This window comes from Lampetra fluviatilis, chromosome 76 (genome assembly GCF_964198595.1).
Source record: "Lampetra fluviatilis chromosome 76, kcLamFluv1.1, whole genome shotgun sequence".
NCBI lineage: Eukaryota > Metazoa > Chordata > Hyperoartia > Petromyzontiformes > Petromyzontidae > Lampetra > Lampetra fluviatilis.
In genome coordinates this window covers 512,945-801,302 of record NC_136350.1, presented here as the reverse complement: position 1 = coordinate 801,302, position 288,358 = coordinate 512,945, and positions in this window count along the sequence as shown.

The window sequence follows — 288,358 nt, the reverse complement described above, 5'->3', positions numbered from 1 at the left end:
GCGACCACGACGAGACGGGCAACCTCCAAATATACAACAGGCGTCAGAGTCGGGATCGAACCCATAACCCCCTGTAAACCGGTAAGGGAGATAACATCTCGCCTCCACCTGCAACCTCATGAGAACGAGTCTTGAGACTCAGCGAGGCTCTGCTGGGGTCGACGAGCGAGATGATGAATACTTAAATACAGCTCCTCCACGGAAAGGGAGTGTGGAACAGATGGAATGTTCAGTCGACAGGCGGTTGGCTGTCCGCCTCATGATGTTGGTTGTAATTACTGACGAAACGTCAAAGTACTCAAATTGAAAATGTTGTTGTGGGTTTACTCTCCAACACACCGGTGTACTGATCTCGTAACGAATTACCATTATTTGTTTACGTGACAAACCTTAATAATTGGCTGTGACGGGTGGTGGCAGGTTTAACGACACATTTATATTTACACGCTCTAACCCAAAAAACTCTATTTGACAACATTGTTAATAAAAAAGTATTCAACAAATTAATTAAATAAAAATCAATTGCAGTCTACCAATGGACCAAGCCCGATTAAGACGTCGAGCTATCATATCTATAGAGCAACATAATATAGCATGATGCAAATTCTAGACCGATGTGGGCAGCATGATAGCGGGATGCACGATAACCTAATTGTGAGTAATTGTAACATTTAAATATTTATATAAATATTGACACTGTCACCATGAAACTGTATTCCTCTGCACCCAATACACGGCGCAACTAAAATTATTATATATTATGTAATTATAGCTTAACATATTGTTTACAGGGTTAAAAACCATCCATTGTAGCTATTTTAGTAAAAATGAGTCGGGAGAAAGGAGGGGGGCCCAGACTCGCATCTTGCATCAACCACCCTCCTCTCCCACGTTGAAATAGGGAGCTGAGCCCCTGTCCGGCATGGCACATAAGGGAGCAGGTGGCCAACACCACGCATACGGCCGCATGTATCAGGGCAGAGAACGCCAAAAGGCGAACAGTACAAAGGCAATGTAATCATCTGAGCATTTCCAGCTCGGGTTGAGCAGTTTAATCCTCGTGACATTTTTTACAGTGTCAAAATGGTGAAGCATGTAAAAATAGGCTTTACCCCGTCTGGCAATGATACTCATACTAACACATGGGCTTTCGCGACCATAATACACGTTTTTTGGGTTAGATCGCGTAAAAACGACGCATTTATATTTACGCGATCTAACCCAAAAAACCTCGTATTATGGAAAACTCGTACTGATGCCGGCAAAAAAGGTTCCGTGGATACCAAGGTGACGTGATCGCCAGGGGGCGCTCAGATCACTCAGAGTCTACCGGGGTGCTGTGGGGAGGGGAGGAGTGGGGGCTGGGGTATTGGGGGGGGGGGGGGTGTGGCTGGTGGGGGTTGGGGTATGGGGGGGGTCTGGGGGTGGCTAGGATATGGGGGGGGTTAGTGGGGGGTGGGGTATGAGGGGGTCTGGTGGGGGCTGTGGTGGGGTATTAGGAGGGGGGCTGGGAGAGCTGGTATATGGGGGGGGGGGGGGGTGCTGGTGGGGGCTTGGATGAAGTATGGCGGGGGCTAGGATATGAGGGGAGGGGTTGGTGGGGGTTGGGTGGGGTTTGGGGGGTTGCTAGTGGGGGTTGTGGTGGGGTAGGGGGGGCTAGAAGTACTGGGATATTGGGGGGGACCTGGTAGGGGCTTGGGTGAAATATGGGAGGAGAGCGCTGGTGGGGGCTGGGGTGGCGTATCGGGGGGGGGGGGGGGGGGCTTGTGCGGCTGGGGTGGGGTATCGGGGAGTTGGTGGGTGCTAGGGTGGGGTATGAGGGGGGGGGGGGCTGGTGGATGCTGGGGTGGAGTATGGGGGGGTGGGTCACAGGTGGTGCATCTACCAGTCAACTGCCAGTCATCTCAGTCATCTGTCTGGGACGCTCTTCCTCTGGAGTTTTGCACTTTTAAATCTAAATTGAAAACTAATTTCTTTCCAGCCGCTTTTTGTGTTGTTTTCTTCCTTACCCCGCTGTCTCATATTACCATAGTCGGCTGTGTACGGTGCCAAAGAAGTTCAACATGCATACATACACCGGGATCTGTCCCGTGACCTCCTCCTGCACATAGCCTGGTACAGCAATCAACCCATAGCCCCAGGGCCTGTCCCGTGACCTCCTCCTCCACCTAGCCTGGCACAGCAGTCAACATAACACCTGGTTCTGTCTCATGCCCTCTTTCTGCACCTAGCCTGGCACAGCAGTCAACCAATATCACCCAGGCCTGTCCCGTGACCTCCTGCACCTAGCCTGGTACAGCAGTTAACCCATGGCACCTGGGTCTGTCTCGTGACCGCCTGCCAGCTGAGAGCCTTCGACACTTCACGTGACTGCCTCAAAGTGCACCTAGCCTGGCACAAGCGCCGTGGTGACGTCACCGCCACTGAGTGGTGAACGGCGGTTGTTGTTGTTCTTTGGTATCGGGTGCAGTTGGCACGGGTGGAGTTGGCACGGCTCTTATCGCGCCTGGAGGCTCTGCGGTGGCGAGGGAGATGGCATCGCCCTGGCCTGCCACGCGGGAGGAAGTCGCGGGTTCCATCCCGGACCGTGACCGATGGTTGTATTCCCGTGAATTGTGTGGAGTCCATGGGGAGCGGTGGCACAGTAGTTAGTGCACTGCGCTACGAATCCGTCGACCCGAGTTCGATTCTATGGTGCAATGTTGAGTCTATAGTGCAATGTTGAGTATGTGGACAGTGTTGAATCTATGGGCAGCGTTTAATCTATGGACAGGGCTGAGTCGATGGGCAGTGTTGAGTCTATGGGCAGTGTTGAGTCTATGCGCAGCAATGAGTCTACCGGCATTGTTGAGCCTATGGGCAATGTTGAGTCTATGGTCCTTACCTATAAACGTCTGGAAACCGATCAGTTTAACACGTAGTAGGCTTTCGCAACCAATATTATCCATGATAAAGCGTTTTTTTTCGGGTTAGATCGCGTAAATGTGTTCTTAATCCACTACCACGGTGAGATTAAACGGTTACAATTCATGCTGCCCTCATCGGTCTCGAATTTGCTCAAAGGGGTTGGTGGATCACGCTATGTTTTCTGTTCTATAGATACAGTAGGTATATGTCTTAATCGGGCTTGGTCCCATTGGTAGACTGCAGAAGATTTTTTATTAATTTGTTGAATATTTTATTATTCATATTGTTGTCCATAATATAAGCTTTTGCGTGAGAGCATGTAAATATTTATGTGTCGTTAAACTCGCCACCACCCGACACAGCCAATTAGTAATGTTTGTCACGTAAACCAAACGTGCCGATTAGTAACTACTCCAGCGTAACGGCAGTGTGTTGGAGAGTAAACCCACTACACCATTTACACTTCTAATACCGTGACGTTTCGCCGGTAATTAACACAATCAGTTTCTACCGCTGCCTGTTCAAATTCCTCACACAGGTCTACACATCCCTTCGTGGTCTTGCCCCACCGTATCTTGCCACTCTTGTATCTGTCTATGTGTCGTCTTCTTGTCCTTCACGTTCTCAATATTTGCTGTCTCTTTCTCTCTTACTCCTCTTCATTGTGCTCAATCCATGCTGTCGCTCTTTCTCTCGTCTCGCCCACCCCCTTCACTGGAACAAACTTTATCTTTGCTCACTAGTTTAAACTCTTTACTCAAAACTCACTTATTCTTCCCTAGCTTACCCCACGACCCCCCCCCCCCCCTCAATCTCTCCCTCATAACCACCACGACCGTTACTGTTCCCTCTTCATATTCCCATTACACGGCTATTACTTATTAACATAATTCAGTCAATGCATTCATCATCATCATCTTCTGTCATCAATTTCGCGTTCACCGAATCCACGCATCATCACAGATTAGCCCCCATTGCTTCCTCTCATTTATTTAATTCGCCTCATCTCCACCATGACATTCACAAACACGTTGTTGTACCGTTGTTAATTCTTTGTAAAGCACCTTGGATACGGCGCTATACAAAATCCGTTAAGATAAGATAACATCAAGCTATTTGCCATATCGTGCCAACCGTGCAAATCAGGGGAGAGAGTGGGAGGGGCTAGAGGGGGGTGGGGACAGCGCTCAGGAGGGTGGAGGGCGCGGCAGGAGGAGGGGCCCGTGGGGTTACACGCGGCGGTCATGTGCTCGCGCCGACTGTGAGGCGCACGACTTGGAGGCGGAGGCAGCGAGACTCTGCAAGGCGTGTAAGTGCGCGTGCGTGTCTCTCTCTCTCTGTGTAGGTCGACTCAGCCTACTCAAATGAGTGTCTGGTACGGTAAAACATCACCACTGGAGAGACAAAGGCGGCCGGGCGTGGTTCTGGCCACCCACAACCGTCGTGTGCCGGCCACCCACAACCCTCGTGTGCCGTGCCGGCATTCATATGTGGTGCTTGCTAACAGCACTTGCCCAAACAATCTGTTCAGGCTATATGGGGAACTTTGTCTGTATATGTATATACGTCTGGGCATCTCTTAGGTAGATTCGACTTCAAATTAGTACCTGGTGGATTTGTAAAACATCGCCAATAGGGAGTCAAAGGGAATCTTTGTCTTGGTGCTTGCTAACAGCACTTGCCCCAACAATATTTTAAGGCCATAATAGCGGGTTTTGGGATATATCACGTAAATATAAATGTGTTGTTAAACCCGCCACCACTTGACACAGCCAATTAGTAAGGTTTGCCACGAAAAAAAATCTTATCTATGGGTCTTTATGAGTCTATGGGTCTATGCGCCTGGGTTTACATGAGTCTCTGCGTCTGAGTTTCCACGAAACTTTGTGATTCTCTGTGCCTACGAGTCTCTGTGAGTCTCTATGGGTCTCCGAGTCTCTGTGCGTCTATGTGAGTCTCTGTGCGTCTCTATGGGTCTGTATCTCTACGGCACTCTATGAGTCTCTTCTTCCCTACGGCTGCTGATGTAGATGCAGAGCAAAAACGACAATTTCATATTTAGGTGGCCAAGTGAGACAGCCGCATCTGGAGCAGTAGCAGAGGAGTGTATCATCATTATTGCTGTGATGTCTCCTTAGTATTTGTGTATCGGGAGATTGCGTCGCCTTCTAAATTGTTACGGTCTGTTCTGGATAACCATGGTCGCACACTACTAGAGAGTTTTAAATTTTCCATTTTTTGCATCATCAGGTATCCGCATCTGCTGTCATGGTTTGTGCAGTGGATGATGCGGTTTAGGGTGGACCATGAGCAGCTTCGTGGAAGATCAAACCCAGGGATCTTCCGCGTTTGGTCTTTCACAACGTGGCGGTGTTTATCTGTGAGTCCTTGTGAACGCCATTCGGCTCTCCAAGCTTCATGGGGGGTTGAATTTGCATTGTTGAAGGTTCAGCGCATGGGTCCAACAGGGCTTGCGGCGTGACTTCAAGCGATGACGAGGGACGTTACTTGGGTCCTGGTGAATGGGAAGGCGACTCTTTCCCCCGATTCGCAGGACTTCACAGGCATTAAAAATGTTAATTGTTTATTATTTATATATATTTTTACTTAATATTTCATCTATTATTAATATCGGTTTCTCATTTCTTCTCAAATTACATTATAAACAATATACAGAAATATATTCTTAGGTTTTTTCGGTAAAGTCACGTAGGTAAAACATTAAAATTAATGAAAGTAAGATAAAATAAAAATCACGACGTTTCGGAGGCAACACAAGTCTCCGTCATCAGGTGGGACGGAGACTTGTGTTGCCTCTGAAACGTCGTGATTTTTATTTTATTTTACTTTCATTAATGTTAATGTTTTACCTACGTGACTTTACCGCAAAAACCTAAGAATATGAATCCTTGCAGTCACGAAAGCTTCAAATCTAGAATATACAGAAATTTGACTTATTTGAGACAAAGCAGTTAACTGATACTCATGGTTCTTTCGGTAATGTCACGTAGGTGGAAAAAATAATAGATCACGACGTTTCGATCCAAAGAGTATGGATTCCTGCAGTCACGAAAGCTTAAAATCAAGACAGTGAACATATGTTCAAAGATTATAGCTGTCATCTTAAAATTGTCCTCAATTAAAGTCAAAATGTTAATTAACGTATGCATTCATGTTAATGAGGATCAGTTTGAGCGTTCGTTAAAATTAAAATGGTATCCTGACTTTTGGGTCCAAAAGGGCTTGGCGTGAGTTCAAGCGATGACGAGGGACGTTGCTGAGGTCGTGGTGAATTGGAAGGCGACTTGTAATTGAAAATAGCCCTGTAGTGAAAATGTCTTCTCATGTCCAAAGGCGTTTGCCCAGCGATGTCAGAGTGGAGGTCACAGTGATGCGTCCACTGAGATTGGTAATGCAGCGCAGTAAACCGAGTTAAGTTTAAATTTTGATTTAAAGCTTTCGTGACTGCAGGGATTCATATTCTTGGTTCTTTCGGTAAAGTCACGTCGAAGGGAAATAATAAAATAATATAAATATAAAACAATACAAATTCTCACGACGTTTCGACTGTGACACAATCAATCATCATCAGTTGTGAAATCCACAGCAATAATTTTTATTGTTTTATATTTATATTATTTTATTATTTCCCTTCTACGTGACTTCACCGAAAGAACCAAGAATACGAGTTAATTTTGTTTAAGTGTACACAATATTCCCTCGTTATTCGCAAGGGATATGTTGGCGAGATGTTAACTACCTCGGCGGGTGTACAGGAGGCCGTGGGTTCGACCCGGACTCTGATACCTGCTTATTATTTGAAGTTTTCATGTTTATCTCCATGTGGTTGCGTGGATTTTTCTCCGGGTCCTCCGGTTTCCCCTATAAATGTACACATGCTGCTATAAATGTCCACATCATAAGCCACTTCGTTGAGCTATCATTTGTGGTCAGGTAGATTCCGAAAAAGAGTTATATATCTGTGCGAGCCTTACCTGGTAAAATGAAAAAAGATTTGTTACTTTAGTTGTAGAGTCTCGTCAATAGCTAATTTCGGAGAAAATGATATTGGCCTAGGAAAACCTATTTTTAAATTAAAACGTGTAAATAAGCTGTTAAATATGAAGTATTGGAAAATGACGGCAGGAAACTCCTTGACGGGAACACACTTCTTTTATTAAATCTTGACTTGTAACAATACAACGCGTGGCCTCTCTTCTTCACAATGCGCTTCTCTTGACTCTGGATTCTGTGCTGCCGGCTCTCTGTGCCTCGTGTAGACTCCGCGCCTCGGCTACACTCCTCTCTCGCCTCGTGTAGACTCTGCGCCTCTGCTACACTCTCCACTCGCCTCGTGTAGACTTTGCATCTCTCTCTCTGGCTACACCGTATGCATACTCGGCTCGTGTAGACCTTCCTCTCTCGCTGGCTACACCGTATGCATACTCAGCTCGTGTAGACCGTTCTCTCTCGCTGGCTACACACTATACATTACTCAGCTCGTGTAGACCGTTCTCTCTCGCTGGCTACACACTATACATTACTCAGCTCGTGTAGGCCGTTCTCTCTCGCTGGCTACACACTATACATTACTCAGCTCGTGTAGACCGTTCTCTCTCGCTGGCTACACATTTATACCTTACTCCCCTCTACTCTCCATTACTCTCCTCTACTCTCCATTACTCTCCTCTACTGGCTCTATCTCTGCACCTTCGTCTTCATTCTTAGATGGTTCCACTTCTGCCCCCTGCTCCTCTGTGCATCACCTTATATACCCCTTCTTCCCGGGAGACGGAGCGGATGCGGACCTCAACGTCGGCACCGCTCCTCAGTTACCCAATCCCCACGCGCTATCCCTACGATCCGGTTCCGCTCAGCGCGTGTTTCCACTCCCCGACCAATCACACCGCGCTGCTACCCGATCACTCCCTCTGGGCGCGTCACCGGCACACAGCCAATCAGCAGCACTACCCCCACCCGCGCACTGACGCCTGCTCCTCCCCGTCAGCGCGCGTCACCACACACACACCCGTACATACGCGCTGGCACACGACATATACACCCAGCGCGTATCACCACTACATCACCCCCTCCCACATAGCTCGCAGCCGGCCCGGCTGCTAACAACAACCAACCGCGATGATAAAACGACAACCAACAAAAAAAAAACCCCGTAACCCCCCGAGTGTGCCCCGTAACATAACACAACAACAACAACAACAAGAATAACTATGTACAGATTGACAATGAACACGAAAAGTCAACAATAACACGATACGAGCAAATTCGAAACGAACGCGCCCCACGTCCCTGCGACTACACGCAGTGACGAGGCGCTCCAACTGCCCCGACTCCTCACGAGGCAGGTCATGCAAAGTAGCACGACCTGGCGCGAGTCCGTCTGGCTGGTCCATCATATGGGGCGGGACACTGACGACCGTCCGGCGGTTCCGGTTGCTCCAGACGGCGCGGAACGGGCCTGAAGGGGCCGGCCCCGCCGCGGAGATCTGGCCGCCGGTGATCGGCAGCTGTCAGTTCCGAGACACCTGGGAGCAGATCAGGCGAAAATACGTGTGGATCAGGCAGAGACATTTCCCCCTCTGGGTCGCCGGTCACGTCACACGCCCGGCCATCACGACACACGGGGAGGCCATATGGAGGCGAGAACGGTTTCAGTCGGGAGGGGTGAACGTACCAACGGCGCTTTCCCCACTTTATCTGAACGCACTGGGGCCGTGCAACGCGCACGACCTCCACGGGTCCCCTCCACGGTCTCAACAATTTAGGCGACGTAGCCAAGGGTGCCTGAGGGCAATGCAGCCAGGCCCTGTCACCTGGTTTCCATTCGTGCATGGACACCTTCCGTGCCCGCAACCGTTCATTAGCAATTTGGCGAGCCCGCGAATTAAGCCGTGCGGCCTCCCTCGCCTCTGTCAGCTTATGAATATTAAACTTAATATGTTCTGCCAAATTAGAATTAGTTCGTGGAGCGGACAGGCCAAGTTGCGTTTCTATTGGCGGGTCAGCTTCCCGACCGTACATCAAATAGAATGGGGAAAACCCCGTAGCTGCATGGGGGGCCATTCTATACGCGGCAAGGACTCCCGGGACCTGCAGGTCCCAATCTACATGTGCCTCGCACACCTGCTGGCACAGCATGGAAGTCAAGGTTTTGTGGAGTCTCTCCACCATCCCGTCAGTCTGCGGGTGGTACGGGGAGGTACGCACCTTCTTGGTACCCAACAGATCGCACACCTCTTGCAACAATTTACTCGAAAAATTTTTACCTTGGTCGGTCAGCAGGCGTTCGGGAGCCCCCTTGTCCAGGACATAGCCCTGGACGAAGGCATCCGTCACAGCCGCTGCCGACTGGTTAGCGAGAGGCCACGCCATAGGCCATCGGGTAAAGTATTCGACCCCCACTAACAAATATTTATTCCCTCTCGGCGTGACTGGGAAGGGCCCCAAAATATCGAGTGCAACGAGCTCGTTGGTACGCGAGACCTGAATAGATTGCAGCGGTGGATTAGCTGCCACGGCCGGTGGTTTACGCCTGGCGCACTCAACGCACCCCTTCAGAATATGCACCACATCACTTCCCATTCCCGGCCAGTAATAGTCACGCTGAAGCAGGGCAAGCGTCTTGTTAACTCCCAAGTGCAAGAGGCGTTCGTGTGCCGCCAAGACAACCCTCCCCCTCACAGCGGAAGGCACCACGAGTGCGTTCCGCCGGGACAAACTGTCCCATTTCAATAACACTCCCTGCTCAAGTACATAGGAGCCGGTACGCTCCTGGTCCCCCTCGGGACCCCCAACCTTGCGGCGCAATGCTAGCAGCGAGCTGTCCGCCATCTGGAGGCGGCCCCATTCGCTGAGCGACAGCGAGAGCAGCGAGTCCCGACCCCGAGAGGCAGTGGAATCATCCCTGATCGGTGCGCCCGCTGTCGCAGCCAGTGCCCCCATCTCCCCCGCAAGCGTCGGTTTACAGCGCGCCGATCCCGACAAACACGCGCATTCATCACAAGGCAACAACCGCGACAAGCAATCGGCATTCGTGTGTCGCAACCCCTTACGGTACGTAGTCGTAAACTGACAGTCCTGGAGGACTTCCAACCAACGCGACAACTGGCCCGAGGGCTGGGCGACCCTCAATGAATACTGTAGCGCCGCGTGGTCCGTTCGGACTGTAAAGTGACGACCATAAAGATATGGCCTAAACTGCTGCACAAAAAAAACAATGGCAAGCAGCTCGCGACGGGTGACACAGTAGCGCTGCTCCGCCGGAGACAACACCCTACTACCGTAGGCGACAACTCTTTCGACACCCCCAACGACTTGGGATAGCACCCCCCCAATGCCCGTGTTGCTAGCATCCGTGTCCAGCAAAAAGGGACTGGCAAAATCGGGATAACACAAGGGTGGGGCACCCACCAAGGCGTCCCGGAGGGAGCGAAACGCGGCCTCCTCCTCCGGTCCCCATTTGAACTTCACTCCCTTCGCCGTTAGAGCGTGCAAGGGTTTTGCAATAGTGGCGAAGTGCTCAACGAACCGCCGATAATAAGAAGCAAACCCGATGAAACTACGCACGTCGGAAACGGACGTAGGTGTCGGCCACGAACCGACACAATCCGTCTTCGCGGGATCGGTGGAGATCCCCGAAGAATCGACAATGTGACCCAAGTATCTAACCGACTTCCGAAGGAGGTGACATTTGGCCGGTTTAAATTTCAGCTTAGCCGATCGCATTCGCAAGAACACCCCTCTCAATCGCTGGAGGTGTTCTTCAAACGTTTTACTGAAAACAATGACATCGTCCATATAAATCAAGCATGTATCCCACTGCAAGCCCGACAAAACCAACTCCATAAGTCGCTGAAACGTCGCTGGAGAGGAGTGAAGTCCCCTGGGTAACCGGTTAAACTGGAACAGCCCCCCTGGAGTCCGAAATGCTGTCTTAGGTTTCGACTCTTCGTCGAGCGGCAACTGCCAAAACCCCGATAACAAATCAAGAGTCGAAAAATATCGCGCACCAGACAATGCATCGAGGGACTCATCCATCCTGGGGAGCGGATACGCGTCAGCCACAGAGATCTTATTCAGGCGACGGAAATCAACGCAGAATCGCAGGGACCCGTCCTGCTTCTTAACCAGCACAATAGGCGCTCCCCACGGGCTAGAGGAGGGCGAAATAATATCGGCTTCTAGCATTTCGTTAACAGCCGACTGAACATGTTCCTTCTCCATGGGACTCAGTCGGAAGGGATTTAGCTTGACCGGCGCCGCATCGCCCGTTTCAATGTGGTGGTGCAACAAATCTGTGCACCCAATGTCATACTCATGTTTACTGAACACATCAGAGAATTCTATGAGCAACTCGCGCAGCGCACCCAACTGCGCCGCCGACAAATCGTCCGAGGCGGCGCATAGCGAATGGACCCACTCAAGGTCTTCCCTTGGCTCAACGTTCCGCGCGGGGCTCGAGCCCACCTGCGCAACCAACCCATCATCCACAGGGACCCGCGCCGCGTGAGCCAGCACGGTGCCCTGTGGAATGACAGCTGGCCGCGACCCCGCGTTCAAAACCATCACAAACGGATCCCTGTCAGCCCGCACCAAAGTGTGAGCCACCGATAAATCAAGACCCCCGACAGCCTTGTTAGAAGGACCCAAAAGCATACTTTGTTCCGAAGCCTCCCTCACCCATGGTTTCCGCAACCGGAGGGGAATCAACATCTGTGAACCCGGGGGCACATGCACGGTCTGTGTCGCCACCGCTTGTATCGTAGCGCACGCCGTCCGAATGTCAGTAGGGCTCGTCAAAAATGCAATCCGGCGACCCGATGGCAGTTCAATGCATCGTTGATCGATAAGAATTTTAATGGGCATTTTAGCCAAAAAATCAGTGCCCAAAAGACACGGAACCGCCAAAGAAGACGAAACGAAAACGGGTCCCGACAATTTGATATTTCCAATGCAAATGGACGCCCTAATCTGACCGATAATGCCCAACGATCCCCCATTAGCGGCGTAAAATGGCACATCCACTGGAAGCAGCGGACGACATTGGACTGGGAGAATATCATAAATGAGGTCCGATATAATAGTTGCCGATGCCCCCGTGTCCACTAACACCCTAATCTCGACCCCATCAATAGATCCCGTAACAACGGACGAACCCGCCGAAGCAGCCACAATTCTATGCCCCAATTCCGCCCATTCGATGTCTCCCTGGTCCCGGCCGAACCCCCCTCGCCGAACCGAATCCCCGAACCTTAACCGGCCCTCCTCCGCCGCAACGCGGCGTCCCATGTGTGCCGAATAAACAGGCCGAGCGTGTGAGGTGCCGCGACTTGCCGGGGATTGTAGAGATGACTTGGGATCTCGGTCGTCGTCCAGCCGAGCACCCATGGCGCGCTGACGCGGAGCGCGGCACCCGGACGCCATGTGGCCCCGGAGGCCGCAGTTATAGCACGTGACGAGGGTCGGAGTAGATCTTGGATGCTCCGACTTTCGGCCCGATCGCAGAGGCGACCGAGCCCCCGGCCTCCAGTCCCCTGGTCGTCCCGTGGCGAACGCCTCCTCTCGTGGGCTGACGACTTGGGGTTCGGTGACCACCGAACCCGGAGCTGCGACGACAGCAGCGTTGCAACCAACTCCTTGTTTCCGTTGTAGGGCCTCGTGCGCTTGAATACTCGTGGCGACTCTCAAAGAAGAAATATCAATCTCGTCAGCTGTGTTGATAGGGACCCCCAGGTCCTGCGCCAACTTAAGCAGCTGCTCCAAAACCATCGCGTCTTGGCCCTCCTCGTCCATCCGAGGGAACGCAGCATCAGCAAGAGCCAGCAACGCCGTGCGATAGGCCAGCGCGGTCTCCGTGGCCGCTTTCCGTCTTGCGTAGAAATGATGGCGGCACGCCGAGGGAGGTCCGTAGACCCTGGCCAACAAACCCAGCGCATCCTTCAGCGTGGAGCGGTCCGACTTCCGTGCAGACCTGAAGGCCGCGAGCGCGTCGTCGTCCAGCAGGGCAGGCAACGCCCGCAGCGCCGTAGCATCGGACCACGCTGACATCTCTTGATGCGCCAAAAACCTTCGCTGAAATTTGCCCCAGTCTCCGCCTTCCGCCTTGAAGGCTGACAACGTGGGCAGACGCTGCTGAAAAATGAAGTCATCCGCCTCGTGGTTCCTCTCCGCCTCTCCGTCGGTGTGTAAGATGGCGGCTCCAGCGGCAGACGTAAAATGGCGGACCCCCTCGCGCGCTGATGACGTCGATGCGCGCGCTTGGGAACCCACCACCACGTGGCGCTCGCCGTTCCCGCCAAAAGTAGGCCCAGGCGCAATGGCGGGAATCCCCCATTCGTTTTGGCGGGAATCTGCGGGGCGACCTTGTAAAATGTCCCCCACCGTCCCCGCTCCTCCCGACGAGCTGATCTCCGCCAAGATGGACGCGGCGGCGAGCAGCAGCTCCGCCAGTCGGGAGTGCGCCTCACGAAGCACGGCTTCGGTCCCCGGTCGCTCGGCCGGCGCCGTCGACGGATCCTGTAGCGTGGGCAAGTCTTCCTCCTCGCCCCCCGCCACCAGCGGCCCCGAGTCGTCCAGGTTTTCCTCGCGGTCAATCCCGTGGGTCCTACGGGTCTTCCTTGTCTCCATGCTTGGAAGCCCGTTTCACTTCTGACGCCAGATGAAGTATTGGAAAATGACGGCAGGAAACTCCTTGACGGGAACACACTTCTTTTATTAAATCTTGACTTGTAACAATACAACGCGTGGCCTCTCTTCTTCACAATGCGCTTCTCTTGACTCTGGATTCTGTGCTGCCGGCTCTCTGTGCCTCGTGTAGACTCCGCGCCTCGGCTACACTCCTCTCTCGCCTCGTGTAGACTCTGCGCCTCTGCTACACTCTCCACTCGCCTCGTGTAGACTTTGCATCTCTCTCTCTGGCTACACCGTATGCATACTCGGCTCGTGTAGACCTTCCTCTCTCGCTGGCTACACCGTATGCATACTCAGCTCGTGTAGACCGTTCTCTCTCGCTGGCTACACACTATACATTACTCAGCTCGTGTAGACCGTTCTCTCTCGCTGGCTACACACTATACATTACTCAGCTCGTGTAGGCCGTTCTCTCTCGCTGGCTACACACTATACATTACTCAGCTCGTGTAGACCGTTCTCTCTCGCTGGCTACACATTTATACCTTACTCCCCTCTACTCTCCATTACTCTCCTCTACTCTCCATTACTCTCCTCTACTGGCTCTATCTCTGCACCTTCGTCTTCATTCTTAGATGGTTCCACTTCTGCCCCCTGCTCCTCTGTGCATCACCTTATATACCCCTTCTTCCCGGGAGACGGAGCGGATGCGGACCTCAACGTCGGCACCGCTCCTCAGTTACCCAATCCCCACGCGCTATCCCTACGATCCGGTTCCGCTCAGCGCGTGTTTCCACTCCCCGACCAATCACACCGCGCTGCTACCCGATCACTCCCTCTGGGCGCGTCACCGGCACACAGCCAATCAGCAGCACTACCCCCACCCGCGCACTGACGCCTGCTCCTCCCCGTCAGCGCGCGTCACCACACACACACCCGTACATACGCGCTGGCACACGACATATACACCCAGCGCGTATCACCACTACAAATACATGAAGATCATAACTCAAAAAAACGAATTTGTAATAAACATCTAAACGTAAATTATTTGTAAATGTACTCTTTGGTACTTTCGGTAAAGTCACGTAGGTAAAACATTAAAATTAATGAAAGTAAGATAAAATAAAAATCACGACGTTTCGGAGGCAACACAAGTCTCCGTCATCAGGTGGGACGGAGACTTGTGTTGCCTCCGAAACGTTGTGATTTTTATTTTATTTTACTTTCATTAATGTTAATGTTTTACCTACGTGACTTTACCGCAAAAACCTAAGAATATGAATCCTTGCAGTCACGAAAGCTTCAAATCTAGAATATACAGAAAATTGACTTATTTGAGACAAAGCAGTTAACTGATACTCATGGTTCTTTCGGTAATGTCACGTAGGTGGAAAAAATAATAGATCACGACGTTTCGATCCAAAGAGTATGGATTCCTGCAGTCACGAAAGCTTAAAATCAAGACAGTGAACAGATGTTCAAAGATTATAGCTGTCATCTTAAAATTGTCCTCAATTAAAGTCAAAATGTTAATTAACGTATGCATTCATGTTAATGAGGATCAGTTTGAGCGTTCGTTAAAATTAGAATGGTATCCTGACTTTTGGGTCCAAAAGGGCTTGGCGTGAGTTCAAGCGATGACGAGGGACGTTGCTGAGGTCGTGGTGAATTGGAAGGCGACTTGTAATTGAAAATAGCCCTGTAGTGAAAATGTCTTCTCATGTCCAAAGGCGTTTGCCCAGCGATGTCAGAGTGGAGGTCACAGTGATGCGTCCACTGAGATTGGTAATGCAGCGCAGTAAACCGAGTTAAGTTTAAATTTTGATTTAAAGCTTTCGTGACAGCAGGGATTCATATTCTTGGTTCTTTCGGTAAAGTCACGTCAAAGGGAAATAATAAAATAATATAAATATAAAACAATACAAATTCTCACGACGTTTCGACTGTGACACAATCAATCATCATCAGTTGTGAAATCCACAGCAATAATTTTTATTGTTTTATATTTATATTATTTTATTATTTCCCTTCTACGTGACTTCACCGAAAGAACCAAGAATACGAGTTAATTTTGTTTAAGTGTACACAATATTCCCTCGTTATTCGCAAGGGATATGTTGGCGAGATGTTAACTACCTCGGCGGGTGTACAGGAGGCCGTGGGTTCGACCCGGACTCTGATACCTGCTTATTATTTGAAGTTTTCATGTTTATCTCCATGTGGTTGCGTGGATTTTTCTCCGGGTCCTCCGGTTTCCCCTATAAATGTACACATGCTGCTATAAATGTCCACATCATAAGCCACTTCGTTGAGCGAGTTATATATCTGTGCGAGCCTTACCTGGTAAAATGAAAAAAAGATTTGTTACTTTAGTTGTAGAGTCTCGTCAATAGCTTATTTCGGAGAAAATGATATTGGCCTAGGAAAACCTATTTTTAAATTAAAACGTGTAAATAAGCTGTTAAATACATGAAGATCATAACTCAAAAAAACGAATTTGTAATAAACAACTAAACGTAAATTATTTGTAAATGTACTCTTTGGTACTTTCGGTAAAGTCACGTAGGCATATAATAATACTATTATAAAATAATAATATTGTATACCTACGTGACTTTACCGAAAGTACCAAAGAGTATGGATTCCTGAAGTCACGAAAGCTTCAAATCTAGATTAGTAAATGTATTAAGAAATAGTTTATAAATTAACTTACCTTAAATTATCTCTCATCACATTCTCTTTTATACATTTATATCTGATCACTTCATCTCATCTCTATTCTTTCTTATTTTCTCTCGATGCGAGTCGTGTAGAGTTCCAGATGTACATCGCGAATAGCCAAAATCGCAGATAGCGAGTTCGTGAATAACGAGGTGAATACCGCATACCACAGAAGCCACCCGATGTGCTTCTATATCACAGTAGTCAATAATCTGTCTATGAAATGGAATTGGAAGACAATGCTTGTTACTGTACAAGTAGTCAAACTTGCATTTCACCGTTTAGATTACTCGATTATCTATGCATATTGAAAGGGTAAGGCAGATCAGCTGAGCGCGACATCAAAAGGAATAACAAATACAGTGCCAGACAGTCATTGACTTACGAACACCCGAATTATGAACACCAGACTTACGAACACCCGCTCTTACGAACAAACTTCCATGAGATAGTTTTTGTTTGTTAATATCGACTGAAAACGCGAACTCGCACTTGTAAATTGAGCCGCGGAACTATTTTGTTCAACGGAGCGATCTCCCACGAGATGTAATGGGTCAGTGTTGTGTCAAAGTGAGTGTGTGCGTGTGTGGGGCGCGTTAATTGCAATGTTTAGCACGCTGCGCTACCAACCCGGCAACCTAAATTTAATTCCCGCTCACAACCAAAACCAGTGACGGTTATCTGAACCGGTCCTGGGCCTCCCCTAGGTTGACTCAGCGTCAAATGAGTACCTGGTGTGGTGTGTAAACATCGCCACTGGGGAGACAAAGGTAGCTTGGCGTTTTGCTGGCCACCCACCCCCTCGTGTGCCGTGCCGGCCTTTATGGGTTCTCGCTAACAACAATTTCCACAACAGTCTGTGAAGGTTATACGGGGGAGCTTTGTCGTTGATGCGTGTGTCTGTACGTGTGGGAGCTGTGTTGTAGTGGTTAGCGCACTGCGCTACAAATCTGGCGACCTGAGTTCGATTCTCGCTCATGTCCAACACCAGTGACGAATATCTGAACAGGTCCTAGGTCTCCCCTATGTTGACTCAGCCTCAAATGAGTACCTGATGTGATGTGTAAAACATCGTCACTAGGGAAACAAGGTGCTGGCCACCCACCCCTCGTGTGCCGTGCCGGCCTTTATAGGTGCTCGCTAACAGCACTTGCCTCAACAGTCTATTCAGGCTTTAGGGGGGATCTTTGTCTTTGTGCGTGTGTGCCTGTGTGTATTTGCAATTGTGGTGACTAATTGCACCCCTTTTGACAAGCAAGCCAGGATCAGGACTCAAAGTAAGTGAAAATATAAATACTTTTCTATTTATGTTGCTTCATTTTATGTTTTATTTACTATACAGAATTTTTTTGCAGTTTTGCATGCAAATGTACAACATCTCTTCTTATTGATGAGTTTAACACTGCTTCCCTTTTTGTTGAACTGTAACACATTTCATTACAATGACTGTATGGATATTTAAATTCAGTACATTGTTGTGTTCCTACTTACGAACCATTCAACTTACGAATGGGTCCCAGGAAAGAATATAGGTTCGTAAGTCGATATCTGTAATATTTTAATTAATATACGATATTCCCTCGTTATTTACGAATTGCAATCCACGATTTTGGCTATCCGTGAATTACATGTGGAACTCTACACAACTACTGCATCGAGAGAGAGAGAGAGAAAAGGAAAGGCATATATGAGATAAAGTGATGAGAGATTAATTAATAAAATAATTAAAGGTAAGTTCTACATATTATTATTTAATACTTTTTTTATTTTGTATTGTTATGTTTATTACAACCAATAATTATTATGTTTGGTATTATGAAACATTTCACGTATTTTATAGCTTATATATATATATTTATTTCCAGTATCATTGTTCGAGAAATGAGCTGTTCACGACCATATCCAGAGCGTATCGATCGCGAATAACAAGGGAATGCTGTACGACAGTCACGATAATCGTAATCCAAAGAGGTGCTGGTTGTATTAGATATTGTGGAACCCCGGACTCCATCTACTCATACTACACAAGCTATTCCTACTACCATTTACTATCTTTATTTATGTTTTACCAGTTAAGACCCTACTGAGCTATATAGCTCTTTTTCAGAATTGACCTGGCCGTAAATGGATCGCTTAACGAAGTGGCTTATCACATGGACATTTATAGCAGCCAAATCATCTAAATGCGCGTTGATTCTAAATGTCGAGGGAAAAATCGGAGGAACCGCAGAAAAAAACACGCGACCACAGGGGGAGAGAGACGCAAACTCCACGTAAACAGCAGGCGCCAGGGTCGGGATCGAACCCAGGTCCTCCTGTATACCAGGCGAGGGAGATAACGTCTTGCCACCATGGTGGAACTACACACTGCACCACGTAAACTCAAGCAGCAACAACTGACATGCGTGTTAGTGAGCACGCGTCGCATTTAGACGTTGCGTTTTATTCATGGTATAAGCACTCCGAGGACCACGGAGCTTGGAAAATCGTTGGGTAGCACCGGCCACTCCGCCTGGCTGTTGCTGCTGCGTTCCCGCTCGTCTGTGGTTCCTACTACTGGCGCCTCTGAGTCGTCCTCTCTCTCTCTCTATCTGAGTCGTCCTCTCTCTGAATCGTTCTCTCTCTCTGAGTCCTCCCCTCTCTTTCTGAGTCGTCTTCTCTCTCTGAGTCCTCTCTCTGTAAGTCGTCCACTCTCTCTTTGAGTCGTCCTCTCTCTAAGTCATCATCTTTCTAAGTCATCATCTTTCTCTCTATCTGAGTCGTCCTTTCTCTCTCCGAGTCGTCCTCTCTCTCTTAGTTGTCCTCTCTAAATCGTCCCTTTTCTCTCTCTGAGTCGTTCTCTCTCTATGACAGCGATCGGATACTGTGTGGCTGTGGCGCACTTTGACGTTATTATCAATTCATATTCCAACGCTCAAAGAGCCCAGTACTGCGGATCACCTGCAACTCTTGCTCGCAACAAAGTGGAAACTCATTCTACAGCAATCGTATCCAGCAATGTATAACATGATGATATTGAACCACTGACTTAAAACCCACTACACGCTTATTCTTAAAACAAAATATTCCACCGAAGACTCGTGACCCGCTCTTGACTGGCAGACATCCGATCGTTAGGTGTCGATAGCAAAACAGAGTTGCGGGCCGATACCCAACGACATTTGGCGAGCTGCCTGTGCCGTTGGCGAATAATCAATGAGCCGTGATGGACTACGACCCCAGGGCTTTCGGTCGATCGCTCCCAGCAGTGCCGACAGGGCCTGGCTCAGTCACGCTTGGGGACACCCACGCCATTGACGTACACACGCTTCTGGAATGCTCTTCCTTGCTACAGTGAGGGAAAAAAGTATTTGATCCCCTGCTGATTTGTACGTTTGCCCACTGACAAAGAAATGATCAGCCTATAATTTTAATGGTAGGTTTATTTGAACAGTGAGAGACAGAATAACAACAACAAAAATCCAGAAAAACGCATGTCAAAAATGTTCTAAATTGATTTGCATTTTAATGAGGGAAATACGTATTTGACCCCTCTGCAAAACATGACTTAGTACTTGGTGGCAAAACCCTTGTTGGCAATCACAGAGGTCAGACGTTTCTTGTAGTTGGCCACCAGGTTTGCACACATCTCAGGAGGGATTTTGTCCCACTCCTCTTTGCAGATCTTCTCCAAGTCATTAATGTTTCGAGGCTGACTTTTGGCAACTCGAACCTTCAGCACCCTCCACAGATTTTCTATGGGATTAAGGTCTGGAGACTGGCTAGGACACTTCAGGACCTTAATGTGCTTCTTCTTGAGCCACTCCTTTGTTGCCTTGGCCGTGTGTTTTGGGTCATTGTCATGCTGGAATACCCATCCACGACCCATTTTCAATGCCCTGGCTGAGGGAAGGAGGTTCTCACCCAAGATTTGACGGTACATGGCCCCGTCCATCTCCCTTTGATGCAGTGAAGCTGTCCTGTCCCCTTATCAGAAAAACACCCCCAAAGCATAATGTTTCCACCTCCATGTTTGACGGTGGGGATGGTGTTCTTGGGGTCATAGGCAGCATTCCTCCTCCAAACACGGCGAGTTGAGTTGATGCCAAAGAGCTTCATTTTGGTCTCATCTGACCACAACACTTTCACCCAGTTGTCCTCTGAATCATTCAGATGTTCATTGGCAAACTTCATACGGGCATGTATATGTGCTTTCTTGAGCAGGGGGGCCTTGCAGGCACTGCAGGATTTCAGTCCTTCACGGCGTAGTGTGTTATCAACTGTTTTCTTGGTGACTATGGTCCCAGCTGCCTTGAGATCATTGACAAGATCCTCCCGTGTAGTTTTGGGTTGATTCCTCACCGTTCTCATGGTCATTGCAACTCCACGAGGTGAGATCTTGCATGGAGCCTCAGGCCAAGGGAGATTAACAGTTCTTTTGTGCTTCTTCCATTTGCGAATAATCGCACTAACTGTTGTCACCTCACTCACCAAGCTGCTTGGCGATGGTCTTGTAGCCCATTCCAGCCTTGTGGAGGTCTACACTCTTGTCCCTGACATCCTTGGAGAGCTCTTTGGTCTTGGCCATGGTGGAGAGTTTGGAATCTGATTGATTGATTGCTTCTGTGAACAGGTGTCTTTTATACAGGTAACAAGCTGAGATTAGGAGCACTCCCTTTAAGAGTGTGCTCCTAATCTCAGCTCGTTACCTGTATAAAAGACACCTGGGAGCCAGAAATCTTTCTGATTGAGAGGGGGTCAAATACTTATTTCCCTCATTAAAATGCAAATCAATTTATAACGTTTTTGACATGCGTTTAACTGGATTTTTTTGTTGTTATTCTGTCTCTCACTGTTCAAATAAACCTACCATTAAAATTATAGACTGCTCATTTCTTTGTCAGTGGGCAAAAGTACAAAATCAGCAGGGGATCAAATACTTTTTTCCCTCACTGTATATTACGAAGCCACTGAGAGCTATGCACTTTAAAATCTTCATAATCTAGATTGACAAACTCATTTCTTTTTAAAGTGTGTTTGTGTTTAGTTTGTTGTCCTTCCCCCGCACTTCCGATTAGCGCCATTTGCTATGTAGGGTGCAAAGGAATTTCACCATTCATACATACAAACATAATGGTTTCTAATATGCCTTCCCCTTCAACAAAGTGACAGAAATATTAACGACTGAACCTTTAAATACCAAAATACCTTCCTGAACCACAATACCTTGCTAAACCACAATACCTTGCTGATCTCGTCAAGAAGCATGAACCATCATTCTCACAGCAGCGGCTTTTGGCTGGCCATTGGATAGTATTACTAATGAACGTTTTGACCTGCCCCGATGGGACTGATGAAAAAAAAGCCTTATATCTCATCGCATTCCTCCAGTATAAATAAACATTCTAATTCTGAGAAGCCACTGGAGCTCTGCACCTTTACATCATCTAGATTGACAAACACATTCATTTACAACTGCTTTTTGTGTTTAATTTGCTGTCCTTTCCCCGCACCTCCGATTAGCATGGTTGGCTACAGTGTGAAAGAAGTTCAACATACATACACACATAGATATAAATATACAGACAGCCAGACCCATATAGACACTCACAGAGACATAGATTAACACTGTTGTCTACGTACGGTGCGAAATAAGTTAAAACATACCTTCATACAGACACCCAGACCCATAGAGGCGTACATACATGTGTACAAACACAGTGACACACGGACACTATAGGCTCGGTACTCAGTCAAGGACTGGGCAGTAGTTGTGTAGATTTCGCATAACTACGCTCCAGCAGAATTTCTCTAATCCACACCAACGTTGGGTTATGGGGTGGTGGAGACGTTCGTGGAACCTATCTATAATCTACGAAGCAATCTATAATCTACAATGTAAAGTAATATTTAATCAACGAAGTAATATATAATCTGCAAAGTAAGGCAATCTATCACCTATGAAGTCATCTAAAATTTACGAAGTAATCTATAATCTATTAAGTAACCTATACACTACGAAGTAATCAATAATTATCTACGAGGTATTATATAATCTACGAAGTAATATTTAATCGACGAAGTTATCTATAATCTACGAAGTAATCTATAATCGATTAAGTGATATATTATCTGTGAAGTAACCTATGCTCGATGAAGTAAACTATGATCTACGAGGAAATATATAAGCTACAAAGTATTCTATAATTGACGAAGTTAAATGTAATATGCAAAGTAATCTTTAATCTACGAAGTAACAGAACATTTACGACGTCATTTATAATCAACGAAGTAACCTATAATCTATGAAATAATCTATAATCTACTGAGAAACTCCCCACCAACATACAAAGTGTGGCTGCCCCATCTTCGACTCTAATCGGTCAACAGCCACGCATTCATTCAGTCACTCACGCATTCATTCATTCACTCTTGCATTGATTCATTCACTCATGCATTAATTTATTTATTCACTCGCGCATTCGTTAATGAATTCGCAGGGGCGACGATGACGAGCAGCACAGTGGCGATGGCGCGGATCTTCTGGGCTCTGATTCTCTCCGCGGCCGTGTGGGTTGGAGCCCAGGCCGGGAGCCCCGCGTGTGGAGACGGAGGCGTCTGTGGCTGTCAGGGTGGTGGCGCGGACCTCAGCCTGTGGATGCGATCCACAGACTCTACGCTATGAAAACTGTGCCGAGGAGAACCCTCCGCAAGACTGACTGACGGACGCTCCGTAGCAACGGGACGTGGAACCGCCACATGGTCCAAGATTCGTGCGGTCGTCGGTGCAATGATCACAATCGCAAAAGACACATGGTAGGGAAGGGACGATTGTGAGCGCGTCTTTGTGGACGCAGAGAGAGGTAAGCGTCCTTTACTAGTGGTGCGGGCGGTAGAGCGCCACGCTGTTCTACAATCCCTGGAATTGCGAGTCGTGTGAGATTTTGTACCTGAGCAACTGGATCAGGAATAATGATGGTAAAGTATACGAAAACGATGTCACTAAATGCCATGGATCCGACCAGAACGTTAAATACATCACAGCATCCTACGCCAAGCTCGACGAATCCTGTCGACGGTCGCCAGTACCGAAAACGACGACGACTGGAACCACCATCACGTCGACCCAAACAGCGTCCACGACTTCCCTCGTCACCAACGCCACATCCCGTCCCGCTGACTCCACCGACCCCACTGCTCGCCACCGTGCACCCACTCTGTCCCAGTGCACGAGCCGCGGCGGTGTGGATCACCACGACCACGAGCACCACCAGCAGTCAGAGCGGCGCTCTCCGTGCTTCCTCGTGCTCGGGGCTGGCGCTGGCCTCGTGGCCTGCCACGTGGGGTCTGCGCTGGCACTCGCCTACGTAGTCCACGTGCTGAGGCGCACCGGCACCACCATCGCCGCCACGAGGGGGGGTCACTGGGGAGCGGGGTGGTGGCCAGAGCTGGATCTATGGTAGCAGCAGCGGCAGCTGGTGGTGGTGAAGGAGCCAGTGGCCATCGTGGTGGCGATGATGGCACCTCCGATTAGCGTGATTGGCTACATAGAGTTCCAAATAAGTTCAACGTGCGTGCGTACACAGAACACTCTGCTCCCTGGGGTCTCCCATAGACTCAGCACTGGACAGAAACTTAACATTGCCCATCGACTCAACACTGTCCATAGACTCAACACTGTCCATAGACTCAACACTGCCCATAGACTCAACACTGCCCATATACTCAACACTGCCCATATACTCATCACTGCTCGTAGACCCAACACTGCCCGTAGACTCAACACTGGACATAAACTCAACACTGCCCAGAGACACAACACTGCTCATCAACTCAACCCTGCCCATAGAGACTTGAAATTGAAAACTAAATTCTTTAGAACTGCTTTTTGTACTTAGTTTGTTGTCCTTCTCCGGCACCTCCGATTAAAACGGTTGTCTACGTATGGTGCGAAATAATTTCAACAAACATTCGTACACACATTCATCATGCACTGGGAGTAGGTGGACGTGGGTGGGGTTGTGCATCGGGCCAATTGTGTTGGAGTTCGCGTCTCTATCGTTCTCCACCAGGAAACCGCGGTGGCGAGATGTTAACTACCTCACCAGGTCTCTTTCTCTCCCTGTGGCCATGTAGATGTTTCTCCGCTTTCTCTGGATTTCACCTCCATATAAAGAATCGCCATCACGTGTTTAGAATATTTCTCCACTTGATAAGCCACTTCAGTGGGCTATTATTTACGGCCAGGTCGCTTCTGAAACGAGCTGCATAGCTCAGTCGCGTCTTACCTGGGATTATTAACTTAGATATTCTAATTGTAGCTTAAACACGGTATCCTCAGAGCCTTTGCACTTCCCCTCTGCCTACTACCAAATTTACTATTTCTGTACAGCGTCTTTAGATGCCCATTTAGACACTGTGAATGCGCAACGTATGTATGTTGAACTTATTTCGCTCCATACGCAGCCAACCGTGCGAATAGGAGGTGTGGGATATGTACTGTATAGGCGTCTATATAATCAATGATTACAGTTTTCATTTAAACAATATATATTCTTTTTGTTTGCCCATTATTCGTATATGCTTTTAGATTTTAAAAAAATACAGTATTTAGCTGGTGTGGAATAGTTGAATAAACAAATAAATACGTAATAAATTTTTTGCTGGATTTTTTTGTATCGATATACCATTAATGTTTGCATAACTGTGGTGCCACGACCGCGGAGCAACTCCGTAAGCGCCGTGATTGTCCACTACCCCCCACCCTCAGCGTGTGCTGAGGGTGGGGGGTGCCACAACCTCTGGGCCGTCAACACCCACTCCCTGCCGCCCTGCCTCCTCGAGCCGTTCGCAGCATCCCTGTGATGCCAGCGAGTGCTACTACAAGGCAGTGATAGGTACAGTTTTCTCTTGTCCTCCCTCCGACTCTCACAGTGTCCATGCGATGCCGTGAGTACAGCTTCGAGGTATTTGCGCCGCTAATAAACTTTAGTACAGAGTATCGGTGCAGTGTGACTTCTGTGTGTGTGGGTGGAACCTCGGCGTGGTGTTGGTAATTTGAGTGTGTGTGAGGCGCGCGTGTATTAAAACATTAACGGCCGCCGAAGCTAGCGTGTCCGTGGGGCCGTGCCGCGCGAGTATTAGGGCGGGGACGGGGTGAGTTAAAACCACTCGCGGACGTGTTAAATCAATCGCCTGTAGGTGCGCGTACGTTCGCGCTGCCGCTTTAGACCGTGTCTTAACGCGAGTGCGGGGTAGCGGATAAACATCCGCCGGCGCGCATATTCGTACAGTCGCTTGAACACGAGTCTTTGTGCGTAAACGGATTAGGAAAGAACCGGCCACAGGTGCGCGCACGTATTCACGCCGCCGCTGTAGTGGGGCGTGCGCACAGTAGAGGATAGCCACCAGCGGGAACGCGCGCGTGCTCACTGCCGCGTGAGCATTAGGGATGGTGTACGCGGGCGTGTGTGGAGTAACCCCGTTGCGGCGGTGAGCCAGCCATTCAGCTATGTCTCTCAGAGGGGGCGCTAACACGGGGGGGGGGGGGGCGATCACCCGGTCGGCGGGGGCCCTGCGGGGGCCAAACGGCGCGGTGGAATAAGGAGTGGAGGGGGCAAACGTTGCGCCCCACCTGCCCGGCTAGGGCGGTGGGGCGAACGTTGGCCTCCACATAACCATCATCATTTTGCAACTTGCATAACGATCGGTAGGAGTTGTATTCTTAGGTTTTTTCGGTAAAGTCTCGTAGGTAAAAAATTAAAATTAAAAAAAAAAAAAAAATCACGACGTTTCGGAGGCAACACAAGCTTCCGTCTTCAGGTGGAACCGTCACAGCACGACTGCTGCATCAAGTAAGAGAAATTCCAAGAAAACAGTCCTTGTATATGTAGTGGTGATACGCGCTGGTGGTGTGTGTTGGTGACGCGCGCTGACAGTGAGGGATCATAGGTCAGCGCGGGGTCATGGGTTATGAGGTGGTGATTGGCTGTGTGTTGGTGACGCGCGCTGACAGCGAAGGGATCGTGTGGCAGCGCGTGGTGATTGGTCAACTAAGGTGGGTGCTCACATCGCGGTCCGCATAGGCTCCGTCTCCTGGGAGCAGAGGGCTATATAAGAACGGTGCGCGCGGGCGCGCGGAGAGTTGGTGACCAGTGAAGACAGAAGACGGAGGAGGAAGAGAGAGCTGTCCTTGTAGGGACCGGGGCCCTGTGTGGCTCGGAGGTGGGACCTTGGGACCCGGGGCCGGACGTCCATGTGAGGGCCGGGCCGCGGGACCCAGAGGTCGTGACCCACGCCCAAGCTGGGATGGGTCTGTAGGTTCCCTGGATGCTACGGGGCTGGAATGCCCGTGTGTGTGTAGCCGGGTGGAACGTGTAGCGTGAGCTGTAGTGACCACACGTGTCGGGTGGAACGTGTAGCGTGAGCTGTAGTGACCACACGTGTCGGGTGGAACGTGTAGCGTGAGCTGTAGTGACCACACGTGTCGGGTGGAACTTGTAGCGTGAGCTGTAGTGACCACACGTGTCGGGTGGAACGTGTAGCGTGAGCTGTAGTGACCACACGTGTCGGGTGGAACGTGTAGCGTGAGAAATAGTGACCACACGTGTTATTGTGGCAAGACAAGTGTCAATAAAGTGTGCTACCCGTCAAGTGGTTTCCCGCCGTCCTTCAGAATACTACATATATATACTGGTTGAGGGTGGGAGGAGCCATTGTGAGGTTCGGTGCGGCTGAAGCACGCTGCAAGAAATGAGCCTTTGTTGTGTAGACTGGTTGAAATGGGAGGTTCCAAGAGTTGTTAAGGTGCGGCTGATGTAAAGGTGTGGCTGCTGTGAATGGGACTGAGCCTTTGTTATGTAGATGAAACAGTACTTTTGCTACGTTGCTGGGATTAATTCTAGATTTGCCAAATATGTATGGTTAAACTTAAAGCAGGAAAACCAGTGTGTGAAAAAAAGAAGAAGAAACTATACGGTAACTGAAGAATAGTGTCTGTCAAATAAGATGGTCCAAATATGTGTAGTTAAATCTTTTTTGCATGGTTAATAACATCTTTCCAATGATTACTAAGTTTGCACCCATCATCACGGTTGAAATTATGTCTGTGTTTGTATATTTGGATGGCTTCGTGTACAAACCTATAATGGTAGCCAGGAGGTTTGAAAAGCAACTTGGTGTCGGAAAAGACAATTTCATGAGAGCCCACAGCGTTGTAGCAATGATCGGCAACAGCGGAAGAATCAGTTTTGCCGTGTTTCAGATCTGGCTTGTGCTCGCGGACACGATCAGAGATATGACGTTTCGTTTCTCCAATGTAGCAATCACCACAGCTGCAACTCAGTTTGTAGACTCCAGGGTATTGTAAGTCAGGAATGACATATTTCACAGATGGAATTAGATCACGGATTTTATGTACTGTACTAAAATCGGACGGTAGGAGTTGGCCAAACCTTGCATGCGAGCTCATTTCATTTCTCTCTCGCTCCTTTGGCTGCCCCTCTGTCGTTGGTCTAGACCGCTGGTCATCATCTCTACCGGCTATGACCAGGGGCTCGAAATAGGAAGGAATTACTGGGGTGACTCATGCATGATTCGCCTCCAGCCCCCACCCCCCACTAGATCTGAGGAGGAGGGGGGAGAAGCTGCACTCCATGTGTGGTTCTTTGTGCGTGTCTGTGTCTCTGTGCGTGTCTGCAGACCTCTGTGCGCGTCTGGCGGTCTCTGCGCATCTGAGTCTCTGCGCGTGGCTGTGGGTCTCTGTGTGTCTGTGGGTCTCTGTGTGTGTCGGTATGGAAGAGCGGTAGTGTAGCGGTTAGTGCGCTGGGCTACGAACCCTGCGATCCGAGTTCGATTCCCGCTCATGGCCAACACCAGTGACGATTATCTGTACCGGTCCTGGGCCTTCCCTAGATCGACTCAGCCTCAAACCAGTACCTTGTGCGGTGTGTAAACATCGCCACTGGAGAGACGACAGCGGGCGTGGTTCTGGCCACCCACCCCCTCGTGTGCCGTTCCAGCCTTCATAGGTGCTCGCTAGCAGCACTTGCTCCAACAGTCTGTAAAGCTATACAGGGAATCTTTGTCTCTGAGCGTGTCCGTGGGTCTCTGAGCGTTTATGTGGGTCTCTAAGCGTGTCTGTGGATCTCTCTGTTAGCCGAGGGGCCTATTCGTGAGTCGTAAAAAAAAAATCCTTGATTCTTTCCGGAACGCGGAATGCTGGTGCTCTGGGGCCTTCTGGCCTATTTCCACCGCTGACGTGTCCTACTGAATCCTACTTTTCTTGACAGGGAACACGATATCTCTCTGTTGCATGTCTTCTCTGCTGCGCGTGTTCCTATTTCTGTTTCTCAATTTCTAAGCACTAGAAGATTTCGGGCACTGTGGGTCCTCATCTTATAGGGCCTTCAGGCTTCAATTGTAATCTATGAAGGCTAATCTCAAGTACTTGTATGCAATAGTAAAACGTAAATTACTTAAAGTAAGAAATTAACAATAACATTCATGATGGCTTTGGTATTTCAAAAGCAACGTTATCATTTCACACAATCTCATCATATCCCACATTGTCCGTGCATTTTCCATATTTGTCTTGATACGAAGCCTTCTGGGCCAGAATCTGGATGGCTTTGCTGGATCCAACGCTCGAGTTTGCCATATAATATTGGGCGTGACTAAACATGCCAAAACGGAGGAAGATTTCAATGTTTTGCAGCGTTTGTCCTTAGCTCTTGTCGGCGGTGACTCCAACAGAGGGAGGAATTCGAATTTTTTTTGTGTCATCGAGAGTGTAAATATGTATTCGGCTGGAGCCAGAGGAATCCGAGGGATAAGGAAGCTTCTTCTTGTCGTTTAGTCCACTTGCAACCATGGCTTCGATTATGTGATTGCTCCTTGTCCAGATGACATGCCATGTTCAATTGCAGTGTCCATTACTTGAATATAAATTTCGAAAGAGCATAATGCAGGACGGCAACCTTCAGTTTGAGCAAGTGAGTGGGAAATCCAGGAGGGTTGAGTCGGTTTATGAATTATCCACTGTATTTGAGCTTTCGTAGACCAGGAAAATGGTTCATCATTATCTAAATGATGAAATCAACAGCACTGTTTGTAGGAGCAACGAATAAATTATTTGAAAAGCATGTAACCTCGTTGAAGTTATACTTCGAGCCATAAAATACGAAATCACAGAGATTGCTGATGCCATGGTGGTGAGATGTTACCTTGCCTGATATACATGAGGTCGTGGGCTCAATCACCACTCTAATGCCTGCTGTCTATTTGGAGTTTGCATGTTCTCCCCGTGGGTCGCATGGATTTTTCTCCTGGTCCTTCGGGTTTCCCCTGTATAATTAGGATCAACATCACACATTTAGAGTAATTGGCCGCTATACATTTCCACATGATGATAAGCCACTTCGTTGAGCTATCATTTGTGGGCAGGTCGCTTCTGAATACAGATTTAAATAGCTCAGTCGGCCTTATCTGGTCACCTAAAAATAGTTTAAAAGTTTAATAGTTTAAGAAGTAGGCAAATGCCACTGATTTTGAAGTGTAGAAGCTGCTGGTTTTTATTTTCTGAGCACGTTCAGTCTTAAAAGTTGGGTAATTATATATTCGGAGAGTGCCCGAAAAATTCCAGATTTCCATTAATGTCAAATTTTCGCTAATTCTGCGTTCATCAAACTGAGAGTTCAACAGGCAGTCCCAGCGTACACGACACAATGAGTCCCTGGAAACCCAATCGTAAATGAGATCGTAATTTTTCGGACACGATATTGCCAGAGATGCAATGTTATAAATGGGGGTTACGTTCCTGAGTACGGGCTAGAAACCCAATTCTGCACAAAAAAGCCTAGAAATATAGGATTTTGCAAAAAATATATTGAGGAGTTCCCAGGACGCACTCGGATACGAAGGTAAGTTGAGAGGCTTCTGCCAAAGGTTTATTAAGGCTATAACAATAACACAAGGGTATACAACTTCCCAGGGGTTAGGGGTCCTACACTGAGTCCTGCCACACGATCCTCCTCTGTCTGGTCCCAGCCCGGCTAGCTCCGGTCTCTCTCTCGTGTCGGATCGGGGACTCTGCCAACTCCACCGACCGGAGAGAGAAGCACCTCTATGGCTACCACCGGCTTCTCTTCACTCACCTCTCGATCCCTCTAGCCCTGGTTCCCTCTTTACCCTTCTACCATTACCCGTTCCCACAGTGACCCCGCTTTCGTCACGGGGTCTCCCTTAAATACTCTACGATGACGTCATCGAGCCGCCCAGCGCGCATGACATCACGTTCCGTGACGTCATCGCACTGGACGGCACACACAACGTCATGTCCCCATTTTACTCCTCTACAAATACATAAAGTATGAACCATTGCTCATGCTGTAACATGTGGTAAAGCAGTTTCCTCGTGATATACATTGATAGGCCAAGTGTGCTTAGTTTACAGTGCAGTACTCACTGTGGATGATATAATCGCCCAGGTTGACGTAGCCCTCAAAGGCTTGAGACACATCCCGGCAAACGTTGCTACATCTGAAATCGCTGCTATCCTCAAAAACTTTAAGAAACCCATTAGCAACATCAGCAAGGACCAGCGTTTTGAACTCTCTAAATTAAAAAAACAGAGATGACATTGTCATCCTCTCAGCCGACAAGGGCAATGCCACTGTCATCATGGATATAACCACTTACAACAGCAAAATTCAGGACCTTCTTAATGATGGCAGCTATACCAAAATCAACGGAGTTCCCACCAACTGCCTAGCTAATAAAACCAACAATATTATCACTAATTCGACATCTCTAATCGATCAGACCAAGCAGAGCTCCCTAAAACCTTCGGCTTCTAGACCACCCAGATTTTATGGCCTTCCAAAATCCACAAAGTAGGTGTAGCACCATGGATGGGCTGCACTTGCAGGCAACGACAGACAGCCCAGAAGGGGTTGTGGTTTGTGAGGGGTTCTAGGATCCCACGCAGCCCCTCCTAACAGTTGGGGGCTGTGGGGTGTTTTACGATCCCTCGCAAACACTCCCAACGGCTGGGGGGGCTGCGGCTGCACTGGCCTGCAATGGCAGACATGCGGACCTCTGTGGGGGCTTCTGGGATCCCCCCGCATCCCTCACAGAGGTCCGCACCTCGGCTAAGAAACGTATATAAGGCAGACCTCTGGAAAGGTTCGTGGCAGTTGAAGAAGACCAGTTGAAGCAAGAAGACCTGCTAGTGTAGGACCTTGGACCCCTAGCTTCGCCATCCTTTTAAGGGCCGGAGTTCTGTGAGGCCAGTGGTGGACCCTGGATCTCCCTTACCTGCCATTCTTATAAGGGCCAGGTCTGAGGAACCAGTGGTTGGATCTGTACCTTGGCTGGGTCAGGTCAGGCAGCCTCCCATAGGATATTATAGCCGGAGGACCTGGAGCGTAGCCGGGGTAGGCACGCTACGTAGGTGGCGTATAATATACTGAGTGGAAGAAGTACACGATATAAATTGTACGAGGAGTTGATGTATAGTAGTTAGGGCGCGTGTGTATAATAAAAACGTGCCCTCTGCAAAGTGTCTCCGGAGCAACACTACATAGGTACAGTACCTCGCTCCGTCCTATCGTCTCCACGATTAACTCACCCACCTATAAACTGGCCAAATTTCTGTCTGAGACTCTGCTTCTTTTCACTGGCAAGTCCACCTCAGCTGTACTTACCTCAGCTCACTTGGTTTCTCAGTATCAAGGACATATTACTGTCTCTGGATGATTTGCTTGTCAGTTTTGATGTAGTATCTCTGTTCACCAACGTACCTGTACTTGATACCATTGCAATCATTGAAGACTTAGCCCAACAAGGACTGAATCCAGATGTACCAACTTTGGTAAGGCATTGTCTTACCAACACATACTTCACCTGGAATGGTATATTCTACAGACAAAATGAGGATACCCCAATGCGTTCTCCCTTATAGCCAATGGAAAAAATTGAGACAGATGCCATCTAAGCATCCACCCTACGTCATTCCTTGTGGAAGAGATACGTAGATGACACGTTTGTCATCTGGCCACATGGCCTGCCAGCACAGAACCAATTTCTCAACCACATCAATTCCATACACCCGTCTATCAAATTCACCATGGAAGTGGAAAATAATGGCAAGCTACCATTCCTGGGTGTTTTGATCGAGAAGAGATCTGATGGCTCGTTGGGAAATTCGGTCGACAGGAAAACACGAATGCCTATCTAAAGCCTGACTCCCAACACCATCCAGCCCAGAAGAATTCCCTCATCAAAACACTACACCATAGGGCCCGTTGCATCTCCGACCTTTACCACCTAGCCAGTGAGTTGTAGCACGTACACCAAGCCCTCATGATGAACGGATACTCGGATTGTACAATCCGCAAAGCTGTCTCCCCAGCCATGCGGAGACAACCTTCTGAGGATCCAACCAAAACCATCACTTTACCGTACATAGCATGGGTTACCAAAAATATTTCCAAAATCTTAAATAAACACAAGATCCAGGTTCGTTTCAATACAGTACACAAAATCCGTGATTTAATCCCATCTGTAAAATATGTGATTCCTGACATGCAATACCCTGGTGTCTACAAACTGAGCTGTGGTTGCGGCAGCAGTTACATTGGGGAAACGAAACGACATGTGTCGGACCGCATCCGTGAACACAAGGCAGATCTGAAACACGGTAGGACCAATACCTTTGCCGTTGCTGGTCATTGTTTTAACGCTGTGGGCTCACACGAAATTGATTTTTCCAAGACGGAGGTACTTTGCAAACCTACCGGCTACCTTCAGAGATTTGTTCATGAAGCCATCCTGGTTTATAAACACAGACAGCTTCAACCGAGAGGATGGATACAAACTAAGCAGTCATTGGAAGGACGTTATTAACCAGGTAGAGTCTTAACTGACTGTGATGTTTCCATCCAACCAGCATATGTCAGCTGTTATTTCGACTCTTTGTATCTCTCTATGCCTCTCTCTTAGATCTCGCATGCTAACATGTCCGTTGCATTGCACTCTCATGCCTTCGGATTGCACTCTCATGCTCACATGTCTATTGGATTGCACTCTCATACTCACAGGCCCTTTGGATTACACCCGTTGGGTTGCACTCCCTCGTCGAGGAGGCCGCTCTTCTTCTCCTTATTTTCTACAGTTATATGCTAATTTCTCACATTAACATCACGCTAATCTCTCACATTAACATAGCCACTTCCGTGCCCTCGTGGAGGAGGCCGCTCTCCTATCTTACAGTTGCATGCTAATTTCTCACATTAGCACCACGAGCCCCTGCCACTTCTTTATAACTCTTGAGCTACACCCATTTCAAACCTTTGAAAACAGTCTGCCTCAGTAGCAGACCATGCTTTCCCACCTGATGATGGACGCTTGTGTTGCGCCCGAAACGTAGTAATTTATTTTATTTTATACCTACGTGACTTTACCGAAAAACCCATAGAGTATGGATTCCTGCAGTCACGAAAGCTTCAAATCAAGATCATTTCTACTGAAATTTAAACAAATCAATGTTTTTTTAAATTTAAATTTCGATTTAAAACTTTAGTGTTTTATTGATGTATGAAAATTAATTCTTACCGTGTCTTCTTCTTTGCTGTGATGAAGTGCCTTGGCCTTATGAACGAAAAAAATCTCGCTGACTTTCTACGACGTTTAACAATCGAAGCATCACTGTTAAAATGTGTTCTGCTATGTTGGAAGATGCGTCGTGCATCGATAAGTGATAAAAATGGTATTTAAACATTTAAAATCTGGTTCAACAGAGGAACACATTAACACTTGCTCCATTATAATAAGACGTGCAATTACCATATGCTTATTTGCATACCTTTCAGCATTTTTAAATCCTTAATATTAAGTTCGCTTGCTTGCTTGCGTGCTTGCGTGCTTGCTTGCTTGCTTGCGTGCTTGCTTGCTTGCTTACGACCGTGCAAATTGTTTAATCCTTTATATTAAGTTCGCTTGCTTGCTTGCGTGCTTGCGTGCTTGCTTGCTTACTTGCGTGCTTGCTTGCTTACTACCGTGCAAATTTTTCGGTCGTTTTTTAACCCACTTCCCGTGATCCAATCGAGCTGACATTTTCCACACAGACTCGTTGTGCGAGACAATTAATGTTCGTGAAAAAAAATCCCAAAATTTTACACTTTTTAGGCAAAAAAATAATATTTCACATATATTCAAATAGAACTCATTCATTGCTTTGGCTGAACGTCACAGTATAAGAGCCCAGAGCGTAACCCCTCCACAGGCCGTGGCGGAGTAGCGCAGTTGGTAGTGCCCTTGCTTCCCATGCCAAAGGTCGCGGTATCGATCTCCGCGTCCTCCACAGGCGAATATATTTTTAAATCCTTTATATTAAGTTCGCTGCCACGCATATAAAGGATTTATAGTGAAAAAACTTTGTTTTTACGGGTTATACTTATTTAAATTGTATTTATCAATGTCCACTTCTCTGATCTGTATTACAAAGCAGATAATATATACAGATGATTTTTCTTTTTAAATCCTTTATATTAAGTTCGCTTGCTTGCTTGCTTGCGTGCTTGCTTGCTTGCGTGCTTGCTTGCTTGCTTACGACCGTGCAAATCTTTCGGTCGTTTTTTAACCCACTTCCTGTGATCCAATCGAGCTAACATTTTCCACACAGACTCGTTGTGCGAGACAATTAATGTTCGTGAAAAAAAATTCAAAAAATTTTACACTGTTTATGGAAAACAAATTAAATATTTAATTACCAATTGCTTAATACTGGCAGACAATCATCTGACCCATAGGTGGCAGCCATCTCAAGCCAGAGGAAGAGAAGACTCTATCCGCCACGCATATAAAGGATTTATAGTGAAAAACTTTGTTTTTACGGGTTTACTTGTTTAAATCATTTATATTAAGTTTGCTTGCTTGCTTGCGTGCTTGTGTACTTGCTTGCTTGCTTACGACCGTGCAAATCTTTCGGTCGTTTTTTAACCCACTTCCCGTGATCCAGTCGAGCTGACATTTTCCACACAGACTCGTTTTGCGTGACAATTAATTTTCGTGAAAGAAAATTTCCAAAATTGTACACTGTTTAGGGAAAATGTTTTAAATATTTAATTACCAATTGCTTAATGCTGGCAGACAATCATCTGACCCATAGGTGGCAGCCATCTCAAGCCAGAGGACGAGAGGACTCTAGCCGCCACGCATATGAAGGATTTATAGTGAAAAACTTAGTTTTTACGGGTTAATTTTTTACATGCTTTTATTTAACTCGCTTCGTCTGTTGTATCCTCAAAAAGAAATCTTGTAACTCAATTTTTACACACTTCCCAATGTGCTATCGCCTGCAAACTTCGTATAGGTATGTCATACTGATGACAACACGAAATTATATCATGAAACATCAAAACATATATTTTAAAACTTTTTACACGCTTTTATTTAACTTACTGTATGTGTTGTCATATCCAAAATCTTGTAACTCAATTTCAACCGTATTCCCAATGTCGTATCGACTGCAAACTTGGTATAGGTGTGTCATACTGATGACAACACGATATTCTATCATAAAAAATCCAAAACATATATATATTTTTTACTTTTTACACGCTTTTATTTAACTTACTGTATGTGTTGTATCCAAAAATATTGTAACTCAATTTCAACCGTATTCCCAATGTCGTATCGACTGCAAACTTGGTATAGGTATGTCATACTGATAACAATACTATATTCTATCATTGAAAATTAAAAGCAAATATTTTTAAACAATCTTTTTTACGGCTCTAATTGTCCACGCTCAAGTTACGTTGGCTGTAAATCACCACGGTCCCTTACGTCACTGCAAGCCTCGGGGAGCCACGCCCAGGGGCGGGGGATGTGGAAGGAGGGGAGGGGCGATGGGGGAAGGGGGCAGGGGGAGGGGCAGCTCGGACAGTACATTTCATTAAAGCGTGTTTAAAAAAAAAAGTATTTTTAAATATTTTATTTTATCTTCTTTAGGAACAATTGTGATAAGTTGTTAAATTAACATGAAGACCAATGTTGCACAGTTCAGGTCTCAAGACTGGACTATCGGACCTTAGCATCACAATCTTGAGATGGGGTTTAATTCATTTGTCTCTTGAGACTTGGTGATAGAAGACCAGGCACTGTGATACTTGCCTCAAATCGGTTACGAATGAAAATAGGTGTGTACGTTAAACTTATTTATGACCGTGCGTAGCCATCTGTACAAATCGAAGGTGTGGTGGAAGGACAACAAACTAAACACAAAAAGTAGTTCTTAAGAAATCCATAAAACCAGTAGCTTCCCGGTATTGGAATGAAGAGCATTCCAGATGGCCGCAGAAGCGCATCTGAAAATGCACGATGCAGTGACTACCGTCTTTGTTCAATGGCCAGCCAGAAGCCGCTGCTGCCAGGATGACCGAAGTTTGCGTGATTGTGGCTTATGCTCTTGGACGAGATCTTCAGCAAGGTAATCGTGGTTCAGGGTCTACGTGTGTAGTGACATACAATGGGTCACTATGGCGTGTAGTGCTGGTTACTGGTAGAGAGCGGGATCATGGGGGTAATAGCCCGGTCTACCAGCAGGGCAGGTGAAGTGTGCCTTGGAGCGCATAGCGCTGGTTGCTGGCAGTGGAGGGACATTTGAGGATACAGCAGCCGGTCTACCAGTAGGGCACGTGATAGGCATGGATGTAGGGTAAATGTGACAGAGGAGACACGTGGGGCAGAGCCCAGAACCTTCTAGTACGTTCCAGACAGGGGCGTGGCCGAGGGCGGAGCCAGGCCACGCTGGGGAGGATAAAAGGGAGGCCCCAATGCTGGGTTAGGGCTGCTGCGGTTTGGGAATGGAACCCATCGTCTTCACAAGTCTTCATCCCCGTCTTCACCTCCTCGTCGGTGTTGGGTCAGGCAGTGTTCCGGCTCTCCTGACCCGAATATAGTTATCCCCTCTACTGTGGAAAGTGTAGAATAAACGTGTATGCCTCCTACTGTGTGTCTCTGAAGTGGCTTACTACACATACACAGCCATTGTATCAATACACTGCTGGATCAAGGCTCACTCATCCCTAGACCGCGCTGTTTGTGGGGGTTATTTGACAGTGCTTAGTTGTGATTCTTAAATATGGTATTGTTAGTTTTATTGTTAGTCAGTGATGCTCTCCAGTTGTCTGGGTGAAAAGTAGTGAACTAAGTTTTGCCCAATCCTGGCCAGCTGGCTCTTTAACTGAAAAAGCTAAGTAATATAAGTCTTGTAGAGATGAATAGAGACTCATAGAGATACACATATGTAGTGGTGGTGTTGACGCGCGCCGACAGTGATAGATCACGGGGCGGCGCGGGGTGCGTGGTTGTGCGCGCTGACACAAGGTGGGAAATAGGATCGTGGGCAGCGCGCAGTGATTGGTCAACTGGGGTGGGTGTTCTCAGCGACGTCCGCATGAAGGACTATAAAGGGGGACGCGCGGGAGCACTCGGGGAGTTGATAACCAGTTGAAGATCGAAGACGGAGTTGAAGAGGTAGGGCCCTGAGGCCCCTAGTCCCGCTGTCCTTGTAAGGGCCGGGACCCTGTGTGGCTCGGAGGCGAGACTGTGGGACCTGTGGTCTGACGTCCATGTGGGACGAGGCTGTGGGACCCAGAGTCGAGACGGACACCCCAGCCGGGTGGGTTCCGAGAAGCTACGGGGCGTAAGAGCCCGTGTGGGTGTAGCCAGGGGAACCCCGTGGGTTAGGCTGCAGTTAGCCACCCGTGTAATATAAGTTGGTGTTAATAAAGAGTGTGCTACCCGTAAGGTCGTCTCCCGACAAGTTACTATATTACACATAGACTAATATAAATAATAGAGATACATAGAGACTCGTAGAAATACATAGAGACTGGGTGAAAAGTGGACTAGGTTTTGCACAATCCTAGCCAGCTTGTTCAAACTTAATAAATTAACTACGCTGGTCGAGGTGGGTCGATTATGGCAGGGAGCATAGAAGTACAGGACAACATTTGTAGTCTACCGTACACCACGTGGTTCCTGAAAGCGCATGAAACAACCTGTGTTGTGCATTTCATTCATCTAAGCACTTTGAGTGAATTTTACTTCTTGTTAATTTGTTGTCCTTCCTTTGTACGATGCGAAAGAAGCCTAACATGCACACACACTATCCAGACTCGATCCTTCTTGGCTTCCGAGATCCAATAAGACCGGGCACATTTTGGATGGTTTAAAGAACTCCAGACTCATTCGCCCCTTATCACATGCGTGCGCACATTCATGCATTGTTCACGAAAGCCTTTCGGAACAGAATGATGTAAGATTAGGACCAAAAAATGTATTACAATCGAATCTCACCTATACGCATAGAGAGCACATTTAATCAAGGCACTTGACATAGCTCAATAAACCATTGTCTAGGTGACAGTGGTGTCCACGAATTATAATAAAATATTAATCAAAACGATGAAATAGTTTACTTTGCCAGATAAGGTCCACTGAGTAACTTAGCATTTTTGATAGCTCAACGAAACAGCGTATCATCAAATGGAAATGTATAGCATCTAAATTCTCTAAACGCGTAATGTTGATTCTAATTGTACAGGGAACACCCAGAGGACCCGGAGACAAATCCATGCGACCACAGGGAGAACATACCAACTCCAAATATACAGTAGGCGTTAGTGTGGTGATCGAAGCCACAGTCTCCTGTATACTAGGCGAGGTAATTAACATCTCACCCCAAAATTATTATCATATGTGTGTGTCTCACTGGCGCGACCACCGTTGCGGTACTCTTGTGCGGCGACGGAAGCTCATTGACTTTGACATGCTAATCTCTCTCCCTAATCTCTCTCCCTAATCTCCCCCATTAACACAACTGATGTGCTTGCGTGCGGGGATGGGACTCCTTTCCAGCTCAGACCCCGCCTGCTTGCCCTTGGCCAACATATACAACATCTTGTTGTAGCAGCTCTCTCGCTGTGTTTTTCCTGGTTCAGAAGTTCTACTGCTGGATTATTTTTTCCGCCTGATGACGATCGCCTGTGTTGCGATCGAAACGTCGTGATATTTTTTTTATACCTACGTGACTTTACCGAAAGAACCAAAGAGTATTATCATGTAGTAGTGCCATTTTTTAACAACGTCATTCATGCTTATTGCATCTCACACAACGCTGTATGATCATTCTATACATAATCAGATTAAGAGCTTAATCCTCCTCGTAGCAATCATTCTTAAGTGAATGAAACTCTCAGCAAAATATAAATGAATAAACTAATCAATTAAATTGTATACAAACCAGAGGTGTATACCGCCAAATATGTAGTCACAATGGAGCGGTGTTTCTCAATCTTGTTTGTGCCACGGACCTCTCAGCTGATACAAACATTTCCACGGACCACCCAGACCTCCCCCGCCGGTGACAGAACAGATTGGGTATGTATATGTGCGTGTGTACGTGAAAACTCCGGTCATCCTCACAGCAGCAGTGGCTTTTGGCAAGCCATCGAACAAAGGTGGTCATCCCATCGCGCGCTTTCAGATGCGCTTCTGTGGCCGTCTGGAACGCTCTTCCTTCCGATATTAGGAAGCCACTGGGAGCTATGCACTTTTACATCATCTAGATTGACAAACGAATTTCTTTAGAACTGCTTTTTATGTTTCGTTTGTTGTCCTTCCCCCGCACCTCCGATTAGCACGGTTGACCTATGTGCAGTGCAAAATAAGTTAAACGTACATAGATACTACGCTATACACTCCACTACATACTGTGAACTACACTACTATACACTACACTATACACTAATATACACTACACTATACGCTACAATACACTACACACACTACGCTATACACTACACAACTATAGAATACACCACTATACAAAATTGATAACTAATTTCGTTAGAACTGATTGTTGTATTTAGTTTGTTGTCCTTCTCCGGCACCTCCGATTAGCGTGATTGCCAACGTACGCGCACGACCCAGCCGGACCCCACCCCTGGTGACAAAACGCGTTCACTTCTCTCTATAAATACCGATCTTACTACAACACGATCCATATTACCGCAACATAAAAAACTTTGTAACGCAGCTGTAAGATAGTTTTTTAGGGTGAGCATTTAGATGTTAGGGTTATGTAGTTCAACCATGTTAGATTACCGAACTGAAATTTTGTTTAATTCAATATCACGAGTAAAATATCAAAGAATGTACATGACAAAAGGTATAATAAACGTTGGCATTATTGTCCGGATCAAACTGCGTTTGCATCACAGTCCCGTGGAGCACCTGGAGGAACGTCTCGGACCGCCGTGGGTCCGGGAAGCACCACTCTGAGAAGCACTACCCAGGGTAGCAGCAGCAGCAGCAGCAAGAGAGCACGATCCCAACTTCTCATGCAAGCCAGCATTATGACAGTGTGTTTATTTTGTAAATCTATATGCAGGATAAATATAGTTAGTGTGTTTAGTGTGTTAATCTACGTGCAGGAGACATGTAGTTTGTGTTCATTTTGTTAATCTACATTGATGAGATATATAGGCTGTGTGTTTAGTGTGTTAATCTATATGCAGAATATATTTACTGTAGGCTGTATATTTAGCGTGTTAACCTATATGCAGGATATATAGGCTGTTTATTTCATTTGTTAATCTATATGCAGGATATATATAGTCTGTGTGTTTAGTGCGTTAATCTATATACAGGAGATGTATAGTCTGTGCGTTTATTTGGTTCAATTGTATAAGGAGATATATAGTATTTGTATTTAGTGTGCTAATCTCTCTGCAGGAGATACATAATCAGTGTGTTTTATATTAAGGAGATACATAATCAGTGTGTTTATTTTGTTAATATATATGCAGGAGACATATAGTTTGTGTTTATTTTGTGAATCTACATTGATGAGATATATAGGCTGTGTTTAGTGTGTTAACCGATATGCAGGATATATGTAGGCTGTCTTTGTAATGTGTTAATCTATATACAGGAGATATATAGTCTGTGCGTTTATTTTGTTTATCTGTATTAGGAGAAAAATTTCGGTGCATTTAGTGTGTTAATCTATATGTAGAATATATTTAGTTTGTGTTTAGTGTGTTAATCTATATGCAGGATATATATAGTTTGTGTTTAGTGTGTTAATCTATATGCAGAATATCTATGTAGTTTGTGTTTAGTGTGTTAATCTATATGCAGGATATATATGCTGTGTGTTTATTTTGCTGTTCTCTTTGCAGGAGATATATAGGCTGTGTGTTTATTCTGTTACTCTATATTCATGAGATATACAGTGAGGGAAAAAATTATTTGATCCCCTGCTGATTTTGTACGTTTGCCCACTGACAAAAAAATTATCAGTCTATAATTTTAATGGTAGGTTTATTTGAACAGTGAGAGACAGAATAACAACAACAAAATCCAGAAAAACGCATGTCAAAAATTTTATAAATTGATTTGCATTTTAATGAGGGAAATAAGTATTTGACCCCTCTGCAAAACATGACTTAGTACCAATTCCTTACTAGTCGAGCACACCTGTGTGTTGGAGAGCAAAGCCACAACATTTACAATCTGAGTACGACGTTTCGCCAGTAATTACAACTAGCTTCATCAGGCGACAGACAGATTTGTAGAGAAATCTTCCTGTTTCGTTCCTTGCATAGAGGGGTAGATGTGAGCAACTTGTCTTCACGTCTACCCCTCGCCTGATGAAGCTAGTTGTAATTACTGGCGAAACGTTGTACTCAGACTGTAAATGTTGTGGCTTTGCTCTCCAACACACCGGTGTGCTGTACTCGTACCGAATCGGCATATTCTGTTTTAGTGACAAAAATTACTAATTGCTCAGACTGTAAATATTGGGGCTTTGCTCTCCTACACACCGGTGTACTGTACTAGTAACGAATTGGCATGTTCTGTTTACGTGACAAACCTTACTAATTGGCAGTGTCGGCTGGTGTCGGGTTTAACGACACATTTACGAGATCTAACCCAAAAAAAACCGTATTATGGATATAGCCTGTGTGTTTACTTTATATATATAAAGGGTGATCTATAGCCTTATATTCTCCATAGCAGCAACAGTGGCTACGTAAAATTTTGATTTGTTTTACATTTATATTATTTTATTATTTCCCTTCTACATGACTTTACCGAAAGAACCAAGAATATAGTGGCTACGTTGTTTCATGTGTGAGCAGCAGGCCTCCACAATTGAACCGATGTAGCTGTCGCCCTTGACAGGAATCGCACCTATTTGTATTTACTCCTTTTTTTTACCAGGTAAGGCTCACTGAGCGATATACTGTAGCTAATTTTCAGAAGCGACATGGCCACAAATGATAGTTTAACGAAATGGCTTATCATAACCACGTGGGAATGTCTATCTGCAGCTGAATATTCTAAACGCCGTGATGTTGATTCTACATGAGGAGGAAAAAACCGGAGGACCCGGAAAAAAATCCATGCGACCATGGCGAGAAAGAGAGACACAACATCTCCGAATATACAACAGACATTGCCAGGGTCGGGATCGAACCCATACCACGCGACGGGATTAATATCTCCTCACCACCGTGACGCCCAACGCGAGGCGCCTGCCTAGTTTGCGGACAGCGGAGAGAGGCAACGTGGCGATTTTTTTCATTTTGGCTCAAGAAGCAACCACGATTGACGTCAGCCCCCCAGGTGGAGGTGAGATTAGGGCTCCTTCGACCGAGCCCTAATCTCCCCACCGCAACACGCACCCCCACCACACGCATGGCAGATTATGGGGGGAAGAGGGGGAGGGTGGTATAGTGGTTACAGCCCCGCACTCCGAACGTCAACAACCTGAGTTCTATTCCAAGCCATGGCTTGACTGCCCGAGTGATATCTGATCTTGTGCCTCCACCCACACCCCCTCCCTCTACCTTTAGCAAGCCACACTGCTGACCAGTGTGGTGAAGTATGGTCAAACAACAAGAATAATCACCAACACGACCTGTTTTTGTGTGTAAACAATGACTGTTGGTCGGAGCTGATTGGTGTTTTGCCGGCCTGTGTCGGTGGTGGGAACTCTGTACGGTGACCGCCGTTAAACTTCTACCACTGTCGAGTTGAGGGGATTTTACTTTGCACTTTATACTGTATCGACCCCCATGAAGATAATGGTCTTGAGTTGACCCCAGAGCAAATAGCGGTCGGAAACTTGAGAGGGACGCTGTGAGAGGACCGACAGTCACAGTTTTCCCACGGAATGGCCGGGACCCGTCCAGGGTAATGTGGAATTTCCACCACTGGTTAAGGCCCACCATCTGTGCAAGCAACACCGCTGTTATTTTTTTTGTGAATAAGAATGTCTACACGTGCGACACCCCAACCCGAAACCCAAACCCATGAATCCAAACATAAACCCGAACCCGAAACTGGCGTGGGTTTCAGGTTAGGGTTTGAGACAGTATTTTATATGGTCGCACTCGTTACACACAAAGTGCGTGCCACAAATGAACCACAATACCTTGCCAATCTCGTCAATGAGCATAAACCATCACACGAGCTCCGATCATCCTCGCAGCAGCTTTTGGCTCGCCATCGAACAAAGATCGTCACTGCATTGTGCACTTTCAGATGCCCTTCTGCGGCCATCTGGAATGCTCTTACTTTCGATATTAAGATGTCACTGGAGCTGTGCACTTTTAAATCATATAGATTGAGAAACTCATTTCTTTAGAACCGTTTTTTGTGTTTTGTTTGTTGTCCTTCCCCCGCATCTCCGATTAGCACGGTTGGATATGTATGGTGCGAAAAGTTAAACATACATACATAGATCCATAACATTAACCTTAATCCATAAGAATTAACCTACAATCTAAACCCTAACCCATGTACATTAACCATAGACCTTAGCCGTAAAATCTAGCTGTAAAATGTACCTCCAACACCCAATGCTCAACGCCACAACCCTAACCATATATCTGAACCTTAAACCCTAAGCAATAATTTTAAACCCTTGTGCCTCAGGTGGGTCAGGAGAACAAGGAAAAATCTCCGGAAAAATAATCGAAAACGCAATGTTATTACCGAAATGTTTATTTGTACCTCACAAACATTCTAAACCAAAAGCACGAATCTGTCCACGATCTCTTTAAAACAAAGCAATTGAAACGTGCAGTAGGGAAAAGTTTACAAAAATAAAGGCAAAATTCATTAGCAAATTGTTTTAACGGGCTCAGTAAAGATCTCTTAGAGTCACAGCTTAAATTACACAAACACACTAAAATATTGAATTATAATGCATGAGCAATCCAATGAGCTATAAAGCTCTTTAATAATGATAAATGTCCAGTAGGGGTGGATCAGAACGTTACAACAACAAACACAATACACAAACACGATAGGGGTGCAAAGTATATGAAAGGTAAACAAATCACAAAACATATACTAATACAACTAAACTATGTATTTTTTATTTTATCAGGTAAAGTCCAAACCTATTAGCCTCAAACGATAGCTCAACAAAGTGGCATATCATGTGGACATTTATACCAGCCAAATAATCTAAATAATCTAAGTAATCTAAATAATGTAAACGCGTGATGTTGATTCGAAATGTGGAGGAGAAAACCGGAGGGCCCGGAGAAAAAACCCATGCGACCATGAAGAGTTACAGTGAGGGAAAAAAGTATTTGATCCCCTGCTGATTTTGTACGTTTGCCCACTGACAAAGAAATGATCAGTCTATAATTTTAATGGTAGGTTTATTTGAACAGTGAGAGGCAAATCCAGAAAAACGCATGTCAAAAATGCTATAAATTGATTTGTATTTTAATGAGGGAAATAAGTATTTGACCCCTCTGCAAAACATGACTTAGTACTTGGTGGCAAAACCCTTGTTGGCAATCACAGAGGTCAGACGTTTCTTGTAGTTGGCCACCAGGTTTGCACACATCTCAGGAGGGATTTTGTCCCACTCCTCTTTTCAGATCTTCTCCAAGTCATTAAAGTTTCGAGGCTGACGTTTGGCAACTCGAACCTTTAGCTCCCTCCACAGATTTTCTATGGGATTAAGGTCTGGAGACTGGCTAGGCCACTCCAGGACCTTAATGTGCTTCTTCTTGAGCCACTCCTTTGTTGCCTTGGCCGTGTGTTTTGGGTCATTGTCATGCTGGAATACCCATCCACAACCCATTTTCAATGCCCTGGCTGAGGGAAGGAGGTTCTCACCCAAGATTTGACGGTACATGGCCCCGTCCATCGTCCCTTTGATGCGGTGAAGTTGTCCTGTCCCTTTAGCAGAAAAACACCCCCAAAGCATTATGTTTCCACCTCCATGTTTGACGGTGGGGATGGTGTTCTTGGGGTCATAGGAAGCATTTCTCCTCCTCCAAACATGGCGAGTTGAGTTGATGCCAAATAGCTCCATTTTGGTTTCATCTGACCACAACACTTTCACTCAGTTGTCCTCTGAATCATTCAGATGTTCATTGGCAAACTTCAGACGTGCTTTCTTGAGCAGGGGGATCTTGCGGGCGCTGCAGGATTTCAGTCCTTCACGGCGTAGTGTGTTAACAACTGTTTTCTTGGTGACTATGGTCCCAGCTGCCTTGAGATCATTGACAAAATCCTCTTGTGTAGTTCTGGGCTGATTCCTCACCGTTCTCATGATAATTGCAACTCCACGAGGTGAGATCTTGCATGGAGCCCCAGGACGAGGGAGATTGACAGTTCTTTTGTGTTTCTTCCATTTGCGAATAATCGCACCAACTGTTGTCACCTTCTCACCAAGCTGCTTGGCGATGGTCTTGTAGCCCATTCCAGGCTTGTGTAGGTCTACAATCTTGTACCTGACATTTTTGGAGAGCTCTTTGGTCTTGGCCATGGTGGAGAGTTTGGAATCTGATTGATGTCTTCTGTGAACAGGTGTCTTTTATACAGGTAACAAGCTGAGATTAGGAGCACTCCCTTTAAGAGTGTGCTCCTAATCTCAGCTCGTTACCTGTATAAAAGACACCTGGGAGCCAGAAATCTTTCTGATTGAGAGGGGGTCAAATACGTATTTCCCTCATTAAAATGCAAATCAATTTATAGCATTTTTGACATGCGTTTCTCTGCATTTTTGTTGTTGTTATTCTGTCTCTCACTGTTCAAATAAACCTCACATTAAAATTATAGACTGGTCATTTCTTTGTCAGTGGACAAACGTACAAAATCAGCAGGGGATCAAATACTTTTTTCCTCACTGTAGAGAGACACCGCAAACTCCAAACATACAGCAGGTCGGGATCGAATCCCCAAATTCCTGCATATCAGGCGTAGAAAATAACATTACAGCAACGTGAAGCTATGGAATCGGTTGTACGAGGATGTCAGTAGTAAGTTCACAAACGTCACATCAATGTGAAGCTATGGAATCGGTTGTACAAGGATGTCAGCTGTGAGATCACAAACGTCACAGCAACGTGAAGCTATGGCATCGGTTGTACGAGGATGTCAGTTGTAAGATCACAAACGTCACAGCAACGTTAAGTTATGGAATCGGTTGTACAATTATGTCAGTTGTGAGATCACAAACATCACAGCAATGTGAAGCTATGGAATCGGTTGTACAAGGATGTCACTTGTGAGCTGAGGCGAGTCAAGCACCGTTTCCTCTTTAATATCGCCACGGGGAGTTGCGTGTAACGACGAGTAAGAACAATTTACACCTAGCTCGGCTTGAACTCTCCCTGCTTGTGATTTCCCAAAGAAGTTGGACGGGTATTTGACCAGCTAAATCCCACTGAGCTATTCGTTCTTCTTGGGGCGTCGCGGTGGCTAAATGTTATCTCCTTCATTTGGTATGGTGGAGGGCGTGGGTTCGATACCGATCCTGACGCCATGTTATGTATATTTGGAGTTTGCGGTGTCTCTCTCCCCGTGGTGGTAACGTGGGGTTTTTTCCCTCCGGGTCCTCCGGATTTTCCCTCTACATTGAGAATCAACGTGCGTATTTTGATTATGATGAGCTCCAAGTTTAGGTGTATGCAGTTTATTACACCACTGATAGCGATCCCGTTCCGCCGCTTCGCCAACTGTTTGACGCGGGAGATCCTTTGTGCGGTGAACACAGCAAACAGGAACAACAAAGCAGAGGCAGAGACATCGACATTGCAGAGGACGAGTGCAGCCAGGGTCCTTATGGGATATTGTACAACACACGAGATGTGTGATGCTCGTAAAAGTAACACGCGCCAATTATATTTTATATAAACAAACAACAGTCTAAATGTAATCTGAGAGCAAGAGGTGACACAATAAATATAGGTAGAGGTAAGCTGTTTATTTTAGTGTGACGAAATCAGAGGCGAAGACCCCCGTATAGACTGTTGGGGCACGTGATATTAGCGAGCGCCTATGAAGGCCGGCACGGCACACGAGGGAGTGGGTGGCCAGCACCTCGCCCGGTCGCCTTTGTCTCCCTAGTTGCGATGTTTACACATCGCACCAGGTACTCATTTGAAGCTTAGTCGACTTGGAAGGAGGCCCAGGACCGGTTCCGATAATCGTCACTGGTGTTGTTGACTTGTATGTATGTGCTGAACTTCTTACGCACCGTACGTATCCAACCGTTTTGATCAGAGGTGCGCTGGAAGGACAACAAATTAGCACACAAAAATCATTCATAAATAAAATAGTTCTCAAGACAGATGATGATATAAAACTGCATAGCTGAGGTGGTTTCCTAATATCGGAAGGAAGAGCGTTCTAAACGTCCGAAGAAGCGCATCTGAAAGCTCATTGACGAGATCAGAAGCAAGGTATTGTGGTTCAGGGTCTACGTGTACAGCCCTTGTATCAAACGAATGCTGGATCAAGGCTCACCCTTCCGCCACGCCATTCGTGTGGGTTATTTGACTGTACTTATGATCACTAACTGTTAATGTATTGCTCCAGTGGCTTCCTGATATCGAATTCGATGCGGTAAACCCATGGCATGCTCGTGAGAAACTGGGAGAATCTTGTTGTGCGGACACGAGGTTGATTATGTCTTGTTTGCTTTGGACGGAGGAAGTATGAAGTCTCGAGTGACAGCGTTCGCTGGGTGAGGTGAGAAAAAGCCCTCTCTGACGAGGCTCCAGTGACGTCTCGAGTGACAGCGTTCGCTGGGTGAGGTGAGTAAAAGCCCTCTCTGGCGAGGCTCCAGTGACGTCTCGAGTGACAGTGTTCGTTGGGTGAGGTGAGTAAAAGCCCTCTCTGACGAGGTTCCAGTGACGTCTCGAGTGACAGCGTTCGCTGGGTGAGGTGAGTAAAAGCCCTCTCTGGCGAGGCTCCAGTGACGTCTCGAGTGACAGTGTTCATTGGGTGAGGTGAGTAAAAGCCCCCTCTGACGAGGCTCCAGTGACGTCTCGAGTGACAGCGTTCGCTGGGTGAGGTGAGTAAAAGCCCTCTCTGGCGAGGCTCCAGTGACGTCTCGAGTGACAGTGTTCGTTGGGTGAGGTGAGTAAAAGCCCTCTCTGGCGAGGCTCCAGTGACGTCTCGAGTGACAGTGTTCGTTGGGTGAGGTGAGTAAAAGCCCTCTCTGACGAGGTTCCAGTGACGTCTCGAGTGACAGCGTTCGCTGAGTGAGGTCAGTAAAAGCCCTCTCTGGCGAGGCTCCAGTGACGTCTCGAGTGACAGCGTTCGCTGGGTGAGGTGAGTAAAAGCCCTCTCTGACGAGGCTCCAGTGACGTCTCGAGTGACAGTGTTCATTGGGTGAGGTGAGTAAAAGCCCTCTCTGATGAGGCTCCAGTGACGTCTCGAGTGCTGCGGAGGCAGTGTCCTCAGTCCTCTGCTGTTCCTTACCGGCACAACAAAGACAAAGATACCCCGTGTAGCCTTCACAGACTGTTGGGGCAAATGTTGTTAGCGAGCAGCTATCAAGGCCGGAATGTGACATGAGGGGGTGGGTGGCCATCACCACGCCCGGCCGCCTTTGTCTTTCCAGTGGCGATGCTTACTACACATCGCACCAGGTACTCATTTGAGGCCGAGTCAACCTGGCACAACAACCCGAGCACACACACACACACGTGTCAAGCATGTGTACACGCACACGCACACCCGTGTCACGCATGTGTACACGCACACACGCGGAACACGTACGCAGTGCTACGTACTGTGGTACATAAGTACGCTTGGATGCATGTAAAACAGTACGAACTGTTGTACTTACGTATTTACGTACAATAATAGTACATACAAGGGAGCAGACATCGCGCTGCTCGCAGCTGTCGCGATTTTCAGCTGAAGACGGGCGCTTGTGTTTCGTTAGAAACGTCGTGATTTTTTTTTTCACTCATTCATTCACGTATTCAACCATTCACTCATTCAACCAATCATTTATTTATTCAACCACTCACTGATTCACTCACCCGTCCATTCACTCATTCAACCAATCAATTATTTGTTCAACCACTCACTCATTAACTCACTTACCCACTCACTCATTTATTCAACCACTCGCTCACTCATTCAACCTCTCACTCATTCACTCACTCACTCGCCCTCTCAATGATGCATTGTTCACGTGGCTCTCACGGCTGGTTGGAGCACACAGGCGGCAGGATTCTCAGTGCAGCAGCGCTCCGGTTGGTGGATGATCCGGAACTCAGTGGCGCCCTCCGAAAGTCGCCTCCTCATCACCACCGGCACGGTTCGGTTGTTCCCCTGAACGTCGCTCGTTGATTCACGCCACCCGTGATGGGGAGTCCGTCTGTCAGCCACTCACTGTCATCTCGTCATCCACACTGCGTCCAACAACCTCCACCACCACCTCCACCACCACCACACTGCAGGTCGTAACAAAAGACAAAGATCCCCCCGTTATAGCCTTAACAGACTGTTGGGGCAAGTGCTGTTAGCGACCATCTATGAAAGCTGGCACGGTACACGAGGGGTGTGTGGCCAGAACGACGCCCTTTGTCCACCAAGTGGCGATGTTGACTACACTCCACACCATCTACTCATTTGAGGCTGAGTCGACCTAGGGTAGGCGCAAAACCGGTTCAGGTAATCGCCACTGGTGTTAGCCGTGAGCGGGAATCAAACGCGGGTCGCCGGGTTCGTAGCGTAGCGTGCTAACAGCTATGCGACCGTTCCCCACCACACTGCAGGTCACAACAAAGTACTCACCCACTCACATTTACCCACTCACTCACCCACTCACTCACCCACTCACATTTACCCACCCACTCACTCACCCACTCACATTGACTCACTCACGCACTCGCCAACTCACTCACCCACTCACCCATGCAATCGTTTATTCAACCACTCACTTACTCACCTAATTCACCCATTCGCCTACTAACTCACCACGATACGATATAGTCACTCAGTCACCTCTTCACTCACCGTCTGACGCTCTCACTCACCCTCTCATTCACCACAATGCAGATCACCATAACACAGCCAATCCCTCAGAGGGTGGCTATGGACAGCCCGGTGGCTATGGGACCATCATAAACGGTGGCTATGGGCGGCCCGGTGGCTATGGGACTCGGGGTCAATGATGAAGAGTCGGGTGAGGGTTGGAGAGTCGGGGTTGGGGTGAGTGTGAGGGTTGGGGAGTCGGGGGAGGGTTGGGGAGTCGGGGTCAGGGTTGGGGAGTCGGGGTAGGGGTGAGGGAGTCGGGGCGAGGGTGAGGGTTGGGGAGTCGGGGTGAGGGTTGGGGAGTCGGGGTGAGGGTTGGGGAGTCGGGGTGGGGGTAAGGGAGTCGGAGTGAGGAGTCGGGGTGAGGGTTGGGGAGTCGGGGTGAGGAGTCGGGGTGAGGGTTGGAAAGTCGGGGTTGGGGTGAGTGTGAGGGTTGGGGAGTCGGGGAGAGGATTGGGGAGTCGGGGTGAGGGTTAATGAGTCGGGGCGAGGGTTGGGTAGTCGGGGTGAGGGTTGGAGAGTCGGGGTGAGGGTTGGGGAGTCGGGGTGAGGGTTGGGGAGTCGGGGTGAGGGTTGGAGAGTCGGGGTGAGGGTTGGAGAGTCGGGGTGAGGGTTGGGTAGTCGGGGTGAGGGTTGGGTAGTCGGGGCGAGGGTGAGGGTTGGTAAGTCGGGGTGAGGGTTGGGGAGTCGGGGTGAGGGTTGGGGAGTGGGGGTGGGGGTGCGGTTGAGGGAGTCGTGGTGAGGGTGAGGGTCGGGTAGTCGGTGCGAGGGTTTCGTTGGTGAGTCGGGGTGAGGGTTGGGGAGTCGGGGTGGGGGTGAGGGAGTCGGGGTGAGGAGTCGGGGTGAGGGTTGGGGAGTCGGGGTGAGGGTTGGGGAGTCAGGGTGAGGGTTGGGTAGTCGGGGCGAGGGTGAGGGTTGGGGAGTCGGGGTGAGGGTTGGAGAGTCGGGGTGGGGGTGAGGGAGTCAGGGTGAGGAGTCGGGGTGAGGGTTGGGGAGTCGGGGTGAGGGTTGGGGAGTCGGGGTGAGGGTTGGGGAGTCGGGGTGAGGGTTGGAAAGTCGGGGTGAGGGTTGGGGAGTTCGGGTGGGGGTGAGGGAGTCAGGGTGAGGAGTCGGGGTGAGGGTTGGGGAGTCGGGGTGAGTGGTGGGGAGTCAGGGTGAGGGTTGGGTAGTCGGGGCGAGGGTGAGGATTGGGGAGTCAGGGTGAGGGTTGGAGAGTCGGGGTGAGGGTTGGGGAGTCGGGGTGAGGGTTGGGTCGTCGGGGTGGGGGTGAGGGAGTCGGAGTGAGGAGTCGGGGTGAGGGTTGGGGAGTCGGGGTGAGGGTTGGGGAGTCGGGGTGGGGGTGAGGGAGTCGGGGTGAGGGTTGGGGAGTCGGGGTGAGGGTTGGAGTGTCGTGGTGATGGTTGGAGAGTCGGGGTGATGGTGAGGGTTGGGGAGTCGGGGTGAGGGTGAGGGTTGGAGAGTCAGCGTGAGGGTTGGAGAGTCGGGGTACGGGTGGGGGAGCAGGAGGTGGAGTCTGGCACAACAAATGCGCAGCAGAACGCAGGGGGGGAGAGTCGCCGCCCGGAGCCTCGTGTTCCACACTCAGGTACGGTGGCTAGGAGACGTTAAATCTTTTCTTACCGTAATTTATATTGCATCTTAACTCAGGCGCTTTACAGAGAATTAAGAACGGTGCATGTGAATGTAATGGTGGAGATGAGGCCAAATGAAATGGATGAGAGGAAGCAATGGGGGCGAATCTGTGATGCTGTGTGGAGGAACAGAGGGAGAGACAGCAAAGATTGAGAACGTGAAGGGCAAGAAGGCGACACATAGACAGATACAAGAGTGACAAGACAGGGTGGGGCAAGACCATGAAGGGATTTGTAGATGCAGGGTGAGGAATTTTAACAGGCAGCGGTAGTAGACAGAGAGCCCCAATGCAGTTTCGCGAGGATGGTCGAGGTATGGGAATTGTAGGGAAGGTTGAATATGAGCCGAGCAGAGTTGTTTTTTATTTGTCGAAGGGGGTCAAAAGGAGTAAATGGGCAGACCGGGCATAAGAGAGTTGTAGTAGGCCAGACGAGTATGGATAAGGGAATGATGAGGACTTTTGCAGCAGAGGTAGAAATAAGCGGTCGGATTTTGCAAATGTTGAACAAATGAAACTGTCACGGACGGGTAATGGCAAACATGTAATCGCCTGTTATGCAGGGAGTCTTGGGTTAGATCCCTACCCTGACGATGCCTGCTGCAATATATTTGGAGTCTGCGTGTTCTCTGTCTCTTCCCGTAGTCGAAGAGATTTTTCTCCAGGTCCTCCGGTTCTTCACTCTACATTTGGAATCAACATCACGCGTTTCGAGTAGCGACCAGGGGTACGCGGACCTCTGGGGGTAAGTGGTAATGTCCCAGGAGTTACGTGAGGTGATTTATAAATGTGTGAAATTATATCATTCGTTCGAGTCATTGGTGAATACTCACGTATGAATCTGTCAATATAAAATAACAAAGATACATGTTAAATCTATATGGTCAGCTAGGACGATATAAAATACCTTTCTAAACTCATTGATAGTAAGCAATGTGGTTTACAAGAGTAACAAGCCAGCACGACCACATTACGTTATACATGCAGAGCGTCCGTTGATTTGTTTTGTATTCGCTTGCAGTTACTAGCAGCTAGTTAGGATACCTCATTAAATGGACAAATGGTAAACATTTTGATGTTCATTATCCGAACATTTATTTCTCAGAACCATGTTTGGTCAGCCACGGGGGTTACTCGGTTGAAACTACATTCAACAAGGAGGAATACAGGAGTAGACAAACAAGGACAAGAATAGCTACTGCTCTTATGCAGGATGGTCCAAAAGTCGGATACATACTGCTATATAAGGAAGCCACTTTTAAATATAGATTTCAAATTCATTTGTTTAGAACAGTTTTTTGTGTTTAGTTTGTTGTCCTTCCACCCGCACATCCGATTAGCACGGTTTGTTACATACGGTACCAAGGAGGTTTAACATTAATACATACGTAATGCTATTTAGATGTCGATTAATTGACTGCTTTCAATTTCCATACTCTAAGCCACTTCATTGACCTATCATTTGCTTCTAAAAATAACTAATATCTCAGTGGGCTTTATCTGCTAAAATATAAACAAGAGTTTAGTTTTAGTATATTTGTCTATTGATTGGCTTACCTATCCTATACTTTGCACTGCTATTGTGTTTTATGTATTGTTTGTTGTTGTAAAGTTTTGATCTGCAACCACTGAAGATCTGTGAAAAACGACCTTCATTGCTCATCGGATTTCTCCAGGATCAATAACAATTTTGATTCTGATAATTGGTTTTTACCCTTCTATCTGGCAACAAAACTGACACCTTTTTACAAGGAGTCATGTTTGCATAGACCACAATACCTGCAGTCATAATGCAAACAAAAAACACAACTCTGATAATGTGCACTGTCCTTGAAGTTGATTGGTCCACACCCGAGACAGCTTTCCTTAGAGCCTAGTCTCACATGGGTTGGACCAGATGACGCCAAAAGGCGCACAACTGAAAGACAATGCACCATCAGAGTATGAGAGCTCGGGGCAAGCATCTACACTATGGGAACCTCATTTGCCAGTAAAAATATGATAATTGGTTTTTTACCCTTCTATCTGGCAACAAAACTGACACCTTTTTACAAGGAGTCATGTTTGCATAGACCACAATAATTGCAGTCATAATGCAAACAAAAAACACAACTCTGATAATGTGCACTGTCCTTGAAGTTGATTGGTCCACACCCGAGACAGCTTTCCTTAGAGCCTAGTCTCACATGGGTTGGACCAGATGACGCCAAAAGGCGCACAACTCAAAGACAATGCACCATCAGAGTATGAGAGCTCGGGGCAAGCATCTACACTATGGGAACCTCATTTGCCAGTAAAAATATGATAATTGTTTTTTTACCCTTCTATCTGGCAACAAAACTGACACCTTTTTACAAGGAGTCATGTTTGCATAGACCACAATACCTGCAGTCATAATGCAAACAAAAAACACAACTCTGATAATGTGCACTGTCCTTGAAGTTGATTGGTCCACACCCGAGACAGCTTTCCTTAGAGCCTAGTCTCACATGGGTTGGACCAGATGACGCCAAAAGGCGCACAACTCAAAGACAATGCACCATCAGAGTATGAGAGCTCGGGGCAAGCATCTACACTATGCGAACCTCATTTGCCAGTAAAAATATGATAATTGGTTTTTTACCCTTCTATCTGGCAACAAAACTGACACCTTTTTACAAGGAGTCATGTTTGCATAGACCACAATACCTGCAGTCATAATGCAAACAAAAAACACAACTCTGATAATGTGCACTGTTCTTGAAGTTGATTGGTCCACACCCGAGACAGCTTTCCTTAGAGCCTAGTCTCACATGGGTTGGACCAGATGACGCCAAAAGGCGCACAACTCAAAGACAATGCACATGACTCCTTGTAAAAAGGTGTCAGTTTTGTTGCCAGATAGAAGGGTAAAAAACCAATTATCATATTTTTACTGGCAAATGAGGTTCCCATAGTGTAAATTTCGATTCAATTTCGCGTATTTTTTTTAAACACTAGCATTACAGCTTTTAAATTATACTCTTTAGTTTTTTCGGTAAAGTCAAGGAGGTAAAAAATAAAATAAATGAAAAAACAACTAAATTAAATCACGACGTTTCGGGCGCAACACAAGCGTCCTTCTTCAGGTGGGGACAACAATATAATTTATTGTTTATCCGTCAAGTTAATATTGTGTATATTGTAATAGCGGTAAGTACCCGGCGTTGCCCGGGTGAAAAAGGCAGACACACACATGGACTTACACACAGATATCGACACACACACATAGAAACACATCGACTTAGACGCACACACACACACATGGTTAAACCCAGGATGGATCGTTAGCACGCTACCCTTAATGTCTCTAACCGGCGAAGACGTTCCATTAGGAGGGTGCACTCTTCGCAAGCGTAGAAAAGGGAGGGAATTACCGTAGCCGAGAAGAGCTGGAGTTTCATGCGGAGCGAGAGACCAGGTAGCTTCCACACAGTGTAACGCAGCCGATGAAAAGATAATGGTGCTGGACTGATTTGGAGTGAGACCTCTGCTGTTAAACCGGAGCCGGTCATGAGCACACTTGCCAGGTATGGGAATCTCTCCAATCTCTCCACAACTGCCACATCACCAATTGTGAGTTGTGGGGGTGGATTGTCCGATGGTATAAAATACCCAGGCAGGTGCTTAATTTTGGTGGGGCTGATGGTAAGGCCCACCTCTTAGTGGCAAGCTCCAGGTTCAACAGCAGTGCCTCCAACTCCTCCTCTGAGTGAGCAACAATCACCAGAGCATCGGCATACATAACATGGTTGAGCAATAGGGAGCCATCCCTTGACGGCACCCGGGCATCGATCAGCCTCCCATTGTAGCTGTACCATATGGTAATTCCTCTGGTACAGCCATTGAAGGATTCACGATCTACGTAGTCAAAATATATGTTAAATAATGTGGGAGCCAGATGACATCCTTGTCACACCCCAAGGTGTAGAGGGAATGGCTCTGACTGGCGGCCACGTAGTTTGACGCGAGGCCGCTCACCATCATGAAGGTCCTTAAGGATCGTGAGAAAAGGGTGAGGGATTCCGAAAGCATGAATAACAACCCAGAGGGCAGGCGTACTGATGGTATCATAGGCCTCGACCAGGTCAATAAAGCACATACATTCACTCACACGCATACATGGACCTACAGACACGCAAAGAAATGGACTTACACTGACGCACATGGAGCCACGCACACAAAACGACTAACACACGCCCATGGACTGACACAAACACATGGACGTACACACACATGGACTCACATGCATAGACATCCACTTTAGATACACACACATGGAGTTACACACACATATATCGACGTACACACATACAGTGACTCACACACACACATCGACTCACACACAGACATACGTGGACTCACACACACATTGACGTAAACACGCATATGTACTTCAGGTTAATGTGTGTGAGAACTTACACACATATCGACTAAGACACACACATGGACTTACACACACACACATAGACTGACACACACATACATATATGGACTGTGACACAAATACATCTACTTTAGATACACACACATGGATTAACACACATATCGATTGACACACACGCATTGACTTACACACACACATCGAGTGACACACACACATGTATGGACTTACACACACATGTGGACTAACACACACATATAGACTGACAGACACATACACATCGACGTACACACACACATCGACTGACCCACATAGACACACTCAGATGGAGCCATGCACACACATGGACTAACACACATACATGGACTTACACACACAGAGCGACTGATATGCACACAAATGAACTGACACGCACACTTGGACTGACACACACACACAAACATTTCGACGTATACACACACACATCGGGCGTTGTCCATTCGAAAAAGACAGACACACACATGGACCTACAACGCACACACATATGGACTCAAACACACACACATGGACTCACACACACACATCGACGTGCACAGCAATCCCCGATGATGGCACAGATATCAGTATCACAGTACTACGTATGAGTAAATAGTGTGACGTGATCAATCGAAACAATATAAATGCATATAAGAGTGTAAATTAAAGAGCAGCAGTACGCACAGGTAAGTTGAGAAGCAGGCTACAGTCTAGATGACTGCCAGTATGCCGACTCAACGACATAAGCATTGCTACAGTCGACATTAAAAGCTGCAATACGGGCAGCAGCTGAAAAAGCAGAATACAGTCGAAATGAAAGGCTGGCAGTCCACTGAGTGAGGTAAAGAAGAAGGCAACATATTATAGACTGGCATACACTCATAATGGTGAAAAGGAAAATTAGCAGTGTAGATTATAGAGTGCCAATGCACTGACGTGAATTATTCAGCAGGCAGCAGGCCACATCACAGACTGGCAGTAGACCATCACAGCGTCATGAAAACGCACCCAAAAAGGGAATACTTAGCAACCTAACAATGAAAATAAGTTTTTTGCACACAAACACTATTATTGTAATATCTGCCAACGTATTTGTTTAACAATAGTAAACAATAAAAATACAATAATGCTAAATTTCGATTTAAAGCTTTCGTGATTTCAGGGATTCATCTTCTTGGTTCTTTGGGTAAAGTCACGTAGAAGGCAAATAATAAAAGAATAAAAATAAAACATAATAAAATACAATTCTCACGACGTTTCGGCCACAACGCAAGCAGCCGTCCTCAGGTGAAGAACAGGTCTGTCGGAAAGACAGCGTCTGAATGAACACCACCAAGCTTGGCAGCGTACATTTAAGCTGGGTTAGGGGAGGAAGGGCGCCTTGACAAAGGAAGTTGCATATCAACAGAGGAATTTTGCATATGTATGGCAAATGCAGATATGGGATTAGTCACTACTTGTGGAATGCGTAGGAGGTGGGGGGGGCTTAAAGTCATATTATGCCCGTGCATTATGTAGGATTAGCAGCAACAAAGGGAGGAGGTAGGGTTAGCAGTAATAAAGGGAAGGGATTTTAATAGTAAGGAGCTGCAGCAGCCAAACCACCACGTAAAAAAACTAAAATATAAACTACATCAATAACATCAATATATCTTCTTGATTCTTCCGGTAAAGTCACGTAGAAGGGAAGTAATAAAATAATAAAAATAAAACATAACAAAATAATTCTCACGACGTCTCCCCGACAGACCTGGTCTTCACCTGAGGACGGCTGCTTGCGTTGTGGCCGAAACGTCGTGAGAATTATTTTATTATCTTCTTGGTTTTTTCGGTAAAGTCACGTAGAAGGGAAGTAATAAAATAATAAAAATTAAACATAATAAAACTATTCTCACGACGTTTCGGTCACAACGCAAGCAGCTGTCCTCAGGTGAAGACCAGGTCTGTCGGGGAGACGTCGTGAGAATTATTTTGTTATGTTTTATTTTTATTATTTTATTACTTCCCTTCTACGTGACTTTACCGGAAGAATCAAGAAGATATATTGATGTTATTGATGTAGTTTATATTTTAGTTTTTTGAATGAAACAGCACACGTGCTTGGAGCATATATATAAGCTGGGTTGGAAGGGGGGAAAAGGGCGCCTTGACAAAATAATATGCATATCAAGAGGAATTTAGCATATTTATGGGAAATGCAGGTATGTGATTAGTACTACTTATGCCCGTGCATTATGCAGGATTAGCAGCATCAAAGGGAAGGGATATGGGAAATGCAGGTACGTGATTAGTACTACTTATGCCCGTGCATTATGCAGGATTAGCAGCATCAAAGGGAGGGGATATGGGAAATGCATAATGCACGGGCATAAGTAGTACTAATCACATACCTTCCAACCCAGCTTATATATATGCTCCAAGCACGTGTGTTTCATTCAGACGCTGTCGCCTCGACAGACCTGGTTTTCACCTGAGGACGGCTGCTTGCGTTGTGGCCGAAACGTCGTGAGAATTGTTTTATTAAGTTTTATTTTTATTATTTTATTACTTCCCTTCTACGTGACTTTACCGAAAGAACCAAGAAGATGAATCCCTGCAGTCACGAAAGCTTTAAATCGAAATTATTTTATTATGTTTTATTTTTACTATTGTATTACTTCCCTTCTACGTGACTTTACCGAAAGAACCAAGAAGATAAATCCCTGCAGTCACGAAAGCTTTAAATCGAAACATCAATATACTAAATATACTCTCCAATAAGCTGAGCTACTAACAGTAAGTCATACATTACAATTCTATGTCGCACAAAATATAATATTCCTCCAGCTAAACTTTTTCCTTACATCACACAGATCTACCCCGTACTATATACTGCCATAGACAAACCCAAAATTAAATTATATACTGCATTACTATATACCGTCGCGTGAAAGGTACTAAGAGGAAGCAACGAAATATGTCAATGGGAGAGTGGTGAAAGGGGACTTGCAGCGGAGCAAAGACTCCATTCCCTGCGGAGAATACAAAAGATATATAGTCAATGCCAGTGAGTGGACTGCGTGAGTGGACTGCGACTTGTCAATGTGACGGTCAATGGTATAGTGTTTAGCAGATTGTATAATAATAAATAGTATAAAAGTGTAATGTTTAATATAATGTATAAGGTAATATATAGTATCGTAATTGTATAGTGAATATACAGCAGTGTGGTATACAGTAGGGTGGGTAGAATAATACAGTACATAGTGTAATATTACAATGTATAGTCTATATAGTAATGCAGTTTATAATTTAATTTTGGGTTTGTCTATGGCAGTATATAGTACGTGTTGGGGGAGGGGGGGGCGAGGAGGACATGACACTGTGAAGAAATAGCCGCAGCATTATGCATATATTTATTGCATGTTAAACGCGTAAAAGAAAATGTCCCCTGTGAGCTCGACACTTGGCAGGGTCCGCCCTCCCAAACCCAATTGGCGTGAGTTGGTACGGCCGATGTCGTGCAATAAATAAATATAGCAAAATCATACTAAATAGCTAATTGAACTAATGTAAAGGTGACGGACGTGAAAAAGGAATAGCATATTCCCACCGTGGGGCTTAGGGCGTGCCGGCCGGTAAAAATATTCTACGTCAACCCCACCGTCAGATAGCCAAATCCCTCGCAAGTGCGCGTGCGGAGACTTTTATATATAAGAAAGATTATTATTATTTGATGATCTTCTGTTCTTCTATCACCTTTGGGGGTTCACCTCACATCCGTCATTCACAAACCCTCGACCCAAGCATCCCCGAATAAATGTAGACAACAAAACAGAATTGACGATCAACCTTCAAAGATTACAACATGCAATTTGCATAAAATAACATAAAACGTCCTGAATATATTCCCAAAGAGAATTCGTGCAGAATACATTAATGTTAATGGCACATCAACGAAATAAACCCGTTGTGATCTGCTAAAATACATGTAAAAACCCTGTGTGTACCCTGTGTGTACCCTGTGTGTACACTGTGTGTGCCCTGTGTGTACACTATGTGTACCCGTGTGTACCCCGTTTGTACACTGTGTGTACCCCATGTGTGTACCGTGTGTGTACCCTGTGTGTACACTGTGCCATGTATGTACCCTGTGTGTAGACTGTGTGTACCCAATGTGTGCCCTGTGTGTACAATGTGTGTACCCTGCGTGTGTACACTGTGTGTACACGGTGTGTACCGTGTGTGCCATGTGTGTACCGTGTGTGTGCCCTGTGTGTACCCTGTGTGTACCCAATGTGTGTCCTGTGTGTACCCTGACGGTTATCCCGTGTCTACCCTGTGTGTACACTGTATGTACACTGTGTGTGCCCTGTGTGTAAACTGTGTACACTGTGTGTATTCTTTCTAGATTTGAAGCTTTCGTGACTGCAAGAGTATGTGTGTATTCACTTTTGGCCCGCCCTTTTGGGCCACGACTGGACATGTGAAAAAGAGCTTCATAGCTCATTGAATTTCTCCAGCAGTCTAAATTAAGATTCTGATGATCCAAATATTATATCAGTGAGTGATCGGGTGTAGAAAATAACTATATATCCAGAAGCACCAATTCCACTGAGAGTTGTAGAAAAGCAATTAGGTTTAGGAAGATCATCCATTGTCATCACCATCAGCAATGATTTTATCCATTCCTGCCCACAACGTTGTGGTATATATGTATGCATGGTGAATTTCTTTGGCATCGTACGTAACCAACCATGCTAATCGGAAGTGCAGGGGAAGGACAACTAAACACAACACGCAGTTCAGAAAAAAACTTTTTTTAATCTCGCGCATTTTAAAGTGCATAGCTCCAGTGGCGTCCTAATATCGGAAGGGAAGAGTGTTCCAGACGACCGCAGAAGCGCATCTGAAAGTGTGAGATGCATTGACCTTCTTTGGTCGATGGTTAGCTAGGTAAGAGTCACTGAACTCTATATTTTTTTTCAGAAGCGACCTGGCCACAAATGAAATAGCCCAATAAAGAGCCTCAGCATCATACTTGACCAGAATATGTCGTTTGATTACCAGGTGCAAAATGTAGACAGGTCCAACAATTTTCATATCAGGGCTCTCCGACATATTGACCACTATTGAGTTAGTAATAGGTTTTTACCCTTTTACCTGGCAACAAAACTGACACCTTTATACAAGGGATCATGTTTGCATTAACCACAACACTTGCAGTCAAAAGGCAAACAAAAAAGACAACTGATAATGTATGCACTGTCCTTGAAATTGATTGGTCCACACCCGAGACAGCTTTTCTTAGAGCCTCGTCTCATATGGTGTTGGACCAGATGACGCCAAAAGGCCAGATGATGACCATGTGAGACGAGGCTCTAAGAAAAGCTGTCTCGGGTGTAGACCAATTAATTTCAAGGACAGGGCATATATTATCAGAGTTGTCTCTTTTGTTTGCATTTTGACCGCAAGTGTTGTGGTTAATGCAAACATGATTCCTTGTATAAAGGTGTCAGTTTTGTTGCCAGGTAAAAGGGTAAAAACCTATTACTATATTTTGCTACTGGAAAAGGTCTCATAATGTCACTATTGAGTTGTGACATAGCCAACAGGATGGCGTGTAGTGTGGTATCGACAAGGCTCGTTTAATACACTACTCTACGGGACGTCTGGCAAAAACATTGCCATGCTGCAGCTTGAACAAAATGATCTGGAACGTGTCGTGACGGGTAATGCATTATCCGACCATGTCCATCCAGTGCTCAACTGAGCTGCATTGGCTGCTGGTTGCCAAACAAGTCCATTATGAGGTCGCACTAGTTATACACAAGTACTTGATACAAATTAACCAACATACCATGCTGATCTCATAAAGTAGGACAAACAATCACACAAGCACCGGTCATCCTCATTGGACAAAGATGGTCACCGCATCGTGTGCTTTCAGATGCGCTTTTGCGGCCATATGAAAAGCTCTTACGAAATTCGGAAGCCAATGGAGCTATGCACTTTTCAATAATCTAATTGAAAACTAATTTATTTATAACTGCTTTTTGTGTTAAGTTTGTTTTCCTTCCCCCATACCTCAAATTAGCGCGGTTTTTCTAAGTGCGGTGCTAAAGACGTTCAACATACATACATAAACGTGGAATATTACGGCAGCCAACTGGTCTTGATGCAAGTTCATTTATAGTACATTAATAACTTCATTAATTTAAATAGAGAAGATGAATGAATATTGAGTATATTACAGCACAGATAGATTAATTTGTAAACTGCAATTTTGGTAAAGTTAGTGTTAGTCGTCGAGCGATGTTAGTCTAGGTGCAATGTTAGTCAATGGGCAATGTTCGTGTATGTGCCGTGTTAGTCTCTGGGCAACGTTAGTCTATAGCAATGTTAGCATATTTGCAATGTTAGTGCATGCACCATATTATTGTATAGGCAATGTTAGTCTATGTGCCATGTTAGTCTATGGGCAATGTTAGTCTATTGCCGTGTTTGTCTATGGGCAATGTTAGCGTACGTGCCATGTTAATGTAGAGGCATGTTAGTCTATGTGCCGTGTTAGACTATGGGAAATGTTTAATCTATGTGCCATGTTAGTCTATGGGCAGTGTTAGTCTATGTGCCATGTGAGTCTATGGGCAATGTTAGTCTATGTGCCGTGTTAGTCTATGGGCAATGTTAGTCTATGTGCCATGTTAGTCTATGGGCAGTGTTAGTCTATGTGAAGAGGACTCAGATAATGGTTTAAGCACTTCTACTGGTAGGAACGAAGTGAACCAGCCTACAATAGATTATATCGTCTGTCCGTCCGATGTCCGATTAGGTGTAGCAACATCGCCCCCTACTGCAAACACTTGCCAGGACCCTACAAAAACCTTTAGACTCAGTGACGCTTTCCTGGCTAAACATGTGTAACATTCCCTTATAATTCCCTGAGATAGCTTTTAATTAAAACATTTTTCCTGGCTAAAACAAGTGTAACATTCCCTTATAATTCCCTGAGATAGCTTTTAATTAAAACATTTAAATTAAAAATTAACTCACAGCGGCCTAAAGCATACAGCTAGGCTTAAAGCCTAGAACTAGGCCTCAAACTCTCCCTTCGTATCGTCCGATTACGTGTAGCAACATCGCCCCCTACTGCAAACACTTGTCAGGACCCTACAAAAACCTTTAGACTCAGTGAGGCTTTCCTGGCTAAACAAGTCTAATAATACATTATGTTTATATTCTTTGGTTATTCGTTTCTACCAGCCCACCTCGCAGGGTCCTGTTTTAATTCCCCAACGCACATAAACACTCGTTCCAAACCAACCCCGAACATACATCCCACAACCCTTTTGTCTACATGGTGCGTGTGCGCAAGGGTGGCTCGCAGATCCCTTACATCACCCCCCCCTCTTCCTTGAGATCAAGCCGTCCTCGGCTCAACAAATATATGCCTCGGCCGTTCAAAGCCAACTGCGGCCAGGCGCATGCAATCCAACGACAACCCAAATATAGTGCAATAAAGCAAAAGTAACACAACACAAAAACAATTGTGCAATAAGCAAAAGTAACACAACAGAATTTCCCCTCCGTTTCCTTGTTAACAAGAGTGCCACCTCTGTCGCCGACTTCCCCCCCGATCCGATCCCTCGACCAAACACAACGGGGTTGCAGGGATGTCCGTGTCCACAGCTGCGACGAGGCAGCATGAGCGTGAGCGGGTCAAGGGTCCCCATCCTGTGGCCAAGTCCTCTGCTACGGCTGCGTCTTCGGACCACGGACGGCGACAGTTCCGGTGCTGGTGTTCCGGTCACCTGTAGTCCTGCAGGATGTACAGTGTCTGCATCGTCAGTCGGTCGCATAGTAGGCCGTGAGTGTGGCAACCTCTTCCCACCCGGCCAAACTGACGATGAAGGTGGTGAAAGTGACGATGCTGGTAGGGGCGGCTCGGCCGCGACATAACGTTTTAGCCTCGAAGGGTGAACGTACCACCTACTCTTTCCCATCTAAATGCGAACACACTGAGGTCTCAATACCTGCAGCACTGTGACCGGGCCCTGCCAGGGCCGGTGAAGCTTCGCTGACATCCGCAATGGTACTTGCAGGCAGCGCAGCCAAGCCAGGTCACCCACTGCAAAGGGATCCGCGACCGGCGGCCTAGCTCGCAAGTGCTCATTCGCAGCTTGCGCAGACGCGGATGTTGCCGAGGCCACCTCACGAGCCTCGTGCAAATACTTGAGCGAGTGGCGGAACGCGGCTGGCCAATCTCCCACATGCGACGGAACAGGGCGCAACTGTGCCTCAATTGTAGGGCTTGGCTCGCGTCAATACATAAAAAAAAATGGCGAATATCCCGTTGATGCATGTGGAGCCGAGCGATACGCCGTCAAAACCCCAGGCATGTGCAAATCCCAGTTTGTCTGCTGGTCATTGTCCAAGTGACACAGCATCCCCGAGATGGTGTGGTTAAAGCGTTCCACCATCCCGTTCGTTTGTGGGTGGTAAGGGGACGTCTGCACCTTTTTGACACCCAGCATGCCATACACTTCCTGCAACAGTTGGTACGACTGGCGGGGGCTTCCTGCGCACACAGTCTACACACGCCGCTACCCAACAGTGGATATCAGCGGACATGCCCAGCCAAAAATAGTGAAGGCGTAGCACAGCCTCGGTCTTACAGCTACCTAGATGGATCAACTGTCGGACGTGAACATCAGAGCATAGCTGACCCCACAGGGAAGAGGGCACCACCAGAACTTTACGGTTCTCCATCGCGTCCCAGCGCATCAACAACCCCTTCCACATGAGGAAAAACTTCCCTGACGTGGGGAGATCGTCAGAACGTGCCGTCTCTGCCAGCTGGCGAAACGGTGCCAAAGATGCGTCTGCCTGCTGCCGTTCCCTCCATTCCTGCAGGGTGAGCACCAAGTCGCTATCCAGCAAAACTGTCGGCCCCGGCCGGTCCGTGTCCCTGGCAGAAACCGGCGCCACGATCTCGGGTTGCGCCGCGGCCGGCGGTCTACAGCACGCGGATCCATTGCCACAAGCGCACTTATCGGGGGCTGCCAATGTGGACAAAACATCGGCGTTCGTATGCCTGACTCCTTTCCGGTGAACCACTCGATATGTGTACTCTTGCAGCTGCTCCAACCATCGGGCCATCTGACCGGTTGCTTGGTCAATGCGGAGCGAGTACTGCAATGTCGCATGATCCGTCTGAACCGTGAATTCGCGGCCGTACAGGTAAATCCGAAACTGCTGCACAAAGTGGACGACGGCAAGCAGCTCGCAATGCGCGTGAGGCAATACTGCTGCTCGGCCTGTGACAAGACGCGACTTCCGTAGGCAATGACAACCTCTCTCCCCTCCTGAATCTGGGAGAGAACGGCCCCGATACCCACGTTGCTCACATCCGTGTCCAGCAAGAAGGGAATCGAAAAATCGGGGTATGCCAGGGGTGGCGCATCTGTCAACTGCTGGCGCAGTGTCAAGAACGCGTCGGTCTCTGGCTGGCCCCAATTAAATGACTGTCCCTTCGCCATGAGGGCATGCAAGGGCTTAGCGATGATTGCAAAAGTCTCGACGAAACGGCGGTAATAGGAAACAAACCCCATGAATCTGCGGACTTCAGGCACGGACGTTGGTGTTGGCCAATGATGGACGCACGCTATTTATTCGGGATCTGTCGCAACCCCCAATTAATTTACATGCCCAAGTATTTAACGGAGGAGCGAACCAAATAGCACTTAGAGCATTTTAATTTGAGCTTGGCGTCCCGGATTTTCGAAAACACCTGTCGCACCCAGGTTAAGTGCTCCTCGAATGTTCGAGTGAACATGATCACATCATCGAATTAGATGAGGCACGACTCCCACTGCAATCCAGCGAGCACCAGCTCCATCAATCGCTGGAAAGTGGCGAGAACCGGCAAACAGTTGAAATGAAAGAAACCTTCAGGCGTTTTGAAAGCCGTTTTCGGTCTTGATTCGGCATCTAGTGGTAGCTGCCAGAATCCTGCCAAAAGGTCTAATGTGGAGAAATGTTTTTCTCCTGTGAGGGCATCCAATGAGTCGCCTAGGCGCGGGAGCGGGTAGGCGTCCGCCAAGGTAACTTTGTTCAGCCGCTTGAAGTCTACGTAAAACTGCAAATACCCATCTGATTTCTAAACCAATACAACTGGCACCCCTTATGGACTCGTCAATGGCGATATGATGTCTGACTCCATCATCTCCTGCACCGCCTGCCACACATGCTCTTTCTCCCTAGGCCCACATCTATAGGAGTTCTGCCAAATGTGTGGCGCATCGCCCGTTTTGATGTGGTGCTCCATGAGCATCGTGCGACCAACATCGTAGGGACCCTGACTGAATACGTCTGCAAAGTCACTCAACAAAGTCCTGAAGCACCCCCGATTCCTTTTCCGACAGATCGGTGTTCTGTGCCAAGAGCGTGTTTATCCATGCCGTGTCCTCTGCGCCGACCGACGGACCGTCCAATTGCACTTTGTTGATGGTGTGCGCCTCAGGGTTCGAATGCATGGGACTGACATTTGCGAACAAGGTCCCTTGCTGAATTGTTACGGGGGTGTCGGCCGCGTTGAGGACCTGCATGAAAAGAGGCTGATTCCTGCGCACGAGCGTGTCAGCTGCTGCTAAGAAATGGCGACCCACCACCACCGATGATAATGCGGAGACAATGAGTGGTGCATCCGACCAGGAAGTGACGAGAGGGGTAAGATATCGGTGCGGCACCAAGAATTGCGCACCAGGCGGGATCGAGACCATAGTCCTGACCAGCGCCTGAACTCGCGGAAGCTGCTTCGGATCCCTGTCTGGGTGCAAGAAATACAAGCAACCCCCCGACAGGGTCTCAACACAGCCTTCGTCTGTCAGTATGCAAAGAAGCATGAGCCCCAACAGATCCGTGCCCAGCAAGCAGGGAACCGTGAGCACACTAGAGACCAATACCGGAGCACGTACCTCCAGCTGCCTGATGCGGACCGGCACTATCACTTGGCCCACTATCCCCATACTTCCCCCATTTGCAGCTATGTACCTGGCCTGCACCGGCGCAAGATGATGCTGTTCCTCCGGTAACAAGTCAAAGATACGGAGAGATATGATGCTGGCCGACGCACCCGTGTTGACCAACACACGGACGCTAACCCCTTCCACCGAGCCTACCAAGATGGACGTCTCCCCCGTGGCCGCCACCACCCTTCTGTCCAACCGACGCCACTTTTTAACCATGTCCGGCCATGGGCCCGGACCGTCAGCGGTAATCCTAGCCTGTGCCCCCGAGTGATGAGATGCATGATGGGGTGAAAATGGCATGTATGGTTCTGGCTGGGTGTCCGAGGTGTCAGCTCTCGCCTGAGTCGGAACGGCCGCGGACCAAGGCTGACGATCCCGGAGGGTCGTCCCCGGTGCACTCGTCCTGCTGCGGCATCCACGGGCGATGTGTCCCTTACACTCACAGCAGTGGCAGATGACGTCGTCGGTGACCCGAGGATGATCTCCTGCCTCGTGAGGTGCCCATCGCCAGGGTCGGCGCTCCGCTTCCCATGGGATCCTCGGGTACTGCCACAGGGCCAGCACCGTCTCTCCCTCGTCCTCCTCCGCTGGCGGCACGTGTCTGGTTGGAGGCCGTGGCCGCTCCTCGACGTCACTGATCAGACGCGATGTGTGCCACAGCTCGCGCGGGTCCCGCCATCTCATCGTAAGCGCAGAGATGGCGTGCGACCGATAGCGAGGTGCGGACTTCCTCTTTCACCCCTGGCAGCATCACTCCCACCTTCCATGCCATGGCAAGGAGCCGCTCCACCACCAGCGAGTCCAGGGCAGGCTCGTTGAGCCGGGGGCTTCTGCCATCACCAACAGTTCCATCTTGAAGACCAGGAGCGATTCGGATGCTTCATGCTGGCGGTCTTGAAACCTCTGGCGCACCCCAGACGGAGGGTCGAACACGTCTGCCATCTCCTTGTAGACACCCTGCAGGGTTCCTCTTTTTCCAGCCGGAATCCGGTCGAACACCACCAGCGCGGGATCGTCCAACACAGTGGGCAGCATCTTTCAGTGCTTGCTCCTCCATTCACCTCATTGCCCGTGCGGCCGTCTCGAACCGGCATATGAAAGTGAACCATTCTCCCGATCTGGACGCGAACTTCTGTATCAATCCTGGTCCTTCCTCCGCGGGCTGCCTCGGCTGAGGTTCCGGCTGACTCTCGCCCCCAGTTGCCGCTGCTGTCGGAGGTTCTTGGGAGGACAGACTCGAGTGTTCCGGCTGAATCTCGCCCCCGGTTGCCGCTGCCGTCAGAGGATCTCTGGAGGACAGACTCGAGTGTTCTCCCAGGTCCCACGCGGGACGCATGGTCGGTGGCGTCGCTGATGCTGCTCCATCCCCGGAGAGATGCTGCGGAGTGCCTGGTCGGGAAGGCTGACCGTGGCCCCATTTCCTCGCTGGAGAGGTGTTGCGGCTGAGGTTCTCCCCGCTCGTTCGAGCTCAGGACCCAGCCGGCTAAGCAGCGCGGTGACTGCCTCCAGCAGCAGATCCATCCTCCGATCCCTCGAGAATGATCTGTGGCGGCGGCAGCGCTGTGTCTGCACCACCGGGTTGGTGGAGGAAGGTGGCCACACGGGATGAGCAGCTGCGATGGATATTGTTGATGAGCTGGGAGACGAATCCCGACTCGTCCAGGGCACCTAGAATATCTTCTTGCTGTGTCTCCCCCCTTGGGTTCTTGTGTCGGTTGAGGCGAGACATCTCACCGCTGCCACCAGATGAAGAGGAATCGGGGAATGGCTTAAGCACTTATTCTATTCCCCAACGCACAGCAACACTCGTTCCAAACCAACCCCGACCACAAGTCCCACAGCCCCTTTTAACCTTTCCATCTCCGCCCTCACTCCCTATACTCATTCACGTCTGGCACGCTTCCGGACCGGGTGACGTCACTGCCCTTTAACCCCTGACCCCCGTCCAGCGTATTCCCACGCGTGATTGGTGCGTGTTATCGTGAGAGTGGAGATGTTGTGTCTGCGTGGTGCGTGTGCGCAAGGGTGGCTCACAGATCCATTACATATTTACCAAGTTAGTTTATGTGCCACGTTAGTTTGTAGGAAATGTTTGTCTATGTGCCATGTTAGTCTATGGACAATGTTAGTCTATGTACCTTGTTGGTCTATGTGCCACGTGAGTCTATGGGCAATGTTAGTCTATGTACCGTGTTTGTCTATGGGAAACGTTAGTTCATGCGCAATGCAAGTCTATGTGCATTGTTAGCATACGTGCCATATTAGTCTCTGGGCAATGTTACTCTATGTGCCGTGTTAGTCTATGAGCAATGTTAGTATACGTGCCGTGTTAGTCTGGGCAATGTTAGTGTATGTGCCATGTTAGTCTATGTGCCATGTTAGTCTATGGGCAGTGTTAGTCTATGTGTAGTGAGTTCACAAGCGACAGAGACGGTGTAGTTGAGGCACACTATTTATTATAACTTTACAGGGTAACAATGGAAGGGGTAACGGCCCCTTCACCCGTACTGGACTGGGATACACCCCTAGGCTATCTGCCTAACTGTTATGCTCCCAGGTCCTCCGCTAAGGGTGCTAGAGGAGGCTATCTGACCTGGCCCTGGTCAAGGCACAGGTCACGACACCCAGCCAGACAGACCCGGCTCTTAGAAGAACTTCGGCTCTGAGGCTCTGGGGCCCCACCACTGGCTTGCTCTGCCCGGTCCTGAGAAGGACAGCGGGTCAGAGGAGTTCTAGGGCCTATCTGCCCGGTCTTCGGTCTTCACTGGCTCTTCGCTCCTTAGCTCCCCAACACTACTCCCTGAGCTCTCTCGCTTCCCGCCTTTAATACCAACTTGCTACCGAGGGGTGGGGCTGTGTGGGATCACAATATCCCCCCACAGCCCCCAAGGGTGGTAACCGTTTGCGGACGTGGATGTGGACACCCCTGTGTACCCGTCCGTGTCCCCCCCGTAACACCCCTACATCAACCCCCCCCACCCTGTACAGCCCGTAGCCGTCCCGGCTGCAACAATGTTTAAGAATAAAGATGTAACAAAACCCAGAACCGTGTTTGCCTCATAACAATAACAACATCAACCGATTTCCCCAATAAATAACCTAACCTCCGTATACAAATATACACTATGTACACAATATACACTTCCCCCCCACCATTTCAACCGGATTTAACCGTCAGTACAGCAATGCCCACCAGCCGCAGCAAGAAAGCACACAACAGGTAAGTGGATACAGCGGCAACGGACCAAGTGCAAATTGAGCAACATTACAAGAATCGGCGCGTTTTGGCGCATGTCCGTGTGGCGGGTCCATCATAGGGGGTAAAACCGGTCGGGCCGGTGGTGGGTGCAGTCAGTTCAGGCGCACAACCGTCCGGCTTCCTGGAAGAGCAACCGCTGTCCTCTCCGGGTGGAGTGGGCGACTGAGAGGGCGTCATTCTCGAGATACCTGAAGATGGAACAGTTAGTGGCAGATCAGGGGCAGGTGGCGAAGTCGCCATCCGGGAGTCAGCGGACACATCACATGCTCGGCCATTGTTATGTGGAGAAGGAACACGTGGTGCAACGAACGGCTTCAGACGCGAGGGGTGCACGTACCAACGATGTTTCCCCCACTTAATACGGACACATTGTGGCTGCATGACTTGCACAATTTCCACGGGGCCCCTCCATGGCCGCAGTAATTTGGACGAGGTCGCCAACGACACCTGGGGGCAGTGTAACCAGGCTCTGTCGCCCGGGTTCCATGCATGCGTATGCGACTGGCGCAATTGCAACCTTTCGTTCGCTTTTTGGCGGAAATTTGAGTTTTGTACAGCTGCCTCCCGTGCCTCAGTCAATTTTAAGATATTAAATTTGACGTGGTCGGCCATTTTAGATTTAGCGTGTGACGTGGAGACCCGCAGCTTGGTCGCAACAGGTGGATTAACCTCGCGGCCATACATAAAAAAGAAGGGCGAGAATCCGGTTGCCGCATGAGGAGCCATCCTGTAGGCCGCCAAAAACCCCGGAATCTGAAGGTCCCAATCGGTCTGGAACTCAGACACTTGGTGACACAATATGGACGTGATAGTCCTATGAAGACGTTCCACCATCCCATCAGTTTATGGGTGATATGGGGAGGTACAAATTTTTTTTGTACCAAGGAGCTCACACACCTCGAGTAGAAGGGAACTAGAGAACTTCTTCCCCTGATCAGTCAGCAGCCGTTCAGGAGCACCCTTGTCGAGAACATAGCCCTGGACAAAGGCCTCGGTGACGGCTGCTGCCGACTGGTTGGTGAGGGGCCAAGCCATAGGCCATCGCGTAAAATATTCGACACCAACCAGTAGGTACTTGTTATCCCTAGGTATAGCAGGGAATGGGCCCAAAATATCGAGCGCAACGAGCTCATTAACCAGGGTAACCGAAATAGACTGTAGCACCAGGCAGGCCCCCCTCGCTGGCGGCTTCCGTTGAGCACACTGGGTACATGCCCTCAGGAGATCATCCACATCCCTTGTCATGCTCGGCCAGAAGAAATCGAGCTGGAGCATGGCAAGGGTTTTGTGGGTTCGCTGTGCAGGAGCCGCTCATGAGCAACCCACACAGCCTTACCCCGCAGCGTAGAAGGCACCACCAGCCTGTGGCGGTGGGTCTTCCCAACCCAATGCATGAGGAGACCCTGGTGTAACCCCCACGAGTCAATTTTGCCGCCCCCTGAACGGATCCCCTTGCGCGATGCCGCAACGTGAGTAGGGAAGCGTCCTCCATCTGGAGGTGCCCCCATTCAGCAACGGACAACCCCAGCAAGGAGTCCTTCCCCTCTTGCTCAATAGGGTCCCCAACTGAAGGGCCTTCAGCGGCAGCAGCAAGGATTAAAGCAGGGCTGTCACTCAGAGATTTACAATGCCCTGAACCCAGGAGACAAGCGCATTCTGAAGTGGGTGGCAGGCGTGACAGAGCATCTGCATTTGTGTGGCGAACACCCTTATGGTATGTGATTGTGAAATCGAAATTTTGAAGGACCTCAAGCCATCGAGACAATTGTCCCGATGGTTGTTCAACACACAAGACATACTATAATGCCGCGTGGTCCGTACGGACGGTGAAGTGCCGGCCATACAGATATGGCCGATATTGTTGTATAAAAAAGACAATTGCCAACAGCTCACGACGGGTGACACAGTATCTTTGCTCCGCCGAAGACAAGACACTACTGCCGTAGGCCACAATGTGCTCCACGCCCCCAACAACCTGGGAGAGCACGCCACCAATGCCCATATTGCTGGCGTCCGTATCGAGCAAGAAGGGTTCGGAAAAATCGGGTTAGCTCAATGGTGGGGCCCCCACCAGGGCGTCGCGAATGGAGTGAAAAGTGGTTCCTGCTTCTTCGCCACAATGAACCTTCACTCCCTTTGCTGTCAGGGCATCTAAGGGCTTGGCGATCGTAGCGAAGTCCGCAACGAACCACCGGTAATATGACGCGAATCCAATAAAGCTTCTAACCTCACCCACAGAGGTGGGAGTCGGCCAGGAGCTGATGCATTGCGTTTTGGCGGGATCGGTGGAGATACCTGATCGACTGACAATGTGTCACAAATACCGCACAGATTCACGGAGCAAGTGGCACTTTTATGGTTTGAACTTTAAATTTGCGTCGCGCATTTTAAGGAAAACGGCCCGCAACCTTACAATGTGTTCCTCGAATGTTTTACTAAAGACGATTACATCGTCCAGGTAGATCAAACAAACATCCCATTGTAAGCCAGCAAGAACCAATTCCATTAGGTGCTGGAATGTTGCTGGAGCTGAGTGGAGCCCTATAGACAACTGGTTAAATTGAAATAGGCTGTGCGGTGTACGAAAAGCCGTCTTTGGCCTGGATTCATCATCCAGAGGGAGTTGCCAGAAACCTGACAGCAAATCCAATGTGGAGAAGAATCGTGCCCCTGCTAGAGCGTCCAGAAATTCGTCCATCCGAGGAAGCGGGTATGCATCAGCCACCGAGATTTTATTTAGGCGACGAAAATCGACACGGAATCTTAAGGACCTATCGTGCTTTTTTACTAACACTATGGGCGTACCCCACGGACTGGTAGAAGGGGATATAATTTCTGCAGCTAGCATGTCATCTACAGCCGACTTGACATGATCCTTTTCGGCGGGACTCAGCCGAAAAGGATTTTGACGGATAGGGGCATTGTCACCAGTGTCAATGTGGTGGCGCAGTAATTTGGTGCATCTAATATCATATTTATGCTTACTAAAGACATCGGCAAATTTGAGCAAAAGGTTCCGTAACCTGGCACGTTGTGAGTCGGACAGGTCATTCGTCTCCGAACAAAGGGCATCCAGCCAGCTTTCATCATGGTCTGAACGCGGCTGCATCTGAGGAGTGGCACCCACCTACCCTATGACCGTTTTCTCCAATGGTACCGGCGTCGCATGTGCAAGCACGGTCCCTTGGGGAACCACAGCCATCCGCCATCTGACATTAAGGACCATGATGAACGGGTCATCGTTCCTTTTTACTATCGTCTGGGCAGCTACCAAATCCAGCCCATTTTCCCCGGCCTTTGACGGTCTCAACAAAACACCATGGTCCGAAACCCCCATGACAAAAGGTCGACGTAATCAAAGGGGCACGAGCATTTGTGCGCCCGGTGGCACACGCACAGTTCGAGTAACGAGCACCTGTATCGTCGTACAGGCCATACACAAGGTAGTAGGGGAAGGCAAGAATGCCATACGTCTGCCCGAAGGGAGTTCAATGCATCCCTGGTCGATCAATATTTTAATTGGCATTTTGGCCAAAAAGTTTGTCCCCAACAAGCACGGAACCGCCAGAGAGGATGAGACTAATATCGGCCCAGATAATTTGAGATCTCCAATACAAATTTGTGCTCGAATCTGCCCAATTATACCCAGCGAGCCGCCGTTGGCAGCATAACATGAAATGTCGACCGGTAGCAAAGGGCGACTCTGAACGGGGAGGATATTGTATATAAGATCGGATAGAATGTATATAAGATCGGATAGAATCATTGTATATAAGATCGGATAGAATCATGCCCCCGTATCGATGACCAGTGATGACCGACGAACCTGCCGACGCAGCAACAATGCGGTGAGCCAACTCGGACTACTGGCCCGGTTGGAGCGCCCTCTCGATCGCGCCGCGACTCGACAAACCGACGCCCAAACCTCAAGAACCATTCGTTGTAGTGTGTGGGATTGTAACAGGTGTATGTGCAGGCCGAGCATGTGTGGTGCCGCGACTTTTCAGAGTTTGCTGCGGAGACTTGTGAGATGGAGCGTCATCCGCCCGGGGTCCTGACGTGCGTTGTCGGGGAGCCCGGCACCCCGAAGTTACATGGCCCCGGAAGCCACAGTTGTAGCATGTGATGAGTACACCTGCCGACTTGGGCTGCTCTCGGTGGCTCGGCATGGTCCGAGCCGGTCGTCCCACGGACCTCCATTCTGCAGAGCGACCCGCATCAAAAATCTCCTCCAATGAGGGGGTGGTTGCCGTCCCGGTGTGCACCGCAGCTGCCGCGCTGGTGACAGGAGGCGCCCGTTGTTGGGACAGCAGGTTCGCGCGAATGTACCTTGCAGCCCGCAAGGAACACATGTCCACGTCGTCTGCTGCAAGGATGACAATGTTAAATTCTTGGGCCAGCACAAAAAGTTTCTCCGTCACCATGGCGTCCATCCCTTCGCAATCCGTGCACGGGAATGCTGCCTTCGCAAGGGCCAGGAGAGCCGTGCGTAAGGTATGCAAGGGGCGACTCCTTCGCACCCCTGTGTCACTCATAGAAAAGTTGTCGATAGTCTGATGGTGGCCCGTAGACTGTAGCCAGGAGTCGGAGCACCGATTTCAGCATAGCGCACGCCGATTTTGGGATCGTGATGAGGGTGGCGAGAGTGTCGTTTTCCAGCATCGCCGGGAGCGCACGCAGCACCTCGTCGTCTGTCCAACAGGACATCTCTTGATGGGCAAAGACGCGGCACTCGAATGCTCCCCAGTTGCCGCCGTCTGACACAAACTCCTTTAAGACAGGCAAGCACTGTTGGAACGATGGCTCCATCTCCGACAGCCGCTGCCCGCCGTTTTCACCAGTATTGGAGGGAATGGCGGTCTCTATCAGCGGTCACACCGCCGTTGACACGATGTTTCCTAATTGGCTCCTGCAGCACCCGTCCACCATTGATGACGTCGTGACGCATGACGCCGCTGATTGGTTCTGGTAGTGCCCGCCCACGGAAGATGACGTGGTGGCCGTTGGTTGGCCCCCGTCGTCCACGTGGTGTGCCGGAGCCCCGCTCTTAGCACCAGCTCCACCCATGGTGACAATTTCAAATCTTGGCGCCGCCGTGATAGCGGGAACCGCCGTTGATCGCCGCTCATTGTCCCGCCGTGCTGCCACCTCCAACCCCCTCGCGATTTATCTCTTCCAGCATGGTGGCTGCGGCATAAAGTAGCTCCGCAAGGCGGGAGTAAGCTGCCCACAGGCCATCGCCTGACGGCCCCCACTCGTCTGGCTGCTGCGGTGGCTGTTGGATCGTTTGCGGCACCTCGGGGTCATCCACTAAGCTTGCCGGCTCCGTCCCAGCAGAGTCGTCTTACTCTCCGGGTTCCCGCATACGATTTGTCCCTCTCGTGTCCATTTTCTCTAAGATCACTTCTGACGCCAGTTGGAGAGGGTTCACAAGTGACAGAGACGGTGTAGTCGAGGCACACTATTTATTATAAATTTACAAGGTAACAATGGAAGGGGTAACGGCCCCTTCACCCGTACTGGACTACGATACACCCCGAGGCTATCTGCCTAACTTTTGAGCTCCCAGGTCCTCCGCTAAGGGTGCTAGGAGAGGCTATCTGACCTGGCCCTGGTCAAGGCACAGGTCACGACACCCAGCCAGACAAACCTGGCTCTTAGAAGAACATCGGCTCTGAGGCTCTGGGGCTGCGCCACTGGCTTGCTCTGCCTGGTGCTGAGAAGGACAGCGGGTCAAAGGAGTTCCAGGGCCTATCTGCCAGGTCTTCAGTCTTCACTGGCTATTCGCTCCTTAGCTCCCCAACACTACTCCCCGAGCTCTCTCGCTCCCCGCCTTTTATACCAACTTGCCACCGAGGGGTGGGGCTGTGTGGGATCACAGCATCCCCCCACAGCCCCCCAGGGTGGTAATCGTTTGCGGACATGGATGTGGACACCCCTGTGTACCCGTCCGTTTCCCTCCCATAACACCCCTACATATGTAGCATGTTAGTCTATGTGCTGTGTTAGTCTTTAGGCAATGTTAGTCTTTGGGCAACGTTAGTCTATTTAAATGTTAGTATATGTGCAATATTAGTGTAAGTGCTGTGTTAGTCTCTGGGCAATGTTAGCCTATGTGCCGTGTTAGTCTATGGGCAATATTAGTCTATGTGCCGTGTTAGTCTATGAGCAATGTTAGTATATGCGCCGTGTTAGTATATGAGCAATGTTAGTCTATGTGCCATATTAGTCTGTGAGCAATGTTAGTCTCTTTGACGTGTTAGTCTATAGGCAATGTTAGTGGACGTGGCATGTAAGTGTATAGTCAATGTTAGTCTATGTGCCATGTTAGTCTATGGGCAATGTCAGTCTATGTGCCGTGTTAGTCGAGCGGGCAACGTTAGTCTATGTGCAATGTTATTGTACGTGCCGTATTAATCTATGCGCAATGATAGTCTATGTGCAACATTAGTCTATGTGCATTGTGACTATGTGCCCTGTCTTTTCTCAAACACGTGGGCGATCATAGCCATTCCATCCATTCTGTCCATGATATTCCTTCAATAATCTGCATTAGACGATTCTCCCAGTTGCATGCAGCCATTCAAACTGCTTCTGTAACTTTAATTTGCTGTCTTCCATGTGTAGAGAAGTTCCGACGGACGTACTCGTAGACGGAGGTAAGTTAAGGGCTTCCGCCAGGGTTTATTGAAGCTTATCAATATTACACAGGGTACACAACTCCCAGGGGCTAGGGGTCCTACTCTTAGTCCGGGTCCCTGCCGGCTAGCTCCGGTCTCTCTCTCTCGTGTCAGATCGTGGACTCTGCCGACTCCACCGACCGGAGAGAGAGCACCTCTACGGATACCACCGGCTTCTCCCCAGACTCACCACGCGATCCCTCTCTCTACCCCTGGTTCCCTCTTCACCCTGTTTACTTTACCCGTTCCCACAATGACCCCGCTTACGTCACGGGGTATCCCTTAAGTACCCTAGGACACGTGACGTCATCGCACTGAACGGCACACCTGACGTCACGTCCCTATTTTACTCCTCTACATTACCCCCCCCTGTGAAAAAAATTCAGCCGACTCGGCTGTAAACAATATAAAAGTAGAGGAGTCCCAGAACCACAAACCGACATATTCACAATCAACCGACAACACCCAGGCAGCATGACAACAATCAATCAAATTTCAAAACCTTGAAACTCTCATCACGCGCTGCGATCAATACAAAGGCGGAAATCCCGATGGCCCAGACAACACACACCAACAAACAACAATTGAGCAGCCCAGACAAACCACACCAAAACCGACAATTGGGCAGTCTAGACAAAACACGCCAACATAACACAATTTGGCGATGAGGGCTGGAGGCTGAAGGCAGCGTTCCCACAGGCCATCAACAGAGCGCACGCCTCCCCATGTGGCACGAATCGCCAGGGCAGGCACCGCGCCAGCTGGTGACAGGCCCGGGAGAGCTGCAGCAGCCCAGCAACCCAACGTAGCTCCTGCCAGGCGCGCGTCGGCCCGAGCGGCGGCTCCTGCTGCCCATCCCACGGCAAGATGCAGAGCCGCGGCATCGGCATGGCAACGCCCAGGCACCGCGAGGTGCGGGGCCGCGGCGTCGCCGGCGGCCCCCACCGCGATCGCGGCAAAATAGCAGCCTGGTGCGGCGTCGCCGGTGGCAAAACCCGCATGCACAGCGAGGTGCGGTGCCCCGGCGTGACCCTCGGCCCACCACGCGGCCGCGGCGACTTGTGGAGGCGCGGTGGCGGGCGCGCCAAACCCCGCAAGGCATGGCGACGCGCAGAACCGCGGCAACTTCTGTGGCGTGGGGTCGTGCGGAGCCACGGCAGCGGTTCACGGTGCCACGGCGACACCCGCAGCGCACCCCGCCAGCGCGGCGATGCCCGGGACCACGGCGGCACCCTCGGCAACTCCCGTGGAGCAGCGAGGTGAGGAGCCCCAGACGTACCTGGGGCTCCCCCGGCGGGTGCAGCATGGTGCGGAGCTGTGGCGTCGCCGACGGCAGACCCCGCACGCGCGGCGTGCCGCGAAGTCGCGGCGGCACCCACGGTGGACAACGGCGTCGCGGTCGCCATGGCAGCCATAGCGCCGACGTGCGGCGTCGCATGAACAATGGCCGCCGCCTGTCGCGTCGCAGCCAAAATGGCAGCCGCCTGAGGCGCCCCAACCAACATGGCCGCCGCTGGCGACATCGCAGGCAAAATGGCGGCCAGCTGGGGCGTCGCGGCCAAGATGGTGGCCGCCTCTCGCGGCGTCCCGGCAGTTGACAGTTGCTCCCATCCCGAGTGCGGGCCGGGTGCACCCAACTTCGCCTCCGCGATGTCGAGACCGGCGCAGAGCTGCATCATCGCCTGCAGGAACTGCTTAAGCAGGTCTGCAGGGGCGCTCCCCATCTCCGGCGGCGGTGGCGGCGAGCTGGCACCCCCGCCCGTCGTCTTCCCGGGGCCTGTCACCGGAGCCCCGGACTCCGGGGTCACTGCCGAAGCCTCCTCCCCACCGTCTTCATCCTCCGATCGTCCCGTCGCTGGGTTCTTGCGCTCCGCTCCCGATGTAAACATGGTAGCGGCAGTGCAGACACTCTGACACCAGTTGTAGAGAAGTTCCGACGGACGTACTCGTAGACGGAGGTAAGTTAAGGGCTTCCGCCAGGGTTTATTAAAGCTTATCAATATTACACAGGGTACACAACTCCCAGGGGCTAGGGGTCCTACTCTGAGTCCGGGTCCCTGCCGGCTAGCTCCGGTCTCTCTCTCTCGTGTCAGATCGTGGACTCTGCCGACTCCACCGACCGGAGAGAGAGCACCTCTACGGCTACCACCGGCTTCTCCCCAGACTCACCACTCGATCCCTCTCTCTACCCCTGGTTCCCTCTTCACCCTGTTTACTTTACCCATTCGCACAGTGACCCCGCTTACGTCACAGGGTATCCCTTAAGTACCCTAGGAGACGTGACGTCATCGCACTGAACGGCACACCTGACGTCACGTCCCCATTTTACTCTGGTGATACCCATAGTTGGCACCGTGGTAGCGAGATGTTAACTCCCTTGCCTAGTATGCAGGAGGTCGTGGGTTCGATCCCGACGCTGACGCCTGCATATTTGGAGTTTGCTTGTCTCTCTCTCTCCCCATGATTGTGTAGATTTTTCTCCGGGTCCTCCGGTTTTTCCTTCCATATTTAGAAACATGCGTTTAAGAGTATTTGGCTGCTATTTATTTCCAAGTAATGAGCTACTTCGTTAAGCTATCATCTGTGGCCAGGTTGCTTTAGAAAAATATATTTACATCTCAGTGGGCCTTACCTGGTAAAATACTAAATAAAAGGTTTAGTTTAAACAGTTTATCTGTTTCACACTCCCCGATGGTATGCAAACGCATGATTCGCATAACGACCCGCGCTCCACTTTATTTTGTTAGTGGATAAGGGGAATCGCGCCGTTAATTGACCCCAATAGCGAGATTAACCTTACCAATACTAGTAAAAATCGCAGATAGCTTCTGCTGATTATAGGATCCTTCATATTGGTCCCCATATAACTGCAGATAAAAGGAGTTATCCTGTAAATGACGCCGATTAAAAATAGATGGTGAATCGCAATGGGGGCTTTCACCTAAGTTAAATAAAGGATGGCATTCACATAACACAATGAATCTCAACGGGGGACCTCACGTGATTAATGAAGGACGTCAGTCACTAGAGACAGTGAATTTTAATGGGGCTCTCACCTGGGTTAAATAAATGACGTAATTCACTAAAGACAGTGAATCTCAACGGGGAATCACACCTGGGTTAAATAAAGGACGTCAGTCACTATAGGCAGTGAATCACAATGTTGGATCTCACCTGACTTAAATAAAGAACGTCACTCACAAGAGACAGTGTATCTTAATGGGGAATCGCACATGGTTAAATAAAGGTCGTCTGTAACAGGAGACTGATAATCTCAATAGGGGCTCTCATCTGGTTAAATAAAGGACGTAACTAACTCTAGACAGTGAATCTGCATGGGGGATCTCAGATGATTAAATAAAGCACGTCACTGTCTAGGAACGAAGATGTAAATGTTATTTTCAACTCAGTCTAGCATTGGTTGCTTTTGTACTAAATTTCACGTAACATGAAAGGAATATGTAAACATCTTAATTGAAGTACTTTAACAATGCTTTTCTACAGTAAACTTCTCACTAATGTTCGTAAATTCGCTTAAACTGATGACAAGTATAACTCTATATGGGAAGCATTCGCTTTCTTGCTCACAAGTCTGAGTTTACAAATAATGGAAGCATCTTTCCACAAAGATACACATTTATATATTTTTTAAATTAATGTTTTTTGGAACCCAACCTTTGCCATTTTTTTTATTCTGCCCCCCACCTTAACTGTAGCATTGCACAAAGCAGCAAATTCTGTGCACAAACATTTGTCTAAAGCAGTGTTTCTCAAGCTTGCTCGGCCCACAGACTACCTGACCGATCACAAACATTTCCGTGATCCACCCACCACTGGTGACAGAATGCATTCACTTCTCTCAAAATACCACTCGTAACATAATTCATATTACCACAACATAAAACATTTACTTAACCCACTTTTTTTACTGGGGGCTCATTTATAACTTGGGGTTAGGGTAGTTAAACAAGGGTAGTTTGTCTAACTTAATTTATTGTATTGAATATGTGTAAAATATTAATTAATGTCCGTAACAAAAGGTATACTTATTTCCGGATCAACCTGCATTCGCATCACAGCCATCATGGAACACCGGTAGGACCACTGATCTAACACAATTATGAGCATACACTCAAGTGGCATCTAAATTATGTTTTACCATGAACTATTGCTTTAATTTCTAACTGAAATAGCCAAATGTTCACTCAAGCCCTTGGGTGTCTCACGCCATGATTCTGCCTGCCCACTTCCTGCTTCCTGGCTTGTGATTCTGGAGAGGCAATGGGCCCCATGGGGTGCTAGGCCCCGGCTAAGCAACAGGCGATAATGATGGGAGCTTTTGTCAGATTGGACCCCCATAACTCGCCAGCTGCAAGCAATATAGCTGCATTTATTAATAATTCCCAGATTTCGCACACAATTTGGGATTAAAATACTTGAATGTAGCTGCCTGACAGTTTTTGAGCCACCTAGTTTCGTCTCTTGGCATCTCCATGCTGCCATCTCTGTTCTCTAATTAAAAGCACTAAAGTTAAGTGTGAATGTAATTTTACAACATAATTGCTATTTTTATCATTAAGTTTGTTTTTTAGATTCTGTAATTGCGGAATGTTATATGGCGGGCGAGTCGCCCTTGAATAATAACTTCTTAGCCCAGTGGGCTTTACTTGGGAAATAAACTTCTTAACTTCTAAAGCACATTTCAAGCCACCATCAGACTGGATTTCAGGATCGGTGTTTTGAGACTGGGTTTATTGATATCTTTCTACAGCTCACCTCGAACGTAAATAGCAATATTATTGCAAAAAGTGCATTAATTTAATAAATAAAAAGTAAATTGTAAATTGTGAGCATAAAATGTCTCTGAAATTGCAGACAATATATCTCTGCACCTCCGATTAGCATGGCAGGTTACGTACGGTGCGAAATAAGTTCAACATAAATACATACACCCAGAGCTATAGATCGTGGGAATCTTCTCATAGCTCATCGGATTCTTCCAGGATAAACCATTTTGATAATGAATAAAGAGTCTGCTGTCTATTATTTGTCAATATCGCGAACCCGCACTCACACATGGGGGGGGGGTATCTTTGGTTCCTTCGCAGGGAGCTGAGCACCGAGCTGACCACGATGATGCGATCAATGGCGATGGCTCGGATCTTTTGGGCTCTGATTCTCTCCGCATCTGCGTGGGTTGGAGCCCAGGCCAGGAGCCCCGCGTGTGGAGACGGTGGCATCTGTGGCTGAGAATTGGGCAACGTGCATTGCAAGGATCGAAGGCGAACATCTGTCCCCGACGCTATCCCTATGGACATGGTGTGGCTGTACCCCTTACGTTTTTGAATGTCACTTTGATTAAAATATCAGCTTTGATTGGAATGCTTTTGGGAATCTCATACGAGTCTGCAATACAATTGACGTAGTAAAAAAGAAAACACAAGTTTTGTAGAACCTGATTCGTGGATTGTCACTGAGGAGAAACGGGAGTTAGTGCATGGAGGTGGATTCCTTTCGAGCGACATTGGTAAAACTCGCACGGCATCACAATCCCTGGAATTGCGAGTCATGTGATATTCTCTACTTAAGTTCCTGGCTTAGAAGCAATGCACACAAATCTTACAAGGGCAACTACAACCTTCGGAATCTAGAGTGTCCAGGGTCAAATAAAAAAATCAATGACATCAACCTTGACAACCTGTGCCGTGATGCAGAAATAAAAAAAATCACGACTCTGAAACCCACATCTAGACCAACCACAATCTCCATCGCAACCATATCCACCCTCATCGCCAACGCCACATCCCGTACCGCTGACCCTAATCCTGACCCCTCCCACCCCACTGCTCACCACCGAGTGCCCACTCTGTCCCAGTGCACGAGCCGTGGCAGTGTGGGTCACCACAACCACCATGACCACGAGTACCACCACCCAGCACAGCGGCGGTCTCCGTGCGTCCTTGCGCTCGGGGCTGGCGCCGGCCTCGCGGCCTGCCACATGGGGTCTGCGCTGGCGCTCGCCTACGTGGTCCACGCGCTGAGGCGCACCAGTACTACCGTCGCCGCCACGAGGGGGGGGCACTGGGGGGCGTGCCTGTGGCCAGAACTGGATCGGTGGTAGTAGTGGCAGCAGCAGCAGCTGGTGGTGGTGAAGGAGCCAGAGATTGCGCACGGGGTGGGAGTAGTGCATCAGGGCAATCAATGCCAGCAGTTGATAGTTGCCGAGCCATTTTCTATACTTTAAGCAGTTGCACTCATTAGCCTCACCACCTCTTCTCCATTGCCCACTCTCTTCCTTTTCCCTCCCCTGGCTCCTCCACTCCTTTCAGTCCCTCCCCTTTTGCCCTCTCGTGATCCCTCAGCACTCCTCTCGCGATCGCTCATTCTTCAATCCTCACAGCACGCCCCCTGTCAACTACATCCTTCCATTCTGTCACCGTGTTGTAAGCTGTTGAGAACCTTGAGTGAAAGGCACTCTCAAAATATGAATTAGTTTATATATAAATTATCCCAATGTCCAGCTGTATGTTTCTATTTAGCACAGAGGATCTCCTGAAGACATATATGTCCGTGCGGCACGAGGTGACACAGCCCTGGTCTGCAAGTGGACCTTCATCTCTCCGTAGGGGGCAATATCGATATTTGGATACTAATTTAATCATTGTTAACAATTTAGTTACTCAAAACTGGACAAGTCATTTCTGCTCTTCTGATTAGGCAACTGAACCCACCTAAGGTTGTGCTCCCTAGACCAGTGCTTCTCAACGAGCTTACTCGATATTCATGGCACATTTAACCAAACACTTACTGTGGGCCCGATTGAGTTGTGGGAATACATTATAGCTGAAAGAAAATTGGTGCTCTCAACTTCTGTGATGAGAATTTGCCCAAATGTTTAAATGTATTTGTGTCTCTGTGTCCCTGTACTCCGAGTTTGTTTCCGTATATCTGTGTGTCTCTCTATGTGCGTGTCGCCGTATCTTCATAGACCTTAATAGCTCACTAACAGCACTTGCCCTAAAAAGTCTGCTAGGGCTATACGGGGGATATTTGTTTGTCTTTGTCTCTGTGTCTGGCACAGTAGGAGGCACAGCTGGTGTGCATCTGCGAGTCATCTCAGTCAGTCAACCCATGGCACCTGGGTCTGTCCCGTGACCTCCTGCCAGCGGGCGTTTGACATTTCACCGTAAAAATGGCACATAACGTGGCACAAGCACCTTGGTGATGTCACCGCCACTAAATGGAACATCTAGGTTGGTGTTGTCTGTGCTTCTGTGTCAGAGTGTATTAATGTCTCCTCGTCTTTGTGCGAGTCAATTCCTGTCTCTGTGTATGTATCTGTTTTTGTGTATCTCCATGTATGTGCATTTCCGTGTTTCTGTGTGTGTGCGGGTGTAGTCGCTCTGTGTTGGTCTCAGTGTCTCTGTGCACGTTTCCATGCTTCCGTGTGTGCATGTCTCCGTGAATGTTTTCCCAACTGCGCATGCAGTTGGGAAGTTGAGAGGGCTGGGGGTGGTGGCTGACGGATGTCTGCTGCCGTGCTGCAGCGCGACCAATGGAGGGGGAGGGTGGGAGTTGGGGGTTCTTTCCTTCTCTACGCGCACATTGTATCAGCACGATTGTGGCTACACTGCTTGATGTTCAATATAAGCACATTCTTCTCTTGTTGATGTACAGTGTGTATTCTGAATAGTATTTGTATGGTATATGTTAATATCGCTTAACCATAAAAAGTTTCCACCAAACTCTGCAGTCAACCAATAACCTGCTTATTTGTGCTGTTTTATTGTATTTTAACTTGTAGATTTACAAATGTATGCCTTTGCAAGTCAGTAATATAATACGTTTTTAATAGGCTAGGTTTTAGGTTTGTTTAGCTGATAGTCCACTTAACTCAACTATCTGCTTCTCATATGAAATATCTGCTGCTTTCTTCAACAATAAATACATAAAAATTTCCAATCTTCACGCGTGATTTATTTCTGTGATGTCCATTAACGTTCGAATGTAATGTTTATTTCATTCCAAAATACGCAATGAGGACTTGGCTAAACAATTCCAATTCAGAACCCTCCAAAAAATTATTAGGATTTGTAAGAAGAGCATTGCTATTAAAATCAGAATCTCCAAATAATCATGATTAGGCTTGAAGTAATGACGATAAATAATGCTTTCGAATTACGTTATTGGTCAATTAGTCATGCTATTCAATTTGTGGAGTTTAAGTCCCCACAATTGGCACCAGGAAACCAAAGTGGCGAGATGTTAACTACCTCACCAGGTATACAGGAGATTATGGGTACGATCGCGACCCTGCTGCCTGTACAGCAATCCTTCGCCAACCGCGGGGGTTAGGTTTCTGGAAAATGCCGCGGTTGGCAAATCCACGGTTGGTAAAGTACAGGGGCCTGTGGGAAAAAGAGGGTCAGGGAAACCACGCCTGTGGTAAGACTCGTCATTGCTTAACTAAGTTGTCTGTTTATTAACTAATCACCGAATAAAATACAGTACATTGCACTATAACTTGATAAAACATAAACATTACATTAACTTTACATACCTTGAATATTAACGATAATAACGATAAAATGTGATGATGGGGTACGTTAGGAGGAGGGGCTCAGCCCACTCTCCCCCTCTTCCTCCAGGCCGCAGACGCGACACTTTCACCTTTACTACATTCTGCACACTGCGGGTCCATGAATAAGAGCAAAATTAAACAATGGCTCGAAAATTAAGAAAAAAATCTAATAACTTAATTGGTACTGTACGTCTTTAGGTCGGAATTCGTTTGGAGGATCCCACTCGGGAGGGCGTGTGGCACAGTTTGGTACCAGCTATCTATCACACGGTGCGGTCGTTTCACTATAGTAATCTGCGGTGACCACAGTGCAAAGTCTATAAAATGGCGCTATGCCTCTAAAAATAAAATGAATGCTAACAATTGCGCGTTCGAGATTCAGCGGTGAACAGGACCCACCCTGCAACTTGGAGACATCTCAGAACGGGAAAGAGTTCATGTGAATGTGGTTGTGATGCGACATGGTCTACATGCTGCGAGATTTAGAGTACAATAAAACAGCCGATCAGCTATGCAGCACCGCGGGTTGCGCTGTAGCGTGGAGAACCACGGTCCCGTGAAATTTGGTGGGTAAAAATAAAATAATAAGCCATCTATAAAATAAACCGTGGCTGACAAATATACAGTTGGTGAGGGATTCCTGTATATTTGGAGTTTCGTCTCATGGTGGTCACAATGATTTTTCTCCTGGTCCTCCGATTTTTCCCTCTACAATTACAATCACCATTACGTGTTTTAAAGTATGAGAATTTCGGCAGGCTATGGCCGCCTTATGCCTGTCGCCCGCACTTATATCCCCTCCCCCCCCCATGTGTGCTGATACTACTGACTTTATTGTGTGTAGGGTGTGTAGGCATATATGCCGACACATATTGTTTTATTGGAGAGGGGGGTCGACAATTTTTGGAAACCTGTTGGATCAACTTTTGGCCCCCACATCTTAGGGGGGGGGGGTGGGGGGTGTCCACTTTCTGTAACTTTTTGATTCAGGTCCTCAGAAAGGCAGTTATGAATTAGTTGACAGAAAAACAGACAAATGGACATTTGGACAGATGGACATACAGAACGCCGGGCTTTTATCAAGGATTTGGTCGTGTGACCCTTGCCCACTGTGCCTCGATCTTTCCTGGCTTTGACCGTTATCAAGGACACAGGGGTTCATCAATAAATTATTAAATACAAGTTTTGGTAGCACTCCTGCGTTGGTTTCCTTGGATCCACTGCGTGATCCTCTTTTTCGTCAATTGCAACAGGAATTGATCTTGCTCCCAACACCGGCCACATGCACACACACAATAACTTTCTAAGGGGGTGACAAGGTTCCAAAATGGCATGTTTATATTTGTACGGCTCCCAGCCAACAGGAATGCCAACAGACCCAGTAATATGAACGTGTTAGCGTCACTATTGGCCCTCAATATGGTCCCCCTCTCAAGAGCCCTTATCCAGTGGTCACGTGACTCTCTAATTACGTATATATATTTTAACAATAATCAAAATTCCCTATATTTATCTAAACGATCCTTTATGTCAAACTAAGCATAACTATCCTTTATAATACTATGCTATTCATAAACTGACTGAATAATACACCTTACCACCTTAATTGGCACAATAACAACAGTATGGCGCCCCGCTCCCTGTGTCCCCGTTTGCCCTCACTGTCCCCCACGTGTCCATATCACAACCCAACGCGTGACGCGTGTTTTCTCAAGTCCTACATATATAAAATGGAAATTTGTGAAATTTTGTCTGTTCAAAATGTTTAGCATACTTCCCGACATGCAACAAACTTGAAATTTGCCATGTGGGTATTTTCCAGACAGTACACCATGCAAAAGTTATAAAAATTGACTTAGGTATTTTTTGGGGGGGGACTTAATAATGCATTTATTTTGGACGGCAAGTGAGCTATGATGCGACATCTGTCATGTCACCCGCGCATGCATAGTGCTTAGCGCGCTGTGCTACGAACCCGGCGACCCGAGTTAGATTTCTGCTCACGGTCACCACCGGTGACGATTATTTTAACTGTTCCTGGGCCTCCCCTAGCCTCAAACGAGTAACTTGTGTGGTGTGTGAACATCGCCACTGGGGGGACAAAGGCCGCCTGGGCGTGGTGAATTCAAGTCCCGGGCGAAGCCGGGTAGTAAAGCTAGTGAGATATATATCAAACTGGAATATCAACGTGCTGACCGTCACGATTTGTCCTCAACACGGGCCTCCCTCTCAAGATCCCTCGAGAATATCTCACACTCTGAATTGCACATATTCAAATTTAAGTTAAAATATTGATTAAATATAACCGTTTCAAGTTCACTAGTGTCTATATATCATGAAACATAAATATGTGTTGATGGTTATTTTATTACTAATGATGGCAACGGATTAATTTTGAATAGTTAAGTTAAATGTTTATCTTCTTGGTTCTTTCGGTAAAGTCACGTAGAAGGGAAGTAATAAAATAATAAAAATAAAACATAATAAAATAATTCTCACGACGTTTCGTGAGAATTATTTTATTGTTTTTTTTATTACTTCCCTTCTACGTGACTTTACCGAAAGAACCAAGAAGATGAATCCCTGCAGTCACGAAAGCTTTAAATCGAAATGTAAATGTTTATGCTTACGAACCTTATCTAGTGGTCACGTGACTCTGGCAATTGAGTCACGTGCCTGCCTAATGTGCGTGGCTTAAAGTACCGCCCAGCTATCATTAGCCAATCGTGACACAGCAACATTCACAAGGTTTAACACAGACTATTTACACCCTCTCTAATACCATAGTGCGAATATATACACCATTTATTCGTAATATAACCACACTGGTTACAGTTGCGATACATTTCCACTTGATACGCCTCTTCATTGAGCTATCATTTGTGGCCAAGCTGCTTTTGAAAAACAGCTATATAACTAAATCAAAGAGGTCTGAAATGCATAGAAATACCGAAATATTATACTTTTGACACAACTACTGAAAAATGGAAAACACTTTGATAGGAGGTAACACGTGTCATTGGAAGGATGCCGATCATATGCATTTAAGATCGTGAACGTTATTATTTGTGCAAGCTACTGAAACGTGTTCTTGGAGCTAAACGTTTTTTAGAACTTAACACTGTAAATGGAATAGAATGCGACACATTTCAACAAGCCTGTCAACAATTAGGCCTTCGAAAGAACGATAAGATGTAGCACGACACTCTTACTGAAGCAAGTGAAATAAGAATGTCAATCAATTTGAGATAGTTGTTTGCAATGATGTGTGGCTTTCGAGAACCGGACAACGTAACGGAACTTTCGAAAAAGCATACAAATTTAAGACTTGATCAGAAAGTACTCAGAAGAAACTGTGCCCCTGTTTGCTCCTGCAGAAATCAATTAACTATTGCAAGCGTATGGTCTCAATTTGAAAAAGATTAAGCTGCCCTCAGTTGATATGCTGCCAGTATTTCTGAATTCAGAATCCTTCTATGTTTGAGCAGAACGGGGCAAAGCGATTCTAAACACAGAACAACGAGCAGCGCCATGTTGTTGATATATTATTAAACGCAGTCTACGATGATTCAAATGATACCAATAAGTATATTTTCTTGGATGGTCCTCCTCCAACATGAAAAACTGTCGTATACTCAACACTACTTATTACTATTAAAAGGTATAGAAGACATAGCAACACTAGTTGCGTCAACAGTAATAGCAGCAACACTATAAGCTGGAGGCCAAACTGTTAATTCAGTCTTCAAAATGCCTTCAAAAACAACCGCAACATCGACTTACAATATAAAGCCAAACACAAGAGGGAAGCCAGAAATATAATCCAATTGAAACTAATAATCTGAAATGAAGGATCAATGACGCATGCACACGCATTTCAGGCTATTGATAGATTATTGCATGCTCCGACAGGAATATGTAAACCATTTGGAGGCAAAGCAATACTTTTGGGTGGAGATTTCAGACAAGTCCTACCAGTTACTTTACGTGATTCACTGTCTCTTACTGTTGCAACGTGTATAAAGAAGCATCGGCTCTGGGGATAATTACAGGTGCAAAAGCTTAAACAAAATATATGATCTCTGGAAAGTGAAAAGGAATTCGTGGAATGGCTCATTAACATTACCCTCACACTGCTATCCAGAAAATAAATATACAGTTGCGCAACTATAGTGTGACATTTACTTTTCTACGGTTAATTTTGAACAACTTAAAGGAAGAGCAATACTGAGTCTTACAAACGAAGCCCATTTTAATCTTAACAATCAAATACACAGCCATATTAATGGAGCTGAAGTGTTTTTAATAAGCGTGGATACTATTGTTAGTGAGGATACTCTTGATCAACTTGCATTCCCGGAAGAGTTCTTACAGTCTTATCTGAACTGGAATGCTTCCTCATGAAGTGAAACTTAAAGTAGGAGCCGTTATCATGCTCCTTAGAAACCTCATGCCATTGAGAGGACGATGTGATGGCACAAGATGCATCGTTACTCAAATACAACCACACAATCGGAGCAAAAATGATCGGTGTAGCACACTCAGATACGGTACTTATTCCAAGAATCCCACTCATTCCATTAGACACAAATTTACCATTTAGTTTCAAAGGAAAAAAAAATCCCATACGATTGGCGTTTTAAATGATAATCAATAAGTTACAAGGTCAAACATTTGATAAAATATGCCTTTACCTACCTAAGCCTGTTTTAAGTCATGAGCAATTATATGGTGCTCGATCAAGAGTCAGATCGTAAAAGTCACTTAGTGTAATATCGGAAAAGCTCAGAAATTGACAATTGTTATTTATATAAATCTTTGATTAAAACATATAATTTACAAAAACAAATAAATGCGTGAATATATATTTGAAGATATGCTAGATTAGCGTAATTTACACCGGATACAGCCAATGTTAGTTTTTAAACAAATAATCTGGCGATTATGCTTACTGCTGCTGTGATGGCAGCGGTGACGGTTTCTCGGGTACCTGTGTAGCCCAGCCCTGGCTCCCCACGTGTGGACAAGCAGGCGCCTGTAGTTGCTACCATGGCAAGTACCAGGGCTACGGTCCTGCGCACGTGGTGGACTGTCAAAGTCGCCATCTGAGTTCAGTCCCTGCTGAGATCCCAGCCAACACTGAATTCCTATTTCTGTACAACAACCAGCTGAAGGAAGCTCTGTTTGGAAACTATGCTGACATCAATAGTTGCCTGATAGCTATATACAGGGACAGATACGCCCATAGGTTAATAAGGCAATCATATTTTGTTGGTCCTCCTTGAGGCCCTCCATACTACGTTGAATGAACAGTTGAGCCACGGTAGCACAGTCATCAGACCATTTTGCCACAGATAAATCTAGGAATTTTTTTAAAATAAATTAGTGTGGTGAGTAATTTATCTTTGATGATTTCACCTTGAGTCGAATACATTTAATTTTACATAGATACATTAATATGCTCAATGACTTTGTTGTTTAAAAATGCAATATGTAATAGAGTACATACTTTGGCCAGTCCATGCAGTTAGCCTTAAGACCCTCGCAACCTTAATCCAGCCCTAGCAATGAGCTCCGTTTCTTAGGTCCGTTCAGAAGTCGAACGGTTTTTAAGTCGGAAAAAAACAACGTACTGTATTTAAATGGACATACGGTGAGTGTTATAAAATGTGTTGCGGTTTAACAAAAATCGGAAGCATTGTTGAAATAAAAAATGATAGTAAATATTGTACATTCGCATGTAATACTGTCATAAATACTGTGCCGTATCTTACCTATAAAAGTAACTGTCTGTCTCTCTGTCTGCGTACACCTATCCTTGTAACGCTTTTACAAACTGTTGGGTTTACGTTTCAACAAAGTACACAAATAAAAAAACTAGGCCCCCAGACAAAATATCGGTATTTGTTTTGCCCTTGGTCCAATGTAAACTAAGAAAATCACACTTTGCAACAATGTACGCTGATGGTCATGATAAAAAAAAATCCACAGACTACCTGCTGGATCTCGTCACTGGTTCGAAGAACAAATGTGACCTAAGGTCTTCGCTCATTTACCAGCTTCACATTCCTTATTGCCGTATAAATACTGGAGGAAGGGCCTTTCCTATTTGTAATGTGAGGATATATCCGGCTCACTGACGTATCACAACTCGTCATGATGATTGGCTCTGCCGGACCTGGTCTATAGCCAATGGGGGGAAGCCTAGGGGCGTGGCCCTGACGTAATGGAAAGGTGACAGCTGTAAGTGGAGGATTGGTTCTGCTGGCTTTGGCCACAGCCAATGGGGAGATGAGTCAGGGGCGTGGTCCCAGGAGCTTACGAGGGAGCCTAGAATATTTCATGGAGGCTAACCAGGATTGGTGGAAACATACCATGTGACCCGGGTATTAAATAGGGGTGGAGACGAACGACACGTGGTCAGAACGGGTAACATCCCAATGTCTGACACTCTAAAAACGGTACTGGCCAAAGGACTAAATTTCGCCGTCACCCCTAAATATATACCAGTAGAGGATATGATTTCCCAGATTGATGTAGCCCTCAGAGGCATAGGACACATCCATGCGGATGTAGCAAGAGCTGAAATAGCTACTATTCTTAAGAATGCTAAGAAACCCACTAGTAACATCAGCAAAAACGAACGCTCTGAACTCGCGGACCTAAAAAAGAGAGATGATATAGTCATCCTCTCGGCAGACAAGGGCAATGCCACGGTCATCATGGATAAAGATTCATACAACAACAAAATCCTGGACCTTCTTAATGATGGGAGTTACTATAAAATTAAAAACGATCCCACTAAAAGCCTAACGAGGAAAACCAACAGTATCATCACGAGTTCGACTTCCCTAATCGAACCAAGCAAACGTCCCTCTTTAAAACCATCGGCGGCAAGACCTCCCAGACTCTATGGTCTTCCCAAAATCCATAAGGAAGGCACCCCGCTACGACCCATTGTGTCGACGATAAACTCTCCTACGTACAAACTAGCCCATTTTCTATCAGATACTCTGCTCCCTTTCACAGGCAAGACCTCTTCAGCAGTACTCAACTCAACCCAATTAGTCTCTATGGTTAAGGACATGGTACTATCTCCTGATGACATCCTCGTCAGCTTTGATGTAGTATCTTTGTTTACCAAATTCCCAGTACCGGACACCCTAACAATAATTGAGGACTTAGTCCAACATGGATTGAATTCTGATGCACCTGCGCTGGTTAGGCATTGCCTCACCAACACCTATTTTACCTGGAATGGCACCTTCTACAAACAGAATGAGGGTACCCCTATGGGCTCCCCTTTGTCACCAGTTATAGCCAACATATTCATGGAAAAGTTTGAATCAGACGCCATCCAGACATCCACCCTGCGTCCTTCCCTGTGGAAGAGATATGTGGATGACACTTTCGTCATTTGGCCACATGGCCTCCCAGCATTGAACCACTTCTTGGACCACATCAATTCTAGACACCCATCCATCAGATTCACCATGGAAGTGGAGAAAGACGGTAAACTACCATTCTTGGATATTCTGTTTGAGAGGAGTCCTGACGGTTCCTTGGGACATTCTGTCTACAGAAAAGCCACCCACACAGACTCCTACTTGAAACCGGATTCCCACCACCACCCATCTCAAAAGAACTCTCTCATCAAAACGCTATACCACAGAGCACATGGCATTTCTGACAAACACCACCTGACCGGTGAATTAAGACATGTACATCGGGCCCTCAGGATGAACGGATACTCTGACCGTACTGTCCGCCAAGCTGTCTCTCCCACCACACAGAAACAGCCACATGAAACTCCGACCAAAACCATCACGTTACCATACATAGCTGGCGTGACCAAAAAGATCTCCAAAATTCTAAACAAACATAAGATCCAAGTCCGATTCAGTACAGTGCATAAAATCCGTGATCTGATTCCATCTGTGAAAGATGTCGTTCCTGACTTACAGTATCCTGGAGTCTACAAATTGAGTTGCATTTGTGGTGATTGCTACATTGGAGAAACGAAACGTCATGTTTCTGATCGTGTCCGCGAGCACAAGTCAGATCTGAAACACGGCAGAACTGATTCTTCTGCCGTGGCCGATCATTGCTACAACTCGGTGGGCTCTCATGAAATTGTCTTTTCCGAGACCAAGGTTCTCTGCAAACCTCCCGGCTACCATCAAAGGTTTGTACACGAAGCCATACAAATATACAAACACAGACATAATTTCAACCGTGATGATGGGTACAAACTTAGTAATCATTGGAAAGATGTTATCAACCACGCAAAAAAGACTTAATCACAAATTTTTTGGACCATCTTATCTGACAGGCACTATTTTACTGTACTTTACCGAGTGTTAACATCCTCAGTTATTTTAACAGTACTCTCTTCATTGTTCAGCCAGCATTGGTATAAACATGGGCATTTTCGTTCTTTTGTCTATCATGTGTATCAGACCCCCCCTCCCCCTCTCTCTCCATTTTGTTGGCGTGTGCAGTAATTGGCCTCTTGCGCACAAGCGCTTCCACGTCCGTCGCCCACCCTTTTGGCCTCGCCCCCCCCCCGCCCCCCCCTCCCTCCCGATACGTTCCATTCATTGGCTACCATAGTCTGATGAGCTCCCCCTAAGTTTGTACCCATCATCATTTTCGTTCTTTTGTCTATCATGTGTATTAGACCTCCCCTCCTCCTCTCTGCCCATTGTGTTGGCGGGTGCAGTGGCTGGCCGCTTGCGCACAATCGCTCCATTGTGTTGGCGTGTGCAGTAATTGGCCGCTTGCGCACAAGCGCTTCCACGTCCATCGCCCACCCTTTTGGCCTCGCCCCCCCCTCCCTCCCGATACGTTCCTTTCATTGGCTACCATAGTCTGATGAGCTCCCCCCCTCCCTCTCCCTCCCCCCTCAACTCGCTTTTAAGGGATTACATCTTGAATCATTGCCTCACTTGATACAGCTAATCTGGCTGTGACGGTCCCACCTGATGACGGAGACTTGTGTTGCCTCCGAAACGTCGTGATTTTTGTTTTTATTTTATTTTACTTTCTACGTGACTTTACCGAAAGAACCTAAGAAGAGGAAGGGGGCCACGCAGGAGCGGGGCTCCGGGTTGCCACGTGGCGATGCGTCTCTCTCTATGTATCCCTCTCACACTGCCTGTCAGCAGCGTGAAGGAAAGCTGTAATACAAGTTGAATAAAAGACGGATTCCAGAAGTCGCCTCAACGACCTTTATTACCTATTGATGCCCCCAGGGTCTGGAATGCTATCGCCAATAAACTGCAACTGGGATCACTACCAGTGAGATCTTCACTCAAAACTGTTTTAGAGAAGTTGTACACCCCTAGCTGTCACTGCTATTCAGTGGCCTGAAATCAAATGTTTCGCTCAGGATGACCGCTGCAAAGTATGATCTTGTTTTTTGATTACAGTGCGCTGATCTTTAAAAGTGCATTGTAACTTTTTGATACTCCTACTGATACTCCTGCTGTTATGGAGTGACTCATGCAGCCAGGTATTGCTGCAAAGTTTGGTAGTACATGTTATGTATATCGTTCATTGTACAATTTCAATCACAGTTCCTATGATCACTGTTACATTGCTTTTAAAGCTTTATTTTGGTGATTTCGAAAACTTTTGGTTTAGCCATGTTTAGTTTGTTGTAGTACAGAGTTAGACCGATAACTTTAATCTAAATTGTCTTATGGTTGTTATTGTTTGACTTGCATCCCACTGGGATTTTTGCACACAGCATTGATATACAGTGGAACCTTGGTATACGACCGCTTTGGAATACGTCTAATTTGGTATACGTCGTGTTTTTTCGAGAAAAAAATGTCTTGGGATACGACATCTTGCTTGGGATACGATGCGTTTGCTAGAACTTGTATGGGTCGGGATGAGTCACCGTGTAAAGTACCCGCGTATGTCCCGTTCACGACTGAAACAAAGCGAGAGGGGCGGGGTGGCGTGGGGGAGAGGGGCGGGGTGGCGTGGGGGAGAGGGCCAGGGTGGCGTGGGGGAGAGGGGCAAGGGGCGTGGGGGAGAGGGGCAGGGGGCGTGGGGGGCTGCCCCCATGGAGGGTGGAGCCCTGGGTCGAGGCGCGCGACGTGCTGGGTTGAGGCACGCCACGTGACCAGCGCAGCTGGTAGCAGCGCGGTCACGTGCCTTCTGTATGCAGTTTAGTAATTAGTGTCTAAATTATTTTATACAACCCCATTAATTTTCGATTTAAAGCTTTCGTGAGAATTATTTTATTATGTTTTATTTTTATTATTTTATTACTTCCCTTCTACGTGACTTTACCGAAAGAACCAAGAAGATGAACCCCATTAATGTATAATACGCCAAAATAGAATTTATTTTCCTCTGGAACGGATTATTTCCTTTCCCTTTTTTTCTTATGGGAAAAATTCTTTGGTATACGTCATTTTAGGTATAAGTCCTACCTTCTGGAACGAATTAACGACATATACCGAGGTTCCACTGTACGGTGCTTTTTTTGGAAGTTTTGCTGTTTTTTCCTGGATTTTTCTGTTTGTGCGTAGTCACTATAAGATATTTCTTGTTCATGTGTTTTTTTGTTGAGGTTGCACCCGAGTCAAGAGCCGCATGTCTCACAGGGCTATACCTAATAAATGAAACTGAAAACTGAAACCTTGAGTGCGCTAATGCATGCATCTGCGCGTGCGCGGAAACGCTGACTCACGGTTGCCCCTAGCAACGCAAACGAGCTGGCTGAGCGACTACGACCGGGAAGGGTTCTACGTTCTCTGTTCAAAACACATTCTTGCGAAGGGAGCTGGTATGAATGTTGGGTTGCTCGGTCAATGGCCCAGGGTCAACGGCGGCGTGGTGTATTCCGCAAATATGCCCGACTGTGAGGGCGGGCACAAGCCGGCGTGAGTAGGTTAAACGTTGAGTTTTATAAGGTCACCACGGGGTGACCAGCCCCTCCCCACCCAGCCCCACCCGACCCAGCCCCACCCAGCCCCTCCCCAAACTCCCCACCCAGCCCCTCCCCACCCAGACCCTCCCCACCCAGCGTCCCCACCCAGCCCCTCCCCACCCAGCATCCCCAACCAGCCCCTCCTCACCCAGCCCCTCCCCACCGTCCCCATCCAGCCCCTCCACACCGTCCCCACCCAGCCCCTCCCACCGTCCCCACCCAGCCCCTCCCTGCACGACGGACGGACACAATACTCCCCTGTGGGCTGGTGTAACCAGGAGGTTCCTACCAGTACGAGTCTTCAACACGTGGACCCAGGCCGAAGTTGTTGGTTCCGGTTCGTCCTAGCAGTGACGTTGCAATTAGTGTAGTTACCCTGGTGGTCACCACCATAGGTTGTTATTCTGTTAAAGGGAAGTTACCCCGTGTGTTGGAGTTAAATAAATGTGTTGCCTCCAAGTCTGCATCTGCGACTCAGTCGAACTCACTACATACAGTGAGGGAAAATAGTATTTGATCCCCTGCTGATTTTGTACGTTTGCCCACTGACGAAGAAATGATCAGTCTATAATTGTAATGGTAGGTTTATTTGAACAGTGATAGACAGAATAACAACAGCAAAATCCAGAAAAACGCAAGTCAAAAATGTTATGAATTGATTTGCATTTTAATGAGGGAAATAAGTATTTGACCCCTCTGCAAAACATGACTTAGTACTTGGTGGCAAAACCCTTGTTTGCACACATCTCAGGAGGGATTTTGTCCCACTCCTCTTTGCAGATCTTCTCCAAGTCATTAAGGTTTCGAGGCTGACGTTTGGCAACTCGAACCTTCAGCTCCCTCCACAGATTTTCTATGGGATTAAGGTCTGGAGACTGGCTAGGCCACTCCAGGACCTTAATGCGCTTCTTCTTGAGCCACTCCTTTGTTGCCTTGGCCGTGTGTTTTGGGTCATTGTCATGCTGGAATACCCATCCACGACCCATTTTCAATGCCCTGGCTGAGGGAAGGAGGTTCTCACCCAAGATTTGACGGTACATGGACCCGTCCATCGTCCTTTGATGCGGTGAAGTTGTCCTGTCCCCTTAGCAGAAAAACACCCCCAAAGCATAATGTTTCCATCTCCATGTTTGACGGTGGGGATGGTGTTCTTGGGGTCATAGGCAGCATTCCTCCTCCTCCAAACACGGCGAGTTGAGTTGATGCCAAAGAGCTCCATTTTGGTCTAATCTGACCACAATACTTTCACCCAGTTGTCCTCTGAATCATTCAGATGTTCATTGGCAAATTTCAGACGGGCATGCATATGTGCTTTCTTGAGCAGGGGGACCTTGCAGGTGCTGCAGGATTTCAGTCCTTCACGGCGTAGTGTGTTACCAACTGTTTTCTTGGTGACTATGGTCCCAGCTGCCTTGAGATTATTGACAAGATCCTTCCGTGTAGGTCTGGGCTGATTCCTCACCGTTCTCATGATCATTGCAACTCCACGAGGTGAGATCTTGCATGGAGCTCCAGGACGAGGGAGATTGACAGTTCTTTTGTGTTTCTTCAATTTGCGAATAATCGCACCAACTGTTGTCACCTTCTCACCAAGCTGCTTGACGATGGTCTTGTAGCCCATTCCAGCCTTGTGTAGGTCTACAATCATGTCCCTGACATCCTTGGAAAGCTCTTTGGTCTTGGCCATGGTGGAGAGTTTGGAATCTGATTGATTGGTTGCTTCTGTGAACAGGTGTCTTTTATACAGGTAACAAGCTGAGATTAGGAGCACTCCCTTTAAGAGTGTGCTCCTAATCTCAGCTCGTTACCTGGATAAAAGACACCTGGGAATCAGAAATCTTTCTAATTGAGAGGGGGTCAAATACTTATTTCCCTGATTAAAGTGCAAATCAATTTATAACATTTTTGACATGCGTTTTTCTGGATTTTGTTGTTGTTATTCTGTCTCTCACTGGTCAAATAAACCTAACATTAAAATTATATACTGATAATTTCTTTGTCAGTGGGCAAACGTACAAAATCAGCAGGGGATCAAATACTTTTTTCCCTCACTGTATGTATGTGTTATGTGTTTTAAGAGAAGACAAGTTTTGAAATATATAGAGATTTCCCCTGGGCAAAGCCGGGTACGTACTGCTAGTAGTAAATAAAATAGAAAGTAACTGAAATATTAAAAACAATATGCTTTATTTTCACTTACTTTGAATCCTGATGCTGGTTTGCTTGTCAGAAGAGGCATGAGTCCCCGAAATTACACACATTTGAGGCTGAGTCGACCTAGGGGACGCGCCGCACATTCAGATAATATTCACTGGTGTTGACCGTGAGCGGGAATCGAACTCTGGTCGCCTGGTTGGTAGTGTCTCGTGATGACCATTGCACTTCCGCTCCCCACGTTCAAAACAATAATACCCCTTACCAACCACTTTATCTCGTACAAGGCTTTGGTCCATTGCACTTAACCTTTAACAACCCTGATGCATGGAATGCCAAATAGAGTAAAAAAAGTCATAAACACCTTTTCTGATTAATATGATCATTGGCTTTCGATTTAAAGCTTTCGTGACTGCAGGGATTCATCTTCTTGGTTCTTTCGGTAAAGTCAAGTAGAAGGGAAATAATAAAATAATGAAAATAAAACATAATAAAATACAATTCTCACGACGTTTCAGCCACAACGCAAGCAGCCGTCCTCAGGTGAAGAACAGGGCTGTCGGAAAGACAGCGTCTGAATGAACACCACCAAGCTTGGCAGCGTATATTAAAGCTCGGTTAGAGGAGGAGGGCACCTTGACAAAATAATTTGCATACCAACAGGAATTTAGCATATTTATGGAAAATGCAGATATGGGATTAGTCACTACTTGTGGAATGTGTAGGTGATGGGGGGGGAGTCACAAAGTCATATTATGCTCGTGTATTATGTAGGATTAGCAGTAATAAAGGGAGGAAGTAGGATTAGCAGTAATAAAGTGAAAGCATTTTAATAGTAAGAAGCTGCAGCAGCCAAACCGCCACGTAAAAAAATAAAATTTAAACTACATCAATATCATCAATATACTCAATATACTCTCCAATAAGCTGAGCTAACAGTAAGTCATACTTTTCGATTTAAAGCTTTAGTGACTGCAGGGATTCATCTTCTTGGTTCCGTTGAGGACGGCTGCTTGCGTTGTGGCCGACACGTCATGAGAATGATTTTATTGTTTTATTTTTATTATTTTAGTATTTCCCTTCTACGTGACTTTACCGAAAGTACCAAGAAGAATAAGTCATACATTACAATTCTATGGCGCGAAAAATATAATATTCCTCCAGCTAAACTTTTTTCTTACATCACACGGATATACCTCATACTATACTGTATACTGCCATAGACAAACCCAACATTAAATTATACTCTGCATTACTATAAACCATCACCTTACCCTACATTGCGGGGGTCACAAAAAAGTTCTCCAAAATCCTAAATAAACACATGATCCAGGTCCGATTCAACACAGTACATAAAATCCGTGATCTGGTCCCGTCTGTCAAATATGTGGTTCCAGACATACAGTACCCTGGCGTCTACAAACTAAGTTGCCTCTGCAGTAGCAGTTACATTGGAGAAATCAAATGACATGTCTCGGACCGCATCCGTGAACATAAAGCAGACCTTAAACACGGTAGGACAAACACCTCAGCCGTGGCAGATCACTGTTATAATTCAGTGGGCTCACATGACATTGACTTCTCCAAGACAGAGGTTCTCTGCAAGCCATCTGGCTACCATTAGAGATTCGTTCATGAGGCGATCCACATTTATTCAAACACAGAGACAATTTCAACCGAGAAGATGGATTCTGGCTCAGCAATCAGACCGCAGTCCACTCACTGGCATTGTATTCTCCACAGGGAATGGAGTCTTTGCTCCGCTGCAAGTCTCCTTTCACCACTCTCCCATTGACATATTTCGTTGCTTCCTCTTAGTACCTTTCACGTGACGGTCAATGGTATAGTGTATAAATGATTGTATAATAATAAATAGTATAAAAGTGTAATGTTTAATACAATGTAAAATGTAATATATAGTATCATAATTGTATAGTGAATATACAGCAGTGTGGTATACAGTAGGTTGGGTAGAATAATACATAGTGTAATATTACAATGTATAGTCTAGGCCCTAGGGTATAGGGTGGTGTATAGTAATGCAGTGTATAATTTAATGTTGGGTTTGTCTATGGTAGTATATAGTACGGGTTATATCCGTATGATGTAAGAAAAAGTTTACCTGGAGGCATATTATATCTTTTTGCGACATAGTATTGTAATGTATGACTTACTGTTAGTAGCTAAGCTTATTGGAGAGTATATTGAGTATATTGATGATATTGATGTAGTTTATATTTTAGTTTTTTACGTGGTGGTTTGTCTGCTGCAGCTCCTTACTATTAAAATTCCTTCCCTTTCTTACTGCTAATCCTACTTCCTCCCTTTATTACTGCTAATCCTACATAAAGACGAGCATAATATGACTTTGAGACCCCCCCCCCCTCATAACCTACACATTCCACAAGTAGTGACTAATCCCATATCTGCATTTTCCATAAATATGCTAAATTCATTTTGATATGCAAATTCCTTTGTCAATGCGCCCTCCTCCTCTAACCCAGCTTAAATATACGCTGCCAAGCTTGGTGGTGTTCATTCAGACTCTGTCTTTCCGACAGTCCTGTTCTTCACCTGAGGTCGTGATAATTGTATTTTACTATGTTTTATTTTTATTATTTTATTATTTCCCTTCTACGTGACTTTACCGAAAGAACCAAGAAGATCATTGGCTTTGTTCTTTCATGAAACTTATCGACCACAAGCCTTAACTACAATCAAACAACCCATGCCAGATGCGGATACTTGATGCACAAATAAAACAATAAGCATTCTTCTCTACGACTGGGGTCAACCAGAACATCACCACAATAATCACCTATTCCTGATGCAATTTTGTGGTTGAACCACCTCAATATCAGACGTACAAAATAGACCAATCTGCACTGACTAGCGTGGTGAAATTTTTTCAAATATCCCCCATGGGAAGCTCTCATCCAGCAGGGAATTCATTAACGGCTGTACAAGTACAACATGTGGCGGGTTTGGTGAGAATATTGGATATTTGGCATTAAATCAAGGCATGGTGATTTATTAGAATTGTATCTGTACAACAACCAGCTCACGACTCTCCCCAAGGGAGTGTTTGACCAGCTCGCGAATCTGCAGACGTTGTGGTTGCACAACAACCAGCTCACGGCTCTCAGCGCTGGGGGGTTTGACAGCCAGACACAAAGGACTGCTCAGAGCCTGAGCACAAACTCAGCTGAGTTCCCTGCCAATTTTACACAAGGTAGTCATGATGGTAAAGATTGATTGTGTAAAATGTGTCGCGACACGTTTCAGTCTGCACTCGTTGTGTGTTCACTCTTAAATACAGCAAATGTCTACATGTGGTGTCTGTGTTCACATGCTTTCCCTGTACAAATATCTTGGGCCTTTAGGTATCTGTGACATTTGGATTCTATCCAAATTTAAATTGCAATTGCATTCATAATAAATGTTTTTGGGTTATATCGCGTCAGTATAAATGTGTTGTAACCCTCCACCCTCCGACACAGCCAGTAAGGTTTGTCACGTAAACAACTCGCTAATTAGTTACTACTTTAGCCCACCGGTGTGTTGGAGAATAAATCCACAACATTTACAATTTGAATACGACGTTTCGCTGGTAATGACATCCACCATCATCGGGCAATTTGCCAGAATAGTGAAGACATCCACCTGCTTCCGGTCTTAAATAAAGAAATATGACGCATCACTCAACCCATCAGGTGCAGAGATCCGAGGCGGAGGGGAGGAGGGTTTGTTGTAATTATATAATATATTACTAATCAGGTGATTAGCATGTGTTTCTTCTATAAGTAACGCAGTTGTAAGATGTATTACTTAATAATATGCTTCCAGGCCATACTAAGCCTGGAACTCTCAGAGCGGTTACAATTATTTCTATTTCTCTCAATTTCAATGGATTCTCAAATTAGTCTCGCCTAGTAATAATTAGTTCTTCACAACACTTCAACGTTATCAAAATCAATTGAGTGTCCTTGTTGACAAGTATGTTCTGCAACTGCCGACAGTTGTGTTTGAGAGCATTTAATATTTCTTTGGTTATCGTTTTAGTCGTATGCTACTGTTATGTCGTGTCTAACCAATATAGCGAAAGCCTACAATTGCATTGTTAAGAGAGGAAAGAGCTATACAAAGGCACGTAGTTATTGCGCACCCTCTCAGTGTATATTATTAAGATAATTTGTTTGATTTAAATAACCTTATGATAAGCCATTTCGTTGAATTATCGTTTGTGACCAGGTTGCGTCTGAAAAGAAGCTAATAGCTCAGTAGGCCTTACCTGGTAAGATAAATATCGTTTCGTTTTATTCATATTTTGTAGTGATTTGCTTACTTTTCCTATACTTTGAACTCCTGTCGTGTTTTTGCATTGTTTGCTGTTGTAATTTTCTGACCTGCCCCTACTGGACATCTGTGAAAAAGAGCTTGATAACTCATCGAATTCCTTTAGTATAAATGTTATGATTCTGTCAATAAAAAAAAAGTTACAGTTGTTGGGCACATTTCATTAGTGAATCCCAATGCGACATGTATGGAAAGCAGAAAATAAACATAACAAGGGTAAAAAGGCTCGTTTAAAGAAGTCAGTTTTCAAGACAGACGTAAATATATCTAACGATTCTGATTGACTTTTTAGCAAAGGCAAAGCAATCCAAATTATTGGCAAAAGCCCAATCACCCCAGAAAATTAACCTTGACCTCGGATTGTTTGGAAGAAGGATCAATTCCTGTAAATATTGCGGTGCTAACCTATTGAGCGCCTTTTAGGTCAGCAGCAGGACTTTAAAGTTCACTCAATACTTGACTGGAGGCCAATGGAAAGACCAGAGAGAAGGTGTGATGTGCTCACAAAATGGTGTGCAGGATAGGACTCTCACATCTGCATTCTGAACGAGCAGAATTCTACACAACACATCACTCAGAATTCAGATCAGTGATGCGTTGTAGTAATTAAGTTGAGAGAACACAAAAGCATGGGCCAGTCTCTCCAATATTATTTAGTTCCTTCGGTAAAGTCACGGAGATAGAAACATAATAAAAAAAAAAAGTAAATTCAATAGAATAAAAATAAACAAATAAACACTAATGGAGACTGTACTCTGGTTCTTAATCGGAGTGAGTGTACTGGCAGTCTATAATGTAGACTGTAGCAATGGTTATTAAGCTGGGTGAGTGTACTGGCAGTCTATAATGTAGACTGTAGCCTGGTTCTTAAACTCAGTGAGTGTACTGGCAGTCTATAATGTGAACTGTAGCCTGGTTTTTAAGCTGGTGAGCGAATTTGCAGTCTATGATGTAGACTGTGGAAATGGTTATTAAAATGAGTGAGCGTAATGGCAGTCTATAATGTAGACTTATTCTTGGTTCTTTCAGTAATTTAAATATAAAAAATATAAATAAAAACAAAAACCACGAAACGTCGTGAACATACTGGCAGTCTATAATGTAAACATATATTTTTTAAATATTTAAATTACTGAAACAACCAGGCTACAGTCTACAATATAGACTGCCAGTACGCTCACCGATGTTAAGAACCAGGCGACAGTCTGCATTATATACTTCCAGTACACTCACCCAGCTTAATAACCATTGCTACAGTCTACATTATAGACTGCAAGTCCACTCACCAAACTTAATAACCAAACTAGTCTACATTAGTGTTTTTTTTGTTGTTTATTATTTTTATTTTATTTTTGCTTACTTAAATTTTTTACTATTTTTCTATTTACGTGACTTTACTTAAAGAACCAAATAATATTAATTCCTGCAGTCACGAAAGTTTTAAGTCAAAATTTTATTTCACAAACGTGTGAAATAATTGCTTTGGTATACTTACATATAGTGAATACGTGTCCACGTATTGTCGTGCATTGCGTTTTATGACGTCGTCATCGCTGTCCATCTTAGTAGATTACGACGGCTTCATCTTTGTTGACCAGTGTGTCAGGTTGCTTCTATTGATGGTCGAGCAGCCCAATCCTAGAACGGCAGATTCTTATGCAACTTCTCACTCACCCACTCAACCACTCACTTACCCATTCATCCGGCTGCTCGCTGGGCTGTGACATTACCCTCCCCACATGGCTTCGTCGCCGGCCCACGCGGCCAACGCTTCTCCCCTCCCTTATCTCCTGCCTGCCCCTGCACCTATTGGGCGTCCTCTTTGTGGCCAGTGGTTGCCAGCGGTTGCTCGCCGGGTGCAACCGTCGCCCGTACTGTGGGGTCCATTGCCAGCGTCGGGTGGCTCCTTGGCTGGGCCGCTCAACCGCCAGGGACTTCGGCTGCCCGAGGACATCGGGGTTTTGTACGGTCCCTGGGATGGAAGGGACCTGGCTGCTGGGCTCCTGCTGGGGAAATCTTCACTGTGCCGTTGTGCTGAGCGTTGAGGGGAGTTTCACGCCCGCAGCGAGCGAGCCAGGTATTCTTCCTCATCACGAGCCCAGCCGGGACTCTGCCGCCGCACTGCAGGGACACGATTGTCGTTGGCAGCGCGGGGGACTCGCTTGTGGACGCCCCTTTGACCCACTCGGCTCCCCACTGGCCGACCCCCTTTGTCCGATGCGATGCCTTAACACTTTTCTGCCCTCCCCAGCTTTCCATCACCCCCAGCTACTACCAGGCCTATCCCCACCCCTCCTTAACACTCCTACTTGTTCTATTGTCAATAAATTTACACCACCACTTTTAATAACCACATTTTTCATCTCAAATCACTGTCATCTTACGTACAATTTTATAATCCCTGTAGAGTGCCTTGGAAAAGGCTCTATGTAAATGTCGATGAGATCAGATAAGATCCACTCAATCAACCAACCACTTAAATGTCAGAACTCCAATACTCGTGCTTCTCCATGGGGGACTTGAAATGGGACTTCTCAGATGATGATGGCTGCTGTCACTTGAGGTGTTTTTCAATTTTTAACTGGCATAGTTTTTAGGCCCTGCCTATCTCCATGAGCAAACTGTCCCCAATTCAATGTGGGAATTCATACTCTTAGGTTTTTTCGGAAAAGTCACGTAGGTAAAAAAAAATAAGTTATAAATAATAAATAATAAAAATAATAGAAATAAAATAATGAATCACGACGTTTCGGAGGCAACACAAGCTTCCTTCATCAGGTGTAAAAAGGCACAGCAAAATAACAGTAGTGAGAGTTATTTGTGATGGAACATTATTATAGAGGGTAAGAGGAGAGGGGAGGAGCCAAGGAGGACGGGTGCAAGGTGGGGGGGTTTGGGGTGTGGGTGGAGCCAGAAAGGTGAAGGTGATCCTAGAGCAGGGGTCCTCAAACTACTGCCCGCGGGCCACATGCGGCCCGCCGAGGACATTTATCCGGCCCGCCAGGTGTTTTTGCCGCCGCTGCCTGTCTGTTACTTTTTTTCTTCATGAGAAGGACGGTCATTGGTGGAAGAGGGAGATGGGGCGGCCGCCGCCGATTGGCTGGCCGGCTGAAGCGCTGGATCATGGGAATTGTAGTCCGGCCGCAATCAAGCTTCAGGCGGTGGGAGGAACCGAACAGCGCAGCCGGACTACTACTCCACCTCCCAGGACTCAGAGGAAGCCAGGGCATGTGGGAGGGGCCGGCTGCGCTGTGAACAAAACTGCAGGTGTAATTAATTTTTAATGGCACCCGCACCAGTGTGAGCCTGGGGTAAAAGCGGAGTTCCCCCAATCAGACTGCATTGATGGGCAGTGCAGTCTGTATGTCTCTGTGTGGGCAAAGTTATTGCTGGTATTTGGTTTTTGTAGCGCTGTATATATATAGGCATTTTACTAATAGCAATTTTGACTCCCTAGGAAACAATGATGTCAAGAAAGAGAAAAATTGACTCGGAGTGTAGGATATTCAAAGAACAGTGGACTTATGATTACTTTTTCATGCAGTACAAGGAAAGAGCTGTGTGTCTGATATGCCAGAATATAGTGTCTGTGTTAAAAGAATACAATTTACGTCCACACTATGAAAATCAACATTAAGATAAATATGATTGTTTGGTCGGAGAAGTGAGAAAATATAAAATATTAAAACTGAAAAATACATTAACAACTCAGCAAAATACTTTTGTGAAGCAGAAGCAGCTAAATATTTCATCACTGCGAGCAAGTTTTCAAGTTGCCAAGCTAATAGCGTACACTGGCAGACCATTCGTGGAGGGATAATTTGTTAAAGAATGCCTTCTTTCTGTTGCCAAAGAGATGTGTCCAGAGAAGGCCGATTTATTTAGTACAGTGAGTCTTTCAGGACCTACAATTACACGGAGAATTGAAGAAATGGGAGACAATTTGCATCAGCATTTGCAAAACTCCACAAATTTTTTTTCCTATTTTCCTTGGCACTCGACGAAATCAATGATGTTCGGGATTCTGCACAACTTCTAATTTTTATTCGTGGGAGCTTGCTGCACTGCAAAGCATCAAAGGAACAACTACAGGAGAGGATATCTATGAAAAGATTTGCCAAACTGTGAATGGTTTGGAGCTGAACTGGGCTAAACTAGCCAGTGTGACAACTGATGGTGCTCCTAGCATGGTGGGGTCTAAGAAAGGAGTAATTGCTCGCATTAACCAAGAGATGGACAAACATAACCATTCTCATCCAATAGCCATACACTGCCTCATCCACCAACAAGCGCTGTGTAGTAAATCACTGAAGTAGGACTCTGTTATGAAAATTGTGGTATATTGTGTTAACTTCATTAGAGCTACGTAGAAGGGAAGTAGTCCTGCATAATGCACGGGCATATGTAGTACTAATCACATTCCTGCATTATCCATAAATATGCTAAATTCCTCTTGATATGCAAATTATTTTGTCAAGGCGCCCTTTCCCCCCCCCCCTTCCAACCCAGCTTATATATATGCTCCAAGCTCGTGTGCTGTTTCATTCAGACGCTGTCGTCTCGACAGACCTGGTTTTCACCTGAGGACGGCTGCTTGCGTTGTGTTTATTACTTCCCTTCTACGTGACTTTACCGAAAGAACCAAAAAGATGAAACCCTGCAGTCATGAAAGCTTTAAATCGAAATTCATTAGAGCTCATGGACTAAACCACAGACAATTTCAGGAATTTCTGTCTGAGCTAAATGTTGACTATGAAGATGTTCTGTACCACACAGAAGTCCGTTGGCTGAGTCGAGGGAGAGTTTTGAAACGTTTCTATGACTTACTTCCACAGATTACAGCTTGTCTGCTTTCAAAAAACAAAGAAGTACCAGAGCTCAATGATGCAGAATGGAAATGGCACCTTGCCTTTCTGACAGATGTAACATAGCTACTCAACAGTTTCAATGTGCAACTTCAAGGAAAGGGGAAGCTCATTTGTGATATGCAATCACATGTCAAAGCATTTGAAGTAAAATTAGGCCTCCTCATCAAACAAGTGAAGGAGGAAAACTTCTGCCATCTCCCCACAACTCAAAATCTGTTAGCGGAAAAACCATTGGTTGCATTCCCAAACAAAACATGTGTGGATTCACTGTAAAAATTGCGAAAGGAGTTCCAATTTATATTTAAAGAGCTTCATCTCCATGAACAGGACATACAGCTTTTCTGTAACCCATTTTCTATTGACATTGAAAATGTGGATACAATTTACCAAATGGAACTGGCTGAACTGCAGAATTGTGACTCTCTGAAAGACGCATTAAAGTCAAGCAGCCTTCATAATTTCTATGCATCTCTCCCCTCTGAGACATATCCTCATCTCAGGAACCATGCACTCAAAATGGCAACCATCTTTGGCAGCACTTATGTCTGTGAACAGACTTTTCCAGAATGAAACATTTGACATCTCCAACCAGATCTAGACTAACGGATGCACACTTGCATCACTTGTTACGACTAGCAGTGACAAATATGGAACCGGACATTGACCATCTCATTAGCCAAAAGCAGGCTCATAGTTCCCATTGAAATACTGGCAAGTTTGTTGATTTAACTTTGCTTGTTCTTCATTTTAAATATTGTATTTGTTCCCGTTTTGTTTCTTCACTTCAAAATAAGATATATGCAGTGTGCATAGGAATTTGTTCATAGTTCGTTTTAACTATAGTCCGGCCCTCCAACGGTCAGAGGGACAGTGAACTGGCCCCCTGTTTAAAAAGTTTGAGGACCCCTGTCCTAGAGGATGGGCGCAACGGCAAGCGGAGGGAGGACGAGGTGCAGGAAGGGGGGGGAGCCAGGAAGGTGAAGGTGATCCTAGAGTTGTGGGGGGGAGGGGCTTGTCTGAATGTGGCAGCCAGGATGATGGTCCTTGGGAGCGGGGCTAAAAGAGAACAATGGTGCACATCGGCTCATGGTTGTGGCCGGTGTTAGCTGATAATAAGCATAAAAGTAAGCAATACTATTAAACGCTGGGGATGTCAACACTCGGTAAAGTAGAATAGTACCTGTCAGATAAGATAGTACAAATATGTGTAGTTAAATCTTTTTTACATGGTTAATGACATCTTTCCAATGAGTACTCAGTTTGTGCTTATCATCACGATTTAAGTTATGTCTGTGTTTGTACATCTGGATGGCTTCGTGTACAAACCTCTGATGGTAGCCAGAAGGTTTGCCGAGCACCTTGGTCTCGGAAAAGACAATCTCATGAGAACCCACAGCGTTGTAGCAATGATCGGCAATGGCGGAAGACTCAATTTTGCCGTGTTTCAGATCTGACTTGTGCCCGCGGACACGATCAGAGATATGACGTTTCGTTCCCCCAATGTAACAATCACCACAGCTGTAACTCAGTTTATAGATTCCAGGGTATTGCAAGTCAGGAATTACATCCTTCACAGATGGAATTATATCACGGATTTTATGTACTGTACTGAATCGGACTTGGATCTTATGTTTGTTTAGATTTTTGGAGATGTTTTTTTGTCACGCCTGCTAAGTATGGCAACGTGATAGTTTTGATCGGAGTTTCAAGTGTCTGTTTCTGTATGGTGGGAAAAACAGCTTGGCGGATGGTGCGGTCAGAGTATCTGTTCATCCTGAGGGCCCGATGTACATTCACTGGCCAGGTGGTGTTGGTCAGAAATGCCATGAGCTCTGTGGTATAGTGTTTTAATGAGAGAATTTTTTTGAGACGGGTGGTGGTGGGAATCAGGTTTCAAGTAGGAATCTGTGTGGGTGGCTTTCCATTAGACAGAATGTCCCAAGGATTCATCTGGTCTTCTCTCAAAACAGAATATCTAAGAATGGTAGTTTGCCATCTTTCTCCACTTCCATGGTGAATGTGATGGATGGTTGTCTGGAATTGATGTGGTCCAATACTGGGAGGCCATGTGGCCAAATGACAAAAGTGTCATCCACATACCTCTTCCACAGGGAAGGACACAGGGTGGACGTCTGGATGTCGTCTGATTCAAACTTTTCCATGAACACATTGGCTATCACTGGTGACAAGGGGGAGTCCATAGGGGTACCCTCATTCTGTTTGTAGAAGGTGCCATTCCAGGTAAAATAAGTGTTGGTAAGTCAATGCCTAACCAGCACAGGTACATCCGAATTCAATCCATGTTGGACCAAGTATTCAATTATTGTTAGGGTGTCAGGTACTGGGACTTTGGTAAACAGAGATACCACATCAAAACTGACAAGGATATCATCAGGAGATAGTGTCATGTCCTTGACCATAGAGACCAATTGGGTTGGCCACCAGAGAACATGGGTCACGTGAGCGAAGAGCAAGGTGAACGCTTTCATCAAGACATTAAAGTTATGGAAGAACGTTACCAAGGCTGATGGGACTCAAACATGATGGCAGATTACTGCTGGTCCTTGATGAGAGACATTCCGCTATTCCACAAGCTGTACATCGGAGATCGTCAAAGAAGAGGTTGTTTATGCAGATGTAACATCACTATTGTGAATGACCTTTTTGTACATATTTTTCTTATCTTCACAATTCAATTCTTACATGGTAATATGCATTCACTCACATTGATATGCAGTCACTCTCACACGCTATTGATGCGTCTAAATCATTCCTCTTGCTCTCGATCAATTTGATTGATTACCTAAAATAAAAATAAATCCTAAGGTGTATTGAATGAGGGATGATCTTTCATCCACACCAGCATGTGTTTGGTTGTGGACTTCCACGATTTAGGAACTCGATTCGCTACCAGTAGTCCTTCAATCGACCACTAAAGACCTCAATTATTTATCAAGAAAGTAATAAGTGCATTTAAACGAATCATGAAGTATCGTGTGACTATGAGAGGATACTGTTCGATCAATCGTTGTTTGGCATATATGTTTTGTTGATTTAGATCTTCATGGGGTCTTCCATCAGCTATTAAGAGTGCCTTGCACATATCAAGCCAATTCAAATCATTGTAACTGAATGTCCCGAAGTATGTTGAATATATTTGTCTGATCAATTTTTTTAAGCGCTGATTGCTAATATGCAGCTGATCCTATAAGGTTCTTAAGGTAGAGATGAAGAACTTCTATTGTACCATTTTGTGCTTGAGCCTTCTTTCCACAAGCTGAGATGTTCGATTGGATGCGAAAATACTCGAACATTGATAATGCATAGAAGAGGTAGTCGTTTCGTTTAAATCGTGTACCATACCCAGTATTCTGAATTGAAAGTAGTCCAATGGAGTGATTCCTTTTGGAAAGAGGTAGAACCATGCAAACTCCTCAGCTTTAAATTCATGTGCTTCCTTCACAATGTTGGTTGCCTTTACGCCTTATTTTGTGAGTGTAATGCGAGCAAGAACAGGGTGCTTGCTGGCCTCCGCGCCGCTCACACGCGCCGGGGTATTGGGAGGCGGAGCGTGTGGGAGGAGCCACTGCTCACCTCGCTCCAATGGGAGCGGGGTGAACGGGGGGGGGGGCGGAGGCGGAGGCAGGAGAGAAGGTGGAGTTTGGGTCACGTGAGAGAGGGGGATATAAGGAGAGAGCCGGAAGAGGAGGAGGGGAGAGAAGCCGGGTCGTCCACTGTGCCGGGTTCCATCCAAGGGGTGGACGTGCGTATTTTGGTGGACTCGGGTGCGTCCGCGACCATTATCTCAGACGTTATATTTCACCTCCTGTCCATTCCTCCGGAGCGGGTGCGACCAGTTTACGACTCGTGCATAGCGGCGAATGGGGGAAGTATGGGCATTGTGGGTCAGGTGGACGCCAGCACAGCGGTTGGGGGTGTTTCGGTTTCTGGGATGGTGTTGATTTCTAGGTCTCTCGCGGTGCCCTGCTTGTTGGGAACGGATTTCCTGGCGAAAATGCCCATTCAGATTAGGGTGGATCAGAATTGTATCCAATTACCGGGGGGCCGCCAAATTGCCTTCTTGCCATCACCCTGGGGCCAGTCCGTTCCTGACCGCCAGGTGCAGGTGCTCTCCGAGGTATCGGTTGATGTTCCACCTGGGTCGCAAATGCTTATTCCGCTGTGTTATCGGAAACCAGTGCCGGGAATCGAGGGGGCGGGAGGTGTGTTGTTGTTGCCGTCCAATGCTATAACGGGGGGCTTGACGCTGGTCGGGGCGCAGACGATTGTTCGGCCGGGTCAACCCCCGTTTTTACAAGTGTTGAATGGGACCGCAGATAATGTTAGTGTGCCGGCTGGAACGGTTTTAGCTCATGCTACGACTGCTTTCACGGCCCATGACGATGGGGGCCCCCGGAGCCTCGTAGGGGGGGTCTCGACCTCCACGGCACAGGACGATCGCTGGATTGCAGAATTGTGCCGGGAGAATGTGTCCTTAACTTGGGACCAACGGTCCGCGCTTCGCACGCTGTTGGGAAAGTATTTTGACATTTTTAGTTCAGACAATTTCTATTTGGGACGCACATCTCTGCTCTCCCACCATATTGATATGGGGGATGCCGCTCCGATTCGGATGCACCCACATCGGTTGAGTCCGTCTGAGCGGGATCATATATGGGGCGCGGTGGAGGATATGCTGGCCGCCGACATTATTTACCCGTCCAACAGTCCGTGGGGTGCTCCAGTGGTCCTTGTGAAGAAAAAGGATGGGAAATTGCAGTTTCGTGTCGATTTTCGCAGGTTGAATAAAGTGTCGGTTGCGGACACGCACCCCCTGCCGCGTATGGATGATTCCCTCGATGCCTTGTCTGGGGCAAAACATTTTTCTACTCTCGATCTTTCATCGGGATTTTGGCAATTTCCCCTGGACGAGTCCTCGAAGGAAAAGACGGCTTTCCGTACACCGCAGGGCTTGTTTCAATTTAATTGTCTCCCCATGGGCTTGAACGCCGCCCCGGCGACGTTCCAGTGATTGATGGAACTCGTGTTGACCAGTCTGCAGTGGGACACGTGACTGATATATTTGGACGATGTTATCGTCTTCAGCCGCACGTTTGAGGAACATCTGCGGAGATTGGATGCGGTGTTTGCGAGAATGCGTTCCACTAAATTGAAGTTTAAGCCTAAAACGTGTCACCTGTTGCAGTGCTCTGTGCGCTATTTGGGCCACATAGTCAGCTCGGATGGGGTGGCCACGGACCCGGAGAAGACGGCGTGCGTCCGAAACTGGCCGACTCCGGCCTCAGTGGGAGACGTGCGTCGGTTCGTCGGGTTCGCTTCTTATTACCGCAGGTTCGTACCTGACTTTGCCACAATCGCGAGGCCATTACACCTCCTTATGGTAAAGGGCCGGAGGTTCAGTTGGGGACCGGCGGAGGAGGCGGCATTTCAGAGCCTACGCGATCGTTTGGCTTCGGCACTGACGCTGGACTATCCGGATTTTACTCAGCCATTTATCCTGGATACCGACGCGAGTGACACGGGGATTGGGGCCATCCTGTCCCAATCTAGGGACGGCGTCGAACGCGTAGTGGCTTACGGAAGCCACGTGCTGTCTCCGGCGGAGACCCGCTACTGCGTTACTCATCGGGAACTCTTGGCCATAGTACATTTTCTTCGCCAATATCGGCCGTATCTATACGGCCGTACATTTATTGTGCACACGGATCATGCTGCTCTGCAATATGCCCTGAGGGTTGATCAACCGTCTGGCCAATTGGCACGATGGTTGGAAACCCTGCATGAGTTTTCATTTGAAATTCAGTACCGGAAGGGATCGCATCACGCGAACGCGGACGCACTTTCTAGATTGCCGCAGGGGTCCCCGTGCGCTTGCACTTCGGGCACAAATAGGTGCACGCGGGTTCCGCTGCCACCTCGGCCAGTTATGTCCGCTGTGGAGGTGCCTGAGGCTCCCGTGTGTCCAGAGCCGGCTGATGGGGTTTTGAATTTGCCACGTTCGGTATGGGTTCGTGAGCAATTGCTTGATGACTCGCTGGGGGCCTTGCGGGGTCGGGCTGCGAAGGTAAGGGATGTCCCGCTATCCGATGGGACGCCGGGAGCTGCTCTCCAGGATGGCTTGTTGATGTGGAGGGAAGGCTTGCACGATCGCTGGCGTCTTGTTGTGCCGGTGTCGCTGCGATATGAATTGATTAGGATTCTGCATTCGGAGAAGTTATTACATCTCGGAGTGCAGAAAACCTTGTTGACGTTACAGCGGGATTATTTTTGGCACGGCATGACGACTGATGTCGTCGGGCACATTCGGGCGTGCTCCGACTGTGCCTGACGGAAACCGCCTAAACACCCATATGTTCCGCCAGTGCAGTCCATACAGGTGTCACGGATTAATGAATTAGTGGCGTTGGATATTTTGGGACCCTTTCCGCCGTCCGCTCGGGGTAACAAATTTTTATTGGTTGGAGTGGAATATCTTTCCCACTGGCCGATGGCCTGGCCCTTAGCCGATCAGTCAGCGGCGTCTATCACGGAGGCGTTCCTGTTCGGATATGTAATGGGCACCGGAAAGGTTGCTTACGGACCAAGGGCGAAATTTTTCTTCTAAATTATTGGCTGAGGTGTACGCTGCACTGGAGGCCAAGAAGGTACGGACGTCTCCCTACCATCCACAGACGGATGGGATGGTTGAACGTCTTAATCGAACCCTATCGGCAATGCTCTGTCATACGGTTAGCGAAAAGCAGGCTTAATTTTGGAGCTTTCGTGACGGCAGGAATTATTCTTTGGTTCTTTCGGTAAAGTCACGTATAAAGATAAAATAATAAATTAAATAATAGCATACGACGTTTCAATTGCAACACAAGCAATCATCATCAGGTATAATGAAATAGCGACATAAAATCTAACCATAAAACTATAGACAGACATATAAGCAGACAGATTAACCAATATACATAGAGAGAGCAACACAGGTACAGAGAGGGGTGATCGTCTCTGTTGGGTGGCCTTAAATAGACAGAGGGGGGCGAGGCAGAGAGAGGGAGGGGTTAGAGAAAAAAATGACATGTCAATGAGTACGAAGAGACGCGTAGTTAAGTACGCAGGCTTAGAGGGAGGAAGAACACACTAAATTAAATAACCTAGCAAAGTATCGAAATGTTATGTAAAACGACACAGAGAGTCGGTCAACACACAATTAACGCATAGCCTGGTCGATTACGTATTTCAAAGATTGCTAAGTTAGAATGTAAGTGTGAAAATTCCAAAGAAAGACAAAACATAAAAACAAGAGGAACGGAGACACACAGACAGAGCAGAAACTAAGAACGACAAAAAACGAGTGTAGACAGAAAAAATTGCACTAAATATGCAGGCAGAGAGAGAGAACAAAAAACCGAGAGAGAGAGAAAAAGGTTAACTTAGAACTTCCCCGTAGAAGTGGTTCAATCTTAATTTTGGAGCTGTCGTGACTGCAGGAATTATTCTTTGGTTCTTTCGGTAAAGTCACGTATAAAGATAAAATAATAAATTAAATAATAGCATACGACGTTTCGATTGCAACACAAGCAATCATCATCAGGTATAATGAAATAACGACATAAAATATAACCAGAAAACTATAGACAGAAACTCGCATGGTGAGTCCCCCTGGCGGGTGGGGGACATGGCCTGGCTGCACTGCCCGCAGGTGCCGGTGGGGACCTCCCCTAAGTTGCATAGGCCGTGGCAGGGGCCGGTGGTGCTTCTTGAGGTTCCTAGTCCGCAGTCCGCGCGTGTTCGGTTCGGATCGTGGCGTTGGTACGTTCATACGTCCCGATTGAAACCCTATGTGGCCCCGCGTGCCGGTGTCTGTCGCGACCGACGCGCCACTGACTTTGCCTGTTCAACCTGCAAGCGCGCCTGTCATGCCTCCTGTAGGCGGACCGGCGGTGATCCTGCCGGACATGGTGATTCCTGCTCCGGGTGGGCCTACCACGGCGACGGGGACACTTGACCCCGCTGCCCCTACAACCCCACCTCGGGCGCTGGGAGTGATGGGCCTCCAACAGCGGTGGGCGGTTCCAGTCCCCCCGCTCCTAAAACCCCGTCAAGGCCACGGTCCGCACGGGGGTCACCCCCGTGCGGGACGGCCCGGCGACTCGCACGCGTTCTAAATCCCTTCCCTTTCGTTAATTGTTATTGTTGTTCTCTCCATTGTCTTCTTATGCCTGTGTGTCATGTGTTGCTCGCATTATTGTTGTTCTGTTGCAGCCGAGGACGGCTGGCTTTTTCATCGGGGGGGGGGGGGGGGTCGTGTAATGTGAGCAAGAACAGGGTGCTTGCTGGCCTCCGCGCCGCTCACACGCGCCGGGGTATTGGGAGGCGGAGCGTGTGGGAGGAGCCACTGCTCACCTCGCTCCAATGGGAGTGGGGTGAACGGGGGGGGGGCGGAGGCGGAGTCAGGAGAGAAGGTGGAGTTTGGGTCACGTGAGAGAGGGGGATATAAGGAGAGAGCCGGAAGAGAAGGAGGGGAGAGAAGAGAGTGAACCACGGAGGGAGCCACGCTGGCGGGGTGCGGCCAGGCCAGCGGAGCGTGCGGGATCGCACGGAGATAGAGAGAGGCAGCGGAGTGTGCGGGGTATCCGAAGGGCGGTGTGGCCAGGGGCGGGTGAGGAGAGAGCACACGGAGGGGCCGACAGAGACGGCGTGGCGAGAGCCACATGGAGCGTGCGCGGGGTGCACGGCGACGGAGATGGCGTGGGTCGGAGCGAGGACCAGCGGGTGCGAGGAAAGAACCCAATAAAGGACCAACGGAGAGCGACATCTTGTGAAGGAGTCCTTTATTACATGAGTATGATCAGAGAGTTCATATTCATCCTCCACATTTGGCTGATCACAATCTATCGAAGCCATGACTGATGTTTGTACAGGCATCAATTCAACTTGTGCGGCCGTTGTTTTTTGCATTAGCTCACGCGGATGTGGTGATGAATATTCTTCTGCCATTCCTTGACGGACGATGTCATTTTTGTGATAAACATCAATGAAGTTGATGGTGAATTGAACATTTCTTGATCCTGTGGATCGTCTGCAGATTTTTTCAAGTTCTTCAATTGTTTCACACTCAATAATGCATGCCATTGCCTGCCGGTGCACCTTTCAGACCACATGAATATGAATCAGTGAAGTAGTATTGTGATCGTAATGCATAATTCCTCGTGATTTGGATCCTGTTATTAGTACGCCAGCCTGATGATTTGTGAACCATGCATATAATGCATCGGCCAAAGTAATTCCTTGTGAATCGCCTTCATTAAGTGAGTTTTGTAGACTTCCAACGAGAAGTGTTTCCTCATCATAGGCTATTGAGAATGAGTTGTTTGGTGAACATAATGAAGTCGGTTTTTTTTATGACATCGAAATGTTTGACTTCCAGATATCCATGTTCTGGCATTCGATATCCTACATTGGCAACTTTTGCTAATCGAATGGTTTCATACATTTTAATCACCCGCAATCAAGTTAACGTCCAATGTGTTTGTAGTCCATATGCTTGGTGGAAGTATAACAGCTCTTACAATTTTTGCCAACACCATTGCACAACATTGAATACCTGCATTGTCCCATGTAAACACATGTTCATTTGCTTGATAGCATGCAGCGCGCACAATTCGAGATTTTGCATTGATTGCCATGTAAGCATTTGCAGGTTCTTGTGGCTGATTTTGCTCCACTGGTTGTTGAGTAGGAATAGCAACTGAATGTGCATCAGTGATGTTTGCTTTTTCCTAGTTACATCGCGATAAAGTGGATTGTTTCAAATTAGCCAGTTGAGTGCATTGTAAACTCGTTCACGATTTATAGAAAATCCACATGTCATGTTGAGATTCGTAAGATGTTCTGTGATGACAACCATTCCAGTATTATCCATTGCTCGAGGAAGTGTATCACTAACTTCAAAGATGTCCATAGCAAAGAGCACTGCCTGTCCACGGAAGCCATAATGACTGAAGACTCCACTGAATTTGATGATCTTCGCAAGTGGTATCACACTTGATAATAGACGTTGTTCTGGCTGTGTTAAGACTTGAATGACATCTGGTGATGTGTGTCTTGCAATGTGAACACATTTGCAATGTTTACTTTGATGACAATTCGTTAGGTAGATAGTGCAATGCATTTTCATTACGTTGTACTCTCCACCAAACGATGCTATCCAAATCAGATTTACAGATTTAAAGCTTTCGTGACTGCAGGGATTCATCTTCTTGGTTCTTTCGGTAAAGTCATGTAGAAGAGAAATAATAAAATAATACAAACATTCAAAATAAAACATTGTATTTTATTATGTTTCATTGTTATTATTTTATTATTTCCCTTCTACATGACTTTACCGAAAGAACCAAGAAGACAGACTTCACAAATGTGATGGTAGAATGTATTGATTGCATTGTCAAATGTCATGTCAGCATTGAGTGCTTTAAGACATTGCGATTGATATTGACGTTTTTGCTTTAATATGACAAAGCGAGCTTCTGTTGTTTCTTCATTTCTTGATTTTATGGGATGTTCACGGTCTCGTTGCAATCAGACGTTATGTGCTTCGGGCGTTTCATTATTCTAACGAGCACGTATTTTTTTTCAAGTCTGGTCGCGCTTTGCCTCTTAATCTTCATTAACACGCTTTTCTTTGTACTTTTGTCGAGCCTTTTGTAACCGTCGCTTTGAGTCGGAGTTATTTTTTTATTTGTGTTGCCATGATTTGTTGTTTGTTTAGCATTTGTCGTTGCAGTAGTGCTTTGATTTATGTTTGATTTCTTCGTTTCCATTTTGATAAGTTACGGCTTGAAGTCTGGACCTGGGAAATGAAAAGGGAAATTCAGCGTGTTTCCAAAAGACGGACCCAATTTGAAATCGCTATATCTCTGCAACCACGAACCGCCCATGAATGAAACTCTTAACATTTGAAAGGGATGGCATAGCGTTTCTAATGATTACCGCTAGATGCCTCTCCCAGCGCACAAACAGCCCCTAGACTCAGTCATTCGCAAGACACACTGCCTCAACGTTGGATAGGTCGCACGAGACCCCAAGACTTGGCGCTACACTCTTGGCCCCCAAGATCCCCAGACATCACACCCTGCGACTTTTTCTTGTGGGGATACGTCAAAGACCGTGTTTTTGTGCCACCATTAGTGACTAATCTGGATGACCTCAAAAAAGAACCATGGCAGCGGTGATTTCAATGGAAGAAGACACTTTGAAAGGCGTTTGGGACGAATTCAACTATCGTCTCGATGTTGTTCGTACAGCAGGTGGAGGGCACATAGAGCATTTATAAAATGGTTGGTAAAACTTGATAACTCATTAAACCGTTTGTAACTTTTTGAATCATGTTGCCATCGGGGACCGGTGGGGGCTGGCACAGCGGGGAGAGGGTTTGTGGCGTGCAGGGACGAGTGGGGCTGGAGACATTAGCATGTCAATGAGCTTGAATTAGTAACCGGACACCAAGACGACACGGGTGGGTGAGTGAAAATCATAGCAGTTAAAACTTGACTTGGTTTATCACGTCCTTCCAATGATTGATAATTCTGAATCCATCTTCTCGATTAAAGTTTTGTCTGTGTTTGTATATCTGGATAGCTTCATTAACAAATCTCTGATTGTAGGCCGAGGGTTTGCAGAGCACCTTGGTCTCGGAGAAGCCTTCATAGGTGCTCGCTAACAGTAATTTCCCCAACAGTCTGTTAAGGCTATGCGGGGGATCTTTCTATTTGTGATGGTCGTGGTGGTGATGGTGGTTCTGATGATGGTGCGCATGATGATGATGGTTATTATTATGGAACATCATCATTATTAGAATGATTCTTCTCATGTCTCCTGGTCTGTGCCTCTTGGTTGGAACCCAGGCCGGGGCCCCCGCGTGTGGCCAAGAAGGCGTCTGTAGCTGCAGAGGGCGAGTCATCGACTGTGACAATAGAGCTCTGCACTCCGTGCCAGACGGGATCCTTTCCAACACGGAGTTTTTATACCTGTGGAGAAACCAGCTACACATCTATACCCTATGCACTGGGGGTTGATCGCGGCTACAGAGTCTCAGGGTGATTGAAAGCTAAATCTAATATAGCCATGTAAAAAAGGTGAAATAAACTTTACAAATTAAAATGTACAGGAAATGTTTGTATATGTGTAGTGACACAGCGCCGACTGCTGTCCAGCAGCGGCTACTGTAGTGGACAGTTTGCGCACATGCCATTGAGCATATACATGGGTGTGCCGGCAGGGCGGAGGAACTGGGTCAAGCGTCATGGAAGACCTCATAGGAAGGCGCCTGGAATCCTCTGGTCGGTTCGAGAAGGGAGGCATGGCTAGGGCGGAGCCAAGCCACGGAGAGCGAGAGCTCCGGTCTGCCGGTTACTTTCACACGCACTTTCACGCACACACAAACACTCAATTCCAGTGTGAGGCTAACTCATTACATCTTGCGGAGGATTGATCCGCTGAACATTATATTTCTGCGGTTCAGTTGAAATTACGAGTTTGCTTTTGAAGTCAATATTGTTTTTTGTTATTTCATGGAAGCTGGTTCATAAGTGCAGGTGTTCGTAAATCGAGAACTGGTTGTACATAATACAGTCGGTGTGTGGTGTGTGCGCACATGTTTATGTGTGTGAAAGTGAGTGTGATTGACAGCAGAGGTCTCAATCTGAATCGGTCAGGCGGCATTATATTTTCATCGGCTGCGTAATGCTGTGTGAAAGCTACCTTGTCTGTTGCTCCGCATGAGGCTTTGGGTCTTCTCGGCCACAGTCATGCCCTCCATTTCCGATGCTTGTTAAACGTGGGTCCCTCTAATGGAACACCTGCGCCAGTTAGAAACATTCAGGATGGCCTGCCTTCGATCGATGCTGGATTTAACCAGGCTGGATTGTGTTAAGGAGCTCACAAATCCGGGAAAGATCTGAACACATTCCCATCAGTGAGCTCCTCTGGCAGACAAGGTTGCGTTGTCTGGGTCATGTAGCCTGCATTCCCAGCCACTACATGCCCAAGCAGCTTCTGTTTGGCCGCATAGAAGGGGCTAAACTGTAAGAGCCATAAGACAGAAAGTGAATTCATTATTTCTGCGCATGCATTTGATGTACATTTGTCATACATTTGTTTACAGACTGGGCATACATAACGTCACTTCCGGTCTGACTATAAATGGGATGTTACGAGAAGAGCCGGGCGGGGAGCGAGTGGACACAGTCTTTGACCGTGCAACAACGTAATGCAGTATGTGAATAGGCGAAGATATAACTTTAGAAATCGCTCGTTTTTGTGCAACTAAGAAATAAAGAAACAGTTTTATTTAAGACACCTCAAACACGCGTCAGACATATTACTCCCACAAGTTAAGACGTAGCTTATGTTTTGGTACAAGAAAGTTGCGCCTACATAAGTCAAAGACTCTACTCACGTGGAAGAAAGCCGTGCAAAAAAGAAGAGAGAACACTTTTCACGTCTCACCAACAAGTAGGCAACAAGTTCGTTTCTAAGATGAAAGTACCATTAAGTTTGTACGAGAGAAGATTGTTACCAAGAGTGAGAGACAAGCAAACGTTAATGAGTTACAGAAGCCTGCTAGCTACATAAATAGAACTGTGAGCTGTATTCACTTTGCCAAGCCAAGACAGTGCATATTTTAGGAACGGGTCTGCAAAAGTTATTTCCTTGAATAACTCATTGGAACCCGCTAATCACTGGGTGATATGATGCCATCCTGTGCGTCCAATGGAGTGCTTTTTACCGGACGTTTTGAACGCTCTGGCCGTTATGGAGGGCATCACGTCATCCCCCTCCCCCCCGCGTTCCTCATCTCTGATTCACTGGTAATTTTCTAAGTCGCTCTCTCTCTTAAATCATCCTTCTCTGTGCTTAAGGGTTTCCCCCTCCCACTCCACTGTTTACACCGCCCGCAGAGTGTGTGCCTCGGGGCACCATCTCCAGTGTCGTGTATGCTTAATCGCGGCCAGCCTGTAAAGCTCTATGCACCCCTTTAGGGAGGCCGCCATGTAATCTGGCCTTGGGGGGCCCGGCCAATCTCCTGGCACTGAGAAACCGTGGGACATCCCCGCTAGGGGCCCCTCAGGTAAAAACCCATAGTACCAGGTGACCCCCCCCACCAGAACCTACATGGGTGCATGTGTGTGTTTAGTGGGGGTGTGCGTGCGTTCATGTGGAGGGGTGCATTGGTGGAGTTGATCCGTGGCCATGGCACCACATAGCCCCGTGAGGTGCCCGTTGTCGTTGATTTTGGGTCTTCAAAAATTAATACAAATAATAAAATTTAAATGAAAAGGACAAATACGTAAGTATCCGAAATTATGCAAAAGTGTGCAATTGTGTGCATACATTATGCTAATTGTGGAGGTAATCTTATTAGGATATGCAAATGTATGCGATTACACTAATGTGTGCAGTTACGATAATTAGGCTTAGCTTCGTTGTCTAGGGTCCTATTATCAATCAGGATAATACAATGATTCTCACTTTAACATTTACTGATTATGTCTTCGTGTGTTTATATCAGGTCTCCAAATTAAATCTCAACACAGGATACAGTTCTTATAATTAAGATTATTATGCATGACCTTAGGAAGGCACCACTCAGACAATTTTGTGTTAAGCAACTTTAATTTCTAAACAAAAACATAACACTCTAATATGTGAACTCTTATGCTTGGAATTGTTAACACAGTACTCCTGGAGATGTTCTCCTCATTGATCTGTACATTTAACCCTCAATGATTACGTTGTCAAACTGGGTAATCAGAACAATCGATTGATTCCTCGGAGTAACGTGAGCATATACGACGATAGGAAAAAGTCCTTAAACATGCATGCGACGATATTCATACGAACGGCAATAAAGAAACATATCCCGAAGGCAAAGTATGCGTCAATGAATTCATCAGTAATATTATGCATTTAACGAATTGTCTTAAAACAATGGTGTGCGGCAGTGTGCCTGCTTAAGCAGATGCTTATCAATTGGCTAAGGCTTCATTAAATTCGCTGGCAAGATTCTGTGATCAAAATACTATTTTTACACAATATTCTCCCTGTAAGTGTATAGGTTCGTAATGTAGGTTTCTAAGCGTTTAGTTTTCATCGACAAATTCACTGCTAAATGTTATGCAATTAAAAATAAAAATGACGACTAAAATACTTCTAAACGACCGTATCCACGTAACTCAACGGGCAGCTGTGATGCCGCCACCGCGAAGTCGCTCGGCGGGTACCCCATCTAAGACCTCGCCACCACCAAGCGACGGGGCCGACCCCGCTTCCCCCTCACCGCTCCCCACATAAACACACCCTCACACAATTCCCCCCCCCCATAGAGCTCCGAGGGGAGGTCACCTGGCTGGCAGGTTTTCACCAGAAAGCCCTCGTAGGGATAATCTTCACGGTTTCCTGCGGCCAGGGAATTGGACGACCTCCCCCGATGCTAATTAGCACTGCGGCGCTGTGACCTGCGTTAAGATTGCATGGTCACGGCGGGGGGCTGCCCAGCCACCGCGGTTGAAATGCACCCCCTCACATGTATCGGCGAGGCAGGCAGGGGTCCACAACCACGAACTAAGGGGAAGCCAGAGGGGGGGGGGGGGGCAGCTGATTGGCGTGGCGGTGTGCTCGGGAACCGCCGGCGCGCCGTAGCACGCGGCGAGCCTTTGTCACGGACGCCGCGGCTGATTGGCATAACAAAGGCGCTCGAGGGCCGCCGCCGGCGCCGCGGCTGGCGCGCGCCCATTGTTAGGGAAACAGGGAATGCGGCTTAACGAGTGCAACGACCTGATTGGCCGAGAAGGCCCCCGGGTCGGAGGCCTTTGATGTGGAGTAACGATAAAAGGGGAGCGCAGACAGGGAGAGGGGGTCATGCTCCAGAAGTCAGCCCCTGGGACGGTCTGCAGTGCGAACGTCCATGTGACGCGTCGAGGTGAGCAGTGAGGACGAGACCAACGGAGTGCCGTAAGCATCTACCTGTGAGTAAGAGGAGAGAGAGTGTTAGGATTGAGTCTAGTGAAACTAACACCGTGTAGAGTCCATCCCATAACATAAATCGGGTACAGACCCTCGGGGGAGAGTGTAGACCTACCTTGTCGATCCCTACTGACGTAACAGTAAAGCGCAGTCGGCCGATAATAAATCATTAATAACCCATCGCAGCCTCGTGTGGTTTTACGAGTGGGTGAAAGCGCATGGTGCTGTGTGTATGTGTGTGCGCTCGTAACGTGGGTGGTCGGTGCGTCCACGGGTACCCGCTCCGTCTGTCACCGCGGAGACTTGTGCGGTGGAAGGGCTCACACCCACCATAAACACCCATTCCGCAGTCCCTTTAAACGAGCGTTCTCGCCCGCTCGCGGAGGCCGCGCGGGTGCGAGCAACGTCATTAGCTCTCCGACCCCTGACCCCCCGTTCAGAGCGTGTGATTGGCGGAGAGGCAACGCAGTGTTTACAGGCGTACGGAAGCCGGCGAGTGTTTACAGGCGTACGGGAGGTGCGGACCAGGGAGGGGAGACGTCGAGCGATGAGCCTAGCGGCGGCAGCAGCTATTCGCAGACCAGCGAAGGGTCGGCAAATGGTGGGACCCCTGCAGTCGGCACGCAGCAGGGAGAAGCCTCGGGGGCCAGCGGCCCCAACACAGCAATGTTCTTTGTTATCAGCTAATAGTTTGAGCCCTTATCATTAGTCTTCTTATTATTAGTCCGGGTATGTGTTTCATGTGTGTGTAGTGGTTTGTCTTCTTGTTCAACTCTGTTGTGTTAAGCAGACGCCAGACGATGCGTCGTGAGTGTGGGGGCGGGTCATGCGAACAGCTTCCTCGCCCTCTGGCTCTCTTTGAGGCAGCAGCAGTTTTTGTCCACTGCCAGAGGAAGGGATTCGGCTAAACGCTCGCCGTCGGCGGTGCGCGATGATTCCGTAGTCAGATAGCGCCCGCAGCTTGTTCGCTGGTTACCGTTCCTCACTCTTGTCTTGGTTCCCAGCTGGTGCTGGTCGGTGTGTGTGTGGGTCGAACCCACGGCGCTCTCGCTGGTGCTCTCCTCTTCCTCACGAGCGGCTTGTCAGGCTCTTTCCCCTGCTGGATGAGCCGAGTCAGCACAACTCTTGTCGCTTGTCCGCTGGCAGCTGACACCCTTGCTCGGTTGCGCTCGGTGGCACTGCTGCGTGTTCTCTCTCCTGCTCCGTGCTCTCTGGCGGGGCATGATTGCGCGTGCAGCTGGTTCTCTCCGATGCTGGCTTGGATGACACTTGGCGCTCTCCGCCCTTTCTCGAGGTTGATTGCTTGACGTTGCTCGTCAGTTCAACTCGAGCTGCAGCTGCTCGTGGGAGCTGGGACTCGCTCTCAAAACTTGTAAATTGTATTCGCACACTCTTAAACAACTGTGAAAGCTTAGTACAATACAACTTATCGCAATCCTTGACTTTGCAAGCGACTAAAAACATCAGGAGAACTGTAGAATAAAACTTTCAGTGATACTGTCGGTCCATGCCGAACTCAGCACCGAGCATCACCTCGCCCCTCTTCTCTGCCAGACACCACCCATTGTTGATCTCGAGGCCATGCCTCAGAGTCTGCTCCGCTGGTCGTAGCTCTTCTGTCCCTTGCAGTAGCCATTGCAGTAGCTGGCTGGAGTCTTCTGTCACTGACTGGAGAATAGATGTGTGGGCCGTGTCTCTGTTTTTACGTGAAAAATCTTTCACCTCGGCTCGCCTTCTCACAAAGGACCGGAACTTCTTCTTCTTGGTTCTTTCGGTAAAGTCACGTAGAATGGAAATAATAAAATAATAAAATAAAACATATTAAAATAATTCTCACGACGTTTCGGCCACAATGCAAGCAGCCGTCCTCAGGTGAAGACCAGGTCTGTCGGGGAGACAGCGTCTGAATGAAACAGCACCATGCTTGGAGCGTATATTTAAGCTGGGTTGGAAGGGGGGGAAGGGCGCCTTGACAAAAGAATTTGCATATCAAGAGGAATTTTGCATATTTATGGTAAATGCAGGTATGTGATTAGTACTACTTATGCCCGTGCACTACAAGCGAAACAACAATCAAGCTGGGCAGCGAAAAATTGGAACAAGTACACCGATTTAAATACCTTGGTGTAATCATTGACGATCAGTTGAACCATGAAGTCGAAATCAAGTGCAGAATTGAACAAGTAAGGCAAGCATTTATTAAATGGAAAACACTCCTTGCAGACCGCAACTTGAGTACATCACTGAAACTGCGCACACTGAAATGCTACATCTGGTCAATTTTGCTGTACGGAGTAGAGACGTGGACACTGATAACAACAGCAACAAAAAGGCTCGAAGCTTTCGAAAGTGGCTGCATCGAAGAATGTTGAAAATCCCATGGACAACCAAAACCACCAATACACAAGTTCTGCAAGATATGGGCACTGACAGGCAACTGCTGTAGACCATCATTAGCAGGAAGTGTTACTACCTAGGCCACATTGCCCGAAACGACCACAAATACCAGCTATTAAAGCAAATCCTGGAAGGAAAAATTGAAGGGAAAAACGACCAGGACGGCCAAAAACGACATGGCTCAGTAACATCAAAACATGGCTACAATTAACAGCAGCACAAACTCTACACGCCGTGCTAGACCGGGACCAATATCATCGTGAAGTCGCACACGCCGTTAGGCAGCACTAAAGAGAGAGAGAGAGATGCCCGTGCATTATGCAGGATTAGCAGCATCAAAGGGAGGGGATAGGGGTAGCATTAATAAAGGGAAGGAGTGTTAATAGTATGTAGCTGCAGTAACTAAAACCACCACGTAAACAACTAAAGTATAAACTACATAGTATCATCAGTTTACTAAATATACTCTACAATAAGCTGAGTTACTAACAGTAAGTAATACATTACAAATCTACGTCGCAAAAAATATAATATGCTTCCATCTAAACTTTATTCTCTTACATCACACGAGTCTACACCGTACTATATACTGCCATAGACAAACCTAACATTAAATTATATACTGTATTGCTATACACTATGTATTATTCTACCCACCCTAATGTATATCACACGGCTGTATATTCACTATACAATTACGATACTATATATTACTTTGTACATTGTATTAAGCATATACATTTTATACTACACTGTAAAAAATATCCGTAATTTTACATGAGAAAATACTGTATTTGCTCACGGAAAAATTACTGTAATGAAAATTTCAACGGAATATCCGTGAAATTACGGAGTAGTGCATTGTGGGATATCTCGAGGAGAAGGCGGGAAAGAGATTGAGAGCAACTCCATTTTCAACACGCAGCCATCTTTATATTCCTCGGTTTTTGCTGGTAAGACTCTCTCTCTCTGGTGAAATGTAAAGGCATATAAAACACATATACTTAAATTATCATCGACGGGACTGAATTTTTCGATGTTTTTATTTATAAAAAAACAATTGAACAAAGGCCAGGACCTCAACAAAACGCTAGTACGTAGCCTACAGTTTAATAAAATGTGATTTTAACGGGTTGCAAAGTGCTGTTCCTGGAGGGCTTAACTACCTAATTTAACTAATTAGTGTTAATTGGACCATTTGAATTACTCTTATCGGTTCAGAAGGTGTTGGTCATTTTGGGAGACCTAGAAAACATGCTAGACTGTGGCTGCCAGGACCAGGGTTGAGAACCACTGCTGTGGAGGTGCAGCAGTGTATACTATGATGCTGGTTTGTTTAGACTTCTTTTCTAAGCCATTAAAGATTAGCCATTGCACACAATGTTCAGGTGCTCAAAATGTGACTTTAGAAATACCTCAGTCACTGCTTATTTAAGAAACTGGAGGCAGCATAGAAATGTGCATAATGCACAGTTTCTCGTGGATTTCCAACTTGTGGTAGTAGGTTTTCAACTTTTAATTCCTGTAATAGTCATGTTATAAGAGTTTACCATAACTTGAGAGCAGAAGCACGTTCAAATACACGACGCAATATATCTGTAGCTTTGAAATGTTACTGGGATTGTTGCGGTAAAGAATGTGGAACCTTTAAAGAGCTTGTCGGTCACATGAATTATCATCTGCAGGAGGGCCTAGAGGTTATTTGTCCATTCGAGGGATGTGGCAGGAAGTTTACATTGAAGTTATCATTTACTTTCCATATATCTAGATATCACAAGGGCTGGGGCGTAACAAATATTTTTTCAGCTTACCTGAGTGATGCTGTAGAACAGCCTCATCTACATGAACAACAACCATATCTACATATAGAACATCCCGCAGAAAATGATAACCTAGCTCAGGTAGGAGAGGAAGAGACATACACTGACAATTTAGCTCAGTTTTACTTAAGTTTACAGGCAAAACATCTTGTTCCAGTCTCAACGATCACACACATGGTTAGTGCTTTTTGTTCTCCAAGAGAAGATGGCTAACATTGTACCTGATCTTGGTGTGTATGTGTAATGTAGTAACTCGGCGGGAGACGACTTCACGGGGAGCACACTTTTATTTTACCAAACTCGTTCACAGGTGACTAACACCCACTTAGTATCTCGGGTGACAAACACCCACTTAGCTACCCTGGCGACTAACGCCCTCTTAGCTACCCTGGCGACTAACGCCCACTGAGCTATTCGGGTGACTAACACCCTCTTAGCTACCCTGGCGACTAACGCCCACTGAGCTATTCTGGCGACTAACGCCCACTGAGCTATTCGGGTGACAAACACCCTCTTAGCTACCCTGGCGACTAACGCCCTCTTAGCTACCCTGGCGACTAACGCCCACTGAGCTATTCTGGCGACTAACGCCCACTGAGCTAATCGGGTGACAAACACCCACTTAGCTACCCTGGCGACTAACGCCCACTGAGCTATTCTGGCGACTAACGCCCACTGAGCTATTCGGGTGACAAACACCCTCTTAGCTACCCTGGCGACTAACGCCCTCTTAGCTACCCTGGCGACTAACGCCCACTGAGCTATTCTGGCGACTAACACCCACTGAGCTATTCGGGTGACAAACACCCACTTAGCTACCCTGGCGACTAACGCCCTCTTAGCTACCCTGGCGACTAACGCCCACTGAGCTATTCGGGACACTCCCTGCCCGGGGTGTCCGTCTTGACTGTGGGTCCCCAGCCCGACCCACGTGGGCGTCGGACCCCGGGTCCCACAGTCTCGCCTCCGAGCCACACAGGGCCCCGGTCCCCACAAGGACGGCGGGACTAGGGGTCTCGGGGCACCTGGTCTTCAGCTCCGTCTTCTGGTCTTCAACTGGGTAACTCTCCCCGAGTGCTCTCGCGCGTCCCCCTTTATACCCCACCTGCGGACGTCGCTGCGAGCACCCATCCTATTCGACCAATCACTGGGCGCTGGCTACGATCCTATTTTCCCACATCTCAGCGTGCCTCAGCACCCACGCCGCGCCGCCCCGTCATCTGTCACTCCCGGCGCGCGCGTCCACACCACGCCCACAACGCGTGCCCAACCCCGCACCCCGCGCCGCCCCGTGATCCATCACTGTCACAGTCGGCGCACGTCAACACCACCACTACATCACCCCCTACCACATAGCTCGCAGCCGACCCGGCTGCTATAAAAATATACAAACCCCCCTGTGTGCCCCGTAACACAACACAACAACAAGAACAACAACTAACGTAACAACACAACACAACGCGAACACTACCATCCGCAACCATCAACCAATGCCACCGCGACAACAGAACAATATATACAATCCGGCAAGTGACAATAGCAATGTGTATGCAGAAAGAAAAATAAATGGAAATTTTTTTTTTTTTTTTTCTCTCTCGACTCGTGCAGCGTCCCATTCTTTCCGAGCGTCCCTACAACGGAACATTACCCCGGCAGAGGGGAACACCGGGCGAGCTCGGTGTCGAAAAAAAATGTCTTCATGAAAATTGTTGTGCCCTAGCCCGAGTCCGCCTTGCCGGTCCGTCGTACGGCACCAGACGCGGTTGAACGTCCGGTGATGCCGGCAGTTCAGGAAGACATTGGCCAGGCATCGAGGACCCGTGCGTGCCGCGGGGTTCAGGTTCCCGACGGTCAGCAGCCGTCAAGCCCGAGGAACCTGGGGGTGGGTCAGGTGGAGACACGTGAGGAGCAGCCTGCGACACCTCCCTCCCCAAGTCGACGGTCACATCACATGCCCGGTCGTTACGGCACAGAACGGGGTCACACGGTGCCGCATAGGGCTTCAGTCGGGAGGGGTGCACGTACCAACGGCGTTTTTCCCATTTAATCTGTATACTCTGGGTTCGTGCAACCCGCACAATTTCCACCGGTCCCCTCCAAGGTCTCAACAATTTGGGGGACGTAGCCAACGGTGCATGTGGACAATGCAGCCAGGCCTTATCGCCTGGTTTCCAATCATGCGTATGCACCCTCCGCCCATGCAATCTCTCGTTCGCGATTTGCCGAGACCGCGAATTCAACCTCGCCGCCTCCCGCGCTTCAGTCAATTTGGCGATATTAAATTTGATGTGGTCTGCCAATTTTGATTTTGCACGTGGCTGGGAAATCCCCAGTTGGACGTCCATGGCCGGATCGGCCTCCCGCCCATACATAAGAAAAAAGTGGGGAAAACCCCGTCGCCGCATGAGGGGCCATTCGATAGGCCGCGAGTACCCCCGGCACCTGTAAGTCCCAATCAACCTGATCGTCGCAGACCTGTTGGCACAGCATAGACGTAATCGTCCTGTTCAGACGCCCAACCATCCCGTCAGTCTGCGGGTGGTAGGGGGAAGTACACACTTTCATTGTACCCAACAGGTCGCACACCTCGCGCAACAAAACGCTCGAAAAATTCTTTCCTTGATCCGTCAGCAAGCGTTCGGGGGCGCCCTTGTCCAAAACATAACCCTGGACGAAGGCGTCCGCCACCGCTGCAGCCGACTGGTTGGCGAGTGGCCATGCCATGGGCCATCGGGTGAAGTATTCTACGCCAACCAGCAGGAACCTATTTCCCCTCGGTGTAGCAGGAAAGGGCCCCAAGATGTCCAACACAACCAATTCGTTTGTGCGCGAAACTTGAATGGATTGCAGCGGTGGATTAGCTGCCAATGGTGGCGGTTTTCTTTTGGCGCACCCTACGCATCCCTTAAGAATGTTCGCCATGTCGTTACCCATCCCCGGCCAATAATAGTCTCGCTGGATTAGGGCGAGCGTTTTGTGAAAACCCAGATGCATGAGCCGTTCATGAGCTGCCAGAACGACCCTACCCCGCATAGCAACAGGCACAACGAGCACGTGACGCCGGGACATGTTGTCCCACTTCATCAAAAGGCACTGTCTGCACACCCAGGAACCGACCCGCGCATCCCCTACCTCGGGAGCGCCAACTTTTCGACGTAGCGTAAGTAGGGAGCTGTCGGACATTTGGAGACGGCCCCACTCAATGAGGGGCAACGACAACAGCGAATCCCTCCCTGTGGGAGCGTCGACTCCCAATTGCACTTTGGACAAGTTAGCAGAACCGGCACACAACGAGTCCAACCACTCTGTCCCCTCATCACTTGGAGGATGCGACTCGACAGTGAAATCCGCTTGAGCCACGAGCCGTTCCTCAACGGGTAGCGGCGCGGCGTGAGCCAGCACCGTTCCCTGCGCAATTACGGCCGGCCGCGACCCCGTATTCAGGACCCTTACGAACGGCTCACTGTCCCCTCTCACCATGGTTTGAGCAACCGCTAAGTCGAGGCCCCTTCTGGCCCTGTTAGACGGCCCCAACAGCACCCCCTGTGCCACCGCACCCACCTCGAGTGGCTTCCTCAACCGAAGGGGTACCAACATTTGCGATCCCGGGGGCACCCGTACAGTCTGAGTTGCCAGCGCCTGCACCGTCGCACAAACCGTGCGTATTTTGGTAGGGCTCGTCAAGAACGCAACCCGCCGACCTGACGGAAGCTCAATGCAGGCCTGATCTATGAGAATTTTGATGGGCATTTTGGACAAAAAGTCCGTACCTAGCAAACAGGGAACGGCCAGCGATGATGATACAAAAATAGGGCCCGCCAATTTGACGTCACCAATGCAAATAGTCGCCCGAATCTGGCCGATGATCCCCAGGGATCCCCCATTCGCCGCATAAAATGGCACGTCCACTGGCAGAAGGGGTCTACTTTTGACGGGAAGAATGTTATAAATAAGGTCCGAAATGATAGTGGCCGACGCACCCGTGTCCACAAGCACCCGGACCTCAACCGCGTCAATAAACCCCGTTACCACGGACGACCCGGCCGACGCAGCCACTATCCTGTGGGCCAATTCGGACCATTCGACTGCTTGCGGGCCGTGTACGGACCCCCCTCGCCGAAATGAACCCCCGGCACCCAGCCGCGAACCCCCCACCGCCAAGCGGCGACCCGAATGTGCCGTGTTTGTGGACCGAGCGTGTGAGGTGCCGCGACTTGCCGGGTTTTGTTGGGATGCCTTGTGGGCCTGGTCGTCGTCCCGACGTGGTCCTGTGGCGCGCTGACGCGGGGCCCGGCACCCGGCTGCGACATGACCCCGAAGGCCGCAGTTGTAGCAGACGACGAGGGACGTCGTAGGTTTCGGTTGCTCCAGCTTGCGGGATGAACGTGTGGGCGAACGACCTCCCGTTCTCCACTCCCCCGGACGCGATGCAGCGAAGGCCTGCTCCTGATCCGCAGCTGGCTGAGGTTCGGCGATCATGGCGGCCAGTACCGCGTTCCCCGCCAATTTGCAGACGACCCCCGGCTTGCGTTTGAGGACCTCGTACGCGTGAATGCTCGTGGCGATCGCCAGGGAGCAGATATCCATTTCGTCCGCCACATTGATGGGGACCCCCAACTCGTGGGCCAACGCCAGCAGCTGCTCCGTCACCATGGCGTCCTTCCCCTCCTTATCCATGCGGGGAAAAGCTGCGTCCGCCAAGGCGAGCAGTGCCGTGCGATAGGCGAGCGTCGTTTCTCCAGCCACCTTCCGCCGATCGTAGAACTGGTGGCGACACGTGGAGGGCGGTCCGAACACCTTCGCCATCAGGTGTAGTGCGGCCTGGAGCGTAGAGCGGGACGACCTTGCAGCAGATGTGAAGGCTGCAAGCGCGTCGTCGTCGAGCATCGCAGGCAACGCACGCAGGGCAGTGGTGTCGGACCACCCCGACATCTCCTGATGAGCGAGGAACCTTCGTTGGAAGGCTCCCCAGTCGCCCCCATCCGCCTTGAACGCCGACAGCGCGGGCAATCTTTGCTGGAGGACCCGATCGTCGTCGACGTCGGAGAGATTTTCCCGCGCTCCGCTGTAGTTGTGTAAAATGTCGGCTCGGTTGTCAGGCGCAAAATGGAGAGCTCCGGCGCGCGCTGATGACGTGGGCTGCGCTGAGCGGAGGTCTCCGGCCATGTGGTGTCCGTGCTTCCCGCCAATCGATGGCGGCCCCTCAAAAACGGCGGCAACTTCCAGACTTTTGGCGCGAAGCGCCTTTTGGCGGGATCCCTCCAATCTCGCTTTCTCCACCAACCCCGCAGCCGTTTTTTCGCTCGCCGGAACGGAGATGTCCGCCAAGACAGCGGCGGCGGCGAGTAGCAACTCCGCCAACCTGGAGTGTGCGTCTTGGAGGCTGGTGTCGGAGGCGAGCGGAGCGTCGGCCATCACCGCGAAGTGCTGCATCGGCGGCAACTCCTCGTCCTCTCCTCCCGAGGTTGGTGTCCCCGGTACGCCGTCGTCTTCCCGACCTCGCTCGTGGGTACGGGTAGTCTTCCTCGTGTCCATTCTTCTTGAAGACAGGTTCACTTCTGACACCAGTTGTAATGTAGTAACTCGGCGGGAGACGACTTCACGGGGAGCACACTCTTTTATTTTACCAAACTCGTTCACAGGTGACTAACACCCACTTAGTATCTCGGGTGACAAACACCCACTTAGCTACCCTGGCGACTAACGCCCTCTTAGCTACCCTGGCGACTAACGCCCACTGAGCTATTCGGGTGACTAACACCCTCTTAGCTACCCTGGCGACTAACGCCCACTGAGCTATTCTGGCGACTAACGCCCACTGAGCTATTCGGGTGACAAACACCCTCTTAGCTACCCTGGCGACTAACGCCCTCTTAGCTACCCTGGCGACTAACGCCCACTGAGCTATTCTGGCGACTAACGCCCACTGAGCTAATCGGGTGACAAACACCCACTTAGCTACCCTGGCGACTAACGCCCTCTTAGCTACCCTGGCGACTAACGCCCACTGAGCTATTCTGGCGACTAACGCCCACTGAGCTATTCGGGTGACAAACACCCACTTAGCTACCCTGGCGACTAACGCCCTCTTAGCTACCCTGGCGACTAACGCCCACTGAGCTATTCGGGACACTCCCTGCCCGGGGTGTCCGTCTTGACTGTGGGTCCCCAGCCCGACCCACGTGGGCGTCGGACCCCGGGTCCCACAGTCTCGCCTCCGAGCCACACAGGGCCCCGGTCCCCACAAGGACGGCTGGACTAGGGGTCTCGGGGCACCTGGTCTTCAGCTCCGTCTTCTGGTCTTCAACTGGGTAACTCTCCCCGAGTGCTCTCGCACGTCCCCCTTTATACCCCACCTGCGGACGTCGCTGCGAGCACCCATCCTATTCGACCAATCACTGGGCGCTGGCTACGATCCTGTTTTCCCACATCTCAGCGTGCCTCAGCACCCACGCCGCGCCGCCCCGTCATCTGTCACTCCCGGCGCCCGCGTCCACACCACGCCCACAACGCGTGCCCAACCCCGCACCCCGCGCCGCCCCGTGATCCATCACTGTCACAGTCGGCGCACGTCAACACCACCACTACATCTGCAGTAGAATACCTTAGCCAGAGTAAAGTAATTTGTAAAAGCTCTTCTATGATTCATGACTACATGCCTCTTACATTTTATTACAGAAGGGGGAAACTGCTTTTACCATTGAAGCACAAACCTGTAAACGATGGAAAGAGTGAAAGAGCTGTTGAAGGTGGCACTGCCATCCCTCTGTGAAGACACAACTGAAAGCCTACTACAAAGGCTGCATGAGATTGCGTTAAAGTGTAAAGACGATTTAACCCTGGTAAAAATAGAAAACCTGGATGGAATTCTGAGACCAATTCAAGGTCGAAAGCTGCTTCAAGGATTCATGGCAGGTATGTTTTTTTTTTAAGTATTGCAATGATAAAAAGTAGCCTTTACAATTTTTTCAAATTTACTTAAATCATTTGCTCTGTTTTTGAATGAAATGGTTATGATTTCTCATATTGACACTGTTAACTTCTTGGGTATAAACATTTGTTGAATGTGATGTGTGTTGTATAGGTATGCAGTGATTCCCGCAGAAATTTGCATAGGCAAGGCGGTCTGAAACGGAAAAGCCTTCTAGAATATATATTTGGTGTATGTGGGTGTTTTATAAATGAGACAGAACCCCTTATGATTTCTAAATTGAATATTTATTTTTACTTTATTTTTGTTTGTTTTAACTTCAGGACCATCAGCTGCTGTTGAATCTCCCTGCAGAGCTGGATTAGGCAGATCACATGAGATGGAAACATCACGAACCTGTGTTGGGGACGAATTTCAAATACCGTGGCACAAAGTGCCACCTGCTCTGATGCAAGCTTTAACTGATCAAAAAAGGCCAACTCCAATGCTTAGAAAAGAAATGGGGAGAATAGTTGTGAATGAACTATACTCTTAGTTTTTCGGTAAAGTCACGTAGGTAAAAATGAAATTAAAATTAATAAAACTAAAACAATAAAATCACGACGTTTCGGAGGCAACACAAGTCTCCGTCATCAGGTGGGACCGTCACATCCAGATTTGCTGCATCAATTGAGGCAGGGATTCAAGATGCAAGCCCTTAAATACAAGTTAAGGGGAGGAGAGGGGGGAGGAGCTTATCAGAATGTGTAGCCAATGAATGGAACGTATCGGGAGGGGGGGCGGGGCTAAAAGAGGGCACGAGGTACTCGTGGGCGTCGTCGGTGTGGACGTGTTTGTGCGCAAGTCACTGTGGATGTACATGATAGAAAAGAAACGGAAATGCCCATGTTTATACCAGTGTTGGCTGACAATAAAAAGAGTACTGTTAAACGCTGGGGATGTTAACACTCGGTAAAGTAAAATAGTGCCTGTCAGATAAGATGGTCCAAAAAATGTGTAGTTAAATCTTTTCTTTTCATACACTGTACCATTAACCGTCGTGTGAAAGATACCAAGAGGAAGCAACGAAATATATCAATGGGAGAGTAGTTTGAGGAAACTTGCAGCGGAGCAAAGAATCCATTCCCTGTGGAGAACTTCCTTTGATTTCGCTCTCAACCTGTGACAACAGCTGTCTGTCCGGGGGAAGTGTGAGTGTTCTGATTTTATTAACGTAATATAAGTTTCATCAAAGCCTGGTTCCTGTCGCCTTCCTCGAGCCATTCCGCCATCAATGGAAGCAGCTGATACAGATTACCCCCACGTGTGTCCTTTCAGTCCTCGAACCCTCTGCGTTCTCCCCCCTCTTCGTCCACGGCTGGGTGTGGCATTCTTTGCCTCTCACAGAGGGGTGTTGTGGCTTTTGAAGTTGTTTCCCGGGATTTCTGCTGTTATACTCGAGTTATATTTTGTGTCATGAGGTTAGATGTAACTAAGTTTCCACTTAAGCTTTCTTGACTGCTGGAATTCATATTCCTTGGTTTTTGGTAAGGTCACGTAGATGGAAGGAGAGAAAGAAAAAAAGGTTAATAACATTAGTATTAAAATAATAAATGACAAATAATAATCCACTAATGTAGATTGTAGCCTGGCTTTTAATCGGAGTGAGTGTGTGGATCTACGATGTTCACTTATTCTTTTCGCTAAGTTTTATAACTTTTACCATTGTTAGAACAAAAAAAACAGTAAACCAAAAAAACGTTGTCTGTTTCGTCATCCCTCATCCTGAGAGATTTGTGTACCCTGCTGTTTTGGGTACGTGTGTGTGTTTTTGAAGCCGTGTCGAGATTTCCACAGAATCTCATTAGAAATCCCCACTCCCTCTCTTTCCTTTGTTTTTTTATCTCCTGTTATGGCTTATCTCTGGCTTGGTCGGTGTGGAGGGCATCTGCTCATGGGGGGGAGGGGGGGTGTGCATCGCCCTTTTATGTCCCATGCTCGCCCTGATCAATTGATAAAAAAAATATTGGACTAACTATTCTTAATATCAATTTTGGAAAACGGCCTATGTATACAACACCGTCCCCATCCCGGATTGACTGGAGCACCTCGCCTGGGCCGCTCCCACTATGTAGCGCTACGGAGTCCGTGGGCTCGCCCGGCCCTCGTTGCAAGTTTCGTGGTGGTGGCTCAGCTGTCCCGGGCTCCTGCTGCGGTCTCCTCCACTCCAAAGGCACCTCCAGCATCCGCGGGCTTAGGAACAAACTCAGGGGCAGAGGGGTTTAGGGGCAACGGCACCCGCCGGCTCCTGGCCAGGCCGGGGCCCCTGTACTGTGTGAAGTCATCAGGTATGGAGGGCGTGGGGACTCCGGGGTTTCGGGGCACACGGAGGGCGGGTGCCTCTTCCACCGGGGCCTCCCTCCATGGTTTTAATCAGCGGACAGTGACCACCGTCTCTCAGCCTTTCTCCCCACCCTGGATCAGTATCATCAAGGGGGAGATCTGCCGTACCACGGTCCAAGGTCCGTACCAGTAGGTGGTCAGCTTCCCCACCTGTCCAGCCCCTCAGCGCGAGTTAGGCAGCCATACCTTAGAGCCCGTCGAGCAGAAGGGGGGCTCCACTCAGGGGCGGGTGCCCTGCCCTTTCTGCTGATGGGCGCCCCCCGCCCCCCTGTTGGCAGGCCCCGCCATGCATTGCCACTGGCCCCCGCATCCCCGCGAGGGGGCCGATGGTGATGGCCGATGCCAGGGTGGCGGCCTTCAGCTTGAAGTGGGGGCGAACCGGCTCCTGTCCCAAGAACGGAATCCGCTCCCTACTGCCCTCCACAGTGGCGCATCGCTTGCGGGGCTGCACGTGGAGCCCCAACTTTTCCAGGAGGTCGGTTCCTGCAATAAACTCATGGCATAACACGCTCGAAACATAGAACTCCTGGGTACACAACTGGTGCCCGAGGCAGACCTCAAGGGTGACCCTCCCCAGCAGTCCCATCCCAGTGCCACTTGCAATGTGCAGCGCGCGATCCGGGGCATGTAGACGGCCCACGTCAACCCCGATCGTGTTGCAGTGTGCTGCGCTCATGAGCGAGGCTACCGCCCCTGTATTCAACAGGATTCGGGTACTCCGCCCATTCACCTGCCCCCCGCCACTAGCTCCAGCAGCTAGTCACCCACAATCGCCGCCTCCTTGGGTGTTGTTGCCGGCATCTGCGTGGGGGTCACTCGCTCGCCAAAATCAATACAGTTTATTTTTGTTGGGACCCCGTCTAGTGCACCCTTCGGTGGTCCCCTCTCCAGGGAGGCCACGGTGTTCAACCCTGGTGCTTGCCTAGCGAAGGTGATCTGGGGACAGTCTCTCATGAGATGTCCCCGTTGGTCGCATATATAACACCCGGCGAAGGGTGGTGGCTCCATAGGAGGCCCCCTGCACTCCCCCTTCCCCTCCCAGCGCGCATTTGTTTGAGCTCTGCCTCCTAATTGAGACAACTGCTCGGTTAGCCCCCCTACCGTGGAGCGTAGCTCTCTCATCTCGAATTGGATTGTCTCAACTGTAGACTGCAGCTTAGTGACATTCCGGTGTACTCGGTCACCTTGTCGTCTACTTGGGACACTTGGCCGGCTAAATCCCCTATGCCGGTCTGTAGCCCCGCCACCCATCCTGGGGCTGTCTCGCGGGGCCCATGAGGCTCCCTCGCTCCCCCCCTCACCATCCTGGCAAGCTCCTCTTCCTCCTCTGCAAGAAGTTTGGCAATGACGCCCTCTCGTCCTAACCCTCGGAACTGCGCGCGCTCATTAGCGATTCTCTTGCATGCACGTGCGCGCTCAACAGGGGTGTTAAATGGGTGATACAGGCAGTTCATATCTGGCTGCCACCACGCCGTGCTAATCAGATAGTCCAGAACTTTCTTGGCGGCGAGATCACCGATAATTTTGGCAGCGTACCCTGGGCGTGCACTCTGCGTTAGCGAGCACACGCCCTCGGCGTAGTTGCGGAGGTCCTCGCCGGGCTGACGGCAGCGCGCATTTAATGTTACCATTGCCTCCTCACGGTCATACACACAAAGCGTTGGCCGAGGCGGTGCATTACCTCTCCCCAATGCGCTTGTGCGCTTCTACAAAGTCGGCTGCCCGCCCATTCAAATTAATATTCAGCTGTTGCAATGCTTGCGCGTCCGTCCAGCCGTTAGTATCTTTAGCATATGTGATGTTGCGGGCAAACTACTTCCATGACGGAATCCCTTGGCCGGTGAATACACATCTTACCTTAGCTTGGGGTGGGGCACCTCTATCCCTTGGAGGTGTGGGGGGTGGTACCACCTCTGACACCAATCTGTGGGGGCTGATGCCCACCTCCCCGCTCCCCGTGAGTGGGGCGGGGCGCGACGTCCACTCCCTCCACCCTGGCCTCCTCCTTGGCCGCTTCTTGCTGGGCCCCCCAGGCCCCCGCTGATTGGGTGATCCCCCCCCCCGCGCCAGTGCCCTCACTGAGGGGCATTGCTCACTGGCTGGCTCACCACCGCCTTGGGGTTAGTATGCGTGCGGCGTTCCCACTGCCCGTGCTGATTGCGCAATATACCCGTGTGTGGATCCGGACTCCCCCCGCGGGCAGGGAGCTAAGCCGTTGTGTCAACATGGTGAAAGGCCATGAGTTGTTATTTATGAACTCGCTGGCAGCCACAGAAACTCCGCAGCTGTTCGAATATTCATAATATAGGTGTTTGGGTCAGATCGCGTTATTTATAAATGTGTCATAACCCTCCACCACCCGACATGGCCAAACAGTAAAAAATGTGTCACGTTTTTCAAAGGACAAAATAATTTACTTATTAAGCACACCGGTGTGTTGAAGAGAGAATCAACAGCATTTTAAAATTTGAGTACGACGTTTCGCTGATAATTACAATTGGCTTCATCGGGCAAGAATAGTGAAGCTCTTCTGTTGCTTCCGGTCTTAAATAGAGCAGCATCAGGGTGACGTCATCATTTAATTCAATTCAATCTGGTGCAGTGATTCGAGGCAAAGAGGGGGAGGGTATTGTATTAATATAGATTGGTAATCATTGAATTCTTATTCATTGGTATTTGTTTCCCTTATAAGGAATTGTAATTGTATGTTTTTAATAATACGCTTCCAGGCCGCACTAAGCCTGTAGCTGTCAGAGCGATTGAAGTTATTTTTGTTTCTCTAAATTTCAATGGATTCTTTAATTAGTCTTGGCCAGTAATAATTAGTTTTGCACAACACTTCAACGTTATCAAAATCAGTTGAATGTCCTTGTTGACAAGCATGCTCTGCCACTGCCGACAGTTGTGTTTGAGATAATTTAATGTTTCTTTGGTGTTTTTTTAATCTTACGCTGATGTTGCGTCCCGTCTTTCCAATATAGTATCTGCCACCTAAACAATTAATCCGATATACACCTTCTGTTGATAATTTAGGCAATTTGTCTTTAGTGCCAGATACCAGTTTTTGAATTTTGTGTACTGTACCAAAACTTACTTTAATGTTTTGCTTTCACAAAAACCCGAGCTAATTTGTCAGTTTCTACTGAGATGTATGGTATTTTAATTGTTTGAACAATGTTATCGCTTTCAGCAGTGTTGCTTTGCGTTCCTGAATTGGCCTTCAGTGCTCTGTTAATTTGAGCATTATTGTAGCCATTCTGTCTTCGTGCTTCTTTAACATGTTTAATCTCGTAGTAGGTTTTAACCCTTTCAACTGGTGAAAGGGAAAAAAAACTACTACTATATTTTGCCACTGGTAAAGGAGGTCTCATAATGTTTAATCTCTCTCACTAGACTCTCACCATCTGACACTGTTTTAGCCCGATGTGTAATGCGAGTGTAAACGGGGTTCGCTGCTGGGCTCTGGCCCAATCACACAACCCGGGTTATTGGGGGCGGATCCCAGTATGGGGAGCGTGTGGGAGGGGCCGCCGTTCACCTCGGGTCCAATTGAAAGCGAGGTGAATGGAGGTGGAGCCAGCAGGGCAGTATGGGAAGGCCGGATCTGACGATCCGGAAGGGGAGGAGTCAGGGTCACGTGGTAAAGAGGATATAGGTGGGAGCCCGGAAGGGATCCGGGTCAGTTGTTGGAGTGAAGAAGCGGGACCACGTAGGGTGGCCGCCGCACCATCAGCCACGTGGCTGATGGGGCTTCGGCACACCGTCGGCCAGTGGTGTGCGGAGTGGGGAGGAGTGGAGCGACTGATGGGAGAGCGCGTGAGGGGCGTGCACGAGAAGCAGCTGGTCCACTGTCGGGACCAGCGGGGTGCGAGCAAGGAGTGCGCGTGGGCGCGCGCGAGGGGATGCTGGTCCGCTGTCAGGACCAGCGGGGTGCGAGGAAGAGCGGAGGAGCTAGAGGGGGAGCGCGTGCGGGGCGCGCGCGAAGAGAGGAACCGACAAGGGAGCATGTGCGGGGCGCGCGCGAGGAGACGCTGGTCCGCGGTCAGGACCGGCCAGCCGCCGAATTGGCGGGAGCAGCGTTTTGGTGGGAACAGCGCCCCGGCCAGCCGCCGAATTGGCGGGAGCGGCGTTTTGGCGGGAACAGCGCCACGACCCCACCACTTGGCCCGCATGCCCGGGCCTCCCCCGCCAGCCCCCGCAGCGACGACGGTGTCCTCTCCCCGCGGATCCGTCACTCCGTTCCTGATGGCGGCGAAGCAGCGGTGCGATGCCCTTCTCGCCGCTCCGCGTGCAGCGCCATCTCTCTCTTTGTCACCGGGGCAGCCATCCCGGGGCTGTCCGAAGGATGGTCGTCAAGCCGTCCCCGTCGTACGAAGGCCCATTTTACTTCCCTAGGATAACACCTAGCAATATTTATTTTTCCACAACTTCTGACGCCAAATATAGTGGGTTCGAATTAGGTGCACACACACACACACAGCTTGGAGGCAACACTCTTTATTAAACGGTAAGTAATATAACACTGTACATGAGGTGGTGACCACCTTCCTCAACTCACTAACACTCTGGAACACGACACAGAGTGGACCAGGCAGTCAACAGGCTGCCTGGTCCAGGCATCCAATGGGCTGCCTGGTCAAGGACGACGACCCGGGACTTGAGGACCGATGATATCGTCTTCATTTCGGAGTACCACAGCCCCGCTCTGCGTTCAGACCACGCTTATATCTGCTCTGGCGTGGCCGGCTCTGCCCAGGCCATGCATCCCTTCCCAGGCCACGCCTCCCTTCCCCCACCTCACGGGAGGTCTGGGTCCCTCCACCACGTGACCCCCCCAGGCACCCCCTTGGGGCCCCCAGCCCTCGTATGGGCCGACACAGTAGTGACGTCCTATGTCACTACCAGAGGTGTGGACTCGAGTCATGTGACTTGGACTCGAGTCAGACTCGAGTCATGAATTTGATGACTTGCGACTCGACTTGGACTTGCATAACAATGACTTTGTCCCACCTCTGAGATGTGGACTCGAGTCATGTGACTTGGACTCGAGTCAGACTCGAGTCATGAATTTGATGACTTGCGACTCGGCTTGGACTTGCATAACAATGACTTTGTCCCACCTCTGAGATGTGGACTCGAGTCATGTGACTTGGACTCGATTTAGACTCGAGTCATGAATTTGATGACTTGCGACTCGACTTGGACTTGCATAACAATGACTTTGTCCCACCTCTGGTCACTACACTTGTATGGGTGTTCGTGCACACGATATTGCATGTGTGTTCATAGGAAATTGCGATTGAGGGATGAGGGCGTTGTTGGTGACTCTGCCGTCAAGGATGCATGGGGCCGTAAATTGCCGCCAAGTGGCATCGCTCTTTCCGTTGATTGCATGCGGCCAGGGGTTGCATTGCGAGTTGGTGTGTATGAGCAATGTGCCTTGGTCAAAGAATGGGTTAAAAATTCCCCCGATACGACTGCTGTGCGCAGCGAGCTGCGGCAATGCGTCATATCATTGGGGGTTGTTAACACGTGACAGGGGATGTGTGTTGTGACCCCCAGCAAGGAGCAGCTGGGGTGCACGCACGGGAAAAACTGCCGAATTGGTCGCATGTTGGGCCGCCATTTTGGCTAGCGCGGGAAATCGCGGGGATGCGCTTGGCGCAGGGGGCCGCCATTTTCAGCGCGCGCGGGAAACCTCGGTGGGGCGCTTTGCGCGTGCCGCCTCCATTTTAAGCGCGGAAAACCTCGGTGGGGTGCTTCGCGCGTGCCACCGCCATTTTGAGTATACACGTCGAGCCGCGGAGATGCGGTTATGGATCTCATCCCTTGGCTCTCGTGTTGCGCTCTAACTTGTGTGCATGCATTGCGTGTTGTGCGCAATGCTGGCGTGTTGGCGCCCATTGGGGTAACAGCAGCATAGTGGCCCGTGTCTGACTAAGGGGGGGCGTGTCATTGCACCAGCATTTTGGGACTGAGATACTGGCTGTGTTCTATTCTGGATCACAGATTTCACCAGTATATGCCTGTCATTATTGAGTGGGTGATTGTTGTATATGTTGGATTATGAAGTTTTGAATTTTTTTCCGAAAAATGCGTAAATCGCATAAATTATGTTAATGTATGTAATTATATGCATAAATTATGATAACCACGGAGATAATCGTAGTCATTTATGCGAATGCTTGCGATTATGTTAATGTGAGCAGTTATGATAATTAGGCTTAGTTTCGTTTATCCAGAGTTGTATCAATCAGGATAACACGATTATCATTGATTAAACATTTACTGATTATCTTAGTGTTTATGTTCTGTTAGGTCTCCAATTTCAAATCTCATCGCAGGCTACAGTTCTTAGGAATAAGACAGTTTTGCATGGACTTGGAAAGAAGCACTCGAACTCTTGGTGTTAGGCAATTTTAATTCTAAACAACACATGACACTCTAACATGCAAAGGCAAAAACATACGTCAATAAATTCATGAGCAAGATTATGCAATTAACGAAAATGAATGACTAAAACTCTTATTCATGTAACTCGACGGCAGCAACTGCTTTGCACGATCAGTTGATTTGAACGCACCACCTTGAAATGGCAACCCTTTTTGAAACGCAAAGATAACCTTTTTTAAAATCTTATTAGTGTGCGTGTTGTGTGTGCGTTGTCCCCTTGTAAAATGTATTAAATTTCTCTTAGAGCCGGGAGTCGTGTCGTTAGCTTGTGTGGTGTGGTAGGATACAACCCGCCGCCAGAGAAGTTCCTCTCGCTTGGGCGTGGCCGCAGCGAGACTGTCTTGCTTTCTCTCTCCACTGCTCGATTGAGTTGGCACGATGCTCGCCGTCGTGGTGCGCGATGATTCCGTCGTTGCTGATAGATGTCTTGTCTGTTCTCACTGGGTGTTGGTCGGTGTGTGCATCAAACACACGGCGCATGCGTTGGCACTGTCCTCTTCCTCACAGCCGTTCGGTCAGGCTTTCTCCACTGCTTCGCACTCTCTGCTTTGCTCGCTTGGTCGACGCTTTGCGATTTCCGCCCTTTCTGCAGGTTGTTCGCTGGTCGTCACTCTGGCGATGAACGATGCTTCGTTCGTTGCAGGTTGGACGTTGGGTATCTTTGTTGGCTCGAGAGTGATAGCTGGAATCTCCGTCAGCTTCACTCGCAGCTCGGTGACTCAGGGTAGCGATTCTTCTTAGGTGGTGCAGACCTCAGCTTATCGATGCACGTCGCTACCCCGCGAACCTCGTCATTCTGGATGACGGAAGAGCTTCTTCGTTGGCGGCGACGAGAGGAGATGGAGGCCGAAGCCCCGTGGAGATCTGTGGTGGGGCCGGAGCCCTGAAGATCTGTCGTGGGGCCGGAGCCCTGAAGATCTGTGGTGGGGGCCAAGGCCCCGGAGACGAGATGTGTTGAATGGATTTTGCCTCTGCTTATATCGGGAAAATCCACTCAGTTTTTCCGAGTTGTTCAAAGGCCGGGTCATATAACTTTTCCTTTGTTCGTGTGCGTGTCCGTCCGTATGTGTCGTGTGCGTTTTTATGGGAGCTTTAAAGACCAGCTGTGTAATCACCCTGGAAGGAGGGGTGGGCTTCCTCGCGACGGCGCCACGCGAGTTATCCATTAACCAGACCAACGATTCGCGTTCGCACCGAGTTATAAAAATCATAATCCACGTTTTTGATTATGAATAATAATTGTTGCGAAAACCTACGCGTTAAGCGAGCTTAATGATCCCCTCCCTCGCTCTGGGCGTTATATCTTTTGTCTCACACAGCTTAAGTTGTTTTTGGTTTGGAAGTTAAAATGCGACTTATTTGCTGCTTAGTTTCATTGTGATTTAATTGTAAGTGACTCCATGCATGTCGTAGCACATCGTGATTTGATCTTCCTATGGGAAATGTTATTTGCTCGCGTGCGAAAATGTTGCTGTCCGTGCTGCGGGGAGACAAAGACGACTGTGAGCTGCTCGCTTCCCCTGGAGTGTTGCGTGTTGGTTAATTATGATAGACTTCTCCGCCCTTAACTCTCCTAGGAGATCCACTTATTATTTTACTTCTTGTTATTATTTAATCTGATATCCCGAACTAGGGAATTTGTTTTTATGTTTTTTTAGGAGCGACCCTGACTGCCATAATTATTCTTTGATGCTTCGGCCCGGCCGCGTAGAAATTATTTAAAGGTAAATAATGTCAGTTTTTAATTAACAAATGATGAATTGCGACCCTGGTGCAGACTGTAGTCTGGTTTCCAATTGGAGCGAGGATAGATAATGTTTGCTTAATCTTCATGGCTAAGTTGGTAACTTTGTTTATCTAACATGGTTCAAAAACCCGTCTGTGCTTCCTTGTTGTCAACGCAAGTTTTTTGGTAAGAATATAATTATATATTCCTTCGTGGCACCTGGTTTTTTTTGTATTGTCAAAGGGCTTTTTAAAGAATGGATGTTATTCTAACCCCCGCTTGCAATTCCCCCCTCCCTGTTTCCTCTTGTGTGAAATTAGGGGAGTTTTCATGACATTTTATTGCCCTCTCTTTCATGCTTTCTGGCCTTTGAAGCGAGCTTAATGCGCGCATCTGTGGAAGTGGGAAAACGGGTTTTCCGCGCTCCCAAGTTGTCCCGTGTCTATTAAAAAAAATGTATTATATATGTTGGCAGAATAATTCTTAATATTAATCAAAAAAGGGGTATATACACAACATGATGCACGAGTTGTGGTCACATCGGGCTATGGCCGATGGCTGACCTGACAGCCCGGAGGTGAGACACTCCGTGGTATGTCTCAAACTAATGGGCCGTGTGCTCATATGGCTCGGGGAGTCGGGGTTCCGTCGTGCAGTGGCAGACTGTTTAACCTGGTGGGCCGGAGGCTCACGGAATTCAGGAGTAGGGGTTCCGTTACGTTGCAGCGAATGGTGAGACCTGGCTAGCATGGGGCAGAGATTCCCCTTGCGGGTCCTCCAGCGGGAAGGGCCACGGACTTGTTCCGCTCTGGGTTATAACGGTATTGAATGTATAGGGGAACTAGTCCTGCAGATCCTATTCGGGGATATGGATATTGTGGGGGTTCAAGCAAATGGAATATGGCCTAGGTTAGCGGGATGCGATGGGTCCGGGGTGATTGCTAGGATGGCAGTGAGGACACATGCTGGGCAGCGGGTTCAACCTATTGGTGATAGTAAGCCTAAGTTGTTCGGAATGCATGTTGTGGAGTGCGACTCCATATCGTCAAGATATTGGCTAGGGAACATTGCCCCGTGGGGGTCCATGGGGTCTGGCCTTGCCAAGGGACGAACCTTCCCTTGTCTGTAAAGCATCAGACTATAAGATGCTAGGGTGTGTCCATTGGTGATGGGATAATACGGGATGGAGCGTGGCTGAGTCGTTGCGATGTGCCATTGTCTCGTCCCCGAAATTGCACTGGCCGAGTGGATGGCCAGTGGACGTTGCTGTGGTTGGATGACCACGGTGCGGGCGAAGGCAAGTTAAATGTTGCCGCTGGGGAGCGTTGCTGTCTCCACGCGAGGGTGTGTGGCTGGGGGCTGTGTTGAGAGTGACAGTGGGTAGATGCTGTGTACGTGAGATGTCTGTGCTGGTCCTCAAGGGAGGACTGCTGATGGGCAAAAGCAGGAAAATGTTTGTTGTCACGTGCAAATTCTATTTTTTTTTCATGTAGATACTGGGGCATCCTCGAGGTGCGACTTCTTGCCGGGTGAAGGGGTCGACCTAAAGTGCGACGTCTCAGGCCGGGGCGTAGAATGTCGTCCGGCATGTTAAGGGTATGTGTCTATGGGTGTTGGTCTATCGGTCTTTGCCCTATTGCCACCAGCGGGGTGGTACGGTAGTAGGGCGGTGTGATACCCTGCCATCCATGCCGTGTCAGTGTGTGACTTCAGTTCACTTCGGGGTGTTGGTTGTGCATCCAACGCGTCGATTTTTGTGTATTTTATTTGGTTTTATCCTTACGCCGGGCGGATTACGATCATCTCCACTACCCTTGGGCTGGGTGGCTGTCGTGTACAACAAGCTGATGTGCGTTTCGTGGTGCTGTGCCTCAGGGGGATGGGTTCTCCTTCTCGTCACAGATCTTCGGCGCCTGCCACACTGGGTGTCACCAGTTGTGCTAACCGGATGTGGACTTGAAGGCGGAGTGGAGCACCTGTTCATCACTCCTGCTCTACCAGATGTTCTCTGAAGTTGGACTTGAGCCAGGCGGATGGACCAGAAACACGGACACGCTCTAAGACACCGCATTCCTGATTTATGCGCGTCTGCCATTCTTGCATGCCAGTTACCGTTGTTGTGCATTGCTTTCCATTCCTTAATTCTTTCTTGCTTGTTGCACGGAGGATGGGCCGGTGTTTCGTACCGGATCCTAATCCCTTCCCTTTCGTTGATTGTGTTCGTCGTTTTGTGCTCTCCGCTGTGTCGGTTGTGATTCCTGAATGTGTTGCCGTCGCTCGCATTATTTCATCCTATTTCAGCCGGGATGGCTGGTCTTTTACATCAGGGGGGGGGGGGGGGTCATGTAATGTGAGCGTAAACGGGGTTGGCTGCTGGACTCTGGCCCAATCACACGGCCCGGGGTATTGGGGGGCGGAGCCCAGTATGGGGGGCGTGTGGGAGGGGCTGCCGTTCACCTCGGGTCCAATTGGAAGCGAGGTGAATGGAGGTGGAGCCAGCAGGGCAGTATGGGAAGGCCGGATCTGACGATCCGGAAGGGGAGGAGTCAGGGTCACGTGGTAAAGAGGATATAGGTGGGAGCCCGGAAGGGATCTGGGTCAGTTGTTAGAGTGAAGAAGCAGGACCACGTTGGGTGGCCGCCGCGCCATCAACCATGTGGCTGATGGGGCTTCCGCACACCGTCGACCAGCGGTGTGCGGAGCGGGGAGGAGCGGAGCGACTGACAGGAGAGCGCATGTGGGGCATGCGCGAGAAGCAGCTGGTCCGCTGTCGGGACCAGCGGGGTGCGAGCAAGGAGCACGCGCGCGAGGAGACGCTGGTCCGCTGTCAGGACCAGTGGGGTGCGAGGAAGAGCGAAGGAGCTCGAGGGGGAGTGCGTGCGGGGCGCGCGCGAGGAGAGGAGCCGACGAGGGAGCGCGTGCGGGGCGCACACAAGGAGACACTGGTCCGTGGTCAGGACCAGCGGGGTGCGAGGAGGAAACTAAATAAAAGACCAACGGAGACCAGCAGTGCCTGACGAAGTCTTTTATTACAGATGTATGAGTGTTTTGATAAGCGAGGATTTCTGAGCTGGGTGATGATGTGAATCTGCATTCAGATAGGCATCAGTGTGCGTTTGCTTTCGGTAAACGCTGTGTGTTATTTTACCATTAAGACCATGTCCCAGCAAAACATCTAGGAACGGGAGTCTGTTATTTACCTCCATTTCCATGGTGAACTGGATAGCCGGGTTTTGTGCATTGAGATGATTTAGAATATCATTAATTGCATCTTTACCATGTGGCCAGACAACCAAAGTGTCATCAACATATCCAAACCAAAAGGATGGTTTTAATGTACTTGAGGCAAGTGCTCTGGTTTCAAAGTTCTCCATGTGTAATGTTCTTGGAGGGAGACTGAGTCTTCATAGAGGAAACATGCTTTATTTCACCAAACAGTTACACTAATCCCTAACACAAAGGGGTAATGGCCCCTTTCACCCACAACCTAGGGACGTACAGCCTCTGGGCTATCGTACCTACAACTCTCCTTACTTCAGCCCTCCGGCTAGCTATACCTAGGGGAGGCTGACCCACCGCTGGCCCGGTGGGTTCCTGACCAATGGCCCGTCCGGACCTGGCCCTCACAAGGGCATCAGGCCGAGGGAACCTCAGGGTCCTAACCCCACGACCACTGGCACCGCACTGAGCCCTGGCCCTTAGAAGGACGTCGGCAGCTTGGGGTCCAGGGTCTTCTTCTTCTTCAGGCTGTTTCTGGCTTCGGCTTGAGACGGACTGACTCGCGCTCTCAGGGACCCGCCTTATAAACTTTCTCCATGAGGGGCGGGGTTCTGGGGGATCGTAGCTCCTGCCAGCCTCCTCCCCTCAGAGAGGTTCCAACCGCCGTTGGCCCGACCGGTCCGGACCGGTTTCTACCCTTCCCCCTGGTTGTGGCGTGTGTGTGTCAATCATGACTACCACATCACCCACCCCCCTGAACAGCACGCAGCCGTCCCGGCTGCAACACAATCCACAACCCCGACAATAATACAAACAACAAGAACCAGGAAGAAAAAAAAAATCCGTGAGCCTCAACGCAACAGTAACAACAACAGCACAACTACAATAAGCCAACAACACCCGCAATAATTTACCCCAACCCACCTGTACATATGAACACTGTGGACATACCACACCAAGGACCTGGGGTCAACCTCACACCCACACCACCGACCGAACGCAAGGAGCCCAGGGAGAAGGGGCAGTGTGTGTGTGTCGGATCAGGTCTCAGGAGAACCGGGGACGCTACGAGCGAGTCCATGTGGCGGGTCCATTGTAAGAGTTCAGCTTCCCCGGTGGAGGGTCGGGAGGGGCCTGACGACGGGCTTCCGGCACGTCACTGGAGGCAGGGGACAGTGCCCGTGAGCCATCTTCCTGCAGGCCGGGCGGTCGGTCAGCTCCCCGATCCTTCGGTGTGGCCACCCTTGGTGGACTCACACCTGCAACATCCGAAGGAGTGGTAGGAGGGTGCGGAGCAACACAAGGATCAGGAGAACCCTCCCCCGGCATGTCGGACACATCATGCGAACGGCCCTGCGAGATGAAAATGATGGGTGAGTGCGCGGTGCGACATAGGGTTTCAGGCGCGATGGGTGAACGTACCATGAGCGCCGTCCGCACGCGACCCGAACACACTAGTCCCGAACGACTGGAACTATGTCCACCGGACCACGCCAGGGCCTGAGCAATTTAAATGATGTTGCGAGCGGTACCTGGGGACAGTGCAGCCATGCCCTATCCCCTATGGCCCATTTGTGTACCGAAACCCGGCGATCATACAGACAGACGCTCGTTCGCCCGTTGCCTCGTCCCGGAATTTTCCTTTGCGGCCACCCGCGCCTTGACCAACTTCTGAATGTTAAATTGAATGTGGTCGGACAGCTTTGAGCGTGACGCAGCTGCCTTGACCTGCAATTGCACATCCATGGGGGGTCAACGTCCCTGCCATACATCAAGTAGAAGGGTGAATAACCCGTGGCCGCATGAGGTGCCAATCGATATGCGGCCAGAACTCCAGGTATATGCAGGTCCCAATCCAGCTGTGCCTCATCCACCTGATAGCACAACATAGAAGTAATAGTCCGGTGCAGGCGCTCGACCATACCATCGGTTTGCGGGTGGTAGGGGGAAGTTCGCACCATCTGCGTACCCAGAAGGTCACAGACCTCCCGCAAAAGGTTAGATGAGAAGTTTTTTCCCAGGTCGGTCAGCAGCCGTTCCGGGGCGCCCTTATCCAGGACATAGCCCTGGAGAAATGCCTCCGCAATGGCTGCCGCCGACTGGTTTGGGAGGGGCCAGGCCATGGGCCAGCAGGTTAAATACTCAACCCCAACCAGTAGGTACTTATTACCCCGAGCGGTGACAGGGAAGGGACCCAGGATGTCAAGTGCCACCAGGTCGTTGACCCGGGACACCCGAATTGACTGAAGGGGCGGGCAGGCCGCCCTAGCCGGGTGTTTTCGCCGCGCACACTGCTTGCAACTGTTCAACAGATCGGCGACATCGCGTGCCATTCCCGGCCAAAAAAAATCCAATTGCAGTGTTGCGAGCGTTTTGTGAATACCCAAATGCAAGAGGCGTTCGTGCGCTGCCCACACGGCCCTGCCCCGCAGAGCGGTGAGGACGACGATTTTATAACGACGAGAGCTGGCGTCCCAGGACATGAGAAGACCATCACGCAAAACGACAGCTCCAATACCCTCCTGGCAATTTCCAGCACGTTCGGCACAACGGCGTAACCTAAGGAGGGAGGCGTCCTCCATCTGAAACCGTCCCCATTCATCCAGAGGCGGTCGAGCAGCGAGTCGCGAGTGACCAAATCATGCGAGTCGGCTATAGAGACAGGCTCCGCGTCGACAACCCCTGCCACCGTCGCAATGGAAGAAGCAGGTGTAGCCACAGTGGCCAACTTGCATCTCCCAGAGCCCATAAAGCACGCACAGCTGTCCCCCGGGGGAAGGCACGATAGGCCATCAGCGTTCGAATGGCGCGTGCCTTTCCGGTAGATTACTGTAAACGCGTAGTCCTGTAGGACCTCGAGCCATCGTGACAACTGGCCGGATGGCTGGTCTATTTTTAGCGCATACTGCAGTGCCACATGATCAGAATGAACCGTAAAATGCATGCCGTACAGGTACGGACGATACTATTGTATAAAAAAAACAATAGCGAGCAGTTCACGGCGGGTAACGCAATAGCGCTGTTCCACTGGATACAGCACCCTACTACTGTAGGCGACGACGCGTTCGACGCCATCCACGACCTGCGAGAGCACTGTACCAATGCCTGTATTGCTGGCGTCAGTGTCCAGGATGAAGGGCAAGGTCAAGTCAGGGTAGCACAAGGGAGGGGCACCGACAAGGGCATCGCGAAGCGTCTTGAACGCCCCGTCCTCTGCATCCCCCCACATGGAACTTGCCCCCCTTAGCCGTTAAAGCATGAAGAGGTTTCGTTATTGTCGCAAAACCCTCAACGAACCGGCGGTAATAGGACGCGAAGCCTATTAAGCTGCAGACCTCCCCCACAGACGTAGGTGTCGGCCACGTCCATACTCAATCAGTTTTGGCGGGGTCGGAGGCTATGCCCGTACGGCTGACAATGTGCCCGAGGTACCGCACCGATTCCCGCAATAGAAAACACTTCTGGGGCTTGAATTTAAGGTTAGCAGTCCGCATCCTGACAAACACAGCCCTCAATCTCTCCAAGTGTTCCTCGAACATACGACTGAAAATAATCACATCATCCAGATAGATGAGGAATGAGTCCCACTGCAGCCCAGCCAGGACCAGCTCCATTAACCGCTGGTATGTTGCCGGGGCTGAGTGCAAGCCAATGGGCAACTGATTAAATTGAAAAAAGCCCTGTGGCGTGCGGAACGCGGTCTTTGGTTTAGATTCCTCAACCAAGGACAGTTGCCAAAATCCGGATAAGAGGACCAAGGTGGAAAAGTACCGCGCCCCCGCCAAGGCATCCATTGACTCGTCCATGCGAGGAAGCGGATACGCGTCCGCCAGGAAAATTATGTTTAGTTTCCGAAAATCCACACAATCGCAAACTGCCATCATGTTTCTTTATGAGCACAATCGGTGCACCCCATGGGCTGTTGGAAGGATCCACAATGTCCGCAGCCAGCATGTCATTCACCGCCAACCGGACATGTTCTTTTTCTGCCGGGCTCAACCGAAACGGATTCTGCTGAATGGAAGCGGAATCGCCCGTATCAATGTGGTGATTCAATAGATTAGTGCACCCGATATCAAATTTGTGCTTGCTAAAAACATCGGCGAATTCACGGAGTAGCATACGCAATCGCAATCGCTGGGACTCGGGAAGATTTTCAGCCCCCGAACAGAGAGAATCCATCCAACCATCATCGGTGTCAGAATGCGCCTTGGACCGAGGCGTACCATCCACATGAGCCACGATGGAGTCAGTGTGGAGTGGCAGCGATGCATGAGCAATCACAGCCCCCTGGTGCACGACCTTTGTCCGCAATCCTGCATTCAGCACCTGAATGAAGGGTTGTCCATCAGCAGACACAAGTATTTGTGCTCCCACCAGCTCCAATCCTCGTACGGCCGTGTTGGAAGGAGCCATCAAAATACCCGACATTGTCTCCGACCCGAGCGGTTTCTGCAACCGAAGCGGATATAACATTTGCACGCCCGGCAAAATCCGAACGGTTTGGGACGCTATTGCCGGAACGGTCACGCAAGCCGTGCGTAGCCGGGTGGGTGAGGGCAGGAACGACATCCGGCGGCACGAAGGGAGCTCAATACAGCCTTTGTCGATAAAAAATTTAATTGCCATTTTGCCGAGGAAATCTGTGCCCAGCAAACAGGAAATGGCAAGGGTCTCTGAAACCAAAATGGGATCCGTTAATTTACTATCGGCAATACAAATATGTGCGTTATCTGACCAATTATTCCCAAGGAACCTCCATTTGCACCAAAGCAAGGGACGGAACCCGGGGCGAGCGCCTGACACCTCTGGGGCAGCACATTGTAAATGAGGTCAGAAATTATGATTGCTGAAGCGCCCGTATCAACCAGTAACCGAAATTCAACTCCCTCGATGGCGCCGATGATAACGGAAGAGCCCGTAGCCGCGGCGACAACCCTGTGGGCCAACTCTGACCACTGAACTGGTTGGAGTGGCTGCCGAACATCAACACCATCCCGGCTCTGACCACTCGAGCCAACACGACGGAGCGGTACATGGAAACGAGGAGTATGAAATGAGGGCAGGGGCCGAATGCGTGAGATGTCGCGACTTGCCTGCGGTTCCCGTGGAGCGGCAGGCATGCGGGGGGACGACGGTGGCCGACCCAGAGCGCGGCGTCGAGGAGCTGGGCAGCCCGATAACAGATGACCTTGCTAGCCACAGTTGTAGCACGTGACGTGGGCCCATGCCCGCGGGGAACCGTGTCTCCGCCGAGGCTCACCCTGGCGAGGCCGGTCGGTCGCTCTCCAGCTTGCGGCGTGCTGTGATGCAAAGGCCTAGTTGTCCAGGACCTTGTTCTCCTGCGCAGCGATGTGCGTGGCACACGCCACCACCTGCCCGTCCCACTGGAGGAGCAGCTCCGTGTGTAGATAGTGAGCACCGCGCAGTGAGGAGAGATTCACCTCGTCCTTTACGTGAATGGCGATTTGCAACTCGCGAGCCAGCAGCAACATCTTCTCAAGCACAACGGTGTCAAGGCCCACATCGTCCATCTGAGGGTAGGCCGCTTGAGCCAGCACCATCAGCGAGCTCTGTTAGGCGAGGGGGGTGTCGTCAGCCTCCCTCCTCCGGCTTGCAAAGCAATGCCTGGTTTCCGATGGGGGCCCGTACACCAAAGCCATCCAATCGAGGGCATCCTGTAGAGTGGAGCGATCCTTCCGTGGGATGAGGAGGAACGTAGCCAGAGCGATGTCGTCCAGTGCGGAAGGCAAAGCTCGGAGAACAATGTCCGCAGTCCACCCCGCAGTCTCAGCATTTGTCACGAATCGTTGGGCAAAAGCTGCCCAGTTTCCGCCTTTGGCCACGAAGACTTGAAGAGATGGCAAGCGCTGTTGCAGGCCAGGGATGTAGTCCCCCCCTGAGGCAAGCTGCGCACCAAGCGTGGCGTGTGTAGGGCCGTCGGATGACTAAATGTCCGCCAGAAGCGGCGGTCGCATCTCCGATGACGCGGCTGCCTCGGGTAGGAGGGCGGCAAAGCCGTCCTCAGGTGAAGAACAGGTCTGTCATTCAGATGCTGTCTTTCTGACAGACCTGTTCTTCACCTGAGGACGACTGCTTGCGTTGTGGCCGAAACGTCGTGAGAATTATTTTATTATGTTTTATTTGTATTATTTTATTATTTCCATTCTACGTGACTTTACCGAAAGAACCAAGAAGATGAATCCCTGCAGTCACGAAAGCTTTAAATCGAGAAATAAAATCATTAATTACGACGTTTCGGAGGCAACACAAGCTTCCTTCATCAGGTGTGAAAAGGCACAGCAAAATAACTGTAGTGGGAGTTATTTATGATGGGGCATTAATATATAGGGTAAGAGGAGGGGGGAGGAGCCAAGGGGGATGGGTGCAGGATGGGGGGGGGGGGGGGTTTGGGCTGTCGGTTGAGCCAGGAAGGTGAAGGTGGTAATAAAGGGCGGCGAAATGGACGGTGGAGGGAGGACGAGGTGCAGGATGGGGGGGGGGGTGTGGGTGGAGCCAGGAAGGTGAAGGTGGTCCTTGAGGTTTAACATGGTTCATCACATCTTTCCAATGATTGCTCAATTTGATTACATCTTCTCGGTTGAAGTTATGTCTGTGTTTGTATATCAGTATGGCTTCATGGACAAATCTTTGGTGGTATCCAGACGGCTTGCAGAGTACCTTCGTATCGGAGAAAACGATATCATGATCACCCCACAGCGTTGTAGCAATGATCAGCAACGACTTAATAATTTGTTCTGCCATGTTTCAAATCTGATTTGTGCAAGCGAATTCGGTCCAAAATGTCGTTTCGTCTCCCCGATATAGCAGTCACCGCAGGTACAACTCAATTTGTAAACACCGGGGTACTGAAAGTCAGGAATGACATCCTTTACGGATGGGATCAGATCACGGATTTTATGTACTGTACTGAATCGGACTTGGATCTTATGTTTGTTTAGAATGTTGAAGATCTTTTGGGTCATGCCTGCTATCTATGGCAACGTGCTAGTTTTGATCGGAGTTTCAGGTGGTTGTTTCTGTATGGTGGGAGAAACAGCTTGGCGGATAGTGCGGTCGGAGTATCCGTTCATCTTGAGGGCCAAATGTACATATTTTAATTCACTGGCCAGGTGGTGTTGGTCAGAGATGCAATGAGCTCTGTAGAATAGTGTTTTGATGAGATAATTCTTTTGAGCGGGGTGGTGGTGGGAATCAGGTTTTAAGTAGGTATTTGTATGGGTGGCCTTCCTGTAGACCAGGGGTGTCCAAACTTTTTGCAAAGAGGGCCAAATTTGGTCAAGTGAAGATGCCCGGGGGCCAATAGTTCCTTCTGACATTTTTTTAACCACAAAAGTTCCATGAAAATACACACTGTTATAAAACAATTTTCATTGTCACAATGACCTTTATTTTTCAAATGACAATGTAACCAAATATAAGCCACTCAGACAGACGTGAACAACTCTAAAAACACAATTCTGCCTTTCATTCAGTCAGATAACATTGAACAAACTGTATAGAATACCTTAAATTTCCATGAGTTAAATATCTTTGCCTCATGAACATTTTACACAGGAGTTATAAGTAATGCAAAGTGGTCTGTTATCATTAAACTATAAAACAAGTGAATTTTGCCCTTGTCTTTTACAAGATCTTTTAGAAAGCAATAGTTTGTGTCACATCTACAGGTTCATAACATCAACAGTTATAACCAAATCTTATTCAAGAGTTTAATAAAACAAGTGCCATAAGTCCAAGTGCATTAGTGTGCTTTAGGCTTTTCACTGTTAATAGTGACAGATGTTACCGTTCAAAACACTCAATTTCAGATTGATCAAGGAACAGATAACTTGCTGACACTAATGAGAAGGGTGATACTGAGATCTAGATTTCAGTAAAGAGACCAGGTCTGGCTTGAGGGCAGTGCTTGAGATGCGTAAAATGTCACACATGTGGGAGTCACTCATCCTTGACCTCAATCGGGTCATTTAAGTTCATGACTGAGAATGTTTGCTCACACAAATATGTGGAGCCGAATAAGCTCAGCATTTTCTTAGCGAATGACCGCATTTCTGGAAACCTGCTTTTGTCCAGCTGCCGGTAAAAGTCAACAAGAGAACACTGCTGATGTTTTCCGCGGCACTCATCGTCACACTGCAGCTCAATGAGCTCCAGCTGCAGCTGTGGAGGAGCATCATCAGGGTCCATGGAGAAGGGAGAAGAGAAAAGCCACATGTCCATTTCAATAACTGCAAAGTCCCGAAAGCGTTTGTTAAATTCCACAGAAAGAGATGCGATAACTGTTTGATAACTATTCATTTGTGCACCGATGTTGTCATGTGGGAAACTGTCAATGACCTCTTTCAAAGCTGGGAAGTGCGTGGTGCAGGGCTCTGTTTGGGACAAGTGTCTTTGGAAAAGTTGCAGTTTGGTTCCAAAGGCCTTGGTGTGAGCGTATAGCTGGCTCACCACTGCATCTTTTCCTTGAAGATTAACATTCAGCGCATTCAGATGCTTCGTTATGTCAACCAAAAAAGCCAGATTTGCCAGCCATACAGGATCGGACAGTTCTTCAATTGGTTGTCCCTTCTCACCCAAAAAATGTCCAATTTCCTCTTTGAGAGAGAAAAATCGGTGCAGTGCGGACCCCCGACTTAGCCACCTCACATCGTTGTGATATATTACGTCACCGTATTCAGCCTGGATGTCATGCAAGAACTGCTGAAACTGTCGGTGGTATAGAGCTTTAGAGCGAATAGAATTGATTGCCTTAGCCACTGGTTTCATAACATCGTCAAATTTGAGATGCTTGGCGCAGAGAGCCTGCTGGTGAATGATACAGTGAAGTTTAATAGCGTTACCTGCTTCTTCGCTGACTTTATTGCAGATCAGTGTGGACAATCCACTTCGCTCACCAGCCATGGCAGGCGCACCATCGGTAATGATCCCAGAAACTTTATTCCATGGTAGTTTCATATCATCAACAGCTTCACAAACAGAAACGAATACATCTGTTACTCTGGTTTGCCCTTTAAGGCTTTTGAGGTCAAGCAGCTCCTCTGTCACGTTCATGTTGTCATCAACTCCTCTTTAAAAATAAGTAGTTGTGCAGTGTCAGATGCATCGGTGCTTTAATCGCAGGCTGAGAAATAATCCAAAGCCACTCCCCTGTCCCCCAGTTGTCTCTGAATATCTGACGATATGTCCTCAACTCTCCGTGCCAAAGTGTTGCGTGCCAGGCAAACATTCATAAATTCTTGCGTCTTCTCAGGGAAAATGTTCTCCACCATTTTCATGACACAATCTTTGATAAACGCACCTTCAGTAAAAGGTTTGCCATGTTTAGCTATTAACATGGTCACTTCGTAACTGGCTTTGGTGATGTTTTCCTTTGACTCACAGGCCCGCGTGAAGAATCGCTGTTGTGATGCCAGAGCAGCTCGGAGTTGCTTCACTTTTTCAGCGTGGTCACTCGCTGTTAGCTTGTCGTATGTTGTAGCATGTTTAGTCTCGTAGTGTCTCTTTACGTTGAAATCCTTAAACAAGGCAACCGTCTCTTTACAAATTAGACAAACACAATTGCCTCGATTTTCAGTGAAGAAGTATTGTAATTCCCACCGCTCCTGAAAGCGGCGGCCCTCACCGTCAACTTTTCTCTCATTTTTTGCAGTCGTCATGGCAGAAATGATTCGATAAGGGTTTGCGGCACGGATGCAGAGCCAGATAGAATAAGAATGGTGCTGCCACTGTCTGGTGATAGGAGGAATTACATCTTTAAAGTTTTATGATTTATTTATTCTGACATAGCTAGCGAGCCATAAATAACACATTATAAGACCGAAGCTGCGGGCCATATGAAATGTGACCACGGGCCGTGATTGGCCCGCGGGCCGGACTTTGGACATGCCTGCTGTAGACAGAATGTCCCAAGGATCCATCAGGTCTCCTCTCAAACAGAACATCCAAGAATGGTAGTTTGCCATCTTTCTCCACTTCCATGGTGAATCTGATGGATGGGTGTCTGGAATTGATGTGGTCCAGGAAATGGTTCAATGCTGGGAGGACATGTGGCCAAATGACGAAAGTGTCATCCACATATCTCTTCCACAGGGAAGGACGCAGGGTGGACGTCTGGATTACGTCTGATTCAAACTTTTCCATGAACACATTGGCTATCACTGGTGACAAGGGGGAGTCCATAGGGGTACCCTCATTCTGTTTGTAGAAGGTGCCATTCCAGGTAAAGTAAGTGTTGGTGAGGCAATGCTTAACCAGCGCAGGCACATCCGAGTTCAGTCCATGTTGGACCAAGTCTTCAATTATTGTTTAGGTGTCAGGCACTGGGACTTTGGTAAACAGACATACCACCTTCACCTTCCTGGCTCCCCCCCCCCCCCTCATCCTGCACCCGTCCCCCTTGGCTCCTCCCCCCTCCTCTTACCCTATATATCAATGCCCCATCACAAATAACTCCCACTACAGTTATTTTGTTGTGCCCTTTTACACCTTATGAAGGAAGCTTGTGTTGCCTCCGAAACGTCGTGATTTATTATTTATTTTATTACTATTTCAATTGTATTATTATTTATTTTTACCTATGTGACTTTACCGACCAAAAAAACCTAAGAGTATGTATCCTTGCAGTCACGAAAGCTTCAAATCAAACATATAAATTAGCAAAATATATAACTAAACAAATACAGCCCTATATCGGTGGGACATCTTCATTCATTAAAAATTCAGAACATCTTGTGAATGTGATTAAATATATCAATCTTAACCCTAATGATATTTTGTTGAGTTTTGATGTGATTTCTCTATTCACAAAGGTTCCAGTGAACGAGTCGCTTAAATTACTTGATACACTGGTAAAGAATACAGGTTTACCAAAAGATATTCCGAAACTAACTGATCATTGTTTAAATAACACTTACTTCTTATGGAGAGGCGATTTCTTTAAACAAAGGGGAAAAGCAGCAATGGGCTCTACTTAATCTCCTGCTATAGCCAATCTTTACATGGAGAACTTTGAAACAAGAGCACTTGCCCCGAGAACTTTAAAACCATCCTTTTGGTTTAGATATGTTGATGACACTTTGGTTGTCTGGCCACATGGTAAAGATGCACTTAATGCTTTTCTAAATCATCTCAATGCACAAAACCCGGCTATCCAGTTCACCATGGAAATGGAGGTAAATAACAGCCTTCCGTTCCTAGATATTTTGCTAGGACATGGTCTTAATGGCAAAATAACACACAGCGTTTACCGAAAGCAAACGCACACCGATGCCTATCTGAATGCAGCTTAACATCATCACCCAGCTCAGAAATCATCTCTTATCAAAACACTCATACATCGACAGAATGGCTACAATAATGCTCAAATTAACAGTGCACTGAAGGCAAAATCACAAACGCAAAGCAACACTGCTGAAAGCAATAAGATTGTTCAAACAATTAAAATACCATACATCTCAGGAGTCACTGACAAATTAGCCCGGGTTTTGCAAAAGCAAAACATTAAAGTAAGATTTGGTACAGTACAAAAAATTATAAAACTGGTATCTGGCACTAAAGACGAATTGCCTAAATTGTCAACAGAAAGTGTATATCGGATTAATTGTTTAGGTGGCAGATGCTATATTGGACAGACGGGATGCAACATCAGCGTAAGATTAAAAGAACACCAAATACACATTAAATTATCTCAAACACAACTGTCGGCAGTGGCAGAGCATGCTTGTCAACAAGGACACTCAATTGATTTTGATAACGTTGAAGTGTTGTCTTAAACTCTAGGGAATCGTCCATCCGAGGGAGAAGATACGCGTCCACCATGGATATCTTGTTAAGCTTCCAGAAGCCAACGCTGAAGTGCAAGTTACCATCATGCTTTTAAACAAGATCTATAGGGTCTCCCCACGGGCTGGTAGACGGTGAGATGATATCTGCAGCTAGAATTTCGTCAACCGCTAGCCAAACGTGCTCCTTCTCCGCAGGGTTCAGCCAGTAGAGATTATGCTGGATGGGAGCAGCGTCGCCTGTATCGATATGACGACATAACAGCGTAGTGCGGACGATATCAAATTTCCCAATACTGAAAACATCCACGAACTCCCGCAAGAGCGCTCTCAATGCATCCCTCTGGGACTTGGACAAATGTGCACTTTCCGAGCACAGCGAATCTAGCCATTTGTTGTCCGATACCTTACGTGGTGGCGCATCCCTCATGAAGGGAGGGTGAGGCATGGGCTAGCACAATGCCCTTCTGGACAATGGACGTGTCTAACCCAGCAATAAGAACCTCAATAAAAGGTTCCTGATCGTTGGACACTAGGGTTTGGGCTCCCACTAACGTCAAACCCGGAGTAACCTTATTGGAAGGCCCTTAGAGGATTCCTCCCGCCATCGCCGCCTGATCTAATGGTTTTCGCAAGCGCAAGGGCACCACCATTTGTGCACCAGGGGGAATCCGTACTGTTTTAAACGTCAGTACTTGCAAGGTGGTGTTGGCCGTACACAACCGAGTGAGAGAGGGTAAAAATGCCATACGACGGCCCGATGGCAACTCAATGCACTCTTGGTCAATTACGATTTTTACAGGCATTTTACCCAAAAAATCAGTCCCGAGCAAGCATGGAACAGCAAGGGCCAGCTCAAATCACTGACCGGTCGGAGCGGACAGGCAGCCCGATCACATTCCGAACTCCCCCTATCTGACGCACGACGCAAACGAGAACCGGCGAAATGGGTAGAGTGAGGTGGATTTGGGGGGTGAGTGTGTGATGTGTCACGGCTCGCCTTATGGTATAGTGTAGGTGAGGACGGTCGGGCGGGTGATGGCGGTGGTCCGGAGAGGCATCATCGAAGCACAAGGCAACCTGACAAGATGTGTCCTGGCAGGCCGCCGTTGTAATACACGGCGAGGCCGCTCCCCGGATGAGGAAATGTCTTCCCTCGGCATTGTAGGTCGTCCCGTCGCACCCTGCCGTCCCTCCGCCAACCTCCACCTTGGGTCGATGCCCAGGCTTGGACGGGCTCCATACTTTCAGGTGCGTCCGGCGTCTCACCAGGCACGGTACACGCCTCTAGCCCCTTGTCACGTTGCAGGAGCAGGTGTTCCTGGTTGCATGTCGCAACCTTTAGGGAGCACAGATTGGTGTCATCAATGTCCTGGACGACGATGTCAAGGTCCCTCGCGAGCACCAAAAACTTCCCTAGGACCAGGAAATCAAGTCCCTCCTGGTGCATCTTGGGCAAGGCAGCGTACGGTGGGCAGGGCTCTCAGCGCCTCTGCCTCCATCCAACCAGCCAAGTCCTGGTTTGTGACGAATATTCGAGTGAAAGACACCCAGTCGCCTCCAGCAAAATTAAATTATTTGATGAAGGGCAGTCGTTTCTGCCGGGATGGATGTGCGACAGGCGTTGGCGGGCTCCTCGCCCCGCTCTGGATCCAAAATGGTGGGCTGTGCCTCCGCCGGTTCAATTTGGTGGGAAACGGTGGCGGCAACTTGAATCGTCCCACGTGTTTCCACCAGTCTCGCCACTCCCATGGGCTGCTGGCGGTGAATGTCCATGATAACTGCCGCTGCTGCTTCTGACACCAGTTGTAGGGGGCTCAAACAGAGACTCATACGTACTCTTGGAGGCAACACGTGTATTCACATTAACATGCAATACAAATGGGTAACTGCCCCTTCATCAGATACTGTTATGGTGGTGGTCCACCAGGCTATCTACACGATCACACGAAACTAGCTACAGCGGACCGAACCCCAGCTCGAGTCCGAGTCCGAGTCCTCGTGCTGGAGACTCTGCAAAACATAGAATGTGGACGTGGAGTCTTCAGGATGACAACAGCAGCCGGTGCCGCTCAGGGCTCCGGCTTATAACCTGTGTGGCGGGGCTCGCTCCATCCCTAGCCACGCCCACCTTCTCCAAACCTCGAGAAGGATCTTCACCTCACCCCAGCCCCCCTTTGGGGGTCCCCCGGTCAATACCTCTGGTCACGTGTCCTCCTGGGTCAACCAGAGTGCCATGGCCCCCCCTTGAATCCCTGTTCCATGCCCGGCACCCTCGCACCCCATCCTCTATGGGTTGCCACAGCACACAGCACGTGGTGCCAGCTGTCGCTGTCAATCAGCGCTCACTGAGCCCCATTTAGGGCCGGTACTGCATCCATATCCCAGTATTGTTAACGATTTCATTGCATCACACGCCGTGTCACTCACGGCCAAGCTTCACACAGTGATATCCCGTGATGTCACTACATATGGGCAGACTTTGGTGGAAAACGATCAGAAACCATTTATCCAGGTTTTGAACGTCGGTTCGGTAATGTACAGTTTTGGCTCACGCGTCAACCGCGTGTCGCGAGGGAGAAAATGGTGAGACCTTCGGAGTTGCAGCGGCTAAGGGGCAGAGTGAGGAATGTGATGAGTCATGGCTTGACGCGCTCTGCCCCGAGAGCAAGGATTTATTGGATGCGCAGAAGCTTCAGTTGCATGCACTTTTAAAAGAGTTCTCCGATGTTTCCAGCAAAACAAAATTCTATATTGGCTGCACGCCTCTGTTACACCACTACAGCAATATGGGAGACTCCGCCCCCATTTGCCAAAACCCATATAGATTGCGTCCCAAGGAGAAGGACCATGTGCGCCACGTGCTTGACGAGATGGTGGCCGCTGACATAATTTCCCCGTCAAACAGTCCGTGGGGGGCACCGATTGAGGTTTTGCGTCGATTTCCGCAAAGTCTCCATGGCTGATGCGTACCCGCTCCCACGGATGGATGACTCGTTGGATGCTTTGTCGGGGGCTTGCTTCTTCTCCACACTTGATTTGCTGTCAGGGCTTTGGCAGTTGTCCTTGGATGACAGCTCTAGACCAAAAACTGCATTTTGCACACCCCAAGGGTTGTTTGAGCTTAACCGGCTTCCGATGGGATTTCACTCAACCCCTGCCACATTCCAGAGGCTGATGGAATTGGTGTTGGCAGACCTACAATGGGACGCGTATTTAATTTACCTTGACGACGTCATTGTTTTCGGACATACGTTCGAGGAACACCTGCGGAGGTTGCAGGCGGTTTTCCTCAAAATGCGGACTGCTAAACTGAAATTTAAACCACAAAAATGCCATCTGTTATGATGGTCGGTCTCGTACCCAGGCCACATCGTCAGCGAAGCCGGGATATCGACAGACCCTGATGAAACTGTGTGCATGCGCACATGGCCAACCCCCAAGTCGGTGGGTGAAGTACGTAATTTGTTGGGATCGCCTCATATTATTGACGTTTTGTCCCCGGGTTCGCCATGATCGCTGAACCTCTCTATGTCCTCACGGCTAGGGGACATAAATTTCGGTGAGGAGAGGAGGAGGCTGTGTTTGCCACGCTGCAAGATGGCCTGGTCAACGGACCTTTCCTTCGGTACCCCAATTTTTTTTTGCCCTTCATCCTTGTATAATGCGAGCCTAAATGGGGTGGTTGCTGGCCTCCACGCCAATCACACGGCCCGAAGCATTGGGGGGCGGAGCCTGTTCACCTCGGCTCCAATGGGAGACGAGGTAAACGGGGGGCAGAGACGGCAGTACGGGAAGGAGGAGTCAGGGTCACGTGATGGGAAGAATATAGGGAGAGAGCCGGAAGAGATCGAGGAGTCGGAACGGAGCGAGAATAGGGGAAGCCACGCTGGGCAGTGCGGGAGGAGCGGCGCCATCTGCCACGTGGTCGAAGACCGACGCACACCATCGGCCAGCGGTGTGCGTGGGGTGGACAGGGCTAGCGGTGTGTGAGGGGCTAGCAGAGTGTGCGGGGCACATTGGCTAGTGAGTGACTAGCGGAGTGTGCGGGGCACACGGAGTGAGCGGTGTGGCTGGCGACATGTGCGGGGCACACGGAGAGAGCGGAGCGGCCACCAGCGAGTGCGGGCCACACGGAGCATACGTGGGGTGCACGCGGAGGCGGCGTGGGCCCAGTCGAGGACCAGCGGGGTGCGATACGAAGAACCTAAATAAACGACAACAGAGACCAAGAGAGCCTGACAGAGTCGTTTATTACATTTGATACCGACTCCAGTAACACTGGTATTGGCGCCTTGTTATTGCAGGTTGTAAACAGAGTGGAGCGTGTGGTTGTGCATGGGAGTAGAGTGCTGTCTCCGGTGGAGCAGCACTACTGCGTGACGCGCCGTGAGTTGCTGGCGATTATTTACTTCATCCAGCAGTACCATCCGTATCTCTATGGAAGGAAGTTTGAGGTGCACTCGGTCCACGCCTTCTTGATGGTTGGAGCGATGGCTTTGCGGATTGTGTAGTCGGAGTAACCATTAGCCTTAAGAGCATGGCGTACGTGTTTGAGTTCACTGGCAATGTGTTCCTGGTCGGAGATGCATTGGGCTCTATGGTATAGAGTCTTGATGAGGAAATTCTTCTGGGATGGATGGTGGTGTGAATCTGGTTTTAGGTAAGCATCCGTATGGGCTGCAACCCTCAAAAACGCTAAGATGCCAGCTAGTAACATCAGCAAAGATGAGCGTTTTGAATTAGCTCAATTAAAAAAGAGGGATGACATTATCATCCTCTCAGCCGACAAAGGCAATGCCACTGTCATCATGGACAAAACAGAATACAACAACAAAATTCAAGAACTACTCAACGATGGCAGCTATACAAAAATAAAAAGAGACCCCCACCGACGTAGAATTGTAATGTATTACTTACTGCTAGTAGCTCAGCTCATTGGAGAGTATATTTAGTATACTGATGATACTATGTAGTTTATACTTTAGTTGTTTACGTGGTGGTTTAGTTACTGCAGCTACATACTATTAACACTCCTTCCCTTTATTAATGTTACCCATATCCCCTCCCTTTGATGCTGCTAATCCTGCATAATGCACGGGCATAATGACTTTAAACCCCTCGCCAAACCTCCTACGCATTTCACAAGTAGTATTAATCGCATATCTGCATTTCCCATAAATATGCTAAATTCCTATTGATATGCAAATGTTTGGTCAAGGCGCTCTTCGCCCTTCCATCCCGGCTTAAATAGTCGCTCCAAGCCTGGGGCGTGTCATTCAGACTCTGTCTACTTGACAGACCTGTTCTCCACCTGAGGATGGCTGCTTGTGTTGTGGCCGAAACGTCGTGAGAATTATTTTATTATGTTTTATTTTTATTATTTTATTATTTCCATTCTATGTGACTTTACCGAAAGAACCAAGAAGACAACATGTACTCGTTTAGTACACTGTCTTCCAGACTCTTCAAGGAAGGAATATCCTTTAAACTAGGGGCACTTGTTCCATTTTTTAAAAAGAATTTGACTTGAAATTGTATCCTGAAAATCACGTGGTACACAACAGCAGATGCTCCCCCTTTCGGCCTTCCCTGGGCGTCAGTAGCAAGGTAGAGATGCGGCCAAGTGGGCGGGGCTAGGTGGCACAACAGGCAGGACACCTTGCTGCTACACTTCAGGTGTTTTTAGATGAAGTTTGTTGTCCTTCTCCCGCACCTCCAATTAGCACAATTGGCTACTTGTGGTGCGAAAGAAGTTCAGCATACATTCAAGGTTTGGAGAAAATGGCAGGATTATTACGACGTGAGAGCAGGCAGAGAGAACACAGAGGTGAAAGAAAAATAAGTAATAATATGGAACGCTAGAGAAATCATGAGATTCTGAGCCTTGTCAAATTCAAGAATTTCAAGTGGGTTGGAGGACATGCATGTGCGTGTGGTTATTTGGCGAATATAATGAAGTTGCCACTTTATGAAAACCAGCTGACGGCTCTCCCCAAGGGGGTATTCGACAAACTTCCCCAGCTGACTCGCCTAGATCTTCAAAACAACCGGTTAAGTGCCCTTCGAGATGGAGTGTTTGACCAGCTCGTGAATCTGAAGGAATTGTTGCTGTACAACAACCAGCTGACAGCTTTCACCACAGGGGTGTTCAACAGCCAGGCCCAGCTCACTGCTCTGAGTCGGGGCACAAAGTGGCTGACAGCTATTTCCGAGGGGGCGTTCAGTCGCCCTGTGAATTAGAGTGAGTTGCCGATGGCTTAAACCTCCGACTCTGTAGCCACTACCAACTTCCAGTGCATCTTGGGGAGAGCCGTGCAACTGGTTTCCGTCTAGATCCAAGATCTCTGTGTTGCCAGGGATCCCGACTGGAACCGAGCCCAGACGATTGTTGTCACAGTTCACCACCTGCTCAGAGACTGTCGAGTAGTGTGTACCATGGAAACATCTACAGACGCCTCCTTCTCCACAGGCGGGTTTCCCGGCATTGACTCCAACCCTGATAACAGCCATCATCATCATCATAATAACAGCATTGCCATCATAATTATCATCTATCCATCATCATCCTATTGATAATCAAAACCAACATGATGACCATCTAAGTGATAGGTAACTATATAAGTGATCATGCCATTATTTTTAGCATTTGTCATACACAAATGACAAAAATACCTCGTAAAATAATAATTATGAAACTAAATAATGTCTACATCTGATTGGGAACATGTAGACAACACGACAGCCTCTTCAGCCGCCTCAATGTCAGCTAAATGCAAAGAAAACCTGATTTCCAAGTTCAACCTCCTGTCGAAGAAGAAGCCAGATCCACACGTTAAAAAGTTAGACGGTGACAATATTGTTATCAATCAGAGTAACAGTCCAATTTCAGACAGCCTAAAATCGGTTCTAGCTAAAGGGTTGAATTTCGCAAGCACCCCTAATTGCCGAGTTTCGCAGTCACCCCTAATTGCCGAGGTCGACGTAGCCCTTAAGGGTTTGGGACACATTCCTGTAGATGTGGCAAGATCGGAAATCCCTGCAATCTTCAAAAAACGCTAAGCAACATCAGTAAGGATGAGCGCGTTGAGCTTTCTCAATTAAAAAAGAGAGATGACATATTCATCCTCTCAGCTGACAAGGGCAATGCCACTGTCATCATGGACAAAACTACATACAATTACAAAATTCAGGACCTACTTAATGATGGTAGCTAAACCAAAATCAGTAAAGATCCCACCAACCGCCTGGTAACGAAAACCAACAATATCATCACTGATTCGACATCTTTAATCAACCCAAACCAAGCGCTTTTCCTTAAAACCCTCTGCTACTAGACCACCCAGATTGTATGGCTTACCAAAAATACATAAAGAAGGTAAACCACTTTGTCTTATAGTCTCCACCATTGACTCACCCACCTACAAACTGGCCCGATTTATGTCAGAGACCTTACAACCATTCACTGGTAAGACCACCTCAGCTGTACTTAACTCAGCTCACTTGGTATCGTTAATTAAGGACATCTCACTATCTCCAGGTAAATTTGCTCGTCAGTTTCGATGTAGTATCTTTGTATACCAAAGTTTCTGTGCCTGATACCATTGCAATCATTGAAGATTTGGTCCAACAAGGACTGAATTCTGATGTACCGGCCCTGGTTAGACACTGTCTCACCAACACTTACTTAACCTGGAATGGAACATTCTACAAACAAGTTGAAGGTACCCAAATGGGTTCTCCCTTATCTCCAGTTGTAGCCAATGTTTTCATGGAAAATTTTGAGACAGATGCCATCCAGGCATCCACCCTACGTCCGTCCTTGTGGAAGAGGTACGTAGATGACACGTTCGTCATCTGGCCACATGGCCTAACGGTTCTGGGCCAATTCCTCAATCACATCACTTCCATACACCCAGCCATCAAATTCACCATGGAGGTGGAAAAGGATGACAATTTACCATTCATCTTCTTGGTTCTTTCGGTAAGTCACGTATAAGGGAAGTTATAAAATAATAAAATAAAAATAAAACATAATAAAATAATTCTCACGACGTTTCGGCCACAACGCAAGCAGCCGTCCTCAGGTGAAGACCAGGTCTGTCGGGGAGACAGCGTCTGAATGAAACACCACCACGCTTGGAGTGTATATTTAAGCTGGGTTGGAAGGGTGGAAGGGCGCCTTGACAAAAGAATGTGCATATCAAGAGGAATTTAGCATATTTATGGGAAATGCAGGTATGTGATTAGTACTACTTGTGAAATGCTTGGGAGGTGGGCGGGGGGTTTCAAAGTCATATTATGCCCGTCCATTATGCAGGATTAGCAGTGTAGTGGTGGTATTGACGTGCGCCGACTGTGACAGTGATGGATCACGGGGCGGCGCGGGGTGCGGGGTTGGGCACGCGTGGTGGGCGTGGTGTGGACGCGCGCGCCGGGAGTGACAGATGACGAGGCGGCGCGGAGTGAGTGGTGAGGCACGATGAGATGTGGGAAAAGAGGATCGTAGCCAGCGCCCGGCGATTGGTCGAATAAGTGGGTGCTCGCAGCGACGTCCGCAGGTGGGGTATAAAGGGGGACGCGCGAGAGCACTCGGGGAGAGTTACCCAGTTGAAGACCCGAAGACGGAGCTGAAGACTTAGTCAGTGGCGTTAGTCGCCGAGTAGCTAAGTGGATGTTGGTCATCCGAGTAGCTCAGTGGCGTTAGTCGCCGAGTAGCTAAGTGGATGTTGGTCATCCGAGTAGCCCAGTGGCGTTAGTCGCCAAGTAGCTAAGTGGGTGTTTGTCACCCGAGTACTAAGTGGATGTTGGTCATCCGAGTAGCCCAGTGGCGTTAGTCGCCGAGTAGCTAAGTGGATGTTGGTCATCCGAGTAGCTCAGTGGGCGTTAGTCGCCAAGTAGCTAAGTGGGTGTTCGTCACCCGAGTACTAAGTGGATGTTGGTCATCCGAGTAGCTCAGTGGGCGTTAGTCGCCAAGTAGCTAAGTGGGTGTTTGTCACCCGAGATACAAAGTAGGTGTTAGTCACCTGTAACCAAGTTTGATAAAATAAAGAGTGTGTTACCCGTGAAGTCGTCTCCCGCCGAGTTACTACATTACAACTGGTGTCAGAAGTGGGGTTTCGCTGCATCGTGTCCGGGGGAGTGGAGAACGGGAGGTCGTTCGCCCACACGTTCGCCCCGCAAGCTGGAGCAACCGAAACCTACGACGTCCGTCGTCTGCTACAACTGCAGCCTTCGGGGTCACGTCGCAGCCGGGTGCCGGGCCCCGCGTCCGCGCGCCGCAGGACCACGTCGGGACGACGACCAGGGCCACAAGTCATCCCAACAAAACCCGGCAAGTCGCGGCACCTCACACGTTCGGTCCACAAACACGGCACATTCGGGTCGCCGCTTCGCGGTGGGGGGTTCGCGGCTGGGTGCCGGGGGTTCAATTCGGCGAGGGGGGTCCGTACGCGGCCCGCAAGCAGTCGAGTGGTCCGAATTGGCCCACAGGATCGTGGCTGCGTCAGCCGGGTCGTCCGTGGTAACGGGGTTCATTGACGGGGTTGAGGTCCGGGTGCTTGTTGACACGGGTGCGTCGGCCACCATCATCTCGGACCTTATTTATAACATTCTTCCCGTCCAAAGTAGACCCCTTCTGCCAGTAGACGTGCCATTTTATGCGGCGAATGGGGGATCCCTGGGGATCATCGGCCAGATTCGGGCGACTATTTGCATTGGGGACATTAAATTAGCGGGCCCTATTTTTGTATCATCATCGCTGGCCGTTCCCTGTTTGCTAGGTACGGACTTTTTGTCAAAAATGCCCATCAAAATTCTTATTGATCAGGCCTGCATAGAGCTTCCGTCAGGTCGGCGGGTTGCCTTCTTGTCGAGCCCTATCAAAGTGCGCACGGTTTGTGCGACGGTGCAGGCGCTGGCGACTCACACTGTACGGGTACCCCCGGGATCGCAAATGTTAGTACCCCTTCGGTTCAGGAAGCCACTCGAGGTGGGTGCGGAGGCACAGGGGGTGCTGTTGGGGCCGTCAAACAGAGCCAGTAAGGGCCTCGACTTAGCGGTTGCTCAAACCGTCGTGAGAGGGGACAGTGAGCCGTTCGTAATGGTCCTGAATACGGGGTCGCGGCCGGCCGTAATTGCGCAGGGAACGGTGCTGGCTCACGCCGCGCCGCTGCCCGTTGAGGAACGGCTCGTGGCTCAAGCAGATTTTACTGTCGAGTCGCATCCTCAAAGTGATGAGGGGACTGAGTGGTTGGACTCGCTGTGTGCGGGTTCTGCTAACTTGTCCGGGGTGCAATTGGGAGCATTGAGGGGTTTGCTCATCGAGTTTGCTGACGTGTTCAGCAAACATAAGTACGATATCGGCTGCACTGACCTGTTGCGCCACCACATAGCTACAGGGGACGCGGCCCCTATTCGTCAGAATCCCTTCCGGCTCAGCCCGGCCGAGAAGGAACATGTGCAATCGGCGGTTAATGATATGTTGGCGGCCGATATCATTTCGCCCTCTTCTAGTCCGTGGGGTGCTCCTATTGTCCTAGTAAAGAAACAGGACGGGTCCTTGCGGTTTTGTGTCGATTTCCGCCGCTTAAACAAAATCTCGATGGCGGATGCGTATCCGCTCCCCAGGATGGATGAGTCGCTGGATGCCTTGGCGGGAGCGCAGTTTTTTTCCACACTCGATCTGCTTTCTGGATTTTGGCAATTGCCACTCGATAACGAGTCTAAACCTAAAACTGCTTTCCGGACACCTGGGGGCCTTTTTGAATTCAACCGTTTGCCCATGGGCTTACATTCCGCTCCCGCCACGTTCCAGAGACTCATGGAATTGGTTTTGTCGGGCCTCCAATGGGATACCTGTTTGATTTATCTTGACGATATTATCGTCTTTAGTCGGACTTTCGAGGAGCACCTCCAGCGACTGAGAGCGGTGTTCCTCAGGATGCGTTCCGCTAAGCTAAAATTTAAACCGGCTAAATGTTTTCTGCTTCGGGAATCGGTCAGGTATTTGGGCCATATCGTGAGTCGTTCAGGGATCTCGACGGACCCTGCTAAGACGCATTGCGTCAGCTCATGGCCAACGCCAACCTCGGTCACGGAGGTTCGTAGTTTCATTGGTTTTGCCTCCTATTACCGTCGTTTTGTCAAGCAATTTGCCACCATAGCCAAGCCCCTGCACGCTTTGACGGCTAAGGGTGTGAGGTTTCACTGGGGGGCAGAGGAGGAGGATGCGTTCTGCTCCCTCCGTGACGCTTTGGTGCAGGCTCCCCCCTTGTGTTACCCCGATTTCACACAACCGTTTTTGCTTGACACGGACGCCAGCAATACGGGTATCGGGGGGGTGCTCTCACAGTTGGTCGGGGGGGTTGAACGGGTGGTCGCCTACGGTAGTAGGGTTCTTTCCCCCGCAGAACAACGCTATTGCGTAACTCGTCGTGAATTGTTAGCCATTGTGTTTTTTACACAGCAATTCAGGCCGTATCTTTACGGCCGTCATTTTACGGTCCGGACGGACCATGCGGCTCTACAATACGCTATGCGCGTGGCGCAGCCATCGGGCCAATTGTCCCGATGGTTGGAGGTCCTTCAAGACTACCAATTCACGACGATTTACCGCAAGGGGTTGCGGCACTCAAACGCGGACGCCTTGTCGCGGTTGCCGCCGTGCACGGACTGCACATGTTTGTTGGGATCAGCGCGGTGCAAACCCCCGGTCGCCGGCACCCCGGGAGTTGCGCTCGCCGCCACTGACACCCCGGGAGAGGACGCCCCCACGGGGAGGGATTCGCTGTTGTCGTTGCCCCTCATTGAGTGGGGCCGCCTCCAGATGTCCGACAGCTCCCTACTTACGCTGCGTCGGAAAGTTGGCGCTCCCGAACAAGGGGAGGCGCGGGTCGGTTCCTGGGTGTGCAGACAGGGCCTGTTGATGAGGTGGGACAACATGTCCCGGCGTCACGTGCTCGTTGTGCCTGTTGCTATGCGGGGTAGGGTTGTTCTGGCAGCTCATGAACGGCTCATGCATCTGGGTTTTCACAAAACGCTCGCCCTAATCCAGCGAGACTATTATTGGCCGGGGATGGGTAACGACGTGGCGAATATTCTTAAGGGATGCGTAGGGTGCGCCAAAAGGAAACCGCCACCATTGGCAGCTAATCCACCGCTGCAATCCATTCAGGTTTCGCGTATAAACGAATTGGTAGCGTTGGACATCTTGGGGCCCTTTCCGGTTACACCAAGGGGAAATAGGTTCCTGCTGGTTGGCGTGGAATACTTCACCCGATGGCCTATGGCATGGCCGCTCGCCAACCAGTCGGCTGCGGCGGTGGCGGACGCCTTTGTCCAGGGTTATGTGTTGGACAAGGGCGCCCCCGAACGCTTGCTGACGGATCAAGGGAAGAATTTTTCGAGCGTTTTGTTGCGCGAGGTGTGCGACCTGTTGGGTACAAAGAAAGTGCGTACTTCCCCCTACCACCCGCAGACTGACGGGATGGTTGAGCGTCTGAACAGAACGATTACGTCTATGTTGTGCCAACAGGTCTGCGACGATCAGGTTGATTGGGACTTACAGGTGCCGGGGGTACTCGCGGCCTATCGAATGGCCCCTCATGCGGCGACAGGGTTTTCCCCATTTTTTCTTATGTATGGGCGGGAGGCCGATCCGGCCATGGACGTCCAACTGGGGATTTCCCAGCCACGTGCTAAATCTAAATTGGCAGACCACATCAAATTTAATATCGCCAAATTGACTGAAGCGCGGGAGGGGGCAAGGTTGAATTCGCGGTCGCGGCAAATTGCAAACGAGAAATTGCATGAGCGGAGGGTGCATACGCATGATTGGAAACCAGGCGATAAGGCCTGGCTGCATTGTCCACATGCACCGTTGGCTACGTCCCCCAAGTTGTTGAGACCTTGGAGGGGACCGGTGGAAATTGTGCGGGTTGCACGGCCCCAGAGTATACAGATTAAATGGGGGAAACGCCGTTGGTATGTGCACCCCTCCCGACTGAAGCCCTATGCGGCACCGTGTGACCCCGTTCTGTGCCGTGACGACCGGGCGTGTGATGTGACCGTCGACTCGGGGAGGGAGGTGTCGCAGGCTGATCCTCACGTGTCTCCACCTGACCCACCCCCAGGTGCCTCGGGCTTGACGGCTGCTGACCGTCGAGGGCCTGAACCCCGGGGCACGCACGAGTCCTCGATGCCTGGCCGATGTCTTCCTGAACCGCCGGCACCACCGGACGTTCAACCGCGTCTGGTGCCGTACGACGGACCGGCAAGGCGGACTCGGGCTAGGTCTCAACAATTTTCATGAGGACGGTTTTTTTTGTGCTCTACACCGAGCTCGCCCGGTGTTCCCCTCTGCCGGGGTAATGTCCCGTTGTAGGGACGCTCGGAAGAAAAGGGGACACTGCACGAGTCGAAAGAAAAAAAAAAAAATTTCCATTTATTTTTTTTGTATACACATTGCTATTGTCACTCGCCGGTTTGTATATATTGTGCTATTGTCGCGGTGGCATTGGTTGAGGGTTGCGGATGGTGGTGTTCGCGTCGTGTTGTGTTGTTAGCTTAGTTGTTGTTCTTGTTGTTGTGTTGTGTTACGGGGCACACAGGGAGGGTTTGTATATTTTTGTAGCAGCCGGGGCGGCTGCGAGCTATGTGGTAGGGGGTGATGTAGTGGTGGTATTGATGTGCGCCGACTGTGACAGTGATGGATCACGGGGCGGCGCGGGGTGCGGGGTTGGGCACGCGTGGTGGGCGTGGTGTGGACGCGCGCGCCGGGAGTGACAGATGACGAGGCGGCGCGGAGTGAGTGGTGAGGCACGATGAGATGTGGGAAAAGAGGATCGTAGCCAGCGCCCGGCGATTGGTCGAATAAGTGGGTGCTCGCAGCGACGTCCGCAGGTGGGGTATAAAGGGGGACGCGCGAGAGCACTCGGGGAGAGTTACCCAGTTGAAGACCCGAAGACGGAGCTGAAGACTTAGTCAGTGGCGTTAGTCGCCGAGTAGCTAAGTGGATGTTGGTCATCCGAGTAGCTCAGTGGCGTTAGTCGCCGAGTAGCTAAGTGGATGTTGGTCATCCGAGTAGCCCAGTGGCGTTAGTCGCCAAGTAGCTAAGTGGGTGTTTGTCACCCGAGTACTAAGTGGATGTTGGTCATCCGAGTAGCCCAGTGGCGTTAGTCGCCGAGTAGCTAAGTGGATGTTGGTCATCCGAGTAGCTCAGTGGGCGTTAGTCGCCAAGTAGCTAAGTGGGTGTTCGTCACCCGAGTACTAAGTGGATGTTGGTCATCCGAGTAGCTCAGTGGGCGTTAGTCGCCAAGTAGCTAAGTGGGTGTTTGTCACCCGAGATACAAAGTAGGTGTTAGTCACCTGTAACCAAGTTTGATAAAATAAAGAGTGTGTTACCCGTGAAGTCGTCTCCCGCCGAGTTACTACATTACAGCAGCATCAAAGGGAGGGGATAGGGGTAGCATTAATAAATGGAAGGAATGTTAATAGTATGTAGCTGCAGTAACTAAACAACCACGTAAAAAACTAAAGTATAAACTACATAGTATCATCAGTATACTAAATATACTCTCCAATAAGCTGAGCTACTAACAGTAAGTAATACATTACAATTCTATGTCGCAAAAAATATAATATGCTTCCAGCTAAACTTTTTTCCTTACATCACACGGGTCTACCCCGTACTATATGCTGCCATAGACAAAACCCAACATTAAATTACATACTGTATTACTATACACCACCCTATACCTTAGAATAATACATAGTGTAATATTACATATTACACTATGTATGTAATATTACACTATGTATGATTATATCCACTCTACTGTATTTCACACTGCTGTATATTCACTATACAATTACGATACTATATATTGCCTTATGCATTGTATTAAACATTACAATTTTATACTATTTGTTATTATACAATCTGCTATACACTATACCATTGACCGTCGAGTGAAAGATACTAAGAGGAAGCAACGAAATATGTCAATGGAAGAGTGGTGATAGGAGACTTGCAGCGGAGCAAAGAATCCATTCCCTGCGGAGAATACAAGATATATAGTCATGCCAGTGAGTGGACTGCGGTTTGAAAGTCACCGTAAATGTGAACACAATCAGTTAAGATCCGAAATGGTTTATTACATTCTTACAATGATTGCTGAGCCAGAATCCATCTTCTCGGTTGAAATTGTCTCTGTGTTTGTATATGTGGATCGCCTCATGAACGAATCTCTCATGGTAGCCAGATGGCTTGCAGAGAACCTTTGTCTTGGAGAAGTCAATGTCATGTGAGCCCACTGAATTGTAACAGTGATCTGCCACGGCTGAGGTGTTTGTCCTACTGTGTTTAAGGTCTGCTTTATGTTCACGGATGCGGTCCGAGACATGTCGTTTGGTTTCTCCAATGTAACTGCTACCACAGAGGCAACTTAGTTTGTAGACGCCAGGGTACTGTATGTCTGGAACCACATCTTTTACAGACGGGACCAGATCACGGATTTTATGTACTGTGTTGAATCGGACCTGGATCTTGCGTTTAATCAGGATTTTGGAGATCTTTTTTGTGACCCCAGCAATGTAGGGTCAGGTGATGGTTTTGAAAGGCTCCTCAACAGGATCCTTCTTGATGGTTGGAGCGATGGCTTTGCGGATTGTGTAGTCGGAGTAACCATTAGCCTTAAGAGCATTCTAATGCTATCTGGCTCTGGATCCGTGCCGTGAACCCTTCTCGAGTAATTTCTGCCATGGCGACTGCAAAAAAAGAGAAAAGTTGACAGTGAGGGCCGCCGCTTTCAGGAGCGGTGGGAATTACAATACTTCTTCACTGAAAATCGAGGCAATTGTGTTTGTCTAATTTGTAAAGAGACGGTTGCCTTGTTTAAGGATTTCAACGTAAAGAGACACTACGAGACTAAACATGCTACAACAAACGACAAGCTAACAGGGAGTGACCGCGCTGAAAAAGTGAAGCAACTCCAGGCTGCTCTGGCATTGTAACAGCGATTCTTCATGCGGGCCTGTGAGACAAACGAAAACATCACCAAAGCCAGCTATGAAGTGGCCATGTTAATAGCTAAACATGGCACACCTTTTACTGAAGGTGCGTTTATCAAAGACTGTGTCATGAAAATGGTGGAGAACATTTTCCCCAAGAAGAAGCAATAATTTATGAATGTTTGCCTGGCACGCAACACTGTGGCACGGAGAGTTGAGGACATATCGTCAGATATTCAGAGACAACTGGGGGGCAGGGGAGTGGCTTTTGATTATTTATCATTAACCTTGCGATGAAAGCACCGATGCATCTGACACTGCACAACTACTTATTTTTTTAAGAGGAGTTAATGACAACATGAACGTAACAGAGGAGCTGCTTGACCTCAAACACTTTAAAGGGCAAACCAGAGGAACAGATTTATTCGTTTCTGTTTGTGAAGCTGTTGATGATATGAAACTACCATGGAGTAAAGTTTCTGGGATCATTACCGATGGTGCGCCTGCCATGGCTGGTTAGCGAAGTAGATTGTCCACATTGTTCTGCAATAAAGTCAGCGAAGAAGCAGGTAACGCTATTAAACTTCACTGTATCATTCACCAGCAAGCTCTCTGCGCCAAACATCTCATATTTGACGATGTTATGAAACCAGTGGCAAAGACAATCAATTCTATTCGCTCTAAAGCTCTATACCACCGACAGTTTCAGCAGTTCTTGCGTGACATCCAGGTTGAATATGGTGACGTAATATATCACAACGATGTGAGGTGGCTAAGTCAGGCGTCCGCACTGAAGCGATTTTTCTCTCTCAAAGAGGAAATTGGACATTTTTTGGGTGAGAAGGGACAACCAATGGAAGAACTGTCCGATCCTGTATGGCTGGCAAATCTGGCTTTTTTGGTTGACATAACGAAGCATCTGAATGCGCTGAATGTTAATCTTCAAGGAAAAGATGCAGTGGTGAGCCAGCTATACGCTCACATCAAGGCCTTTGGAACCAAACTGCAACTTTTCCAAAGACACTTGTCCCAAACAGAGCCCTGCACCGCCCACTTCCCAGCTTTGAAAGAGGTCATTGACAGTTTCCCACAGGATAACATCGATGCGCAAATGAAGAGTTATGCAACAGCTATCGCATCTCTTTATGTGGAATTTAATAAACGCTTTTGGACGTTGCAGTTATTGAAAAGGACATGTTGCTTTTCTCTTCTCCCTTCTCCGTGGACCCTGATGATGCTCCTCCACAGCTGCAGCTGGAGCTCATTGAGCTGCAGTGTGAAGATGAGTGCCGTGGAAAACACCAGCAGTGTTCTCTTGTTGACTTTTACCGGCAGCTGGACAAGAGCAGGTTTCCAGAAATGCGGCCATTCGCTAAGAAAATGCTGAGCTTATTTGGCTCCACATATTTGAGTGAGCAAACATTCTCAGTCATGAACTTAAACAAGAACCGATTGAGGTCAAGGATGAGTGACTCCCACTTGCGTGACATTTTACGCATCTCAACCACTGCCCTCAAGCCAGACCTGGTCTCTTTACTGAAATCTAGATCTCAGGATCACCCTTCTCATTAGTGTCAGCAAGTTATCTGTTCCTTGATCAATCTGAAATTGAGTGTTTTGAACGGTAACATCTGTCACTATTAACAGTGAAAAGCCTAAAGCACACTAATGCACTTGGACTTATGGCACTTGTTTTATTAAACTCTTGAATTAGATTTGGTTATAACTGTTGATGTTATGTACCTGCAGATGTGACACAAACTATTGTTTTCTGAAAGATCTTGTAAAAGACAAGGGCAAAATTCACTTGTTTTATAGTTTAATGATAACAGACCACTTTGCATTACTTATAACTCCTGTTTAAAATGTTCATGAGGCAAAGATATTTAACTCATGGAAATTTAAGGTATTCTATACAGTTTGTTCAATGTTATCTGACTGCATGAAAGGCAGAATTGTGTTTTTAGAGTTTTTCACGTCTGCCTGAGTGGCATATATTTGGTTACATTGTCCTTTAAAAAATAAAGGTAATTGTGACAATGAATTTTTTTTATAACAGTGTGTATTTTCATGTAACTTTTGTGGTTAAAAAATGTCAGAAGGAACTATTGGCCCCCGGGCATCTTCACTTGATCAAATTTGGCCCTCTTTGCAAAAAGTTTGGACACCCCTGTCTTAAACTAATTATTACTGGCCAATACTAATTAGAAAATCCATTTAAATTGAGAGAAACAGAAATAACTTCAATCGCTCTGACAGCTACAGGTCTTAGTTGGGCCTGGAAGCGTATTATTAAATAAATACAATTACAATTCCTTATAAGTGAAACAAATACCAATGAATAACAATTGAATGATTACCAAAATTATATAATTACAATACCCTCACCCTCTTTTCCTCGAATCACTGCACCAGATTTAATTGAATTAAATGATGACGTTACCCTGATGCTGCTCTATTTAAGACCGGAAGCAACAGGAGAGCTTCACAATTCTTGCCCGATGAAGCCGATTGTAATTATCAGCGACACGTCGTACTCAAATTTTTAAATACTGTTGATTCTCTCTTCAACACATCGGTGGGCTTAAGAAATGAATTATTTTGTCCTTTGAAAAACGTGGCACATTCTTTACTGTTTGGCCGTGTCGGGTGGTGGAGGGTTATGACACATTTATAAATAACGCGATCTGACCCAAAAACTTATATTATGAATAATATTGGTCGCGAAAGCCTACGTGTTAAATGTTCGGATATTAATTAATTACTCTGCGCTCGCATGATACCCACCCACTGATTAATATCACCCACACACTGCAGTGTGCCAATCGCTGTTCCACCACTCTTTACCACTCTTCACACACGCACACGCACAGCACGTCAACCATCAATCTTGTACCAAGGGTTTATTCCTGGCGTGAATAGTGAACCCCTGTTCATGGCCCCCCAGTAAACACCCTCCGGATAGCGCCTTGCCTCTTACTTCCCACCCTTCGCAATGTGCGACTATTCTCAGGCTAGGGCTAACGGCAAACTGGGTTGAATCGGCCAACTGAACGATCACTCACCTCGCAGGTACACTCACGGTGTCACACGGACATGGTGGGAGTTGGGGAGGACGCTGGGCAGTGAAGACTCTGCCTGGGCAATGGTTCGCAGCTACTTCCAGCAGGCGTCACGCAGACACTGAGGACGGCTGGGATTCAACACGGCTCCAGGAGAACTCTGACTCAATTCCCTCTCTCTCTCCCCTCTTATCCCTTCGGAACCCGCTAATCCCAGGGTGACATGATGTCATCCTGCGCGTCCAATGGAGTGCTTTTTACCGGCCATTTTGAACGCTCTGGCCATCTACGTTTCCAGGTCCTCCGGCTATGAATATCCTAGGGTAGGCGATCCGACCCAGCCAAGGTGCGGGTCTAGACTACTGGCTTCCTCGGGTCTCGCCCTTACAAGGACGTCGGGCCGGGAGTCTCAGAGTCTCACCACTGGCCCACATAGCGGCCTGGCCCTTACAAGGGCAGCGGGGCGAGGGGGTCCAGGGTCCTAAGCTGGCTGGTCTCCTGGCTTCTGTCTGCGACTGGCCCTGAGCTACTGTGGAGGTCCCCCTTCATGCACCTTGCCATCGAGGGGTGGGGCTGCGTGGGATCCTGTAACACCCCGCAGCCCCTCCACCCCAAATTGGGAAGGCGAGAGGCGGGGCTGCGTGGGATCCTGGAACCCCCGAAGCCCCTCCCGCTCTTGGGCTGGGCAATGCAGCCCCTCCCCTGGCGGTACGAGGTACCGCCCTTGATGGGCCCTGTCTACCATTGCAGGTAAGTGCGGCTCATCTACGGTGCTACATATGTGCCCAGGACTTTGCCCTCCCACCCCAGTTTTTACACTGCCCACAGGGTGTCTGCCAAGGGGCACCATCTCCCCTGTTGTGTATGCTTCATTGCGGCCAGCCTGTTAAGGTCTATGCGCCCCTTTAAGGGGGCCGCCATGTAATCTGGCCTAGGGGAGCTCGGCCAATCTTCTGGCACTAGGAAACCGTGGGACATCCCCGCTAGGGGCCCCTCGGGTAAAAACCCATAGTACCAGGTGACCCCCCCCCCCCACGAGACCCTACGTGGTTGCATGTGTGTGTTTAGTGGGGGTGTGCGTGCGCGTTCGTGTGGAGGGGTGCATTGGTGGAGTTGCTCTGCCGCCATGGCACCACACAGGTAATGATTGAAAGATACCGATATAGGTCGATGGAATAGATAGACATACAGCTTAGGATTAAAGTAATATGCAAATAGTGGAGTGCAAGGTTTATTGTCGAAGACGAAGATGGTTTATCAGTAGTAAAATTGGGTTTAATAGAAACTATTATTGATTAACCGCACTGGTACACCAGTCACAGTGTTAATGGCGACTCGGTTGAAGAATTGCTGTGTGTGACACACGTGCTGTTGCATCTTACAGATTAACCACAATAAATGTGTTTGCCCTCGATTTGGAGCACCTGCCCACGTCCTTCATTTCGAGTGTGCAACAAATGGAAAGTGTAAGTGCAGCGGATCGCAGCCTGCTCTATAAACCCAGAGACCCGGGTTAGATTCCCGCTCATAACAAGTGCCGATTATCTGAACCGGTCCTGGTCCTCCCCTAGGTTGATTCAGCCTCAAGTGAGTACCTGGTGTGGTGTGTAAACATCGCCGCTGGAGAGACAAAGGCGGCCGGGCGTGGTGCTGGCCACCCACCGCACTCTGCATTGTTAACACCATCCAATCCCCTAACTCATCATGACTTCCTTCGTGACTATCACCATGAAAATTGTTATCACTGGCATTCTTCGAATATTTATCAACATCATTATTCTCGCCATCGTTAACTGCTTCACCATTTATATCATCGACATAATTATTGTCATCGACGTTGCTATCATTGCCACCCTCCCTCAAGCACCGTTAAGTCCTGCACGTGACACGACGTCCCGTCATGACGCATCTCCTCCACGGTGCTGTATTTCCTTTCGATTAGAGGCGGTGTTGTGCAGCCACGAGAGAGCAGCCTTCAGCTGGTTGTTGTACAGAATCAGGCCCTCGGTGTTGGTTGGGATCCCTCCGGGAAGTTCCAATTTTAATATAATACATTCATGAAAAACAACAAAACATTTACATTGCATGATAATCCCTGTAGCCTAACCTCATGGTTACACAGCCTACATAGTGTCAGGCGTTAGGCACATATCACCAACACTAGATGTGCAGGGTATTGAATAGAGAAATGTGAAGGATTCAAGAAATTGAACGAGTTATGTTAATTAAGAACACAGGTGGCTGGATGTCCAACATCCGCGAGGATGATGCATAGAACAGGTTGTAATAATTAAGAGCAGATGGCCTGATGTGTAAACATCTGGAGAGGAAAGCACTGTCTAATTAAGGGCACGGAGAGAGAGATATATAAACTCCTTAAAACAATTTATTTAAACAACGGTTTTCTTTTCAAGTGCACTCAAAAGTAAAATAAATAAATTACATCAGGCATCACCAGCTGATCAGAATATTTTTGGACATTTGTAACTAAGAAATAAAACCGTGGGGCGCCCCTTTTATATTGTTACTAGCGGTAAGTACCTGGCGTTGCTCAGGCGAAAAAGGTAGACACACACATGGACTTACACACAAACATTGACCCACACACATAGAAACACATCGACTTAGACGCACACACATATATGGTTAAACCCAGGATGGATCGTTAGCAGGCCAGCCTAAATGTTTGTAACCGGCGAAGATGTTCCATTAGGAGGGTGGACGTTTCGCAAGCGTAGAGAAGGGAGGGAATTACCGTGGCCGAGAAGACCTGGTGCTTCATGCGGAGCGAGTGACCAGGTAGCTTCCACGCAGCGTAACGCAGCCGATCAAAAGATTATAGCGTTCGACTAATTTGGAGTGAGATCTCTGCTGTTAAACCGGAGCCGGTCATGAGCACACTGGCCAGGTATGGGAATCTCGGCAATTTCTCCACAACTGCCGCATCCCCAATTGTGAGTTGTGGGGGTGGATTGTTCCATGGTACAAAATACCCAGGCAGGTGCTTAGTTTTGGTGGGGCTGATGGTAAGGCCCCACCTCTTAGTGGCAAGCTCCAGGTTCAGCAGCAGTGAGAGGCAATCACCAAAGCATCAGCATACATAACATGGTTTGAGCAATAGAGAGCCATCCCTTGACCGCACCCGGGCATCGATCAGCCTCCCATTGTATCTGTACCATATGGTAATTCCTCCGGTACAGCCATCGAAGGCTTCACGAACTACGTGGTCAAAAGATATGTTAAATAATGTGGGAGCCAGAGGACATCCCTGTCACACCCGAAGGTGTAGAGGGAATGGCTCTGACTGACGGCCACATAGTTTGACGTGGGGCCGCTCACCAGCAGGAAGGTCCTTAAGGATCGTGAGCAAAGGGTGAGGGACTGCGAAAGCACGAAGAACAACCCAGAGCCCAGGCCTACTGATGGTGTTGTAGGCCTTGAGCAGGTCTATAAAGCACACAGATGGACTAAGACGCACACATGGACCTACAGAAACGCGAAAAAATGGACTTACACTGACTAACATGGACGTATGCACACACAGCGACTAACACACACGCACATATCGACTCACACACAACCACATCGACTCACACACACATATGGACTCACACACACATAGACATCCACTTGAGATACAGACATATGGAGTTACACACACATATCGACGTACACACATACAGCGACTCACACACATACATCGACTCACACACAGACATACGTGGACTCACACACATTGATGTAAACACACATGTACTTACACACACACATCGACTAAGACACACACACATAGACTTACACACACATACATAGACTGACCCAAACATTGCCCTAACACACACATACACATATGAACTGTGACACACAGACATGTACTTTAGATACACATGGATTAACAGGCACATAGACTCACACACACGCATTGACTTACACACACACATCGAGTGACACACACACATTTATGGACTTACACACACATGTAGACTAACACACACACAGCGACTGATATGCACACAAATGGACTGACACACACACACTTGTACGTACACACACACATGGGGCGTTGTCGGTTTGAAAAAGACAGACACACACATGGACTTACACACAGACATGGACCCACACACGTAGAAACCCATCGACTTACACGCACACAAACACATATGGACTCACACACACAGACATCGACTTTAGGGACACATGTAGTTTCTGCACAAGAACATTATAATTGTAATATGAGGCAACTTATTAGTTTCATAATAGTAAACGAAGCAGAGTTGTAATGTGCACACAAACATTATCATTGTATTTTTCGATTTAAAGCTTTCGTGACTGCAGGGATTCATCTTCTTGGTTCTTTCGGTAAAGTCACTTAGAATGGAAATAATAAAATAATGAAAATATATATTTTTTTATTTTATGGAAATAATAAAATAATAAAAATATACCTTTTCATTTTTTTATTATTTCCATTCTACGTGACTTTACCGAAAGAACCAAGAAGATTATCATTGTAATATTTGTAAACTTATTTGTTTAATAATAGTAAACAATACACCTCAGTTCTGAGCGAAAGATGCAATAAAATTGTACTTTACATTGGCGTGGTGACGCCTCGTCCTGTGCAGAGCCCGCGGCCTCGCCTAGATTGGCAAGCCGGAGGTGAGACATTGGCAGGCTGCTGGCTGGGCCGCTACCCCCCCCAACCATCCCCACGCCCGAGGCAGAATAATACTATGTAAGCGCTTTAAGAATATTAAGTTAATATCTAAGAACTTTATAGCAGTAACTGCACGCATTGGGGTGGTGGGGGGGAAAGGGGACATCACACTGTGAAGAGAAATCGGCAGCGTGATGTGTATATTTATTCCATGTTAAACGCGTGAAATAAAGTGTCCCCGTGAGCTGGAGCGAACTTGCAGCACTTGGTAGGCCCCCCCCCCACGCAATTGGCGTCACTTGGTACGGTCGACGGCAAGAAATAAGTAAATAATTAATAATAGAAACGGCACAAATTTGTTAATTAAACTACTTTAACGTTTACGGAGGGGAAAACGGAATAGCCTATTCCCAACGCGGGGCTTAGGGCGTGTCGCCCGGCAAAATTTTTTCTACGTGAAGGCCACCGTCCGAGAGTCAAATCCCCCCCAAGCGTGAGCGCGCGGAGACTTTTATATATAAGAAGATGCATAATGAGTGGCTTTTGAATATTTTCGTTTGATAAAAGTGTATTTGTTTGATAGAAAGGAAAATGTTGATAATGATGCCATTTTACGCGTGACGTGCTGGGGCCCCTCCCTCAGCTCCTACTGTACTCGTAGCGGCAAATTCGAGCCGTAGGCCCGTCGTAACGGCGGGAGTTTCGGCCGGGCGCTGTCCGTCTTCGCACCGCGCCACTCCCCCCAGCCCCAGGTGGGTTATCTGCTCCAGCGTGGCGGCCGCTGCATATAGGAGCTCAGCCAATCGGGAGTGAGCCACCCGCAGCTCGTCAGCAGACATCCCGACTTCCTCCGGCTGCCCTGCTGGTGGTGGACCCGGCAGCGGTTGGACAGGTACTTCGGCGGCGATCTCTTGCACCGCCTCTCCCAAGCTGTCGTCCTCTCCAGGGTCTTGGGTATGAGTTGTCCGTCTCGTATCCATTCTTTTTACCACTTCTGACGCCAGATGTAGTGAGTTCTCAGTGAGTCAGACGACGTAGTTGAGGCACACTCTTTTATTTAACCAAAGACGGGAACCATACTTGAAGGGGTAACGGCCCCTTCACCCGTACACAATGGGAAACACCCCTAGCACTATTCCCTGACTGTCCTATTCCCAGTCTTCCGTTATGAGTGCTAGGGGAGGCTATCTGATCCGGCCCTGGTCAAGCACGGATCCCGGCACCCAGCCAATCAGACCGGCTCTTACAAGAGCAGCGGTCCTGAAGCTCTTGGGGCCGCGCCATTGGCTTGCCCTGCTCGCCCCTGAGAAGGACAGCGAGCCAGGGGAGTTCCAGGGCTTATTCTGCCGGTCTTCAGTCTTCACTGGTAAGCTTCAAACACACTGGCCCCGAGCCCTCTGGCTCCCCGCCTTTTATAGGAATCCTCTCCGAGGGGTGGGGCTATGGGGTATCACAGCGCCCCCATGGCCCCCCAGGGTTAACCGATGCGGACGTGGATGTAGACACCCGTGTGTGGGTGCAGACACCCTTGTCTTTCTGTCCGCCTTTCTCCCCATAACAACCCCTACATCTGTAAGTAGAGGATTGGATCTGCTGGCTTTAGCCACAGCCAGTGGGGGGACGAGTCAGGGGCGTGGTCCTGGGATCGTACGATGGAGTCTAGAAGATTCCATGGCGGTTAACCAGGATTGGTGGAAAGGTACCACGTGACCCGGGTATTAAAAGGGGTGGAGACGGACAACACGTGGTCAGATCTGGAACGAACGGAGGGTGAGGCCACGCTGGAGTGGGGTCCAAGCTGCCACGTGGCCGCGCGTGTCTCTCTCACGCTGTCTGTTAGCAGCGTGAAGGAGTAAGACAGAAGTGTTGTGAACGATAACAAATAAAGACTAAATTCCAGAAGTCGCTTCCACGACCTTTATTACAAAAGTATAGCTAAACCAATTATTTTTTTCTCAACTTCCTATGGCAACTTTTATTCTTGGCCAGAGTATATTAGTCGAAGGGAAGACAAGTACATAAAAGACATGTAGATGTAATTACTAGATATAGATTATACAATCTATGTTTGCTTATCCGATAATATGATAAAAGCGTAGTAGATTTGGTGTAAATAATTTTTAAGGTATTTGTCAAGTATTTGTAATCGTAATTATTCTAGCTATTGTTAATGCATTTTTTAATTTTCCTATCATAATCAAGTCGACATCTGCATTTCAATTGCTTCAAATACGTATTACTTATGTTGTGAAGTTTTTACTTTTGATAAGTAAAATTTGCTCCTCAAGATTTTCAGATGGTGAACTTTGTATTATATTTTAATTCTATGCATTATATTATTGAAACGTGATATTCCACAGACGCGTATTTTACATTGCCTAGGACCTTACACCTTACCTTTTTCTAGTGATATCAGATACCACTTCCGTCATATTGTGATACTTGAGTTTGAACGCTACAAGCCTTTTAATATTATACTTTGTTCCAACTCTTCAAAACCTAAATACTTGAATATTAGCATGGAATAGGTTTGATTCGAAACGTGCTACTAAGACATGTCACCTCAACCAACTAAGTAGCATCATATTTATAAAAAAATTACTCAGTCTAAGACTAAGTGTACCTCTTTTGCGGACGTTACCTTTTAAAGTACGATCCGAGAACACTGTTCTTTACTCGATACATTGCCTTTATGTTGTTTGCAATGTACTCAAGCATATTTGTGCGTATAAGATGTTGTCACACAAAACCATTTTTTTACATGTGGTTCATGGTTTCTTATTCTAATAATTTCTGCTAACGCTTCATTATTGCATGGTGTGTTTCCGGTCAGTTTTCGGTTGTCCAAATGTTCAATTTGAAGTCCGTCCGGCGAGCGAGTACGACTAAAGGCAACATATTCCTGACCTGCTTCGAAGAGCTTTGATCCCAAGTACACGACTGCATGATGCACTGTACATCCTTGCATTTTGTGCACTGTCGATGCCCATGATAGAATTATTGGCAGCATTCTTCGTTCAGCTGTACCATAGCCAAGATTGGCACGGAACTGAAGTGATTTAAGCTTAATTTTGTGTGTGCCGTCCTTGCCAAAGTCTATTTCAACTCGTGAAGGTTTTTGTCTTTCATGCAATTGTGCACGACTACGAATAGGCCAATTATTTTTTGTGATATATCTAATTGCACCATTTACAAGTCCTTTAGAGAGACATCAATATTAGATCTTAACATGACTTTGCTCCTATAAATATTATACATTAATGTGGCAAGCGTCCAGTGTTATTAATTTCCTTTGGAAAAATTGTGTTCATTTGGATATTTTCAACAGTTGTCGTGGCATCCAGTAATTTATCTTGTGCTGTTATTGTGTACATAGGGTTGTTACAGTGAATTAAATGATGACGTCACCCTGATGCTGCTCTATTTAAGACCGGAATCAAAAGGAGAGCCTCACTATTCTTGCCCGATGAAGCTGATTGTAATTATCAGCGAAACGTCGTACTCAAATTTTAAAATGCTGTTGATTCTCTCTTCAACACACGGTGCTATATTTCCTTTCGATTAGAGGCGGTGTTGTGCAGCCACGAGAGAGCAGCCTTCAGCTGGTTGTTGTACAGAATCAGGCCCTCGGTGTTGGTTGGGATCCTTCCGGGAAGTTCCAATTTTAATATAAGACATTTATGAAAAACAACAAAACATTAACATTGCATGATAATCCTTGTAGCCTAACCTCATGGTTACATAGCGTACATAGTGTCAGGCGTTAGGCACATATCACCAACCCTAGATGTGTAGGGTACTGAACAGAGAAATGTGAAGGATTCAAGAAATAAAACGGGTTATGTTAATTAAGAACATAGGTGGTTGGATGTCCAACATCCGGCGAGGATGATGCATAGAACAGGTTGTAATAATTAAGAGCAGATAGCCGGATGTGTAAACATCTGGAGAGGAAAGCAATGTCTAATTAAGTGCAGGGAGAGTGAGATATATAAACTCCTTAAAACTATTTCCTTAAACAAGGGTTTTAATTTCAAGTGCACTCAAAAGTAAAATTAATAATTATCATCAGCCATCACCAGCTGATCAGAATATTTTTGGACATTTGTAACTAAGAAATAAAACCGTGGGGCGCCCCTTTAATATTGTTATGCATAATGAGTTGCTTTTGAATATTTTTGTTTGATAAAAGTGTATTTGTGTGATAGAAGGGAAAATGTTGATAATGATGCCATTTTACGATGAAGTGTAGAACATTTACAAGTGTTTTGAGTAAATCTTTAATCTGTATTACTACCACTTTCTGCTCGTATCTCTTTGAACTGCTTTTTTAATAACAGTTGACTGCAAAGTGATCCAAAGTATAGCTAAACCAATTATTTTTTCTCAACTTCCTATGGCAACTTTTATTCTTGGCTAGAGTATATTAGTCGAAGGAAAGGCAAGTATTTACACCATTGATAACTCATTTGCAAGTAAAAAAATATGATAATTGGTTTTTTACCCTTTTATCTGGCAACAAAACTGACACACTTTTTTTTACGAGGAGTCATGTTTGCATAGACCACAATACCTGCAGTCATAATGCAAACAAAAAAACATAACTGTGATAATGTATGCACTGTGTTGTGTCTATATCCCTTTTTAAATTAATATTTAAGAACAATTAATTTGTTTTTATCTATATATATATATTTTTAAATTAAATAATGAAAACAACCCACTACTCCTCACAAGCATACCAGGAATCTATGAAACGTGGAGGGCCATTAAACGGTAAGAATTCGGGCACAGAGAGGTCAGAGACATCCAGATGGACAAAAGGTCGATGGTATAACCTCCCAAGACATCTGGAGATGCACGGATAAGGTGCAGAGCAGAGAAAAACAACTGTTGCAACTCGCGTTTTCTTTAACGTTTTCCTTACCGAAAAGTAGAAACTTAACAAAAATAATTAACCAGCAAACAATAGGGGCTTGTTATTAGATATTCCCTCATATTACTCGTATTCACCGTACATATATATTATATTGTATTGGATGTTTCTATCTACACGACCTTACCAAAAACTAAAGAATACGAATTCCAGAAAGCTTAAGTGGAAACTTAGTTACACTTAACCTCAGGACATTAAAATATAACTCAGAATAAACACCAATCCCTGGAGACAAACGCATAACTTAACTTGGCAAAGCCGTCAAAATAATGATGTAACGAGGATCATTACGAATATTCATTCAACATAGACCGAATAATAACCATGATATACTAAGACCGAGGGAACTCATAAGAAATATCAAGAATAAATGTAACACACAGGACCACATAAATGTATTGCATAAATCTCCTCGACCACCTTTGTCTTCCAGCGGTTTGGCACAAACACACGCGTGCCATAATACGTATGGCGGGGTCTGCCCTCGGGATGACCCACGCAGGAGAGAGCAAGGAGGGAGTCAAAGGGTCGCGAGGGGGGGGGTCTGTGCCTGACATTCCGAGGGCATCTGTTTCTCTCGTGGGTTTTCCTCTCGCAAGAAACGCGGAGAGAAGAGAGGGTGTTCACGTTTTTGAGTTAAACACAAGCGAGCAAATAACACTTCCCCGTAGGGAGATCAAACCACGATGAAATACAGTGAACACGGTTACGGCACGCCTTGAGTCACTTACAATCAAATCACAATAATACTAAACAGCCAAATGAGTCGCATTTTAACCTCCAAACCAAAAACAACTTAAAGCTGTGTGAGACAAAGGATATAACGCCCAGAGCGAGGGAGGGGATCATTCAGCTCGCTTAACGCGTAGGTTTTCGTGACAAATATTATTCATAATCAAAACGTGTATTATGATTGTGATTGTGTAACCTCGGTGCGAACGCGAATCGTTGGTCTGGTTTAATAAATAACTCATGTGTGCCGCCAGTTCGCGAGGAAGCCCCCACCCCTCCTTCCAGAATGATAACACAGCTGTGTCTTTAAAGCTAATAAACACACACGCACACGACACACACGGACGCAGATGTGTCCACCCCCACAACAAAAAGATATATTGCCCCGGCCTTTGAACAACTCGGAAAGCCGAGTGGATTTTCCAAATATAAGCCGAGGCAAAATCCATTCAACACATCTCGTCTCCGGGGCTGCGGCCCCCACCAGAGATCTCCAGGGCTACGGCCCCATCTCATCTCAACGCCGACAACGAACGAAGCATCGTTCATCGCCAGAGTGACGACCAGCGAACAACCTGTAGAAAGGGCGGAGATCGCCAAGCGTCAACCAAGCGAGCATCGCAAAGGACGAGCAGCAGCGGATGAGCAACAAGAGCCATCGTTCATCGCCAGAGCGCTCCAAGCCAGTGAGCGCGCACATCCGCGTCGTCCAAAGCCTGAGCAACACCGTCTGAAATAAGGGCGAGTGTCCGCGTGAAGTTGGCAGCGATCAAGGAGAGAGCGACGACGATATCATCGCACACTGCCGACGGCGAGCATCGTGCCGACTCAACAATCGTCCAGCAGTGGAGAAGCCTGGAACTGCCACCAAGAGAGAGAAAGCGCCATCGAATGCGCCGTGTTTTTGATACACACATCGACCAACACCCAGTGAGAACAAAGACAAGACGTCCAGCAGCGACGACGGAATCGTCGCGCAACACGACGGCGAGCGTCGTGCAAACTCAATCGAGCTGTGGAGAGAGGAAGGCAGCACGGGCTCGCTGCGGCCACGCCCAAGCGAGAGGAACTTCTCTGGCGGCGGGTTTTATCCTCCCACACCACACAAGCTAACGACACAACTGCCGGCTCTAAGAAATTTAATTAATATTACAAGGGGACAACGCACACACAACACGCACACCAAAAAGATTTTCAAAAATGTATCTTTGCGTTTCAAAAAGGGTTGCCATTTCAAGGTGGTGCGTTCAAATCAACTGATCGTGCAAAGCAGTTGCTGCCGTCGAGTTACATGAATAAGAGTTTTAGTCATTCATTTTCGTTGATTGCATAATCTTGCTCATGAATATCTTGACGTATGTTTTGCCTTTGCATGTTACGAGTATCACATGTTTGTTTAGAATAAAATTGTTATCACAGAAGTATCTCGAGTGTTTCTTCCAAGTCCATGCAAAACTGTCTTATTCATGAGAACTGTTACCTGCGATGAGATATGAAGTTGGAGACCTAACATAACATAAACACACTAGGATAATCAATAAATGTTTAATCAAAGATAATCGTTTTATCCCGATTGATACAACTCTGGATAACGAAGCTAAGCCTAATTGTCATAACTGCACACATTTAACATAATCGCAAACATCCGCATAAATTATTACGATTATATCCGTGATTATCATAATTTATGCATATGTAGAGACATAAGAAGGGAGGGGCTGCTGGGGGCTCTGGGTTCCCGGGCGGGTCCAGACGCTTAAGCCTCTGGGCGCCAGGCGCTGGGTTCCCAGGGGGTCCAGACGCTTAAGCCTCTGGATGCCAGGCGTTGGGTTCCCAGGCGCTTAAGCCTTTTGGCGCCGCCAATGGGGGGGGGGCTGTGTGTGCTCTGTGGCGTGTCTGGTGGCGCACACGGCCCCACCCCTCGTTGGACTGGGCATAAAAAGGGCAGCTCCATAGACGATCGGGGCCAGTTGTTACTCAAGACCCAAGACCCACGACCAGCCATCTGAAGACCCTGGGATGTTGTGAGAGCGAGTGGTGGGACTCTGGAACTCCCGACTCTACGACCTTGTGAGGGCGAGTTCCAGAGCATAGCCAGAGTAGTGTATCTAGGCTGTGTACCTAGGCTGTGTACCTAGGCTGTAACATAGTATCAGGACTGTTGGAGTGTTGTGTTGTAATAAAGAAGTTACCTCTACAAGTGTCTCCGGAACCCGTTACATTTGGCGTCAGAAGTGGCAATGGAGACAAGAAGTAAGCCACGTACCTTCAGTCCTGACCGCGATGTTGAGGAGCAAGCGGCGACGGGGCAGCCAACTCGGGCCGACAACGACACCGCACCAACGGCTGAGCAGTCGTCCACCACACCTGCCGATCCTCCTCCAGCGTCGGGAGCAGCAATGGAGGAAACGCTGCTTCGCCTCACCGAGCTGCTCCACGCCACCGTCTCCATCCTGGACGACATGCGTCGCTCACAGGCGGAGACAGGAGGGAGAGAGGCGGCGCAGCGGCCGCGCCATTCCGCCGGCTCCAACACAAAAATGGCAGCCGTTTCCGCCGCAAATACATCCGGGTGTGTCGTCACTTCTGCCGGGGGAGCAATGACCGCTGGGAGCAACGTCACTTTCGGGCCTAGCGTCGGCCAACCCGACGACGCCGCGTCATCAGCGATGCGTCCCTCACCGCCGGGGGACAGCTGTTTGCAACCTAGCAACGCCGCGTCATCAGCGCTGCGTCCCTCACCGCCGGGTGACAGCTGTTTGCAACCTAGCAACGCCGCGTCATCAGCGCTGTGTCCCTCACCGCCGAGTGACAGCGCTGGGAACGCGAAGCCAGCTTCAGCCGGGTTGCCAGGCAACGAGCGCTGGGCTCACGTCCAGCAATGCCTGCCGGCACTCAAGGCGTTTTCTTCAGAGGGAGGTGAGTGGGCAGCGTTCGAACGTCGGTTCGTCTCTCTTATAGAGACGTCCGGCTGGTCGGAGTATGAAGCGCTCCAGGGCCTCCCGGCCATGCTCGACGACGACTCCCTCGCAGCACTCCTTGCGGTGCCACAGGCGAAACGTGCCACGCTCACGGATGCCCTTCATCAGATGTGGCTGATTTATGGACCCCCATCCGAAGCACGTCACCGCTTCGATGCGAGGAGGAAGAAGGCCTCCGAGTCGGCGATGGGGTACCGCAGCGCGCTGCTGGCCATGGCGCGGGTTGCCTACCCTCGCATGGATGAAGACGCTGTGGAGTCACTCGTGCTGCAGAAGCTCATGAGCTTGGCCCGCCAGCTTCGAGTTGCCATGCCGACAGCCGACGACGACGACTTAATGTCGCTACGTGCTGCCAGGTGCATCCAAGCACACCTACAATGCGATGAGGACACGACCATCGCCGCCTGCGCAGGCCCACCTGATGCACAAGCCTATGACGTGCATTCGGGGCCTCATCAGGCCTTCGCGGCAACAGAAAATCGCGGATCGTCCAACTGGCGATCCCAGCGAGATCACCACCAGCGGGACCGGCCAATCTCGCGCCAGGACGGGGCGTCCATCGTCTGCCACAACTGTGGCCTTCGGGGCCATGTGGCGTCCGGCTGCCGGGTCCCCCGACGCCAGACTTAAGGACCTCCGGCGCCTCAGCCACCACCGTATCCTCGGCATACCCAGGCGAATCACGACACCTCGCACTCTCGGCCCCCACTTACAACAAGCACGCACCCTCACACCACACAGGGGGGTCATGCTTCGGAGGAGGGGGATTCGGGCCCATCATTGAACAACCGGGCGCTCGGACCAGGTCAATGGTCCGAGTTGGCCCATAGGGTCGTTGCTGCGGCGGCAGGGTCCTCTGCCGTAGTGGGTTCCATCAAGGGCGTTGATGTTCGTATGTTGATCGATACGGGTGCGTCGGCGACCATCATTTCAGACATAATTTATAACATTCTGCCCGATACATGCCGTCCCTTACAGCCAGTTGATGTGCCATGCTATGCCGTAAATGGGGGTTCGTTGGGCATCACCGGACGGATCAATGCTCAGATCCGCATTGCTGACGTCCAATTAGTTGGGCCCATTTTGGTCTCATCAACCCTCGCCGTTCCGTGCCTCCTCGGAACAGATTTCTTGGGGAAGATGCCCATTAAAATTCTCATTAACAAAGGGTGTATTGAGCTCCCCTCCGGCCGACGCATGGCCTTCCTACCCACATCTACTCGGTTGCACTCCGCATCTACGACGGTGCAGGCGTTGGCGGCGTGCACAATTCACTTTCCTCCCGGCTCTCAGATGTTAGTTCCCCTCCGGTTTCGTAAACCCCTTGATTACGACGCGTTCATGGGGGGTGCTGTGATTGGGCCTTCGCGTTCAGCTGAGCGGGTGTCGGACCTCGTGTGTGCACAAACACTCGTGCAAAGCGATCACGACCCCTTTATCCAGGTCCTTAACGCGGGATTGGAAACGGCCGTTATCTGTCAGGGAATGGTGCTTGCTCACGCGATGCCAGCCCCACCAGAAGATGTGATCGTGGGTCACATAGGGGGCGAGTCCTCTTCCGTTGCCAAGCCAGGTCCTGACACAGGATGGCTCGACGCGCTTTGCTCCACTTCTGCCGATTTGTCACCAATACAGCATGCTAAATTACGCATGCTGCTGAGCGATTTCGCCGACGTTTTCAGTCAAAGCAAATTCGACATTGGCTGCACTAAATTGCTAAGCCACCACATCGACACGGGTGATGCCGCTCCAATTCGTCAAAACCCATTCCGGTTGAGCCCGGCCGAAAAGGAACATGTACGGGTGGCCGTCAACGATATGTTGGCGGCCGATGTCATTGAGCCATCAAATAGCCCATGGGGGGCGCCGATCGTTTTTGTTAAGAAGCACGACGGGAGCCTCCGCTTTTGTGTTGACTTCAGGAAACTTAATAAGATTTCTGTGGCCGACGCCTACCCGCTTCCCAGGATGGACGAGTCGCTCGATGCCTTAGCAGGTGCGCACTACTTCTCCACCTTGGATCTCCTCTCGGGGTTTTGGCAGCTACCCCTTGATGACGCATCCAAACCAAAGACGGCCGTTCGCACGCCGCAGGGACTGTTCCAATTCAACAGACTTCCCATGGGTCTTCACTCGGCCCCGGCGACGTTCCAGTGCCTGATGGAGCTGGTCCTCGCTGGGCTCCAGTGGGATTCTTGCCTAATCTACCTCGATGATTTAATCGTGTTCAGCAAAACTTTTGATGAATACCTCACGCGATTGAAGGCAGTTTTCCTTAAAATGCGAGCGGCTAACCTCAAATTCAAACCGCAAAAGTGCCACCTCATGAGGGATTCGGTTCGTTATTTGGGCCATATTGTCAGCCGCTCGGGAATTGCCACGGACCCCAAAAAGACAAATTGCGTGCGCTCATGGCCAACTCCTACCTCTGTTGGGGAGGTGCGGAGTTTTATTGGCTTCGCCTCATATTATCGACGATTTGTTGCGGGATTCGCATCCATCGCGAAGACCCTCCATGCATTAACGGCCAAAGGGATCAAATTCCGCTGGGGAGAGTTAGAACAGGCATCGTTCAATGCCGTCCGAAAAGCACTGGTCGATGCTCCTACCCTGTCTTATCCAGATTTTACCACTCCGTTTATTCTGGATACAGACGCCAGCAACACCGGAATTGGAGGGGTGCTGTCGCAAATTGTAAATGGAGTGGAGCGCGTCGTCGCCTATGGCAGAAGGGTGCTGTCGCCCGCGGAGCAACGTTACTGCATGACGCGCCGCAAATTGCTTGCTATCGTTTTTTTCATAAAGCAGTACAGGCCATACGTGTATGGCAGGCATTTCACAGTACGCTCCGACCACGCGGCGCTACAATACGCCTTGCGAGTGGACCAACCATCTGGACAGCTCTCGCGTTGGCTCGAGATCCTCCAGGACTTTGCGTTCATTGTCATTTACCGCAAGGGGATTCAACACGGGAACGCCGACGGGTTGTCGCGACTGCCGAACAATGGGCGCTGTGCTTGTTTTTTGGGTGCGGGGCGTTGTAGGCAGCCTGACGGGGTACCGCCCCCATCCCTTGCGGCCGCGGCCGGGGATGGGGTCGGAGACCACGGGGCTTCCTCCACGCAAGTTCCGCAAGACGCATTGCTGGGCCTCGGGTTGGACGACTGGGGACGTCTTCAGATGGAAGACGTCTCCCTCCTCAAATTGAGACGCCGCGCTAGGGATGCCGAGGGTCACAGGGGGCAGGGGGGCCCCATATCATATGTCATCCGGGAAGGCGTCCTCATGCGTTGGGATGGGGGGTCCCAATCCCACACATTGGTGGTGCCCACCTCCCTGCGGGGGCGACTTGTGTGGGAAACCTACAGTCGCCTCTTGCACTTGGGTGTTCAGAAAACACTAGCTAAAATCCAATTGGAATTTTTCTGGCCGGGCATGTCAAGCGATGTGGCTGACCTTGTGCAAGGTTGCACAGAATGTGCACGGTGGAAACCACCTGCTAGGCCGTCCTGCCTGCCGCTCCAATCCATTAAGGTTTCCCGGGTCAATGAGATCGTCGCATTGGATATTTTGGGTCCGTTTCCCGCTAATCTTCGGGGTAGTAAGTACCTTTTGGTTGGGGTCGAATATTTTACCCGATGGGCCATGGCCTGGCCACTCCCCAACCAGTCTGCAGCAGCCATTACAGAAGCTTTTTTCCAGGGCTACGTCCTCGATAAGGGTGCTCCCGAACGCCTGCTGACCAACCAAGGGAAACATTTCTCTTCCACCCTGTTGAGGGATGTGTGCAACCTGCTAGGGACACACAAAATTCACACCTCGCCATATCACCCCCAGACTGTCGGTATGGTCGAGCGATTACATAGGACACTTACCTCCATGCTAAGCCACCAGGTGTCTGAATCACAGACTTATTGGGATCTCCACATACCTGGTGTCTTGGCCGCCTATAGAATGGCGCCCCATGCTGCCACGGGGTACTCGCCATTCTATCTTATGTATGGTAGGGAGGTTTGCCCCCCGATCGACGTACAATTGCACATTAAACAGCCCGCACCTAAGGCTAAGATTGCCGACCACATCCGTGCTAATGTGCGTCGTCTCGTGGATGCCCGGGAGGCTGCTCAAAATAACTCAGAAGCCCGTCAGCTTGCCAACGAGCGGTTGCGGAATCTCCGCACATCCCGCCACGTTTGGGTAGAAGGGGACCGCGCCTGGCTCCACTGCCCGCTGGTACCATTGGCTACTTCCTCAAAACTGCTTAAGCCTTGGAGAGGCCCGGTTGTTATTATTCGCGTTCTCCGCCCGCAGTGTGTCAGGATCCAGCATGGCTAGCGACGTTGGTTCGTGCACCCGTCACGTCTAAAACCTTACATTCAACCCTACACACCTCCTTCACTTCTCCGGGGCCGAGAGCGCGACATGTCTGACGAGCCGCGCCGCGATGATGCTGCTTCTAACTCTCGGGCAGGTCCTGCTGTCCCGCCCTCAGGTGCCTTGGGAATTAAACCCGCCACGGCCGACCCAGCGGGAACAAGCTTGCCCGCGGGATCAGCGACCCAGGACACAAGCGCAACAGCGGGTCGTCGGTCCCCTCCCGCCTCCGTCGCGAATGATGGACCTGCCACTCAGACTCGCTCAAAACTCAAACGATTTTCATGACCCCCGCCCACGAACTCTCGTCCCAACGCGACGCCACTCACCTTGCCATCATGTATAGTGGGCGATTGGGGCGTGCGTTCATCCTGCATATATGTGTTTATACAGTCTTGTTCTGCATCGGTGACCACAGGAGGGGGAGAGGCGCTTTCTTCTCATTTTTCTTTCTTGATTTGTCACACACTCATTCTGATGGTTAACAAATAATTTATTGTACAATTGTATTTTTTTTGACAGCCGGGTTGGCTGGAGGCTACGTAGAGGGGGGTAATGTAGAGACATAAGAAGGGAGGGGCTGCTGGGGGCTCTGGGTTCCCGGGCGGGTCCAGACGCTTAAGCCTCTGGGCGCCAGGCGTTGGGTTCCCAGGCGCTTAAGCCTTTTGGCGCCGCCAACGGGGGGGGGGGGTTGTGTGTGCTCTGTGGCGTGTCTGGTGGCGCACACGGCCCTACCCCTCGTTGGACTGGGCATAAAAAGGGGAGCTTCATAGACGATCGGGGCCAGTTGTAACTCAAGACCCAAGACCCACGACCAGCCATCTGAAGACCCTGGGATGTTGTGAGAGCGAGTGGTGGGACTCTGGAACTCCCGACTCTACGACCTTGTGAGGGCGAGTTCCAGAGCGTAGCCAGAGTAGTGTATCTAGGCTGTGTACCTAGGCTGTGTACCTAGGCTGTAACATAGTATCAGGACTGTTGGAGTGTTGTGTTGTAATAAAGAAGTTACCTCTACAAGTGTCTCCGGAACCCGTTACACATATAATTACAAATATTAACATAATTTATGCGATTTGCGCATTTTTTGGCAAATTATTAATTTTTATTATTTTTATCCAAATTTCATAAACACAACATATACAACATAATGGGGGATCGTCTGGGATCTCTCGCAGACAGTGTTTTGCATGGATGATGGAACGAATCACTACGTGTTAACCAGAATATTGTGATAAAACATTGCATTGTGATTGTAAACGGGCGTAAAACAAAAAACGTCCTCTGAGGTTAAACTCCAGAATAGCAGGTTGGAACAAAGACAGTGGAATTAAGATAATATCATATCGAACCGATTGCATCCTGTGATAAATGGTGTTAGAGATACGCACTCTGAATCGGAAAATAACAGAATAGCTCGAGTCAAACTGACTACACTCTGTGAGATAATGGTTTTATATGCACTCTGAAAGGGAATGTCAAAGTAACTCCTGCCACACTTGAGATGCTAGGATTAAGAATAATATTTGAATGGATTGCGGGATACTGGGAACTCGTATTAAAACGTACCGACCGATCTGTTACAAAGCAGGACAGTCAGAGAGACATGTGGGAAGGGAGCTGTATCGATAACACGAACACACCCCGAGGGAAACTAATTGACTGGATAAAATGTAACGAAGGCGAACACGATGCAAAAACTGCAGAGAAGGCAGGACAGGACTCATGCCTTCCCACACAGGCATACAGACAGGGATTGTGGAATGAAAAAAAATTCGGAAAGGAAACGGGAGAGAAATCGTCTCTAATAAACGAGGAAAAATGTCCTCACACCCTCGAAAGGGAGGAGAAATCAGTGCTCGCGACACCAGCGAAACTCACAGACGTTGATCCACAGAATAAATATGAAAGTAACAGTAAATCACGCTCTTGGGTACGTGGACATAGTCCAGGGACAGATCGCACAAAAATTATGGGTATCGAACAAAATATCCTTGACAAAGAAAATCCCTCACAATTCTAGAGAAGGGATGGAGAGATACAGATGCAAATAAAAACATGTGGGACTGACAACCCCGAAGCTAGGGGGAGGCAAATTCGTAGAATAAAGTTGACAGAACATGCTCCACTAAGAGCAGAGGCAAAAACTGCAGGGAAAGGCCAAACACAAGCGACACAGCCAAGAGAGCTCACACAAAAAATGCACACCGCTAAAACACGCCCGACACAGCACAGATCAAAGTGACAGCTTGTCTGATGATAACTCGTTTGATGATGACGCTGACGACGATCAACTTTCGGAATACTCGTTCAACAGTAAAACCCTTAAATTGATGGACAAAGCTCTCGTCAGAATTCCCGATTTTGACCCACACAATAAGTCCATGGATATACACACACATATCGCAACAGTAGAAGAGGAGGCAATGATTAGAGGGCTGATGAGACGGGATGAGAAAGCGAGTCTGTTGAAAAGGAGTTTACATGGAGAATCTATACCATGGGTAAAGTCACTACCATACAAGGTTAGGAATGATTTCAAACAACTGAGTCTGGCAGTGGTTCGGAAGTTTGGAGAATATTCGACACTCACTGAGGGGTTTTATGCGGTAATATCGATGACCCAGGGCATGGACCAAGACCCACGTGACTTCCTTTTACAATTTAAAAGAGCGTATTACGCAGGCGATGTGAATCAGTACCACGAAGGGGACCATATGTTCAAAATTATGTTTTTTTAATCCTTGAGCCCAGAGATTACAGAAAGGGTGAGAATGGTTTTGAATCCGGAAACCGCCTCCTTACGCCGCATAGAGAGCAATGCGTACATGGCATGGTTATACAGAGCTAAAAATCATAATTCGTATCCAGAACACAGGGAGAGGGATAAGGAACCCAGCCTCTCAGAGAGAAGTAAAAATCACCGAGCAGTCCCACAATGCAAGGAGGAGCGAACACGCACGCACATATGGTAAAATAACCCATAGAGAGGTTGGCACGAGAATGAGAGCGGCACAAAGCCGAACATTCAGGAAAATCGTAGAATGTGGAGGCCAAGGGCAGAATCATATCAGCATCCCATGCCCCGACATACGCAAGGTCAAAATTACGCACAAAGATGGCAAAGTAACAATCCAGAAAGAAATTGGCACCCAAATGGGAGAAGCACTGGGCCAAAAATGTACGAGAATCGTAGGGGGGAAGGTTCAGGGCAGAACCATATCAACACCCATGCCACGACACACGCGAGGTCAAACACAATCGGTCCAAGTCCGACCGATTTCCCCACCGGCTATACCAGGAGGGAATAGAGAAACGACCCAAAAAGCTGTCCAAATACGTGATGAACCACCCACAGTGATTGAGAGCGAGCTGCTCAAACGCGCCCCACCCGCTGAGTTGAAACTAAATCCGGGGCTCATTGGAAAATGCAAGCAGGCTGCAAGTGACAGGGCGGACAAATACCGCCACGATCGGGAAAACGTTAAATGCATACGATGCAGTAGGAAACGCATACAGTGTTCCCGTAAATGACGCGCAGATCGAATACAAGGACAGGGCTGCATTGAAGCGTGATCGGACGGTAGATAACAGACAAATACAAAACTGGATCGCCCGGAAAAAGGTAAAGCCACCCAGCACGTCGCAGGAGCGCGCGATAATGGTGCAGGGAGATGGAACACAGAGACACGCCCTTTGGAGTACAGGCGTCAGTATTTGAATGAAAAATATCCAAATGAAACAAAAATTAATGTGGATCGGAGTGCTGAAATGGAGACGAATGTCCATGACATATCGGGAATGATGTTGAAATCCAACCCACTCGTAAAAACCAAAAGGGCAACATTACGAGGCACGGAATTAAATCGACACACTGACTCGGCAAATGTGCATGTAATCGCAGAGGGAGCGAATGCCACTGATAACGGAGTGCAGAAGTTGGTTGTGTGCGCGAGTTTTGGTTATGTGCAGCACAATTTTACACCACACACTCCCACGACGCGAGAGAGTGATAGAGGAAATTACAAAAACTAACCTGAAAACCGTGATCGAATGATCAAAGTGATAAGTGGTAAACCAGACACTCGGAGCTTGAAAAAAATATGGCAAGGAGGTAACATGAGGAAAATAACGCATAAATGCGTTCGAAACCACTGCCTAGCGTTTCCCAGGAACTAAAAAAAACACATTTTTAATAAAAAAAAAAAAAAATTGCATTTAAATAAAAAATGTTTTTACAGTAGTTATGATGGATAAGACCCGATGTAACTTGTTGCCTTGATGAATTTTTTTACCTTATTTCAAATGCAACCATGTTAAGATTGTGATACGTACGCGCGCGTTGTAAGGAATAACTGCCGAAACCGCTACCTAGCGTTTTTCAGGATTTGACAAAAACAAAAATTAATATTTGCCGTAGTTATGATGGATGAGAACCGATGTAACATGTGGTATCGATGTTTAACGTTTTGTTTTATTTTCTTGGCTTATTTAAAATGTAACCATGTGAAGATTGTGATACGTAGGCACGCGTTGTAAGGAATAACTGCCGAAACCGCTACCTAGCGTTTCCCAGGATTTAACAAAAATAAAAATTAATATTCGCCGTAGTTATGATGGATGAGAACCGATGTAACATGTGGTATCGATGTATAACGTTTTGTTTTATCTTCTTTGCTTATTTCAAATGTAACCATGTTAAGATTGTGATACGTACGTGGATTCATAACGAAAAAAAGGGGTATTTACTTTGTTTGAAAATTCGTCAGTGGCCAAATCGACCCCTGATAATTTTCAAAAGGGCGGATTGTTGTGTCCATACCTCTTTTTTTATTAATATTTAAGAACAATTACAAAAAATTTTTTTAATCTATATATATATTTTTAAATTAAATAATGAAAAAAACCCACTACTCCTCACAAGCACACCAGGAATCTATGAAACGTGGAGGGCCATTAAACGGTAAGAATTCGGGCACAGAGAGGTCAGAGATATCCAGATGGACAAAAGGTCGATGATCTAACCTCCTAAGGCATCTGGAGATGCACGGATAAAGTGCAGAGCAGAGAAAAACAACTGTTGCAACTCGCGTTTTCTTTAACGTTTTCCTTACCGAAAAGTAGAAACTTAACAAAAAGAATTAACCAGCAAACAATAGGGGCTTGTTATTAGATATTCCCTTATATTACTCGTATTCACCGTTCATATGTATTATATTGTATTGGATGTTTCTATCTACACGACCTTACCAAAAACTAAAGAAAACGAATTCCAGAAAGCTTAAGTGGAAACTTAGTTACACTTAACCTCAGGACATTAAAATATAACTCAGAATAAACACCAATCCCTGGAGACAAACACATAACTAAACTTGGCGAAGCCCTCAAAATAATGATGTAACGAGGATCATTACGAACATTCATTAAACATAGACCGAATAATAACCATGATATACTAAGACCGAGGGAACTCATAAGAAATATCAAGAATAAATGTAACACACAGGACCACATAAATGTATTGCATAAATCTCCTCGACCACCTTTGTCTTCCAGCGGTTTGGCACAAACACACGCGTGCCATAATACGTATGGCGGGGTCTGCCCTCGGGATGACCCACGCAGGAGAGAGCAAGGAGGGAGTCAAAGGGTCGCGAGGGGGGAGGTCTGTGCCTGACATTCCGAGGGCATCTGTTTCTCTCGTTGGTTTTCCTCTCGCAAGAGACGCGGAGAGAGGAGAAGGTGTTCACTTTTTGAGTTAAACACAAGCGAGCAAATAACACTTCCCCGTAGGGAGATCAAACCACGATGAAATACAGTGAACACTGTTACGGCACGCCTTGAGTCACTTACAATCAAATCACAATAATACTAAACAGCCAAATGAGTCGCATTTTAACCTCCAAACCAAAAACAACTTAAGCTGTGTGAGACAAAGGATATAACGCCCAGAGCGAGGGAGAGGATCATTAAGCTAGCTTAACGCGTAGGTTGTCGCGACAAATATTATTCATAATCAAAACGTGTATTATGATTGTGATTGTGTAACCTCGGTGCGAACGCGAATCGTCGGTCTGGTTTAATGAATAACTCATGTGTGCCGCCAGTTCGCGAGGAAGCCCCCACCCCTCCTTCCAGAATGATTACACAGCTGTGTCTTTAAAGCTAATAAACACACACGCACACGACACACACGGACGCAGATGTGTCCACCCCCACAACAAAAAGATATATTGCCCCGGCCTTTGAACAACTCGGAAAACCGAGTGGATTTTCCAAATATAAGCCGAGGCAAAATCCATTCAACACATCTCGTCTCCGGGGCTGCGGCCCCCACCAGAGATCTCCAGGGCTACGGCCCCATCTCATCTCAACGCCAACAACGAACGAAGCATCGTTCATCGCCAGAGTGACGACCAGCGAACAACCTGTAGAAAGGGCGGAGATCGCCAAGCGTCGACCAAGCGAGCATCGCAAAGGACGAGCAGCAGCGGATGAGCAACAAGAGCCATCGTTCATCGCCAGAGCTCTCCAAGCCAGTGAGCGCGCACAGCCGCATCGTCCAGAGCCTGAGCAACACCGCCTGAAATAAGGGCGAGTGTCCGCGTGAAGTTGGCAGCGATCAAGGAGAGAGCGACGACGATATCATCGCACACCGCCGAAGGCGAGCATCGTGCCGACTCAACAATCGTCCAGCATTGGAGAAGCCTGGAGCTGCCACCAAGAGAGAGAAAGCGCCATCGAATGCGCCGTGTGTTTAATACACACATCGACCAACACCCAGTGAGAACAAAGACAAGACGTCCAGCAGCGACGACGGAATCGTCGCGCAACACGACGGCGAGCGTCGTGGAAACTCAATCGAGCAGTGGAGAGAGGAAGGCAGCACGGGCTCGCTGCGGCCACGCCCAAGCGAGAGGAACTTCTCTGGCGCGGGTTGTATCCTCCCACACCACACAAGCTAACGACACAACTCCCGGCTCTAAGAAATTTAATTAATATTACAAGGGGACAACGCACACACAACACGCACACGAATAAGATTTTCAAAAAGTTATCTTTGCGTTTCAAAAGGGTTGCCATTTCAAGGTGGTGCGTTCAAATCAACTGATCGTGCAAAGCAGTTGCTGCCGTCGAGTTACATGAATAAGAGTTTTAGTCATTTATTTTCGTTGATTGCATAATCTTGCTCATGAATAGCTTGACGTATGTTTTGCCTTTGCATGTTACGAGTATCACATGTTTGTTTAGAATAAGATTGTTATCACAGAAGTATCTCGAGTGTTTCTTCCAAGTCCATGCAAAACTGTCTTATTCATAAGAACTGTTACCTGCGATGAGATATGAAGGTGGAGACCTAACATAACATAAACACACTAGGATAATCAATAAATGTTTAATCAAAGATAATCGTTTTATCCCGATTGATACAACTCTGGATAACGAAGCTAAGCCTAATTGTCATAACTGCACACATTTAACATAATCGCAAACATCCACATCAATGATTACGATTATCTCCATGATTATCATAATTTATGCATATAATTACACACATTAACATAATTTATGCGATTTGCGCATTTTTCGGAAAATTATTAATTTTTATTATTTTTATCAAAATTTCATAAACACAACATATACAACAACTGTCCTTGAAGTTGATTGGTCCACACCCGAGAAAGCTTTCCTTAGAGCCTAGTCTCACATGGGTTGGACCAGATGACGCCAAAAGGCGCACAACTCAAAGACAATGCACCATCAGAGTATGAGAGCTCGGGTAAGCATTTACACCATTGGACCTCATCTGCCAGTAAAAATAATATGATAATGGTTTTTTACCCTTTATCTGGCAACAAAACTGAAAACTTATTATAGCTAAACCAATTATTTTTTTCTCAACATCCTATGGCAACTTTTATTCTTGGCCAGAGTATATTAGTCGAAATGAAGACAAGTACATAAAAGACATGTAGATGTAATAACTAGATAAAGATTATACAATCTATGTTTGCTTATCCGATAATATGATCAAAGCGTAGTAGATTTGGTGTAAATAATTTTTAAGGTATTTGTCAAGTATTTGTAATTGTAATTATTATAGCTATTGTTAATGCATTTTTTTATTTTCCTATCATAATCAAGTCGACATCTGCATTTCAATTGCTTCAAATACGTATTACTTGTGTTGTGAAGTTTTTACTTTTGATAAGTAAAATTTGCTCCTCAAGATTTTCAAATGGTGAACTTTGTATTATATTTTAATTCTATGCTTTATATTATTGAAACGTGATATTCCATATGATGCATATTTTACATTGCCTAGGACCTTACACCTTAGCTTTTTCTCGTGATATCAGATACCACTTCCGTCATATTGTGATACTTGAGATTGAACGCTACAAGCCATTTAATATTATACTTTATTCCAACTCTTCAAAACCTAAATACTTGAATGTTAGCATGGAATAGGTTTGATTCGAAACGTGCTACTAAGACATCATGTCACCTCAACCAACTAAGTAGCATCATATCTAAGACGAAGTGTACCTCTTTTGTGGACGTTACCTTTTAAAGTACGATCCGAGAACACTGTTCTTAACTCGATACATTGCCTTTATGTTGTTTGCAATGTATTCAAGCATATTTGTGCGTATAAGATGTTGTCACACAAAACCATTTTTTCCATGTGGTTCATGGTTTCTTATTCTATTAATTTCTGCTAACGCTTCATTATTGCATGGTGTGTTTCCGGTCAGTTTTCGGTTGTCCAAATGTTCAATTTGAAGTCCGTCCGGCGAGCGAGTACGACTAAAGGCAACATATTCCTGACCTGCTTCGAAGAGCTTTGATCCCAAGTACACGACTGCATGATGCACTGTACATCCTTGCATTTTGTGCACTGTCGATGCCCATGATAGAATTATTGGCAGCATTCTTCGTTCAGCTGTACCATAGCCAAGATTGGCACGGAACTGAACTGATTTAAGCTTAATTTCGTGTGTGCCGTCCTTGCCAAAGTCTATTTCAACTCGTGAAGGTTTTTGTCTTTCATGCAATTGTGCACGACTACGAATAGGCCAATTTATTTTTGTGATATATCTAATTGCACCATTTACAAGTCCTTTAGAGAGACATCAATGTTAGATCTTAACATGACTTTGCTCCTATAAATATTATACATTAATGTGGCAAGCGTCCAGTGTTATTAATATCCTTTGGAATAATTGTGTTCATTTGGATATTTTCAACAGTTGTCGTGGCATCCAGTAATTGATCTTGTGCTGTTATTGTATACATAGGGGTGTTACAGTGAGGGAAAAAAAGTATTTGATCCCCTGCTGATTTTGTACGTTTGCCCACTGACAAAGAAATGATCAGTCTATTATTTTAATGGTAGGTTTATTTGAACAGTGAGAGACAGAATAACAACAACAAAATCCAGAAAAACGCATGTCAAAAATGTTATAAATTGATTTGCATTTTAATGAGGGAAATAAGTATTTGACCCCCTCTCAATCAGAAAGATTTCTGGCTCCCAGGTGTTTTTTATACAGGTAACGAGCTGAGATTAGGAGCACACTCTTAAAGGGAGTGCTCCTAATCTCAACTTGTTACCTGTGTAACGGGTTCCGGAGACACTTGTAGAGGTAACTTCTTTATTACAATCCAATAGCACTCCAACAGTCCTGATACTCTGTTACAGCCTAGGTACACAGCCTAGGTACACAGCCTAGATACACTACTCTGGCTACGCCCTGGAACTCGCCCTCACAAGGACGTAGAGCCAGGAGTTCCAGAGTCCCATCACTGGCCCTCACAGCGTCCCAGGGTCCTCACATGGCTGGTCTTGGGTGTTGGGTCTTGAACTACAACTGGCCCTGATCGTCCAGGGAGCTCCCCTTTTATACCTAGTCCCCAACGAGGGGTGGGGCCGTGTGCGCCCCCAGATATCCCACAGAGCACACACAGCCACCCCCCCCCCCCCCCCCCCCGTTGGTGGCGCCAAGGGGTTTAAGCGTCTGGGCCGCCCGGGAACCAAGCACCTGGCGCCAAGAGGCTTAAGCGTCTGGGCCGCCTGGGAACCCAGCGCCCGGCGCCAAAGGGCCCAAGCGCCTGGGCCGCCCAGGGTCCCAGAGCCCCCCAGCAGCCCCTCCCCTCCCATGTCACTACACCTGTATAAAAGACACCTGTTCACAGAAGCAATCAATCAGATTCTAAACTCTCCACCATGGCCAAGACCAAAGAGCTCTCCAAGGATGTGAGGGACAAGATTGTAGACCTAAACAAGGCTGGAATGGGCTACAAGACCATCGCCAAGCAGCTTGGTGAGAAGGTGACAACAGTTGGTGCGATTATTCGCAAATGGAAGAAACACAAATGAACTGTCAATCTCCCTCCGCCTGGGCTCCATGCAAGATCTCACCTCGTGGAGTTGCAATGATCATGAGAATCAGCCCAGAACTAAACGGGAGGATCTTGTCAATGATCTCAGGGCAGCTGGGACCATAGTAAATAGTAACCAAGAAAACAGTTGGTAACACACTACACCGCAAAGGACTGAAATCCTGCAGTGCCCGCAATGTCCCCCTGCTTAAGAAAGCACATATACATGCCCGTCTGAAGTTTGCCAATGAACATCTGAATGATTCAGAGGACAACTGGATGAAAGTGTTGTGGTCAGATGAGACCAAAATGGAGCTCTTTGGCATCAACTCAACTCGCCGTGTTTGGAGGAGGAGGAATGCTGCCTATGACCCCAAGAACACCATCCCCACCGTCAAACATGGAGGTGTAAACATTATTCTTTGGGGGTGTTTTTCTGCTAAGGGGACAGGACAACTTCACCGTATCAAAGAGACGATGGACGGGGCCATGTACCGTCAAATATTGGGTGAGAACCTCCTTCCCTCAGCCAGGGCATTGAAAATGGGTCGTGGATGGGTATTCCAGCATGACAATTACACAAAACACACGGCCAAGGCAACAAAGGAGTGGCTCAAGAAGAAGAACATTAAGGTCCTGGAGTGGCCTAGCCAGTCTCCAGACCTTAATCCCATAGAAAATCTGTGGAGGGAGCTGAAGGTTCGAGTTGCCAAACGTCAGCCTCGAAACCTTAATGATTTGGAAAAGATCTGCAAAGAGGAGTGGGACAAAATCCCTCCTGAGATGTGTGAAAACCTGGTGGCCAACTACAAGAAACGTCTGAGCTCTGTGATTGCCAACAAGGGTTTTGCCACCAAGTACTAAGTCATGTTTTGCAGAGGGGTCAAATACTTATTTCCCTCCTTAAAATAAAATCAATTTATAACATTTTTGACATGCGTTTTTCTGGATTTTGTTGTTGTTATTCTGTCTCACACTGTTCAAATAAACCTACCATTAAAATTATAGACTGATAATTACTTTGTCAGTGGGCAAACGTACAAAATCAGCAGGGGATCAAATACTTTTTCCCTCACTGTATAGGTAAAAAAAAATACACATAACGCTGTGGATTTTTCTTCACAGTCTGATGTCCTCTTCGGCCCCCCCAACACGATGCGTCCAGTTTATACTACAGAGTCCGTAGATAATTATATTATACTGCTTAGATAGCATTATTGTTACACGGGTGGGGGGATGCTGGGGGGGGGGGTGTGGGGGTAGTGCCACCTCCACCGTCTCGCCAATGTAGGCCAGGACGTGGGCTCTTCATGAGACTAGGCCTCACCACGCCTATGGTAAGCACAAATTTCCTTGCTTCTTACGCTACAATCACGTACGTACAAAACTGTTTTTTTTATTAATCACCTTGGAAATATTCCATTGTTTTGTTTGTGTAATGCGAGCATAAACAGGGTGGTTGTTGGCCTCCGTGCCAATCACGCGGGCCGGAGCATTGGGGGGCGTAGCCGGGTCGACGGAGCATGTGGGAGGAGCCACTGCTCATCTTGGCTCCAATGGGAGATGGGGGCAGTACGGGAAGGAGGAGTCAAGGGTCATGTGATGGGAAGGATATAAGGGGAGAGCCGGAAGAGATCGGGAGTTGGAACGGAGTGAGAATAGGGGGGAGCCACGCTGGGCGGAACGGGAGCAGCGACGCCATCTGCCACGTGGTGTGCGTGGGGTAGACGGGGCTAGCGGAGTGTGAAAAGCTAGCAGAGTGTGCGGGGCACCCGTGGCTAGTGATTGACTAGCGGAGTGTGCGGGGCACACGTAGCTAGTGAGTGACTAGCGGAGTGTGCGGGGCACACGGAGCGAGCGGTGTGGCTGGCGGCGTGTGCAGGGCACACGGAGAGAGCGGAGCGGCCACCAGCGAGTGCGGGCCACAATGAGCGTGCGCGGAGGGGTGCGGTACGAAGAACCTAATAAACGACACAACGGAGACCTAGAACGCCTGACCGAGTCGTTTATTACATTTGTGTACTCACAACATATATTTTTTCCTTTAACTTGCCCATTACTTTCAGCTTAATTTTTCTATCAACTCACGTTCAAATACACCTCTTTATGCAAATGCCACCTTACTAGTGTAGGGGGCTCTGGGTAGAGGTAGTACCTTTATTTCTGGTAGCTGCATTAAATTTTTGAGTGGACAGAAACAATGGTCCTCATCCATCTCCTAAATCTCTCACGTCTGGCTCCTAGTGCCACACCCTGGTAAACCGCTTCAGCTGGCGGGTTAAACGACGTGAGGGGGTGATGTCAACACTGCATCACTTGGCGAATGAACTCCCACGACGGAGTCACCGGCCAGGGCGGAAGGGTCTCGTTAGGACCCAACGGCCAAGTGTTCGGGACTAAGGCGCGCCACTTCGTTACTGTGGACTGCGGCTGTGGCCTACCAACTATGGTTTGAAATAGCAGGGAAGGTGGATCTCTTCAGCCTTGAAAGGCCGTCTACCTAGGAGAAGGAAACTCTGATGTAAAACCTACGGCCCAAGGACCTCGCTGTCACCGTCCCAGCTTGCTAGGACATGGCAGACGAAACCCGAGTTTAGAGGGTGGGTGCAGTTCTGCGCACACTGCACTCCACTTGAAAGCTCATTTGCGCAGGAAAGAAGGAAATCTTCACGTATACTCCCCCCCCCCCCCGGTCTCACTAAGTCCTGTAGCGATGGGAAAGGGGTGAACTCGGCATGTGTAAGATGACACTGGCAGCCGCAGTCTCAATCCTGCATGCAGGCGGCTCAGGTGCTAGTGGTCGTCTGATGATGACCTGCAGACGACATCATCACCCGGCAGCACCCTGAGTGACCAAGCAGCCTTTTCTAGGGACAGCACTGCTTGCTCCACACGGAGAGGGGCCTAGAAAAGGTGGCCTAAACAAAGCTCGTCTCCTCCCTTAGTTGGCTTACCGTGGTCAACGGGCATCTTCATATGCGGTCGAACTACATCAAAGAATCAACGGCGCATCGCACTAGCCTTAAAAGGTGGGAAAGGACTCAAACTCGCATGTTGGAACATCAGAACCATGCTAAACTCAGCTGACAGCACTCGACCTGAGCGACGATCTGCTTTAATTGCACACGAACTCGCTCGGCTGGTTGTTGACATCGCCGCCCTCAGCGAAATCCGCTTTTCAGAGGAAGGCAGTCTGAGGGAGCATGGCGCAGGTTACACTCTCTACTGGTCAGGCAATCCAGCGACAGAGAGACGCTGTTCAGGTGTCGGCTTCATGATCAGGGACTCTATCGCTACCAAGCTTGCAAGCCTGCCAACTGGCCACTCTGACCGCATCATCTCAATGCGTCTACCACTTTGTGACCAGCAACACGCAACGCTGCTCAGTGTGTACGCTCCAACTCTTCAGGCAGATCCCGCTGACAAAGACAAGTTTTACTCCGACCTATGCAGCCTTCTGCAGGATATCCCAGCTGACGAGAAGATTGTCATCCTTGGTGACTTCAACGCCAGAGTGGGCAGACTCGGAAACCTGGAAAGGCGTACTTTGAAGGCACGGTGTGGGCAGCTGCAACGACAATGGATGCGTGTTACTTGAACTCTGCGTGGAACAGCAGCTTTCCATTACCATCACCATCTTCCAGCAGAAAGACAGTCTGAAGACAACCTGGATGCACCCTCGGTCAAAACATTGGCATCTCATAGACAACATCCTTGTATGCCAGCGTGACCTAAAATATGTCTTTCAGACCAGGGTGATGCCCAGCTCCAAGTGTCACACAGACCACCGTTTTGTCCGCTGCAAACTCAGCTTCCACTTTAAGCCCAGACCAAGGAAAGGTGGCGCCCCGAGGAAGAAGCTCAAAATCTGCAGCCTTCAGTCTGCCGTGGTCAAAGCAGCTTTCCAGAAAAGCCTACGATCTAGGCTACATGAACCGAGCTGCCTAGCAGACTCGCCTCTGGTTCCTGAAGTGCTGTGAGACTGCATCAAAACTGTTGTTCTGCAAACATCTGAAGATACCCTCGGATTCTCCACGAAGAAAAACAGAGATTGGTTCGATGAGAACAACTTAGAAGTCCAGGAGCTGCTGTCAAAGAAGAGATCAGCACACCAGGCCCACCTGGCCCAACCATCCTGCACAAAAAAGCAGCCTTCTGTCTGGAATGCAGCACCCTCCAGCGCAAGCTTCGAGAAATTCAAAACGAGTGGTGGACCAACCTCGCAGTAAAAACTCAGGTTTTCGCTGATACTGGCGACTACAGGGGATTCTACGAAGCTCTAAAAGCGGTATATGGCCCCTCGTACCAAATCCTGAGCCCCCTGCGGAGTGCAGACGGGAAGAACTGCTCACCTAAAAGGGCTCAATCCTGAACCGCTGGTCTGAGCACTTCTACACGCTCTTCAATGCTAGCCGCTCAGTCCAAGAACCAGCGATTGACCGCATCCCACAATAACCAGTGAAATCCGAACTGGATGTGGCACCAACATTACAAGAGACTGAGTTAGTCATTAAACAGCTGAAGAGTGGTAAAGCTGCAGGAGTTGATGGCATCCCTCCTGAAGTATGGAAGAACGGAGGCCCAGCACTGCACACCAAACTCCATGAATTATTCGTCTGCTGCTGGGAGCAGGGTAAACTCCCTCAAGACCTCAAAGATGCAGTCATCATCACCCTGTACAAGAACAAAGGGGAGAAATCAGACTGTTCCAATTATTGTGGCATAACACTTCTGTCCGTCGCCGGCAAAATCCTCGCAAGAGTACTGCTGAATAGACTGGTACCCGCAATAGCTGAAGATCACCTCCCAGAGACCCAGTGTGGCTTCAGAGCCAACCGGAGAACCACAGATATGGTGTTTGTCCTGAGGCAGATTCAGGAGAAGTGCCGCGAGCAAACCAAAGCGCTGTACGTCACCTTTGTGGGCCTGACAAAAGCGTTTGACACCGTGAGCAGGCAGGGACTTTGGAAAATCCTGGAAAAGCTAGGCTGCCCACCGAAGTTCCTCACCATGATCGTCCAGCTTCATGAAGACCAGCTTGGACAAGTCAGACATAGCAACGATCTCTCGCAGCCCTTTCCTATTGCAAACGGCGTGAAACAGGGCTGTGTTCTTGCTCCCACGCTGTTCACCATTTTGTTCAGCATGATGCTCCAGCAGGCCACAGAGGACCTCGACGACGCTGATGGCGTATACATCCGTTTTCGTCTCGACGGGAGCGTGTTCAACCTCAGGCGTTTGCAGGCCCACACAAAGACCATGGAGCAACTGATCAGGGAGCTACTGTTTGCTGACGATGCCGCCCTCCTTGCTCACACAGAGGCAGCTATGCAGCGAATTACGTCCTGTTTTGCGAAAACAGCTCAGATCTTCGGTCTTGAAGTCAGCCTGAGGAAGACTGAAGTTTTTCATCAGCCCGCACCCCATGATGAGCACCATCCACCAAGCATCTTCATTGAACAAACATAACTGAAAGCTGTCCACCAGTTTAGCTACTTGGGATGCGTGATTTCGTCTGACGCCAAGATCGACAACGAAGTCGACAACAGGCTGGCCAAGGCAAACAGTGCATTCGGCAGACTATACAAATGTGTCTGGAACAACAGCAACCTTAAACGAGACACAAAGGTCAACGTCTACAAAGCTGTTGTGCTGACCACTCTCCTGTATGGCGCTGAGTCCTGGGTCATGTACCGTCGTCACCTGAGTCTCCTCGAGCGTTTCCATCAGCGCTGCCTCCGCACAATCTTCAATATTCACTGGAGTGACTTCGTCGCCAACACTGAAGTTCTCGAGTCAGCGGAGGTCATCAGCATCGAGGCCATGGTCCTCAAGATACAGCTTCGTTGGGCAGGACACATCGCCAGGATGGAGAACCACCGCTTAACTATGATTGTCCTGTATGGGGAACTGTCCTCTGGCCATCGCGACATAGGGGCACCACGAAAGCGATACAAAGACTCCCTGAAGAAGTCCCTCACTGCTTGCTGCATCGATCACCGTCAGTGGGCAACACAAGCAGCTGATCGCAACTCCTGGCGGCACACAGTCCACCAGGCTACCTCCTTCTTCGAAGATACCCGCAGGGCCCGTATGAAGGACAAAAGGAGAAGGAGGAAGAACCATGATCCCTCAGCACCCATCCCAGATCAGACCTATACTTGCAGCTGTTGTGGCAGGACCTGCTTGTCCCGCATAGGCATCTTCAGCCACCAGCGTGCCTGCAGAAGACGTGGATGTCCTTCCTAGATCTTCGTTCGCGAAGCCAAGCCATGAATCTTACAACTTTTGTGACTGCAGGAATTCAGATTCTTTGCCTGTTTCGGTTATGTCACATACCTACAAACATTTCAATACATTTTGCTTTTGTCACTATGCCATACACACCATATGAATCGATCAACAAATCTTTTCGGTTTATTACTTGCCCATTACTTACATCTTCATTATCTTGTGTGAACTCACGTTCAAATATCATCTTTATTCTTGTGTTAACTCAAGTTCTAATATACCCATTTTTGTAAATATCACCTTCCTGTTATTACATTTCTTCTCTTCACTTACAGCTTTCGTGACTGCAGGATTTCATATTATTTGCCTCTTTCTGTGACGTCACGTAGCCACACACATTTTCATAACTTTTGCATTTGTCACAATGCCATACACACCATACAAATCGTACAGCTAATCTTCTTTGCTTATAATTTGCCCATTATAAGATTGCCGGGTCGCCCCTGCTTCGAGCCCGTGGCCGCTATCCTGGCATCAGCCGTCACCATCGGCCTCCTCGTGGAGATGCTGGTACCGGTGGCAACGCCCTCTACCAACCTCGCACACTGGCCATCGGGTGAGGTAATGCTAACTCCTCACCCGGAGTTGGCGGCACGGTACGGGGTTGTGGGGTCGGCTACGCTAGTAAACGCGGATGGGGGCTGACTGTTTATGTGGATATTTAACCCCCACAGTACCCCGGCAATGCTGCGACAGCTAACCACGATAGCCACAGTACACCCCCTGCACAAACGTCACTCTAACGACTCGGTGTTGCCCTCTGCGCTGAGGACCCCTGCCGCCCCGAGGACAACCAGAACCTGGCCTGGCGAGTCGGTCCAACTCCCAGAGCCGAGGTCGTCACCCTGCTCGACGCGCTACATGTACCCTGGGCAGATTTTCCCAAGGGGGAGGCCGATCAGCTACGAGGGTTACTGAGGGAGTACGCCGACGTGTTCAGTGAGCACGATTCGGATGTGGGCCGGACAGACCTCGTTAAGCACCAAATTGACACCGGTGCAGCCCGACCCATTAAACTCCCCGCATATCGAGTGGGTGCACCTGAGCGGGCCCAGATTATGCTGCGCGATAACATAATCTAGCCCTCAGCGAGCCCCTGGTCTGCCCCGGTTGTTCTGGTGACGAAAAAGGATGGGTCGACCCGGTTTTGCGTTGATTATAGAAAGTTGAACGCAGTTACCCTCGGCGACGCCTTCCCCATCCCCTGCATCGATGACACCTTTGACTGCCTTGCAGGGGCGCAGTATTTTTCCACCCTCGATCTAGCATCCAGGTACTGTCAGGTGGAGATGGCGGAGGATCGGCCAAAGACCGCATTTACCACCCCGATTGGACTGTTCGAGTTCCGAGTACTCTCGTTCGGACTCACTAACGCGCCTGCAACATTCTAGCAGTTGATGGAGTTGGTGATGCGGGGCTTGCAATAAGAACAGTGCCTAATTTACCTGGATGACGTGATAGTGTTCAATAGGTCCCTGTCTGAGCACTGGTCCAGGTTACGGGGGGTGTTCCAACAACTGCGAACAGCTCATCTCAAGCTCAAGCCGCGTAAGTGTCATATTGCGCAGCGCGAGGTTGGGTACCTCGGACACCGCGTCATTGAGGCAGGGGTGCGCACCGACCCAGAAAAGGTACGCGCCGTAGTGGAATGGCCACGGCCAAGATACCTGACAGAGATCAAGTCATTTTTGGGGCTAGCCACTTATTATCGTCGATTTGTGAAAGGATTCAGCGAGATTGCACGCCCCCTCACCCAACCCACTTCCCCTAAGAACCCCTATTGTTGGACAGAGGCCTGCAAGACGGCCTTCACCACCCTCAAGGACCACCTCACCCATACCCCCACCCTCATTTACCTGACTTTTCCACCGATTTTATTTTGGACAACGACGCCTGCAGCAGTGGGCTGGGCGTGGTGTTGTCACAGGTGCAGGATGGGATGGAGTTGGTCATTACATACACCAGCTGGACCCTGAGCAGGGCTTAACTGAATTATTGCGTGACCCGGCAGGAACTGTATGCCGTGATTTTGCATGTAAGCAGTTCCGGCCGTATCTGTATGGCAGCAAAATGTGGCGTGCGTACTGACCATTATGCTCTGCAGTTCCTCCAAACATTCAAGGAACCGCCGGGGCTGACGCAGCTGCAGGAGTATAACTTGAAAATCGAGTACAGTGCTGGGCGGACACACGCAAATGCAGACACCTTGTCAAGGCGACCCGCAGTGTGCGCCGAGACGAGGCGGAGGAGTCCTACCCGTGCTTTATGAGGGGATGCTGCCAACAGGTAACGGCCCCCCTGGAACGCCCTGAGACTAACCCCCCTCCGGTGAGAGAAAGTTCCGTGTGCGCCACAGAGACCCCTGCAGAAGGAGCCAGGGACCCAGTGGACTGCCCGGCGGACACGGAGCCTACACCCCATGGCCCGATGGGCCACTCAACCCCACCCGGTCGGATCCAAGAGGACGTTGGCTGTGCGTTCCCGGGCCTGGATGACGAGCAGCTGAGACAGACCCAGCAGTGGAACCCGGACCTGGCGCGAGGAAAAGGTTGCCCTAAGGGACCCTGGAGTGGTTTGTATGCCCCGTTGTGTGTAAATAACAGAGTGGTGCGGGAACTAACCGAAGCCGGGCAACCGGGGTGCATTTGTGTCCACGCCCAGGTGTGGCCCCAGCTGCTTCGGTTGGTGCGCGACCACCCACTCGGGGGCCATCATGGGGAATGGCGCACTCGGGAGACCCTGCGGCGCCAGTATCATTGGCCCAAATTGGCGCAAGACGTGGCCGCCTGGGTACAAGGGTGCCACATGTGTCAGCAGTGTGAGCAGAAACCAGCGCGGTATCAGGTGCCCCTGAGGCCGTTCCGTGTCAGCCGGGCAAACCAGTTAGTTGGAATCGACCTACAGGGGCCATTCCCATGATCCCACCGAGAAAAACGGTATATCCTTGTGGCGGTGGAATATTTCACACGCTATCCAGTGGCGGTGGCCATCCCCAACAAAACGGCCTAATGATGTTTGGTTGTGAGTCTCGCCTCCCCGCAAATCTGTTGTTTGGCGTTCCCCCACGGAGGAGGGGAGCCAGCCCGTGGAGCACCTGATGGGGATCCTACGAGGGGACCGTGGCTGGGCCTACCAACAGGGGGAGGCTGCACATCAGCGGCAAGAACAGGGCGCCCGGCCCCGTATGGAACCCCCCCTCTACTCGGCGGGCTTTAAGGTATGGCTGCACACCCCGCTCGTAGGGGCTGGACAGGTGGGTAAGCTGACCACCTACTGGCGCGGACCCTGGACCATGATGCAACAGATCTCCCCCTGGACGGCGCTGATCTAGACCGGGGAAAGAGGCCGGGAGACGGTGGTCAACGTCCGCCGATTAAAACCATGGAGGGCAGCCCCGGTGGGAAAAACCCCACCGTTCGGTGACCCCGAAATCCCGGGATCCCCACGCCCCCATACTCGGGGGCTTCACACCTTATATGGGCCCCATGGGACCCCAACCCCCGGGAGGCCCCGGCCCGGCCAGGAGGCGGCGGGGGCGGCGGCTCCTAAACCACTCTGCCCCTGAGTTTGTTCCCCAGCCCGCAGGTGCTGAGGGATGGGAGGAGCCTTTGGATTGGAGAAGGAGACCGCCGTGGGAGCCTCAGAGAACATAGCAACCACCCACGAGACCGGCAACGAGGGCCGGGCGAGTCCCACGGACTCTGCGGCGCTACCTCGTGGGGGTGGCCCAGGCGAGGTGCTCCAGTAAACCCGAGTCGGGAACGGGCACCTCGGGGGGCTATGTGGTGCCACAACAATAGAGCAGCTCTGCCAGCGCTGCTATCCACTCGTAACCCCCCACACGAACACACGCACACCCACCCTAGACACACACATACACCCATGTAGGGCCTCGTTAAAAGGGGTCACCTGGCACCATGGGTTTTTACCCGAGGGCCCCCTCGTGGGGATGTTCCACGGTTTCCCAGTCCCAGGAGTTTGGCCGACTCCGCCCCCCCCCCCCCCCCCAGGCCGAATTGCATTGCGGCCCCGTGGATTAACTTAAAATTGTATGGCCACGGCGAGTTCACTGAGCAACCGCGATGAGCACACACCAAACACAGGGGAATAGGGCCGGGGGGAGAGCAAAAACACCTAGCGAGCTGGCTAAAGATAAAAAAATGAAAAGGGAAGCAGCAGCAGCGAGGGAAGCATGAGAAGGACGGACGCGTAGACAATAGATCAAGGCATGACAGAAAACAACCCTCCAGGTAGGGGCGGGGTATCGGGGGAAATCTCTTGAGCTGGCTACAGCTAAAACAACAAAGCCATTGGCTTTCCATGGGGGGAGGGGGGGCACGGGTAAGCGCCCGATTGGCTGCGCATATTAGGGGCAATGATACTGGGCATGGGAAGGCACCCGATTGGCCGGGAGGGTAACAGAACTTGGCCACGGATTTTTGAGTAGGGAGGTAACGAGAAAGCGAAAGAAAAACGGCAAGGCAGTTTCCCTCGAGTCAGTGGGGGACGCAGTCAGACTCCCAGACGCTCGAGCATCCGAGTGACGCTAGCGAGTGCAGCTAGGACACGACCCAGGCAGACACCTCCTAGACCCTCGTCCCTCCGACTCCCACAATGACCGTACGTCCGTGGGGTGAGGAATAGCGCGAGGATTCCCGGAGGATTTACACTATGAGATCTCTTTTACCAGTGGCAAAATATAGTAGTAGGTTTTTACCCTTTTAAAGTGGTACAAAACTGACCAGATGACACCAGAAGGCGTACTACTTGTGTTGTGGTTATTGCAAACATGATGCCTTGAATAAAGGTGTCAGTTTTGTACCAGTTTAAAAGGGTAAAACCCTACTACTATATTTTGCCACTGGTAAAAGAGATCTCATAGTGTAAATGCTTACCCCGAGCTCTCAAGACTCTGATATTGCACTGTTTTTGAGTTGTACGCCTTCTGGTGTCATCTGGTCCAACACCAATGGGGACGAGGCTCTAAAGAAAGCCGTCTCGGGTGTGGACCAATCAACTTCAAGGACAGTGCATATCATTATCATTATCAGAGTTGCTTCTTTTTGTTTGCTTTTTTGACTACTTGTGTTGTGGTTATTGCAAACATGATGCCTTGAATAAAGGTGTCAGTTTTGTACCACTTTAAAAGGGTAAAAACCTACTACTATATTTTGCCACTGATAAAATAAATCTCATAGTGTAAATGCTTACCCCGAGCTCTCAAGACTCTGATATTGCACTGTGTTTGAGTTGTACGCCTTCTGGTGTCATCTGGTCCAACACCAATGGGGACCAGGCTCTAAAGAAAGCCGTCTCGGGTGTGGACCAATCAACTTCAAGGACAGTGCATATCATTATCATTATCAGAGTTGCTTCTTTTTGTTTGCTTTTTGACTACTTGTGTTGTGGTTATTGCAAACATGATGCCTTGAATAAAGGTGTCAGTTTTGTACCAGTTTAAAAGGGTAAAAACCTACTACTAGATTCCCGGAGGGTTTCGTTTCAGCTAGGTGGGACGCTGCTCGCTAGATGGTTTTACTCCGGGCCACGCAGGGCTTTTCTACAGGTACCACATTAATAAACTTTAGCGTAGAGCGACGATGCCGCGTGATTTCTGTGTGTGTGGAGAGAGCGTAGGGGTGGTGTGAGTACGTACATACGGTGAAGCGCGCGGGTAATCAGTCCTAAAACGATCGTTGACGTTCGCGTGCGTGCGATCGCGAGCGTATTTACTTAGCGTCTTTTGCACAAGGAATTAGCACGCAAATGTCCTTATCAATACAATCACCCACGCCCGCGTGTTTGCGCTTGCCCATGCGTGTTTACAGCGCGCGCTTCACGCAGTATGTCCGCATAGCAACGATAACGCTCCACGGTGCAACGCGCGAATATTGCCATCAATTTGAGCGTGGGGGCGAGTGAGGCTGCGCGCCGTAGTAACCCATTGCCTACGCCCGCGTTCAGGGCAGCAGCCACGATATTTTTAGTGCGAGTCATGGGGAGCCACCTGCATGGGACCCCGTGAGCACGCAACTATCTCCGGATCAGTGGTGGGTTACATATGGAGTGTGTGGGTTAACCCGCGGCGGTGAGGAGCCAGCCACGAGCCATGTCCCACAGGGAGGACGCTTGTGCGGGGAGGCCAATCACTCGATCGGCTGCAGCCCGGTGCGAAGAAAAGGAGGTCAAAGGGAGAGAGGAGGTGGTGGGCTTCAGTCCCCACACATCTCTTGTCACTGTCCAGAAATAGTCTGAAAGCATTGATGGGCTCCATTTGCCCTAATAGCGTTTCTCCATTGTTGAAATGTCCTGGTGAAATCGCTCGCCATGCTCGTCGCTCAGTGCTCCGCAGTTCAGTGGGAAAAATTCTAAATGAGAGTGCAAAAAATGTATCTTTAGTGACATGTTGCAACCAAGGCTTTTGTATGCCTTGAGGAGGTGTAGTTTTATGCCTTGTTGTTTCCGAGAAAGTATGTTGCCACTAACTGTAAGGCTTTCCATGCCGTCTTTTCCTTGCCAAGCAGTGCCCTGTCAAATGTATAATCTCGACGAATTTAACGAATCTAACCAACAAAAACACCTTCCTTTATCTTAGCTTCACTTAACCTTGGACATTTTCTACGGAGGTACTTGAAAGCTGCTTGTGTTGTGTCCATGGCTTGGACAGGGTGGTAACAAAATCTTCCTTGATTCAACAAGTGGTGGATGCTGAACACCTTTCCTCCCAGGCACCAATGACTGTCGGAGTGGCCAATCTATCTTGATATAGTGGGAATCTCTCGCACCACTATCCCATTCGCAGGGAAAACAGCAGTACTTTATGTATCCAGTCTGCAGACCAAGCAAGAAAGCAACAACCTTAAAATCTCCACAAAGCTGCCACTGATGTTGGTCATAGTTTATGCCCCTTAAAAGTTGTTTCATATTATCATAGGGTTCCTTCATATGTATTGCATGACCAACTGGAATTGATGGCAAAATATTACCATTATGTAGCAAAACAGCTTGATGACGCATCTTCGATGAATCAATGAACAGTGTCCACTCATCTGGATCATGGACGATGTTGAGGCTGCCATAACATCATCGATGTTGTTGCAAGCTACAAGATCACCTTCCATGAAAAGAATGGGACAATAACCTTTTGACGGTCACGGAACATGGAAACCCTCACATCACCTGCCAGGATATTCCAATGGTGCAGTCTGGAGCCCAACAGCTCTGCCTTACTCTTGGGTAGTTACAAATCCCTGACAAGGTCGTTCAGAGGAGGAGGATGGGAGAAAATCTGAGTCATGTGACCTTGATGGTTCAGGACAAGAAGTTTCATCCTCTTCCTTTTCCTCGTTTGACTCAAGTGAGAATGATTCTGGTGCACCATGAACCGGCAGTCCTTCTCTGGGGTAATGGGCGTATAGCTGATGGAATGTTTGGATAATGCACAGTCCATTTTTTCTTTTTTGACACACCTTTCCCAACTGGAGGTGCCATGCAGAAGTAACAATTGCTGATATGATTTGTTGGCTCTCTCTAAATCACTGGCACTGCAAAAGGCATAGATTTCCTTTTCCCATGTTCAACCACTATCGAAGATTTGTTGGACAAGTGTTGCAGCAGCCAAAATAAAGATAATAGGCTATCTTAACCATAGTGTTTATACTGCGCTTTTGTGACACAAAAGTCACTTCACCATAAACATAGCAGAAGTTATCTGCTTTGCTCACACAAGTACGAGGCATCTCTGCTCACTTTGGCTAAACAGAAATGTGTCCCTCTGCAAAATCAAACACTGACAAATAAGAGAACACGACACTGTATGATTTCTAGAGCTGATAGAGCACAATTTGTTCAGCAGAGGGATTTAAGCCTAGTTATAATTGCATCATCCATGACTTCTAGAAATAACATGATGCAATTCATATAACGTATGATGCAATACCAGGTTCAGATTGCATCATTCACTGTATAAACCCAGTCATAGGTTTATTCATAGATCCAGTCAAATATGTGTTTTAGTCATTTCTGATTTAAATTAAGATCCCTTTCATCTTCTTGGTTCTTTCGGTAAAAGTCACGTAGAAGGGAAGTAATAAAATAATAAAAACATAATAAAATAATTCTCAAGACGTTTCGGCCACAACGCAAGCAGCCGTCCTCAGGTGAAGAATGATACACCACCAAGCTTGGAGCGTATATGTAAGCTGGGTTGGAGGGTGAGGAGGTGGGAAGAAGAGCGCCTTGACAAAATAATTTGCATATCAAGAGGAGTTTAGCATTTGGAAAATGCGTAGGAGGTGGAGTGTAATGAACAAACCAGAGAAAACGTCAATGGATATCCGATATACCGATGAAAAGAAGGAATGACAGATAAAATCGGAAAATTATTCACAATCGATAGATAGTTCCTTATAATCAGTGCGCTTGCAAAGAAATGCTTTGCGCATTTCAATGTGGAAGTATGTGCATCTGTTAAAAGTGTAAAATATCTATACAAGTGTAATGCGAGCAAGGATTGAGGGGGGCGGAGTCTGGGTCACGAGAGGGAGGAGTTAGGGTCACGTGGGGGAGAGGATTATGGAGAGAACCGGAAGGGATCGGGGAGTTAAGACGGAGTGAAACGGGAGGAGGCCACGCTGGGCAGTCCTGGGAGGGTGGCGCGATCGCCACGTGTTGGGAGACCTCGGCACCGTCGGTCATCGGTGTCCGGGCGCAGGGGGGCTAGCGGGCTGTGGAAGGCTGGCCGTGAGCGAGGAGGAGCGGAGCAGCAGTGTGGCTGCAGAGCGGAGCAGCAGGGTGGCTGCAGAGCGGAGCAGCAGTGTGGCTGCAGAGCGGAGCAGCAATGTGGCTGCAGAGCAGAGCAGCAGTGTGGCTGCAGAGAGGAGCAGCAGGGTGGCTGCAGGGCGGAGCAGCAGTGTGGCTGCGGAGTGCTCGACGGAGGAGACGCGGGCCTGAGCGAGGACGCCGTGGGAGCGAGATTTACATGAACCCAAATAAAGGACAACGGAGATCGACACTGTGGAAGAGTCCTTTATTACACTGGTGTCAGAAGTGAAACGGCATGTCAAAACAGCTCAGAATAAAGAACGTCCCTGCACCATCTTCTGCAGACGACCTCCCTCCAGCGGTGGCGCTACCGACGATGGAGGGGGGAAGCGACGCAGGGACGAGCGACGGTCCGGGGGTGCAGGACGTTGCCGCTTCGGTGGGTCCATCCGCGCAAGTGGATGCCGACGAAGGATGGCAACAAGTGGCGGCCCAACTGGAGGCACTGAAGGCGGTGTTGACGCAGTTGTGCGACCTCGTGACGCCGGCGACGACTTCGGGGAGGCCCAGCGGGGAACAGCGGGCCGGGGCCTTGCCGATGCCGTCAGCCCTCTCCACCACGCGGCACGAAGCCGCCATCTTGGGCGTGGCCGAGGAGGAACAGCGGGAAGCCGCCATCTTACGCCCTCCACCGCGGGGAGCCGCCATCTTGAACACGTTGCTGCCGCACGAGTCACCATCGACGGAGGACGGCGGAGCAAAGACCCGCAGCCGTCATCTAACAACTGTTAAAGAGTTCTCCATCGGCGGAGATTGGAGCGCGTTCGCCTGCCGTTTTCAAGCGGCTGTATGATCCACCAAATGGACGGACGCGGAGGCCCTGGAAGTCCTGCCAACACTTCTCGACGACGAGTCCGTCAGGTTCTTCCGCTCCATCAAGGCCGAAAAGAAGAGGATGCTACAGGGGGTCTTTGAGGAAATGGCAGACGCGTATGAGCCTCCGGACAATGCTCATCACAGATTCGTATAGCGGCAACGAGCGCCGGAAGAATCGCCGGTGGAATTCCGAGGCGCCGTTCTGGAACTAGCTATGGCTGCGTATCCTGAAACAGAGCCTGATTTGTTGGAACCCCTCATATTGGGCAAGATGCTGGAGTTATCTAGGGACTTGGGGATTCCCATGCCGGTGTGCGGCCATGAGAAGTTGACGTCCCGTGTTGCGGCTAGGTGCTTGGATGCCCAATTTAACCTTCGACGGTGGAAACAGGTGTCGGGTTGGACGGGGGGCCCCATCGTCGAAGGCGGTGCTACAGGGTGGGACCCCAATAAGGCTGTCTACGTTCCTGATGACAGGGGTCCGCAGGAGTTGACGGCCGCGTCCGCCCAGTGGCCTGCTCAAGGGGGAGCGGGGGTGCGCTCTGGGCCGCCGACGCGGGAGCATCGGGACAGAGGGGGTGCTGGTGCTGCGCGCCGAAACGACTTGGAGTGTTTCCGCTGCGGCCGTAAGGGCCACTTCGCCAGGGATTGTTGGGCTCGCATCCCGGGGCCGCCCCCGCAGGAGGCCTCTGCCACGGACGTGACGCGAAAGGACCTTCCAGGACAGGCAAGTCGGTGCGTATCAGACACCCGGCAAGGCCTGTCACCTCATGCATCACCATCGCCGCGGGGTCCGTGTGTCATTAACAACGGGGGGCCGCCGATTGACCCGTGTCGCTCGCTGACGCAGTGGCGGAAATTGGCACGGAGGGTGGTTGCGGCCGCTACTGGGTCGTCCACTGTGCCTGGTTCTATTCAGGGGGTCGAGGTGCGCATTTTGGTGGACTCAGGTGCGTCTGCGACCACTATCTCAGACGTCATTTTTCATCTCTTAGGCATTCCGCCGGGAAGGGTGCGACCGGTTTATGACTCTTGCATAGCGGCGAACGGGGGAAGTATGGGCATTGTGGGCCAGGTGGACGCCAACATATCTATCGGGGGATGTCGGCTTCAGGGACCGTGTTGATTTCCAGGTCCCTCGTGGTGCCCTGTTTGTTGGGGACCGATTTCCTGGCGAAAATGCCCATTCAAATAAGGGTCGCCCTGGGGCCAGTCTGCCCCTGTCTGCCAGGTGCAGGCGCTGTCCGAGGTATCTGTTGATATTCCACCTGGTTCGCAGATGCTTATTCCGTTGAGGTATCGGAAACCAGTGCCTGGCGTTGAGGGAGCGGCGGGTGTTTTGTTATCGCCGTCCACGGCTATAACGGCCGGCTCGGCGCTGGTCGGGGCACAGACGATTGTCCGGCCGGGTCAGCCTCCATTTTTACAAGTGCTGAATGGGAGTGCAGATAATGTTAGCGTACCGGCCGGAACGGTTTTGGCTCACGCCACGACTGCTTTCATGGCCTATGACGACCGGGGCCGCCGGGACCTGGTAGGGGGGGTTTCGGGCCCCACGGGGCAGGATGATCGCTGGGTTGCCGAGTTGTGCGGGGAAAATTCATCCCTGACTGGGAAACAACGGTCCGCGCTTCGCGCGCTGTTGCTAAGCTATTCTGGCGTTTTCAGCTCGGATGATTTTGACTTGGGACGCACCTCCTTGCTTTCCCACCACATTGATATGGGGGATGCCGCTCCGATTCGGATGAACCTGCATCGGTTGAGCCCGACGGAGCGGGATCATGTTCGCGGCACAGTGGAGGACATGCTGGCTGCTGATATAATTTCCCCGTCTAACAGTCTTTGGGGCACGCCGGTGGTCCTTGTGAAGAAAAAGGATGGGAAATTGCAGTTATGTGTCGATTTTCGCAAATTCAACAATGTGTCCGTGGCAGACGCGTACCCCCTGCCGCGTATGGATGATTCCCTCGGTGCCTTGTCCGGGGCAAAATTTTTTTCTACGCTTGATCTCTCCTCGGGATTCTGGCAGCTTCCCCTGGATGAGTCCTCGAGGGAAAAGACGGCTTTCCGTATGCCGCAGGGCTTATTTCAGTTTAATTGTCTTCCTATGGGCTTTAATGCTGCCCCCGCCACTTTTCAGCGGTTGATGGAGCTGGTGTTAATGGATCTGCAATGGGAGACATGTTTGATATATTTAGACGATGTTATCGTCTTTAGCCGCACGTTTGATGAACATCTACAGAGATTGGAAGCGGTGTTTGCTAGGATGCGCTCCGCCAATTTGAAATTTAAACCCAAAAAGTGTCACCTACTGTAACGATCCGTGTGCTATTTGGGACACATAGTCAGTGCGGATGGGGTGGCCACAGACCCAGAGAAGACAGCGTGCGTTCGCAACTGGCCAACCCCGGCCTCAGCAGGGGATGTACGTCACTTCCTTGGGTTCGCTTCATATTATCGCAGGTTCGTTCCGAACTTTGCTACGATCGCTAGGCCCCTGCACCTCCTTACGGGGAAGGGCCGGAGGTTCAGTTGGGGCCCGCCGGAGGAAGCGGCGTTTGAAGGCCTACGCGATCGTTTGGCGACGGTGCCGACATTGGACTATCCGGATTTTGATCGCCCTTTTATTCTGGATACGGACGCTAGTGACACTGGGATCGGGGCCGTTCTGTCACAGTCCAAGGGCGGCGTAGAACGCGTGGTAGACTACGGTAGCCGCGTGCTGTCTCCGGCAGAGACCCGCTACTGCGTTACTCTCTGCGAACTACTGGCTATTGTCTACTTTCTCCGCCAATATCGGCCATATCTATACGGCCGTTCGTTTATTGTGCACACGGACCATGCGGCTTTGCAATATGCCCTGAGAGTTGACCAACCATCTAGCCAACTGGCACGATGGTTGGAAACCCTGCAGGAACTTTCCTTCAAAATTCAGTATCGGAAGGGGTCGCGTCACGCGAACGCCGATGCGCTCTCCAGATTGGCGCAGGGGTCCCCTTGCGCTTGCGCTTCGGGGACGAATAGGTGAACGCCGGTTCTGCAACCCCCTCGGCCTGTCGTGTCAGCTGTCGAGGGGCCCGAGGCTCCCGTGTGCCCAGGACTGGCCGATGGGGTTCTGAACCTGCCGCGCTCGATATAGATTCGGGAGCAATTGCTTGATGACTCGCTGGGGGCCTTGCGGAGTCGGGCTGCGAAGGGTATGGGGGGACTGCTGTCCGGTGGGACGCCGGGAGCCACTCTCAGGGATGGGTTGCTGATGTGGAGGGAGGGGTTGCACAATCGCTGGCGTCTGGTTGTACCGTTGTTGTTACGGTACGAATTGGTTCGGACTCTGCACTCCGACACTCTATTACATCTCGGGGTGCAGAAGACCTTGTTGACGTTGCAGCGAGACTACTTCTGGCACGGCATGACGACGGATGTCGTCGGACACATTCGGGCGTGTCCCGAGTGTGCCCGGCGGAAGCCGCCTAAGCACCCACATGTGCCGCCAGTGCAGTCCATACAGGTGTCTCGGATTAACGAGTTGGTGGCATTGGATATTTTGGGACCCTTCCTGCCATCCGCTAGGGGCAATAAATTTTTGCTGGTCGGGGTGGAATATCTTTCCCGCTGGCCGATGGCTTGGCCCTTACCCGACCAGTCGGTGGCGTCTATCACGGACGCCTTCCTGTTTGGATATGTAATGGACAAAGGGGCGCCGGAAAGGCTGCTCACGGATCAAGGGCGAAATTTTTCTTCTAAATTGTTGGCGGAAGTGTGCGCTGCTCTGGGAACCAAGAAGGTTCGTACGTCTCCCTACCACCCGCAGACGGATGGCATGGTGGAACGGCTTAATCGGACGCTGTCGGCCATGCTATGTCACACGGTTAACGAGAAACAAGCTGATTGGGATTTGCATATCCCTGGGGTACTCTCCACGTATCGGATGACGCCTCATGCGTCGACAGGGTATTCTCCATTTTTTCTAATGTACGGCCGCGAGAATGTGCCGCCGGTGGACGTACAGCTGAGTACGGGGGCGAAGGGTCCTGTTAAGCTGTTCGACGTGTCACCGAGGCACGGGAGGGGGCCAGATTGGCTACTGCCAAGACCCAGGCCCGGAACGAATGTTGCGCTCGGCGCTCGAATGGGAAATGCCCCTGGCGAGTGGGGGACATGGCCTGGCTGCACTGCCCGCAGGTGCGAGCGGGGACCTCCCCTAAGCTGCACAAACCATGGCAGGGGCCGGTTAAGCTTATTGAGGTTCCTAACCCGCAGTCCGCGCGTGTTCGGTTCGGATCGCGGCGCTGGTACGTCCATACGTCTCGGTTGAAACCCTACGTGGCCCCACTGACAGATGCGTCATCTCCTGATGTTGCCTTGCCGGTGTCTGTTGCATCCGACGCACCTCTGCCTTTGCCTGTTGACCCTGCAAGCACGCCTGTCATGCCTTCTACAGATGAACCGGCCGTGACACAGGCGGATGCTGCGAATCCTGCTCTGGGTGGGCCTACCACGGCGACGGGGACACTTGACCCCGCTGCCCCTCCAACCCCACCACAGACACGGTTGTGGGAGACCCCGGACTCGGGTCTCTCTGGGGAACGGGACCTTGGCGTTGACGGGCCTCCAACAGCGGCGGGCGGTTCTAATCCCGTCGCTCTTAAAATCCCGTCGCGTTCTCGGTCTGTGGGGGGGCCGCCGCCCGTTCGGGACGGGCCGGCGACCCGCAAGCGTTCCAAATCCCTTTCCTTTTGTTGATTGTTGTTCTTGTTCTTGTTGTTCTTTGTTATCGTCTTGTTATAATCTCCGTTGTCCGGTGATGCCCGATGGTTGAAAGTTGCTCGCCTTATTTTGTTCTGTTGCAGCCGGGGACGGCTGGGTTTTTCATCAGGGGGGGGGGGGTCGTGTAATGCGAGCAAGGATTGAGGGGGGCGGAGTCTGGGTCACGTGAGGAGAGGGAGGAGTTAGGGTCACGTGGGGGAGAGGATTAGGGAGAGAACCGAAAGGGATCAGGGAGTTAAGATGGAGTGAAACGGGAGGAGGCCACGCTGGGCAGTCCTGGGAGGGTGGCGCGATCGCCACATGTTGGGAGACCTCGGCACCATCGGCCATCGGTGTCCGGGCGCAGGGAGGCTAGCGGGCTGTGGAAGGCTGGCCGTGAGCGAGCAGTGTGGCTGCAGAGCGGAGCAGCAGGGTGGCTGCAGAGCGGAGCAGCAGTGTGGCTGCAGAGCGGAGCAGCAGTGTGGCTGCAGAGCGGAGCAGCAGGTTGGCTGCAGGGCGGAGCAGCAGTGTGGCTGCGGAGTGCTCGACGGAGGAGACGCGGGCCTGAGCGAGGACGCCGTGGGAGCGAGATTTACACGAACCCAAATAAAGGACAACTGAGATCGACACTGTGGAAGAGTCCTTTATTACACAAGTATGTATCTAAAGGACACTGTATCCATTAAACTCCAAAAAGAGCCAGCAAATGGTGTTCTTGAACATGACGGAATTCATACTGTTTTGGATGGAAGATATTTTAGTACTGAAGTGATTTGGCGTTTAAATTAGTTCACTATTTCTGAAAAATGGCATGCAAATATACGATTAGCTGCTCATGTCAGATCAGCAACACGTAATCTTTCGTGAAGATAGTGAAAAAGATTTTTAAAATGCATCTAGCATGGTTTGAACTTAATCAAAGAGGCCTGAAATGCATACAAATTACCGAAACATTATACTTTTGACAAAACTACTGGAAAATGGAACACACTTTGATAGGAGGTAACACTTGTCATTTGAAGGATGCTGGTCGTAATCATTCAAGGTCGTGAACGTTCTTATTTGTGCATGCGACTGACACGTGATGTTGGAGCTAAACGTTTTCAAGATCTTAACACTGTAAATGGAATAGAATGCGACACATTTCAACAAGCCTGTCAACAATTAGGCCTTCGAAAGAACGATAAGATGTAGCATGACACTCTTACTGAAGCAAGCGAAACACGAATGCCAATCAATTTGAGACAGCTGTTTGCAATGATTTGTGGCTTTCGAGAACCGGACAACGTAGAGGAACTTTGGGAAAAGCATAAAAAATGAAGACTTGATCAGAAAGTATTTAGAAAAAATTGTGCCCCTTGTATGCTCTTGCAAAAATCAATTAACTTTTGCAAGCATATGGTCTTAACTTGAAAAAAAATATGCTGCCCTCAGTTGAAATGCTGCCAGCATTTCTGAATTCAGAATCCTTCAATGTTTGAGCAGAATGGGACAACGCGATTCTAAACATAGAATAACTGAACAACGAGCAGCGCCATGTTGTTGATACATTTGTAGAGGTGCTAGACACACTCTATTCAGTAACCTGCAGGGCACTATGTAATCAGAGGGGAATGCAGTGTTACCGCTCTGGGACCAACGGCCGGGGTCAGGGAAAGGCGGGAGCAGACCGTAAACACACTTTCCCGCCAGACCAACGGCCAATGGTCAGTTAGGGTTAAAGAGGATCGAAAACACAGATTCTAGAGAACCAATCAGATGGTCCCACGAAGGAGCATAGGATTGGATAAGGGCTGTTACAAACGGGTATAAAAGGGCGAGCGCGGGGAGCGCTCGACAGTTCTCCTCAAGACGAAGACTCAAGCCAGCTCAAGATAGCTAGCACCCTAAGGCTCAGTGTTACCAGTGGTCAAGGGGAGAATAGGTCCTGGCAGGCAGGACCCTGGCTCCCCAGCCTTCCAGCTCTTGTAAGAGCTAAGGCTCGGCGCGACCTGTGGTCAGGGGACCCACCGAGCCAGCGGTGGGTCAAGCTAGCCTCCCCTAGGTCCCAGCCGGAGGACGCTAAGGTAGCGGGTAAACGGAGATTAAAAAAGTGTCACGTTGATAAAAGACAAATAGTTCACTGCTTTAGCCCACCGGTGTGTTGAAGCGTGAAACCACAACAAATTGTAAATGTTGTGGTTTCACGCTTCAACAGGATTTCGTGGAATGGCTCAGTACCATTAACATCACACTGCTATCCAGAAAATAAAGATACAGTTGCGCAACTATACGGTGACATTGACTTTTCTAAGGTTAATTCTGAACAACTTAAATAACGATCAATACTGAGTCTTACAAACAAAGCCTCACAATCTCAACAATAAAATAGTCAGCTATATTAATGGAGCTGAAGTGGTTTTAATAAGCGTGGATACTATTGTGAGTGATAATACTATTGATCAACTTGCATTCCTAGAAGAGTTCTTACAGTCTTACCCTAACCGGATTGCCTCCTCATGAACTGAAATTTAAAGTAGGAGCCGTTATCATGCTCCCGAGAAACCTCATGCAATTGAGAGGACTATGTAATGGCACAAGCTGTACAGTTACTCTAATACAACCACACAATCGAAGCAAAAATGATTGGTGTAGCAAACTCAAATACGGTTCTTATTCAAAGAATCCCACTCATTCAATCATACACAAATTTACTATTCAGTTTCAAACGAAAAGAAAATCCTATACGATTAGCTTTTTCAATGACAATCAAAAAGCCACAAAGCCAAACATTTCATGAACTTAGCCTTTACCTACCTAAGCCTGTTTTTTGTCATGGGCAATTATATTTTGCTTCATCAAGAGTCAGATCGTTTGATTCACTTAGTGCAGTGTCGGTAAAGCTCAGAAATTGACAATTGTGATTCATAGAAATCTTTGATTAAAACATATCAGTTACAAAAATGTGTGAATATTTATTTAAATATATGCTAGAATGGCGTAATTTACACCGGCTACAGCCAATGTTATTTATTAAACAAATCATCTGTGATGGTGCTTACTGCTGCTGCGATGGCAGCGGTAACGGTTTCTCGGGTTCCTGTCTAGCCCAGCCCGGGCTCCCCGCGTGTGGGCAAGCAGGCGTCTGTAGTTGCTACCATGGCAAGTACCACGGCTGGGGGCCTGGGCACGTGGTGAACTGTTTAAATAAAGGTCTGAGCTCAGTGCCAGACGGGATCCATTCCAATACGGAGTTCTTGGATCTGGAGAGAAATCAGCTGTGCGACTCTCCCCAAAAGGCACTGGGCGTTGGTAGTGGCTATAGAGTCTGAGTCTCAAGACATTAACATGCAGAGCAATCACTTAATTTACAGCCTTTTGTAAATCTACAGGATGTTTAAAAAGATGGACCCTAGTTGAAATCGCTATATCTCTGCAACCACGAACCGCCCAATAATGAAACTCTTACCACTTGAAAGGGCGGCGCATAGAGTTTCAAATGATTACCGCTAGATGCCTCTCCCAGCGCACAGACAGCCCCTAGTCTCAGTCATCCGCAAGACACACTGCCTCAACGTTGGATAGGTCGCACGGGACCCCAAGACTTGGCGCTACTCTATTGGCCCCCAAGATCCCCATACATCACACCCTGCGACTGTTTCTTGTGGGGATACGCCAAAGACCGTGTTTTTGTGCCACCATTAGAGACTAATCTGGATGGCCTCAAAAAACAGATTAACGGCAGCGTTGACTTCAGTGGAAGAAGAAACTTTGAGAGGCGTTTAGGACGAATTCAACTATCGTCTCGATGTTGTCCGTACAGCAGGTGGAGGGCACATCGAATTAATAAAATGGTTAGTATAGTAAAACTTGATAATTAATTCAACCGTTTGTAACTTTTGTGTAATTGTAACATGTTGCCATTGTGAAATATACTGCTTTGAAATATGTTTGAAACACGCTGTACAGTATTGCTGGATGAAGATTTCCCTGTAATAGACGAGCCTGGTGGAGAGAACTTGGGTTTGAGCAATGTTTTGCTCACAGCAGGCAGTTGTAGAGGCTTAAGTTAAAATAACTAAGGTTCAGAAGAGTGACGCGCTCTTAACAGCAGGTTTAACCTGTAACTACTGCACCGTGTAACATCCACTTGGATCCTGCTCCCAAGATCCACCGTGGGGTCCTCCCGAACTGTAAATCCAACAGGTGATTATACATTTTGTAAAGCAAAATAGTGGACCGTTGAACTAAACACGTAAAATAAATACACAAAGTGCTGTCATGATGCGAAAATGTTACTGGCACCATTAACATAAGGATCTGAACTATGAAAAAGCTCTTGGCATAAGTAGCACCAGGATCATGGAATTACCGAGATCATATCAGAGAGTGCAATTAATTCTGCTCGAGCTTTTGTATCGATGGGAGCTGACATGAAGGCACCTCCTGGACATGGACCTTACTGTTTTATAATACACGGTCAAATATATCATATGGTGTCTCAATTATATGAAAAATTAATGGAAAAAAATATGGACAATCATATATTTTTTACTCATCGGGAGCAATTGCAAAACAATGAGAGAACGAATTGAACAGAGGCGGTAGTGAAATTGAAATGCTACTACTGTACGAAATATTACGAAGAACGAAACCATTTGCCGGATCCTATTAAAAAAATGCATAAAATTATTGAAACATCCCACTAGGAAAGTAAAAATGGTATTCATGGAAGACGCTTAACTAGACCAACGAAGATATAATGCCCCTACATCTAAGACCGAAGTTGCTTATATATTTATTGGAAACGGGGAATTTGTATTTAGCTAGAAGGTGATACTTGCAAAACTATATATCTTATGAATTGGAACTGTGACCCGATGTTTATCCATTATTATTACATGGAGAAAGTGGCTGGCATTTAAAATTGCATCACGTTGAAGGAAGAAGAATATCAGAACGAACAAGAGTTGTGCAACTGCAATATTATGCATATAGATTACCAATCAGCAATTAATTCAGTGAACTACACTCGAGTAGAAAATTTTTCTGCAATATGTTAAAGACGCATACGTTAAAACAGAGGATGCACGATTAAACTAATTCAGATACAATCAAAAGGAGTTACACGTGAAACAATATAGATGTTGAATGCGGTAGAAGTGAGAGCTGAAAATCAGAACATAAGAGCAGGACCATTGATTATTCTCCCTTATAAATTTCAAGGAAGTCCAAGACATATACAGGAACACTATTCGGACATAATTGCAATAGTACGTAGATTTGGAAAGCTGGATCTATCCATAACCTTTACATGTGTAGTGGGTTCCACGAGGGCACACACATGAACTCGGAGGCAACACGTTTATTCTCGGTGGGGAGGTGCATGGGTGGGCGGAATTCCGGATATGCACGACAGACAGACAGACAAATAATCCCTGGTGGGCAGTGTGGAACCTGTTGTTCCTACCTGTATAACACTCTAGGTAACTAAGACTCACACAAACATACACTCACTCTCACACTCTCAGACTCACACACACACACTCACTCTCACAGTCTCAGACTCACACACACACACTCACTCTCACACTCTCACACACACTCACTCTCACGACTCACACACACACTCTCACACTCTCAGACTCACACATACACACTCACTCTCACAGTCTCAGACTCACACATACACACACTCACTCTCACACTCTCAGACTCACACACACACACTCTCACAGTTTCAGACTCACACACACACACTCACCCTCACACTCTCAGACTCACACACACATTCTTTGGTTCTTTTCGGTTAAGTCACGTCTAAAAATAAAATAATAAATCAAAATAAAACAACACATTACGACGTTTCGATTGCAACACAAGCAATCATCATCAGGCATAAAAGAAAATAGCAACAAAAATCTAACTAGAAAACTATAGACCGACATACAAGCAGACAGACATCACAACGGCACACATAGGGAAGAGTATACAGGTGTAATAAAAGACTTGACCACGATCTCTGGCTCAGTGTCCTTTATTTGGTCCGTACTGTATTACCCACACGGCTGTCTCTTCTTTGCTCAGTCCCCACAGTGCCGACTCCGATGTCTCTCTCTTCTCCACCAGCAGCCCCTCTGTTGGCCTCTGTCGCTCCTGTAGCCCCCACAGCAGCTCCGCTGCTGTTACTCACTCTCAGCCCCCTTGGCTGTAATCGCTGCTGCTCACTCCGCAGCGCTGACAGCCTCGTGCTGTCTCTCTCTCTCTCTTCGTCGCTCCTGCGACTCTCTGCAGCCACACCGCTGCCTCTAACACACAGCCTTCCTGGCTGTACTCTCCTCTCTCTTCGTCGCTCCTGCGACTCTCTGCAGCCACACCGCTGCCTCTAACACACAGCCTTCCTGGCTGTACTCTGGGGTCGGCCCCCGCTGGCCGGCGGTGCCCCCCTCCTCTCGTTCGCCCTCGTGGCCTCACCCTTTTCCATTCACAACCCGACTCCCTTCTCTTTCCGGTTTACCCGCTTAAGGACCCCAACCTGTCTATAGTTTTCTAGTTAGATGTTTGTTGCTCACACAGCCGATTTGTGTCCTCTCTCTGTGTGCCGTTGTGATGTCTGTCTGCTTGTATGTCTGTCTATAGTTTTCTAGTTAGATATTTGTTGCTCACACTTAAAATTCTAACTTAGCAAATTTTGAAACACGTAGTCAACCAGGCCATGCGTTAATTGTGTGTTAACCGACTCTCTGTGTTGTATTACATCACATTTCAATATTTTACTAGGTTATTTAATTTTCGTGTGCCTGTATACTCCTCTCTATGTGTGCCGTTGTGATGTCTGTCTGCTTGTATGTCGGTCTATAGTTTTCTAGTTAGATTTTTGTTGCTATTTTCTTTTATGCCTGATGATGATTGCTTGTGTTGCAATCGAAACGTCGTAATGTGTTGTTTTATTTGGATTTATTATTTTATTTTTAGACGTGACTTAACCGAAAAGGACCAAAGAATAATTCCTGCAGTCACGAAAGCTCCCAAATTAAGATCACACACACATATACTCACTCTCAGACTTACACACACACGTACAGCTCACACTTTCAGACTCACACACACATAGGCCTCGGCAAGGTAAGGTAAAAGTTTAAAGGTAAAAACAACGAGCCTACCTTTACCCTACCTTTTACCTTACCACAATACAATCACTCTACCCTTACCTTTTACCCTTTAGCAGGTAAGATAAAAGGCAAAAGATAAAAAGCAACGAGCCTACCTTTACCCTACCTTTTACCCTTACCCCATACAAATTACCCGACTACAGGGTAATTACTAGGGTACTACACATGAAAAAGGTTTATAATGGTAAATGCTAGGTAGAACACTTTATACATATAGAATACTCTCGATGATTCCACACACACTCACTCTCATATTCTCAGACTCACACACACACACTCTCAGACTCACACACACACTCTCTCTCACACTCTCAGACTCACACACACACACTCACTCTCACACTTTCAGACTCACACACACATACTCACTCTCAGACTCAGACACACACTCACTATCACACTCTCAGACTCACACACACTCACTCTCAGACTCACACACACACACACTCACTCTCACACTCTCAGACTCACACACATACACTCACTCTCAAACTCTCAGACTCACACAAACACTCGCTGTCACACTCTCAGACTCACACACACACACACTCACTCTCACACTTTCAGACTCACACACACACACTCACTCTCAGACTCACACACACACTCACTATCACACTCTCAGACACACACACACACTCACTCTCACACTCTCAGACTCACACACACACACACTCACTCTCACACTCTCAGACTCACACACATACACTCACTCTCAAACTCTCAGACTCACACAAACACTCGCTGTCACACTCTCAGACTCACACACACACACACTCACCCTCACACTCTCAGACTCACACACACACTCACTCTCACACTCTCAGACTCACACACACACACTCACTCTCACACTCTCAGACTCACACACACACACACTCACTCTCACACTCTCAGACTCACACAGACTCACTCTCAGACTCACACACATACACTCACTCTCACACTCTCAGACTCACACACACTCTCTCACACTCTCAGACTCACACACACACACACTCACTCGCACACTTTCAGTCTCACACACACACACACTCACCCTCACACTCTCAGACTCACACACACACTCACTCTCACACTCTCAGACTCACACACACACACTCACTCTCACAACCTCAGACTCACACACACACACTCACTCTCACAATCTCAGACTCACACACACTCACTCTCACACTCTCAGACTCACACGCACATACACTCACTCTCACACTCTCAGACTCACACACACACACTCTCACATTCTCAGACTCACACACACACACTCAGCGAGGCGTTCAGGGGGGGGGGCAGTTGGATGAGTGGGCATGTTTACCCCCCCACCCTCCCCGACATCGTCAACCAATCGCGGCATTGCTCGGTGTTCGGTGGGTAGGGGATTGCATGAGTGGGTGTGTTTACACCCCACTTCTATCAATGGCGGCCCCGCTCGGCGTTTGGGGGGGGGGGGGGAGTTGGATGATTGGGCGTGTTTACCTTCCACCCACCCTCCCCGACATCCTCAACCAATCGTGGCCCTGCTCGGCGGTCGGTGGGGGGGGGGTGCATGGGTGGGCTGCATTCCGATGCACGACAGACAAATAATCCCTGGTGGGCATTAATGTGGGAGACCTGAATTGATTGCAATGGCGGACAACAGGGCCTGGCTGGGCTTTTCCGCCGTGCACACTGTATGCATCCCTTCAGCAAATCAGCAATATCCTCTGCCATGCCTGGCCAGAAGAAGTGAAGCTGGAGCAGGGCAAGAGTTTTGTGCACACCCAAGTGCAACAGCCGCTCGTGTACTGCCCAAACAACCTCACCCCATAGGGTGGTGGGCACAACAATATTGTAACGGCGCAAGCCTCCATCCCAACACATCAACAGCCCATCCCGCAGGACAACAAAGGGTTCAGCCAGTAGAGATTATGCTGGATGGGAGCGGCGTCGCCTGTATCGATATGACAGCATAACAGCATAGTGCGGACAATATCAAATTTCCCCATACTGAAAACATCCGCGAACTCCCGCAAGAGCGCCCTCAATGCATCCCTCTAGGACTTGGACAAATGCACACTTTCCGAGCACAGCGAATCTAGCCATTTGTTGTCCAATACCTTACGCGGTGGTGCATCCCTCATGAAGGGAGGGTGAGGCATAGGCTAGCACAGTGCCCTTCTGGACAATGGACGTGTCTAACCCAGCAATAAGAACCTGAATAAAAGGTTCCTGATCGTTGGACACTAGAGTTTGGGCTCCCACAAACGTCAAACCCCGAGTAGCCTTATTGGAAGGCCCTGAGAGGATTCCTCCCGCCATCGCCGCCTGATCTAATGGCTTTCGCAAGCGCAAGGGCACCACCATTTGTGCACCAGCGGGAATCCGTAATGTTTTAGACGCCAGTGCTTGCAAGGTGGTGTTGGCCGTACACAACCGAGTGAGAGAGGGTTAAAATGCCATATGACAGCCCGATGGCAACTCAATGCACTCTTGGTCAATTAGGATTTTTACAGGCATTTTACCCAAAAAATCAGTCCCGAGCAAGCATGGAACAGCAAGGGGCCAGCTCAGACCACTGACCTGGTCGGAGCGGCCAGGCAGCCCGATCACATTCCGAACTCCCCCTCATGGACGCACGACGCAAACGAGAACCGGCGAAATGGGTAAAGTGAGGTGGATTTGGGGGGTGAGTGTGTGATGTGTCACGACTCGCCTTATGGTATAGTGTAGGGGAGGACGGTCGGGCGGGTGATGGCGGTGGTCCGGAGAGGCATCATCGCAGCACAAGGCAACCTGACAAGATGTGTCCTGGCAGGCCGCCGTTGTAACACGCGGCGAGGCCGCTCCCCGGATGAGGGAATGTCTTCCCTCGGCATTGTAGGTCGTCCCGTCGCACCCTTCTGTCCCTCCACCAACCTCCGCCTTGGGTCGATGCCCAGGCTTGGACGGCTCCATACTTTCAGGTGCGTCTGGCGTCTCACCAGGCGCGGTACATGCTGCCAGCCCCTTGTCACATTGCAGGAGCAGGTGTGCCTGGTAGCATGTAGCAACCTTTAGGGAGCACAGATCGGCGTCATCAATGTCCTGGACGACGATGTGGAGGTCCCTCGCAAGCACCAAAAACTTCCCTAGGACCAGGGAATCAAGTCCCTCCTGGTGCATCTTGGGGAAGGCAGCGTACTGTGGGCAGGGCTCTCAGCGCCTCCGCCTCCATCCAACCAGCCAAGTCCTGGTTTGTGACGAATTTTCGAGTGAAAGACACCCAGTCGCCTCCAGCAGAATTAAATTATTTGATGAAGGGCAGTCGTTGCTGCTGGGATGGAAGTGCGACAGGCGTTGGCGGGCTCCTCGCCCCGCTCCGGATCCAAAATGGCGGGCTGCACGTCCGCCGGTTCAATTTGGTGGGAAACGGTGGCGGCGACTTGAATCGTCCCGCGTGTTTCCACCAGTCTCGCCACTCCCATGGGCTGCTGGCGGTGAATGTTCATGATGACTGCCGCTGCTGCTAGGAGGAGCTCCGAAAGCCGGGAGAGCGCCTTGTCGAGGTCGCAACCCGGCGGCGGTAAGTCGTTGTTTGCCCACTTCTGACACCAGTTGTAGGGGGCTCAAACAGATACTCAGACGTACTCTTGGAGGCAACACGTTTATTCACATTAACATGCAATACAAATGGGTAACTGCCCCTTCATCAGATAATATGTTATAGTTGTGGTCCACCAGGCTATCTACACTATCACACGAAACTAGCTACAGCGGACCGAACCCCAGCTTGGGTCCGAGTCCTCGTGCTGGAGACTCTGCAGGACATGGAATGTGGACGTGGACGTGGAGTCTTCAGGATGACAACAGCAGCCGGTGCTGCTCAGGGCTCCGGCTTATAACCTGTGTTGCGGGGCTCGCTCCACCCCTAGCCACGCCTACCTTCTCCAAACCTCGAGAAGGATCTTCATCTCACCCCAGCTCCCCTTTGGGGGTCCCCGGGTCAATACCTCTGGTCACGTGTCCTCCTGGGTCAACCAGAGTACCATGGCCCCCCCTTGAATCCCCGTTCCATGCCCGGCACCCTCGCACCCCATCCTCCAGGGGTTGCCACAGCATACAGCACGTGGTGCCAGTTGTCGCTGTCAATCAGCGCTCACTGAGCCCCGTTTAGGGCCGGTACTGCATCCATATCCCGGTATTGTTAACAATGTCATTGCATCACACGCCGTGTCGCTCATGGCCAAGCTTCACACAGTGATATCCCGTGATGTCACTACATATGCGCAGACTTTGGTGGAAAACGATCAGAAACCATTTATCCAGGTTTTGAACGTTGGTTCGGTAATGTACAGTTTTTGCTCACGCGTCAACCGCGTGTCGCGAGGGGGAAAATGGTGAGACCGTGGGAGTTGCAGCGGCTGTGGGGCAGAGTGAGGAATGTGATGAGTCATTGCTTGACGCGCTCTGCCCCGAGAGCAAGGATTTATTGGATGCGCAGAAGCTTCAGTTGCGTGCACTTTTAAAGGAGTTCTCCGAAGTTTCGAAAAAAACAAAATTCGATATTGGCTGCACGCCTCTGTTATACCACTACATCAATATGGGAGACTCCGCCCCCATTTGCCAAAACCCATATAGATTGCGTCCCAAGGAGAAGGACCATGTGCGCCACGTGCTTGACGAGATGTTGGCCGCTGACATAATTTCCCCGTCAAACAGTCCGTGGGGGGCACCGATTGAGGTTTTGCGTCGATTTCCGCAAAGTCTCCATGGCTGATGCGTACCCGCTCCCACGGATGGTTGACTCGTTGGGTGCTTTGTCGGGGGCATGGTTCTTCTCCACACTTGATTTGCTGTCAGGGTTTTGGCAGTTGTCCTTGGATGACAGCTCTAGACCAAAACTGCATTTTGCACACCCCAAGGGTTGTTTGAGCTTAACCGGCTTCCGATGGGACTTCACTCAACCCCTGCCACATTCCAGAGGCTAATGGAATTTGTGTTGGCAGGCCTACAATGGGACGCGTATTTAATTTACCTTGACGACGTCATTATTTTCGGACGTACGTTCGAGGAACACCTGCGGAGGTTGCAGGCGGTTTTCCTCAAAATGCGGACTGCTAAACTGAAATTTAAACCACAAAAATGCCATCTGTTACGATGGTCGGTCTGGTACCCAGGCCACATCGTCAGCGAAGCCGGGATATCGACAGACCCTGATGAAACTGTGTGCATGCGCACATGGCCAACCCCCAAGTCGGTGGGTGAAGTACGTAATTTGTTGGGTTTGCCTCTTATTATTGAGGTTTTGTCCCCGGGTTCGCCATGATCACTGAACCTCTATATGTCCTCACGGCTAAGGGACATAAATTTAGGTGGGGAGAGGAGGAGGCTGTGTTTGCCACGCTGCAAGATGGCCTGGTCAACGGACCTTTCCTTCGGTACCCCAAATTTTTTTTGCCCTTCATCCTTGATGCCGACTCCAGTAACACTGGTATTGGCGCCTTGTTATTGCAGGCTGTTAACAGAGTGGAGCGTGTGGTTGTGTATGATGTATGGGAGTAGAGTGCTGTCTCCGGTGGAGCAGCACTACTGCGTGACGCGCCGTGAATTGCTGGCGATTGTTTACTTCATCCAGCAGTACCGTCCGTATCTCTATGGAAGGAAGTTTGAGGTGCACTCGGGCCACGCTGCACTCCAGTATGCGCTGCGCGTCGGACAGCCGTCCGGTCAGCTCTCCCGTTGGCTAGAAGTCCTTCAGGACTACTCGTTTGTAGTCTCCTACAGAAAGGGTGTTCGCCATGTAAAAGCTGATGCACTGTCACGACTACCACCCAGTGATCAGTGTGCGTGCATTTTGGGTGCGGGACGATGCAAGCCCGCTGATACAGCACCACCTCGAACTGTTGTTGCTGCAGCTGACGTTGCACACACAGGCGTGGCTGACATGTGGGATCACACGCTCGGTCTCACCAACACCGAGTGGGGGCGAATCCAGGTGGATGATTCCTCTTTATTTAAAATAAGACGCCGTGCTAAGGACTCCGAGGATGGCGGGAGCCGACGACCTTTGCCCACGGTGATCCTTAGAGGGGTCTATATGAGATGGGATGGGGGATTGCAAAAGTACAATGTTGTTGATGCCACTGTTTTGCGTGGCAAATTGATATGGGCGACGCATGAACGTGTGATGCATCTTGGTGTCCAAAAGACCTTGTCTACTCTCCACCTTAACTTTTTCTGGCCCAGCATGGCAGAAGATGTTCATAATGTTTTAAATGGATGCACGGAATGTGCTTGTCGGAAACCTCTGCCATAAACGGTTTGCCCCCCTCTAAAATGCCCCGTGTTAATGAGCTTGTGGTGTTTGACATGTTCGGTCCATTTCCCACCACTCCGCGGGGAAATAAATATCTGTTGGTGGGTGTGGAGTACCTTTCGTGGTGGCTGATGGGCTGGCTGGTGCCGGACCAGTTGGCTGCGACGATTTTTGGCGAGCGCATTCAGTACATCCCCTCAACACATTTTGCACATCTCCTGCCATGCCAGGCCAAAAAAAGTTGAGACGAAGAGTGGACAAGGTCTTTTGGACCCCGAGATGTATCAACCGTTCGTGTGTCGCCCAGATCAATTTTACTCACAAAATGGTGGGAACGACCACATTGCATTTTTGCAGTTTCCTGTCCCATTTCATCAGTAGGCCCTCCCAGAGGATCACCGTGGATAAGACTCACCGGTTCCCGCCATCATCGGAATCCTTAACGGCGTCTGATCCGGAGTAGAGTGGTGTCCTCCACTTGCAGCGTGTGATCTCGCATATCAGCCGTGTCTGTGTGTGCAGCATACGCTGCAGCAATGGCAGACTGGGGCGGTACTATATCAGCAGGCTTGCATCATCCCGAACCCGAAATGCATGCGCACTGGTCACTCGGTGGCAATCGTGACAGTGCCTCGGCGTTAATGTGCCGAACGTCCTTCCGATGGTAAACTACAAATACGTACTCTTAGGTTTTGTCGGTAAAGTCACGTAGGTAAAAATAATAAAAAATAAAATAATAATAATAGTAATAAATGAAAATAAATCAATTAAATCACGACGTTTCGGATGCAACACAAGTCTCCGTCTTCAGGTGGGACTGTCCCACTTGATGCAGTAAATTTAGCTGTGACGGTCCCACCTAAAGACGGAGACTTGTGTTGCCTCCGAAACGTCGTGATTTAATTGATTTATTTTCATTTATTATTATTTTATTTATATTATTTTTACCTACGTGACTTTACCAAAAAAACCTAAGAGTATGAATCCTTGCAGTCAAGAAAGCTTCAAATCTAGAATTACAAACACGTAGTCCTGAAGGACTTCAAGCCAATGGGAAAACTGACCTGACGGCTGTTCAACACGCAGCGCGTACTGCAGAGCCGCGTGATCGGAGCGCACCTCAAACTTGCATCCATAGAGGTAGGGACAGTATTGCTGGACGAAGTAAACTATCACCAGCAACTCCCGGTGCATAACGCAGTAGCGCTGCTCTGCCGGAGACAGGACCCTGTTCCAGTACACAACCACACGCTCGACTCCTGCTATGACCTGCGATAATACAGCCCCAATACCCGTGTTGCTGGCGTCTGTGTCGAGGATGACAGAGAAAAATCGGGGTACCACAGGAGAGGCGTGTTGACCTGGCCCTTTCACAGCGCGGTAAATGCAGCCTCGTCCTCCTCCCCCCACCGAAATTTCGTCCTTCGGCCGTGAGAACATGCTCTGACTGCTAAACTGAAAAGTTTAGATGGAGGTAGGAAGAGGAGGAGGAAGCTGCATTTGAGTCAGTTATCAGAGGCGCACGAAGCAGCTATAGAAAACTCTGCTAAGATGCAGGCTGCTAATGAAAAGAACGCGGGGCAGCGTGAGCACGTGCTTCCATGGAAAATTGGGGACAGGTACCGCCGGATACGTCCCCTAAATTACATCGGCCATGGCAAGGTCCCGTTGACGTGGTGGAAATTAAAAGGCCTCAGTGAGTGCGGATACAGACTGGGCGTCGCCGTTGGATTGTTCACCTGTTGTTGTGCCTGACGCCTTATATTCATCCCCAGTTAGACAGCTCATCCCCAAGTCCTGTACGGCCGGTGTCTGATGTGTCTGACGAGCCGGGGCAGTCGGCCACAAAAGTCATGCCTCAGGACAGTTGCGTTGTGCCGCCCACAGGGTCCGAGCCACTGAGGTCCGGAAAATCACATGAAGCCGCCATGGGCAACAGACCGCCGGTCGGAGCCCGGTAAATATTTTCCGCTGAGTCCAGGGATGAGCCAAACCCTTCAATGTCTTTGTACAAACCTCCAGAGTCTCAAGAGGTGCAAGACCCCGCCCAGAGTGGGGGACGGGCGTCAAGAACCCGGTCCAAATGTCGAAATTACTGATGATAGATCTCCCGTTTTGTCGCGTACACTTATGAGAGAAATGTGTGTCGGGGTTTGCATTGCGTTGCTGATGGTTGTTACCCACCGGGAGGGTTTAAGCTACTCATGGTACACAATTGTGTTTTTATCGGATGTGACAGCTTATGCCGCTCATCTGCCTTTGTGTGCATCGGGATTGCGGTCGTCAGATGTCGGGTGTTCTGTTTAATTTCTTTCTTCTTCTCCTCTTCCTTTCATTCCTGCGAATTGTGTTCTGCCCTAACCACTTTGTTAATTGTTGATATCAGCCAGGACCGCTATCTTTTAAAGAAAGGGGGGGGGGGTGATGTCGAGTGGTGTGCTGACTAGCGGCCCTAGGGGGTAATTGCGTGTGTGTAAACAGTATGGGCAACACGGTAAGACAGATATACGGGAACGACCAGAGGGGGAGATAACTGGGCCAATGGTCAGCATGGGGAACCATCTGGGGACTTCCGGAACCCACTGGAGAGTTTGAGAAAGGGAGCGTGGCCAGGGCGGAGCCACGGTCATGCTGGGAGCATTTAAGGGAGTGGGAACGGGACTTGGGGTGCGGGGGGAATCAGGATCGTCTTCGCTGTTGTCTTCATCGCCACCGTCATTACTGTTGTCTTTGTTACCGCTGTGTCGATGTCGCTCGCTTGTAGTCAGCCAGCTATCTAGCAGTAGGCATCATTGTCGCTAGACAGGCAGCGCTATACAAGTGCTACCGAGTTGTAGTCGTGTGAGTGCAAAAAATAAAAGAAGTTCCTACAGTCGATGTTTCCAGAGTCGTTACATTACAAAAGGACTGCTGAGCCAATATGTACTCGTTAGTACACTGTCTTCCAGACTCTTTAAGGAAAGAATATCCTTTAAACTAGGGGCACTCGTTCCATTTTTGAAAAAACAATTTGACTTGAAATTGTACCCTGAAAATCACGCGGTACACAACAGCAGATGCTCCCCCTTTCGGCCTTCCCTGGGCATCAGTGGCAAGGTAGAGATGCGGCCAAGTGGGTGGGGTTAGGTGGCACAACAGGCAGGACATCTTGCTGCTACACTTCAGTTTTTTTTTAGATGAAGTTTGTTGTCCTTCTCCCGCACCTCCAATTAGCGCAATTGGCTACTTGTGGTGCGAAATAAGTTCAGCATACATTCATGGTTGGGAGAAAATGGCAGGATTATTACGACGTGAGAGCAGGCAGAGAGAACACAGAAGTGAAAGAAAAATAAGTAATGATATGGAACGCTAGAGAATTCATGAGATTCTGAGCCTTGTCAAATTCAAGAATTTCAAGTGGGTTGGAGGACATGCATGTGCGTGTGGTCATTTGGCGAATATAATGAATTTTACACTTTATGAAAAGCAGCTAACGGCTCTCCCCAAGGGGGTATTCGACAAACTGCACCAGCTGACTCTCCTAGATCTTCAAAACAACCGGCTAAGTGCCCTTCGAGATGGAGTGTTTGACCAGCTCGTGAATCTGAAAGTGTTGTTGCTGTACAACAACCAGCTGACAGCTTTCACCACAGGGGTGTTCAACAGCCAGCCCCAGATCACTGCTCTGAGTCGGAGCACAAAGTGGCTGACAGCTATTACCGAGGGGGCGTTCAGTCGCCCTGTGAATTTGAGTGAGTTGCCGATGGCTTAAACCTCCAACTCTGTAGCCACTACCAACTTCCAGTGCATCTTGGGGAGAGCCGTGCAACTGGTTTCCGACCAGATCCAAGATCTCTGTGTTTCCAGGGATCCCGACTGGAACCGAGCCCAGACGATTGTTTTCACAGTTCACCACCTGCTCAGAGACTGTCGAGTAGTGTGCACCATGGAAACATCTACAGACGCCTCCTTCTCCACAGGCGGGTTTCCCGGCATTGACTCCAACCCAGAGCCACGAGATTAGAGGTGGAGACATGATAACCGTCATCATCATCATCATAACAGCATGGCCATCATAAGTATCATCTATCCATCATCATCCTATTGATAATCAGAACCAACATTATGACCATCTAAGATTCTAAGTGATAGGTAACTATCTAAGTGATCATGCCATTATTGTTAGCATTTGTCATACACAAATTACTAAAATACCTCGTAAAATAATAATTATGAAACAAAAAAATGTCTACATCTGATTGGGAACATGTAGACAACACGACAGCCTCTTTAGTCGCCTCAATGTCAGCTAAATGCAAAGATAACCTGATTTCCAAGTTCAACCTCCTTTCCAAGAAGAATCCAGATCCACACATTAAAAAGTTAGACGGTGACAAGATTGTTATCAATCAGATTAACAGTCCAATTTCCGACAGTCTAAAATCGGTTCTAGCTAAAGGGTTGAATTTCGCAGTCACCCCTAAACACATCCCAGTTAATGATATAATTGCCGAGGTCGACGTAGCCCTTATGGGTTTGGGACACATTCCGGTAGATGTGGCAAGATCGGAAATCCCTGCAATCCTCAAAAACGCTAAGACACCTATAAGCAACATCAGTAAGGATGAGCGCTTTGAGCTTTCTCAATTAAAAAAGAGAGATGACATAGTCATCCTCTCAGCTGACAAGGGCAATGCCACTGTCATCATGGACAAAACTACATACAATAACAAAATTCAGGACCTACTGAATGATGGTAGCTATACCAAAATCAGTAAAGATCCCACCAACCGCCTGGTAACGAAAACCAACAATATCATCACTGATTCAACATCTTTAATAGAACCAACCAAGCGCTTTTCCTTAAAACCCTCTGCTGCTAGACCACCCAGATTGTATGGCTTACCAAAAATCCATAAGGAAGGTACACCACTTCGTCTTATCGTCTCCACCATTGACTCACTCACCTACAAACTGGCCCGATTTATGTCAGAGACCTTACAACCATTCACTGGTAAGACCACCTCAGCTGTACTTAACTCAGCTCACTTAGTATCGTTAATTAAGGACATCTCACTATCTCCAGGTGATTTGCTCGTCAGTTTCGATGTAGTATCTTTGTATACCAAAGTTCCTGTGCCTGATACCATTGCAATCATTGCAGATTTGGTCCAACAAGGACTGAATTCTGATGTACCGGCCCTGGTTAGACACTGTCTTACCAACACTTACTTAACCTGGAATGGAACATTCTACAAACAAGTTGAAGGTACCCTAATGGGTTCTCCCTTATCTCCAGTTGTAGCCAATGTTTTCATGGAAAATTTTGAGACAGATGCCATCCAGGCATCCACCCTACGTTTGTCCTTGTGGAAGAGGTACGTAGATGACACGTTCGTCATCTGGCCACATGGCCTACCAGTTCTGGGCCAATTCCTCAATCACATCACTTCCATACACCCAGCCATCAAATTCACCATGGAGGTGGAAAAGGATGACAAGTTACAATTTTTTGATGTTTTAATCGAAAAGAGACCAGATGGCTCAATGGGACACTGTCTACAGGAAAGCCACCCATACAGATGCCTACATAACACCTGACTCCAACCACCATCCATTACAGAATAATTACATCATCAAACTCTACACCATAGAGCTCGATGTATTTCCGACCATCACCACCTAGTCAGTGAACTGGAACACGTACACCAAGCCCTCAAGATGAATGGATATTCAGACTACACAAAACCATCTGAGGACCCAATCAAAACCAACACCTTGCCATGCATAACAGGGATCACCAATAATATTTCCAAAATCATTAGTAAACACAAGATCCAGGTGTTTACTGGGTCTTTCGGTAAAGTAATGTATAAAGAGAAAATAATAAATTAAATTATTATAAAAACATTTCTAGATTTGAAGCTTTCGTGACTGCAAGGATTCATACTCTTAGTTATTTCGGTAAAGTCACGTAGGTAAAAAATGAAATTAAAATTAATAAAAATAAAAAATATAAAATCACGACGTTTCGGAGGCAACACAAGTCTCCGTCATCAGGTGGGACCGTCACAGCCAGATTTGCTGCATCAAGTGCTGCATCAAGTGATGCAGCAAATCTGGCTGTGACGGTCCCACCTGATGACGGAGACTTGTGTTGCCTCCGAAACGTCGTGAATTTATTTTTTATTTTTATTAATTTTAATTTAATTTTTTACCTACGTGACTTTACCGAACGAACTAAGAGTATGAATCCTTGCAGTCACGAAAGCTTCAAATCTAGAAATGTTTTTATAATAATTTAATGTATTATTTTCTCTTTATACATTACTTTACCGAAAGAACCAAAGAGAAACCTCTTGTTGTAACAGCACTCTCGCTGGATCAGCAGTTCCACTCCTGGATTATATTTTTTCCGCCTGAGGAAGACCGCTTGTGTTTCGATCGAAACGTCATGATTATTAATTATTTTTTATTTTATTTTATTTTCTCTACCTATGTGACTTTACCGAAAGAACCAAAGAGTATGGAGATGATGTATGTTTTATCCTATAACACTGATGCCTTAACATCTCCAACAAATGTTTATTAAAATAACTTCTAAAATCCCTGTGAATAACCTTGGTTGAAAAGTATCACCTTCTCCGATTCGCCTGTCAATGTGCATGTTGCTCCTTTCTCCCCCATCCAATTTGAATGTGGCTGTTCCGTTTTCGTGTGTCGATTTTATTATTTCTAAACGTGTTTCATGAGGGCATCGCTATGCGAGAGCTCGGATGACTGCATCAATGTATACAGAATCGAAAAAACGTTCGTAAATCAATAAAGTCCATCCACAATGATAATTCACATGCATTAGTCTGTATCCTGGAATTTGATAAATAGTGGTTCAGCATGTCAGCTAGCAGTGAATAAGTTTGAACAGCTACAGGTTGGATCTACAGTTTGGGGGAACTCCACGGTGCATCTTGAGAGCAGGACTCAAGTGGATATTACACAGTGTAGTAGTTACAGGGTTAAACCTGCTGTTAAGAGCACGTTGCTCTTCTGTACCATATTTGGTTTAACTTAATTTTCTACATCTGCCTGTTGTAAGCAAAATTTCTTCAAACACACTTTCTCTATTCTTAGGTTTTTTCGGTAAAGTCACGTAGGTAAAAACATTAAAATGAATAAAAGTAAAATAAAATAAAAATCACGACGTTTCGGAGGCAACACAAGCTTCCGTCTTCAGGCACAAGGATCGTCTTTCAAAGGGTGGTCCTCATGCAGCAATAGATTTACAAAAGGCTGAAAATGTTTTCATTGATCTGAGTGTTAATGACTTTCGACTCAGACTCTTTTGTCACTGTCAATGCCCAGTGCCTTTTTGGGATAGCCGCACAGCTGGTTTCCCTCCAGATCCAAAAACTTTGTAGTTGAAGGAATCCCGTCTGGCACCGAACCCAAACCTTCATTTATACAGCTCACCACGTGCCCATAGCCCGAGTCGTGGTAGCATCTACAGACGCCTCCTACACCACATGCGGGGGTCCCGGTTTGGGCTGCAACCTAGATCCACGAGGTCAGAGTGTTAACTTAAAGAATGCAAATAACAGAACAAACCAGTAACATGTTTTAGTGCCAGCGAAGTCATGCCAACCTGGTGAAACTGTCACCTTCCCATTCACCAGGACCTCAGTAACGTCCCTCATTATCGCGAGAAGTCACGCCACAAGCCCCGTTGGACCCATGCGCTGAACCTTCAACAATGCGAGTTCAACCCCGATGAAGCCTGGATAACTCACAAACGCCGTCTTGTTGTGAAAGATCCAACGCAAAAGATCTCTGGGTTTGATGTTCCACGAAGCTGCTCATGGTCCACCCTAAATTGCCTCATCCACTGCACAAACCATGACAGCAGATGCGGATAACTGATGCACAAATGGAAAATTGAAAACTCTCCAGTAGTGTTCGACTGTGGCCATCCAGAAGAGACCATACAACATATAACGACGCAATTGCCGATCCACAAACACTTAAGAGACATCACAGTGATTCACTCTGCTACTCCTCATGTAGCTGTCTATTTTGACCACCTAAATTTGAAATTGGAGTTGTTGCTCTACAGCTACATTAGCCATACGAATGAAGAATGCCAGTGTAACGATAAATATAATAACACTATTTGTGCTGACGTTTGGCCCACCCTTTAAAGAAATTCTGTACCCTCCCTTCACTCACCTTCCCTAACCAGCTTGGTGAAGTATGGCCAAATAACCCCCTGCGAGAGGCCCTCATCCAACAGTCGTTTGACTAAAGGCTTGTACACGTGCATATACATGATTGTGAGGGTTTAGAATATTTTTACAACGTGGATCAAGGAACGAGAGAGATTATTTTGGTGAAGTAAAAGGCGTTGTAGTTGTATGACAACCAGCTGACTGCTCTCCCCAATGGAGTGTTTGACCAACTCGTGAATCTGGAGGTATTGTATCTGTACGACAACCAGTTGACGGCTCTCCCCAATGGAGTGTTTTACTACCAGACCCAACTATACTCCCCTCAAACTGACCACAAACACAGCTGACCAGTCGCTCCGTGAATTTATAATATTATTTGCTTTGGTACAACAAGAGCAGCAGGATGACAGTTTAAATCTCATAATCGCCTCTCTCTCCCTCTCCTTTTCTTCTGCCCAATGTGCAAAGTTACGTCTCAATTCCACCATCTCCCAACCCCTTTCACTGCCATCGTACTCGTCACCCATTCTAAACTTCCTCCTGGCCGTGTAAATCAGAGATGTTTGTTGTCACAGTAATTGTATAGTACAGGGCAATGCACGGTGTGGTTAAGCCGGCTTGTGTTCAGTTTGTAATGCGGTTGGTCAGTCAGCACTAGTCGTGTGTTCTCTCATAAATACAGCAACTGTCTACATGTGGTGTCTGTGTTCACATGCTTGCTCTGTACAGATGTCTTAGGCCTCAGAGTACCTCTGACGTTTAGATTCTATGCGAATTAAAATTACAATCATCATTGTTAAGAGCGGGGAGAGATGTATGAAGCCACGTGGTGACCGTGCAGCCAAGTAGTACCAGTGTTTGAGTTTTTTGGCCACCCTTATCGCGTCACGTTGCTACAAAGGCTACACACTACTGAGGAATCAACATAATTTAGATTTCACGCATGCATGTGGAAAAAAATAAACACGCTTGTGTGAAATAATTATGTCGATGTTAAATCTTGTAGAGTAGTTGGCTGCAATACATTTCTACCCGATAAGTCGCGTCGTTGAGCTATCATTTGTGGGAAGGTCGCTTTTGAAAAAGAGCAATATAGCTCAGTGAGGCCTTACCTGGTAACAAACATTTATTTTATTTTAATAGTTTACTATGCGTTACCATTTGTGTTGGTGTTTTCGTGACGTCGTTGTCCAACTTATTAGCTGATAGCGGCTCTATCTTTGTTGACCAGTGTGGGTTGCTTCTATTGACGGCTGAGATGTCACAACTCAATCCTCTCACGATTCTCACACAACCAGGAAGCCACCTCCGTCCGTCCATCCGTCCCTCCCCTCCCTACCCCATGATCTCTACTCATTTAGGCACTGCCTGTGTCCATGAGCAAGCTGTCTCCATTCACTGTGGGAATGACAAACGTCTTGAGGTTGACATGAAGCGTGTCCTTGTATCGCAAAATCTGCCCCCATCTCTTCTTCCAATCCCTGCTGAAGATGCGGGTACATTTAAATTTAACTTTTAATACATTAACAAATCACATTTGCAAATATGGCTGTATCTAGCACTGATCTTTTGCTTCATAATCTTTTTTTAGGGAAGATTATGATGTTAAGTGAGGAAACAAAACCATCACGTTACCATGCATAGCAGGCGTTACCAACAAGATTTCCAAAATCTTAAACAAACACAAGATCCAGGTCCGATTCAGTACATTACACAAAATCCGAGATCTAATCCCATCCGTAATGGATGTCATTCCTGACATGCAATACCCTGGAATCTACAAACTGAGTTGCATTTGTGGTGATTGTTACATTGGGGAAACGAAACGACATGTATCGGACCACACTTAGCTTTGAAACGTCGTGATTTTATTTTATTTTAACCTACGTGACTTTACTGAAAGAACCAAAGAGTATGGATTCCTGCAGTCACGAAAGCTTCAAATCAAAATTGAGTTGTTATCACTATTTACCTTTGATAAAGTTCTGAGAGGTAGCTCTTAACCCATTTTATTGTACTGTGTAACAATTATAGTCGACCAAGTCTCATGAGTAAGAATTTTATGGTCAACAGTATCAATGGCTTTTGACAAGACGAGGAATAGTGCAAAGCAATAGTGGCCTTTATCCAGCTTACTAAAGAGACACTTTGATACATGCATAATTAAAACCAGACCGTTTACTGTGAACGAGATTGAGTTTTCCTGCGAGCGAATCATACTCACCACGGACATAAGATGGCGTTGCTGAACCCTAGAAACCTCTTTTAGGTTCCATGCATGTGGTCCATGTCTTCTCTCCATAGATGAGAGAGGATATTACCACTGCCCTTTACACTTGACACGATTCATCTTCATTCCTGATCGTGACTAGAAGATGGAGGACCGACTGCCAACCAAAGTAAAGCCCTTCTTGATCCTCTCTTCAACTTCACAATTGAGGCATTTACCCACACTCGGATTACAGGACAATTCACGTAAAAATAAAACAATGTTAAAGGCAGTAGAAATCTTCTGTTCAGGTTATGACGAGATGAACGCGGTGATAATAGAAAGTGATGCAAGAACAGACTCAAGTGTTTAGCCAAGGAGGTAAGTGTTTGACCTAAAACTTATAAATCGCAGACACTGGCTCAAACAAGGATTCCGAGGTTGCAAGCTCACAGGTTAAAGACACAGGTCTAACAAAGCGATATCTACCACTCACATGTGTTGGCAAAAGCCAAGCATTAGTTGCAGATGTCCCAAGCTCACAGGGCTTGGCACTTCTTAGGCACGAACTGAGGAAGGTTGCATAGATCTCCAGGTTTTAAACACAAACCAAGCAGAGTTGAAGAGGTGGCACGGTTGCAAAGCTGAATTTCACTTCGGAAAGGCTGCAAGGTGTCTCCTGTTCTGATACTATAACTCTGTAATGAAATCTGTTGGATATGACCCAGAAATGCAACTGTAACCTAGTACGCAAGTGTATTCTCATGAATGTCAAGTCACGGACAGTAACACTGTATAGGTAGTCCTCGACTTGCGAACGAGATATGTTCCTGAGACCCGTTCGTCGGTCAAACGGTTCGTAAGTAGGAACACAATAATGTGGTGTACTAAATACACGTACGGTCAGTGTGATAAAATGTGTTACGGTTAAACAAAAAATGGAAGGGAACAATGAGCAGCCACAATTGCACACACACACGGGGCCAAGCGTAGACGCACACACACAGACACACACACCCCAACGACAAATATCCCCCGTATAGAACTCATAGGCTGTTGAAGCAATTACTGTTAGCGAGCAGCACCTATGAAGGGGGTTATTTGCCGATACTTCACCACACTGGTCAAAGCGAGGCGACAAAGGCAGGGAGCATAGGGCCTCCCCTAGGTTGACATGGGTACAATTGAGTTCAATGCATTTTGCTGTACTGCCCTCTGCTGCTCCCCATATAGATACAGGCACATGCTGGATTAAATGTTCTCTTGCCGTCAATGTATACAGTTTTTTCCAAAATACTAACATTGTACCCAGTAATTTTTAGTGTATTTTATGTAATGCTTTAAAAACGTTTGGAGAAGATGCATGCGCGCGTGGTAATTTGGAGAATCAAAATAAGTTGCCTCTCCGTGACAACCAGCTCACGGCTCTCCCCAAGGGAGTGTTTGACCAGCTCGTGAATCTCAATACGTTGTGGTTGAACAGTAACCAGCTGAAGTCTCTCAGCACTGGGGTCTTTGACAGCCAGACCCAGCTGACAGCTCTGAGCCTAAGTATACACGCGACATGCAGCCAACAAAGCAGATAAAATGTACATGTGCGGGTGACCTTTACCTGGCAACACAAGCAGGTACTGAAACACCATGGAGGGAAATCTTCAGAGATGGAGGTTGAAACTGGACCGCACGCTTACCTTTCACGACCACCTGACAAAGGAAACTGCTCATACGAAGACGGTACAACCTGGTCCAGAAACTGACCAGCACAAACTGGACGGAATCAGCATTAATTATATAGATAGAAGCGATGACCTTGTGTGCTCCACAGCTGAGTGTTGTATTGAACGTTCAACTGAACGTATGTATGTTAAAATTCCTTCGCACCGTACATAGCCAACCGTGCTCATGGATCATTGGACGTAAGCACATTCAATTCTGCAGGAATCCAGGGGCAGAGGTGGGAAACTGGGAGAGTGGAAGGACGGGGGGAAACAGCAGTGGCTTTACTCGGTTTCCACATTCCTGTCTCCCGGAGCCTCTAAATGCCTTCCCCTGTGTCTCTCAGCGTCTCTAAATAGTGTCGCTCCTGGGGTGTCACTGCACGCTCATGAAGGTAGGCCACGAGATGACCATGTATGCCTTGAACGATGCCCGCGTCAATGCCATCGAGGGAGAAGAACTCGGGCAAGTCCAAGGCCGACAACGTGGTGGCTAGGCCTGATGCCCACTCAACACAGCGTCCTCTTTTTCATCAAAGGACTGCTGAGCCAAGACAAACTTTAAAAAGAAAATCCTGCAAACTAGACAGGTTCCGTTTGTCCACTAGGGGCGTTAAGGTGCCGTCCCACTAGGCAGCTGCAGATGAGAAATATTGTTTTCTAATAAAAATACTATTCTATCAATTATTTATCTGTTTATTTTTTTAAAATATGATGATTCTTTCAACGTGAAGATAACGTTTGAAGTTGTTGTTATTATTAACTACTGCAACACCACAGTATGATTTGTGCCTTAGGGATGTCTCTAGGAGGCTGTGCAGGCATCTGAGTGAGAAATATCCCTTAATTCATTGCGATTAGATCGCATTTTAGCCACGTCGTTGGAGACCCATTCAGGGCAGTGAAAAAGGCGCCCATGGCTGTTATGACTATGTCACAATGGTAGGTTGCACTGTGAAAATATAGCAGGTCACGGCCTACACGTAGGTGAGTGTACGACAGTATGTGGCTGTTATTGTACGCGGTGTATTGGTTGCCGTGGCTAATTTGTTGAGTTGTGTCAGCTGATATTTAATTGTGGTGCTTCCATTCTTCCCTGCCGTTTGGCTGTTATCTCCGACTCTCTGAGTTGCATTGCCTTGTTGGGTGCCTCTGCATTAACGGGCTGGGGTCTCACTAGCATGGCCACCTCTGCTCCCTCAGCCTCGATGTATCGATGGTTCTGGCTATGTGATGTGCTGTGTGTATTGTGTGACGCGCTTTCCTCACAGCGCAGTTGGCAGCGCCGCAGCTTGTGTTACACATAGACTTCACATTAACTTACTAATCCCCCCTATTCTCCCTGCCTAATCTCTCCCATCAACATAGTGCTACTCTCCCATTAACACTGATGTTGTGCGCATATGCGACGATACTCTTATGCAGCGACGGAAGTTAATTGCATGCTAATCGCTCTCCCTAATCTCTCTTCCTAATCTCTCCATTAACACAACTGACGTGCTTGCGTCCGGGGATGAAATTCCTTTCCAGCTCAGACCCTGCTTGCTTGCCCATCGCAATGTAAATAACCTCTTGTTGTAACAGCTCTTTCGCTGGTTCAGCAATTCCACTGCTGGATTATATTTTTTCCACCTGTAGACGACCGCTTGTGTTGCGATCGAAATGTCGTGATATGTTATTTTTTATTTATTTAATTTTTCTACCTACGTGACTTTACCGAAAGAACCAAAGAGTATTTATTTGTTCTTTAGGCTTTTGGCAGTGTCAAAGGGATTGTGTAGTGTGGACTTGAGGTTCATGGGGACAGCATTTGAGTGTTTTGTTTTGTTTTGTATCTTCTTGTATATAAAAGCCTCCGCGCGCTCGCGCTTGCAGGGGATTTGGCTCTCGGACGGTGGCCTTCACGTAGAATAAAATTTGCCGGGCGGCACGCCCTAAGCCCCGCGGTGGGAATAGGCTATTCCGTTTTCCCATCCGTAAACGTTAAAGTAATTTAATTAACAAATGTGTGCCGTTTCTATTATTAATTATTTACTCATTGCGCACCGTCGATCGTACCAACTGACGCCAATTGCGTAGGGGGGGGGGGCGGACCCTACCAAGTACTGCGCATTCGCTCCAGCTCACGGGGACATTTTATTTCACGCGTTTAACATGAAATAAATATACACATCACGCTGCCGATTTCTCTTCACAGTGTGATGTCCCCCCCGCCCCCCACCCCAATGCGTGCAGTTACTGCTATAAAGTTCTTAGATATTAACTTAATATTCTTAAAGCGCTTACATAGTATTATTCTGCCTCGGGCGGGGGGATGGTGGGGGGGGGGGGTAGCAGCCCAGCCTGCAGCCTGGCAATGTCTCACCTCCTCCGGCTTGGCAATTTAGGCGAGGCCGCGGGCTCTGCACGGGACGACGCGTCACCACGCCAATGTAAAGTACAATTTTATTGCATCTTTCGCTAAGAACTCAGGTTTATTGTTTACTATTATTAAACAAATAAGTTTACAAATATTACAATGATAATGTTTGTGTGCACATAACAACTCTGCTTCGTTTACTATTATGAAACTAATAAGTTGCCTAATATTACAATTATAATGTTCGTCTGCAGAAACTACATGTGTGTCCCTAAAGTCGATGTCTGTGTGTGTGTGAGTCCATATGTGTTTGTGTGCGTGTAAGTCGATGGGTTTCTACGTGTGTGGGTCCATGTCTGTGTGTAAGTCCATGTGTGTTTCTGTCTTTTTCAAACGGACAACGCCCCATGTGTGTGTGTACGTACAAGTGTGTGTGTGTGTCAGTCCATCTGTGTGCATATCAGTCGCTGTGTGTGTGTTAGTCCACATGTGTGTGTAAGTCCATACATGTGTGTGTGTGTAAGTCAATGCGTGTGTGTGAGTCTATGTGCCTGTTAACCCATGTGTATCTAAAGTACATGTCTGTGTGTCACAGTCTATATGTGTATGTGTGTGTAGGGCAATGTGTGGGTCAGTCTATGTATGTGTGTGCAAGTCCATGTGTGTGTGTCTTAGTCGATGTGTGTGTGTAAGTACATGTGTGTTTACGTCAATGTGTGTGAGTCCACGTATGTCTGTGTGTGAGTCGATGTATGTGTGAGTCGCTGTATGTGTGTACGTCGATATGTGTGTGTAACTCCATGTGTGCATATCTCAAGTGCATGTCTATGTGTGTGTGAGTCCATATGTGTGTGTGTCTGTAAGTCGATGTGTTTGTGTGTGTCAGTCCATGTGTGTGTGTGTGTGTGCCTCAGTTCATGTGCGTGTGTGTTAGTCGCTGTGTGTGAATGCCTCCATGTTAGTCAGTGTAACTCAATTTCTTTGCGTGTCTATAGGTCCATGTGTGCATCTTAGTCCATGTGTGTGCTTTATTGACCTGCTCAAGGCCTATGATACCATCAGTATGCCTGGCCTCTGGGTTGCTCTCCGTGCTTTCCGAGTCCCAAACCCACTCATCACCATCCTTAAGGACCTTCATGATGGTGAGCGGCCCCGCGTCTTTACTACGTGGCCGTGAGTCAGAGCCATTCCCTTTACACCTTGGGGTGCAACAGGGATGTCCTCTGGCTCCCACATTGGACCACGTAGTTCGTCGAGCCTTCAATGCCTGTACCGGAAGAATTCCCATCTGCTACAGATACAATGGGAGGCTAATTGATGCCCGGGTGCGGTCAAGGAATGGCTCCCTATTGCTCAACCACGTTATGTATGCCGATGATCTGCTAATGGCTGCTCACTCGGAGGAGGAGTTCCAGGTGCTGCTGCTGAACCTGGAGCTTGCCACCAACAGGTGGGGCCTTACCATCAGCCCAACCAAAGCTAAGCACCTGCCTGGCTATTTTGTACCATCGGACACTCCACCCCCACAACTCCCAATTGGTGATGGGGCAGTTGTGGAGACAGTGGCGAGTTTCCCTGGACAGTGTGCTAATGACCGGCTCCGGTTTAACAGCAGAGGTCTCACTCCGAATCAGTCGAGCTGCAGTATCGTTTCATTGGCTGCGTAACGCTGTGTGGAAGCTACCTGGTCTATTGCTCCGTACGAAGCTTAAGGTCTTCTCGGCCACGGTTATTCCCCCCTTCTCTACGCTTGCGAAACCTGGACCCCCCTAATGGAACATCTTCGCCGGTTATAAACATTTAGGCTGGCCGCCTACGATCCATCCTGGGTTTAACCAGGCTGCATTGTGTGAGGAGCTCACAAATCCTTGAAAGATGTGGACAAAGTCCCATCGGTGACCTCCGGCAGGCAAGGCTGCGTTGCCTGAGTCATGTAGCCTGCATGGCCAGCCACCGCATGCCTAAACAGCTTTTGTTTGGCCGGGTCGAGGGGCCTAAACGGGCATGGCACGGGCTGGAGAAGACATGGAGTGATGTGGTAAAGGAGGACTTGGAGCTGAGTCCATTTGCGGATGACTGGTACCAGCCGTGTCAAGATCGGCCTCTGTGGAGGAGGCTCCTGAAGGACGCTACTGGCCAGTTGGAGGCAGTCACCCTGCAACAACAACGGAGGGCGGAGGAGCGACGCTCACAACAACGAGCGGAGCGCCGGGTGACTAAAGCATAGAAAGTTGCCACAGTAGGGCCCACAGGTGGTGCATCAGCCAGTCGTCTCAGTCAGTCGACCTTTGCCATCTGGGTTTGCCCCGTGACCTCCTGCCAGCGGGCGTTCGACACTTCACGTGGCCTCAAGGTGCACATAGCCTGGCACAAGCATTGTTGTGACGTCACCACCACTTAGTGGCGAATGACGGTTGTTGTTGAGTCTATGTATGTATGTGTGAGTCCATTTGTGCGTGTAACTCTATGTGTGTGTGTCAGTCGATTTGCGTGTGTAACTACATGTGTGTCTGCCTTTTTCGCCCGGGCAACGCCGGGTACTAACCGCTAGTTGTTTATAAATGCCTACCGTTGGTAGGAAGGCCAATAACATTACGATGATTTTTGTTAATTAGCACACCATATTTTCAGAGGTCACAACAGAGTGGAAGTGTCACGAGCTGCCACTGAAAGTAGGGGCACCTATTCCACCTTTTGAAATAAATTTGACTTGAAATTGTATCCTGAAAATAACGTAGTAAACAATAGCAGGTGCTTCCCCTATCGCCTTCCCCGGGCATTGGTGGAAAAATTGAGATTTTACCAAGCGGGTGGGACGATGGGGCACAACGGGCAGGACATCTGGCCGTTAAAGTTCAGGTTTTTTGTGTTTGTGTAATGCGAGCGTAAACGGCCTCGTGGATATGACGTAACAAGGGGGAGGAGTTGGGTCACGTGGGGCGACGGCAGCAGAGGGGCTGCCGAGCGGGAGGTGGAGGAGACTCTGAGCGAGGCGCCGTGCGGGCAAAGTTGTACGAACCACAATAAAGGACAACGGAGACAGACCCAGTGAAAGAGTCCTTTATTACACTGGTGTCAGAAGTGAAACGGCATGTCAAAACAGCTCAGAAGAAAGAATATCCCCGCACCATCGTCTGCTACATCTTCCGACGACGACGACCTTCCTCAGGCAGTGGACCTGCCTACAATGGAGGAGGAAATCCAAGCGGGAACGAGTGGTGGGCGGGAGTGCAAGACGTCGCCGTGTCAGTGGATCCGCCCGCGCCGGAGGACGCTGACCAGCGATGGAGACAGATGGCGGCCCAGCTGGAGACTTTGAAGACCGTCTTGGCGCAACTCTGCGACCTCGTCACGCCGGCGACGGCGTCGGGGAGGCCCGGGGGTGATCGGCAGACCACGGCCTTGCCTGCACCGCCAGCGCAATCTGCCACGCGGCGCGAGGACGCCATCTTGGGCGTGGCAGGGGAAAAACCGCGGGAAGCTGCCATCTTGCGCCCTCCGCAGCGGGAAGCCGCCATCTTTGACACGTTGCGGAGCGACGCCATCTTGAATATGCCACGCGACACGCCGTCTGCGGAGGACGGCGGAGCGAGGAGCCACAGCCATCACTTGACAACAGTTAAAGAATTTTCGATTGGAGGCGATTGGAGTGCATTCGCCTGCAGATTTTTAGCGGCGGTGCGCTCCGCCAGATGGACTGAAGCAGAGGCCCTGGAAGTTCTGCCAACTCTTCTTGACGATGAGTCGGTCAGATTTTTCCATTTCATCAAGGCCGAGATAAAGAAGACACTGAGAGGGGTTTTTGACGAGATGGCAGATGCGTACGAGCCACCGGATGATGCTCACCGATGATTCGTTCAGCGCCAGCGGGCACCCGAAGAGTCGCCGGTGGCATACAGGGGTGCTTTCTTGGAATTAGCCATGGCCGCATAGCCTGAGACGGAGCCTGACCTACTGGAACCCCTGATTTTGGGCAAGATGCTTGAGCTGTCGAGAGATTTGGGGATCCCTATGCCGGTGTGCGGCCATGAGAAGCTGACGTCTCGGGCGGCTGCGAAGTGTTTGGATGCCCAGTTTAATCTGCGCAGTTGGAAGCAGGTGACAGCGTGGACGGGGGGGCCCATCGTCGAAGGGGGTGCCGTGGGTTGGGATCCCAAGAAGGCGGTGTACGTTCCTGACGGGGGGGCCCGCAGGAATTGACGGCCGCCTCTGCGCAGTGGCCGGCCCGCGGTGGACCAGGGCCGCGATCTGCGCCGCCGACGCGGGAGCGTCGGGATTGGGGGAGTGCGGTGCGTCGTAATGACGTCGAGTGCTTTCACTGCGGTCGCAAGGGCCATTACGCCAGGGATTGCTGGGCCCGTATCCCGGGGCCGCCCCAGCAGGAGGCCTCGACCGCAGACGTGCCGCGGAAGGACCCTCCTGGACAGGCAAGTCAGTGCGCACCAGACACCCGGCAAGGCTTGGCACCTCATTCATCACCGTTGCCGCGTGATCCGGGTGTTGTTAACAATGGGAGGCCACCGACTGGCCAATGTCGCTCGGTAACGCAGTGGCGTAAATTGGCACGGCGGGTTGTCGCGGCCGCTACTAGTTCGTCCACTGTGCCGGGTTCTAAACAGGGGGTTGACGTGCGCATTTTAGTGGATTCCGGTGCGTCTGCGACGATTACATCTGATGTCATTTTCCATCTGTTGGGCATTCCACCGGATGCTGTGCGCCCAGTTTACGATTCCTGCGTTGCAGCGAACAGGGGAAGTATGGGCATTGTGGGCCAGGTGGACGCCAATATATCCATTGGGGGGGTGTCGGCCTCGGGAATTGTGTTGATCTCGAGGTCCCTTGCGGTTCCGTGTTTGTTGGGAACTGATTTTTTGGCCAAAATGCCCATTCTAATAAGAGTTAATCAAACTTGTATTGAATTACCGGGGGGTCGAAAAATTACATTTTTGCCGTCGCCCTGGGGGCGACCCGCTCCTGTCTGCCAGGTGCAGGCGCTATCCGAGGTATCTGTGGACATTCCACCTGGCTCACAAATGCTTATCCACTTGCGATATCGGAAACCGGTGCCTGGTCGGGAAGGAGCGCCTGGGGTTTTGTTATCGCCGTCCGCAACCATAACGGGCGGATCGGCGCTGGTCGGGGCGCAAACTATTATCCGGCCGGACCAGCAGCCATTTTTGCAAGTGCTTAATGGGAGTACGGAAAATGTTTGCGTGCCGGCCGGAACGGTCGTGGCCCATGCCACTACGGCGTTCACAGCCCAGGAGCATCTGGGCCGCCGGGATATGGTTGCCGGATTTTCGGGCCCTGCGGCCTCAGATGATCGCTTGATCGCCGAATTGTGCGGAGAAAATTCTTCCCTGTCCGGGGAACAGCGATCCGCGCTTCGCGCGCTATTGTTGAGTTATTCCGATGTGTTTAGCTCTGACGATTTGGACTTGGGACGCACCTCCCTGCTTTCCCATCATATTGACATGGGGGACGCTGCTCCGATTCGGTTGAACTCGCATCAGATGAGCCCGGCGGAGCGAGACCATGTTCGTGGAGCAGTGGATGACATGTTGGCTGCGGACATAATATCTCCGTCTAACAGCCCATGGGGAGCGCCTGTAGTCTTGGTCAAAAAGAAAGACGGGAAATTGCGATTTTGCGTCGATTTTCGCAAATTAAACAAAGTGTCCATGGCGGATGCGTACCCCCTGCCGCGTATGGATGATTCCCTCGATGCCTTGTCGGGGGCAAAGTTCTTTTCGATGCTGGATCTCTCTTCGGGATTCTGGCAGCTTCCCCTCGATGAGTCTTCGCGGGAAAAGACTGCTTTCCGTACGCCGCAGGGTTTATTTCAATTTAATTGTCTTCCGATGGGGTTGAATGCTGCCCCCGCCACATTTCAGAGGTTGATGGAACTGGTATTAACGGGGTTGCAGTGAGAGACATGTCTGATATATTAGACGATATTATCATCTTCAGCCGCACATTTGACGAACATTTACTGAGACTGGAGGCGGTGTTCGCCAGGATGCGCTCCGCCAATCTGAAATTTAAACCTAAGAAATGTCACCTACTGCAACGGTCCGTGCGCTATTTGGGACATATAGTCAGTGCCGACGGGGTTGCCACGGATCCGGAAAAGACAGCATGCGTCCGTGACTGGCCAACCCCGGCCACGGTGTGGGATGTGCGTCGCTTTTTGGGGTTTGCCTCATATTATCGTAGGTTTGTTCCCAATTTCGCAACAATCGCGAGGCCTCTGCACCTCCTTACGGGTAAAGGACGGAAATTCAGTTGGGGACCGCCAGGGGAGACGGCGTTTAAGGGCCTGCGCGATCGGTTGGCAACGGCGCCGACGTTGGACTATCCCGATTTTGATCACCCTTTCATTCTGGACACGGACGCGAGTGACACGGGCATTGGGGCCATGCTGTCACAGTCCAATGGCGGTGTAGAACGCGTGGTGGCGTACGGTAGCCGTGTTTGTCCCCCGACGAAACCCGCTACTGCGTCACTCGCAGGGAACTTTTGGCTATCGTATATTTTCTACGCCAATTTCGACCGTATCTCTACGGCCGTTCGTTTATTGCACGCACGGATCATGCGGCTTTACAATATGCTCTGAAGGTAGACCAACCATCTGGCCAGCTGGCACGATGGTTGGACACTCTGCGGGAGTTTTCCTTCCAAATTCAACATCGGAAGGGGGTGCGTCACGCGAATGCGGACGCGCTCTCCAGGTTACCGCAGCGATCCCCTTGCGCTTGCGCGTCGGGGACGCATAGGTGTACGCCGATCCAGCAGCCCCCTAGGCCTATTGCGTTGGCGGTCGAGGTGCCTGAGGCTCCAGTGTGCACGGGACTGGCCGATGGGATTTTGAATCTTCCACGGGCTGTATGGATTCGTGAACAAATGCTTGACGACTCGTTGGGGACCCTGCGGAGTCGGGCTGCAAAGGGAGGGGGGGGACTGGTTTCCGGGGGGACGCCGGGGACCGCTCTCCGCGACGGACTGCTGATGTGGAGGGAGGGGTTACAGGATCGCTGGCGTCTTGTTATACCGGCGTCGTTATGGTACGAATTGATTAGGACTCTGCAATGCGACACGCTGTTACACCTGGGGGTGCAGAAGACCTTATTGACGTTGCAGCGAGATTACTTCTGGCACGGCATGACGACGGATGTCGTCGGGCACGTTCGCGCGTGTCCCAAATGTGCCCGGCGGAAGCCGCCTAAACACCCATATGTGCAGCCGATAAAGTCTATTCAAGTGTCTCGAGTTAACGAGTTGGTGGCGTTGGATATTTTGGGACCCTTCCCGCCATCCGCTAAGGGTAATTAATACTTGCTAGTTGGGGTGGAGTATCTCTCCCGCTGGCCGATGGCCTGGCCCTTGCCCGACCAGTCGGCGGCGTCCATTACGGACGCCTTTCTATTTGGATATGTCATGGACAAGGGGGCGCCGGAGAGGCTGCTCACGGATCAGGGCCGGAATTTTTCTTCTTAATTGTTGGGGGAGGTGTGCGCGGCTCTGAGAACTAAAAAGATCCGGACATCTCCCTACCACCTGCAGACGGATGGCATGGTTGAACGGCTAAATCGGACTCTGTCCGCCATGCTGTGTCACACGGTTAATGAAAAGCAAGCGGACTGGGATTTGCCCATCCCTGGGGTACTCTCGGCATACCGGATGACGCCTCACGCGTCCACAGGATATTCTCCGTTTTTTCTCATGTACGGTCGCGAAAACGTGCCGCCAATGGATGTGCAGTTGGGAACAGGAGTGAGAGGACCTATTAAGCCTCTCCCTGATTACATTCAGGACGCCGTTCGCCGCGTCGTTGAGGCGCGGGAGGGGGCCCGCATGGCTACGGCCAAAACCCAGGCCCAGAACGAACGGTGCGCTCGACGCTCGAAGGGAAAGTGCCCCTGGAAGGTGGGGGACATGGCTTGCCTGCATTGCCCGCAGGTGCCGGCAGGGACCTCCCCTAAATTACATAAACCATGGCAGGTGCCTGTTAGGCTCATCGAGGTTCCCAACCCGCAGTCCGCGCGCGTTCGGTTCGGATCTCGGTGCTGTACGTCCATACGTCTCGCTTGAAACCATACTTGGCCCCTCGAACGGATGCGTCATCTCCTGATGTTGCCTTGCCGGTGTCTGTTGCTGCCGACGCACCCTTGCCTGTGCCTGTTGACCCTGCAAGAGCACTTGTCGTGCCTTTTACAGACAAACCGGCCATCACACTGCAGGAGACAGGGGACTCTGCTCTGGGTGGGCCTACCATGGCTGCGGGGACACCTGGCCCCGCCGCCCCTCCCACCCCACCACAGACACGGTTGCGGGACGCCCCGGACTCTGGTCCTTCGGGGAAAAGGGACCTTGGCGTTGGCGGGCCTCCAATAGCGACAGGAGGTTTTGATCCTGTCGCTCCTAAAATCCCGTCGCGTTCTCGGTCTGCAGGGGGGCCGCCGCTCGTCCGGGACGGGCCGGCGACCCGCACGCGGTCGAAGTCCCTTTCTTTTCGTTGATTAATGTTGTTCTCGTTCTTGTTATTATTGTTATATTCGTTGCATTCTCCGTTGTCCGTTCATGGCTGATGGTTGGTGGTCGCTCGCATTACTTGTTTGTTTCAGCCGAGGACGGCTGGAATTTTCTCCACGGGGAGGGTAGTGTATTGCGAGCGTAAACGGCCTCGCGGATATGACGTAACAGGGGGGAGGAGTTGGGTCACGTGCGGAGAAGGGAGAGCTCTTAAGGGCAGGAACCGGAAGGGCCGGGGAGTGAGTGTAAGGATAAAGACAGGAGGAGGCCACGCAGGGCAGGAGGTGGAAGGTGGCGTGATCGCCACACGTCGGGACTCGGCACCGTTGGCCAGCGGTGTCCGGGCACGGGGGGGAGATGGAGAGCAGCGGTGGGGCTGCAGAGAGAGCAGCGGTGGGGCTGCAGAGAGAGCAGCTGAGGGGCTGCAGGTCGAGGGCGGAGAGGCTGAGAGGAAAGCCAGCAGCGGAGCTGCATCGGGAGCCAGCAGCAAGACTGCGGGAGCGACGGCAGCAGAGGGGCTGCCGAGCGGGAGGTGGAGCAGACTCTGAGCGAGGCGCCGTGCGGGCAAAGTTGTACGAACCACAATAAAGGACAACGGAGACAGACCCAGTGAAAGAGTCCTTTATTACATTTGTTATCTTTCCCCCGCACCTATAATTATCACGGTTGGTGTGAAAAAAGTTCAGCATACATATGTAGTAAGTATCAGGAGGCTTGACGACAGGGTCGGAGGCACACTTATTTATTGACACCAACTTGTGCACAGTAATGGGTACACACAATACTTAAGGGGGTATTGTCCCCTTCACTCGGCTACAGGGATACACAACTTCTAACCCCGCTAACCTACGCCCAAGTCCTCCACTACGGAGCTAGGGGAGGCTACCTATCCCAGCCCTGGTCAAGCTGGGATCCCGGCACCCTGAGTCTCCAGACCGGCTCGTCAGTCTGGGCTCTCGGGGCCACGCCACCAGCTTGCCCTGGTTGGCCCTGATAAGGACAGCGAGCCAGGGGAGCTCCGGGGCCTATGCTAGCTGGTCTTCAGTCTTCGCTGGTTAAAGCTGATACTCCGACCTCGAGCCCTCCGGCTCACCACCTTTTATAGTACTCGGCCCCCGGGAGGGCCCGTGGGGGATGCAGGTGCGGACGTCGGTGTGAGCACCTCCTATGTGTGCGGCCCTAACCACGCCCCTTGTGTTTGTTGGCCATCCGCTCCCATACACAATTACACCTCTACATCACCCCCCCCTGTACAGCTCGCAGCCGTCCCCGGCTGCAACAAAATCAGAATAAAGGTGCATCCCTCCTCAAACCCGTGTGTGCCTCGCGTAATTTTAACAAGAACAATGACAACCATAACAACAACAACAACAGGAAACAGGTAGAAGAAGAAAGAGAAGAAAAAAAATAACCCGGCGCACCCTCCCGAATAAATACCCCATTCCGTAAAACCACCATATATATACACGCGCCCCAGGTGCCTCCCCCCCCTCGTCCGCAAAGGCCCCCCAACGGCCGACCTCACAATAGTCTGCGCGTTTTGGCGCGCGTTCTCGCGGCGGGCCCGTCACAAGGGCCCGTCCCGGCCTGCTCAGTGGCGGTTGTTGATGGTCCGGGTGCGAGAGAGTCTGGTGCCGCTGCCGAGCGACCCCCGACCCCCCCGGGGGGGGTTGGCGGTCGCGGAGCCGTCACTCCAGTTGCACCTGGAGATGGCACAGTTGATGTCAGGTTAGGCGAGAGCAGCGACGTCAGTGAGTCGGCGGACCCCTCACACGTTTGGCCATGCGTGCGTGTGTGCGAACCACGGGGCGGCACAATGAACGGTTTCAACCTTGAGGGGTGCACGTACCACCGACGCCTCCCCCATTTGACGCGTACACATTGCGGCCGCAAGACCTGTACGACCTCCACGGGCCCCCGCCACGGCCGTACCAACTTTGACGAGGTCGCCAGCGGCACCTGGGGACAGTGCAACCATGCCCTGTCCCCTGGTTTCCATTTGAACACATGTACCCGCCCCAGCCGAAGCCTCTCGTTCGCCTGCTGGCGGAGTTCAGAATTTTGCACGGCCGCTTCCCGTGCCTCAGATAATTTGCCGATATTAAATTTAACGTGTTCGGACAATGTAGACTTTGCCTGAGGCGCCGAGAGCTTCAGCTAGGTCGTCACAGGGGGGTTAGCCTCGCGGCCATACATTAAAAAGAAAGGGGAAAATCTGGTGGCCGCATGGGGAGCCATCCTGTAGGCTTGCAACACACCGGCAATGTGAAGGTCCCAATCTGTCTGGGATTCCGATACCTGCTGGGACAGCATAGACGTGATGGTCCGATGCAGCCGTTCCACCATCCCGTCAGTTTGTGGGTGATACGGGGAGGTCCGAATTTTCTCCGTACCCAAGAGGTCGCACACCTCGCGGAGGAGTTTCCCCGAAAAATTCTTACCCTGGTCAGTAAGCAGCCGTTCCGGAGCACCCTTGTCGAGGACATAGCCCTGGACAAAGGCCTCCGCGATGGCTGCCGCCGACTGGTTGGCCAGGGGCCAGGCCATAGGCCATCTCGTGAAGTATTCGACCCCTGTCAATAAATACCTATTCCCCCTGGGTGTAGCGGGAAATGGCCCGAGAATGTCTAGAGCAACGAGCTCGTTAACCCGGGAAACCTTTATGGACTGCAGCGGAGGGTTGGACCCCTTGCAGGTGGCTTCCGCTGCGCGCATTGCGTGCACGACCCTAGGAGATCCCCCACGTCCTTTGACATGCCCGGCCAGAAGAAATCGAGCTGGAGCGTGGCAAAGGTCTTGTGAACCCCCAAGTGCAGAAGCCGCTCATGAACAGCCCATACCACCTTACCCCTTAATGCTGCAGGCACCACGAGCCGTTGGCGGCGGGATTTTCCGTCCCAGTGCATTAAAAGACCCTGGAACAACCCCCACGAGTCAACGTTCGCCACCCCCTGACCAACCCTCCCGGTGCGACGGCGCAGAGCGAGGAGGGAGGTGTCCTCCATTTGGAGGCGTCCCCATTCCGCGACCGACAACCCCAGCAACGAATCCCTCCCTTCTTGCTCGATAGGACCCGAAGCCGAAGGCGCATCGGCGGCGGCCACGAGGACCGAATCGGTGGAGACGTTCGGGGGCCTACAACGCCCCGAACCCAAGAGGCAAGCGCACTCCGAAGTGGGTGGCAACCGCGACAGGGCGTCAGCGTTCGTGTGGCGGACGCCCTTACGATATGTGGTGACAAAGTCGTAGTCTTGGAGAATCTCCAACCATCGAGACAACTGGCCCGATGGTTGTTGAACCCGCAGAGCATACTGTAGAGCCGCATGATCTGTATGGACGGTGAAACGCCGACCGTACAGATACGGGCGGTACTGCTGAATGAAATAAACAATTGCCAATAATTCCTGATGGGTAACGCAGTACCGTTGTTCCGCTGGAGACAGTACCCGACTACCGTAAGCCACCACATGCTCTACGCCCCCAACGAGCTGGGACAGCACGCCCCCAATGCCCGTGTTACTTGCGTCTGTATCGAGCAAGAAGGGTTGTGAGAAATCGGGGTAATTCAACGGCGGAGCCCCCACCAGGGCATTCCGGAGGGCGCGAAAAGCAGCCTCCTTCTCCGGCCCCCAATGAAACCTGACTCCCTTGGACGTCAAGGCATGCAATGGTTTCGCGATCGTAGCGAAGTCAGCCACAAACCGCCGATAGTACGACGCGAACCCAATGAAACTCCTGACCTCTCCCACTGAGGTGGGAGTCGGCCAGGAGCTGACGCATTCCGTTTTGGCGGGATCAGTGGATATCCCCGAGCGCCCAACAATGTGACCCAAATACCGCACCGATTCGCAGAGCAAATGGCACTTCTGCGGTTTAAACTTCAAATTGGCAGCCCGCATTTTGAGAAAAACAGCACGCAACCTCTGGAGGTGTTCCTCGAAGGATTTGCTAAAGACGATGACATCGTCCAAGTAAATTAAACACGAATCCCATTGCAAGCCTGCCAAGACCAGTTCCATTAACTGCTGAAAAGTTGCCGGCGCAGAATGTAAGCCCATCGGCAAGCGGTTAAATTGGAAGAGACCTTGCGGTGTACGAAAAGCAGTCTTAGGTTTTGATTCGTCATCCAGAGGAAGCTGCCAGAATCCAGATAGTAAATCGAGGGTGGAAAAGAATTGCGCCCCCGCCAAGGCATTGAGCGACTCATCCATTCGAGGAAGCAGGTACGCATCTGCCACAGAAATTTTGTTCAATCGCCGAAAGTCGACACAAAACCGCAGTGAGCCGTCGTGTTTTTTCACCAAACCGATCGGCGCGCCCCACGGGCTGTTGGAAGGGGAAATGATATCGGCGGCTAGCATGTCATCAACAGCCGATTTGACATGATCCTTTTCGGCGGGACTCAACCGAAAGGGATTTTGGCGGATTGGCGCGCTGTCACCCGTGTCAATATGGTGTCGCAGCAATTTTGTACAACCAATATCAAATTTGTGTTGACTAAAAACGTCGGCAAATTTGTTCAGGAGAACTCGCAGCTGCGCACGCTGCGAGTCGGACAGGTCCACTGATCCCGCGCAAAGCGCATCCAGCCATCCGTCATCACAGTCCGAATGCGGTCGCGATGGAGGATCGGTGCTTACCTGACCCACGAGTGGTTCCTCATAGGGTACCGGCGTTGCGTGTGCAAGCACGGTCTCTTGAGGAACCACGGCCGTTCGTGATCCTACATTAAGGACTGCAATGAAGGGGTCCCCATCCCCTTTCACCATGGTCTGAGCCGCTAGCAAATCGGGTCCATTGACCCCGGCCCGAGATGGTCCCAACAAGACCCCCCGATCCGCAACCCCTTCAGCAAACGGCCGACGCAACCTAAGAGGGACGAGCATCTGCGCCCCCGGGGGTACGCGCACAGTTTTTGTCACGAGCGCCTGCACGGTGGCAAACGCCCGACACTCCGTGGTGGGGGAAGACAAAAATGTAACACGTCGGCCCGACGGAAGCTCGATGCACCCCTGGTCAATCAAGATACGAATGGGAATTTTGGCCAAGAAATCCGTCCCCAACAGGCACGGAACCGCGAGTGAGGAGGAAACCAAAACAGGCCCGGATAATTTAATGTCTCCAATGCAAATTTTGGCGCGGATTTGCCCAATAATGCCCAGCGAGCCCCCGTTAGCAGCATAGCATGGCACGTCAACGGGGAGCAAGGGACCACTTTGAACGGGAAGGATGTTATAAATCAAATCTGATATAATGGTCGCCGATGCCCCTGTGTCAATTAAAATCCGCACCTCTACCCCATCAATATGACCGACCACAACCGACGATCCCGCCGACGCTGCAATGACACGATGGGCGAGATCCGACCACTGACCCGGTTGGAGCGCTCACCGCATTTCAGAACAAACGGGCGCAACGGCCGGCGATTTTCGAGCCCTGTTCAGTTGAGCGCGTGAGTGTGTGTCTGATGTGTGCATGGGCCAAACGTGTGAGGTGCCACGACTCGCCGTATTTCTCTGCTGGAGCTTGGGTGGAGACGGCGCGGCGTCCTGACGAGGTGTCGCCCCGCGCTGACGGGGAGCCCGGCATCCTGAAGCAACGTGGCCTTGCAGGCCACAGTTGTAGCAGCGTGTGAGCGCCCCAGATGGCCTGGGCTGCTCCTGTCTGCTCGGTCCATTCCGAGCCTGTGGTGCCGCCGATCTCCATTCCCCCCGCCGCTCCACCCCGCAGACCTCCTCCGATGGGAGGGTGGTGGCCGCCATGGCATGGCCGGCCACCCCCTTGGCGGCCTTGCGACGCAGGGACCGCAAGCCCCCGTGGATGTGGCGCGCGACCAGCAGGGACGACATCTCTGCGTCGTCTTGAGCCAAGACGGCGACGTCCAGCTCATCAGCGAGTAGCAGCAGCTTTTCAGCCACCATGGCGTCCACTCCCTCCTCGTCCATCGGCGGAAAAGCTGCCTTTGCCAGGGCCAGGAGAGCCGTCCGGAAGGCCAGGGGCGATTCGTTGGCGCCCCGATGCCGATCGTGGAACAGCTGCCTGCAGTCCGAAGGCGGCCCATAGACGGCTGACAGCAGCTGCAGCGCCAAGTGCAGCGTGGCGCGCTTTTCCTTAGGCGCCGAGGTGAGGGTAGCCAGGGCGTCGTTGTCAAGCATCGCTGGCAGCGCGCGTAGTGCCTCGGCGTCCGTCCAGTTCGCCATCTCTTGATGAGCGATGAACCGCCTTTTGAAGCCGCCCCAGTCTCCGTCCGCGCCCACGAATTCTTTGAGAGGCGGCAGTCGCTGCTGTAACACGATGTCCGTGGCTGCGGATCGCGCTCCGTCGCTCCCAGCAGATGTTACAGTGTGGGCGGGCTGCTAGCATGGCATCGCCGGTCGCTCTGATGTTGACGCGCTGGCCGGTGCTGATGATGTCACGGCTTGTGCTTGGCCCTCAGCAGTCACCTGACGCGGGCCGGCCCCGCCCTCTGCCCGCACTGTAGTGATGGCGGGAAATTTAACCGCGAGCCGCGTCGGGGTGGCGGGAAATGTCGCCGCGCGTCGGCTGCTGTCGTCGTCCCGCGCAGCCCCTCCAGCCCCCAGCCGCGTGATTTATTCCAACGCGGCGGCCGCAGCGTAGAGCAGCTCCGCCAGGCGGGAGTGAGCCAGCCGAAGTCTCTCGGCCGACGCATCCCCCCCTTCCTGTCGTAGCAGCGTGGGTGTACTCGGCCCCGGCTGCTCCGATCCGACCTCGGCCATCTCTGGTGGCGATTCGGCCGCGGTGTCCTCCATCTCCGACTCCCTGGTACGTGTCGTCCCTCGTGTGTCCATCGTTGAACGTTTTACTTCTGACACCAGATGTAGTAAGTATCAGGAGGCTTGACGACAGGGTCGGAGGCACACTTATTTATTGACACCAACTTGTGCACAGTAATGGGTACACACAATACTTAAGGGGGTATCGTCCCCTTCACTCGGCTACAGGGATACACAACTTCTAACCCCGCTAACCTACGCCCAAGTCCTCCACTACGGAGCTAGGGGAGGCTACCTATCCCAGCCCTGGTCAAGCTGGGATCCCGGCACCCTGAGTCTCCAGACCGGCTCGTCAGTCTGGGCTCTCGGGGCCACGCCACCGGCTTGCCCTGGTCGGCCCTGATAAGGACAGCGAGCCAGGGGAGCTCCGGGGCCTATGCTAGCTGGTCTTCAGTCTTCGCTGGTTAAAGCTGATACTCCGACCTCGAGCCCGGAGGTGAGCCGGAGGGCTCGCCCTCCGGCTCACGAGCCCTCCGGCTCACCACCTGTTATAGTACTCGGCCCCGGGAGGGGCCCGTGGGGGATGCAGGTGCGGACGTCGGTGTGAGCACCTCCTATGTGTACAGCCCTAACCACGCCCCTTGTGTTTGTTGGCCATCCGCTCCCATACACAATTACACCTCTACACATACATTCAAAGTTGGGAAAAAAGATCAGTATTAGCACGAAATGAGACCAAGCAGAGGGAATGCAGGCCACAAAGATAGATACGTAACTAATGGTATGGAACACTTAAATAATCGTCAGATTCAAGAAATTTTGAGGAATTTATGGATAATTTCTAGTGGGTTTGAAAACATGCATGTGTGCGTGATCATTTGGAGAATATAATGAAGTTGCCACGTTATGAAAACCAGCTGACGGCTCTCCCCAAGGGGGTTTTCGACAAACTTCCCCAGCTGACTCGCCTAGATCTGGAAAACAACTGGCTCAGTGCCCTTCCAGATGGAGTGTTTGAACAGCTCGTGAATCTGAATGAGTTGGTTGTGTAGTGACACCAATACATATTGTGACTTTTTAAGAGCCTTTATTCAGACACAGCACTAACGATGCCCAGGGCTGATGTTAGAGGCTTGAGCTCCATATCCTCCCGAACGTCCCCCCTCCCTGTGCTTTCTCAATTTATACATCCCAAGCCCCCTCTATGGAAGCTTCTGTCACCCCACTCCCTTCAGCCAATCCTAATCCTTCCCCACCAATGGTTCTCAACCGTCCTTCAACAGTCTACCCTTGCTGCCCGCCTTTTACCTTTAAAATATTTCCTCCAATCCCGTTCAATCTTGCCTTCCAACCAATGACTATGTAGGCCTTTCTGCACCAATGGAAGGCATTGGCCTACTTCCTGATTGTTTGTTTAAGACGTAGGCTGTCGTGACCAATAGCATCCATAATATAAGTTGTGTTTGGGTTAGATTGCGTAAATATATAAATGTGTTGTTAAACCCGACACCGCCCGATACAGCCAATTAGTAAGGTTTGTCACGTAAATGGAACATGCCAATTCGCTACTAGTACAGCACACTGGTGTGTTGGAGAGCTAAGCCACAACATTTACAATCTGAGTATAGCGTTTCACCAGTAATTACAACTAGCTTCATCAGGCGACAGCGAGATTTGTGGATAAGTCCACCTGTTTCGTTCCTTAAATAGAGGCATAGATGTAATGACAACACTTGTGCGCTTTTTTGCGCGAAGTGGGGGGGATTAATTTATCAACGTGCTTCAAACATGTGCATTATGCGAGTCAATTGATATTGTACTGCCTGTCGATTGTGCATACTAAAATCGCCCTAACAACGGTAATCCATATTGAAGTATAGTGGCCTCTATAGGCATGCAATTAAACAATGTATTATTTGATTATTCGCTTGCAAGCAGCACCAAGTCTGTAGCTATTTGAACAATGAAAATTATTTTTAATTTCACTAAATTTCGCCAGTAGTCATTATCTTTGCACAGAACTTCAACATTTAAAAAATCAATTGAGTGTCCGTCCTTGTTGGCACGCGTGTTTTGCTACTGCTGACAGTTGTATTTGGGAGTATTTAATATTTATTTGGTGTACTTTTAATCTCATGCTGATCATTCGTCCTGTTTGTTTGTCTGACTTGTATCAGGTAAGCGGTCTGTTATCTCGGTCATTGCAGTTGTAAAACAACCAGCTGATAGCTCTCAGCACTGGGGTGTTTAACAGCCAGTCCCACCTGACTGCTCTGAGCACAAACTGTCTGAAAGCATTTCCCGAGGGGCTTTTAGTCGCTCTGTGAATATGAATATGTTGCCAATGACCCCATGCAGCTGTTTTCCCTCCAGATCCAAGATCTCTGTGTCCCCAGGGATCCCATCTCGCACCGAGCCCAGACGTTTGTTTTCACATTTCACTACCTGACCAGGGCCTCTATCGTAGTGTGTACCATGGAAATATTTACAGACACCTCCTTCTCCACACGCAGGTTTCCTGGCTCGAACTCCAACCCGGAGCCACGAGATCAGATGTGGAGACACGATGACAGTAATCATCCTAATAGCAGCATGGCCATCATAATGATCATAAATTAGTTACTACCCTATTGATAATTATAACCAACATTATGATCATACTTGCTTTAGTACCCGACTTTGCACGGGACTTGGATTCACGACGCCCGGCCGCCTTTGTCTCCTCAGTGGCGATGTTCACACACCACACCAGTTACTCGTTTGAGGCAGAGTCGACCTAGGGAATGCCCAAAACGGTTCAAATAATCGTCACCGGTGGTGGCCGTGAGCGGGAATCGAACTCGGGTCGCCGGGTTCGTAGCGCAGCTCACGAATCGCTACGCAGTCGCTGCTCCCCCCACACACACAGGATAAAGACAAAGATCCCCCGTGTAGCCTGTGAGACTGTAGGGGGCAAGTGCCCCCTACAGTCTCACAGGCTACACGGCCCCCCAACAACCACAGTTTGCAGCGGCCCCCAACAACAACAACCTGCAGCGCCCCCCAACAACCACAGCCTGTGGTGGCCCCCAACAGGCTGGTTAGGTAAATCCTTACGATCCACTCGCACAGCGTGTGGTGGGCCTTCATCCACCAGTGGATTTAAGCACCAAAGAAACAACAGTACTAATGTAATTAGAACGGTGTGTATATGCCCGTACGTAATGGATGTGTGTGTAGTGCACTTGTGTTTTACCGTAAAAAGTATTATTGTAGAGTACTGTACGTTGACTACTGTACTGGTCATGTGGTTGCTTCAGTAGTTGATACATGGGTCTCCCCCCACCCGTGCCTGTTCGGGGGTGTACATGTTTGTGAGGGGCGCACCTCGGGTTGGCTGCTTGGTCCCGGTAATGTGACGCACTTCAACCAATCCATGCCGCGTTAGTCACAGAATGACAGAATCACAGAGCTGGGTGCTTATATATTAGGATAAGTGATAGAGACCATCTAATAGAGACCATCTAAGTGATCAGGCTAACTAAAACACTTCATGAATTAATTTTTAAATGATAATTTAAAATGTTTGACCTTCACGCATTTATACATGACACTCATTGTGACTGGCATATGATGAAAAAAATTCCAGTTTTTAAACTGCTTGGACATATTTTAAGAACGACCTTCAAAAAATCATTTACACACATGCCCCTTTAAAAAAGTTCAGAATAAAAGGTAATCGTCTACCAAGGTTTGATCCGAACATCTCTGAATTTATGAATACTAGAGATATAGGCTAAAATAAACCAAATATATATCAAACAACCTATTTTATTCGATTATACCGAGAACACTGAGAAATAGATACACTAATCTTAATTTGGAGCTTTCGTATGTATCTTTGTGATATCTGTCTGCTTATATGTCTGTCTATAGTTTTCTGGTTAGATTTTTGTTGCTATTTCATTTATACCTGATGATGATTGCTTGTATTGCAATCGAAACGTCGTATGCTATTATTTAATTTATTATTTTATCTTTATACGTGACTTTACCGAAAGAACCAAAGAGTAAATAGATACACTGGCCTGTTAAAAAACGCTAAATATTCATACTATTATTAAACTATTCTAAGTTCACTAAACACCCAAGACTCTTCTGTCAAACATTAATTTCACTTGAAAACACAAGGCAAACAAAATGTTCTACCGAATAAAAACTGAATATCAAAAAACTCTTCACGAAACAAGACATTGTCAATGGATGTAATTTTCATTGTCGATCAGCAGTGCATATATTTTACAAAACACATCAGAGTAAAATGTCTCCAAATACATCACCATTCACATCACTTATGTCTTTCTCTTCACATACCAACCCTTTGTTAGGAATAGTAAATGTCATCGTCCTTACTTCTCGCTTAATCCCATATGTGAATGGTACGTACTGAACGACTTCGTACCATTTAAGATATTGTCATCCACGTGTAATGCGAGCGTAAATGGGGTTGCTGCTGGACTCTGGCCCAATCACACGACCCGGGGAATTGGGGGCGGAGCCCGGTATGGGGGGCGTGTGAGAGGGGCCGCCATTCACCTCGGCTCCAATGGGAAGCGAGGTGAATGGAGGTGGAGCCAGCAGGGCAGTATGGGAAGGCCGGATCTGACGATCCGGAAGGGGAGGAGTCAGGGTCACGTGGGAGAGACGATATAGAGGGGAGCCCGGAAGAGATCGGGGCCAGTTCATGGAGTGAAGAAGCGGGACCACGTTGGGTGGCCACCACGCCAACAACCACGTGGCTGATGGGGCTTCGGCACACCATCAGCCAGCGGTGTGCGGAGCGGGAGAAGGAGCTGACAGAGGAGCGTGCGGGGCACGCGAGAGGAGCGTGCGGGGCACGCGAGAGGAGCGTGCGGGGCACGCGAGAGGAGCGTGCGTGGCACGCGAGAGGAGCGTGCGGGGCACGCGAGAGGAGCGTGCGGGGCACGCGAGAGGAGCGTGCGTGGCACGCGAGAGGAGACGCTGGTCCCTTGTCAGGACCAGCGGGGTGTGAGGACGAGTGGAGGAACTGAGGAGGAAGCGCGTGCGCGGGGCGCGCGCGAGACAACGCTGGTCCGTGGAGGAGACCAGTGGGGTGTGGAGAAGAACCTGAATAAAAGACAAGCGGAGACAAGCAGTGCCTGACGGAGTCTTTTATTACACACGGAAAAAGACGAGTTACCTGCATTGGCACTTGTGGCTGTGGCAAATCTCATCTATAAACTCTTCACACACATTTTCCACCTCTCACTTACCAAGGGCACATCCACTAGAGTGGAAAGCTGCTCTTATTCGTCCAGTATATTAAAAATGGCTCCAAAAAAGACCCTAACAACTATAGCCCAATCTCTATTATTTTCTAGATACTACCATAATTGAACACATACTTCGATCATGAATAAACTGCTACCTAAAAAGTCACAATCTCCTTCACAGTAATCTGTCTAGTATTCGAGAGGATTACTGCAACACCACAGCAATGGTGGAAGTATTACATTTTCATTTTAGTAACCTGGATAAAGGCCACTTCTGCCGTGCACTATTTCCTGTCAAAAGCTTTTAACACTGTTGACCATGATATTCTAGTTGCAAGACTTGGTCAACCATAAATGTAATATAATACACTACAATTGTTTAAGAGTTACCTTTCAGACCGTTATTAAAAAGGTACATAGTGATAACATCTCATCCACAAATATGAAGTGACAAAGGATGTTCTAAAAGGTGTCGTGCTGGATCTAATGAAATAATATTATCCCCATTGTTAAACCCAAGAAACCTAAGGCGTCCATCTAATTGCCTGTCAAATATTCCTAGAACAAGACTTGGAATAGGTGACAAAGCATGTGCGGTTGCAGCACCAACGTTTTGTATCAACCTTGTTAACTCCCTTAACATCATAAATGTTCCTTCAAAAATATCCTGGAGCAGACAATTAGTGCTTGATACAGTCACATTTGCAAATGTGATTTGTAACTTTCATCCTACCTGTGAAGTATCGATAGTTCAATGTTAATGTGTCATGTTATTGAAGGACAACTGCTCTATGGTGTTATCTTAGTGTGATCTGGAACTGCTTTGTTGTTGTTCTTGCTGCCTTGCTCAATCTTGATAAATCGGAGTTGTATAACTAATTAATGTATTATGGTTAGTTCATTGAATACTATTCTATCTATTTTGCACTCCTATAGGGTTTTGTATTGTTTGTTGCTGTAACGTGCTAACCTGCCCCTACGGGACATTGTGTTGAAGAGCTTCTAAGCTCATCAGATTCCTCCTGCAGTCTAAATAAAGGGTTTGATGTCACAACTTTTATTCACTCAATCCCTGTGACCTCTTTGTATTCGCTATGAAGAAGGGCCATTGGCCTTCCACGTCATCTACCTATCTATATGTAGTGGTGGTGTTGACGTGCGCCAACAGTGATGGATCACGGGGCGGCACGGGGTGCGGGGTTGGGCACACGTTGTGGGCGTGGTGTGGACGCGCGCGCCGGGAGTGAGAGATCACGGGGCGGCACGGCGTGAGGGGTGAGGCGCGCTGACACTGTGGGAAAACAGGATCGTAGCCAGCGCCCAGTGATTGGTCAAATGGGATGAGTGCTCTCAGCGACGTCCGCAGGAGGTGTATAAAGGGTGACGCGCGAGAGCACTCGAGGTTGTGGTTAACCAGTTGAAGATCGAAGACGGAGTGAAGAGGTAGTGCCCTGAGACCCCTAGTCCCGCTGTCCTTGTTGGGACCGGGGCCCTGTGTGGCTCGGAGGCGAGACTGTGGGACCCGTGGTCCGACGCCCATGTGGGTCGGGACTGTGGGACCCAGAGTCGAGAGGAACACCCCGGCTGGGTGTGTTCCGAGAGGCTACGGGGGCGTAAGAGCCCGTGTTGGTGTAGCCAGGAGAACCGTGTGGGGTAGGCTGGTGTTAGCCACCCGTGTAGCTGAGTGGGTGTTAGTCACCCGAGTAGCTCAGTGGGTGTTAGTCACCCGTGTAGCTAAGTGGGTGTTAGTCACCCGAGTAGCTCAGTGGGTGTTAGTCACCCGAGTAGCTAAGTGGGTGTTAGTCACCCGAGTAACCAACTGGGTGTTAGTCACCCGAGTAACCAAGTGGGTGTTAGTCACCCGAGTAACCAAGTGGGTGTTAGTCACCTGTGTAACGAAGTTGGTGAAATAAAGAGTGTGCTACCCGTGAAGTCGTCTCCCGCCGAGTTACTACATTACAACTGGCGTCAGAAGTAAACCTGTCTTCAAAAAGAATGGATACTAGGAAGACTACCCGTACCCACGAGCGAGATCGGGAAGACGACGGCGTACCGGAGACATCAACCTCGGGAGGAGAGGACGAGGAGTTGCCGCCGATGCAGCACTTTGCGGCGATGGCCGACGCTCCGCTCGCCTCCGACACCAGCCTACAGGACGCACACTCCCGCCTGGCGGAGTTGCTGCTCGCCGCCGCTGCAGTTTTGGCGGAGATCTCCGTTCCAGCGGGCGGAGGGACGGCTGCGGGGTTGGAGGAGGTGGCGCGGCTGGAGGGATCCCGCCAGAAGGCGCTTCGCGCCAAAAAGTTTGAAGTTGGCGCCGTTTTTGAGCGTCCGCCATTAATTGGCAGGAAGCGCGGACACCACGTGGGCGGAGAGCTCCACTCAGAGCGGCCCGCGTCATCGGCGCGCGCCAGAGCCCTCCATTATGCGCCTGCAGACGGAGCCGACATTTTCTACAACCACAGCGGCGCGCGGGAAAATCGTTTCGACAACGACGACGACCGGGTCCTCCAGCAACGATTGCCCGCGCTGTCGGCGTTCAAGGCAGACGGGGGCGACTGGGGAGCCTTCCAATGAAGGTTCCTCGCACATCAAGAAATGTCGGGGTGGTCCGACACCACTGCCCTGCGCGCGCTGCCAGCGATGCTCGACGACGACGCGCTTGCGGCCTTCACATCGGCCCCTAGGTCGTCCCGCTCAACGCTCCAGGCCGCGCTACACCTAATGGCTAAAGTGTTCGGGCCGCCCTCGACCTGTCGCCACCAGTTCTACGATCGGCAAAAGGTGGTTGGAGAAACAACGCTCGCCTATCGCACGGCGCTGCTCGCCCTGGCGGACGCAGCTTTTCCCCGCATGGACAAGGAGGGGAAGGACGCCATGGTGACGGAGCAGCTGTTGGCGTTGGCTCACGGCTTGGGAGTCCCCATCAATATGGCGGACGAAATGGACATCTGCTCCCTGGGGATTGCCACGAGTATTCACGCATACGAGGTCCTCAAGCGCAAGCCAACGGTCATCTGCGCATCGGCGGGGAACGGGGCAGTGGCTGCCACGGTCGCCGAGCCTCAGCCTGCTGCGGCTCGGGAGGAGGCCTTCACTGTATCGAGACCAGGGGAGTGGAGAACGGGAGGTCGTTCGCCCACACGTTCATCCCGCAAGCTGGAGCAACCGAAACCTACGACGTCCCTCATCGTCTGCTACAACTGCGGCCTTCGGGGTCACGTCGCAGCCGGGTGCCGGGCTCCGTGTCAGCGCGCCACGGGACCACGTCCGGACGACGACCGGGGCCACAAGTCATCACAACTAAACCCGGCAAGTCGCGGCACCTCACGCGCTCGGTCCCCATACACGGCACGTTCGGGTCGCCGCTTGGCGGTGCGGGGACCGCATAAGGGTACCGGGGGTTCGGTTCGGCGAGGGGGGTTCGTACACGGCCCGGAAGCAGTCGAATGGTCCGAATTGGCCCACAGGATGGTGGCTGCGTCGGCCGAGTCGTCCGTGGTAACGGGGTTTATTGACGGGGTTGAGGTCCGGTTGCTTGTGGACACGGGTGCTTCGGCCACTATCATTTCGGACCTTATTTATAACATTCTTCCCGTCCAATGTCGACCCCTTCTGCCGGTGGACGTACCATTTTACGCGGCGAGCGGGGGATCCCTGGGAATCATCGGCCAGATTCGGGCGACTATTTGTATTGGCGATATCAAATTGGCGGGTCCTATTTTTGTATCATCATCGCTGGCCGTTCCTTGTTTACTAGGTACGGACTTTCTGTCCAAAATGCCCATCAAAATTCTCATAGATCAAGCCTGCATTGAGCTTCCATCGGGACGGCGGGTTGCGTTTTTGACGAGCCCTACTAAAATACGCATGGTTTGTGCGACGGTGCAGGCGCTGGCAACTCAGACTGTACGGGTGCCCCCGGGATCGCAAATGTTGGTACCCCTTCGGTTGAGAAAACCCCTCGGGGTGGATGCGGGGGCACAGGGAGTTCTGTTGGGGCCGTCTAACAGAGCCAAAGGGGGCCTCGACTTAGTGGTAGCTCAGACCATGGTGAGGGGTGACAGTGAGCCGTTCGTTATGGTCCTGAATACGGGGTCGCGGCCGGCCGTAATTACACAGGGAACGGTACTGGCTCACGCCGCGCCGCTACCCGTCGAGGAACAGCTCGTTGCTCACGCGGGATTGAGTGCCGATACGCATCCTCAAAGTAAGGAGGGGACAGAGTGGGTGGACTCGTTGTGTGCCGGGTCTAGTAACCTGTCCAGTGTGCAGTTGGGAGCATTGAGGGGCTTGCTACTCGAGTTTGCTGACGTGTTTAGCAGTCACAAGTACGATATTGGCTGCACAGACCTGTTGCGCCACCACATAGCTACAGGGGACGCGGCTACTATTCGACAGAATCCCTTCCGGCTCAGCCCAGCCGAGAAGGAGCATGTGCAGTCGGCGGTTAATGACATGTTGGCGGCCGACATCATTTCGCCCTCTTCCAGTCCGTGGGGTGCTCCTATCGTCCTAGTTAAAAAACAGGACGGGTCCTTGCGGTTCTGTGTCGATTTCCGCCGCCTAAACAAAATCTCTATGGCCGATGCGTATCCGCTCCCCAGGATGGATGAGTCGCTGGATGAATTGGCGGGAGCACAGTTTTTTTCGACGCTCGATCTGCTTTCGGGATTTTGGCAATTGCCCCTCGATGACGAGTCGAAACCAAAAACCGCTTTCCGGACACCGGGAGGCCTATTTGAATTCAACCGATTGCCCATGGGCTTACATTCCGCTCCCGCCACGTCCCAGAGGCACATGGAATTGGTTTTGTCAGGCCTCCAATGGGACACCTGTTTGATTTACCTCGATGATATCATCGTTTTCAGCCAGACTTTTGAGGAGCACCTCCAGCGACTGAGAGCGGTGTTCCTCAGGATGCGTTCCGCTAAGCTTAAATTTAAACCGGCTAAATGTTTTCTGCTTCGGGAATCGGTCAGGTACTTGGGCCATTTCGTTAGTCGTTCAGGGATCTCGACAGACCCTGCTAAGACGCACTGCGTCAGCTCATGGCCAACGCCAACCTCGGTCACTGAAGTCCGCAGCTTCATAGGATTCGCCTCCTATTACCGGCGTTTTGTCAAGCAGTTTGCCACCATAGCCAGGCCCCTGCACGCTTTGATGGCTAAAGGTGTGCGGTTTAACTGGGTGCCGGAAGAGGAGGCTGCGTTCTGCTCCCTTCGTGATGCCTTGGTGCAGGCTCCCCCCTTGTGTTACCCCGATTTCACGCAACCGTTTTAACTCGACACGGATGCCAGTAACACGGGTATCGGGGGAGTGCTCTCACAGGTGGTCGGGGGGGTTGAACGGGTGGTCGCCTACGGTAGCAGGGTTCTGTCCCCCGCGGAACAACGCTACTGTGTGACACGTCGTGAATTGCTGGCGATTGTGTTTTTTATACAGCAATTCAGGCCGTATCTTTATGGCCGTCATTTTACGGTTCGTACGGACCATGCGGCTCTCCAGTACGCTATGCGGGTGACGCAGCCATCCGGCCAATTGTCCCGTTGGTTGGAGGTCCTTCAGGACTACCAATTCACGACGATTTACCGCAAGGGATTGCGCCACTCGAACGCGGATGCCTTGTCGCGGTTGCCGCCGCGCACGGAATGCGAATGTCTGCTGGGATCGGCGCGGTGTAAACCCCCTGTCGCCGTCCCCGCGGAAGTTGTGCTCACCGCCACTGATACTACGGGGGTCGACGCTCCCACGGGGAGGGACTCGCTGTTAGCGTTGCCTCTCATCGAGTGGGGCCGTCTCCAAATGGCCGACAGCTCCCTACTCACGCTACGTCGGAAGGTTGACGCTCCCGAGGGGGGGGAAGCGCGGGTCGGTTCCTGGGTGTGCAGACAGGGCCTCTTGATGAAGTGGGACAACATGTCCCGGCGTCACGCGCTCGTTGTGCCATTTGCTATGCGGGGTAGGCTCGTTCTGGCTGCTCATGAGCGACTCATGCATTTGGGGTTTCACAAAACGCTCGCCCTAATCCAGCGAGACTATTATTGGCCGGGGATGGGCAACGACGTGCGAACATTCTTAAGGGATGTGTAAGGTGCGCCCAAAGGAAGCCGCCACCAGTAGCGGCTAATCCACCGCTGCAATCCATTCAGGTTTCGCGCACAAACGAATTGGTTGCGTTAGACATCTTGGGGCCCTTTCCCGCTACACCTAGGGGAAATAAGTTCCTACTGGTTGGCGTAGAGTACTTCACCCGCTGGCCCATGGCATGGCCACTCGCCAACCAGTCGGCTGCGGCAGTGGCGGACGCCTTTGTCCAAGGTTATGTTTTGGACAAGGGCGCCCCTGAACGCTTGCTGACGGACCAAGTGAATAATTTTTCGAGCGTTTTGTTGCGCGAGGTGTGCGACCTGTTGGGTACAAAGAAAGTGCGTACCTCCCCATACCACCCGCAGACTGACGGAATGGTTGAACGTCTGAACAGGACGATTACGTCTATGCTGTGCCAACAGGTCTGCGACGATCAGGTTGATTGGGACTTACAGGTACCGGGGGTGCTCGTGGCCTATCGAATGGCCCCTCATGTGGCGACGGGGTTTTCCCCATTTTTTCTTATGTATGGGCGGGAGGCCGATCCGGCCATGGACGTCCAACTGGGGATTTCCCAGCCACGTGCAAAATCTAAATTGGCAGACCACATCAAGTTTAATATCGCCAAATTGGCTGAAGCGAGAGAGGCTGCGAGATTGAATTTGCAGTCTCGGCAGATCGCGAACGAAAAATTGCATGGACGGAGGGTGCATACGCACGATTGGAAACCAGGCGATAAGGCCTGGCTGCATTGTCCACATGCACCGTTGGCTACATCCCCCAAATTGTTGAGACCATGGAGGAGACCGGTGGAAATTGTGCGGGTTGCACGACCCCAGAGTATACAGATTAAATGGGAAAAACGCCGTTGGTACGTGCACCCCTCCCGACTGAAACCCTACGCGGCACCGCGTGACCCCGTTTTGTGCCGTAACGACCGAGCGTGTGATGTGACCGTCGACTCGGGGAGGGATGTGTCGCAGGCTGATCCTCACGTGTCTCCACCTGACCCACCCCCAGGTGTCTCGGGCCTGACGGCGGTTGACCGTCGGGAACCGGACCCCCGCGGCACGCGCGGATCCCCGATGCCTGGCCCGTGCCTTCCTGAACTGCCGGCACCACCGGACGGTCAACCGCGTCTGGTGCCGTACAACGGACCGGCAAGGCGGACTCGGGCTAGGACACAACACTTTTCATGAGAAAAAAAAAAAAAAAAAATTTAAACCCGGGCTCACCGCCGTGTTCCCCCTCTGCCGGGGTAATGTCCCGTTCAAGGGACGCTCGGGAAGAATGGGACGCTGCACGAGTCAGATGAAAGAAAAAAAAAAAAAAAATTTGGCATACACATTTATTGTTGTCACTCGCCGGATTGTACATATTGTTCTGTTGTTGTGGTGGCATTGCTGGTTTTTGCGGAGGGCGGTGTTCGTGTTGTGTTATGTTGTTATGTTGTTGTTGTGTTACGGGGCACAAATGGGAGGGGGTGTTGTATATTTTTATAGCAGCCGGGTCGGCTGCGAGCTATGTGGTAGGGGGTGATGTAGTGGTGGTGTTGACGTGCGCCGACAGTGATGGATCACGGGGCGGCACGGGGTGCGGGGTTGGGCACGCGTTGTGGGCGTGGTGTGGACGCGCGCGCCGGGAGTGAGAGATCACGGGGCGGCGCGGCGTGAGTGGTGAGGCGCGCTGACACTGTGGGAAAACAGGATCGTAGCCAGCGCCCAGTGATTGGTCAAATGGGATGAGTGCTCTCAGCGACGTCCGCAGGAGGTGTATAAAGGGTGACGCGCGAGAGCACTCGAGGTTGTGGTTAACCAGTTGAAGATCGAAGACGGAGTGAAGAGGTAGTGCCCTGAGACCCCTAGTCCCGCTGTCCTTGTTGGGACCGGGGCCCTGTGTGGCTCGGAGGCGAGACTGTGGGACCCGTGGTCCGACGCCCATGTGGGTCGGGACTGTGGGACCCAGAGTCGAGAGGAACACCCCGGCTGGGTGTGTTCCGAGAGGCTACGGGGCGTAAGAGCCCGTGTTGGTGTAGCCAGGAGAACCGTGTGGGGTAGGCTGGTGTTAGCCACCCGTGTAGCTGAGTGGGTGTTAGTCACCCGAGTAGCTCAGTGGGTGTTAGTCACCCGTGTAGCTAAGTGGGTGTTAGTCACCCGAGTAGCTCAGTGGGTGTTAGTCACCCGAGTAGCTAAGTGGGTGTTAGTCACCCGAGTAACTAAGTGGGTGTTAGTCACCCGAGTAACCAAGTGGGTGTTAGTCACCCGAGTAACCAAGTGGGTGTTAGTCACCCGAGTAACCAAGTGGGTGTTAGTCACCTGTGTAACGAAGTTGGTGAAATAAAAAGTGTGCTACCCGTGAAGTCGTCTCCCGCCGAGTTACTACATTAGATATATATATAAGTAAAAAATTGGGGCGGGATTTGTGTGTTGGTTTGTGTGTGGGTTTGTGTGTGGTCGCGCGCTTGGCTCTCCAACGGTAAGGTTTACTCTTGATTTTAAGCTTTCGCGACTGCAGGGATCCATACTCTTTGGATCTTTCGGTAAAGTCACGTAGGTATAAAATAAATTTATCACGATGTTTCGATCGCAGCACAAGCAGTCGTCCTCAGGTGGAAAAATATAATCCAGTGCTATTCGTTTTTTACATCTGTCAACTTTAATTAGTTTAATTAGCGATTTTGTGCGATTTTTGTGGGCTCACATTTATTTATTCATGACGCATGTGTAGTATTGTAAATTACAGCGGGAGACCACTTGACGGGTAGCACACTTTATTAACTCTTCTCTTGGGCACAATGACACGTGTGGACAACTACAGCTCTTCCTTAGCCACAATAACACGTGTGGACACTACAGCTCTTCCTTAGCCACAATAACACGTGTGGACACTACAGCTCACGCTACACGTTCCACCCGGCTACACACACACAGGCTCTCCTGCCCCGTAGCTTCCAGGGGAACCTACAGACCCACCCCAGCTTGGGTATGGGTCACGACCACTGGGTCCCGTGGCCTGGCCCTCACACGGACGTCCGGCCCCGGGTCCCAAAGTCCCACCTCTGAGCCACACAGGGTCCCGGCCCTTACAAGGACAGCGGGACTAGGGGTCTCAGGGCCCTACCTCTTCCTCCTCCGTCTTCTGTTTTCACTGGTCACCAACTCCCCGAGCACCCGCGCGCACCGCCTTATATAGCCCTCCGCTCCCGAGGAGACGGAGTCTATGCGGACCGCGATGTGAGCACCCACCCTAGTCGACCAATCACGACGCGCTGCCCTACGATCCGTTTTCCCAGCGCGTGTTACCACCACACAACCACTCGCCCCGCGCTGCCACACGATCACTCCCTGTCAGCGCGCGTCACCAACACACAGCCAATCACCACCACATAACCCATGACCCCGCGCTGCCCTATGATCCCTCACCATCAGCGCGCGTCACCGACACACAGCCAATCACCACGCGCTGCCACGCGATCCCTACTGTCAGCGCGTATCACCACTACACATGCACAACCGTACCAACTCACGCGCCTTTGGTGGGGGGAACAGCCCATGCCAAGTTGCACGCCTTCGGTGGGAGTGAGGGGGCATATTCTTTTGCGTTAAAATGCTATAAAATACATTAAACGCTGACATAAATTCTTCACTGTGTGATGTCCCCCCCCCCCCCCCACCCCGATGTATGCAGTTATTACTATTATACAGTCGCTAGATGCTACCACTATAGGCCGCAGATATTACTGCAGAGCAACCGCGGAGATCGTGGCTGCGGGGGGGGGGGGGGGTTGCAGCCCAGCCACAGCCTGCTAAGGTGCCACCTCAGCCGGCTGGACAATCTAGGTGAGGCCGGAGGCTCTGCGTGGGACTAGGCCTCACCACGCCACTCTGTCACGTGAGTACTTTGTGCTATATAGTCAGCATGTACTACTGTAGTGATAGCAGGTACCACCACAGTCGGTATGCACTGCTGTAATCATAACAGGTACCACCACAATCAGTATGCACTGCTGTAATCATAGCTGGTACTATCACAGTATGCACTGCTGTAATCATAGCAGATACCACCACAGTATGCACTGCTGTAATCATAGCAGGCACCACCCCAGTCAGTACACACTGCTGTTAGATTTTTAAGAGTAGTTTTGAAATATGTTTAAGACCCGGGCAATACCAGGTACTTCCCGCTAGTCTATTATATATTTTACCTAAGGCCACATTAATATTCACGGATGTAAGATTTTAATAAGAAAGTTCGAAACGTAAACTTGGTCAATGCATCATAGCTATGGAGAAAACTCGTAACAAGTCTAAGATGTAAAACATCCATACACTGTAACAACCAATACTTTTATTCATTATTCGTTTTATTCGTCTTTGACATTTAAGTATAACGTCAAGGTTTAACTGTTACCCACTTCCACCCGACAAAGACAATTTGATCAAGATGTCACGTGGGCAAACATTCCCAACGATGTGGCTTATTAGCAAAACCGGAATGTTGGTCATTTTGTTTGGAAACGAGAAATTGTCAATTTGTCATTTGTTATATTAAAAAAACTGAGAGTTTAAGCAAGCAGAAATAAGCAGCTTAAAGATCTATAACCAAATTTGAAGGCCACGTGACAGTTGACAAAATTCGCAGAAATTCCTGCCACTCATTCCCTTTGGGCATTCATAAAGAGAATATCGTCACC